This window comes from Neopsephotus bourkii, unplaced genomic scaffold, assembly GCF_033783945.1.
Source record: "Neopsephotus bourkii isolate Nb327-2 ecotype Australia unplaced genomic scaffold, CSIRO-AGI_Nbou_v1 NB_867, whole genome shotgun sequence".
Classification (NCBI taxonomy): Eukaryota; Metazoa; Chordata; class Aves; order Psittaciformes; family Psittacidae; genus Neopsephotus; species Neopsephotus bourkii.
The window spans coordinates 739,971-1,014,052 of record NW_026901363.1 but is presented as its reverse complement, the minus strand read 5'-3'; the positions used below and the strand labels follow the sequence as shown (position 1 = coordinate 1,014,052).

The window sequence follows — 274,082 nt, the reverse complement described above, 5'->3', positions numbered from 1 at the left end:
CTACCCAGAGCATTATTACATATAGGCCTGAGCAAGTACCCTCCTTTTCTTAGCTTCTGATTGTAATCCTGATGACTTTACCATTCCTTCAGGAGATCTAGTCATGCTGGGACATCTAGTCTGTCATGCTTTTCTAGAAAGGTTGGACCAGGTGATCCTTGAGGTCCCTTCCAACCTGGTATTCTGTGATTCTGTGCTTATTAAAACAGTTCACATCTTCAGCCACAAGACTGGATTTGCCTTAATGACAACTCTGGAAACGCAATGACACACATTTTGGCAACCCTGGCCATAGCCACCCCCTCACGCTTTCAGCCTCTTCCCCCATTGTCAGCACACTAATCCTGATTATCTCTCCTTAGCTCCTCTAGGAATTTTTTATATCCTTCAATCTCATTACCATGAGCCATACTTAGGGGCTTGAAGGAGGATGGTGGCAGATGTTAAACTGCACCCTCCAAACAGAACGCAGCATAGAAATCACATCTGCAAAACCACAGTCAAACGTTCCTGGATTTTCACCTAAAAACTCACAGCTGGTTTTCCCCTCCCCTGTCTCACCAAACTTACAGCTTTTGAACTCTGGGTTTTCTGTTTATGTGAGGTTGTGAACAAGTGGTGCATGTTTAAGGTGAGGTTTTATAGAGATGAGGTCATATAAGGCCATTAGCTGGAACCGAGCTACGTTTGTAGCTCCACATAGAGCAAACTGTGTCCCGATGTGGTTTATGCTACTGCATATTGAGCTGTTGTTAGTAGTCTGCTGAAGCAATCACAGAAGGGATGGGAGTGAGGGATGATGCGAATACACAACTTACGCTATGGACAGCAGTTACCTTCCGCAGCTAGCTGTGGCGAGGACGGCTGCTGTTGAAGCCCCTTCTTCAGACAACGTTAGAGAAAATAGCTTCAAAGTTTAAATTGGTAGCTTGACTTCAGTGTGATGCTACTGCTCCTGCAGAGTGTCCAAAAGAGGCGAAGAGAAGGCAAACCCCTGGCAACTAGGACAGCTTGAAAGAGGACATCTCCATCCTCTGCCAAAGAGCTGGTCAGTGCTGTGCTCATTAGACTTCCCATGTGTCGGTGCCACTGCTGCTTCGTGTCTCTGTGCTTCTGCTGGCAGCTGTAATGTAGAAATGACCGTACCAGTTCTGTGTGAAACTTCTTGTACCATTAAATATGTCTTACAAGCAAAACTTTTACATGTTCTCATCAGACATCCCGCTTCTTTACTACTACCACAGTGCATGGCTTGCACAAGTCCATCACCAGATTAATGTGAATATGAGTCCAGAAATCATTTTGGCTTTAGCAATGGCTTGGCTAGTGTTGAACTCACCAAGTTACAGCCAACAACATGTGGACTCCATGGGGAGTGGGGGAAAAAGAAACCAGCAACTCACACATGAAAAACCCATCGCTCAGGCTCCTTTTAAATGATTAATGCAGTGCACAGGGAAAGGCTTTTCAGCTATCAAATCTTCACATGATTATATAAACTTAACTCATCCCAGCTACCGAGGACTTGTGTTTGTTTGTGGGCACTAATAGCTGCTGCAGTGTTATAGTTAGAGCAGAGAATGAGGAGTCCCATGGGGAAATGGAGGAAAGCCCACATTGCTCAAGTCATTTAAACATTCAGGGAGATAAAACACTGCAGAGAAGTTCTGGAGGGAGCAGTGCTTGGGGGACTGAGGGGTTACAGCCACCACAAGTTTCTGCTTCTCTTGGGTCCATACAACTGATTATGGTTATTAACTATTTAGGATGCTACAGTAATAATTAGTGCAATAATCATGTCAGCCATTGGAATAGCCCCTTCCAACCCCTGGAGATCTTACAGGACCTCACACATTCCCATGCAGTCCCTTGCTTCACTGCCTGTGGTCTTAGACTCCCTATTGCACCTTTGAGAAAGCCAAGCCTGGTGGCACCAGCACAGAGAAAGGACCACACCAGCCAGGGTCCCACTGCCCTCCAGGTAAATGAACAAGGGCCTGGGGTGGAGGGTGATGGGAGCTGCTTCCACACTGGATGGTAGCAGAGAGAACATGGTTTGGATGCTGTGGCTCTCCTGGGAAGACCCACTGGGTGCCAGCATAGAGTGGGGAAGAACCCTGAGGGCCTGCTAAATCAAAGCTTCTCTGGGCATGATGGGGAGCTGTGGTGTGATCCTGCTGGCCCTGTTCCTCAGACCCCTCTCGGACACCTGTCAAAGAACTTGCATGTGACCCCAAATTCATCCCCAGAGAATAATCATCCCCCGTTTTTGTGCTGGTGACTCTCACAGCATGCCTCAGGAGTGCTCAGATTTGCACTGATTTCTCACTCTGTCCTCCCTGGCCGTGGGCATTAAGAGCCAAGAAACACCTGAGCTCTAAGGATGTTGTACTGATGCCAGAGGTTTTGCTTCATCTCAGGGCCCTGTAAGCAACTACGTTACTCAGCAACATAGTGGTCACTTCCCATCCACAGCCTTCCACCTCTATCCACCCATCAGCTGAGCCCAGAGGATGGGAATTCCCCCACTCCCTCCCAGCCCCTTTCCTTCCCATCATGTCAAGTGGGACCTCACGTATAAGGACTTAACTCAGCCAAAAATTAACATGCATTACAAAATCCTGACGAAAACCCATCCGACCCACACCATCAAACAAGTAACTCTGAAAAGCAAGAATTATCTCTCCTTCATATCCAGCCTCTCCTTCCTCCCCCAGGCAAGCCCCAACTGCTGCTCACAGCATCCACGGTGCGACCCATGCTGCCGCATCACCCAGCCTCCCGGGGGCTGGCGTAATGGGGAAGTGTCAGAGATTAGAGACAAGAGAGCAGCGACTGCAATATAAAAGCAAACTGAATAATTAAAGAGAGAAGCTGCTCCTCGCAGAGAACAAAATGAAAGAGTTGTGTGATTTGAGCAGAAGTGACCTTTACACTTCATTACAAGGAGGTGGCGTCCTCATAGGGTTATTAATATTTCCAGCTGAATTAGCTTGGGTTAAAAATGGCTCAAAGGAATGAAGAGGGAGAGGGAGTGTGTGCACAGAAATATATCATCCTGTCTTTTCTCCTCCTCTTTGCATTTAACCTTCTTTGTAACTTGTTGACTTGAAAGCAGAAGGACTGAGTGGCCAACAGGAACAAGGCTTCACTAGAAAGGGTGCGAGCTGCAGGATGACCTGGCCGAGAGATCTCCCCTCCTCACTGGCTGTGCTTCAGCAAGAAGCCTGTGTGATGCCTTTGTGGCTCTTTCTCTGTGTTCTCATCTAGGGCACAGAGCACGTCTTCATTCACCAAGCTGCAAACACATCACAGGACTGACGCTCAGGTGGTTTTAAGACAGCAGTGGAGCTCAGTGCTGCTGCTGTTCAGACCATATGGTGTCCTTAGGATCTCTTAGGGCACTGCAGGTCTCACATGTGGTCTCCCGTGTGGTCTCGTGATTATCGTTCATCTCCCCTGAGCTGACTGATTCCCCTTCCCACTGCCCACAAAACATCTTCCCTCTCTCATCAGTGGGGAAATAGGCAACTCTGCTCAGCAAGCTTTACCCCAGAAACTGTGAGGACATTTACACCCTGAAACAAGGGACACATGTTCATCTTCCCTCCCAAATGCAGACAGAGCCAAGGTCTTCACTAAGATTATTTTAGCAAAGGACAGATGACAAACATGCCACAGACAGCAGAGCTGCTTTGATGCTGTAGCTTCATATACACACTGTTTTCCCCCAAAGTGCACACAGAAAGGGACCTTTACTTCAGCGTGTCCCAGCATACACAAGCCCACACAGCCTTACAAAAGCATGACTGTCAATAATGTGTCAAAGCACTGGGTGAACTAAATAAGCAAAGCTGAACTCGGGGATCTGAACCTAAATCTAAGCTGCAGTTTTGCTGCTAAGAGCCTCGAGGTGTACACGGCTGTACTTTTTGCTCAGATCACTCAGTCTCATATGAGTCCCACCAGTGACTTTGCAGATGCAAAAGGGCTTCTACCTTGATAACACATCCAGGTACCTCGTTGTTTCTCCACAAGTCTTACCTAAACACTTTCTTTCAGTGCCTCTCTCTGACCAGCAGTAACAGACACCAGGAAAACCCACCCTAAGAAAGAAAAAGAAGGAAACGTGAAGGCAGGTACACATCCATAAGGAATGAGGCTGCTGCGGTGGAGCCTGCAATCAGTCTCCTGGGCTGCATCATCATGGGCTGCATCATCATGGGCTGCATCATCATGGGCTGCATCCCTGGAGGCACAGCAGATCACCTCCCCCTGCTCCACTTGTGGAGGGGTTCTTGCAAATTTAATGCAAAACCCCAAATTAAAAAGAGAGTTTAAGCTTTTGAAGCAATCATGAAATGGACACAGGGGCAGTTGCTGCTTCTCTAGTGGCTGCTGAATCACAGCCCCTCACTTATTTATAGGCCTCCCCAGGGTGCTTACAGCCGAGCTGATGACAAATGCCAATGAACATCTACTCTCACTCCCACGAGGTGTTGCTATCCTGGCTGTAATGAAGATGCAGAACAATGAAACACATCATCAGCTGTGCCAGACAGTTGTAGTGGAGGCAGAAAGAGAACCTGAGACACTGACCAGCTCCTCCAGCATCGTCTGAGCATTGCTCCTAGCAAATGCACAGGTTCCAGTCTCTCACCCTACAAGATGAAGTTGATGTCTATTACTAAGCCCACAGTTTTTGATGCTGTCTTTGCTCTGACAAAAGGCTATGCTCTTATGACCACAGAAAACAAGACACTGACACACAAAGCCGAGGACTTACCTGAGCCTGAACTGAGCAGGGGAACATCCCAGGGATGGAGGTCAGGATGCTGATGTTCCAGATGGAGGGGCAGGAGATACTGAGACCCAAAGAACAGCCAAAGTTTTCCCCATTTTGCTGGAGACTATGGCACACAGGCCAGGCTGTGAACAGCTCTGAGGGCAAGAAGGAGAAAATTCAGTCTTAATCTGGCCTTGGTGCTGGGAGAACTCATGAATGTGAAGGATGGGGAAGGCTGGGTCGGGGAGGTACAGATACCTTCCAGGGCAGTGAAGGTAACCTATACTACCCTTCTGTCCATAAGAGCATCCTTCACAGGTAATCCCTGTTTGGGCTGTGCTCTAGAAGGAAGAGACCATTTCCCTTACTGTAGTGCCAGGGAGCTCTCTCTGGGTGCATCCTCAAACTCTGGTGCTGTACAGCTGGCAAAGGCAGAAGTCAGACAGCGGGATCACCGTTATCAATGATGATTCACAGGCCATAGAGATCACAGCTTGCCTGGTAGATGTCATTGCGACCTGGCAGTCAAGGGAAAACATCTTATTTATAAACTGGGACGAGTTACAACTGCTGAGGTATAGCCCACATGGGAGCTGCTGCCTGCTCTGCGGAACAGAATGACTTTAAATGATAGATGAGGCTACAGGACCCTTCCACAGGGCTCATTAGGTGGGAAAAGGCTACCTGGTCAGGGTGTGCAGAGCCTTCTCTTACTCACTGGCAGACCAGGGCTGGGCCTCTCTTCCAAAGGCTTCCTGGTGCTGGCTGACACTGTGCTGCTGTGGCTGGGTTCTTATTCAAGTCATCACTTACACATTAAATCTGAAGTGGCTGTTTGGTCTAGACATGTTTTGCACACTGAAAAAGCAATGGGTTTTACAGGAAACACCCATGGACAAATCCAGATGGACCCAGGAAGGCAGTGAGGGGCTCTGCGAGGGAAGATTGGGTCCTGTGGCATTGTCTCCAGGATGGAAATCTTTGAGGTCTGGTTTAGGGTTGTTTGCTTTGTTTCAACTTTCTTTAGCCAGACCCGTGACCCATCTGAAAGGACTCGAGGTAGCAGCAGTCCCCAGCAGCTGGCTGAGATCCACTGGGAAATGCAGCTATGGAGCAGTGAAGAGAAAAATAGAGGGAAGGGTTAGGAAGAGGTGACAGGAGGAGACCCCTTGTTCATCTCAACAAACAAGTCCCACTTTAACTCCGCTAACACAGAAAACAGGAACAGCAGTAGCTCATCATCTGAAGACTGTGACATGAAATTTATCTTTTTCCCTTGCTTTCACAGCAATTTTGCACTATGTTTGATAGCTGATGTGCATATCCAAATTCATGCAGCCCTACCATCCCTCTCTCTCCCTGCCTACTCGCTCTCACCCACGCTCCTTCCGCATGTGACTCAGGATGAAAAGGGATTTAGAAAGATGCAGGGAACGTTTACAAGCCTCCCACCATTTCGCCCTCAGCCTGGATGGCTACATTAGAACCTCCAGTTTGCATTTAGAAGCCAGGCTGGTCAGCATTTGGGATGAATTGCTGGGACAGGCATTCCTTCTGTCTCCAGCACAGACAGCCACAGAGCAAAGCCGCCTTGGTGATTGCTGTTGGCTGAAAGTTGCAAGGCTGGATTTGCTCTAGGACAAAGCAACTTTCCCGACTTCTTGATGCTTTGTCTATAGGCTGCATTGCAATATCCAGGAGTGGTCACTGCAGGAGACCTCCTGAATATGGTCCCCCAATACAGAGGTACCCTGGTCACACTAGGCAATGTAGGTGGGTAAGAGACACACGATCTGCCACATTTAAGAGAGCCATAGCCTGTCCCATTCAGGGTCACCACTAAAATCGTAACTGTGTAGATGTCTGTGGCTGTTCTGGGCTGGCTGAATGAGATCTGAATACTTGAGCCTGTGAACTCCCCACCAAAGCATCCAGTGCATGGGGGCACTGGTGCAGGTTCCACCAGCACAAAACTAGCAGCAAAAATTCCCCCAGCAGCAACTGTCAGGGACTGACAGGGGACAAGCAAACCAGGTCCGGGTGACAAACTAAAGCTATTCTCTCCCTTTAACACGACTGCTGAGCAGCCATTTAGGGGAGAGCGTCACCACTAACATCATCCTGTTTCTATGGAGACCAGATTAACAAGAGTGGCTGGGAGAAACTGCACTCCTAATCTCCCCCAGAGAAAAGAGCTTGCTGATACAAGAGACTTTTAAACATCTTTAATCCAAACTCGAGGTTCTCCTTTCCATACTCTTTAATCCTGCTAGAGGTTACCAGCCCCCTTTTAACCCTAGGGTTACTAGCCCCTCTTAATCCCTTTACAAATGCAGTGCAATAGCATCAAGCAGCGCAGTTACCCACAGCCTCTGCAGTCCTTTGCTAAAATTAAATCTTCCCCCTCTCTCTGCACAAGTTTGGCTGTCTAAAAAATAACACTTAAATACCCCCACCCAGCATGTGCAACTGGGCTGCAAAGTGATGTCTGCATTGATGCACCCAGCCTGCTTTCTGGTGATGGACCTGGACACTGTGGATAAGAGGTGGAGGCACTCCCTCCATCAACAAGAAGATCCAGCCACTGCTTTGTGTATTGTATTGTATTGCATTGTATTGATTTTCTTCCCCTGAGTTTTGCACCCCAGCTAAGAGCAATTGAACACCCGATAGTTTGCCCAGTGGAACAGATATACTGCAGTTGCTGTTTTACCTAAGGACCTGCTGACAATGAGTCCCACAAAACCATGTGTGACCACCGTCACTACAAAGAAGTTCCCTGCTATACCTGTAGTCTCTCCACCACAGAATGGGTGTCCCATTCCACGTGGACAGTAATGCAGTCTGGTGGGAACACAGCAGCAGGCAATCACCTACAGCCACCCTGCCTGGACCTCCATGCTCTGTCTTGTCTGTGGAAGGCTTTGTGGGCCTCAGACCAAGGCAAGGTCTAGGGGACTGGAGTGCAAAGCAGTCTCCAGCTTAAGAAGTGTAAACCTCTAATGAGAGGTCAGTGTTGGAATAGCAAGGGCTCCCTGATTTGGACTGTGGGTCTCAGTATATATGGGCCAGGAAATCCTCCTTGCCAAGCCATAACCCTTCCCAGGGGAACATCCAGACCCCAAATATAATGCTACTTTGGGAGGTAGGGACACAGTTACCATGTTTTCTACTTCTAGCAGCCCTGCCAATTTAAGTACGGCAGAAAGAGGTCTGCTTCCCCTCCACATCTTGTTGGCTTCGTTGGTCCTTTTCCTGATGGACAATTCATAACACCAAATACTTCAAGAGTTCTCCTTACCCTTCCTGCTCCAAAGCACTGCAGATGTGGCTCATATACTGCTCCAGCTGTTCTGAGCCATGTGGAACTGCTCTGGCTGCTGAGCTGAACAAGACACTGAAGGCTCTGCCTCCTTCCTGTTGCCTCTAGAGGTTAAAAGGCATTTCACTACTTGATTTTTCTTGCCTTTACACAAAAACCTCCTGACACAGGCTGTCAATGCCAAAAATGAGGCATTAGGAGGGAGTGTGACCAGGAAAGTTTAATTCAATTTCATTCCTGCTCCCTTTGCCAGAGGAGCTGATGATGTTCTGCACATCTGGAGGTGTAGTTACAGGTTTGCACAGCCTTGTCCCAGAGGGCTGAAGCTTGTAAGTCACCTGTACTACAAGGTGTCATACAAGATCTCACCTAACGCAGCCCCGTGCACCTCCCCTGAGATCCTGCATATGCTGAGGTTTCTCTTTGCAGGCAATACACATCCAAGCCCAAAGCTTCCCAAAAGCACAGCTCTCACAGGCACAACATGCCCCTGGAAAGAGCCAGGCCCCAGCACATCTGTGTCCTACAGCTGTGGCAATGAAGGGTTGTTTTCCTCTCAGGACATGAAAGCACATCTCTGAAGCAGCAGGCTGCTCCTGATGAGCATCTCTGATTTCAGATGAGAGCTCTGCTGTGGGTTAAAGCTGGTGTGTGGGATAAGAGGGAGTAAAATTAAACACGGGATATTCTGAGACAGGGTTTACTGCATCTATTTCCATGGTCCCCCTTTAACTGAAGGGTCCTTGCAGTTTAGTTCATGGCTGTGCATGGTGGCTGGAGTTCAGCAGAAGTAAAGCAAGGAGTAACTGAAAGCAAGGTGCTGCAGAGGCTGTATTTATAGCACCTGCACCTTCAGATTATTATTATTCTTTATGGCTGGCCATATAATGGGCCCTTGGGCTCTGCCTCACATCCGCAGCCACCCTGTGTCACACAACCAAGGCTATGGGCTCTGCCTCACATCCGCAGCCACCCTGTGTCACACAACCAAGGCTATTTCATCTCAACATAGCCCCGAACTCCTCAGTCTCACCCCTGTAGCCAATGTCCCTGAACACAAGATGGCCAGAACAGAAGAATGTTATTATTATTGCCATTTCTGTGCAAACAGGTTGTCCTGTCATCACCAAGGCCATGTCTAGAGGCACAAAAGACCATAATCAAGGACTGCCAGGAAGAACGATCTGCACAATAGTGTCTGCTGGAGCCAGCACCGCCTTGGATCTGCTCCTCAACCTGTCAGCCTGGGGCTGCGGAAGGAGCATGGTATGGAAGGAGCTGTCCTGAGCATACCACACAGGCAGAGGAGATGGAAACTGCCTTCCTACCTACAGCTTCCAGGCACAGCCAGGGTTGCGGATGTGCTCAAGGTGCTCAAGGAGGGCACTTGAGGAGTTTCCTCCCCCAGCTGGATGCTGGGGGACAGCACGCAGGGACCAGCTTCGCTGACTCTGCCTCTGATGTCAGCCCAATGTGTCTTCAGCAGGGTCTGTCATGTTCCACCGCTGTGGCTTGTTTTTGCTGGCGGGCAAGAGCTCAGCAATGGACAGGGGACCGGGAGGAAGGAAACGGGAAGAAGAGGGGGCAGATGAGATAAAGAGGTAGGGTGAGGATAATGAAGGAGGACAGCTGGCCTAGAAACTCACGGCAAGACAAAAACTGGAACTAATGCCAAAGCGAGAGGTTCCTGCTGAGCCCAAGGAGAGTGGCACCAGCTCCTGCTGTGGCTTCATGTACCAGTGGCCAGCACCCTTCATGCCAGCATGGTTTATAGCCAAGGAAAAGCAGGTGGCTGAATGGCTTTTCCTATGACCAGACAGGGGTGGCTGTTCCACCTGCATTGCACTATGCTTGCAGCAGAGTCAACCGACATGGGCCACACCAAGCCTCTGCATGCCCATGGGATGCAAACAGGGCTGCAGTGGGCCAGCAGCGATTTGTCTTGGCCTCTGTACTCCAGTCTTTTCCTTCCACTGTCATTATCTTAGGTCCTCAACCCCACCAAAGGAGCTGGGCAAGAGTCTTAATACGGCACTAAACCCCACAGAGCTCTGGGGAGGCCAGAGATGAGGGACTGCCACACTCTCAGCAGGTCTCCATGAAGCACTGAAGCAATACACGAATCACTGAAGCAACCAAGGCTAAAGGATTATTTATCATCCAGGTCCTCTGATGCACCACCGCACAAGAGGCAGGAACATCATAAACCTCTTTGATAGCAAAGAGACCATGAAGTGCACCCTACTGACCTGAACAGGATCTCACAGGAGGTCTGAGCCTGAGAGAGTTGAACCTGTGTCTCTTAGCTCGGTGTTTCTCCTATGCAAATGAGAACAGCACTGGTGTTTTCACAGATGGCACCAGCAAGTTAAGTCATTTCCCAAGGTCTCAAAACGGAGGGAAAGTTAGAACAGGAGGAAACATGGGACCAGGGAGCAGCCTGTGACCTCCAGGTTGACAGAAGAAGCAGGGAGTGGGATAGAGATTGATAACTAACACAGAAACCGGAGCATCGCTTTTATTGCCTTCCAGCCACCCTGTCCACAGGCTTCTCCCCCCAAAACAGGAAAAGCAGTTCACGCTTAATCTTTCCCCACAGCTATTCACACCATCCCTTCAGTACCTGGAGCCTGACTCCGAGAAGTGAAAACAGCCGCTACAAAGTCAAAGCTAAGTGGCAGCTTCCCATTTAACCACCTCTAATTGCCAGCTGAGCAGACGGTTAATCTCCGAGAGCGTGCTGCGATCCGGGTGTTGCTGAGTCCCTCTAATTGCTTAAGAGCTGCCATCGAGGATGCTGGGAATCAGGCAATTATTCTCCCTATTTCCCCCCCCTCACCCCCCCGTGAATTAGCAAAGAGCTTTTATTTTTGCCCCAAAACAGCCAGCACAGGGTTTCTCAGCAGTCCAGTAGGGATGAAGAGATTAGAACTGGGCTGGCTAATCCTATGTGGGCAGAGAGAACAAGAAGGAGGGATAGCAGTGGGGATCCCACTGTCAGCTGGGCTCACCATGGGGATAGGGGGTCACTGTAAAACCCTTCAGTATCACTGCTCTGGAAGGGAAAGGGAGGGAAGGTTGCAGTCACAGGTGATGCCTCGAACAGAATTCAGCCCAGCAAGCCAGTGCTGGCCCTGAGTACAAATCACATCCAATTTCCAGCTCCTCAATGGCTCTATTGAGTAATAAATCAGCTCTGTGTCCAAGCTGGCTGAAACACTCCTGCTTGCACAGTTGTCTTATTCAGTGCTGAGAAGCTGAAGTCTCCTTGCCAAGGCCATCAGGCTGGGGAGAGTCGACCATTCAAATCCCTTCAGATCCCAGCAGTAAAAAATGAAATGAAAACATGCCAAAAGCGGCAAGACACAAAGAAAGTCCCTGAACTGCAGATCACCTGCACATGCCCTTTTGTTCAGCTGGTTTTCTGCACTCTGGAAGAGATGTATTCAGCGAGTATGATCAGTTCCCAGCAAACAGCCAGGCCTCTGTCTAATTCAATGCTGATCAACACATGCAGGTAACAGGGCTCAGCTCCCAGCTCCTGGTTATCTTTGCAGCTGTTTAAAGTTTAGTTTCCCCCCTAGACACTTCATGGCTATCCCTTAGATGCCACTTTTAGGTCCCAGCATAGCAAACTTCTTTGAACTGACCGTACATGCACCGCTAGCAGATATCCTAACCCAGCTGCAAGCTACAGCAACAGCAGCACCTCCACCTCCATCACTTTACATCTGTAAGCAGGTCTCTATCTCAGAGCCCGTCCCTTCCATTATTGCTCCAGCCCTTGAAGACACCAGGTAGAATCAGTGCTATGCCAGCTCCTGCGCTGTTTTAGGGTTGGAAACCTCTTAGTGCCCTCTCTTGGATAGGATGGGACAGGGAAGCTAACACTGACTCCAGAGTCAAAATGAACCCCATCCTATTTAAGGCAAGCTGGAAAACTCCCTGTGAGCTGAACCAGCAGAGGCTGCAGGATCTCAGCAAGGGCAGAAAACAGAGCAGAAATGGAGAAGAGATACCACAGTGCACCTGCAACTCGATGAATGCCAATGATGGTGTCACAGAGCCAGAGATCACTCAGCTCTGAGCTGGTAGTGAGGTTATTGAGTTCTAACCAGTAAATTCAGGTATGTAAAATATGTAATAAGTACCGAGGGGCTGGCAGTCAATATATACTACACTTTTAGTATAGGATACAAAGATAATCACTTAAACTTACTGTATGTATCTTACACATTACATACATGAAAAGCAATGTCACTTACCAACTCCTTGATGTCCGGTGTCAGGTAAGAGATGTCCCATCCTCGAGGGGTAGCCTTGGGAAGTATTGCTGCTCAAGGGGATATCACCACTGTGCAGCCGGCTGCTGTGGATGGAGAGCTCGACAGACCCTGATGGCTGCAGATATTAATAGCGTAAAGTGATTGATTTTAGTCAGATTTTCTGCTGTGTTAATGCGGTTTTGGCCACTTATCAGCACAGCCTCCAGCCAAACAGTGTTTCTTGAGGGGGGTTGGTGCTGAGTTCTCCCTGATAGCCCCACACAACAGGATTAACTTTGATTAGGCCTACTTGCCTGGACCAAAATTCAGTTAGTTCAAGCAGGAGCACTGCATCTGTCACACCACAGTCCTAAAGCTACTATCAGAGCAAATCAAGTAAGATGCATTCAGTCGCATGCCTGAACTCTAGCAGCATCAAAACATGCCCTATGGACACTGCCAGACCTTCTAGACAGTGACTGGGGGAGGTTCACTGTGCCAGGGCTGGACTCTGCTCTTACCCATCAGCCACCCCCCAAAGCAAAGCAGGGGCTCTGGGGAGCACCGCTGCCCTGGGGATGGATCTGAGAGTGAGCAGGGCTCATGGGCAGGCACAAGCAGATCTCCATCTGCCTTCCATCTGTATGCAGCAGAGACAGCATCAAGTGATGGACCACAAACACAACACCAAGCGATAGCCTTCTTACAGGAGGACTTCGTGCTCACCCAGCAAAGCCTCTGTTTGCTTCAGGAAAGCAACAGTCCTGGGTCTCCCCAGAAGCTCTGTGGAACAGGACAGAAACAAGAGAGCAAAGGTGTGGAGCACTCACATTGCAAAGAGCTGTCTTTACCCACAGAACACCCTTAATCTCCACAACCTCCCCTGGCAGCCCTTTCCTCCCCCTGCATGCCCATGGGATCCACAGCACCCTGGCCTGCTCACTTCCACACCTGATGTAAGAGCTACAGTTAAGCCTGACTCAGCAACTTCACACCTAAAAAGCCCCAGGGCCAACCAGCCAAAATCAGCTTCAGGGGAAGAGGGCAGAACAAGGAAGTGATGGCAGCCTGTCCTATGCAACTCATTTGCCCAAAAGCTGGATTCTTTGTTCCTGCTGAGCTCTGCCTTGAAATAAAGATTACGTCCTCTTGTTTTAGAGCCTCCTTCCCAGGGAGGGGGCAGGATGGGGCTCTGACAGACCAGGGCAGCCTCCGACTTGTGCCACCCTATTGCAGCACCAGTGAGCTGAGGGGCATGCCAAGAGAATGCCAGCATTCCTTTACACTTATGCTGATACAGGAGCTAAGCACTCATACAGGTGAAGGTCCCAGTCCTGTTGGTTACTCTGTGGTCTATGCAGTAGTCTCAAGACAGTTCCCTTCAGCTCCAAAGAATCACATCCTGCACCAAGGGGCTGCTCAGGTTGACGCAGGAGCAGTGTTCTGCCTAAGGTGGAAAGACCACAGCGGTTTCCTATTGTACAAACACACAGCTGAGCCCAGCAGCAGCCAAGACCTCAACCTGTACCCCTCAGCCCCATCCTCCCACTGTCCTGCTGCTACCCCTCTACCCTGCATATCAGCACCATTGCTCCTGGGCAAGGAGGAGAGCTGTGCTGGGGCCACAGCAATGCTCCCGAGAGCCTTCCCTGCTCTTCTGCTACCTGGTCTTGCCACATGGTTCTCTCATGCTCTTCCTCATGGATAATACACTTGGCTGACCCACTGACCCTAGGGAGATCCACTAAGTCTTTGCACAGCTGCTCCTCGTGCAGAAGCCTTTGTATGGGGCATGGTTTAGGCTGGAGACCATATGTTCCAGCACGGGGGACAATTAGCATCGCTGTGATGAACCACTGTTGTGACTGATGGCACGAGCACTCTGGGGGAGTTGGGGGTAGATGGATGATTTTCACAGCAAATAAGTCCTAATGAACGGAAAAGATAACTTCCCATGATGCAGGATTTACCGAGTTACAACAGACATGCCTAGCCTTGCAAGGAAGGAAACGCTTCATTGCAAGCAAGGCCATAGGGCTATACCTGAGGCTGAGAAAGTGCATCTTCCTGCTGGGTTTGGGAATAGGGGAGTGAGCAAACACATCTGGAGAAGGAATAAAAGCACAGGGGGGGGGCCATGGAGCAGAACAGGCTCACAGGGGAGTGGGCTGGGGTCTGCAGGTCTGCCCAGGTGCTGCAGCATTCCCTGTGGCACAGTAGCAAAGCAGCTCAACTGCATCCACCGGAGCACCCAGACCTCTCACAGAGGGGAAACTGAGGCACGGAGGAATACAAAGGCAAGGAAGGCAAGGAGTGATTTCTCCAGGGCTGGACACCCCTGTACTGGGAATAAATAAGCTTCAAAACTCGATATTGGCCTTTGTGCCTCACAGGTCAGCTCCCACAAGGAGTCTCTGTTGTCTAAGATTGGCTTGAGCACATACTACCGCACTCCTCATTGCATCAGAGGGAGCTTTGCCATGGGAACTGCTGCCGCCGAGCCACCTTATATTAGAAGTTACTACAGCTCTGCCAGGAAGCTTGCCCTGTGCTTTCTATTTTTAGCTGCAGGCAGACCTATTCATATCAGTCACTGCTGCAGCTCAGGTCCTTACGCACAGATTTGGTGCAGTAATTCAGGGGCATGAAGTCAGGTTGTCAGGTTTGAACACAGCTCAGCAAGATAAATAATAAACCTACGAGCTGAGTGCTCACAAGGCTGGGGGCGATGCATCGGAGGGCAGGGAGCAGGCTCCCATCACACACATTTATTCCACAGGATCACACCACTACTTACGTGCGGAGTGAGGCACAGGCTCGGATGTGATGTACCAGCTCAGGGCCATCAACTGCAAGGGAAGCAGGAGAAATGGGATGAGAGAGAGGAAAGGTCCTGCGGGAAGCATAAACAGATTCACAAGGCTCCAAACTGGTGGCTGTTTTGCTGCCTGTTAATTATTTCATCTTAAAATACTTTTGGAAGGGAAGTGTTTCATTTGTGCTTAGCACAGGACAAGTAAAAAAGATGTCTCCTTTTACAGCTAGTCACTGGGAACGTCAGAGTAAATCTCAGTTATCTGCAACAACTCAGAGTTACTGGAGCAAACCAATGCACGACAAGGTACGCACGTTTGGTGATGGAGCTCCTAATCAGCCAGACCTTGATGTAATGGTGCCTGGGTGTGGAGCTGGGATCCTGCTTTGGAGGAAGTGAGAGAAGCCCCATGAAGGGGGTGACACCAATGCTGGACCCCAATATTAACAGTGGTGAATTCTCCGTAGCTGCTTTGCAGCTGGTTACAAGATGTTGGTTTCCAGTGTTCCTCTTTCTCTTCCCTAATGTCTTTCCAAGTGACAAACCAGAACATGTAAGTACTCCCATGAGCTCTTAACTGTAACTCTGCACTTGGAGGAACTTAATTGAGAAACCTTTTGTCTGATTTGATTCAAATGTTGTAGAAAATACTATCTGGAGCTCTGCCCTATTTTGAAGCTGATCCAGGCTGTCTTTGTCATTACACTCCATGGCAGCTAAACTCAACATGACAAAGGAAACCTGAGTACATACTCACCCCAGTGAGAGCTTTTCCTCTCTTACAGCACTGAGCTAGGAGGAGGACACCCACAACCAAAATCTGTCATTCCAGCTGACAGGCATTTGTATAGTTGATATCTGTGGCTTTAATCCCACCAGTTCCCACATGAGGGGAACACCACGTAGAACAGATAACTGGGGTTCATCCCTCCTGGCTGCGATGCTGGGTTTCTCCCATCTGTAGTAAGCAAGAAGCCTGAGGCTATTCTGCTACAGGTTGCTGCACTCAGAGAGGCAGCAGGAGGGTCTCCCATGCACAGCTAACCCAGTCCCCAGCCACTGCCCTTGGTCACTCAGCATGGGACCTGCTGATGGCAGCCCCAGCCCTCCTGACCCGAGGTGTTAGCAGAGCAGATGGAACAAATGGACAAATGCTGCTTGTCCCATCCCCACGTTTTCCAGGAGGAGCAGTGACAAGTTAATGGGCATAAAGAACCCAAAACAACAAAGAGTGTGAGCATATTAAGCCCTTTTCCATCGCCCGTTTATGCTTCAGCTGCTACCTTGAGACTGGCATAGAAACCAACGTGCCGTTTGCTTCACGCAGCTCCTGGGACCTCCGTGGCACAGTTTCTGCTTGGGCAACTTAACTTCTGGAGGCCATTAGGCAGGGTAATTTCACCAGTTCCTAAGCAAATGCCTGGAGGGGTCTTTGCAAAGCCAGTTCAGCACAGCTGAAATATGGAGGAGATGTTCATTTGAATCCTAAAGAGAAACGTAATGGCTGCTTTGTAGTAAAGCGTGTTCACATCAGCCCCCTTTTGGCTGATCAAGGCACGATCTCATCATCACTCTCCAAGAAGAAATACTTCTGATCCAGCAAGTGAGCTTTACACCTTTGTGAGAGAGTTTGCATCAACAAACAGCATCAATTTGGGGAAAAATTAGCTCACAGCAACACTGAGGCACAGATTTAAAAACAAGTCCATTTTTTCTATTTTCCCCTCCTTTTTTAATCTTTTCTTAACAGGTACTTGCAGTTTGATGGGCCCAACTCCACTGAGATGCCATCTGGCTGAACACACCAGCTCTGCGAATGGCTGTGACCAGTTTAGTCATTGGAGTGCTGGTGAAAGCAGTGCTCTCCTGAGCAGCATCCACACCTGTGTGTGAGCCCTGTGTCCCAGCCACAGCAGTCAGCATGGGGAGGAGGAGACCTTGGCTGTGGTGGTCAGCCAGGCTGCTGGAAAAAGCCTCTGAAAAGGCAATAAGCAGCAAGGCCCTGGGCCACCCAATCCCATCAGTACAGCACGGAGGGCAAAAACATAGAACAACCATTTTGGGAACAAGCACACAGGATAAGAATCACCAGTGCCACGAGTTCAGCAGCATCACAAGGAGGAGCTGAGCAATCCAAAGGAATCACTGTGGGTTCACTGGCAACATGCAAAACAGAAAGGAGAAATAGTCGGTAGTGGGGTACCTGTACTGATGTCCCTGGAAGGATGGAGGAGCTCCCCACACACAGAGGAGGCAGGAGGGATGCTCTCCACCCCATGCTGGATGGCAAAACAGGCTTTGGAAGTGGCAGTAGCTGCTAGTTTGCTGGATCTTACTGTTACAAGGCGCGTATCTGCAGGTCCTGCTCAGCAATGCTTCACTTGGGGATCAGAGTGCTCCCCACCCTGCCTTAGAAATGGGAAAACAAGCAGAGGAAGACGTTCAGATAAAGGCATCAGGCCAGCCATCTTGCCAGCTGATGCCTTTGAACCACAGCAAACCCAGTACTTAAGCTTGGGTGAAACTCAGAAATTCTGGTCCCCTCCCGAAAGGAGATTCTTTTGCTGTCTGCTTGTCCCAAGCAACCTCAAACATCTGCAACCGAGCAGTAAGTGAAGAACGAGCACTTGGCCCCTAGCTTTCCCCTCCTCTCCTGGGTAGCAGGGGCTGCATTGTGCCACAGCCACCCCATCTTTCAGAACCCCCAGCACAAAGGGGCTGCTGTTACCTGATAGAAAGCTCAGTTCCCAGCTCAAAGGACAGCACAGCACATGATTTCTCTTAGGTAACTCCTACCTTGCTTCCCCCAACACTTCAGGAAATGAACTACTTGATCTGCGTGGGATATTTTCATCTTTAGCGCCGACAATCCTCTGAAAACAGCCTGTTCTTTCTCTTTAACCAGAGCCCCAAAGTAGTTTCTCATCTCAAAAGCTCCCAGTCAATCTACTTTTCAGAAAACATAGCGTGTCTGGGGAGAAACCTGCAAAATATAGAACAAGTTCCCCATTTGCATCCGAATGCTGAAAACCCCATCACTCCTCTATGATACATCACACCAGTGCTACACCCTCCATGAAATATTCATGGCCATTTATTATCATGTTTTTATTATCCTCATAAAACTTCCCAGCGATCATTGTCTCTGTTTGCTCAGCGTCCTGCCTGCATGGGGACTTCTGTCTCCCCTTCAGTGTTTGAATTAATCCACGTCCCACATCACAGTAAGAACAATCCCACTGTCCTCCTGGGTCTCAGCCCATTCCAGGATGCCTGTGGCATCACCAGAGCACTAACTGGGGATGGGAGGGTGACCATGACACACTCCACCTGCATTAGGTTGCTGGAAAGGAATGGAATTCAAACCGAGACTGACCTCTCAAGCCCAGAGTGACAGCACATGGAGCAGAGGAATTAAATGGTGTTGCTGCTCCTGCGTGGACTGGGAGGCCAGTGGGAAACACTGCATGTGACACTGAAAAAGAAGGGAAACACTCTGTGAAGGTGGCTCCTGAAGGATTTATGGCAACTGACAGATTAATGTTGTTGTAATCTGCTACATGCTTTTCACATGTGTACATCTCAGTTTCCTCCTCAGCAGCCTGTAGGGTCTGGTATGGGAAGCACAGCCCTGAATCATCTCTTCAACCACCAAACTGCCCTCATGGCAATGAAACAGAGGCAAGGATTGAACCTGGAGGGAGGATGGGAGAAAGGCAGAGACAGTTTCTGGAACAGATGCAATTTCTGATTCAGAGCAGCGCTTTATAGCAGGACACTTTGTGAGAGCCCCGTTCTGCAAAGCTTTTATTATAGTGAGCAAGAGCTTGCAAGACCTGCCTTTTATGTGTGGAGGGGAGTAAAAAAAGATCTACGAGGACAGGGAGAGCGAGAGCTCTCCTTCCACGGAGACTGCAAAGCTGAATCTCAACGGAGTGACCTTGATACAACCTCTTGCTTCAAACACACAGCAAACAGTTCTGCGCTGAGCAAACTGCTGCAAGAGGATTCAGGCTCCTGGCTTGCCAATGCCCTGGCACTGCTTTTCCCCCGAGCACCGTGTCTTCCAAAGGCAAACTGCACCAGCTTGAGGAACATCAATAAATCTACTTTTCACAGCGTTTCATCTTCTGATAACAGTAATGAACTCAGTCCAAGGCATTACTGGGAATTAATGACTGCCTGCCTCCTGACTCACCAGCGCTTCCCGGGCTATCATAAATTCCCAGGAACTGTTGTGAACCACACATCAAACAGTAAGCTGGAAAGAAAGCAATCGTCCAAAACCCTGGGACAAATAGACAACAACCCAGTCCCACCTGCAAGCCTGGATAAGTGCAATCACTCTGCCTGGATGGCTCACTGGGGGCAGGCAGAGGGAGATGCTTCCTGGAGCTCCCCTAAGGATCCCACCAGTGGTTCTGAGTCACTTTTCCAAAGCCTGGATGAAAGCAGCACACACCACCCTCAGGGAGCTGCTCCTCTGGATAATTAGACTCACGCTGCCTGCCATACCTTTAACCTTATTGCTGGCTAACTCTCCAGTCTCACGATGCTCTTGTCTGAAAGATTAAAGAGCCTCCCAGAAGCTCCCCTAGGATGCAGGTACTTCCAGACCATTATCACATCACCTCTAACCTGCTCTTAATAAACCAAGAGAAAATGCTTCATTACTGAAACCAAGCTTCACAGCTCATACCTGCTTGGCAGTCAGAAACCAGGGTACAGCACACATGCGAGGCCTCTTGGACTTTCTTCCTTTTGGATCACACCGCGCTCTGCTGGGAGATGAAGGGTGAATAAAATCACTACATACTTATGCAAATATCTAGATATCTTGCTTTCCCCATTGCAAATGTAAATCTGTGTGTAACTCGCTCCAGTAATTAGGGCTAATGACTAAAGAGCATTTGGAGATCGTGCAGCTCATGAAGCTCTCCAGCAGAAAGGACAGATTAGATTTGCTGCTCTTTTTGAAAAGTACAGATTTCTGTCATCATCTGTGCACTGAACATGTCTATTGGGTTGTTGTCTCACAAAATTTCACTACATTAACACATGATGTTGTTATCACTTTTTAAGTACAGGCCATGTGCAGATACTCATGAATCAGAGCATTGAGCTGGCAGAATGGATAGTGGAGTATGTGTTAATTCGGAGAAAATATAGCTGCTACGTCAAACCAAACGTCTGAGCAGCTCCACTGCAGCAGTTCCGTAGCTGCATCCATTTACCGTTGGGGCTGGAGTCACACACCCAAGCTACTTAGGCTCCAAGGACAATCACTGCACAATACAGTCCAGTGCAGCAGGGAGACTTGTCTCATGGTGAATTATCTCCAGGCAGAACTAGCACGAGCCTGAAGAATAATTCTGCACTGGAAGTGTGTCCTCCTTCACCTCTGTAGGTACCAGCCCTGTCCTTGGACCCTTCAGGGCAGAGCTGGGCACCCAGGGGGTCCTGGACCAGCATTCATCCCACTTTGGGAGCCAGGTCACGGATGCTGCAGAGGTGCCCCTGGTTAGCCCAGTAGCTGTGTCCCTCCAGGTCTTCAATTAAGGCAGCTTGGGCTTCCCAAGCAGTGGGGTGTGAAAGCAACACCTCATCGAAACATCCCGGTCCCAACAACATTTCTAAATCAGCTTCTCAGGATGCAGGCATAAGAAGCCACATGGAAAAGCCATTGCAGCAAGGGGAAGGTTTCACCAGCTCTTAATTATGAGGTTTGGCACAACTCTCTGTAGCTGATGCTCTGGAAAATAGCAAGGAGGAGCACTCCAGCACTGTGCCACCTCCACCAGCTCCAGCAGCAGCTCCTCACTGCTCCCACACCTTCCCACACATGGGTGCAGACACTGCCACAACCGCATCCCATTTCTGCTTTTCCAAAGACCCACAAACCACCAGCTTCGACTCCTTTCCTCTACCAGACCTCTGATATCCTTCTGGTGGTGACCTGTGTACAAGTAATTGAAGCTCCCTGACATGCCAGCTGCTCCCGGGCTCCTTGTCAAAACCCTTTGAGAAAGATGCCACAGGTCAGCAGACCATAGACTAAAAGCTGCTGAAGTGACCAAGTCCCTAGACAGGGAACCTCATGATTAAGAGCTCTTTAACCTGGCTGAATCCCTGTCTGCAGGATCAAAGGCAGCAGCTGGAAGGCTTGATATCAGAAAGACACAATTAATTGTGAGAGCAACTAGCCTCTGCAAAAATTCACCAAGTACATGATGGATTCTCTGTGCCTGGAAGTGTTTAAATCTCAGTGGAGATCCTTTGGAAAGATAAGCTTCTGTTTGGCCAGTGTAGACGGCCTGATACAGGAATAGCCCAACTTATGCAAGAAGAGATGAACAGAACGGTCTTTTGAGCTGGAAAACCTCTGAAATCTATGAAACTATTAATAGAGAGTGAGACATTTCTGGTGGGTATGACACCTAGATGACAAATCTATGTTAAATTCCACAGGATCCAAAGAAGCTGCTCAGCCTTGTTTTGTAGCAACCTCCAAGGGGTTTCCCAGTGGGGGATTTTAGTTTTCCCCTTTTTTTAGCTTTAAAACAACTTTCCAAACTGGAAAACTTCTCCATCTCCCCTCCTCTTACCTTGCTCTGCTCCTCCATCCTCTTCTCTGTCTCCAAGAGCTGTGGGTGGGTGAACCCCTGGGAGAGGCAGCAGCACAGGTCCATCCCATGAGTGGGATGAACAAAGAGCAGGGAGCAGAAGGAGAGACCCAGCTTTTCCCCCCCAGAGCAATCTCTTAACCCCCATAACCCCCATTGCAGACTTTGGAGGAGCCCCAGAGCACAAGGACCCCCAGCATCACTGGGCTGCACACATTCAGCTGCTCCCAGAATAGACTTATCGGTATTTCTCTGTCAGTATTTCCCCCTTTTAACCCTGCTGTGAAGCTCTCAAATTCAGCAGGGCACAGCAGCTCTCAGTATCTGTTGTTGGGGGCATGCTTCTCATGCTCTCACCGCCTGCTACCTCATCCACCTCAAATAATGCAGGCAGTCATGAGGCTTATTCCATGATTAAGAATTAATAACTGCTTCCAAGACCAATCATTTCAGCTGAGACTGCTGCAAGCTCGTTCTTTCATACATATGTTTTGGAAAAGATGGCAGATAATTGGGAATGCAGCATTACTCCCAGTCATTCATCATCCTCAGTGAACTGCCACCCCCACCACAATATAAAACCCTCACTTAGGCAAGCTGTATCCTCACTCCTTTGCCATGCTGGCTTAGTAGGGAAACTCTTCAGCGAAGCGTAAGTAGTGCTTACTGCAAATCAAGGACTGCTCAGTCTCTCATGCTCTGCCAGTGAGGAGGAGCACAGGAAGGAAGAAGGGAGCAGAGACAGGACAGCCAACCTGAGCTGGCCAAAGGGATATCCCATAGCACAGCACGTCATGCCCAGTATAGAAACTGGGGGGGGGGCTGGCTGTGAGCCACCCATCGCTGCTCAGGGATGAGTTGGGCACTGGTCAGTGGGTTGTGAGCAATTGCATTGTGCATCACTTGACTTTCTTGGGGTGTATTCCTCTCTTTTCCTATTATTGTTGTTGTTATCATTTCTATTATTATTATATTCCACTTTATTTCAGTTACTAAACTGTTCTTATCTCAGCCCATGAGTTTTACCTTATGATTCTCTTCCCCATCCCACACAGGGGTGGAGATGGGGTGAGTGGCTGAGTGGTACTTAGTTGTTGGCTGATCTTAAACCAGGACAGAAATAAAGGCAGAAAAGCTGTCAATGTTTCCTGTGCTTTCTTGTCATTTATACTTGTGGTAAAGACTTCATTCTTCCAGAAATCCCAAGTGGAAGAAATAAAATAACAACCACTTGAAGGATTTAACCCAGAAGTCTCCAATTTAATTCATATTTATAAAATGAAATCTGTATAAACCTGTGGAAAGCCTTGGATAAATACATAAGCAGCAGCCACTGATGGAACTTCTAGAAGAGGGGTAATCTGCAGAAGGATCCAAGACTTGTTTCTCTTCGACATCCCTTTTGATGACATTCTTCCTTCGCACACAGGGGCTTGCCCTTGTGATCATCCTCTGTGCACAATTCAATGTGCACACAGCAGGGATGATGGGAAAGGGGTCCCTGTGACTCAGAGTTGGATTCCAAAAGCATGCTGTCAAGGAAGATTAAGCCTGGCATCTGAGGATCAGCAAGATCTGGAATGCTCTCCAAACAGAGCAGCAGGGTCCAAGTTCCTCTGAGGGGTCTCATCACCTTGGCACCTGCCATTCTCAATTCCTCACCATCCTCATGGTGCTCCCTGCCATCCCCCTGTGTTCCCGACCACCCCAGCATCGCCCCAGTGCCTTTGGAGTAGATGCCCATTGCTAGTCCTGCTTGCAGGCTGTAGCTGTGCGTGTATAGGCGCCTGTGTCAGGTCCCCAGGACACACGTAAAGAGCAAACACCACAGAGCTGATATCTGCCTGCCTGTTGCAGAGCAGCTCCATAGCTAGGTCCAAGCCTGCCCCCACCTCTACTGCAGTCCTTGGAGCTCCAACCCTGGGAATCCAACACCACCAAAGTGATTTAGATGCCTTTTCCCCCCTCCCAGAGCCGTGCTTTGCATAAGCCCCAGGTACAGCAGCACTAAATCAGTTTGCAAAGACAGAGCTGTGCCTGGCAGCACAAGCAGGACCTGAGAGAGATGTGACAGCAGGAGAAACGAGCCAGTTAGTGCCTGAGCCTGGACCCTGTGAGCCTTTGCAGCACCCTGCTGACCACTGCAGCTCTGCTGGCCTGGGGACAGCAGTGCCTCTGAGCACCAGGTGTTGCAGGATTGGAAGATAAAGATCACTAAGGTGTGATATGAAGGTACCCACACATCCAATCCCAGCAGCTCTGGAGCTGGAATCACAGGATCCAGGGTTCACGCTCCTGCAAGATTGCTTTCTGTGATCTCTGCACTGCCAGACACTGTCCTCTACCAGCTATAGCACCCCTGTCCTCTGCCACTCTGCATGTGAAGGTGATCCAGGCCACACTGACAGTCAGTGAATGGGCATCATTTCCCTGCACACACCCCTGTGTGTAGATGCTACTGCTTTAGGAGGGGATGTTCCCTGCACTCAGCTCTTGACGTTACCAACCTGATCTCTATGATGAAGCCACAAGACAGAAGCTGCTGTTACATGGATCCACTCAGCTCAGCTGCTCCAGGTCCATAATAGAGCTTTAGTTGTAGGGTTGTTTTCCTTGAAAGGACAAAGAGCAAAAAGGAATCAGCAGAACAGTAAACTCAAAAGCGTTTTGCACCCCATCAGCTAGGGGAACGCACAGATTCTGTTACCCAAGGCACTGCACTACTTTGCTGTTCTTTGCCCACCCATTGCCAGTGTTGCTTCTCCTGAGCACCCTTCTGGCACAATTCCAACCCAGGCAGCCTTGCAGGCAGCAGCTCCTCAGAGCACATTGATTCACATGACCAGCAGGAATCGTGCTCTGTCCCATCACCCTGCAGCAAAGGCTCTGGGTTTTAGTTAGCCCCTGATGCACAGCCTGAGCCTGGGCACATTCAGGATGATTGTGTAGCCACATAAGTTATGATCAAAGCCCACCTTGCCCCAGTGAGAGAAATGACACTCAGAGACATCCCTGTGTTCCCATGATCAAACGCTCCTGAGACACCCATCATTCAGATGAAGCCCTTGGCTCAGTAAGGAAGAGGTGCTGCTCCCCAGGGCTGGAGCCACAAGGCTCAAGGCTGAGCATGGGTCAGAATGGATCCATGATGGATGCCGAGGGAAGAAGGAGGATCTGCTCAGGAAGAGCAGGAGGGCATCCCAGCAATAAACCTGCTGTAGCAAAGACAATTGAAAAGGGACTGTGCAGCTTGCAAATGGGGGTAGCTTTGGGCATGACCAAGCTGCAGGTTTCATGGGCTCACAGCTTAAGTGGCCATTAAAAACACCCCCTAACACTTCCACGTGTCTTGAGGCATCCCATGGGGCAGCCCAAGCTGAGACAGAGTTAGGAGGGGACCTCCTGCCATTAGAGAACTCTCCAGTGTGCAGATCACCCCCAGGTTTCCTTTGCTCTCTCCTGGTGCCTTCTCTGCACAGAGATACCACCCAGGGAGTCAACCTGTCACTCCCCATCTCCTCTTCCTCCCTAGCACTGTGCAGATGGCAAATGATGGAGCTGCCAGGCAGGAGCTTGCCTTGCCTACAAGCAAAGCCAGCAGTGCCGCCCTCTGGAAACCTTGCCTCCCTTCTGCAGATGTACTTTGTCAGTGCGCTGACACCGAGCAGCGTGGTGGGAGTTTCACTCCTTTATTCCATGGAATCAATCCCTGCCCTAAGAGCAGAGAGGAGAGATGAACACCAAGGCACAGCAGTGCAGGAGTGAGGAAACCACACGCACACACACAACTCCCAGAGAGGCTATCATGCTCAGAGTGCGGGTAAGATACTGAGTCCCTTGTTGACACACTGCCCCCTCTTGCCACTTGCTTTGCTGGCTCTGGCAGACCCTGTGAGATGCTCAGGGTCTGGACGTGCCTTTTCCAGGTTCTAAGAGATATAAACCCCTGGCTCTTCCCTGGAAATGCTGAGGCCTTGAAAAACAAACCCTGGCTGTGCTGCTGGCTTTGCCCACAGAGAAACTGGCTGGTAGCCACAGGCAGCAAAGCTTTTGTTTGTTTCTTTCCTCCTTTCTACTTGTATCTTCTTCTTTTGGTTCTTAGCTGGTACTGAGCACAGCCGAGAGTCTGAAGGAGGTGCAAGGCTGCACATCAACACAGCCTTGTTGACTCAGAGTGACCAAGCATCTGATGGCAATTCTCCCACATCAACAGCTTTCCAGAAGTGGAAACCACACAGAAATACCCTCCCATCACACAAGGCTTCTGATCCCTCATCAACAGCTCAAGCCCTGGAGCCACAGCAACAGGCAGCTGTGCCCACCACTCCCAACCACATCAAGGTTGAGGTCTGGTCAAGCAGAGGGAAAGGCAGATGCTGTTCCATCTGCCTCTGTCCTGGCAAGAGCACAGTGCCCTGTTCAAAGATAGCAAGAGGTTTGGAATCCTTCAGGTCACCCTGGAGATGGCACTTACCCAGCTGAACTGGTCCCTGTCGCATCAATGATGGAGCTCTACAAGGATTGTAGGGTAATTTGGCCTCAACAACCCAAGGCTTAACAAATCTTCCTGTTCAACTTCTCACTCTTAAAACAGGAATGTGGACTGTGTACCCCCAAGCTGAACTATCAAAGCGTCAACAGAAAAGTAACAGAGCTCCCTCATGATGTTCCTGCTCTTAGAAGATCTACTTTCTTCAGAAAAGGCTAGAGAAAGCCTTGGTGGAGACTGCGTCCTGCCATCTATTGCTGTCCCATGTCTGTCTGTCTGTCTGCTCTCCATTAACTGTGAGTAGCTTGCAGGGAAAACATGCCTGAAAACTCATGTGTGCTCACAGCTTGTAGCTGGGAGACACCTGTAAATCAGGGCTTTGCGCAGCAGATCCTCCTAGTCCCTGTTCCCTATGAAGAGCAGGATGGGGTGATGGAGGTCAGGCCTTTAAAGGCAGAGGACAGTAAATCCACATGGCACTCACTCCATTGTCTGAAGATTCATGGCTCTGTTCTCTGAAGGTCAGCTTCATCTGTTCTCGTCAATTAAGAATAATCTATCACTTCTCCCTCTGCACCCTCGCTGGCCGTATGCTCCTCGTCAGCAGGAGCCCATTGGTCATGCACAAGTCAGAACTGCTCAGTGTCCCGGAGACAGGCAGCGAGAAGAGCAGGAGGAGGCAGATCCTTCACCTCGCAATGGGCTCCCAGGGCTCCTGCTCCTCTGACAGGCTGAGGACTGGGAGAAGGGGGAGTCCCCAGCGTGATATAAACACCAAGGAGTGGTTTGCAGTGTGGGAAGAGGAGAGGGACCTTCCAGCCACACCACACAACAACCCCGACACCTCACGGCTTCTGTTGCAGTGCTGCTCCCACAGATCTCACAGGGAACCCTCCATCACCCAAGTCCCTTTGCTCTCTCCATCACTCTTATATGACCACATCTCCTTCACCCTTGAGTGCTGCGTCACTGGCTCACAGACAGGAATACAGCCCCCTGCCGCACCTTCCCTGTCCTGCCTGGAGCCCTGTGTTTTTTGTTACCTTTTCTGCTCACAGCTGCTGGAGGTTTCCTCAAAGGAAGAACTGCTCATCTCCCCCTGCATGGCTGGCTGGAGTATTCCCTGTTTGCAGTCCAAGGCAGCCTTACATCACATGTAATTCCCTCCCTTGATGCTGGAGCACCTTGGGAGAGGCTGGGTCTCAGGGATGGCAGGAGGCAAAGAAGGGCTGTTAGGAAGCGGAGGCAGAGGCAGGAGAGAGGTGAGAGCTCCAGGTGCCTGACAGACCCCGGTGCCACACTGAGCATGCTAAAACCTGGGTTCAGGAACTAACGTTGTGATCTGAGATTGAAACCCTTAACCTAAAGCTATTCAGTCCTGGCTGCTCCCTTGGTGGCATCTCTAAGGATGGCCAAGGAACTCACCTCTGTAATTTGCAGGAGTCAGTGGCCCTTGGGATCCCACATCATTTATGCTACTGAAACCAGCAGCATAGCCAGGCCTACAACCCTGACCTGCTGACCCACAGCTGAGACCAGAGCCTAAGAGTGCCCTTCCAGTGGCTTTGGGTTCTGCAAAGAGTATCACAGAACATCCTCACATTCAACTTAGGAGAGTTTTCCTGACAATAGACCCAGCCCCAGGTGATGTAGGCAATGTTCCATCAGGGGACAGAAGCAGGACAGCACTGGGGCAGTGCTACTGAGGTCTCTGATGGAGAGATGAAGGGATGGGAGGGATGGTGACCTCAGCCATGCCCCTGGAGCTTGTGCTGCTGGCTCAGTGTGCATTCTCAGACCCAGCAGGGACCAGGAATTGAGGCACATTCTTCCTCTGTGGAACAAGAAGGTAGAAGAGGTTCTAGCCCCCCTTGGTCCTGTCTCTTCTTGTCTACTTTGTTAGCTCATTTGGTTTGTTTGCTTTGGTTTTGAGCAGCCCTCAAGGCTGCGTTTTGGAGAGAGCAAAGGAAAGGTACAAAGATGAGTTAATGAGAACGATTACTCCGTGGGAGTTGCTGCCGCTCACCTCCTAACAAGTGTAAGGCACAGCCTTGCAAAAACAAGGCATTCTCTGATGATTATGTTCATGGGGATTAACTTGGGAAACTTTCCTTAAAGCCTGCAGTGATCTTATTGGAAACCCAGTCAGCGAGCAGGCAAGAACAGGGGAAAAACATACCTTGTTTAAAGTTCATCCGCTGGGAGCAGGGGGTGCCTGGGGCTGGACTAGGGCAGACAGAGATGCGCAGCGCTTCCTGCGCTGTCCCTGGGTTACTCACCGGCACACAGGAGATGTGACAGCCCCCCTGCAGCTCAGCGAGGAAGAGCCACTTTGCAGAAGCATTTTCTCCCATTGTTGCTGCAGTCCACAAAGCAAATCCTCTGTCCCAAACCCACACAACCTGGGCCAGGGCTGGGGAAGGACTGGATCATGAGCTCCTGCCATGGATGCTGGCTCTGTCACTGTGGATAGACTCCTACAACTACAGTCAGCTTTGTGAGTGATTAACACCGTGTCTGTGCCTGAGAACTCATCATTGGCCTCTCCACACAGGGATGTGATGCCCAAGCTTGGCACATAACGCCTGCCATTTAATGTCCCCATCAAGCCACAGAGAAACCAAATGGACTGGAAAACTGGCCCAGGATCAGTGCTTTCCTTCCATTCTGGCACCCATGGAATTCAGGACTGCTTTCCGTTTCCAGCCTGGCATCCCAACTAACCCCCTGCTCAGGAAGAGCAGCAGTGCCAGCCGTGGTTGCCTCTCCCTGTACCATTTGTGATGGGATGGGGCCTCCCTGATGTGTCCTGACCAGGGTGGACACCCTTACCCCAGGGGCTCTGCCCCAGAACAAGTGCAATGGTCATCTTCCTTTGGGGCTGGTGCCACAGCCCTGCCACTAGCTCAGACAGATGGTGAGCAAGCCCTGCTGCATCTCCTGTGGCTGCTTGGCCACTCAGATCGCTGTTCAGGCCAACCCAAATTTGGCTGGCAGGTGTCCATACCCATATGCAAACGTTTTTGGCAAGAGAAGCTGTGAGTGGAGTAGATGAGACTCTGCATTCCCCATGGAAGCCAGGGAGAGGGGTCTGCCCCACAACAGCCCCTGGGATCTCCTCACTTGGATGAACCAAATCTGATGCTCAGCAGCTCTTCCCTCTGCTGGCTCCCATCCTCAGTTGCATTTTGGGCATTGGTGGCCCCGTGTTTTCTGCCATGGCTGGCCCTGCTTTTCCAGGGCAGCATCCCAGAGCATTGGCCATGCTGTCTGCATTTCCCCCATCTTTGAAACCATCCTCCTTGATCCATGGCTGTTTCACCTTTTCTTCCCCACTGACCCCCGAGCTCCAGGGTCTTGCTATGGCCCGTAGTTAGCAATCAGGGCTAATCAACTCCTGGCTGCCATGCATAAAGCTCTTGGTGTTTTCTGGCTTTTTCTGCTGTGCTGTCTTTCAATCTGACCCCGTCAGTGCCTCCTTCACCCCCTCTTTTAAACCTGGCAGCTCTTTGGATGGAGGAGCACCCACAAGGCACAACCAATCCCATCCCAAGAGATAACCCTTAAACCTGGTTGAAAACTGATGACCCAGGTGCTCTGTGTGATGCTTTGCTTCATCACAAGTATTGGAGGAGAGGGGTCCCACCACCACGTCCTCTCCTCTGTGTTCCAAGAATGGAGCCCCCCCCATACTCTCCCATCCTGCTTCCAGGTCAAGCATCAGCTGGGAGGCACCAGCCCTGAGGTCAGTGCTGCTGTGTCACAGCAGCTCTTGCAGGGGCTGCAGGGGTTTTCCTGCCACCTTTAAATCCCAGTGTCCAGAAACTGAAATCGGAGTCCTCTTCTACACAAACCTGTCCTTGCGACAGTAAAACTCTCATCACTAGTTCATGCTGCTCCACTTCCTAGGGAAAAGAAAGGAATGGGGTTACCATGCTCTCAGGGAATGAGGAAACAATTATAGCCTTGTCCATATATGCAAAAGAAATCCTTTATCAGGCTGGGTTTAGGGCCAGAGGTCTTCAGAAAGCAATGCTCTAAAAAATGAAATAAAAAGGCTCAAGAAATGTCATCTCTACTTACAGGTAATTAGAGCAGGACATAAGGTCTGGGTTTATGTGGAGGCTTTTTTGCTTTCTTTCTTTTCCAGCTTGTTTTAATCATATGGCTCTTGTAGCAGAGCAATGCGCCTAGCATGATAACTAAATACAGGAGGAGCATTCACTCCATAAAAAGTCTAATCAATACCACTGGGCACAGAGCCAGAAACATGTCAAAACAGAGCTGGGAACTGGAAGAAAGTAACAGATGTCATTCAAAACCTCAAGGCGTGATGAAGGGCCAAATCATGCCCTGCCTGGGTGAGCAGGACGGGAGCTGCGAGACCAGTGCCTGGGAGAGGAGAATTCATTGGTGTCAGGTATTAGATGCAAGGGTGAAGGAGTGATGGGAAAGCAACAACAGGGAAACTTGCCCAGCCAGCACTGTTGCACCTGCAGAGGGTTTGTCCCTTCTGCAGAAGGAACAGGTAACAGGGATAACACATGTAAAACAGCCAATGGAAGTGTGGGCAGCAGGGATGCACAGGGACCGCAGGATGAGGGGAGCAGGGGGAGGTTACCCACTGCAGGAGACAGAGTGGCCACTGTTGTGGGTGACAGCAGGAGCCCACCTGAAAGAGGGTAGCAGAAGATTTATGAGCACAGCGATGATGGAAGGCAGTTACCCGTGACCATCTTAAACCCTGGCAGTGAAAGGATGCGGGGCTGTATCCGGTGCACACGTTGGGAGATTTAATGCCACCGTTCTGCAATGTAATCACAAAATGAGCCTGCCCCAGCTGGCTGGGCTCCGTGGGAAGGGCCTCAAGCTCCTGCCTGTGCTTTAAGAGCTGGTTAGGGCTGAGCCACACCAGTCAGAGAGGGCCAGCTCCCAGCCAGCCATAGAGGGAGGCTATATAACACAGGAGTCACTGCAGAGAGCCTCAGCATCTCTCTCAAAGACCAACAAGGGTCAGGAAGCTGCCAGCCTGCTGCAGCCTGAATACAGGATGCACCAAAGCTCAGCTCAGAGGCTCCAAAGGCTCAACAAACTCGCTTCTGAGGGCATCACACTGGTCTCATCCAGTGGCACAAACCACCAGCCCCAGGCATCCCTGCTCTCACAGCCTCGATTAATGGCACTGCATTTCCAGCCCAGCCACTGCAATGCACCTCATCCCAGCCACAGAATAGAGGATACAGCAACAGGGTAATCTGAGGACCCCTCACCACAAGCCTGGGGTCCACATAATATGGGCCACTGCCACCTCCCATGAATCAGCACTGACAGCAAGGAAGGAAGCCCCAGGCTCCAGCCGAGGACACTGGGGCATAAGGGGACAGGGGAGGAGCAGCCACAGCCACTGCATCCCCAGAGTCCAGCCATGGGAGATGCCTGCCTCCCCCCCACAAGCCACGTCATGCTCTCCCTAAGAGAGAAGGAAAGCAGGTAAGCAATGTTTACAAGCCCATATGGAGGGGCTGGGATGCTGCTCAATCTTCAGCGCAAAAAAAAAGCGCACATTTGATGGTATAAATATTTTGGTTTGCCTCCTCCTCTCCAGCCCACAAGCTCCAGCACAGAAACCACAACAGCAGCCCTTATTCACAGCCTTTCTGGCAACCAGCTCCCTCTGATCCCCACAGTCACCCATGTTTGCTGACACAGAGCCTACACAAGCACACCTCGCTGAGGCAGGACCCTCCAAACCTGCGTGACCCCTGCAAAGGCCCCCGTGCCTCCAGGGCACTGCCGTGAAGGAGAGGGGGTTCTGATAGAATGGAAGGGGCTTTCAGCTCCTGGAAGGTGCAGCTCCTCCCAGGGACCAGAGTTAGACCCAAGGAGGCTGCCTTGCAGCACCACGGGGCTCTCGTGGAGCTGTTTGATGCTCTTTGTTCCTGTTATCCCCCATGGCAGACGAGAGCTGAGTCCATTCCCTTTCCTGCTTAGGGCCTGAAAACTGGTGCTTGCTCTGAAATTAAATCAATGGCTGCAACGCAATGGGGAATTTGCCCTGCCCGCCATGATACCCCACAGCACTCCTAACACGAGCCCTTCCCATCAGCAGCACAGCATCTCCCCGGGATGCATCCTCACTGTGGCGGGTCATACTCTTACCCATAGAACACATTCACCAGCCCGCCCCGAGCCAGAAGCCACCCTAGGTTCCAGTCTCTTCCTCTTTTCCTCCTCCCCATGACATGGGAGAAGCACTTGGCCAACAGAGCCACTTTCTATCACAGCAGGAGCAGCATCCACAGTGATTTGCCAGCAGTGTGGGCAAGAAGGGATGTACCTCCTTTAACAGAGAATCCATGGCCATGTCTTACCATTGCTGGATGCAGAGAGGCATGAGCTTCCACCTCCCAGGGGTGCACAGCCCCAAAACTTTCTCCAAAGCCTCAGGTCAGTGTGATAGGAATTTGGTGGTGTGAAAATGCATTCATTTGATCAAAATGGAGAGAAGAGGAGATCCATCAGGGGTTTCTTCACCAAGTCTTCCTGCAACAAGGAAAAGAGAGAGAGAGAAAATTTGCCTGATGATAATAACATTAAAAGCAGTTTTATCACAAGTGTATACTTTATGGCTTTTAATACTGGAGAAATGAGATTGGGTCCTGCCTCCTTGTGAACGCAGCCAGCCAGGCCCAGCCCTTCACCCTGCTCCTCTGCACAGCTCCCAAGGAGAGACCGGGAGCAGCTCTTCCAGGCCCTGGGCTGTCTCCAGACCTCCGGAGCATTGAACCTGCAGCTCTCACTCATGCAGCGCCTCCCTGTGTGTCTGCTCCAAAGCTGCACATCCAACCCAAAACCTGCGCTTGGGATCTGCTCGTACCTCGGCAAACATTTGTTTTGTGCTCTAATAGCAAGGTGAGCATGCTATTCCCCTGTGTAAACATCCACGCTCCAGACATAAGCACTTCTAAGCTGTGCTGCGCTCCTCTCTTGAAACAGGTGAAATCTGCTGCATCCTCCTGTGTCAACAGAATCAGTGCTTAAGGCTGTCATGGTCTCCTCTGAAAAGTCTCTTGTCTCGGATGGGAACAGTTCAAGGGTGGCCATTTATCCATGTAAATGCATCCCCTGCTTTTAGGTGCATTCCGTTCCTTGTGCCATCTCAGCAGATGGGGCTGCAAAGCAGGAGTAGAAGAAAAGGATGACGAACAGTGTACACACAAATGAAGAAAGAGAGGTTACAACACATAGTGAGTTTACCCTCACAGACTAATGTTGATAACTGTCTTGAAAGAGAAAGGCAAAGGGAACAGGGCAGTCTCATCTCTCTGCTCTTAGTGCTGGTGCTCTGTGGGAGATGGTGACCAAATCAGGAATGCGTGGGGAGTGGGAGAACCCAAAACCAGCCAAAAGTCCTGGACTGGGAAGCATGAGGCTGGAGGGAAGGTACCAGCAGAGCAGGTTTGTGACCCATACCAATTCCTTTCATTCATGACCTCATGCTGAAGTTGTTTGAGGCCAGCACAAAGCCAGGAGGCAGCAGGAGCAGATGGAGGGTACACAGCCCATGGCCCAGCAGAAGACAGCTTGGAGCCCACCAGGAGGGGGAACAAAGACTGCATATCTGTTCAGTTTATGTTTCTGTTGAGATGTTAACTCACAGAGTATTGAAATGAGCCCCCAGGGCTGGAAAGGAGAAAGCTCCTATGCCTCCCATAGCGCATAAACCACGCTATGATTCTGCCATAACCCACTCCATGCCACAGGACAGAGTCATTGTGTCCTCTCTATGGATGGGGAACTGAGGTAGGAAAAGTGAAATTATTTGCCACGGGTAACTCATATTAAAGAAGGTCAAAAAAGAGCAGAGAAGGGCTCCTGAGTGAGCTGATGAACGAAGGGCACATGGTATAAAAGCTGTATAGAAGAACATAGCTTGGTCGGCCTTGGTAAAACAAACTGGCAGTGATGTGATTTTTTTCTCTATAAATACATCTGGAGGGTAAGCAGGGAGGGAAAAGCTATTTAAGCTGAAGGACAACAGTGGCACAAGAAAACATCCCTATTAATGCTTGAAGAAGTAAAAGAGCAGGTTATGGGGAGAAGGAAGGGAGGAATGAATGACCCGAAGGAAAGAGAAGCGGGACAAACCACAGAGATGCTGTCAGGCAGGGGCCAATGGGGAGGATTCCCATGGGATCAATGGCTTTGCAGAGCTCGGGGTCCACATACTTCCCACCTGATAAGATTAAACAGAGAGCCAAGATTAGACACTCTTTGGCACCAGGTAAGAGAAGGGGCAGGGAACACAGGGTCACAGAGGCATCGCAGCAGAGATGCTCAGTGCAGGACCTGAATGGGGTGTGCAGGGAACACTGGGGAACAAGCTGCTGTCAACACAAGCAGGAAAACAAGTGCCTGAGCCCACAGGAGAAGATGATGCCTCTGCCCTCACCCCCCACACTGATGCCCCTGGGCTGTGCATGGGCACAAGGGTCCAGATCCTCCAAGATGTCACCAGCCAGCACAGCATCCCCAGCACATCTCATGTGCTCTGCTGTCTGCTTGGCTCAGAAGCAGAGCCAGACATTACTTCCTCAGCCTCCCCTTCTAGGAGCAAGCTGGGATTTCCATAACCATTAAAAACAAGCCTTTGTTATTAGCTCTGTGAATTATTAATTCTCTCATAATTGATGCACGAGGGTTAACGGCCACAGCACAGCTCCCCAGCTCACCCATCTGCAAACACTGCTCCACTTCTGCTCACCGCCTCAGCATTAAAGATGCATCGGGGCTGATAAATGTCTCTGGTGCACTGATCACCACGAGCCTGTTGAACAAAGCACTCGGAGCACAGATACCTCCCCCGGGAAGGGCTGTGCCATGAAGGAAAGCATCTTCTCACAGCCCAGCCCATCCCCTGCTCCTGCTACTGAGCACAGGCACCTGTGGTGGTATCTGAGCCATCCTCCAGTAACTCAGTCCCCTCAGGCTCTTTGTGTCTGCCCTCTCTCTTCTGCAGAACATGACACACTGACACTTGTCCCCATGCCCATTCTCTTCTGTCTAGCAGACAGGTTGTGGGTCAATGGAGCTGGAGGTTCTGGGTCTTCTGCTGTGGAGGAGATGGTTGAGAAAGAAGCCTGCAGAGCCAGAGAAGATGCCCCCATCACAGCCCGCAGAGGGTGCATCCCAGGATGCATGAAGAGATGGAGTGGGTTTCAGTTGCCTTGAGTGGTTTCAAAGAGGGAGATGGGGAGTATCTCAGCTAATTAATAAAACCAAGAGGAAATTAGCAGCTGCTCTGAAGATGCTCAACTCTTTTGATCCTTTCTCAGACCAGCCCTGAAGAAATAAAGCGATTCCAGAGTATGAGGCTTCCTCAAACTCAATTGACTTTAAAGGCAGAGAGTGATGCTGGGAACACCTGAGGAACAGGATCCCATCAGGTATTACAGGATGCCTTAAGTTCTCCCTAACAAGCTCACTGGTCGTTAGACTGGTGAAAAACAAACCAACCCAGGCAAATCCAGGCTTCAAAATCAAACAAATCAACCTGCCAGGGGTCAACACCTGGGAAGCCTTTATTCCCTGTCCCACCAAAACCCCCTCCCATTAACACCCCTCCAGCAGGCTATATCCACCGGGTCACCCTGTACCTGAGCACCCCAAGGCTGCTTGTCCTGTACCTTTACCTTTTTCCTTTCCCAAAACTGCCTCCCCTTCTAGCAGCAGGCTCCAGGGAAGGGCAGGCTTCAGTTATGGCTGAGTTTGATTTAAACCTGGGATATGGCTGCACTCACAGACTGGATCAGGAGGCAGTAACAGCAGCAGTTATGCACACACACACACACCCCACTCCATGAGATTGCTCCAAGCAGCTTTTCACTGGCTAAGATGGGGACTGAGAAAGGTTTAATTCAAGACATACAATGTCCTGGCTCTAACTCGGAGGTCTAAATCCAGTAGCTGAGATTGGGGCTGGTGGAGCTGCTGCCATCTCACCGCTCAGGGGATTTAAAACAAGGAGAGAAAAAAGGAAGCATTAAACATACATTGTCTGGGCTAATCCTGGCCCAGCCCTGAAGCACACTTAAAATGACCCTGCTCTAAGCTTTGTCTCTCTCATTTGATGTTTCTCTTATTCGAGGATCTTTTTGGCTTCAACATCTATTTCTCTGTCAACAGCCTTCAGTGCATCTCTCTTGCTATCTTTAGTCTCGGTTTATTGATCTCTCATTCCTATCTATCCATCTAATTCTTTTGTGCTGATTTCTGCCTGTCACTCGATTTACTGCAGCACGCCTCTCCTGATTTACAATGTCTAGCTCATGTCAGACTCCTTTTTCACATTTCCCCTTCCCTGGTGAGGAGTGACACCAAGCAGGGAGCCGTGTGGCAGCCTGCAGCGTCCAAGAGAATACCCCCCATCCCTTGGCAGGGCTGGAGCGTCCCCTTGGCTGCACCTAGGAAAGGGATAAATATAAACCTGAGCAGTGATGTCAGACCCTCTGCCCTGTGACTGCACCTTATCAGAGGAGATTAGTCAGAACCTCGATCCTAATGCTGTCTCTGAATCCAAAACACCGGCATACCCTTGGAGATAAGGGCATCTTTGACAGCAGTGTCAGCTCAGTATCAGGGTGTAGCAGGGCAAAGCAGGGAACAGGGAAAGGCAGATGAAAGGAAATAAGAAAGACTGAGAAAAGGGGGAGGATGGAAGCACGTTCTCAGTGTTGCTCTTGGATTATTTTCACCTTTCATGTCTTTGAAAGTGAACTGGGAAAAGAGAGGCCAAGAACAAAGCCCCATCACTTACCCTGGCTTGTTAACTCATGATGGCTAATGTGGGCCGTGCTGTGGCAAGCAGCACAAAGCGAACTACAAGGATCTTCTGGCCAGAGTGGGGGGTAAGGTCCCTCCTTACTCAGCAGACAGCCGCTTTCCAGAGGGCTTCAGCTGATGCTGTGGCCACCCCTCCCCAGAGCTTGGCAGGGCTGAAGACCTCACATAGGGTCTGCTCCATGTTGGGATGCCTTTCTGTGGGACCCAGCACTCTGGAGGCCCCACAACTGGACACCCCAAAGCACAGGTTTAGTGTGCATGTAGTGTATGGAGAGTGACACCCACAAGCACTGGGATGTCCAACAGTCATGAAGTTTGGTGATTCAAGCGGGTCAGTGCATGGCAGCACAACAGTCACCTTGGGTCGGGTGCTGGAATCTTCTGGGCTGTTGCTTGGCTCTGGAGGTAACACGACCTGTGCTGATGAGGAAATGTGTCACCCTGAGGTGTATCAGCAGTGGAGCTTTGCCATCCTCCTGGTCCAAGACCAAGGTTGGGGAAGGGAAAAGGAGTAACAGCCAACTACTCCGTGCAAGCAGGTCCATAAGTCTGAGTTCTCACAGCTATGCCCTTTGTGTCTGGCAGAAAGCAATCAAGCCAAGGACAGCTTACAGGGAACCTTTGCCATTGTTCTGCAGTAGAAAGGTTTCCATAAACTTTGGTGGTTGGGTTTTTTATATCAAGGGACATTTTCCCTCACTTTGCCTTTCACAAAAGGTCATTTTCAAAGGCAGCAGCCCACTGGCACCCATCACTCAGTGGCTCTGACAAGCCAAAGGAACTGTCAGGCCACATTGTGCCTCCTGGCTACATTCAAGGTTTGGCATTCAATGTTTTTTCTTTTCCTAATGGAGTTTTCCCTTCAAGACCAGTGCACTATCAGAACCTGGAGAGCAGCAGCACAGGGCAGACCTTCACACAAACCTTACCATTCAATTCACTGCCGGGGAGATGCTGCAGTAGGAAATCTCAAAGCAGACATTATCCAGGTCACAGGATACAGAACAATCCCAAACTTATATGCATCTGGATAATGGTGATACTGGCAGGAATCAAAGGGTTTGAATAGGAATAAGACTCACTAAATGAGTCCATTGAGGATGCAAGAGGTGGCCCAGGGACCCTTGTTTGAGACAGCCATCAGCTGGGGACTGGAAACCTGGAGAGAGGGAGGAGGCAGAAGGGAAGCAGAAAAGGCTCTTTGTGGAGTAGAATACTTGTTCATGAGTGTGACATAAACAGATGATCACAGAGTCCTCAGCTGAGGTAGGGTGAACTACCAAAGGCCCCAGAATAAGCTGCAGTGGCAGCATTATGAGCCCAAGCCTCGAAGAGTTGGGCACAGAGGATGCAAAGGCCACAGATCTCAGGGGTGGCAATGCAACCAGGGAGTTGAGCAAAATCCTCCTAGGGGAACGGGACCATCAGAGAGACGGTGTCCCAGGTATGTGCAAGGCACCGGATCTACTCAAGTCACATATGCAACATGAACTCGCATCCCAGTGAAGAAAGAGCCAAGCATAGGGCCTGTTTGAACACAAAACCAGCCTCAAGTGGACTCAAGTGAGAGATGAATGATGAATGCCACCCTGGCCAAAACCTGAGGAGGGTAATGGCTCATTGCCCCTACTGCCTGCTCCCAAGGCACCCATGGGGAGCCCAGTGCCATGGGGGAAATACCAGCGTTCACTTGCACAGCAGCTTGTAACTGCAGCACTGCTGATGGTATTTGTTAAGTATTGATTGTAGGATCGATAGCTGTCAGCGTTAGTATCACTTTAACTGGACTAACAATAACAACTCGTCATTGCATTTTTGCTTATACTGTTTAAAGTTTTAATTAGACTAACAATAAATCCTTGGTTTGGCACAAGGAAGTGCATTTGGCTTTTGGTGGATAACATCCCCCAGCTCAGTTAATGCATCTCTGTCCTGCCCTGCCTCCTGGGATGGATGGGATGCAGGGCACCCCATTCACAGAGACCCTTCTCAGCTCTCCCTCCTTGCAAAGCAGCACATGTGGGCAGGGCACAGACTATCTCATCCCTTCCACCTTGCAGAGCTGCCCACCGTGGCCGTTGTGACTTCTGAAAGCCTTCAGCAGCCAGTCCCCACCTTGATTAAAGGCCTTGGCACACGAAGGCACAGTGGAAAAGCAGGGAGCTTTAATCTCAGTCTGTTGCTAATACCGCTGCAGAGGCAAGTTAAGCAGACAGCAGTGACAGCTCACATCAGCCATGCCACGTTCCCAGGGGCAGCCTGGCTCAGAAGCAGCAAAGGGAGGCTTTAAACTTCTGCAAAGGACAAGTCTGCCCATAGGAAAGTACCTCTATACCCATGCAGACAGCAGCGTGTTACTAGTTTGTATAAGCTCCTCAGAGTATTACACCTGTAGCAGCAGGGAGCCGTTCGCTTCCACCCATGGGGATCAGCAGGATCCCTCTTTAGGGCAGAGGACATCCTCCTGTGGCTGCTGGGGTCTGACCACTGCATTAACCTATCTCTGAGCAGGGCTGGAAGGATGCTGCAGGGCTGAAAAAGGGCTGAGTTCAGCACATCTGCCCATAAACAAGAGCTCAGCTCCACACCAACCCCAAGCTCCCACAGGAGCATCCCTTTATGCTCCATCTCCTGCAGCTTCCCATAGGATGCTCCTGGGGACAGATGTGACAGGTACCGTCCTGAAGGCTGGCATGAGCCTGAGAGCTCCCCACACTCTGCAGTGCTAAAACTTGCCATTGTGCGGGGCTGCAAAACCCCTCTGTGTTCCCATGCCAGCTTCCCCTTCTCAGTCCCTTTTCCCACCAGGAAAACCAGGTGAAGGCACAGAGGAGCTTGGCCGAGAGCTGGGTGGCCCCATGCCCCTCATCTCAACAGGGGCACTTTGCTCAGCTCCCCCCCAGCACCCCAAGCAAGACAGGCATTGCTCCTTTGTATTTCCCCCCACCTCTTCTCTCAGCCCCTATCCTGGTGCCTGGCAGCCTCCCAGGGCCAAGAGACATCCTGTGCGTAGAGCCCACCACAACATGCTCACTTTCAATTTGCTTACCCAGGCAATAAAGCAGAAATGAGAAATGGCAGCTAATTAAAAGTATTGATTCATGTGGCATTCAAAACTCTTCTGAACAAGCCAGGGGGAAAGAGGGATGAGGAGCCTGGGAGAAAAGGGAATAGCAGGATTGCGATGCTCCAGATGGGTGATTTCTTACCATGGGGAAGACTTCCGCACTAACAGTTCTCCTACAACGCACTGTCCCCAAGACACCGGGTCTTTTCTTCACCAAAGAAGTCTCCAGGATTCCCATTACACCAGCTCCATGTGAACCCTCGCTGATGCTTGGCATTCCCCATGAATTTGTAAGCCTAGCTGATGGCAAACCCCCTGAAAAGGGGGAGAAGCACGACTGGGATGTGCTTCTACAGCACGCTCTAAGGTCACCACTTGCAGTCCCTTCTGACCTTCACATCTCGAAGCCATATGCAAACACACAGCAGATGTCTTTGTGACTCTGCTTGGGGCCAGAAAATACAGACAACTTCTAATCTCCAGCTCATCTGCTCTGCTACAGGAAGATGGGTATTAGCACCGAAGTCAGAGCCTGTAGCTTGCATGGGAAAGGGAGCAGGGGAGACGGAGCCCATCACCAGGGACTGGGGTTTCTTTCAGTAGAAACATGAAGCTCTTGAGATGAGGCAGGTGGTTGTGATGAGATGGGAGCTGAGGCTGCCCGTTCCTGGCCATTGCGGGTCTGTCTGGAGAGGAAGGTGGCTGTTGAATCCTCACTTCTCAACAAGAGCAGAAACTTTGTGACTCAAGAGACAAGTGAGGAGCATCTAGACAGCACTCTGCCAGTGACAGAGCTATGAATAGGCTCAGAAGCACCCACAGCCACCCATGAGGTGAGAAACTGCTGCTTTCCTGCTCTGCATTACCATGTCACCATCTCCCCACCCCTCTGTCTTGTGTAGCTTCCGGCAGCTGTCCTCCTGGGGCCGGAAAAAGAGCCAGAAACTGGGACTGGGAGCTTGCTCCCCATCCCTCTGATCACACACACCAAGCAGATGCCACCATGGCCTAGATTACACAGGCAGCAGGGTACCCAAGTGCAGCATCACCATCTGAGGGCTCAGAAGCAAGGATGCTCCTGCAGGCAAGGATGTTGGATAGGCATCTCTGGATATGCTCCAAAAGCTTCCCAGAAAAGTGCCAGAGGGCCTCCAAAGCTTCTTACCCTCAGCACTACCCTGGCAGCTTCCTCAGCAAGGTTTGCAACCACACCATGGGCATGGGAAGATCTTTACCCTCTGCCTGGTGTGTTATCAGGGCTTCCTCTGAGCTCCAGGGAAAGCCATGAGGGATTGCAGGCACATGTTTAGGTTCCTTCTTCTCCTCTTCCTCCAGCCTACCTTGCTTTTCTCTCCTCCATCCAAGCTATTGCAGACCATCCCACCAAGCAAAGCACCAAGGCAGCTCCTCCTAGAGCACAGCGGCCACCCCTCTGCCCCCCCCCCCCCCCCATCCCACATCCCACATCACACACAGGGATCACAGCACTGGAGGAGATCAAAGGTTCTGCTACAACTGCAGGTAATCCGGCCAGGCAGGCAGAGGGATTCACTGTCCGTCACAGACTTTATCTGTCTCCAAGAAGGATAAGCCTAAATCCTGTGCTGTATTTCCCCTCCCTCCCCTCTCTAGTCCAGGAGATGAGATGTGACTGACATGTGGCTGAGACCAACAGGCAATGTCCAGGAACAGGTCCAGGAAAAACGTGTTGGTTGGGGCAGGAAAGGTACAAGGGTGATCAAAGCCATAGAGGAAGAGAAGGGAAGGATACCCGCAGCCTACAAGCACCTCTCCTTGCAGATCTCACCCTAAATAAACCGTGTGGAGGGGCCATGTCTCCAACCACACAGGAGGTGGCAAGCTTACAGGCAGCCAGTCCTGTGTCAGTGTCATCGGAGCCCAGCCTGGATACTGGCTTCAAGATTCAACTCAGACCCTACCACTGCAACCCTGCTAAGGAGGAGGACACCAGGGAGAAGCCCATGATGGGGTAAGGAAGCCTTTCCCCTCAGGAGCCCCAAGCCAGTGGGTTCTGGGGAGAAGGGGTTTTGGGAAAGCATGCCAGGTTTTCCCTACATCCCTCCAAGGGAGATGGCTGAGGTGGCTTCACCTCCTGCTCACCCATCACCCTGAGCTGCTGTCATGGCAACACACGTTCTGATGCAGGAAGGAATGGGTGCTTCTGCTTGTTTAACCGAGGAGGAGGTGCACCCTCCTATTTGAACAGGGAAGGAGAAGGGAGCAAGTGAGACAGTCAGCATGGGAGCTCACACAGAGGCTGACCTGGACCTGCATGATGCCACATGCAAGAGGGGTGCAACGGTCAGCCACTATGGCTCCACTCCTATGGCTGAGAAACATGCTCATGGCGATGGGGATACTGCCCCACACCACATGAATAGAGGCGATAGAGGGCTTGACCTCCACAGGATGAAACTGAGACTGAGCATCCACCATGACATACTGGGTGCTCAGCATCAACCTCCCCCTCCAAAGGGCAGAACACACCTCAGTGAGTCAAGACTCAATAAAACACCTCAGGAAGGTCCTCAGATACTCACCAGGGGCTGCAAAGAAAACACACGCTCCCCAGCACCACCAGAAGCCCTTTGACAGTAGTTCCTATGCTGATGGGTGGTGGCTGTCCTCTCCAGCCATTGCCCAGGAGCAGCCCCAGGACATCCAGCATCGCCCATGGACCATGAGAAGCTGCTGAGCATGGAGCCTTTCCTTTGAAACCCTGCTCATACCTGCAGGGGAAGGAGGCAGTGCTTTGATTTCAGAGCTCTTGAATCCAAATGAGCATACGCAAGCCATCCCCACTCCAGGGAAGAGCTGCATGGCAGTCCAGTGACCTTCTACACCACCTCCACATCCCAGCCCCCAGAGAACAGCAGCTCTCTGCATGCAGTGCCTCACTACTGGGAAGGCAGTACCAGCAGCAGGCAGGCGGTCTTGGTTCCCTCCGGCACAGAGGAGGCAGGAGCTGGAGGAGGGAAAACTATTTAAGGAGTGCTGAGAGGGGCCCATGCTGCAGAGCTGCCTCCAAACTTTGCTGATTTTCAAGCTGAGACCATAGGAGAGACACAAGGCAGTCAGGAGCACAGAACCCACTGCTTCACACCACTGAGGTCCTGGCTGGGCAGCCAGACCCCATCTCCGCAGTGCAGACTGCTGCAGTGACACACTATGGAGAAGAGCATCACCAAGCTCAGCAGTGCTAAGAGCAGCTGCACTGCTGCCCCTGCCACGCCACACACCAGACCCACAGCCATCAGGTATCGCAGTGAGTCGTGAGCCAACCATCCCCACAACCCCGCATCCCACACCTTTCCCCAGCACTGCATGCACAACAGACCCTCTCACCAGGGCTGTGGTGCAAGATACAGAAGCTGCAGGCTTCATGCCAGACCCTGGGCTCAAAGCCAGGCCCACTCTGCAACCCAGTGGTCAAAACCCATACGAACCCTGCCTGCAGCCTGCTGACCTAAATCAGCTCTGGTGAAGGGGCAAGGGCAGATGCTCTCCTGTGCTGCAGTCTCAGCCCTGCTACCCTCCGCCTAAGGAGAAGAGGGGCTTGCTCACAGTCACCAAAGGGGCTTCTTCATGGACCTCTTAGGAAAAGCAAGAAGCAGGCAGGAGGGAGGCAGGGGTTATCACTGCTGCGCCCTGGCACGTCTCTCCATTCCCCCCAGCTGTGAACTGGGTACTTATGTTTCCCAAAGGCGGATGAGAGCTTTTCCTGGCTATCACCCAGCAATGATGATTTCATTCCTAGAAGCGATGCTCATAGGGGAGGGAAACCCAATTCCACATAACACATCCATGGCTGGTACACCTGAGAATCCCAGCCTATTTCCTGCAGCTCTGGTTCGATAGCACTGGAATGGAATGAATGGCACCGGAACCCTGCTGAGGCACACACATTTCCCCCCAGTCTGACCTCAATATATTTGATCCATACTTGATGTCTTCCACCCACATCACATAGTTGAGAAAGCCTCTGTGGTATAGGGCATTATTTTCTGCAATGGGAGAGATCTAAAAGAAGGAAACGACCGGTAATAGATAAAACAGTCTGATGTACTGTGGTGCTTGGGCAAGTCCCTGCAAGGTGCTCAGCAGACCCTTAGAGTGGGCACCCTCAGCTTTTCCTGCTAGATGCCAGCCCTGAGGAACAGCCTTAAGCTCCCTGCTCCCCATCTCCAGGAGAGGCTATGGGGGGGGGATAGGTACCTACCGAAACCATCTGTAAAATAGGCAGCCACCAAAGCTGCATCTGATGTGCCCCATGTCCGCCCTGCTGGGAATTGAGTGCAGCTGTGTGCTCCGCTCCAACATCTGCCTGTCCTGGGCACCCAAAGAGCCATGGAGCTGCTGCTAATTTCATTAGCAGGCCTGTCAAGCGGTTCATCAATCTCTGATTTCCTGGCTTGTCGCCGCGAGGAAACAAGCAGGATCTGCTCTGCATTCACAAAGCCAGCCTCTGGGGTAATTTGTCTGAAGGCTTACAATTTCCCGTGTGGATTATTATCCGGGATTAGAAGTGGGGGAGCGAAGGGGGTTGCTTCCTTTTGGGTTTTTCCCCTGGAATAAGCCTGAATATCCCCTAAACCGCCAGTTCCCCAGCCCGGAGGCAGGAGTTTCCCTGTCCCCGGGCCAGGCGGGAGCACAGGCACCCGCTGCCCCAGGCTGGCTGCATGCCGATGCCAGCCCGGCTCCGCAGCAGCAGAGAAGCAAAGCCCCCAGGCTCTCAAACGAGAGGGGCACGGGTTAGGTGCATGGGGCAGGCAAAGGGGAACTGAGAATCATAGAAACAACCAGGTTGGAAATGACGTTTAAGATCATTAGTCCAGCCGTTACCCCAGGACAGCCAAGGCCACCACTAACCCATGGCACTAAGGGTCTCATCTGTATGGTTTGTGGACACTTCCAGGGACGGTGACTCCAGCACTACCCTGGCCAGCCTGTTCCAATGCCTGAGCACTCTCCCTGCAGGGAGCTCCGGCTCCATAGGGAATCACTCCAGGTTCCGCTGCCCGGCGCTTGGCACCGCAGCGGGACGCGAACCTACGGTCCCCAGCGAGGGTCCGGCTGCTGCGGCCGCCGCCAGCCCCTGCGGCTGCGGGCTCGGCGGCTGCAGGCGCGGCCGTTCGGAGGCTCACAGCACCCCCTGCTGGCGGCCGCCCCGCACCAGCAAGGGCACAGCGGCTGAGCCGGCGGCCGCCCGGCTCTGCTCCCCAGGGGATGCTGGAGGGGGGAACTCGCCGTCCGGAGCAGGCCAAGAACGAGAGGCAAGATCGGGGTCGATAAATCACAGAAAAGGGACAGCTGCGAGTCAGGGCTCTTGGTGTTGTGAGAAAAGGCAGAGCAGAAACTGCTTCATCTGCAACCAAAATCATCTCAGTAATTAAAAGAAACAAACAAGTAACCAACCAAAAAAAAAAACAAACACAAAAACAAACCAGAAACCCTACAATTTCATTTAGAGATGACAAAAAACTTTTTCTCTTACCCCAAATTCTAATTTCAGGGTAATTTGACCTTCACCATAACATACATGGGAGGTCAACATTTCCAGGTACCCCTCCATGCAACCTTCATGTCCCACCTTCTACTAAGGCAAATAGGAGGAAGACGATGTGATGGGCATAGACCTCCTTGCAGAAGCTGTAAGGAAATGTTAGCAGTGGCATTAGCCATTCTCCTCTTTTTAGTGATCAAGTCCCAGGTCTCAGATGAAGGCAACAAGAAAAGCGATAGGCCACAGGAGGAGCTAGGACAGTCGCCTGATTTGGGGCCATCTCAGGAGCTGCCATCAAGGCAGAGGTAGCAGCAATGCTAAGGACCTGAGGGAAGCCCCTGGCAAGGCAGCCATAGGATCTGCATTGTGAAATAGCAAACACTGTCTCAGCAGAAGGCCAGACATGATCCAGCTGACCTCTGCACCTCCTCATGGTGTCCCACCAAGTAAAGCTTTCACCTCATCCTCAAGCAGACTGTCTGAGCTATCAGAGAAGTCCTCCAGATCCTGCTGCCTCATCCTGGACTCCAGAACAGTGATGCGCTGCTTGAGTTTCTTCTGGGCATCATTGTACTCTGTCAGGACCCGGCCAAAGCGCGTGTGCAGTGTGTCCAAGCTGAAGGCCAGACTGTCCAGCCTTTCCTCTATGCTCTTCCCTTCCGTGCTTTCCTCTGTAGCTGACTCATCCAGCAGCCCTTCTTTGATCAGTATCTCCCGGCCACGCTCCTCCAAGATCCTTTTGGCATCAGGATACTCTGTGACTGCTTCCATAAGATCTTCCTTTGACAAGCAGAAGAGATCAGAGTATCCCAAGCTACGGATGTTGGCTGTGCGCCTGTTGCCCATTTTGCTGCCCTTAATGTTGAGGATGCTGATCTCACCAAAGCAGCTTCCTGCAGTGAGCAAAGCATACTGTGTCGTTCCATCATCTCCCACCACGGCCAGCTTCCCCTCCTTGATGATATACATCTCTTTCCCAATATCTCCTTTCCGGCAAATGTAATCCCCTGGGCTGAACACCTGAGGGCGAAGCTTCAGCACCAGCTCCACCAGTAGATCTGCCTCACAGTTCTGGAATATCCTCACCTTCTTCAGTGTCTCCAGGTGAACGTTGATGGCAATCTCTGCCCTTAACTTATCAGGGAGATTCTTGAGGACTTCCCTTTCATCTACTGCTTTCTGGTTGGTCCACACATAGTCAAACCACTTGATGACTTTGGTTTCCATGTCTTTGCTCACCTTGTGGAACTGCATGTAGTGTTTGACAGCATCAACTTTTGCCTGGAACTCTGCCCTAGTGGCGTTCATGTTGGATATCATGGATCCCACATTCCCCACAATGGTGGCAAAGATGAGGACGCCGATGAGGAAATCAAAGATCACAAAGAGGTATTCTTCATCAGTCACAGGCGGAGGGGTCTCTCCAATAGTAGTCAAAGTCAAGGTAGACCAGTAGAGACAGTAGACATACCCCAGGGTCAGATTACTATATTCAGGGTCTGTAATGTTGGGATAGACCCAGCTGTCCTTTCCAAGCCCTATGGCCTTGGAGATGGCATAATATATGCATGCGTTCCAGTGGATGATGATCAGGATGTAAAGAACCAAGTTGGTGATGCGGAAGATGTTGGGGTGGCTGGTTCTGGTCTCGGTCCTATTGAAGAACTCAAACATGCGGGAGAAGCGGAGCAGCCTGTTGAAACGCAGCTCAGGGCAGTGCAATCCCACAGTGAAGTATGCCAGGTCTGTGGGCAGGATGGAGAGAACATCCAGCTTGAACTGTAAGGTGCGGATGTAGTTATCCCGTAACTTCTTCGTGTCCTTAACCAGGAGCCCCTGTTCCAAGAAACCTAACGGACAAGCACATGACAGAATTATCTTGGCTAATGTTCAACTCTACTGCAGGGTTTGTAAGTGTGTTTGAGAGACATTTTATGGGATGACTTGCACATGTGCGCACAGGGTCATCCAAATACTACCATTTCCACCTGACCTACTCCTGACCTACTCCATTTACAAGCTTTTGTTACCACTCAAGCCCTTCATCTGGCAAAAGCCACCTAAATATACCACTTAGGGATTTAGTTTGTTGCCACGAAGAAATGGGGACACAAAGGTTTCCATCCTCCAGGTCACGAATTATTGCAGTTCTAGCAGAAATGTACAGCTACCTGCCACGTTCTGAGAACACTAAATTCTACCGTTTTCTCATGTAGGTAATCCATTAGCTGAACTGATGCAAAATCAGAGATACAGACCTTCAACTATGCCCAAATCCTAATAGCAACGCAGGTAATCTTGTACAATTATTCCAAGGTGAAGTTGGAAGCTGGAATGATTAATCTTTCACTCTGAAACTTACTCCGTTTCTCAGATTTTCTCATTAGATTCCTTCTGTGGAGACTGCTTCCTATTAGCGAGTGCCAAGGGAGACAAAACCCTCCTTCTAATGGAGCTGGAGATTAGGTCTCTCCCTGGCAGATCATCTCCATCTAGGGGATTTAAGCAAAGCACTCACAAGCCAGGGGTCTGCTTGTGCTTACCTGTGCGCAGGCGGATCACTATGTCCCCAATGTAGATAGAGTCCGAGACGTAGTCTAACACCAGCCAGAGGGCAACATAGGTCTCTTGCAGGTCATTGAAGCAAGCCCTGGAGGAAGGGCATAAAATAGGGTGGTGAGACCAACAAATGTCCATATCATCTCCAGTTATTACAGATGCATAGGCTGATTCTGAGGCTCCTAACTCTGCAACAGAGCTTGGCCATTTGCCCCTCTTCTCCTAGGAATTAAAACCCCTTTCTCTGAAAACCCTGTCCTCTCTTCATGTAAGTGAAGCAATGACTTGAAACCACCTCCCAGATATACCTTACAGCTTTACCCCAGAATCATGGTCCTTTCCAGCTGGGGCCAGAGGATGGATGCTCTGCCTCTGCACCACAGAAGTCACAGAGATAGCAGGGAATCCCTTTCCTGTACGGTCATACCAGCCCCAGCACCACCAGTGTCATTCGTCTGATACCAGCTGAGCAATGACAACCAGGTGAACAGGAGGAACAAAGGAGAGAGGGAGCCTACAACCTCCCGACTCACCTGGCTACGAGCAAGCACCAGTTATAGAGGACAGGAACTGCAATGACAGCCAGCCAGCAGTAATACCAGTCCCCTGCAGGGTCCACCACAAAGATCTGCCATTTCTTCCTGGAACCAGAGAGAAACCAGAGCTGACAATGTATAAATAAAGGGCTAAATATAGAAAACAGGGTTGGAAGGAACCATCCTTTAACCCTTGCATTGGACTGGCTTAAAACATAGCTGCAGCTTGAGTGCCAGTCTGTAAGATAAAAACCCCAGCAGTGCTGAGCAAAAATGTCCAGCACTGTTTAAGCTTCTTTATCCCTAAACCTGGGCTCAGTAATGTACCAGAAGAGGAAACTGTTGGACAGTAAGGCAGAGCCAGCAGCCTACATACACCCAGCACCAGAGTGGCAAAGCCAGAAACAGATACATGGAAGAGGATGATCAGAAAACTTCTTGTTACCTGACATTACCTCTCCCAGATGAGGTTTGGATCCATGCCAGACAGATCTTAAAAGAAGATCAGCTAGAGCAGGAAGGAAAGTGTTCTGCAGACCAGTGAGAGCACCAAGAGATGCTCAAGCCCCAGAGCAGCAACCCAGGGCAGCTGGCATTGCAATGCTGCCACCACCACGCTGCTTGTAGCTGCCTGCCTGGAGCCTGCTCAGTCCTGGTCCAGCCTTTGAACTGCTCCCAAGTGTTTGATCCTGCTCATCTTGGGGCTCTGAGATTAGCTGTGTGTGCTCCAGTCGCCAGATCTCACTGGAGAAGGTGGGGGGGAAGAGAAACTCTGCAGCTGGGCAGATAAGCTCAGTGGCTGCAGCCTGGTAGCACAAAACTCCTCTTTCCCCTCCCTCCTTTCCCACTTTTGAACATGGAAAACTCCCTCCAGCGATAGGAAAAAACCCAACCCACTTGCCAACAGATTCCCCATGCCCACCCCATTGCTTCTGACAGCTTCAAAAGCAAAACCTCTGCATTGAAGTCTCCTTCCCCAGCGGGACAGCGGCAGCACTCGCAGTGCCCAGAACACGGGGAGCAGCACTCAGCACAAATCCAGCAGCAGTCCTTCACACTCCCTCTGGATACAGCACAGACAAGCGGGCAGTCCAGCTTTCCCATTAGAAGTGCTTCTCTTTTGCTCAGAAAGAGCAACTTTAATGGGTTTTGAGAAATGGATTTCCTGGTCCCTGGGACACAGCACCAGCACACTGGAAGCACTGCTACCCACAGCCACACACTTCTGTTGTGACACCCACAAGCACTAATAACCTCAATAACAATGCTGATAACGGTAATTTCAGCTTTAAATCACCAGTGCTGCCCATGGCAGGTGGAAACCAGAGCTCCGGGTTAGCACAGGAAGAGGGAATCTGCCTCTTCCTGAAGGCTTTGCAACCATGGAGTCTCCCATGGCTGTGAACAGCAGCTCACATTCAGAGGTACCTGTGGTTACTTGCCCTATGGTACTTACCTGGGGAGCTGTGGACCAGAAAACAGCAGAAGTTACCACCATGTCCTCATGAGTCCACTGGCACCAAGAGCCCTTTCAGGTCATGCTTCATCTCCCTCTTATAATTAACAATCTCCCCTTAACCTCACAGGGCAGAGCAATTTCCATGCCCAGTAAAGGCCTGGATACAAGGCTCAGATCTTTTTCTCCTACAGAAAACAATTACTTCTTAGTGTTTTAATTACCACAGATAATGGCAGGGTACAGAGGAGTCCATGAGCTTTGCCCTTTAATCAGCCAGCAGAAGAAAAGCCAGGTTAGAGCTTTGCACCAGGAATGAGAGCTGAGGAGATGAAAGGGCTGGATTTGAAAGAGCCTTTTCACAAAGCTGCCGTCACAGCGTCTGCTCCTGGGGAGGCTGGGGCAGCAAACGCACTCCCTTCATGCCACAGATGATGAGTGAGAATGGCAAACCCCATGTGCTCATGCTTGCTGTGGTTTCCTCCATGGGGATCCCACACCCCTTGCCTCATCCCCAGCTCCCCATATGCACAAAAGCTGAAGGTACATCTCCCCACAGACCCAGGGCTGGCTCTAAACACCAACCCTAGCATTGAACTGCTCTGGAAATGGAGAGCTCTGCTAGCTGTCACAAGCCATGCAATGTGTGCTTCCCACCAGGGCATGGACCAGGGAAGAGAAGGCCACATAGGTAAGGGACAGTCCAGGTCTTTTCCACAGGGACAGGCTACCAGGTCCTACGTGCCAGGCTGGCCGGAGAGGGCAGGGAGGACCCTTCCCACCACTGCATCCTACCGCTCCCTTTCCCATCCCCATCCACCTCCATTGGCCATCACTGCTGGAACCCCCAAGCCCTCTGCATGGCTGTGGCCACTGGAAAGCGACCCTACTTCTTGTTTCCCTCCTCGGTCTCCTCATCCTGTAGGTCACTGGCAATCCTGGCAGCCGCTGCCTGGAACTCGGTGCCCTGGAAGCGCTCGAGGAAGGGGTCTGGGTTTTGCTGCTCCTCGTGCAAGCTCCTGCTGGCCCAGTCCCTCAGCACCAGCACCAGCCGGACTATCCTGGATGGGGGAAAGAGGAAAGAGTCAGAGAAAGGAGAAGGCTTCAGAACCAGCGGGGTGGCTACAGCGGAGACAAAAACACTCACAGGTCCCTCTAAACCCAGCGTTTCCTCTCTCCTCCCGTGCAGCGATGCTCATGTGGTCATTCCCCGAGGGGAGCAGCTCCAGAGGAGCCTTCAGCACCACGGCGAGGGGCAGCTCAAAGCCCACGAGCCTCGCCTCTGAGCGGGGGAGCCCCCGAGGCAGCCCCAAGCCCTGGACAGGACTTGTGCAGGAGCCAGAGCCCCGCTGCGGGGGGCGGCCCGAGCGGGTGAAGCCTGCCCCGGGGAGCAGTGCGGGCAGGCGGGGAGCGGCTCTCGGGCAGGGCGCGGGCAGGGGATGGGGAGCGCTCGCTCTGGGAGCTCTGCTCTGGCTGCCCCGGGGTTGGCAGCGTCGGCACCAGACAGAGCCGGTGAGAGGGGAGGATGCAGTGCAGAGCGCGGGGTGCAGAGAGTGCCTGCACTGCTCTGGTGAGGGGAGGGAGCACCATGGGCAGGGTGCACCCGGTGCTCCCTGGTGCAGGTTCTCCTGCAGGGATGCTGTCGGCAGCTGAAATGTCAGGGGAGCTGAGGGGGAGCCTGTGTAGGGCCCTCAAGCATCCGTCTTAGCTCATGCAGAAAAGGAGGGCATTAACCCAGGGAGCTGGGAGCTAGTAATAAAGAAACAACAACAAAAGGAGGAAGAGGCCAATCTAAAAGCAAGGGGCTTCCTCTAAAACCTGATGTTCCCATCCAGAACTGCTTCATAGTTCTGCAGGGGGCTGACATGGCAGAGGGGTTAGAACTTGATGATCTTAAGGTCCTTTCCAGCTTTAACTATTCTATGATTGTATGGCGTGGGAGCAAGAATATACAAGCAAGAGAGCTCACCCTAGCAAAGTCCCATGGCTCCTCCCTCAGTCCTGCTGCCATTCCCGCAGGGGCATGAGGAAAGCATGGGTGATGGGACAGAGGGAGGCTGCCTGCAACAGAAAGGAGCCCCCAGGCCTGCAGATGTGATGAAGCCATTCCCTCCTGAAGCCCTCCCCATGGCACCATTCACAGATGCTGGTCCCTGCAGGCACTGAATGCCATATAGCAGGAGGGGATGCTGACCCCAGTGTCAAAGCCAGGTACAGAAGGCTCAGGCTCACACACAGGTACCTGGCCAAGGTTCTCCTGCCTTGGAAGGCAGAGGCCGGTGGCTGCTCCCCTCCATTCGAGGGAGTTCCTCTCTGCAGCTCTGAAGTGTCAGCTGGGGTTGAGCAGGACCTGCAGTGGGGAAAGGGGGATCTCAGCCACGCGGTGCCACCATGGCACCCACCCACAGCCAGGTGAATGGGAGGAAGCAGCTTGGGCATCCCAGCCCTGCCCACACCAGGTCTCAGCCACACTCAGAGCTGACCCTCCCCAACCCCACCAGGGACCAGCCTGACCTTGTGGTGAGCCCCGTCCCCTCCACTCGGGCCTGCCTGGGTGGGCAGGGGTGGTGGTTGGCCGGTGAGCTCTGCAGACCGTTATCCTTGGCCATCATCCTCCATGCGAAGAGACCATGGGCACAAACCCTGCCCCAGGGACCTGCATAGAGCAGAAGACAGTCACAGGAGCAGCCGTTGCAGGATACCTCATGTGGTTTGAACACAGCATAGGAAGAAAGGGTCAAACCCTGTGGGGTGTTTTCCACCCCCAGCCCTTGCTGATGCTGTGTTAAGTCTTGCAGAGCATTTCACCCTCCCCAAGAGATCTCACATTGCCCCATCAAAGATGCTGCTGGCTCCTCAGCTATTGCTGGGGCAACAGCGTCCCCAGTGAGTCATGGCATGACAACGAGCCCAAGGCTCTCAGCCCCACTGCCTGCCCAAGGATGAGAAAATAGACTCGTAAGGGATGCAAGCACAAGGCAAGGCCTGGCAGGGAGATGCTGTCATGCATGACTTCGTGTACAAGGGTGTTTGCACCTGAGCAAGTGCTCTCCTTCCCCAGGGCACTGGAACCTGCTGGTACCCTGCCCAGAGAGCCACATCTCTCATCACCGCGTACCTCTGCCCTGTGTTGGACATTGAGGTTTGCTATTTAAAGAGAGTCTTGCTGAGGTTCCTGCTAGCAGGAGCTACCACCTGGCTTCAGAGAGCAGCAGAGAAGACCCCACGTTAACACACAGAGGCTGCTGTGGAGCAATGGGATTTCACCAGGGTTTGTCTCTAATGAGAGGTGGCCATGGGGCTTGCTCAGCCCCAGCACCACACACAGCCCTCACTGCTCTGCTGCGCCCTACTATAGACCACACAGTGCCAAAGCACCTCACAGAAACACGGATTTGCACATACATAAACCCAAAGGCACATAGGCATTGCCCAGCCCTACCCAGACCATGTATTCCCACCCTGCCTGCTCCTCCTTGGGCACACAGCACACCCGTTATACCTCTATTGCAAGGATAAGGCAGGTTCCTGGAGACCACACACTCATGCCCACACAGCACAGGCTCTGCCTGGGGAAGGCAATGCCTTGTACACCTCTGCCAACACGTACAAAGACTCCATCCCCACCACACGCACAGGCAGTCGCACACCCCTAGGCACAGGGAAGCCTCTGCTGAGAGGCCACCACTGTCCACTTACAAGCCTGGTGTCCCCTGAAGCCTTCCACAAATGAGTGTTGAGCTGCAAAGCCAAGGCAGGAAAGCAGAGCTGCTGCACTCCTGCCCTTCTCCCCAGCCAAGCAGAGGAGCAGCACTGCAGGATGCACATGCAGATGATCGTCACTGCAGCACACCCATCCCCTGAGCATCCTCAACATCCTGAGCACCAAGGTGCACTTCAGAGCTGTTAATAGCAGCCAGCCTTTGTGTCTGGGGGATGAAAGGGGAGGAGGGAAATGTGCTGATCAGGGATGCTCCATTTCCCTACCCACGCATCTCTCCCTCTCCCTGTCACTTCCTTGGTGGCTGAAGGGACCCCAGACATCTCTCAGGGCAGAGCCCAGCAGGAGATCGCAGCCATCCTGAGCAGGTCTGGGTCCAGTGGCTCCTGAGTCCCCAGCAAACTTTAGGGGAGCATCACTCCTCACCCAGGGACAGGCAGAGCCAGAAAACCCCAGGTCCTGCACACAAGGGGCTGCACCAGGATTGTGTCCCGGGCTGCCTGCTTCTGCTCCCTAGGGAACAAGTGGACTAGATGTTCTCCAGAGGCCCCTTCTAGCCCTAACAATCCTGTGATTGCATCTCCCTACTTCACAGACTGTGCCACAGCTACTGCTCTGATGGAAGATCTGCAGAAGTAGACACATTTTAACACCCTCCCATCCATTTACCTCTCCTTATGCTCAGGGACCAAATGTGCTGCTCCGGAGTCCCAGCGAAGACAGCCGCAGTGTTTGAAGGTGATCACAAAATGCATCTTTCACCAGTTTCTGCCCTTGTATTTTCTTCAAAAAACCATTCTAATATCACAGCCAGTTAGCGAAGAAGTTGCATCCTCAAGGCAGAAAGGAAGAGGTTAATTTTTACCTGCCTCTTGCCTAATCAGCCCCTGCTGTGTGCATGGAGTCCTGCACCCTGTGTGAGGCTGATCTGAAAGTACCAGCACCAGGAGTCCCTTTGCTATCAAACGTTTACCTTTTATTTTCCTCCAAAGCCTTTAATTCCTCTTGTTCTGATCTCACTGAACACCGGGGCAGCAGGGAGCCTGAAAGGGATGTTCTGCAGCCTTGGTATGGGGAGCACCCAGCAGCAAGGGGCATCACCCTGCTCTTGTCCTCAGCACTGGGGACCACAGACCAGGAGCACTGGCAGTGGCACATGTCCCCGCTTCCACCTCTCCTTTTGCTCCCTGCCTGCTGCTGCCTTCAGAAGCAGCTCCAGGAGCTGCTCCCTCACAACTCCCTCGAGCACCATGGTGCACAAGACACGTTATTTGCCATGCACATCTCTGTGGCAGTGACCCCAGGAGACACCCAGCACTGCCACGTGTGCTGCCCTGGGACAAGGCAGGGCTGGGAGGAGAAGGCAGGGAAGAGAGAAAGGAAATCCATAAAGCCATCACACCCCACCACATCCAGAACACATGGTCTTTATTAAAATGTGCATTTTATGGGTCAGCGCTTCCAGATTTAAACCTTACATAAAAGCCGTATTGTATCCCCTCTAACCTGCCTTTGAGCACACATAGAGTTTGATCATGTCTCCTCCAAACACCTTCAATCCTCACTTTGAAGGTGTCGTGTCCCCAGAAGGGTCAGCCCTTCTCATCCTAAAACACAGCTTAAAGAAAACCCAACACAAGCTTCTTCCAAACCCCTCCTAGAAACCAGGCAAAGGGTTCACCTCCTTTCCTGGCACAAGTCACACAGCAGCAGCCCCTTATACAGACCCACAGTGTAAGGTCCTCTGGTAACCCTGACCACATCCCTGAGCCACAAGCCATAGGAACCACACCACACTATCCTGGCTCTCATTTGTAATATATCTTAGTGCTCAGCTCTCAGCCATGGGTTCAGACCTGCAATTACATGTAGGACAGCTACTTTTAGTGTCCAGATTTACAGGCATGGATGCAGGCAGAAAACACCCAAGCATTCACGTCTGTGAATAAGTTACTGGGACACCTGGGTGAGCTGCAGGTGCAGCTGCGATTACTGATAGGTGGAACAGAGAGGTGCCAAAGCCTGCCCCAGAGCCTGCAGGCACAGCTCCAAAAGCATCTCAAACCCACCTCACATCCAAGTGTTACTGAACTCCACAGAAGGAAAGAAATGGCAAAGCTCTTGAGCTGGGCTTGGGTTTGGCTAAAGAGCATCCAGGCCAAGGATTCCCCTCACCTGTGTTCGTGCCCCATTGCTGAAGTTACATCTTGGCAGCAGACCTGGAGCAATCCTGCCCTCTGGCACTGGCAACCTCACAAATATCTGCTGCTGCCCAAATGGGCAATTTTCCATGGCCTGTCTGGTGCTATCACTGTTGGTACGAGGTCTTATAATCCAGAGAGTCACCACGGGGAGGTTTCCCGTTTAAATCTCCCTGGGAAAGAGCCAAGCTGCAGGATAAGCCCAGACCTCAGCAACGCTCTTACAGTCACTTTGGATTTGAATGTGTGCAAACACGCTGCTGAAGTGCTTCCAGCAGGACAGGAGCCGAGAAGATGGTTGCACAGCAGCAGGGATGGGAACTGCTGACTCCTCCAGCTCCCTGCCTCCTGGAGCAGGGGCTATGGGATGGGAGACCTGGCAGTAAACCTCCACCCAAGAGCAGTGGCACAAGGAAGAGAAGAAAACCCATCAGCAGTTTAAAAACACTCAATCACTCTGCAGGTCCTGGAGTGCAAGCCAAGGAACAGACCCCAGCAGTTGGCTGAGGACTTCCATGGGGTCAGAACTGGGTTATCCAAGCTGGGACCGAATCAGGGGACTGGGCCCACCAGCATTTAGGACTGTTACAGGTCCCCATGTCCACAAACACTCAACGCCTTGGGTTTGCATCTCCTCTGGCAGGCAGCCCAAGGGCCAGAGGTCTTCCATTGCTCTGTACAGGACAGGCACCTCCTGTGTCAGCCACCATACCTGGGCTCTTCACAGCAGCTTCCCACAGGAGCACAGACCCCATCAAACATACAAGGTGGTTGCTAGGCTACAGAGAGCATCTGCACCCACAGCCCAGCCCCGGGACTATGCCTGTTGGGCCATAGTAACCCCACCTCTCCCTGACACCCATCTCCATCTGCTGTGCCACAAGGTCCAGCCTCATCGCTTCCCTCACCCACCTCTGATGCTAGAGCATGGGGAGGGACAGCATCTTCATTGAGTTCAGGGTCTAAAGGACACAGATCCTCAAGGGCCTACAATGAAAAAAGCAGCTCAAGCTCAGAGGAAACACACGGCCACACGGGTTTACTGACTGCAAGTACACGAGCAGGGATCCTCGCTCTGCCCTCAGCCACCCTGCCAGCGCCGGGCAGGAGAGGTCAGGGCACAGGGAATCATCTCCTCATCCAGAGCCACGTGTTGATGAGGCAGGCGGAGATGAGCACGGAGTAGACCAGGATCTCCTTCTGCTGCGAGGCCTTGCACTGCTCCTCCAGCACCCGCACCCTGCTCGAGATCCTCGCCAGCTGCAAGGGAAGCAGTGGGGATGCTGTCAGACCCGTGCAGGACACTGGAGCACCCCAGAGGTGTGGGATGGCAACAGATGGAGGGGTGGGAACTGCCGTCTCCTTCAGGTCCTCCTTTGCTACAGCAGCAGTCTTTGTGCGGGAGAACTAGCAGAGATCCTGCCCATCAGAAGAGTATCTGAGCCCTTTACTACCAGCAGACAGAGGGATCTGGCTGTCTCCTGCAGCCTTACAGCCCCCTCAGGGCTGGAGCTCGATGGGGCAGCACACATATAAGTCCTCCCTGCTTCCCCATTAGCAGCATCAGCTGGGACTAACTGGCAACACCAGCCCATCAGGACTGAGCAATGGACCCCCCGAGCCTCCTCACTCACCTCTGATGGCTTTCCCAAGAAACCTTCCCAGCCCTTCACTCCCAGCTCACCTGCTTTCTCATTGCTGCCATCTCAGTCATTCCAGCCTCCTCCAAGGCACTCTCTGGGGCTGGGCCGGCCTCCTGGGAGCTGGGGAAGAAAAGCAGAGATGCAGAGGGACAAACACTGCTTGAGAGGTGCCTTCCCCCATGCACGGCACTGCTGCAGGGAGCCATGCAGGCAGCATGCCCAGGATGCGCTGTCTGGATGCAGCATCGGGAGACAGGCCACAGCACCTGCATAGCACCTCCTCATCTCTTCTGAGCCCCCATCATGCATAATCATACCCCTCCACCATGCACCCCATAGTGATCACAACACATGACGCACAACAGGGGAAACACATGCTTGGATTTCCTTAGAGGGTCAACACAGAGAAAACATATTTACCAAGCATCCATCCTCACAGTCAGAGGAGTTCATTGAGGGCTGTATAAACCATCTTTAGAGCCAGTCAGGTAAATACGTATCACAGGGCCAATGCTGAAATGGAAGGATGATCTCATATACATCAGCAGGCGAGGATCCCACTGGTGGGAAGTGGCCATCAACTGGGAGCAACTATGTGAGCAAGTGCATCAACCAGCAGATTTTGGTCCTGTGTTTGCCAAGACAAGGATTTGTTCCTCTCCAGTGCCTCCAGGTACTACAAACTCACTTTCCCCACTCCTCTGACAAAAATAAAGCATTGCTTTTTGCCCCTATAGCAAATTTTACCTGCAGCTTGAAACATAAATGAGCAACCAGAGCACACACCACTTCCTTCCACTCCTGGGAACAAAGAGGCCACCACTGGCATTAGCTGCTGCACTGGCAGAGGCAATGCAGACTACACATCTCCAGGGCATCCCCTCGAGACCCAGCCACTAAATGAAGTAGATCCACAGTGAGAAAAATCAGGATTGCCATGTTCAGTCTGCCCTCCCTATCCTCAGGGGCTGGCCCTACATCAGCTCTTCTGCAACCAGAACTCCCCTCTGCACACCAGTGGGCACAAGCACTTGCTGGTACCATACAGGTTACTGCACATCTAACACAGCTCCTCAGGGAAGAGAGGGTATCTATTCCTGTTTGCTACACAATGTTGATCTCACTGAAGACAGGCCAGGCCAGCATGCGGAGATTCAGTGAATCTCTGTCTGAAACTGCATTTGTGAGATAATACTTCCATGTAATGTAACTGCAGGGCAAAATGAAAGTCACGACAGAAAGGAAATCCAATTTCCCCCAGCACAGAGCCATTCACAAAGGACACTTACTGCAGCTTTTGACTGAAAGTCCCATCTGATCCAGGTGAACAACCTTTGGAGTGGGGCTAGTAATCACCTTCTAGTGACTCACCCTCTTCAAGAGGCCACTGTCAGGTAGATGCTCTATTCTGTATCCAAGACCAGGCTTTTCTCTACTAAAACCTCAGGATAAACAAGTCACCTCAGTGTTGCATAGAGGCATAAAGCTGTTATACCAAAGAGATACTGTGTGCCTCTGAAATGATGCAAAGTACCACAAAGAGGTGGCTAGCTTTAAAGGGAGCTGGAGACCTGGGGACTGGCCTGGGACTCACCCCACTGCATTGCAGCAGCTCCACAACCTACCGCTGCCATGGTACTATGGCCTAAACCTCCCCTACTGCTGATGGGAGGAAGGAGAAGGTGTTACATAGCCACTAACCACATCTGTTGGCATGCTCTGACTTCATTCCAAAACAAAAGCCACATCTGAAGACAGTCAGCCTGCTGTGGCTAAATCAGGGACAACACGAAGCATCATCCAGCATCTCTGCCTGCACCTCCACACCAGCTGGTGTGCCACTGATGATGGATGCTCACTCTCCTCCCTTTCTGCCCGGAAGCTTTGCCCAAGGAGAATTAGAAGCAGTTCGATGTTCCTCCCGGTGCTGAGCAGCCTCAGAGCAGTGGGGACACCCTAAGGCTGCAATGACATCTTTGAACATGTTAAAATGTACTGCTCTTGCAGAGGTAAAAGTGTCGTGGACACAGTTGCTCCAGCACACCCAGAGAGACAGAGGTCACCGCATACCTGCTGCAGCGAGCACACAGGCATACTGCCCCTAGCCAGAGCCACCAGCTATGGGATGAGTAACGCAGTGCAGCCAGTTAGTGGAAAAGGGTAATTAAGAGTGACCAAGAAACAGCCAAGGGTGCTGGCAGCCTTCAGGAGAGGATGTCTCAGGGCAGGACCTAAATCGGGCCGTTCTGGATTTCAATCCCCTTCACACACTTCTCTCCATCAAGACATGCAGTAAAATTGGCACCTGCCTGGCAGTGCAGGGAGGCTGAAATCCCAGCAGCATCCCAGGCAGCGTTTGGTCACTCAGGGCACTGGTGTTAAGGTAAGCAGAAGGCACAGGCTGGGCTGGGTTAGCAGTGGCTGGAGGCACCCAGCGCTCCTGGGCCAGGCATGGGGAGCTGGCAGACAGGACAGGCGAGAAGGAGAAGCCATGCAGGACCATCCTGCTCCTGCGCCATGCAGCCTGAGCCTTACAGAGCCTGTGACACAGCTTAGCGAGGCAACGGCGAGTCCTTAGAATGCAGCGAGGTGGCTCAAGAGGAGCCAGTCACCTGGGTGGCATTGGGTCTTGCAGGGAGCGCTGGAGCCGGTGGAGGAGCATCTGGCCCAGGAGGTACATGGTCTGGAAGATGTTCTGCATGGAATAGATCCTGCCCGTCCCCGTGAGGAGGGGGAGCGGGGCACTGCGCGCGGGCAAGGGGCACGGGTCCAGCCTGGGGTGCACACAGAATCACGCCTGTTGTGGACTGGCCTTGTTCAGCACAGGCACAGCCTGGCATTGGCAGTGCTCTTCAGCACCTCCAAGCATCTCTGGGCTACACCATCAGCACCCTGACCCCCATATAACCAATAGGAGAAACCCTCCATGCTCAGAGGCAGGCGCCTGACTGCTCCGAAGCCAACCACAGCTGTGTGATAACCAGACCTTCACCAGTCGCTCTCACGGTGAGTGAGTGCAGAAAGCAGCTCTCCTGCCACGCAGGAGAACCCTGGGCTGTAGGGGGAAAGGTAGCTCTGCTCTGGGATTAACTGGAGGCAATTTCTCCACTAGACAGTCTCTGGAGCCCAAGGCCATGAGCAGAGGATCACTGTCACTGTGCTGCTTCTCACAAGCTACACTCAAAGAGCTGAACAGCAAGTGCCCTCCTAGCCCACTCCACCTGCAAGGTACCACAAGTTCCAACAACCCTTGTGGAAGCCCGTAAGCCCTAGTGTCTCATTTCCCAGTGGTTACCAGCCCATAGCCCCCAGCACTTTGCCATGCTGGTGCTGGAACAGGAGAACAAGTTGCAAGGCACTGAAAGGAAGATGGGCAGAGCCAGAGAGATGAGGACAAGCAAGGGCAGGGAGCTCCTGATGCAATGGCCAGGCAAGGACCGACAGCTCTCCCATGTGCATCTCAGCAGAGAGCTCATCACCCTGGGGACCCACACAGATGCCTTAGCACTGCCTGGTATGAGTCTCTCTGACACCAGAAGCTATGTTGCTCTTACACAAGAAGAGGACTTGCTAGGCATTGCCTTGCCCCGACCTGGATACCCCCCAGCTCAGGGCACTGACACCAGGGAGCACCAAAGCAGCACTGGGGACAGGAGATGCTGATCCCACCCGCCCCAGGCGGCTCCGGGTTCATGCTCACCGCTCACGGTGCTGGCCCGGGCTGTGCATGGCCAGCAGGGCACCGTCACTTGAGGTCTTCTCCCGCCGTGACTTGCTGTTGTGGTGGCCCTGTTGGCATCAAACACATCAAGCACTCAGTGCGGGGAGCATCACACGAGCCCCAGACCTGGTGGTGGGGAGCTGTGCTCAGTGCAGAGAGAGGGTCACCAGTGAGGAGTCTGCTGATCTGGTCTCTACTGGGATCAGAAATCCAGAGCCCAACACATGCAGCAACAGCTCTTGAATCTCAGGGAGGTGAAAGCACTTGAAAAAGCAGCTCCAGCAGCCAAACCAAGCCTCTGCCTGCCCACGTCAAGGGCCTCTCCTTTGTTTCGCACAAGGTCAAGATCTCTTTTAGCTCTTACACCAGAGCCCTGTACGCTGCAATGATGAAACAGCTCCTCTTGTACTTCACCCAGGAGAAACAGCGGTTGAAAAGGGACTTTAAAAGTAGCAGGAGGCCGTTGTAGGGAGCCTACACTCAGCCTATCTCCTGCTCACAAAATGCAGTAGGAGATGTGGCTGAATCAGTGTCCCAGCATGCAGGTATGTGCTGGTGATGGGGCACAAAGCGATCCCACTGCCCCTACACCTTCACTCCTAGGGCCCTGGAGGAAGAGGTCGCACTCTGGAAGATGGATTCTGGCTTGGGCTGATACCAGACCTCTGGAAAAACCCAGCTCTGGGATTGCTGCCCCTTCCCACCACAGCAGCCCCATCCACCCTCAGTGTGGTACCGATCGCTTGCGCTTCTGGGAGCTCGATCTGCTGGTGATGTGCAGGTAAGGGGCATCCCCGCGGCAGGGCTGTGCAGATTCCATGTGCACCATGACAGAGGGAACCTCCTTTTGTGGGGTCAGCAGCATGGGCCTCAAACTGGCATCTGGTGTATCTGGAGAGGAGAAAGGGAAGGATTAAACCAACCGGAATGCCCTCAGGACAGGGGAGAAGAGGAATCCACCCACACAGGAGTACATTAAATAACATGTCCTGCAGATGTGAGCAGCAGGACAGCCTGGAGAGGCAGGGACTGGAAAGCCACCAGCCACACTGCTCCAGGAAAGCGAGGGCTTGGAGCTGTTGGGCCACATGTCCCTGCATCCCAAAGCAGGGAGCCTACCAAAGGCCACAAGGGTAAAGAAATGAGAAAGAGATGTGGAAGGAGATGCTCCACATTGTGCTCCTCCTCTTTTGGAGCTAAGACGCCTCCTGCCTTCTGTTGTTCACCTTTGCCCACTCTGCCCAAGCATCTCTCCACCATCCAGTCCTTCCTTCAAGAAGAAAGCTGACTGCCACGTCCAACCCTGTCCTCTCCTCTTGAAAAGCAAACCACTGCAGGCTTTATAAAGCAATCCTACTCCCTAGGATGTTGTAGTGCCCCACCAACCTTCAACCACCCCAAAAAGCAACCCAGGACATCACCTGCAAGAGAAATCCTATCAGGGATGTGCATCCGAAGGGAAGGGGACACCTCCTCTGTCACCGACTCCTCATCCACAGGGCTGAAGCTGTTTGTTACCCTCAGTCTGCTGGGAACCTGCATCCTTTGGTTGATGGCTTCTGTGAAGGGCACATCACAGCGGATGCGGCTTGGGTCCGGTCCCCAAAACAGCCACATCTTTTCTGATGTCCTCAGCTTGCTTGAGCACCCTGGGGTTTCACACAGAGGAAGAGAGAAATGAGCACAGAAGTGGTGGCAAAAGCTGGGCACCCACACATGTGCTATAAGACAGCTAAAACACAAGCAGAAACAACCCGTAAGACAGACACTGTCAGAGCTGCCCCAAAGAACAGGGTGTCCCCCGCTGGTGGGAGCAAGGATGCAGGGCTGCTGCTGCAGGTGGAATTCCTGTCTGGCAGGGTAAGAAAGGGGAGCAAAGCATGAGTTTAGTGCCTATTGCCTCCATTGATAGCAAGGAAAGGGCAATAGTTCAGCACACCTGAAAGCAGTTCAGTATTAGCCTAAAAAACCAGTGGGGAAAAACCACCCATCCAGAAGCAAAGTGTTTTGGAGGTGTGGGAGCACATTTCTGTGTTCGTACACCTTCGAGGAAAAAACGAGGTCTCCTATAAACAGAACACGTTTTGGTGGCAAGGTTATCCCAAGAAAACCTGAGCACTCGAACTCCACACACACATTAGCTGCAGTGTCCCCCCCCATTGCCCACCCATCTCCTTCAATGACCTGCACCAATCTGAACAAGACGGGCTTGGCCCCAAGCAGAGCTTCCAGATGCTGAACCCTCCTCCCAGGGAGGAAGGAAAGGAGCACACACCAGCATCCCCAGGCCAGCGCCAGCTCCACTCTCTTCCAGTAGGGGACTGGCACCAAGGAGGGACACAGCCCCCACAAGCACCTTCCTGGCTCCCTGCACTCCATACTTCCTCAACAAGCTGCAGCTGAGGAGAAAACCCCTACCAGTGAGGGCTGCTGAAGCAGCCAGACCCCAGTGCTGCCCCAGATGTGCCTCTTGCATGCAGAGACCCCTGCACCCTCATTGCTGCTGCCCTTTGAGCTCACCGTGCCCATAAAGGGCACCCTGTGCTTTCAGGTCAGATTCTCCATCGTAACAGGGCTGCCTCCAGACAGAGAAAGGAGTTTTCCTTTTCTCAATGAAGAGAAATAGGAAGAGGTGAGCAAGCAGGGTCCCTGCCTTCTCAAATCATGATCCAGGGACTACATTTAGCAGCCAGGTCTCCGATGCTGTGTTTCCAGCCCACCAGGCTGCTCGCAGCAGCACCAGCCAGGGCTGCCCACTGTCACCCTCACTGCTGCTTCTCGGGGTGCTTTGGACCCCCTTTCCTGCCTCAGGGTGTCATCCAGGGGAGAGGAGCAGAGGGAAATCCCTCGGTTGTAGCAACAAAGCCCAAAGGAGCACAGCAGACACAGTACCTAAGCCATGATCCTGTTCCTTGTGACTCCAGGTACATGAGGGTGGTGGAACCAGCTCCATGTCTGCAGTAACCAGCCCCTGCCTCACCCTGCTCTCTCCTCCTCTATCATTAAAAACCTTCTCATTGAAGAGACAGAAATTAGCTCCAGCAATTCCCTGCTTCCAGCCACACAGAGCCAAGATCAGATCCTCACCTGACCCGCTCTGACCCAGGGCTGCTGCTGGAAACAGGGGCAGAACAGCCCCTGGCTGCCCCGCAGCTCCTCCACCACCCTGCCGAGGGTGACACCACCCCATGGGTGCCACAGTACACACGCACCCTGCTTCTCCCCAGAACCTCAGGTAAAACGGGGTTCAGGGCAGTAAGCCCTGGATGGTCCCAAGGCAGACTCAGTCCCACAGGAGAAACCTGTATCAGAGACCCAGCCCCACAGCTGTGGAGACCACAGGGTTCCTCCTTCATGTTTTCGGTGCTTTAGAGGAGCAAATGCTCGGTGCTGCTCTCTCAGGCTGCTCTCTGGGAAGGCAGCAGATATTAATAACCATAAAGCTGGAGAGGGCACATCGGTTCATGTTCGAATCACCTATGAAACTGCTGCAGCTCCCAAAGAGCAAAGGGAGGGGAGTGAGAAGCAGGTTCTGAGAGACTAAGCTATTAAGGAAAAAAAGAGATCAGCTGTCAAAACCCATAAGAACAAAATGCTTAAGTGGCTGGATTTCCTCCTTTAACTTTCTTTAGGGCTTTTCCTAGCTATTGCCAAGCAACCTCCCTTCCCTTGCCAATAGAAGACTCCTTCTCAAGCTCTGCTTTGGCACTTGTATTCGCAGCGACAGGGAATTTCCGGCTCACTAAGCCCGTGAGTAGGTTTAAGCCCTGCACGTCAGGAAAACCTGCCCTGGGGAGGGAAAACCCCACAACCGCCCTCTCTCCGTCCCTCCGCAGCTCCGTCCGGGGCAGGAGGGGATCCCAGCCTGGTCCAGCACCCCCCGCACCGCTCAGAATGGGGTGCTGGGGTGCGCAGCTCCCTGCTAAAGGAGCCGACATCGCCCGCGGGTCTGCCCTTTGCCTTGGGGCTGTACCTTGTCACGACAGAGAGCAGTGACAGGTTTCTGTCACCCGTTCGGGTCCGGCTACGCAGAGCCGAGGGGGACAACTCAGCACCCCCGGGGCTTCGGCTTAGGGAAGCGCCATGGGGTGAAGGGTTGGGGGGATCCGAGCACGACACCCAGGCTCTGAGCACCGCGGGATGGGAGCGGGGCCGCAGTGCTCCCCGTCGGTTCCTGAGCCCCGGGGCGGACACACTTACTTGGACTCTTCCCTTGCAGTCCAGAGCAACTTTGGGCCCTGTAAACAGCCGCAGCGGCACCGCCAGCCGGGGCGGAGCCGGAGCCGGGGCCGGGGCCGGTGTCACCGGGGCAGCCAACGACCCGCCCTCCCGCCGCGCTTAAAGCCGCCGCCGGTAATCACCGCTCATCAGCGCGGAGCCCTCCGGGGGCAGCAGGCGCACAGGGATGCTCCTGACACCGGGGTAGAAGCAGACCCAGAGCTCGCTCCCCCTCCCTTGTCCCCAGGCAGCCCAAACGCTTCAAGGGGAGCGCTCAGCACGGCTCCTCCTGGCGCCCCAATGCAGGCACAGCACGGGCCCAGGCCGCCCTACGAGCCGCGGAGGCAGCGGCCATGCGAGCAGGGAGCTGGGGCAGAGCTAATCTCTCCTGCCGCTCGGTGGAGTCTGCAGCGATAAAATGATCCGTTTGGGATGAACGGCAGTTTTAAACACTTCTGAATGGGGACAGAGTCCAAGACCTGACCGTAAAATCTGGTTTTGAAAGGGCTTAAAATAAATCCCACGCTGCCCCAGTCTTGCTATTTAAAGGGGATTATCTAAGAGGTTTAGGAGCACACAGAGGAACAGCAGGACAACTTGTGCACCTAAATCCCCGCAAAGACCTTAGGAAATCCCTCCACACTTCACCTACCGGCTGGTCAGAGCCCACAGGACACCCTCTAGCTCTCAACCACAGCCCAGGGAAGGCAGAGGCTCCTATTGGGGGGCGTGTTCCCAACTCCACAGTACACAGATCTGATCCTCTCCTCGCTAGGGACTGTGCCTGGAGGGGGGGAGAGAATTGGTGCCATTCCCTCCATCACCTCCAAGATGTGAGCCCCAGCACCCCACAAGATGGAAATCGAGCTGTGCGTAGTGAGACATCCCCCTGTGCTGGGGGAAGAAGGAAGGAGGGATGTTCAGAGTGATGGCATTTGTCCTCCCAAGTAACCATTACATGATACAGAGCCCCGCTGTCCTGGGGATGGGTTCCCTGCCTGCCCATGGGAAGTGCTGAATGAATTCGTTTCTGCTGTGCGTAGCTTTTGCTTTACCTGTCAACCCGTGTTTGAAGCCACTTGCCTCATCCTCTCCCCCATCCCACCAGAGGGGAGCGAGTGAGCAGCAGGGGCTGGAGCTGCCGGTTGGTGTTGAAGCTCCCCATTCCCTGCGGAAAAACGGCACCTTCGCCACTCGGACAGTGAGGGTTTTTTAATAAATACCTCTTGGTTTTGCACAGAAATATACCAAGTTTTACAGAATACAAACTGCAGGGATAACAACCGAGCATCAAAGACAGAGGATGCGAAGTGCCCGGCTGTCTACCCCTGGTCTTTTCAAGACTCCGACCCCGACAATCACTGTCAGGTCTTCCCATAACCCCTGTTTGCTGAGGCTGAAAGGCAGAGGAAAGGCCTGGGAGGGGACAGACACGGTGCCAGCAGCTGCAGACCCCACATGTGCTGCCCCAGGAGCTGGGCAAGCCTCAGCGCTGGGCTGAGGGCACCGGCTGCAAGAGCACTGCTGGGACCGAGCGGGGCACAGGCAGGCGATGGATGCACAATAGCCTTGTGGTGCTGGTGGAGCTGGTGCTGGGGTGAACACCTCGTGGGGGCAGTTTCTGGGCTATTCCTGGGCACAACCCCGTTTTTAATGCATCTGACATGACTGGGAAAGGCCAGCTCCATTGCCTGGACCCCAAAAGCAGCTGCACAGGTAAAGGGGACACTGATCCCACAGCAAAGCACCTCGCTCTGCCCTAACACAGCTGTCTGGCCAGGGTTTGGCCCTACTCCTGACCCACTGGTATCACCGGGCTGTGGCATGATCAGCCAGCTCCCACCCCTGCAGCTGCCTCCGTCAGCAGGCCCTCCACACCATGGCCACAGCCACCAAGGCCCAAGAGAATACGGTCTCACATTGCCCTTTACCTGCTCTGGAGAACAAAGAGCCCCAAAGAGAAGGGCCAGGCAGGACAGAGAGGTCTGGGGTAGGGAGAGGGGAGGTCTGTCCTGTCCACAGGCTCCCTGTGCCCGTATCCCACCTCTGGGGCAGACACCAGACAGGCCACACTCCAGGAAATAGGTGCATCCCCATGGGACCAGGTCTGGCTCAAGGTCAGAGATGACCCCACCAGCCAGCTCCACCACAGCCAGACCCCCAGCTGCCTGGTACCCCACTGCAGTAAAGCAGAGCAGCTGCTACTCTGAAGCCACTTATCTCCCATATAGAAACATTACAAACCTTTCCCCATTCCCAAGATCTAGGAGATGAGAACACCCCCTGACTGCTCCTCCCTCATCTCTGGACAGCAAGTATTGCTACAGGCACCACAGGATGGACTGGGCTCCCCAATCCCACCTGGCAGCAAATCCACACAAGGGAGGCACTTTCTCTCCAGGGAGAGTGTGGAGGCTGCTTGTGGGGATGGACAGAAACTCACTTCTGCATCCCCAGCTCTTCATCTGAGCCCCAAGCAGCAAAACAGGGCCCAGCAAGGCCATGGGGTAAGGCTGAGCAGTGTCCCAGGGAGGCTGTTTCAATCACGTAGCAATCAAAACTGTTATGTCTATTTGAGGGAGGGGAGTGAGGAAATCAAACGCACCATGGGGAGACCCCTGCACTGAGCCAGGAACGAGCTGCTGCTCTGCTCTGGCTGCTACAGCACTTACGTGAGTGGGGAGTGAAGCGCAGGAGGTGGCTGGTTCCAGAGCCACCCCCGCAGCCCAGCCTCACCACTTGTGGACAACTACTTATGGTTACGAGGGTAAGGCTATTGGGGTTTCACCAGCTTGTACAGGCGAGATGGAGTGCCAAGTGGCACCCGAAAGGGGGGCCCCAGGCCCAGCCAAGGGAAGGTGGGTGGGTGAGTGTGAGTACGTGAAGAGGCAGGGGAGAGGCAGACCCCGCTATTTGCCCGCAGTAGGGGCACTGGCCACGATCTCTTCATACTTGGGTGGTGGGTCGTTGTAGGAGATGCTGGTCTCTTCCCCACTGCTGCTCTCTGGGTTGCCTGTCACCTCCTCATAGGAAGGTGGAGGGGTGGCACTGGACAGTCTGGAGAGGACAGAGACCGAATGCTCTGGTGGGCAGAGGGTGCTGTCTTGCTGAGGGGTGCCCCCAGCTCTGCCATCTCCAGCTGCCCTGTTGCTGGCCTCTCGCTGATACTGGGTTTCCCCTTGGCTCTGCGACCGCTCCCGGTACACCATGACCCTGGGGAGGCTGCGTCCCGTCCGGCTGGCCAGGTAACGGCTCTGGGCGTAGGAAGGGCGGTGGCGGGTGGCCTTTTGAAGCTGGCATCTCCAGATGATGAAGAGGGCGATGACGATCAGAAGAGCCACTCCCAAGAGGGGCACCACCACGTACATAGCTTCTGAGCGCTCCGTATTGTGCCCTGGGTCCTTGACAGAGTAGACATAGTTGGTATAGTCCTTCCAAAACTCCATCTGTGGCAGGAACAGAGAAGTAACCATCATGTGCTGCAGGTGGGAAAAGCACCCCTTGACTACCACCAGCAATAATCACTGCCTTCCCTAGGCTAACAGAAGAGGCAGGGTTTTGGCCGTCCCCCACCACTCTACCTGCATCTGCAGGGCTGTGGGAACCAACACAAAAGATCGTGGGCACATCCCTCAACAGCATCCAACAGCTCCCCAAGCAGGGAGAAATTTGGCTAAATCCCATCCTGGAGAACTGGGGCAACAGCACAAATTTCCTATACATGTCATGGGAGCGCCAGGCCAACCCACAGCTTTGGGCATGGTGTCCTGGAATACCGAGGTGAGGGCACTGTCTGGAAAGGGAAAGTCATGCTGGAAACGCTGCTTGGGGATGGAAGAGGACAAAGGGAACAGGAGAGGCTGTTCCCCTTTGTGCTTTCTTCCTTTGCCTCCAGCTTGCTACGGTGCAAACCCTCACACATCCACTGGGGAGCAGGGCAGGACAAACGCACCGTCTTCTCCTTGTTCTCGAACACTTCCTTGACCTCCTCATAGCTGCAGACCTCCTCAATGCACTCCCGCTCGATGGTGCCCTGCCGGATCTCCTCCAGGAAGCCGTTGGCTCGGGGAAAGCGCTTCAGGACCGAGTGGGCATTCCTGGCCCCCAAGAACACTGCAACACACAAGGCAAAGAGATGCTGAGCAGGACAACCCCACACTTGACCTCTGCCCAGGCAGGCTTTCCTGCCTGGCTTCCCATAGGATGCTGGTGATACAGGCATCCGAAACACCAACACCCCAGGGCTATAGGGTTGTAGTTAGCACAGCAGAGTGCCCACTGAGGGAGAAACCACCCAGAGGGGTGCACAGCTCTTAGGGTCTGCCTGGAGACATACAGCACCAGGAGCATCCTTCCAGCTGGGATGCGATACTAGAGACACTGGAAGTGGCACCTGCAGACCACACAGGGCAGCTAGGAAAGAGACAGAAAGCTCCAAAAGGACTTGTTTTCAACCTCCTACCCTTGATGGGATTTCACTTTGCTGCAGAGCAAAGGAGATCCCACCAGGTGAGCAGGACCCTGCATGGCTGGGATGCAGAGCCAGGCCTCTGCCAAGGCATGGGGCCAGCAACAAGACAGACTCACAACACAGTGCATTGTGCATCATTCCACAGTCATGCATCACCCCAAAGCCTCCTCTCTTGCTTCAGAGCTCCCCAGAAGGGCAGTCAGTCTGCTGGAAGGTGGTGTCCCTGCTGCCAGCTGCTGTGGAGTCAGGCAAGCTTAGTTAGGTGGCTTTGGGGATTGTTCTGGACCCAGAGAAACCACTGTGTCTTCTCCCAGGCCCAACAAGGGCAAAGATCCCCAACACACAGGGTCATGAGTCAGATACTGAAAGGGGCCTGCGCCTCTCCTCACATGGCAGCACGTTCTCATCACTACTGCATTTTGTGCAGTGGCCTCAAAACCAAACCTTCCTCTGCTCCCAAAGCCTGGGAGGCTCAATGTTGCCCACATCGGCTCTTCCCAAAGAGCATGCAGTCATGAAGCCAGACATCCCATCTATGAGAAACACAGCCCTTTCAAAGCCTCTCTCTATGGAGGGAGACCTCCAATGGGCACAAGGAGCAAGCACCTACCAGGACCTGCAGCAGCACAAGAAAGGCAAACGAGTTGTTGCCCAGAAGGCAGAAACTTCACACAAACCACGATCCTTCAAGGATCCAAACATCCCACGCATGCATTTCATTTGTTTCCATCAGGCAGCCTAACACATTCAGCTGTAGGCTGGCCCCATCTCTTCCCACCAAGCCACATAACCATGCTGCTTCCCTTGAGGAAGATGCATCAGTTCAGCTGGCTGATCCGCAGAAACCCATTTACCTCCTTCACCCTCAGGCTGCCTTCCATTGGATCAACCACATGAACCAACTCACTGCAGCACCATCAACAGATGCAGGGCAAGGAGGCAAGGGGACAGCAGGAGTTTCCCATTAGACCAGCTTGGTTGTAAGACAGACATACTCCTTCAAGAGGGAGCTTGGTGAAGAACAGATCTAACAGTGAAATGCCACCAACTTCATTAGGAGCCTTTTGCCAGAGAGACAGGCAGGACTTCACCTTCCATGTCTCCTAAAACAATACAGCAAGAAACACTCTCACACTGTCTCAAGGCAGGAACAAGACCATGGTGGAATCAACTCCCACCATGCTACAGCATCCCATGCCTGGAAGCACTGTGCTCTTTTTGTGCTGTGTAGGTGCACTTCCCCCCCACCATGATTTATTAATGGCTTGTTCAGTGAGCGAGCCTGCAGAGGGCTGCACCGCTGAGGTGTGAATGAGGAGCAGCATGAATGATGTGAGTCACAGACCTTCCCTCGGAACCAGCTTTATTATGCAAACGTTCTTCTATTTTTGGTTTTACAAGGACAAGTGAGAAAGCGTTTCCAGGAGGCACAGAAGGCACGGGGCAGGAGGGCAGGGACCAGCTCGCCTTGGCTTTTGCAGTGGGAGAGCGGGAGCACGTTGGCAGGCCAGCCTCCTCTTGAGCCCTTCCAGAACGAGATGAGGCTTGACATCCATCCTGTAAACATCCCATCCTCTGCTGGACAAGTGTGGCCTCACCTCCTCTGCCTTTCGCCTTGATCAGGCTGCAGTACCAACTCTCCTCTGCTCGGCACCTGCGTCTGAGCCTCTTCCCAAACTCCTGAGCACACCTTGAGCAGCAAGCTTGGCGCAGATCTCCCTGTCAGGGTTTCCATCCCTGCAGTCACTTGACCCTTCCCCTGCTCTGGTGTGCTGAACTGGCCACTGTGGTGGGAAATAAAAACAAGACACAGAGGCAGGCAGGTATCACAAGCAGTGTCCCAGCTGAAAGCATATTGCGATGGAGCTGTGTGCCTCTTCCCACAGCCAATTTCCCCTCGGGGGACCTAGAAATGGCAGAAGAGCAGAAACTAAGTCACTGCTCCCTCCCCTCTTTTACATAGAAAATGCAAAGAAATCCCATGTGCCAGAGGACCAGAGCAGGAAAACAAATGGCCGTTGGGAAACAAAAGCCTTGCCAACCCTCATCTCCAGCCTGGATCCCCAAGTGACAGGGAGAGCCTATAGCTAAGCAGGTACAGACCCCAAACCGCAGGGCAGAGGGGACTTCCCAAAGCCTCAGCACTGACCCCTTGTGCCTCTCCCACTCTCTCCACACCAGAACCGGTGCTTGGGAAAGCCCAGAGCTTTAAGCAGAGGCAGCAGGAGCAAGGGCTGGCTTCACCGCATCACTGCCGCGTTTCCCGAGGTGCTGCTGGCCCCTGGTGGCAGGCAGGCTTGGCCACACCACAACCCACAGTGGGGACCCCCCCCCTCTGCAGAACGACACCTGGCTGCATCTGCAGGGGAACAGCAGGGCTGCACGCTGCTGGGAAGCACATGAGGAACACGCTGACCACCACGTCTCCCTCACCACAACGGGGACACCTCCAAGTGCTTGTGAGCCAGCACCTGAGCTCTAAGGGGGAGCAAAGGCAGCAGAGGAAGGCAGGAACCCAGCTGGGTGCCCTCCTCATTAGCAGAAGATTCAAACTGCCTTTTAAACCCCACTGCCTGATGATCTCTGCTCCCTTCCCCACCTAGCACAGCACAGATCATGAAGGATGGCATACCTGTCATCCCTCGGGTCCTCCTCCTGCCCAGAGCTGGCTGCTGGCTCCATCTTCATAGCTGGCTCTGGCGACATCCCGAGCACATCCCGAGATCCCAGCCGGATCTCTCCATGTCCCCATTCACAACTGCTGTCCTCCTTGAGCTCCCATCACACCGCTGCACACAGCCTCTGCGCAGGCTGCTCAGAAGAGCGAGGAGGGAGGGTTGAGCCTGGCTCCTTACACACCGCACGTTATCCTCCACCCTGCACCCTCAGCCCAGCTTTAGCCGCTGGCCCCATCCGACTCCTTCTGATGCCAAGACACAACGAGCTCCCGGTGAGGCACTGGGAATGCAGAGCTCCAGTGCCACCAGCCACCCAGGCTACAAGGCAGCGTGGCCCCGGGGATGGATAGCATGTGGGATGCCAGTCACGGGCCATGAGGAGCACTGTTGCTAGAAGATGTCAGCGCAGACCAGCAGCCCTTGCAGAGGGGCCAGTCAGCCCAAAGAGCCCCAGGGAGGCCAGCCTTGCACAGCAAGCATCACACACAGAGACATGCTGCAGCGTGCACGGAGTCCTGGAGAGGTCAGCACCTCCTCTCAGCTCCCACCTTGCACAGCGGAGAGAAGCACAGGTCAGGCCGGACCTGAGGAATCATCCATGGATAACAGCCGATGGCATATGCTCCCCACAGAGAACACCCCCCAGAAAGCACAGGCACCCCTTCCTCGAGAGGTGGTTGCCAATCATCCCCCTTCTCTCCTCCACCACCACCACCTCTGCGGCTTGCCTGGGGAGCACTTACTTGCCATGCTGCCTCACTCGGCTACAGGGGGCTCCTGCCTACCTGCAGGGAAGAAAACAGGAGAGTCACTGACAGCTTAAATGTCACCCCTGAAGCCCAAGACCTCCATTGCCCAGGGTGAGGTTCATGCAGGAAGCAGGGTGCTGCCTGGTGGACCCATGGCAGTGCCCCCTCAGAGAGCCAGGGGCTCATGCTGCCTCCCCACTCATTGCACTGCTGGAGGGGCTCAGGGCACCCTCAGCTCCCCGACAGCCTGGGGCAGGTCTCTGCTGTCCTTGGGCTGCACCAGCCCAGGGCCCTCCCCAAGAAGCCCAGAGGGCTGCAAATAAGAGAAGTAGGAAAATAACTGGCTGAAGGAGAGTCCCTGTATCTCATCAGCACACAAGATGACCTGCATGTCACAAGCAGTCTGGTGCTCTTCCCCTCCACAAGAGATTGATGGATACAGGTAAAGCAGTCATCCTGTTTCCATCAGCTCCACAGCCGTGCCAGTTCTCACCTCTGCAACTCCTACCCACAATCTGCAATAAACAGGGCCATGCTATTTTCTCCACTGCCACAAAACTGACTACACTGCAGGAAAGCAAAGGATATGCATCCCTTAAAGGTTGTGGGACCAAGCTTAAGGGCAAGCGGTAAGAGTGGCAGAGCTCCCTGCACAGCACCAACAGCTCTCCAGCTAGAAAAGCAAAACCACACTGAAGGTAGCCCTACAAGAGTGAAACAAAGTCCTGCAGAAGCAGACTATAATATCCCTCTCTGCAGGAGGAGTTTCACTCACTTGCTTTTCATGCTTTGTCTTCTCCCTGTGCTCAATGCCCCAGTGATCAGATGCAGGGGACAAACTTATCTCCTCCCACCCTGTGTGACACCTTGCTATGTATGGCAAAGCCATAACCCTGACAGGAGACAGAAGGGACAGGATTAACCAGCTCCTACAGTGATTTACTGTGGATGAAGGAGCAGTTCGAAACAGCAGGAACTAAACCACGTGCTGACTTCAGGTTCAGGACTTCAGATATCCCTGATACTGATCAGTTATCCCTGATAACTATCAGTTATCCCAAAAGCACTTGAGTCCGCTGAACTGGAGCGAGGTCAGTGACAGCACAGAGCCATTCCCAGGGCCAGTGGGGCTAGGAATACATTTCTCATTGCACACAGACACACAGCAGGGCTTATGCACAGCACCACAGCAGGCACCACCACTCCTCACTCACAGCCACCTTCTCAGTAAATCTAGCACCAGGAGGCCTTTTCCTCAAGGAACTGTGCACCCAATCCCACTTCTGAGCTGTCCTGGGGCAGCTGGGAAGCCTCTGGATCTGTGCATCCCCCCCACAGCTCTGGGCAGGGACCACCCGACCTGCTTTTGCTGTCGTCAATCTTTACAGAGAGACCCAAACCTCCAGGAAAATAACGCACACAGAACACACAGCATAGGAAACCTGCCCTGTTTCCATACAAAACCTCTGTATCACTCATTGTTACAGGCATTCTCCCCGTCTGGTGAACAGAGGATGCAGAAGTAAGGGTACTCTCAGGATCCTGGGCTCCATAACTCACGCCATACATTGGGCAAGACATTTAATGCATCAGGAACATTTTTATCCTTAACTTTTCCCCCAAGTATCCATGTCAATGCACTCAGTATCAGAGCTCAGAGGTGGTTTATTCCAGTGCCACAACAAGACAGGTCTGCACAAGCCTACAGGCATGAGCGATGCCTGAGCACAGGGCAGACATCCCAGACACTTATTTTTGTTTCCATACGCAAATCCCTCACCACCACCCCCGGCTCCAGCGAGCAGGAAAAGCTGCACCCCCAGCCGAGGCAGGCAGCATCCCTCCTGCCTCCGCACAGCCACGCAAGCCGAGAGCAGCCGAAAGCTGGAGGCTGACCCAGCAGACACCCACCCAGTCCCGCTTCTACCCCCCCGCTTCCCAACACGCGTTCGCCTCCTCTATAAATACCCCATCGATGGAGGTTGCTACGGCAACCGTGAGGAGGCGCGAGGGATGCAGCCATGAGAGTGAGGATGCTGCAGTCGCACATTTGTGTCTCCCCCGGGCTCCCCCCATTCCGTCACTGATCCCAAAGGAGGGAATCGTGCTGGTAAAACACGGAGTGTGCGTGATGCCGGCAGAGCCTGAACGGGCATGGGGGGGGAACACACCGGGACGTGGCACCTCCTCGGCAGGCTGGGGGGCACAGGGACGGGTCAAGGGATCCTCCCTGGGCAGTGCCAGCATGCGGGCAGGCTGCTGGCTCTGCCGGCACCACGGCTGCAAGCCGCCCGGCGGGATCCCAGCCGTACTGGGGGGGGGGTCCGTGCCAAGATGCACAGAGGAGAAGGGGCTGCTCGGGCTCCGCTTGCCAAGGGACCGCGGGGTCTCCACGGGTTGCCAGCAAGCCTCGTCCTCCCGGAACAGCCTTCGGGTCCCACCCGGCCCCTCCATCCCAGCACCAAGTTACATCCACCAGCCTTCAGTGTGCCCCCAGCCCACACGTGAACTTGCCCAACCGAGACGAACCCCACCACCATCACACCCCTGCCCCACCGCGCCCCACCGCCGCAGCTCCCCTGCTCCCCACACGCCCCTTGCCAGATCCACGACCCCGATTCCCACCTCACACCCACCCGGCCCAGGACCCACCCCGCGGCTCCCGCTGCCCTCGCCCCATGCCGCCCCTACCTCATTGCGGCGCCGCCGCAGCCGCCGCTGCCTCCCGCCGACAGGGAGCGGATGGGAAAGCCCCGCCCCTGCCCCGCCTCGTCCCGCCCCGGCATCGCCCCTCGACCAATCAGATTCCCCGCAGCCAGCACGCACCGCAATAGGAGGGCGGAGCGGCGGCGATGGGCGGGGACACACGCTCCGCTCCCAACCCGGGAGCGGCTGGTAGCCAATGAGAAACGGCTACGGCTGCCGGGCCGGGCCGCAGTGGCTGCTGGGAGTTGTAGTCCCGCGCCCGGAGCGGCGCTGCCGGGGTGAAGTCACCGCCGAGGGCCGGTGTCCCCGGGTCCTGTCCCCGTTGCTGCCCACACCTCCGCGGTGCCCTCACGCCGGCCTGGCAGCACTGCCTGCGTGCGGCTGGGGGCCTTCAGGCATGGCCCCTGCCTCTTCCTCCTTCTCTTCTTCATCCTCCTCTTCTTCATCCCCCTCCTCTTCATCCCCCTCTTCTTCATCCTCCTCGCTGCCCGAGTCTTCGTAGAGGCAGAGGGTGGCCTGCACTGGGAAGTTCTGCAGCAGCTTCTCCCCCACGGCATACAGATAGTCAAAGGACTTGGACTTGGGCCACAGCAGCCTATGGGGAGACGCGGGGTGAGGCGGGTGAGACCCCCCCCACACTCCTCGCCCGCTGCCCTCGGTGCCACCGGACACCGGCTGCACGGCGCTTACCTGACCGGGTGGTGGAAAAACGCCAGGGCTTTGTCGGGGCCGCCGTCTTCCGCTGCCTCCCGAGGCCAAGCCTGAGGAGACACGGTTATGGTGGGACCAGCCCTGGGGTTCCTGCTGCGGGGTGCGTGGGGACCCCGTGTGGCAGCGAGGGCAGGACCCTTCTCTCCATAGACCTGTCAGACGGGTCAGCCTGCCCTAGAGCCGGCTTCTCCCCCCTCCTCTGCCATGGCTTTAGGTCCTCATGCCCCCGCAAAGGAAGCTGGCGCCTATTCCCACCACCACCGCCCCCGACGGGCTTTTGGCCAGCGTAATCTCCCTGCCCCGTGCTCATGGCCGGGCGTCCCGCTAACCCCCTGAGGAATGCCTGCCCGGGCTGGGAACAGGCAGCCCTTTGAGCCCCGCGCTGTGGGTGCCTGGCCATGCCCCAGCGAGGCTTGTGGAGCAGAGGAGTGATGCACCAGGGGAGGTGGGCACCGCACCGCCATGCACCAGTGCTGGGGTGAAGGAGTCTGGGGCACGAAGCTGGTTTCTGCCAGACCGCAGTCCTGACAGCAGGAAACTGGGGGGAGCGTAAAACTCACCGTGTCCATCTGCTCCCTCCGCTGACCGGTTCCCTCCTCTGCTCGGGGCAGCCACGGTCTCCAGAGGGGTCTAGGTGCAGAGAGCAGGGTCAGTACGACACCCACCCACCCTGTCCCACTCCCCCCTCACTGCCCCATATACCCCCAGCCCCACATCCTACCCCTGCCCAGCTCAGCCCACGCCTATGCGTGTGGCAGGAGCACCAGGCACACACGGGTGCTTTCGTGCTACCTTGGCCTCAATGCTCCTCACCCTGCTTCAGCCCCAGCATCCCTGAGAGTCCCCAGCACTGCTTCCCGGGCTCTACACCCCCTCTCCCACCCATGGCCACCGGGATCAGAGGGGTTCCCATTGGAAGTGGGGCCTTCCCCACCCCTCCCCAGACCCCCCTCCATGCCGTGGTACTCGGATACCTTCCCCCCGGCCCCGGCCGCGGGGCTGCGTGAGCACTGGCCACAGGCACCCGGAGCCCATGGGGAGGCAAGCAGCAAGCAGCAGCTTCCATGGTGGCAGGAATCTGTGTCCCCTCTGAGGCTGCAGCCCCTTGGTGAGGACACCTTTATAGCCCTGCCCTGGCTGGTGAGTCACAGATCCTTCAGGGCAGGGGAGTGAGGGGCTGGGGGTGCAGGAACAGCATCCCCGGGGTGTGAAATTTGTCCCAGTTGTGTAAACAGAGGGTCGGGGGGAGGCCGGGGGCGGAGGGGCTGTGGAAATCAAAACACAGAAGGGAAAAGTTAGACACCGTTCGTGAGAAAATCCCCAGGGGGGAACAGGGGAGGGCAGAGACAATTAACCAGGATAATTAAGTGCTGTTTGTGGCCATTTGCATAAGGCAGGGTGGAGAAGGGATGTTGGAGGGCTTGGGCAGCGTGATGGCCATGGGATGTGGACAGCACAATAGGCATGATGAGGACCGTGTCATGGATGTGCTCTGGGACAGGCTGCAGTGGCGGCGAGCACAGAGCAATTAGGAGGCAAGTGGTGGGGTGCTCAAGAGAGGACAGGGAGGGAGGGCAGATGGTGAGGATGGACCCCAGGCACAGGCAGGACAATGATCCTGCTCAGGCACCCCTGGCCCCTGCTCAGATCGCCCCAGGGAGCTCCCAGGCTCTGTTTCTACACTGCCAGCACATGCTTCCCCTGCTCCCTCCCGTCTCCTTTGGCTTTTTGAGCTGAGGACCATACTGGGAGGTAGAGGAGCTTCTCAGTACAAGGATGCAAGGATTGCTCCCCCTGCCTCAGCACCACCACATGTCCTGTCCCTGCCGCTGCTCCTGCCCAGCGCTCAAGGGAGGGTTTCAATATGGGACAAGGAAAGAAAACAGCAAATGGTCCCTGCTGTAGCTGTGCTGTCAGCATCCCAACAGCCCTGTCCAAACACTGGCCAGACCCTCAGCTCCCAGCACAATTTGTCACCAGGGGCCCTCCCTGCCCCTCTCCATCTGCAGCAGCCGGTGAGAGGAGGGGGCACGGGCCCAGCGCAGCCTCATTACTGTCCCCATTTGCTCTTCATTTGGGCAAGGGGTCTTACAACAACAAACCCCGCGGAGGACCAGCAGGGCCAGGAGGAGAGAAGCAAAAGCCCAGGCTCACTCTGTGGGCACCGGGAGCTCAACCTGTTGGCATTTCACTGCCCCTTCTGACACAGCCCCAAGCGGACACATGGACCGTGGCATGTGGTCACCCATCAGCCACCGAGGTGACAGTAAGCCACAGCCCTGAGCCACTTGGACAAGCCTGCTCTGCTAATTAACAAACAAGAAAAACAAGGCATTGCAACTCCCTTCCCGATGCCGAAAGGGTTTAATGCTGAGGTGCGGTAAGCCTCTGATCCAGGCGGAGATTTGCAGATGGATTTTGCAAAGCCGTCACTAAACAACTCACAACCCCTGATCCCGAGGGACGGGGCTCTGGGTGCTCACCCTGCCCTGATCAAACACCTCTGGTGCTGGGTGGGTGATCCCCCGCCACCCTAGCTCCTGCTCCGTGTCTCCATCCGCCTCTGTAAGTACCACAGCACCCCTGATGTGGAGCGGGAGGTCTCGGTTAGCACATGGGAAAGGAGGCAGAAAGTTGGGAAACGCTGGTATAAAGCATTTGAGGTGCCGGGGGGGACACAGGGACAGGAGAGGGGCACAGGGGGGTGGTGGCACTCGCATCCGGGAGCGTTCCCAGGGCAGTGTTGGCACACTGGAGTGTTTTGGGCTCAGTCCGGTTTCGCAACAGGCTGTGGGAGGGGGAATTTAGAAAGCAGGCAGAAGGAAAACAAACCACCCCACCGCACTGCCGCTGCCAACCAGCCCCCTCCGCACCCAGCGCTGCGGGCAGGAGAGGAGCCCCGCTGGTGGCAGCGAGCACGAGCTGCTCCCCAGTGTGGTCATCACCCCACCGAGGGCAGGTCACTCTGCTTGGCCGGGGGGAGCATCCCTGAGGCACTGACTGTGCGCTCTGCCCTGATGTAATTCTGTCCTAAAGGGACCTCCGGGCTCTCCTGGGGACACCGGCGTCACCGTCACGTGCATCCCTCCTCATCGTTGTCTTCAGTGGCGTGGACAGGGTGATAACCGTGGTGGAGCTTCCTTAGCTCAGGACATCACAGGGGATGAGGCACCCCCAGGGAGGAAGTGGGCACTTTCTCCCCACCAGCACCCAGCTCTCCATCCCTGCCTGCGGCCCCGGCGCAAGGGAGGGCTTTGGCATCCTTCCCAGGCAGCGTTGCCCAGCCTCTGAAGCCCGGCTGGGAGATAGGGAGATGAAAGGGCGCTTGGCGCTCCTCGGCAGGCTTGGGTCAATCGTTAATCGGGGAGGGATCGCTCTCCACTCCTGCAGGTAACCTCCCACCCACAAAAGCAGAGCCCCCCGGAGCTGCGGCACAGCCAGCGGGGCCATGGGGAGCTGAGCACACACGGAGCGAGGAGCTGCGAGCCTGGGGAGGTCACAGCCAGCCCCCGCCATGGTGTCCATGGGACTTCAGCTGCTGGGCTACGCCGTGGCCTTCCTGGGCTACATCGGCACGCTGGTGGCCACACTGCTGCCCAGCTGGAAGACCAGCTCCTACATCGGCGCCAGCATCGTGACAGCCGTGAGCTTCACCAAGGGGCTGTGGATGGAGTGTGCCACGTACAGCACGGGCATCACCCAGTGCGACATCTACAGCTCGCTGCTCAACCTCCCCGCCGACATCCAGGCGGCACAAGCCCTGATGGTGAGCTCCTGTGCCGTGTCCTCCCTCGCCTGCGTCCTCACCATCGTGGGCATGCGGTGCACTGTCTTCAGCCAGGGCTCGCCGGCCAAGGACCGGGTGGCGGTGGCGGGCGGCGCGGTCTTTGTGCTCGGGGGGCTGCTCTGCTTCATCCCGCTGGTGTGGAACATCCATGTGGTGCTGCGGGATTTCCGCAACCCCGTCATCCCCGACAGCATGAAGTTCGAGCTCGGGGAGGCGCTTTACCTGGGCATCATCTCCTCCCTCCTCTCCCTCGTCGGCGGCTTCATCCTCTGCACCTCCTGCCCTGCACGGGACACCACGGCCACCTATGCAAGCACCTACCGGCCCCGGCTGCTGGCGGGCAAGAGCTGCCGGCCCTCTGCCAGCCACACACAGAAGACCAAGAGCGAGCTCAGCTCCTACAACCTGACTGGATACGTGTAACAACGGCTGCAGCAGGGAACAGGGCTGGCACCTCTCCTGCCTCTCCAAAGCATCTGGGCTGGCACCAAAGGAGCGTGGTAAGAGGAGAGGACACAGCAGCATCCCCAGTGATGATGGGGGATCCGGAGAGCCTTGTGACTGCTCAGAGCTCCCAGCTAGAGGCTTACATTGGTGAAGGACCCTCGATCCAGCTTCTGTTCCCCTCTCCATGCTGCCAGCCCGCAGGCAGCCCCTGGCACAGCAGGACCCCAGCCTGCAGCCCCACTGAGCCTGCTTGGATGGGAATGGATGGGCTTGTATCCCAAGGGACCACGGGGACCAGGTATCACAGTGGGGCCAGGGCGTCTGCACGGCTTTGGAGTCACTGCTGTGGGGGTTGAGTGCTGGTTGCAAGCCGATGTCTCAATAAATGTGTGTTTCCAGCCAGGCTGTGGCTGAGCTTTCCTGCAGCACCGAGCGGCCCTGGCAGCTCCCCCCCAGGCTGGGCACTATATCCTATAGTGTAGAGGGCATCCCTTGCTCTGGTCTGTGCTGTCACCCCCCAGTCCCATGGCTTTGCCACCCAGCAGCCCAGGCAGGTGGGAATGCTCTTGGGGTGGGGGGGTTCCCTCCCCTGTATGGTTTGTACCATGGTTGCCATGTGCCACCATGGTAAGGGTGCCAGCAGGGACCACTGGGCTAATACCAGGCAATGCCCCCCTGCCAGCCCTGCTGCCTCTCAGTGTGCAGGTATCCTTGGGAGTGGGGTGCCCACAGGGGGATTTGCTGCCCTGGGGTACATGTGGTCCCCAGGTGATGGGGAAAGCCCTGGCATCACCACATCTCCATGCCAGGATGCTGTGAGCACCAGCACCCAGGAGATAGCATAGTCCCAAGCACCCAAGGCAGCAGCGCCAGGGCAGAGACTGAGCACCTCAACACAGTGCAGATGGGTCTCACGGGCAGGTCCTGAACCCAGGGCTCCTTGCAAGAGCTGTTCTGAAGAGGAAAAGGGAGACATTGGTAAGGCACAAAGCACAGGCAGACAGGGGCCAGGACTGCTCCACACGACCCTGTACTGCCACACCACAGCATAGGGCACACGGGGACCCCCTTGCCCTGGCTCCCTGCTCCCCAGGAAGCAGGAGGCTTTGGTCTACCTGCTGGCCCCTCGTAAAGTAATTTAGATTAGGTCACCGGGAGCAGGATGTTCCCCGCTCAGACGTCACCACTGTCACCCTTGCACCAGTGAAATCATCTTTGCTGTGGGGTTAACCCACTCCAGATTACGTCGAGCTGTGCTTTCTCCCCTCCTCACCAAGCAAGGGGCTGCCCAGGGACCCATCCCCGCTCACTAGAGGGGCTCAGGGTGGATTTCAAGGCAAAGGCCAGTCACCCCCTTTGCATGACCAAGAGACACAGCATCAGTCACAGACCAGCTGAGTCACTTCTTGCTGCCCTGTGTGCAGAGGATGGAATGCTGCAACGGGGCTGCAGCCCCCCGGGAGATGGCCCAGGTTCACTGGAGTCCTTCAGCCATCAATCTGTTGTTTCCACACAGCTGATGCAGAGAGGAGGCGAGCAAAGAGCTGGTACAAGAGGTCACGGCTCCCAAGAGGAGGAATTCCTGGGCACCAGGTCCCCATCCCTCGCCTCCCACCCTGGGCTGCGGGGCGCACAGCGCTGCCTGTGTCCGAGGGCAGGGGCTCTGCTAATTAAACAAAGGGGTATTTGAGATGCTGGGGTCAGAGTCTGATTGCAGCTGGGTTTGTGAACGCTTTCATTCACGCAGCAGAAGGGAAGATCTATGGGTTTAGAGGAGTCAGCTTTCGCATGGCTTCCCCCCCTTCCCCTCATACCCTTGCAGGTATAGGCAAGGAGAGGCAGAGCGAGTGCTTGGGTACAGAAGCACCCATGGTTTGGGGAGATGAGCACAGGGAAAGAGGCCCCGATGTTCCCAGCAGCCCCTCAAGTTTCCTTCTCACCTGTGCAACACCAGACCCCTGTTCCACGAGTGCAGCACACCAGCTTCAGCCAGAGAGGAGCTGATGAGCATCACACTAGGATGGGGATGAACCCTTCCCCAGCCTCCCATGCCTCCAGCCCTGCCAAGGGGAGCCCTTGCATTAAGCATGGCTAAGTTCAGGCAATTTCCCCCTGAAATTCCCCCCTCCAGCATTCCTGCCCTTTAACTCAAGCACATCTGAAGATGCAGGAGCAGAGGATGGGGAAGGGAAGGACATTGGGTGCACGAGTGCAGTGGTGGTGGTTATCTCTGCCTCCAGCAATAGCCACGTTCCCAGTTATTGATAAGCCGGGTCCTCGAGTGCAGGCTGGATGTGGCCCAGCCCAAGGCCAGAGAGGGCACCAAGCATGAGCAAAGCAATGGAGCCAAGACAGCCAGTGTGCACAGAGCCAGCTCCTCGTCGCCTCGTGTCCCTCACTCAGTAGGAAAAGCTGAGGGTGCTCCAGGTTTTCCTGCAGGGAAGCGGGATGCAAAGGGATGGGCAGCCAGAGGCTGGGTGGGGAATGACGAGCTCCCCTCACCTCATAGGACAGCATGAGAGCCTTGCAGCCCCTCGCTGCAGGGTCAGGCTGCAGTGACTCATCCCTTGTCATAAGGAAACGAGTCCTTCCTCTCCTTGCTCTGGATGGTGCCTCAGATGAAGAAAGGGGGGCAATAAAACACAAACATGTCCTTATCTCCCCCCTGGAGCCCTCCTGGCAAGCAGAGTTCAGCTGCTTCTGGCATCCCTGACCTGCCTCTCATCCCTGCCTAGCACAGTACCCTACCCCTGAAGCAGCAGCAAGTAATCCCTGCAGGGGAGAGCCCATCCCTGCCCACAGCCCCCAGGGAGAGCTCAGATAGGAGAGGCAGGAGGGGGAAGAAAATTCAGGCCAAGTTCCTGATGGGCTGAGGCACTTGGAAGGGCTTCCACATTCCTCCAACCTCCTCCCATCCGCAGCACACTCCCAGCCTCCTCCTGTGCCATCCCGGAGCCTCCCAACCCCTCGGCAAGCCAGGGCTGGTGTGGAAGAGGACAAACCCTTCCTACCCTGATGTTACAGCAGCCTTTCCAGGAGCAGCAGGGGATGGGCTATGGGGAAGGGCTGCTCTCAGGCACTGCAAATCCCAACTCCCAGCCTGAGCTAAGCAACAGTCACGGACTGTGCTGGTGGGAATGGGAGATGCATTCCCCACCCCAGCCATGCCCCTGCTGCTGACCATGCTCTAAGCCCAGGAAACACCCTCATGGTTTCAGGTCAAGGCAATCCCACTCACATTTGACCTCCAAAGGCTTCCTGCCCTCCCACAGCCTTTGGGGATGGCCCATGTGGGGTCACACAGACTGGATACTGCCATGAGACAGTGCCTGGCTCTTCTGGCTTTAGTGGGAGATGTTGCAATGGAGGTGAGGGGTAGTGGGAAACCAGTAGTAGCTGTTGGAAAACTCCTTCAGTTGTAGGAGAAGCCTGTGCACAAACCTGTGGCTTGCTATAGCCTCCTGGAAGAGACCCTCTTAAAGGTGCTTTAAAGGGACTTTTGGTCTTTAAAGAAAGATGAGGGAAACACGGCAAGGATGAGCTCCATGGCCCCTTTCTGTTCATTGCTGGAAAGCACCTTCCTGGCTGGGTTTGATCAACAGTTTGGGGATCTATCAGCAGAGTTACAAAAAGCATTTACCTTGGAAAATGGTGATACCTCTGAAGAGGACACAGAGGTTCCAGGCACTGCATTAACATCACAGCAGGTTTTCTCTGTACTTTGATTCTAATCGATGCTAGAGGAGCTCCAGATTAGCAATCTCAGCCAACTAACACGCGTGCAATCTGTAGCAGTGAGAGCAGGCTTTATCAGTAGAACCTACACTGATTCCGCAAGCAAAACAAGCTTTATCAGCAGGACACGCTTTTATAGTGGTGTGAACATCAACTGTTCCAGGGATCTTCCAGAAACATTGGTGAAACCAGACTCTATCTCTAGCCCTGGAGAACTGGCCTGGAGGACTGAAGACAAACTGTCCCGCACCCTCAGCACCTCCACTGCCAACTGATGGTTAAACTGCACCCACCCAAGCTCTCTGCTGTGTGCCAGGGGCCTGGAAGAAGCAACAAGTCACCCTGCATGCAGAGCAACCAGGGGGGCTTCACCGGCTCTGGGCTCGCCGCTTATCCCCACTCAGATTGCAGGGGAAGGCTGTGTTTGAGGAAGCCTTTCCCACACCGGAGATGCAATCTGTCCTCAGGGCAGGTGCCTTTGCTCACAGAACTCACAACGCCCTCTGTTTCTGGGGTGTCCAGCCTGCTAAAAACGGCTCAGAGCAGGACAAGTCCCACGTCATGAACGGCATGGTTGCCTTGAACTTGCTTTCCTAGAGGAGCTGTGTCTCTGGGTTTCGTGGGTCCCCGGAGCAAAGTCCCACACCATTGGCTATACCTGGCAGGGGCTCTCAGCATTGCTCCAACAGATGCAGTTTTATCACCCGCATTTTTAGCCCTTTCCTTTTGTAGCAGGTGAGAGCAATTCCAGCCTTCAGTGCTTTCCAAGGCATCACAGAGCTAAGGGCAGCCCGCAGCCATTGCTGGCTCCATGATCATGATGATGCCATGCCCTTTGAGCTATTCCAGTATTCTTTCAGGAGCAAGGATGCTGCTCTTTGCCTTTGGATTTTCCCCTGGCTGCATGGAGGCCAGGCACCACATCTTATAGAGCATGGGAAGGAGAGGGGACAATTAACCTCTGATATCACCCATGACTGAATGCTGCCTCATTGGAAGCATGCCTTCTGCTCTTCCCAGCCCATGGGAGACCTGTCCCTGTAGCTGATATCCTGGGGCTTGCTCACAAACAAGGATCTTGCTGTGAGTTATGGCTTCCTTCCCAAAGCATCCCCCCTCCGGATGTGCTAGGGTCACCAGGATCCCACATAAGCTCCATGGGCTGTTTTCTGGCTAGGAAATCTGCATGGAAAGTAGCTCAGTTTTACCACACAGGTCACAGGCAGATGCAGTTAAACTCACCTGCAGTGCTTGCGGTTGAGTAAAAGCCTCAGTGGGGAAAGAATTAATAACCAGGGCAAAACACACTTGTAAAGGCAGCCAGGGCTTGCACAAAGAGACAAGTTTATCCTCAGCACAGCTGCCCTTTCCCATGGGAGATCTTTGCAAAGCAAAGGGAGTCTGCCCACCAAATACAGCACTCCCAGCTCACCGGTGGGATGAAAAGAGCTGCACAAGGGTAGGACAGGCTGGGTTTCTACAGCACATCATGGTGCACAGCACAGCACTGACAGGGAGGACACAAGAGGAGGGGAAAGCTTTACTAACCTGCTTTATCTTTGAGATGCTTTTCTGACCTCCCCACCTGCAGTCAGTATTTATGTTCACCATACAACTTAATCCCCCCCAAACCACTGTGGTATCAACCTTCTGGCATGGGCACTGTTAAGCAAGCTTTGAGAGATGCAGGAGAGAAGTGCCAGTTTTCAAACCCAGGTACTTTGATATCAGCTTATCGAAGGAAAATCAGTACCTGCTCTGTTTGCCAAGTTACATCCCTTTAGGAAATGCTCCACCACAGAACCACTTTGTGTGTTATTTCTTTACACTGAGGAAAACAAATCAGCTCAAGAGATGTCAGGAGATGCACGTACTGCTCCGAGGAGCATATCCATTGCCTTGCTGGTAATGCAAGACACAGAGAGGTGAGAGTATGAACTGCTCACAAGCTTCCACAGGCTCACACATCTCTACCAACTGATGCTTGCATCAAAGCTGCCCTTTGCTCACCACCTCCTCATTCAGCAAAGCCCATTCCTGTTGCTAACGCCTGTTTCCTGTTCATCATGCGGACACGTTCTCCTTTCCTCAGGTGGCAGGAATTAACCAGGAGGAGCTCCGAGTTGCAGGAGTGGTGCCACAGCTCCCGCATGGAGATGGGGTCTGGCCCAAGGGCTCTGCATGTGACGTGGCAAACACTGGGGATGTCTGTGAATAACCTGCTAAAACAAACAGGGTCAAGTAGTATTAGGGATAAAGTTCAGAGCAAGTTACAATGGGGTGGAATAAACAAGATGCAAAGAAGAGCAGCGGCAGCTGAGATTACTAGCTCATCACATATGTGCTGTGAAGAACGCTGGGATCAAGCCTGAAGGAGGTGTGGACATTTCCTGCTTTAGAAGCAGCTTTGGAGAAGAAAATAAAGGTTTGTCTCCTCCCCTACGTAGGGTGGATGCCTCAAAGGATGACTGGCTTTTGGGATAAAATCTCCTACATGATGAGAAGCATGACAGCCTCCCAGGAGCACCTCCAAAGCCGTATTTCATGCAGCCATAAAGATTAATGCAAGCATCCCAAATGTTATGGAAGGAACACTTTGCCTCACTGTGATATTCTGGTGCAGAGACAATCTCCTCAACAGCTCTACTGAGAATGAAATGTGAAGATCAAGGGCATAGTCTGAGGTTTGAGGCCCAGAGGGTGAGAAGTCAACAGCAAAAAGCCAAACATGAATGCAGGCAGGAAATGCTCCCTTCAAACCATGAATGGAGGGAGATAAGGGAGCTGCCTTCAAGCTCAAGTGTTACCACCCGTAGCACTGCCCTGAACACACAGTAAACAACACAATCTGAGAGTGTCAAGAGAGGTCACAGAAACAGCTCCCAGACCTAGAACCATGAGCTGAAAATGGAACAGGATTCATCCAGACAGGAAAGGGGGAGCAGCAGACCCAGGGGCAGCAGAAACACAGGGTTGTATGGACACTGTCTCCCTGGCAACAGTGAAAGCTGTGCTCCCAGCCACGGGGAAAGGACGTGGCAAAGTCCTCCCCGTGCAGGATGGAGCGGGCTCTGTCCCCAGGGCTGCACTGCTCAACTCGGATGTCCAGGCAACGCGCACAACACACGCTTGCTGATGCCACCTGAGCTGCTGGTTCTGTTGTGTGGTCTCGTGGCTGTCCAGGGTAAATGAAGGGCTTGAGTTAAAGGAACCCCCAATGCACCCTCTTTTCCATACCCAGGCAAGAACACACTTCAGGAAGGACAGGGAATGTTGACTCCTTTAAGGCAGTCATTTTATACCTGTAGGAAACAGTGTTTGATTCAGAATGCTTCTGAGCTGGACACAAGTAGAGGCTTGAACAATATTGAGCTGTATGCACTTGCCGTTGGTTTTATCCCATGAACCCGTGCTGCAGGCAGGACAGGGAGCTGCAGCATCTTCTGGTCCAAGTGCAATCATTCCCGTGTGTCATCTCCAGCTGCTTTCCAACCTCCCCCAAGCACCCCGTCATCCTCATGTCCCAGGTTAAAAGGCTGGTCATGCTGCTGGCTACAAAGGAGTCCAAGAAAATAACCCTAAAAAGAAAGCTTAAATGCAAAGCTCCCACACAGGACAGCATCTGTGGAAAGAAGCCAGGTTGGACAGGACCTGGAGCAAGCTGCACCAGTGGAAGGTGTCCCTGCCCGTGGCAGGGGGTGGAAGTGGATGAGCTTTAAGGTCCCTTCCAACCCAAACCCTTCTATGATTCATTGTGTGATTCAAGCTGGGCTCAGAGCCTTGCAGCAGCTCTGATTGCAAGCCCCAGCGTCACGGTGCCGATGACTGTTCCCATAACTACCCAGGAAGATAAATTTAGTGCAAGGAACCTTGTGTTGCTACATTATTTAACAAACAAACAGACGCACGCAAGAGGAAAGCACAAGCAGGGACCCAGTTTAGCTGCTGTGTGGGCTGATCAGACCTATGGAGTCAAGGCTGCTACCCAAGTGAAAGGGGCCCAAATCCTGAACCTCAGCACTATTGCTGGAACCCCAGCCTGCAGCAATAGGGAGCAGAAGAGCCATGCCAGTGCTGCAGGACCAGATGAGGGTGAGGAGAACCCCCTGCCCCACCAGAATGATGACTTAGAGCACAAGTGAAGAAACCAGGGGTTTATTAATCATCATCCCCATAACACTGTGGGCAAGAGGCCAAGAGCCCACAATGCCTCCTGCCCTGTTCCCAAGGCCATAGGGGTGACAGCAAGTGCCAATCAGCCAGCCCTCAACCCTGGCCTCTTCATAGCTTCTCTGTGGGCCTCCTGCAGCACCCTGAAGTGCATCTCTGCATCCTTGAGTCTCCTCATCAGTCCAGCCTTCTCCTTTGTGGACCTCACCAGCTCTGCTTTCAGCTTCTGCTGCACAGCTTAGCAGGTAACATGTGCATCTCTTGCTTCCCATATTGGGAGCTCTGAGCAGCACCAGTCCCTGTTGCCATTTCTCAACCTGTTTTCAGGCAGCTCTTCTCACTCCATCATAATGAGAGGGTCATTGTTTAACCTGGGCCAGCAGCTGAGCCCCACACAGCCACCTGCTCATTCCCCCCAAGTGGGACAGAGGAGAGGAACTGGAAGGGTAGAAGTAAGGAACCTTGTAGCTGAGGCAGTTTAACAGGTAAAGGTAAAGCAAAAGCCACGAGTGCAAGCAAAGCAAACTAAGGAATTCATTCAGTACTTCCCATTGGCAGGAAGGTGCTTAGAGCCCATGTGAGGTCACTGGGCACCACAGCCAGCTCAGGTTGGGTCACTGCTGCGCTTGCACTGCTTCTTGTAAGGCTTGCCCCCCATCGGTTCAGGTGGCTCCTCCTGCAGTAGTTCCAGTACATGCAGTTCAAACGTGTTACAACCATTTAAAGGTATTGCCATCTCCACTCCTGGTCCCTTTGGACCAGACCATAAGGTTTAACATTCAGTGGACCCCTGTTCCAGCTTGGGTTTATCCATAGACCGCAGTCCATTAAGGGTGCACCTGCTCCAAGCAGAGCCTCATCTATGAGCCAGTCTCTTCAGTGGTATTCCTGCTGTGGCACAGATGCTTCAGGGTGTACCTGCTCCAGCACGGACTCACCCTCGGGCCCTTCAGAATTATGCCTGCTGCAGCATGGACATAGCCACAGCCACAGCCACTTCGGGGTGTCTCATCCCCAGGTCACAGTCCCTTTGACTCGAGCTCACACCGCAGTGTGAACCACAGTTCACACTCGAGTTCAGCAGCGATGCCCTGGGCATCTGCCAGCCCAGGCACACGGCCACGGCTGTTATCTGTGTTCCCAGCCACAGCACAGTAAGATGATAGGCACCACAACAAAAACCAGAAGCAAAATGCAGCCACTACAAGCACTAGACTCACATACAGAAAGGCAAGCAAGACCCACGGCGAGCATCGGAGCCCATCAATTAATAGCTGAACAGCAATAGCAGCTATAAATTCAATCTAGCACATTCCAGTCAAATCTGTCCTTATCTCCAGCACTTCATACCCCACATGTGGCACCAAAAAGGACTGTTGTGCTTTAACCCCAGCTGGCAACTAAGCCCCACAGCCACTCATTCACTTCCCCCCAGTGGGATGGGGGAGAGGATCTGAAGGGTGTAAGAAAGCTCATGGGTTGAGATAAAGGCACTTTAATAAGTAAAGCAAGAGCCCAGCTCATTCTTTATGGGGAATGTCATTCCTTTTCAACCCACCCTGACCTGCTCTCTCCAGAACTCCCCAAACCAGCAGGGATGCACAGCCACAGATTCACTACCTTGCACCGGAGCACATCCCACTCTGCTGCAGTCAGGCTTCTGTTCCACAGAAACATCCTCCATTGGTATTCTCACATTCTCCCACTCCATTAGATCCTCCTGCTCCTGTGTGTTAAGGACCTGCAAGTCTCTTCCCCCACCGTCTCCACTGCACGTGGCTTCCTCCACCTTTGATCTGTCAAGTCTTGCCTTCCACCCAAAAGGGAAGAGCCGAATGGGAGCTTCACTGCTTGTACCAACTGCCACAAAGGATCCCTTGCCTATGCCTTTTGTGCTCCTATATGTGAATTTATACACACACACTCAAATCTGTAGCCTGTTTTTCTGCTATTAAGTTTGGCATTTGCTTTTCCAGCTTCCTCTGGACCACACCAATCTTCTAATGTGCTGAGCTACTGGGCAGCAGGGGGGCTGAGACAAGTCAGGCCTGGGGGGTGAAGCTTTCACCATGTCCCTATGCTTTTCCAGTACTTCTTTTATGGTCATCTTGGACTTGTTGGGTTAAAAGGGGGAAAATTAAGGAGAAAAATCGAGGGGGAGCAGGCTGGAGTGCCCCCAGTGCACAACAGAGCTAACCTCAGACCTCAGTTCCTGCTGCAGCTATAACAAACTACCAACCTCTTGACTGTGAGCATCAATCCTCCTCCTGGCCAAGTGCATGCTGCCCCAGCACAGATTGCATCAGCCTCCCCCTGTAGCATAATGCTCCTGATGCACTCTCAATCCCAGACAAGGAGCCACCATTAAGGGGACATGGCAGTAGCAGAACTAGGAAGCCCAAAGGCCCTGGGTCCCGGCTCACCCAGCCTCACTGCCTGTTCCAGGCCACCCCCTGCACAACCGGTGTGCGGGACCAGTGCGGGACACAGCCGGGCAAGTGGCGCCACCGTGTGGGAGCAGCGCACGTTGCGCTCTCATGACCATGTGCAATGCGGGTGTGAGGAGGGGGTGGAAGACACTGGAAAATAAATAAATAAAGCAAACCTCGACTTCCCCCCCCCCCAAAAAGAAAAAAAAAAAGTTAAAGAAAAAGTAAGACTTATCCAGAGAAATTTTCTCTTTTCCCTGCTGGAAGCCAAAAGGGATCTGGATTCTCCGGGGTAAGGATGTTTTCTGTACAGAGCAGTTCATAGCCACACAGAGCTTAACGCTCCCAGAGTCATCTCAGCTGCCATTCAGGCCGATCACTGAAGAACTGTGCCCGTGGAGATGCATTCAGCTCACAGGGGCATGAAGGTGTTAACACTGATACACAGGAACCAGGAGGATTTCAAAACACCAGCTCAGCAGGGATGTCTGCTCCTCCCTCTGCTCCCATTCTCTGGACACAGGAGGATGAAGGAACATTTGAGTCCTCTAGACCCCTCTCAAAAAGGGAGAGATAAGAGGATACCCAGGACAGATCCACTAGCTCTGGCCAGGGCTCCCAACAAACTGCATCTCACTGAGACCTTCCCTATGGCCTCAGCGTAGACCCCAAACATAGGACAGAAGACAAACCATGGTAGCAGCCTGCAACCTACCACTTGCTTTGCTAAGAGTCTGCTTTTGCCCTGAGGTCCACCTCCTGTCTGGACTGTAGTCTCTGGACTAATGTGAGGCTACTTCACAATGAACAGACCTAAGAACACGTGCAGTGCTCAGAACAAAGGCTGTGTCACAGCAAACCACTCTCCAAGCAACAGCCTTGAGCACAGGTCTCTTGCTGGTACGCTCTTTGCCTTCTTCAATGGCCTTTGTTGTGTGCTGGGTTCAGGAAGTTGCATTCAATTACGCCCATCACACCTACGTATCCTCCCCTGCACCAGGGGCCAGAAATGAAGGGAAAGAGCTGCTTTAACCAATTCTGCTCAGAACGACAACAGAATCAGTTGTTCTTTGGGGAGCACTGACACACCAAACCCCTGATGGAGCCAGCTCCGAGATACTCCTGCAAGGGAACACCAGTGCCCGTACCAGTCCAGGTCCCAGCACAGAGGCCAGGACTGAACTCTGCTGACACAGTCCTGCAGAGCACAGCACACTTGGCTCTGGAAGACTTGCACAGGAGAAAGATGAATAAATACACCCCAAGGAAATAGTGTAATAAATACATTTATTTACATGGCTTCCTCCCCTTCTCCTTGCCAAAGGGCTGAGAAGGCAGACATGTAGAACAAGAGGAAAAAGCCAGTACACCCCAATAGCGTAAAGGCAGTGCCCACCTCTCAAAAAGCCTGGTGCCCAGCTCTCTGCCTTCCCCACTTTGAGATGTACAGACCTCCATGTTAACTCCCAACAGTCCTTTGCTGTCCCAGTTACAACCAAGGAGTTCTCATGGCACATGCAGACCCACGAGGTTCACAGTTCTCCATCCCCTACTTGGCAGGGGGGTTCTCTCCAGCAGAGGAGCAGGGGATGGCAGAGTCGGCCTCTGGTGAATGCCCTTTGCTCTTCCCAAATTCAATGACCAGTGGCTTCCCCTGCAGCTTGTACCCGTTCACCAAGTGCATGGCGTCCTGCGCTGACTGAACATCTGCAATGAGAGAGTAAACAGGCACAGGTTACAGAGCACAGACACGAGGTGTTCCTGGCTCACAGACCCTCAGCCTGCACCATGATACCGTGCAGCACTGGGATCCTCCATCCAGAGTGGCATCCCAATGTAAATACGGCACATTAACAGACTGCATCCCTTCTGATGAACCCTCTTCCAATCAAGGAGAAGAAGAATCAAGGAGAAGAAGCCTCCATCTCCCTGGAGAGCAAGTTTAGCACCAGCCCAGTGCCCTGTAGGAAGATGTGGCACCTTCCTGCATCAGGGAGGAACCGAAGGGCACAAGGCAGTGACTCACCAGGGAAGGTGAGGAAAGCCTGACCCCTCATGCGGCCACTCAGGAGGCGGAACTGGATCGGTGGGCTGTCCTCCTTCTGGAACCGAGCAAACAAGGACACTAGGTCCTTCATCGTCACTCGAGGGCCCAGATTCTTCAAGTACAGCACCTGCTCCAGAGACACAAAGGATCAGCCAGCCTGCGCCATGCAAACAGACACCTTCCAACCTGGTCCCAAGTCCATACACCTCAAAGGTATGAATTAGCTCAGTCCCTCTGCCATCCCAGAGTCCCTCTTCACCCACATGCTAACGGTGGGGTTTGGAAGAGAGGTGGGTGTATGGAGAAAGGCAGCTCTGCACTCGAGGCATTGTCATGCCTGCCTGTGCCAAGTGCTGGTAACTCGGTATTTATAAAGCACAGTAAGCTCCAGCTACCAGTTAAGCACCGAGTGAAGTCACAGCTTCTTGATCAGTGACATGCCAGCACCAAGAGGGGCTGGGGGCTGAAGTTCGGCTCTTTGCCAGGCTGGGTGACATCCCACTAGAGCCAGAGGTCCTCTTCCCTCCCTCCCAAAGTGGAGGCTGCTCTCCCTTGGCCAGGAGGATCAACCAAGCACCCTCTAAGCAACAGGAAAAAGGAGGCTTTGGCTGCTGAAGCAGCTTCAGGGCACACCACCAAGGAAGAATAAATCCTGGTTCAGCTCAACACACCTTGCTGGGGTCCCCAGGGTTGTAGGACGAGAAGCGGGGAATACTTCGGAGTTCTTCCTCTGAGAGACGGTTCTTGCAGATCTCCTCTTCTGGGACAAACTCTACAGGGTCTTTGATAACCACAGGACTTGGAGGGGGCTGGTGGGGCTTTGCTGCAGGAAGGCTGGGACTTCTTTCCTGTTCTGCTTGCTCTTCCTGGTCTGGAAGCGATGACTCCTCAGCCGCAGGCTCCTGCAGGGCCGGGCTAGGGCATGAGCATGCATCACTCTTGGTAGGCTGGACTTCTTCAGGGTGCTTCTTGCTTAGCAGCTCTTGGTAAACACTCTCCAGATGAACCATGGGGTCCTTTACATCTGTTATCCTCTTCTGAGTGTCATCTAATCCACAATGGAGAAACATGGAAATGTGACTACCACCAAGAACCTGGAAAACCTGACTCCTTCAACACACTTTCCTCCTGCATGCATGGCCAGGATGAGCCATGCTACCTTTCTATACCACTATGTGGAATATAAACTTCCAGGGACATCAGATTAAGCTCCCGGGTTTAAAGAATGTCCATGGCATGGACTGACCAATGATATCTCCTTTACTCTATTTAATGGAAATGAGGACAGATATGAGAGGGGCACCTCCCAACCTACAAACCTCAACTTTCCTCGGGGACCACAGTGCCAGGGCAAGAAATGCTGTTATCCCAGGGACATGGTACTGGGAATCAGCAATAGGGCTCCAATTCCATTTGGCTACTGGCCTTTAACAGGTCACTCTACTCTTTTCTGCTCCGTGCCTCTGCTGCCCTCCCACCATTGTTAGACTGCAGTTAAATGAGAGAAGGGATGATTTCTAGCCCCAGCCAAAGCATATCCCCAGCTGCTCTTCCATATACTGAGCTGGGCTCTGCACCACACCAAGACCCAGGCTTTCCAAACAGAGATGGACTTTACAAGCCTCTATACTAAACCCTTCAGAGAGCCCACTCTCTGTCTGCTCATGTAAGAGAAGAAAATATCTCCTCCCACACAGTGCCAAAACAGAAGCATGTCTTCAGGGACAGAAGGCCAGACAGAAATGTGTTGGACTCCCACACCCAGGCTCTGCATGGTAGAACAAAGGTAGCAACAGCTTTGAGCCCACAGACCTTCGTGGTAGAGCGCCCGGAGGAAGGAGTGCCGGTCTGTTCCCTGGAAGAGGGCATTTTCAATCTCCATCTCCCGCCGGCTCAGCTGCTTGCTACCAGCAAACCTCTGTGGCAGAGCCAGGATGCGCTGACGCTCTTCCATCTTCTCCTGGATGGCATGGAGTCGGTCCTGCGTGGCCTCCGGGGCTGCTCCCAGCCCAGAGCCCTGGAAGACAGGCAACAGCTTTGCTTACATACAGCACATGCCTCCTTTCCAGAGACCCAGCCATCCTCCAGCCCCAGAGTGAGTGCAGCTAGGAACCATCCCCCAAAGAGCAGGTCACTGCAAGGGTAGGACAGAAGTACAACCACTCAGCAAGCCTCAGCTCACGAGAGGCAGAGCCTTTGTCCCGATTTCTGTGCTGCTTTCCTTTCCCTGGCCTCACTCATGGTGCCTGTGTCCCTCTGCCAGCTATACCTGTTTTCTAAGGCCGCCTGCAGTAACTGCACAACCCCCTTTAGTATTTCTTTTGCCATGCCTATAGCATTCTTGAGCTGAACTTCCCAACAAGCTTTTGGTCTATGACCCTGACATCACTGAGAACACCTTATGTAAGCTTCCATTCGGCACCCAAAGATATGTTTATGCTAAGGACTAAATCCCTGATGAGATTCAGTGTTCACATGAACCAGCCCCAGAAGCCACAGTTACTGCTGCACAGACCTCAGAGCTAATCTGGCTATGAGCAGCATTCCTGTATAAATAAACCTCACTGCACAGGGCCAGGGCACTACTAAGATGCACCAGACTCACACTGCCAAAGCTCACAGACATAACCCACCTGCTGTTCCCACAACCACCTCTATCAGAATTCAGAGAACACGCTTCCATGGGGCTGGAGAGGATTTTCTTTCCTCACATTCAGTTCAAGAATCACTGTGCAGATCTTTCTGCCTCAGGCAAGAACCAGGCTTTCTCCCTGCACAATCCAACAAAGGCTTTCCCATAAGCACCTCTCCTGCCTAACTGCATGGGCCCACATTTGCCCAGCTCCCATTCACTATTTCACGGCTTCCCTGGGGCACAAAAGGCTGTTCATATGAAGAAAACAATTGTGGGGAATCATTTGTAGTACTTTGTTTTCAAAAGAGCTGCAACTTAGCAGCTGACAGTAACAGCAGCACTCAGTGCTGCGCCAAGGGCTCCACACACGGGCAATCTGAAGTCCTCTCTGCCTCAGCTCCCTGGTATCTTTCACTCAAGAGCCTCCACATACAAAGCTGCACATCGCTACCTGGCTTGAGCTTTCCCTCCAAGTATTCTTCTCTCACGAGCTGCAGATGTACCCTAACGCCGCTGGTTCTTTCTGTCAGGGTATTGTTTTCCATGCTCATCTGTATTGCTAAACATCCCAGAACTCATTCCACACTGAACACAACAGCTGCTACTGCTGACATTCATTTTCATTCTTCAATTAACACCACTGCTCTCTAACCCAAGCTTTAACGCAGGCCACACCAGGGCTGGGTTGGCATTTAAACACCAAAGCAAGTAATGGCAAGCTGGAGAGAGGCAAACCTATGATTACCCCAGCCTGTCTCTGCCTGCACACAGCTATTGGTCAGGAAGACAAGGCCAAGGATCAGCCCAAGTCCTTCTGCTTTATTACATTAAAAGCAGGACACTCCAGTGCTGACACTGGACAAGCCCAAAAGTCCCTTGTCTCTGGAATGTGAAAGAAAAGGGTGGAGGGAAGGGGAGAAACTGCTTTGGCCACAAACTGTACCCAAAGAGGAGCACATCACTGCAATCACACGCTTGGTCTAACAGCTCTATGCTGCTGTTTTTATATGGCTGTTTCAAGTCCCTTGAAGCATATGCAAAACCCTGAGGACAGTCTCCCTATGGACAGCTATCCCAAGCTAGCAATGGGATTCAGGGATGTGTCAGAATACAGAAAGGAGGAGGCTGAGGTGCTTTGTTTCCTTCTTTTAATCCTCCAGCCTTTAAATCCTTCTTACACAGGTATAAACAGGTGAAACGATTTGTTTGAGACCATCAAGGCAGAAGCAGGAGTACAGCCAAGTTCTGCTGTGTTCCAAAGGACCAACTCTTCTTTCCACCACATCTCTTAGCACCGACCATTCCAAAGAGGAAAACAGGCCAGAATAAATGTAGGATCATGCTGGCTTACAGGTAACACACATACAGCAGCCATTCTTTGCCAGGGGGCTTACAAAGGACTTATGTTTTCTACCAGGACGCCAGAGGCTATCGGGTTAGAGGGACATGACCACATTCACATCCAAGCAGAGCATGTCTACCTTTGCTGTTGAAGCCCGATTCTTCCAGAGCAGGATCTCTGAGTCGGAGAGCCCCAGCTCCCGGAGAGAGGCAGTTTCTTTGTTGTTTTCCTGCAGGGCCTGGAACTGTGACAGGGTCAGAGCCCCCGCAGCCTCTTCCCCAAAGGGCTTGTAAAAAGCTGCAGGGGCGAAGCATCTCCGCTTCGACTTGCATCTGTAACCCAAACCAACACAACAGCGCTGAGAAACTGGGGGAACAGGAAGGGGCCGGCCTCTCCCCAGCCATGCTTGGGCACCAAGCAGAGATGCTGTGTTTCCATAACCTCCTGACCCTCTCCAAGCCCACAAGATCCCACATGGCAGGAAGGTGCCCGAACATGGACAGGAGGCACCTCTTGACACTGTAACACCAAAATGCCCCACAAATGCAAGCCAGCCTAGACACTCATCCCTGCATCTGCCCCAGCAAACCAGTTCTTTTTCACCTAATGGTTAAAAGAAGTTACCACCAGTGCTTGCTCCAGGAGATAAGGAGTGCTTATCTCCTGCTGGAGTGTCCTGGCAGGAGACCAGCAAATGAGGAAGGGTTCACAGAGCTGTTTTGGCAGGCAACAGCCTGCATCAAACACAGGAGGAGGCCTCAGTGAGGCTGTCCCTAGCATGGCCAGAATCTGCCCACCAGCCCCTCTGCAGCCCCTCCAGTGGTTAGATCAGGACTTACTGCTCGATGGAGACGGTGGTATCGAGCTGGTGGTGAAGGAGGCTCTTCAGCTGCCGCTCTCCTTCTGTCTCCAAGTCTTCCAGGAGGAGCTCATCACTGGACAGGCTGCTGTTGACCCTGGGGTGCACGAGAACTGAGATGGTCAGTAAGGCAACAGGGAAAACACCGCTCAGAACACAGCGCTGCTACAGTCCCTCTGCCTCCTTAATAGTTTTATGGGATTTAAAGCACAACAAGGAACCAAAACTACTTGACCGAAGCTGTATTAATGCTACCTAGAAAAGCCAACAAAACGTGGGACTACTTTGAGAAAGTTATAAATATCCCTGGACGCTTTCCTGTTACATTTTCCCCTCCCTGAACCACATGTAATCTTCTGTTCATTGCTGGGAAGTTGTTCTGTACCAGTCCCCAAACAGACATTGCTAGTTTCAACACAGTTCATGAAGAATCACACAACCAACCAGGCTGGAAAGGGCCTTTAATGTCATCAGGTCCAGCCGTCACCCCGGGGCTGCCAGGCCCATCACCAACCCCTGTCCCAGGAGAGCTCCGGGGGCAAAGCGGCGCAGCCTGAGCCGCGCTCCATGGCACGCTCCCCTCCGCCTCCCTGGGGGGACCCGCTCGCCCGCGGGCACCACACGGGGACGGACCCGCGGCCCAGAGCATCCCCCCCGCGGCAGAGGCTGCCGGGAGCGAGCCCGATCCCAGCCCGGGCCCCGACCCGCAGCCGCCCCGCTCACCGCCGCATCGCCGCGCAGGGGCCGCCGGGAGCCGTAGTGCGGAAGGGGCAGGGCCGAGCGCTGCGCTGGACCCGGCCGCTCCCTCCCGGTTACCGGCAGCCGCTGGAGGGGGGAGTATTCACCATTCAGGCTCCGCTCCCAGCGCAAGAGCCACGGTGAAGGAGCTGGAGCCTCTGCAAGGGCTTCCCGCACGTCCCTCCACGCCAGTCGCAACCACAGCGGATATGAGGCGCCCCCCTCCTTCCGTAGAGATGAAATCTGCACCCATGAACAACGCTAAAGAGCAACTCACAAGTTGTAAAGCACATTAGAGCCAGTGAATTACCCAGCTAAGCAAACCCTTCCATTCCTCCCAGGAGGCAATATGTTAAACCAGGCACAGGAAGGTAAATACAAAGTAAACCCCATTACACAGTTTCAGCATTGTGCAGAACAGAAGAATAAAGTGCAAAGGAGAACTGAGTGAGAGCTGTTCTGCTGAACACCTGATCCTTCACTCCCTTCTATTAGTAAGAATACATTGGAATGTGCATTGTCATCCACAGTGACTGGACCATGTCCTGTACAAAGCTTTACAGCAGACTCATTGACCAGGCTCTTTCCTGAACTAGCTGCACTACAAATCACCACACAAGTACCATCGTTCTACTGGCACATCTAGTCATTTTTAATTGTATAGAAGTGCTGCTTACAGGTACCAGCACAAAAGCAGGTTACTGTCAGAGTACAGAAAACAAGGCCCACTTTCACCAGTGGAAGCACACCCAATATGAACACAAACTCCAGCCAGCAGTAACAGGATCGAGTCTCAGACTGCTGCAGCTCCTTCCGAGGACACCTCTGCGTTAAATCTTCTCTCTAAGGTCCTGAATAAATGATCATCAAGTCCCACTTAACCATACCCAGGTTACACTGCAGCATGGGAGGGCTCAGCCAGGGAGTCACCTACTGCTTAAGTCCTTCAGGGGCAGCATTTGAGTTTCTCACCACTGCAGGCAGTTACAAAGAACAAAGAGCACAGACTTTGTGCACAAACCTCATGCAGTCTCAGACTGGAGTGGGTGAGTTCCAGACAGACACTGTAAACACTGGCTCTGGAACAAACAACACATTTTACTGCAAGAAAAGAAACCCATGTAATGATCTGAGACCTGGGTCCCCCAAAACCTCTTTTCTGTGGAGATTTTAGGTTAATTCATTAAACTTTGAGTGAGTCAATCAAATGTGATCCGAAAACTGCGCTCTTGCTCCTTGCGGCGGCTCTCACAAACCTTTGTCACCTCTTCTACCTTCCTCTGCAACACGGCTGTGGGACAAACAAGAGATTAACCTTAGAATCACCCTAAACCACAACCCTTCACAGGAGGAGAAAGAAAACCATTGCCATTTTGACAGTCACTCAGCCTTGACAGTGCACAGAGGAGGAAAACACAACACAAAGCACACATTCTAATATGTAAAGGGCGAGTGTCAGGATGATGGAGCTAGGGTTTTTTCAGTGATGTCCAGTGATAGGACAAGGGGCAATGGGTGTAAACTGGAGCATAGGAGGTTCCATGTGAACATCAGGAAAAATTGTTTTACTGTGAGAATGACAGAGCACTGGAACAGGTTGTCCAGGGGGGTTGTGGAGTCTCCTACATTGAAGATATTCAAGGCCTGCCTGGACAAGTTCCTGTGTGATGTACTCTAGGTTAGCCTGCTCTTGCAGGGGGTTGGATTAGATGATCTTTTGAGGTCCCTTCCAACCCTTGGATTCTGTGTGATTCTGTGAAGTCAATTCTGATCCACAGGAGCTGCACCAGATTTCCAGATAAAGGCATGTTTGGAATGTGGATGTTAGCATACATGTTCTGGAGGAAAAGGACAAATTCAACCCTGACTTAAGCCAGTCATACTGTTTAATAGGGACAGCAGTGTGCCTGCTTTCACCCAAGCACTACACACACTCTCATGCACCAATTTTCCTATTCCAAATGGAAACTCCACATTTTAGAAACTGAAATATTTACTCTTTGCTTGACAAAATTAAAGTGTGAGCCCTTTTTTCAGCACTGCAGACAAACAGCGCAACCTGGTGCTGCTGAGAGGAGCCCTGCTTTATTCTGCCATGCCCCCGTGTGGCTGCCGGCACCACTGACAAACCGATTCTAAAGGGGAAACCCCACAATACTCTGGAAGTTGAATTATTTAACCTTAATTTGACAGAACAAAGCACCAGGTTTTCAATTCTCTGCTTCGCACTGATGCATTTCAATCTGTCCTTTTTGGGACACCTGCTTTCTACTTACATTCCCAAAAAGCTGCAGGACAACTCTCACCTGAGTTCTGGTCAATCCACTGCAATGAATCCATGTGTGCATTCAGGATCTTACAGATCTGCTGAAGCTGAGCACAAAGAGAAGGTGCAAGTCATTTCTTACACTACATAAAAACTAGGAGCAGTAAAAGACATAAACTCACTATCCCTGCCTTTGGAACACCATGCAACCCAGAGTCTCATATGTACAGCTCTGCTAACTTAGCAGCCACTGCCCCAGGGGAAGTCTGTGCAGCAACTTTCTTCTCTTTACCATAAGGAAAAGAGACTGGTTCGGTGCCTGTGGCTGCAGCTTATTCCAATTCAGACCCAGCAACCACATCCATCACCTTAGGCCTGAGATGGCAAAAGTAAAAAGGAATGGGAAAAACTCAAGTCTGCAAGAGCGAAGGGAAATTTTTAGTGGGGAAAAACATAAGCAAGCTTCTCGGTAAAACCACAGAGAGCATCAAGATCAGTGTAACACAAATCAGAAAGAGCTGTAATTCACATCTGGTTTTCATGAGGATACAAAAGTAATGTAAGAAAAAAGGAGCAATAACCCCAGAGGGCATTCTAATCAAAATGCAGATTAGCAACAAGAAAGATGCAAGTGGTGGAGCAAGCAGACACATCAGGGTTAAGGGCTGCCTCTGAAACAAGCTGTCATCTTGGCAAAAGTAAGACATCAGATAACCAGGCTTCCTACAGAATGAGACACTTTGAAACCTATTACCAGAACCACAGAGTAACTACATGTGTCAGGCTGGTTGTGCGGTGTAATAAAGCCAGTTCTGTTGACCAGAGAACCAACCCAGGGACAAAACAAAACACCCTTCCCAGGCTGAAGATACAAACAGATGAGTATCCAAAAGTGGACAAATGAAGAACATGCAAAAAATACAGCTTGGATTTACCGGGTCACTTGTGTCCGCTGGGCCTCTTGATGTATTCAAGTGCTCAGTGATGTCCTTCAGATCTTGTGCCATGCGCTTCAACTGAGCATCTATGTTTTCAGCCAGTTTATAGCTGCAAAACACACAAGAACAAAGGTCAGAAATGTAAAGAGAACTTCAATGCTCCCCATCACACCAGCTTTGGGCAGTCAGAATTAGCTAAAGCACCTTTCAAGGCTGGCAGGCATGTGGGAACAGCACCCTGAGAAGCATTCTAGCACACAGATGAGGTAACGCCTAACCTCTGTCTCTCTTAATCACGAATTATGCCAAAATTAGTAACCTGTTCCCAGACAGCTGATTAGACCACAACACCCAAAGAGATTTTCATGATGATTCAAGGGCTTCCAGTCACATTTCCCCGTTTCTAATGCCTAAAATCTAAGTTGCCATGCAGAAAAGAGGGTTACGTGACTGACAAAGGCCTCTGACAGATCAGTGCTGTCACGCATCCCATCTCTACTTCCTGCTGACTGATCATCACGTTAGTCTGCTCAGCACATGTCCAACACAGATTTGTGTCTTACGTCCTCTCCCGCTCTTCATCTGCGTGCTGCAAGTAAATGGTCCCACTCTGCTCCTTCACAGACTCCTCCAGAGGGGTCAACAGGTCTTCAAGCTCCTTCTGCTGGGACAGGATGAAGTCCAGTTCCTGATCCAGTCTGAAAAGACAAAATGTTTACCACACTACTTACAGCTCATGTACTTTCTACATCTGCATTCCACAATACAAGAAGATTGTGTTTCTTCTCTGCATAATCTCAAGCATTCACAGTGTCATACCTCTTCTGATCAAGCTTCACTTTCTCTACTTCTCTGTGCAGTGAAGTAATCTGGAAACACAGGACACTGAGTTATACTACAAAAATGCAAAAGTCAACTCATAAAACAAGAGTAGTGGAACTGAGAAAGCCAGCACAATACAAATGTCTACAAGAAACAAGTTACATAAAGATTTACAGACCAAAACCTGAACAACAGAGGTTTGGCTTTGAAACTCCACCCTAAGATAACTGTTGTTAGAGTGTAAACTCATAGAACAGACTTCCAAGCATCACTGTCTATCAACCAGAACAGACATACAATGAGCCTTTCAAAAGCACACAGATATAATTCACATTGACACCTAAAACAGTGAAGGCTTTTAAGGATCTAACCAAGCAAAGCCAAATTGCACTGGATGCCACTTTACCTTCTCTCCATTCTCTATCAGCGTCTGATCCCAGGCATTAACTTGTGTAGCTTGATGAAGAAAGTGTTTCTCCTGGTCTTCCAGTTCCAGACTCCACTTGTTTATCAAACTCTCCAGCTGGGCATAGGTCATCACTGGAGGTGCACTGAGAGCAAGTGAGGGACAGTGCAGAACACAGGATCACAACCCAACACCCAAACATGGCACCACTCACCTCCCCCTGCTCCACCAGGCACCAGCACTGATTCTGCCTCTTGTCCTCATCAGGACACAGTCACTTGTACCAAATTACTCACCTGGTGCTTGTTGTTGTGGTGATGGCAGCTGTAGAAGTCACAGCTCCAGTGGCACCAGTTGTAGTTAATGGCTTAAGATTCAAAGCAAAGCCAGAAGCAGTAGTGGTGCCTGAAAGAAGAGATTAGAGTCAAGCAACAGAAGAGAATACATCTGCTATCAAACAGAGAACAGGTCTAATGTGCACTTCTAAAGCACAGTGCTGTGAGCTCAATCAGGCACCTATAAAAATTAAAGCTCACATCTGGCAAGAAGGGGGTGAAGCACATCTCAACATAGTTTCAGTGGACAGTAAATGCCTGACCACTAGTTCCAGTAAACTGAGGAATTAGCAGCATGCATATAACCTCCCGTATGAAAACAGGCTGAGAAAGTCAAGGCTGTGTGGAGACCTCATAGCAGCCTTCCAGTATCTGAAGGGGGCCTATAGGGATGCTGGGAAGGGACTCTTCATTAGGGACTGTAGTGATAGGACAAGGGGTAATGGGGTCAAACTTAAACAGGGGAAGCTTAGATTGGATACAAGCAAGAAGTTCTTTACTGTGAGGGTGGTGACGCACTGGAATGGGTTGCCCAGGGAAGCTGTGAATGCTCCATCCCTCGCGGTGTTCAAGGACAGGTTGAACAGAGCCTTAGGTGCCATGGTTTAGTGGGAGGTGTCCCTGCCCATGGCAGTGGGGCTGGAACTGGATGATCTTAAGGTCCTTTCCAGCCCTAACTATTCTATGATTCTAACCTGGGCACTATTCAAAGAAATTAAGTATTAACCCACACTGCTCTCTAGCTCCTCAGTTTTTAGTATTAGGCCTAATAGCTACCAGCAAACCCAGTTCTTCTCCTGCATCTTTGCAGAAGAGGTGGTTTCTATGTTTCACAAAGCTAAGAGCATCTACCATATGGCACTGTCAGGCAGTCACACAGCTCTTCTAGACATTGAGCTCAGATTCTTCAGTGACTCCAGAAACAAGATCTAGAAAGACCTTGAGAGCTGAGCAGCATCCATGTTACTACACAGAAAATAAAAACTGTATCCTGAGATGGATGTTCAGTCCTGAATCCCAACACTTTGCAGCAGCAAATTCCACTGCAGGTTTTCACATGAGTTACCACCTAAATGCAGCACTCATTTCTGTGGCTTTTTTGGGGAATTTTTCCTTGAAGAAAAGTTTCATTTGAAGCTTGTAATGTCAAAGAAACAGATTAATGGGGCTGAACTGAAACATAGAACATCTCTCCCCAACACTCGCCCCCCCCCGCCCTGGCTTTTGGCTTATCCCTCTGCCAATCAGTACACCTCTCCCTGATCCTCTTAGAGCAACCCTGCACCTACACAGGCAGGCCAGAGAAGTGGCAGCTAATCCGTTTACTTTACTTGCTCCATACTAGAACATCAAAGACCACAGACTTTCCTTCACCCAAAGTCCCTTTGCTGGGGACAGGCTCTCAGAAGCTGTAAGTAACTGCACTTGGGGAGATGGAAAAGGAGGATACTGTGTTATTTACCGTTAGTGGAGGGCATTATAAATTAGAATTGCTGTGCTGCTACACTACAGTGGCCCTTTGCACTACTGACATCGGGCTTTCTTCTCCTCAGCTAACTTCTGCATCCAGTCCTTACCCGTGGCAGTGCTTGTTGTGGCAGCACTTGTTGTTCCAGGAGCTTTTAACCCAAACCCAAGCGTCCCAAGACTGGCTGTCCCAGTGGAAGGGGCACCAACTGTCAACAGAAGACAATATGAAGAGTTTGTGGAACCCATTAAAAGAAGTGCCCCTTTGAAAAGCTCTACCCTACCTGCTTACCCACCTCCCTCTGGTCTGTATCTGTATTAACCACAATCACTGCTCAGGTGAAGGATCATGGGGACATGACCTTAAAAAAGGCTGAAGCCATAAAACAGCCGAATACTCTGCAATTCTGCCAGGAACCTTCCAGGAATCAACGCAGGTGCAAAGCTATTGTCATTTCTCTTTAACTGTTTTGATTTCTCTAACATTTAAGTGCTACCGAATGCTAACATAAGCAAAGGATACTGGACACTGGCATGCGGGAAGTGCTACCTTGGCATGAGGCTATTTTGCTAAGGCAATACAATTGCAAATACTAGAGGAAACAGGCTGACCGATTTTCAGTTGCCTGGAAACAACCCACCTATGCTCATCTAAGAACAAGGCTTCAGACATTCTCATAAATGGAGAGTGCCCACTAGCTTAAGAGCAATCTTAAATACTAAGATTAAGGTCTGCTTTGGACAGAAGAGTACCAATGCAAGCCTTGTAGGGCTACTGAAAACACAAGTTGTTAGGCTGGTATATATATGGTACCTACATATTGCAGGTGACTAGTTACAAGTAATCTCTGTGGCTTTAAGAGAAAACTGGTGAACTGCTAAATGTCAGAGGCACAGTAAGACAGCATTATGTATGGAGCAGAGGTATTAACTCTAGTCAACACTGACCTTCGCTGTACAGAGTCTCCATAATCAAAGGGAACTGAAGTGTTAACATCTTATTGCAGGTTGAGAAAGCAAGCTGTTGGTTCTGTCTTCAAACCTGGGCTACTGCCTTAAAGTTATCAGAAAACAAACACTATTTCCTCCCATATAAATAATACTGCAAGACAAAACTTGCCAGTTATTACCAGAGGAGCTTGCACAAATACAGCTGTGTGAACACTCCGTTTTAGCACAGTTCGTCTCCACTGTCAGCCCATGACTCTTAAAGAAGCGTGGATACAAAGAGGGAAGGCAACAAACAGCAAAAAGAGATGCCCTTTGAATCCTGCCATATTACCCCAGCATCTGCAGCTCCACTACTGATAGGGACCACCAAATGTGCTGCTGATTGATTCCCCCATCTGACAGGATCTATATATCAGTACTTACGTGAGAGGCCTGTGGTGGTGGATGATGCTGGGGCCGCAGAACTCGCTACCGATGCAAACAAAGTTGGCCCCGTTGAGCCAAGAACAGAGGTTGTGCTGGTAGAGGTGGTTGTAGCAGATGTGGACGTTACTGCAAACAGAAAAAGCATCCACCTTGTACAACCAAACCACCTCATGCTCTCACCCTTTTCAGAAGACTCATGTTCAGAATGGGACACAAAATGGCCCATCTACACCACGTTTTTTATGGGTGAAAGAATTTTAAGCTACTTTTTGAGGTGGAAAAACCTCAACGCTGTTTTCTCAGTGTACGCATCACACCTGTGGCTACCCTCCGTTACACCCCAACAACAAGTATGGAACAGAACTTATCACATAGGACGCAATAAAAAATAGAGAGGATACAAAGCCCAATGACTGTATGAACTGCCACAGTTTAGTGACACCACTGCAAATTCACAGCAACAAACACTTGCAGCTCATTTTCAGAGTACAGCTTAGATAACTGTTCCCACAAGGAACAGCAGATTCACAAAGCCTTGAAGAATTATTCCCCAAAATCACTTCCTACCTCCAAGTTTGGCTCCAAACGACAGAGTGGGTCCCGAGCTGGTACTTGTGGTCAGTGTTGCCGTCGGGGCACTAGTGGCTGCAGTGGAAGTTAATGACCCGAAGTTCAGGCCTGGAACAAGTGGCATAGCAAAAGGAGAAGACAGACCTTTTACAACAGAGACACTGTAGCTTCCACTGACCACAGCAACGGTCACATTAGAAGCAACAAAGGTACAAAAGCCACTCGCTTTGTTGCACACTGGCAGAAGCAGAAGCTGCAGAACCTCCCCGGCTGCCCTCCCTGCTGACAGGATTCCTGACTACAGCGGCCATCCCAAGGCCAGCACTCACCTGTGCTCTGCCCCCCAAGGCTGAAGGGGGCTGCAGACTGGGTTGCAGCTCCCAACGTGGCAGCAGAGGTGGCAGCAGCTGCAGGTGCTGCTCCAAAGCTCAGCCCCGTGGGCGCTGTCTGTGGCGCTGCAGCACCGATGCTCAAGTTGGCTGCTGCGGCCTGAGTCGTGGTGCCGCTGGAAAAGGTAAACCCTGCAGTGGTCCCAGACTGAGCCGTGGTGCTCGTGCCAGCGGATCCAAACGCAAAGCCAGAAGGAGCTGCTGCTTGACTCGAGGGCGTGCTGGTCAGTGCCGAGCTACCGAACGCAAAGCCCCCTGTGATTCCTGTGGCTGGAGTTGCAGCACTGCCTCCAAAGCTTAATTTGGGTGCATTTGACCTAAGGAAGAATGGAAAGAGACCAGCTGGAGATGTACATCCACTCAATACTGAGTCAGGTTTCTTACAGGCCACTTCCTGACAGCAGAAACCAACATTCAGAACACACACAACTGACCAGGCTTGCGTTTCGGTTTTGACAAAGGCTATATGGCAGCTCCTGCCATCTGCAACCCTCTGTTAAGCCTCTTTATACTACACCCCCTTGACTACCTCCACCCATACGGGCACCAGGACACATTTATAGCAGTGCAAGCGAAGTTGCTTATTCTCTGGGCTCTTCAGCGCCCTTTCCGCATCCCCTACATAACACTTGTTTTAATTAAATTCCACTGCTAGTCCCTGTGTGAGCTCCCTTCCCACTGCTCCCATCTGCCAGGCTTTGACAACAGCAGCTCCAAAGAATCGCTTCAAAGCTGCAGCCTTTCCTAAGGAAAAAAAAAACCCAAACCCAGTCCTACTTGGCTGAAGAAACATTCTGGGCACACCAGATTTGGATGAGAAAGGACAAGACGTTTTATGCTTAATCTTAAAACCCATTAGAAAAAGCCAGCATTGACAAGCGCGGGCCTCGCTGAACTCGTTTCCAAACATACAACAGTGCAACGGGAACTGCACGGCACAACAGCAACAGGCTCCCCCTTTAAGAATCACGTTCAGACCACTGCAGAGCTCCAAGGGGTCCCCGCCCCTGTCCCGCCGCCCCGCTCCTCTCACCCCAGCTGGAACACGCTCGCTGCCGGAGCCGCGCTGCTCGTGGCCGCCGTCCCGAAGCTGAAGCCGGCGGGCTGCGCGGCGGTGGCCGCAGGCCTGCTGAAGGAGAACAGCCCGGAGGACTGGCTGCTGGCGGCCGGCTGCGCCGCGCTCCCGAAGCTGAAGCCCCCCGAGCCCGCGGGCGTGGATGACGAGAAGGAGAAGCCGCTCGCGGCCGTGCTGGCGGCCGTGCTGGGCGTGCCCAGAGTGAAGCCGCCGCCCGTCCCGAAGCTGAACTGGCTCATGGCGGCGGCGGGACCACGGACCGGGCCCGTGCAGCGGCACCGCGCCTGCAGCACCGGCAGCCGCGCGTTCCGATGACGCACGGCACCGCCGCGCTGCGCCCGCCCCTCTCTCCCGCCCCCCAACCATCGCCCGGGGCTTCCCGCCGACGGCAGCGATTGGCTCGTCCCGCCGCCGCTCGAGGTTGGCGTGCTCCGATTGGCTGACCTGGCTAGAAGGGGAGGGTCGGGTCAGCGGCGCCCCGTTGCTACGGAGACGGGGGACGCGGCCGGTTGTAGCCCCCGAGCGGCGGCACCGGGGCCTTCGGGTGCTGCGGCCGCTGGAGCCCGGCCCGGGACCGCCGCTACTGTGCCTGCGTAGGTGAGCAGTGGTTACCGATACGGACAGCGTTTCCTCAGCCCCTTCGCTGCATTTCCTTATCAAGCTGCTTTGGGATGCTCGGGAAATGATGAACACAGTGAGTTTTTCATAAGAAATGCTGTGATTTACATATTGCTCCATAGCCCAGCATTAGCGACTGAGAACCAAATTTCTCCCTGCCCCACAGTGATAGAAAAAAAAGAAAAAAGAAAAAAGAGGAGAACCTCACAAAGGTTTGGACTGAAAGAGGTATAAGGTACTTTTAGGATAACAAGCCCCTGAGGGAGAGAGTACAGAAGATACCCCACAGAAAGGAGAGACTGTGACCACAAAATGGAAGAGAAACCTTTCAGCCCAAGGGAAATAATATCATCTGCTTTATCACACATCACCAAAATGCAGTGACAAGCCAATGCCTATTAGGAAGTTTTACAGCAGACCCATACACCTTTCCTGCATCCTTGCAACCTGCACTACAAATCACCACACAAGTACCATCGTTCTACTGGCACATCTAGTCTTTTTTATTTGTACAGAAATGCTGCTTACAGGTACCAGCACAAAAGCAGGTTAAGGTCAGAGTACAGAAAACAAGGCCCACTTTCACCAGTGGAAGCACACCCAATATGAACACAAACTCCAGCCAGCAGTAACAGGATCCAGTCTCAGACTGCTGCAGCTCCTTCTGAGGACATCTCTTCGTTAAACCTTCTCTCTAAGGTCCTGAATAAATGATCATCAAGTCCCACTTAACCATACCCAGGTTATACTGCAGCACGGGAGGGCTCAGCCAGGGAGTCACCTACTGCTTAAGTCCTTCAGGGGCAGCATTTGAGTTTCTCACCACTCTGCAGGCAGTTACAAAGAACAAAGAGCACAGACTTTGTGCACAAACCTCATGCAGTCTCAGACTGGAGTGGGTGAGTTCCAGACAGACACTGCAAACACTGGCTCTGGAACAAACAACACATTTTACTGCAAGAAAAGAAACCCATGTAATGATCTGAGACCTGGGTCCCCAAAAACCTCTTTTCTGTGGAGATTTTAGGTTGATCCATTAAACTGAAGCATTCAATCAAACGTGATCCGAAAACTGCGCTCTTGCTCCTTGCGGCGGCTCTCACAAATCTTTGTCACCTCTTCTACCTTCCTCTGCAACATGGCTGTGGGACAAACAAGAGATTAACCTTAGAATCACCCTAAACCACAACCCTGCAGAGTTTAGCTTGCAGAAGGAGAAAGAAAACCACTGTCCTTTGTTTTTGACACTCAGCCTTGATAGTGCACAAAGGAGGAGGAAATTCCAACACAAAACACTGGTAATCCTCCAAGGCAAAGAATAGCTTCTGGGAAGTATTCTGAGGCATTCAGGCCAGGTTGGACAGAGCCTTGGGTGTCCTGGTTTAGTGTGAGGTGTCCCTGCCCATGGCAGGGGGATTGGAACTGGATGATCTTAAGGTCCTTTCCAACCCTAACTATTCTGATTCTTTGATTCAGGGACTTGCAGGCAGAACCAGAAGAGAGCTGGGACATCCTGACGCTGTTTGGCATGCCAGTGTGTGTTGCTGTTTGAGGGCACTGCAGAGAGCAGAGAATACCCTCCCTGCACAGAAACTGCAAAAGCTGGTCTGCAGCTTGAGCAAAAGCTATTGCTCTGTAAAAGTTTTCTCTTCTCACCTCCTGCTAAAATTTGCTCCGAGTTACACATATTACAGATGAACTACACCATCTGTTCAAAGCACACACATATTTTCTTGCAGGATATCACACAGCCATAACAAGCCTTTAACTTACCAACAGAGATTCTGTAAGTTCTGGGAATACAGAAAAGACGGTGCAATCGCACAGGAGAGCTGCAGAGCACTTGCAGCCACAACACAGATGAGCTGCTATTTGTACATCCCCAACTTAGGAATACATAAGGCACTGAATGATCACCAACTTTAAACACAGCAGCTATCACAACATACAAAAATATCTTGGAACAAGCTATAGCAATTTCCAGTTTCATTCCATGAAATCTTACCATAATCCACAGGGCTGGCTACAGCATTATGCCAGCCTGGGGCTTAGAGACTCCAGGTTACATGTTATTTCATATAACACATCAAACCCAGAATCTTCCATAACATATTAACCAACACATTCCAGTTTGTTCCTTTTCAAATATTGACCATGCAAGAAATGATTATGGCAGAAGATGGCAGGGTGCTTCCCTGCCTCATAGATCTCTCGCTCAACTTGGAATTCAGTTGTAACTACAGAAGAGAAGACTTGCTGTTTCTCTCAGGAAGAGCTAGAAGGTCAGAACAAGGCTTTGTCCAAACACTCCTTTCCATTGTGGAAGCAACACCACCCTTCATCTATGTTCAGCAAGCGGTGGCATTTTCAATGACTGCCACAGTTGCACATCATTGTTTAACAGGTCAGCTCAGTTAATAGCCACTGTGTAGAGGTATGCCTACTACTCACTGGAGTGCATACAGCACCAGGAATGCTGCTCCTTGTGTAGGACCCCACAGGAACAGATAGACACATTAACCTTTTTGAGGAACTGCAGTTTCTTCAGCTTATTGCTTTTGTCTTGCCAGAAGGTGAACTGAGTGTGAACTGCTTCTGTAGAGGTACATGGCCCAACAATGACTCATTATTAACTGACAAGACTCTTTGGTACTGAATGACAGAGGGGAAAATGGGTCTCCTTGCTGCAAAAATTGAAAGGAAGTAGACTGCCATTTTCACACATCCAGTAAAGTCAATTTGGATCCACAGGAGCTGCACCAGATTTCCAGATAAAGGCAAGATTGGAATGTGGAAGTTAGCATACATGTTCTGGAGGAAAAGGACAAATTCACCCCTGACTTAAGCCAGTCATACTGTTTAATAGGGACAGCAGTGTGCCTGCTTTCAGCCAAGCAGTACACCAAGTGTGAGCACTTTCACAGCACTGCAGGCAGACAGTGCAATTCGGTGCCACTGAGAGGAGCTCTGCTTTATTCTGCCATGCCCCCCTGTGGCTGCTGGCACCAGTGACAAATCAGAACCGTGTAGAATTCTTGAACCCCTCACCAGGAGGCACTGCCTGTTTGCTTTTAGTAGGGCACCATCCTACACTAGCTAAAGGTGAACTCAAGACAAGAAACGACACCAAGTACTCAATCAGGTCTTCACTAACGAGTGCATCTTCTGCTCTGTGCTACACCTCAACTTACTGCTCCTGTGAAACTTCCACACTGGAGCCCCAGAGTGACACAGCCTGCAGATACATGCACACTGCTCAGTCTCACCTGGATTTGGCTTTCCCATTGGGGTGGGTGCATGCGAACATTAACCACACGCAACCCCCTCACACATTTTCATATTTTAAATGGAAACCCCACAACAGTTTAGAGGTTGAAATATTTAACATTAGTTTGACAGAACAAAGCACAAGGTTTTCAAGTCTCTGCTTTGCACTGATACGTTTCAATCTGTCCTTTTCATAGAATCGTAGAATGGTTTGGGTTGGAAAGGACCTTAAGATCATCCAGTTTCAACCCCCCTGCCATGGGCAGGGACACCTCACACTAAATCAGGGCACCCAAGGCTCTGTCCAACCTGGCCCTCAACACTGCCAGAGATGGAGCATTCACAACCTCCCTGGGCAATCAATTCCAGTGCCTCACCACCCTTACAGTAAAGAACTTCTTCCTTATATCTAACCTGAACTTCCCCTGTTTCAGTTTAAACCTATTTTTGGGAACACACTGGCAGTTACCAGGAATTCTCAGCAGAAGCCTCAATTGCACATCAGAATTCAAGCACAAAAAGGACAGTATCACTGAAAGTGAGGGGAAGAAGGTATCTCAGGGACCTTCAGGAATTCGTTTGTGTTCAAGAAACATTTGCACACATGCTCCATGTTTTCTATATGCATTCCCAAAAAGCTGCAAGACAACTCTCACCTGAGTTCTGGTCAATCCACTGCAATGAATCCATGTGTGCATTCAGGATCTTACAGATCTGCTGAAGCTGAGCACAAAGAGAAGGTGCAAGTCATTTCTTACACTACATAAAAACTAGGAGCAGTAAAAGACAAAAACTCACTGTCCCTGCCTTTGGAACACCATGCAACCCAGAGTCTCATATGTACAGCTCTGCTAACTTAGCAGCCACTGCCCCAGGGGAAGTCTGTGCAGCAACTTTCTTCTCTTTACCATAAGGAAAAGAGACTGGTTTGGTGCCTGTGGCTGCAGCTTATTCCAATTCAGACCCAGCAACCACATCCATCACCACATTAGACTTGAGGTGGCAAAGTAAAAATGGGAAAAACTCGGTCTGCAACAGTGAAGGGAAATTTTACTACAAGAAAGAAGCAAGTAGTGGAGCAGGAAGCCACATCAAGGTTAAGAACTGCCTCTGAAACAAGCTGTCATCTTGGCAAAAGTAAGGCATCAAACAAATAACCAGGGCTCCTACAGAACGTGGTACTTTGAAACCTAGTCATAGAACTGCAGAGTAACTATGTGTGCCAGGCTGGTTGTGCTGTTATAATGCCAGTTTTATGACAAGAGAACCAATCCAAGGAAAACAAAACACCGCTCCCAGGTTGAAACTGGAAGCAGACAAGCACCCAAAAGTGGACAAAGAGTTAGAATGGTTTAAATATCCTCTGTCTTTCACTAACATGCACAGAATAAAGCTCGGATTTACCGGGTCACTCGTATCTGCTGGGCCTCCTGATGTATTCAAGTGCTCAATGATGTCCTTCAGATCTTGTGCCATGCGCTTCAACTGAGCATCTATGTTTTCAGCCAGTTTATAACTGCAAAACACACAAGAAGAAAGGTCAGAATATTTAAAGCAAACCAGAAGATCCACACCCAGTCACACCTTTCAATCAATGCTGGCAGACATGTGGGAACAGCACGTTGAGAGGCACCCTGGCACACACTGGAGTTAACTCCTGAACTCCTTCTCACTGGATATATAGATGGAGACAGACAAGCAATATTCTGGAGGGCTTTCCGGATGGTCTTGTCAGAAATGAAGGAAGTAATTAGACTGGATTCCTAAATACTTATCTCTCTTGAGCCAACATTTCTTATAATTACCCTGCTATGATTAAACACTTAAGGCTAACAAGGATGTCTGAGCCCCAATTAGCGCATTCTGCTCTCATCCCCTCAATTATTAATAATCATTAATTTTCAGAGATTATGCCAAAATTAGTAACCTGTTCCCAGACAGCTGATTAGACCACAACACCCAAAGAGATTTTCATGATGATTCAAGGGCTTCCAGTCACATTTCCCTGTTTCTAACGCCTAAAATCTAAGTTGCCATGCAGAAAACAGGGTTACGTGACTGACAAAGGCCTCTGATAGATCAGTGCTGTCACGCATCCCATCTCTACTGCCTGCTGACTGATCATCACATTAGTCTGCTCAGCACACGTCCAACACAGATTTGTGTCTTACGTCCTCTCCCGCTCTTCATCTGCGTGCTGCAAGTAAATGGTCCCACTCTGCTCCTTCACAGACTCCTCCAGAGGGGTCAACAGGTCTTCAAGCTCCTTCTGCTGGGACAGGATGAAGTCCAGTTCCTGATCCAATCTGAGAAGACAAAATGCTTACCACACTACTTACAGCTCATGTACGTTCTACATCTGCATTCCACAATACAAGATTGTGTTTCTTCCCTGCATAATCTCAAGCATTCACGGTGTCATACCTCTTCTGATCAAGCTTCACTTTCTCTACTTCTCTGTGCAATGAAGAAATCTGAAACACAACAACCAATTATACTATGAAAATTCAAAATCAACTCAAGAATTAAAAAGAGACTGAATGGAACTGAGAAAGCCAGCACAATACAAATGTCTACAAGAAACAGTTACATAAAGATTTACAGACCAAAACCTGAACAACAGAGGTTTGGCTTTGAAACTCCACCCTAAGATAACTGTTATCAGAGTGTAAACTCACAGATTTCCAAGCATCACTGTCTATCAACCAGAACAGACATACCATGAGCACGTAGATTAATTCACATTGACACCTAAAACACTAAGGGCTTTTAAGGATCTAACCAAGCCAAGCCAAATTGTACTAGATGTCACTTTACCTTCTCTCCATTCTCTATCAGCATCTGATCCCAGGCATTAACTTGTGTAGCTTGATGGAGAAAGTGTTTCTCCTGGTCTTCCAGTTCCAGACTCCACTTGTTTATCGAACTCTCCAGCTGGGCATAGGTCATCACTGGAGGTGCACTGAGAGCAAGTGTGGGACAGTGCAGAACACAGGATCACAACCCAACACCCAAACATGGCACCACTCACCTCCCCCTGCTCCACCAGGCACCAGCACTGATTCTGCCTCTTGTCCTCATCAGGACACAGTCACTTGTACCAAATTACTCACCTGGTGCTTGTTGTTGTGGTGATGGCAGCTGTAGAAGTCACAGCTCCAGTGGCACCAGTTGTAGTTAACGGCTTAAGATTCAAAGTGAAGCCAGAAGCAGTAGTGGTGCCTGAAAGAAGAGATTCGAGTCAAGCAACAGAAGAGAATACATCTGCTATCAGAGAACAGGTCTAATGTGCACTTCTACTAAAGCGCAGGGCTGTGAGCTCAATCAGGCCCGTCTGAAGGGATCAGAAACAAATACAAAATTAGGAAGAGCTAATCTGTTTACTTTTCTAGAACATCAGTGTCTGTGTGTCCTTCATACAACAACACAGCACTGAAGTCCTTCTCCTCAGCTAACTTCCGCATCCAGTCCTTACCAGTGGCAGTGCTTGTTGTGGCAGCACTTGTTGTTCCAGGAGCTTTTAACCCAAACCCAAGCGTCCCAAGACTGGCTGTCCCAGTGGAAGGGGCACCAACTGTAAACAGAAGACAACATGAAGAGTTTGTGGAACCCATTAAACGCAGTGCCCCTTTTAAAAGCTCTACCCTGCCTGCTTACCCACCTCCCTCTGGTCTGTATCTTTATTAACCATAATCAGTGCTCAGGTGAAGGATCACTGGGACATCAAATGACAAAAAGCACTCTGCTCTGCAGTTTTTCCAGGAACCTTCCAGGAATGCCCATTAGATTAAAGGACTCTTAAATACTAAGATTAAAGTCTTGTTTTGGACATAGAGAAGCAATGCAAGAGTTGCAGAGCTGCTGAAAATACAAGCTATTAGACAACAAATAGCAAGAAGAGCTGCTCCTTGATTTCTCCTCTATTACCCCAGCATCTGCAGATCAACTACTGACAGGGACCACCAAATGTGCTGCTGATTGATTATCATAGAAGAGAATCATAGAATAGTAAGGGTTGGAAAGGACCTTAAGATCATCCAGTTCCAATCCCCCTGCCATGGGCAGGGACACCTCACACTAAACCAGGGTACCCAAGGCTCTGCCCAACCTGGCCTTGAACACTGCCAGGGAGGAAGCATTCACAACCTCCCTGGGGAACCCATTCCAGTACCTCCCCACCCTTAAAGAACCTCTTCCTTATATCCAATCTAAGCTTCCTTTGTTTAAGTTTTAACCCATCACCCCTTGTCCTATCACTACAGTCCCTAATGAAGAGTCCCTCCCCAGCATCCCTATGGCCCTGCTTCAGATACTGGAAGGCTGCTATGAGGTCTCCATGCAGCCTTCTGTCTGCCAGGCTGAACAGCCCCAACTTTCTCAGCCTGCCTCCATACAGGAGCTGCTCCAGCCCCTGATCATCCTCGTGGCCTCCTCTGGACTTGTTCCAACAGTTCCATGTCCTTTTTATGTTGATAACACCAGAACTGCACACAATGCTCCAGGTGAGGTCTCACAAGAGCAGAGTAGAGGGGCAGGATCACCTCCTTCCACCTGCTGGTCACGCTCCTTTTGATGCAGGCCAGGATACGGTTGCTTTCTGGGCTGCAAGCGCACACTGAAGCTGGCTCATGTTCATTTTCTGATCGACCAACACCTCCAAGTCCTTCTCCGCAGGGCTGCTCTGAATCTCTTCTCTGCCCAGCCTGTAGCTGTGCCTGGGATTGCTCTGACCCAGGTGCAGGATCTTGTACTTGGCACGGTTAAACTTCTTAAGGCTAGCATCAGCCCACCTCACAAGCGTGTCAAGGTCCCTCTGGATGGCATTCCTTGCCTCCAGCGTATCAACCGAACCACACAGCTTGGTGTCATAAGGAAACATGCTGAGGTCGCACTCACTGTCCATGTCACCAACAAAGATGGACAAGACTGGTCCCAACACTGATCCCTGAGGGACACCACTTGTTACTGGTCTCCAGCTGGACACTGAGCCATTGACCGCAACTCTTTGCGTGCACCCATCCAGCCAGTTCTTTATCCACCGAGTGGTTCACCTATCAAACTGATGTCTCTCCAATTTAGAGACAAGGATGTCGATTCCCCCATCTGACAGGATCTGCATATCGGTACTTACGTGAGAGGCCTGTGGTGGTGGATGATGCTGGGGCTGCAGAACTCGCTACTGATGCAAATAAAGTTGGTCCCGTTGAGCCAAGAACAGAGGTTGTGCTGGTAGAGGCAGTTGTAGCAGACGTGGATGTTACTACAAACAGAAAAAGCATCCACCTCATGCCACTGCAAATTCACAGCAACAAACACTTGCAGCTCATTTTCAGGTACAGCTTAGAAAACTGTTCCCACAAGGAACAGCAGATTCACGAAGCCTTGAGGAATTATTCCCCAAAATCACTTCCTACCTCCAAGTTTGGCTCCAAACGACAGAGTGGGTCCCGAGCTGGTACTCGTGGTCAGTGTTGCCGTCGGCGCACTAGTGGCTGCAGTGGAAGTTAATGACCCGAAGTTCAGGCCTGGAACAAGTGGCATAGCAAAAGGAGAAGACAGACCTTTTACAACAGAGACTCCGTAGCTTCCACTGACCACAGCAACAGTCACGTTAGAAGCAACAGAGGTACAAAAGCCACTCGCTTTGTTGCACACCGGCAGAAGCAGAGGCTGCAGAACCTCCCCGGCTGCCCTCCCTGCTGACAGGATTCCTGACTACAGCGGCCATCCCAAGGCCAGCACTCACCTGTGCTCTGCCCCCCAAGGCTGAAGGGGGCTGCAGACTGGGTTGCAGCTCCCAACGTGGCAGCAGAGGTGGCAGCAGCTGCAGGTGCTGCTCCAAAGCTCAGCCCCGTGGGCGCTGCCTGCGGCGCTGCAGCACCGATGCTCAAGTTGGCTGCTGCGGCCTGAGTCGTGGTGCCGCTGGAAAAGGTAAACCCTGCAGTGGTCCCAGACTGAGCCGTGGTGCTCGTGCCAGCGGATCCAAACGCAAAGCCAGAAGGAGCTGCTGCTTGACTCGAGGGCGTGCTGGTCAGTGCCGAGCTACCGAATGCAAAGCCCCCTGTGATTCCTGTGGCTGGAGTTGCAGCACTGCCTCCAAAGCTTAATTTGGGTGCATTTGACCTAGGGAAGAATGGAAAGAGACCAGCTGGAGATGTACATCCACTCAATACTGAGTCAGGTTTCTTACAGGCCACTTCCTGACAGCAGAAACCAACATTCAGAACACACACAACTGACCAGGCTTGCGTTTCGGTTTTGACAAAGGCTATATGGCAGCTCCTGCCATCTGCAACCCTCTGTTAAGCCTCTTTATACTACACCCCCTTGACTACCTCCACCCATACGGGCACCAGGACACGTTTACAGCAGTGCAAGCGAAGTTGCTTATTCTCCGGGCTCTTCAGCGCCCTTTCCGCATCCCCTACATAACACTTGTTTTAATTGAATTCCACTGCTAGTCCCTGTGTGAGCTCCCTTCCCACTGCTCCCATCTGCCAGGCTTTGACAACAGCAGCTCCAAAGAATCGCTTCAAAGCTGCAGCCTTTCCTAAGGAAAAAAACCCAAACCCAGTCCTACTTGGCTGAAGAAACATTCTGGGCACACCAGATTTGGATGAGGAAGGACAAGACGTTTTATGCTTAATCTTAAGACCCATTAGAAAAAGCCAGCATTGACAAGCACGGGCCTCGCTGAACTCGTTTCCAAACATGCAACAGTGCAACGGGAACTGCACGGCACAACACCAACAGGCCCCCCCTTTAAGAATCACGTTCAAACCAGTGCAGAGCACCAAGGGGTCCCCGCCCCTGTCCCGCCGCCCCGCGCCTCTCACCCCAGCTGGAACACGCTCGCTGCCGGAGCCGCGCTGCTCGTGGCCGCCGTCCCGAAGCTGAAGCCGGCGGGCTGCGCGGCGGTGGCCGCAGGCCTGCTGAAGGAGAACAGCCCGGAGGACTGGCTGCTGGCGGCCGGCTGCGCCGCGCTCCCGAAGCTGAAGCCCCCCGAGCCCGCGGGCGTGGATGACGAGAAGGAGAAGCCGCTCGCGGCCGTGCTGGCGGCCGTGCTGGGCGTGCCCAGAGTGAAGCCGCCGCCCGTCCCGAAGCTGAACTGGCTCATGGCGGCGGCGGGACCACGGACCGGGCCCGTGCAACGGCACCGCGCCTGCAGCACCGGCAGCCGCGCGTTCCGATGACGCACGGCACCGCCGCGCTGCGCCCGCCCCTCTCTCCCCCTCCCCAATCATCGCCCGGGGGCTTCCCGCCGACAGCAGCGATTGGCTCGTCCCGCCGCCGCTCGAGGGTGGCGTGCTCCGATTGGCTGCCCTGGCTAGAAGGGGAGGGACGGGTCAGCGGGGTCCCGTTGCTACGGAGACGGGGGACGCGGCCGGTTGTAGCCCCCGAGCGGCGGCACCGGGGCCTTCGGGTGCTGCGGCCGCTGGAGCCCGGCCCGGGACCGCCGCGGCTGGGGGCGGGGGCTGTGCCTGAACCGTGGAGCCGGGAGCCGGGAGCCGGGAGCCGGGAGCCGGGAGCCGGGAGCCGGGAGCCGGGAGCCGGGAGCCGGTGCTCAGCCTGAGCTTGGGGCCGTGTTGGGGGCGCAGCTCCCCAGGCCGGGGCAGGGGGTCCTGCTGCCCTCGTCCTGTATCAGCTGCGTGCCCGTGTTGACATCTGTCACAGCCTGAAATCGCTGCAGGGCTTGTGCTGTGGTTGTAGTTGGTGCCAATATAGCAAGAGAGTCTGTGACCTGAGCACAGATTGGACAGGCTGGGTGTATCATCTGTGTTCTGATATCACACAGGTAAGGTTTTGGCTAAACTTTATTCTTCCAGAGCACACAAGAGGAGCATTCCACCCTTTGGACAGTACGGAGCACAGCCTGCTTTCTCTTTCGTCTTTGTTTTTCCAGCATAGGTGAGCAGTGGCTACTGACATGGACAGTGTTTCCTCAGCCTCTTCTCTGCAGTCCCTTGCTAAACTGCTTTGCGATGCTCCTAAGGATGATGATGATGATGATGAAGATGTGGTGAGTCTTTCAGAAGAAATGCTGTTGTTTATATATTCTCCATAGCCCAACACTAGTGACTGAGGAGAAGCAAATCTCTCCTTTCCCCAGAGTGAGTAAAAAGAGAATGAGAACCTTAGAAGGTTTTAGACTGAAACAGCCAGAAGGTACTTTTATGGTAACAACCTCTTGGGGGAGAGAGTACAGAAGCTGCCCAAGGAAAACAAGGAGAGATTGAAACTACAAAATGAGAGGGAGATTTAAGTTTCCAGCCTTCAGGCCTTTCCCTCAGGAAATGAGAACATGAAGTTGGAAGAGCTTCAGTTACTTTATATGTCACCCTGCTTTTCTCTGAAGTCTGTCAGAGATGAAGGCAATGCAGTAAAAGCTTCATACAAAGGGAAAAGGTTGATGCTCAACTCCTGCGTAAAGGCTGAAATACCCAGAGGTGACTGTGAGTGTTCTGATCCTGTGTCAGGTGCTGGAGGACTGTAGATATCATTGATCACTGAAGTATGATAGATATATTAATTATTGTTAAAGAGGGAAGGGTTGCTAATTCTTCCAAAGTGAATGATCTGAATGAGAGAAAATCTTTCCATTCTTCTATACCTGTCCATCTCAGGACTAGATGAAAACTGCAGCTTAGGGAAAATCTACATTGCTCCTGCAACACGCAACTGCTTCGGTTGCAGCAGGAGTGGCAATGGTGGTAGTATTTGGGATAAAAGGGGTGCATGTCCCTTCAAACTTCCATTTGGTAAGTGATAGATGTGGGCCTTCACACGCTAAGTGCCCTTCAGCTGTTTAATGCCTGCTTTTTAAAGCTAGCATTGTTGGCTGTGCATCTTTGCAGTAAACATCTTGATTTTAAAAGGATTTGTTTACATCTTATTAATGAAATGAATGACACTTCAGAGAGAGAAATGGCAATTACCACAGGGATGTCAATTAAATGTGAGTCAATCTGGGTAAATTGAAAGCTTTATTTTGATTTAATTTAATGTTCTGTGCATATGAGGCACTCTTATCAAACCAAGGAACCTTCATATATAGAGAATGCCTCACATTGGCCTATTAGCACTAAATTGATTTATAATTAGAGGAAAATGTTGTTGCTCCTCATGATCTCTACTGTCAAAAGTAATCCAAATGCTGTGATGGGTCTTTCATGTAGCACCCTTGGCTTCCTGCAATGTTTTCATGGCAGGCAAAGCATGGAAATTTTGCCAATGTGCCATAGAGTCATAGAATGGTTTGGGTTGGAAAGGACCTTAAGATCATCCAGTTCCAACCCCCCTGCTATGGGCAGGGACACCTCGCACTAAACCAGGGCACCCAAGGCTTCATCCAACCTGGCCTTGAACACTGCCAGGGATGGAGCATTCACAACCTCCCTGGGCAACCCATTCCAGTGCCTCATCACCCTCACAGTAAAGAACTTCTTCCTCATATCCAATCTAAACTTCCCCTGTTTAAGTTTGACCCCATCACCCCTTGTCCTATCACTACACTCCCTAATGAAGAGTCCCTCCCCAGCATCCCTATAGGCCCCCTTCAGATACTGGAAGGCTGCTATGAGGTCTCCACGCAGCCTTCTCTTCTCCAGGCTGAACAGCCCCAGCTTTCTCAAAGTAATACTCAGAAAGCACCTCTGTCTGTGGTGCTGTGCCCTGGGAGTCCTGCTTAAACACAGTGTGTCGAGGTCACGCTCTTCTGGGTGAGAGTGAAGAAGAGAGAACATTCAGTGGTTCAGTCACAAAATTGTGCCATAATGTTTTTTTTGGGTTCCAGCAGGCATTTGTTTGACCTCAGGTAACATTTTATACTTAGTGACATTATTGTGCTTACTGAGCTGGGCTGTATGAGAATTGATTCAAGTTCCATTTGCCTTTTGTTTTGCAGCTGCACTCTTCTGTTAATGCCATGACTCCTGGTACTATTGGACCAGTAAAGAAAGAGAGCACTGGTAAGGAGGAGTGTTTGTATGTTGTAGCATTCAGCCCCATACTAGCAGACTGTAACAGCTGAAGTAAGTTGCCATCACTGGTGAGCTTGCTTCACAGTGAGCGCTCACTGAACTTTGAGATGGAGATAGCATTACACGTTTACAATTACACCTTCTTGTCCTGAAAGCTTAACAGCAAATTATACCAAGAGAACCAGAAAAGGTAACTCCAGAGCACAGCAGCCTCAAGTGGCAATGATAAACAGGGTACAGAACACAGCCTGGTCACGAGCTGTAATGTAAAGTTCTTCTGGAACTAATCACGTTATTGGGCAGCTTAGTTATGAGTCATAAGAAAGGTCAACAAGGACCAGAATGAGTGCAGCAGGAAAGGAATTGTGTCAAATCTAACAGAGTATTTTTGCTTGTGACTCCACTCTAAAACCCTTCAAATTACAGGTTTATCATCTTACTAGAAAATGTTTTTCCATGTAAGACAGGCATAAACCATAGTATTCTGCCTGTGAACTTTCATGTGTCTTCAGTACCTTATGAGGGCTGTGCCCAGTACTTAATGGGAAGAAGTGGATTTCTATGTGAGGAGGAGGTCCTTTTGTAAACGTCTCTGCTCACTTAAAAAATCCCATATTTGGGGGCTTGGGGAAGATTATTTCGTATTTCTCCACTTTACCCATTTTGAAGTGCAAGATGTTTTATGCCTGAAAGGAAGATTTCTTTGATAGAGAGGTTGGGTAAAGGAGGTTTAAGGGAAAGGAAAACATTCTCCCTCTGCATATTCTCATTCATAAGATACTGAGGTGAAGAAGACTGTAAACATTTACTAGAATACTTCTAATACAAAGACTTTTCTAAAGCCTAAAGGAATCAAAGTTTTCAGCAAACCTAGAGGAACAAAACCAATCCAAAATTCAATGTGGGTTTTTTCTCTCATCACTGACAGGTACTTTTCAGGTGAAATCTGAAAACAGCAAAACTATTTGGAATACAGAGGAGGTCCCAGAAGGATCTGAATATGATGATACCTGGGACCCTAGAGAACAGCCAGAGTAAGTGAACCGAGACTGCCTACCTGGGCTTTACATAGCATTGATGGAAACAGGAGTTAAACAGCTTTGACTGCATTTAAGTCAGACAGCCATCTGAAAAGCTTTGTGTCATGGAAGGAGAAAGGGAGGATATCAATGTTGCATCTAAAGCCACTTGTGAGGAGTGATTTCTAACCTCTCCTTTGGAAACTTTCTGATCTCATAAATAGAAACATAGAGTTGGTTTTTCCCATTATAACATTACTTGCAGTGTCACATACTTGTATGAAGTCAGATTAGGAGAAGTAGGCCACTGAAACTATTTACTGGCTTTAAAGCATGCCATTTGTGTGAAGTATCTGTCTTTCCCTGCAGCGACTGAGACGCATTCATTTTTCATACTCACAAATTCATAAAGTACTCCAACTTATGTTTGCATTTCAAAGGATTAAGCTCTTCAGAGACAAATAGACACTGAAAGAGGGTAGACTTAGATTGGCTATAAGGAAGAAGTTCCTGCCTGCGAGAGTGCTAAGACAGGCACACAAGGGTGCCCAGAGAAGATGTGGCTGCCCCATCCCTGGCAGTGTTCAAGGCCAGGTTGGACACAGGGGCTTGGAGCAAGCTGCTCTAGTGGAAGGTGTCCCTGCCCGTGGAAGGGGATAGGAACTGGAGGAGCGTTAAGGTCCCTTCAACCCAAACCAAGCTGTGAGTCTATGAAAAGTACTACAGGAAGGAAAGCTATATGCAAGCAGTTTTGAACTTGTAGATCTTGTCATTCAATCCTAGTCTGTCAAGGGACAGCCTAAAGCCCAGGTCTTTTCCCTTGCTCATAGAGAGACAATAACAAAAATGTTCTTGAAAGGGATACAATCCAGAATGTTAGTTGTATTTTGCAGAGGTCAGAAAGTCTTCAGGGTCAATCAAACCACAAAGAAGTCTTCACATTTCTAATCATTGTGTTCTCATGCCATATCCTGGAGTGATAAATGCGGGAGCAGATGAACTGAAGCTTCTGAAGCTGCACATTGTATGCTAATTTCTAGTCCAGAATCCTCATGTTTCTCTGCATGTAAGTCATGCCATGAGGTGTTCAATTTCCTAATCTAAACACAGGACCAGGATCATTCTGAACTTAGACTTAACATATCTGAAAATGATTTGGCGTTCACCTATAGCCTTACATAAAGTTGGTCTTGATACTGTCACCTTCGATGTACAGAACATGCTTCTTTGTATTGTGGGCACAACAGAAGCTTTTCTCGTGCCATTTTTTGACCCTTACCCTTCCTGCTGGGTAAAAGACATTGCTGCTTCAGTCTCAAGGAATTACGTCCTGTGTTGCAGCAATGAAGAGAGTATAAGTTTTTGTAAAAGTTCATCAAATTGAATCAAGGAATATGACCCAAAAGGAAAACAGGTGGCTAAAGAGATGCACCCAGAGCTATTAGACAGATTCCTCGTTGACTTAGGAATTACTACATATGCGTATGAACACTGAAGATCTAAAAGAGACTTTTCATACACTCTTAGAGAAGTGACTCACTCCACTTCTTTTGCTCAATTTAGTAGGAGTAATGTATGTTCTAAATACAAATTTACTTTGTATTTCCTCATTCATTAATTATAAAAGCAAGTGAGTATGTGATTCTAGACTTTGTAGATGTGGAGAGGAAGAAAACAAATGTTGGCTGAATGCAAAACAATTACAATCTGACAAAAGACTGTTATGCTCAGGCTGCAAGAGCATGTTGAATGACAGAACAGAACACATGTAATTAACAGCATCCTTTTCAAATCCATTTCCCAAGGGCTGTTTGACTCGTCGGTAAATATCACGTTCACTTAGGATGAATTTCCTGATCCTGCAAAAGCTGGTTAGTGAAGTAGAAACAACCTTGGAAGGTGGAATGAATTATCCTCCCCAGCCTTCCAGCTAACTCATTTGTAGCTGTGAACAGAAATCCAGTGCAGATGGGTTGAAGCCTTGAAGGGAGACTGAAAAGGAGGAGAGATGATGCAATGAGGTTATTTATATCCCTCTGAGAATTAGTCTCCTTTAGTCTCCTGCCCCTTCTCCAATAGCTTTAGGCAACGGCTTCTCTTTCCCAGGTATGAGATTTTATTCAAACAATGTGTGGGAACAGAGGATGTCTTCTTTGGGATGAGCAGGAAAGACCACTCCACAGCCTGCTGTGAAGATATAGTGGTGAGCATGAACCTGTATCTCCCAACCCTTTGTGGTCTTTCTCTACCCTTTTCAATCTTTACACCTTGAGGGATAGAATGCAAACACTAAGCTGTATTGCTTCCCTTGGCCTCCTGTAGGATTTTTGTGTAGTTCTTCAAGCATTTGTATATGATATTTACACTTGCTAAGCTGAGGACTTAATGTATATCTCCTCAAGGACCTAGTGTACTCAAAAGAATCTGTGCAAATGCAATGCCACATACAGACATGAGGGAAATAAAAAGTAGCTCTAAGATGAAGTTTCATTTTGGGTACAATCTTGGGAAGGAGACAGTTTGCATCTGCCTACATTTATTACAAGGTTTGTGAGTTAGCAGAGTGCTACAATACTGATACTCTTTAAAATTACAGGTATCAGATCCTGTCCCATTATTACATGATCAAAGATGTTCCCTGCTTCCTGAACTTCAGGAATTTTTCTAGCAGAAGCAAACTGTCTAATACACAAAGCCAGGGGGGTTGCTGGATGTAGAATACCTGTCAAGTACACTGGCAGCTCAGGAGTTTGAAGAAAATAAGGTATCAATACACATCATGAAGCTGTTGAAAGCAATGTTTACCACTGTCATATTTTCTCTGTTAGAAATCAACTACTCAATGTTGTTCTGACACTAGCATCAAAATATTCAGGAAGATGAGATCTTTTATGGCTTGTAGGGCTATAGATCCAATCATAGCTTTTCCTCTACCCATCATTTCAGATTAAAATCAAACTGCCAGAGACAAAGAATTCGGACATCACACTGGATATTCAGGACAAGGTTCTTGACCTCCGAACTCCCAAAAAGTAAGTGAAACACCATTGTGTACAGTTAATATCTTGTTTGAAAGGAGGTTTAACCAAGCCTTCAACTAAATGCTGTATGGAAAGCAAAGCTAAAGGTGAAGGTTGGTTTATTAATTGCATATGGGAAATAGATACAGACACAAAACAACCATAGTCGTTGTATAGTGGGCTAGCTTTGAATCTGTGATACTGTTCTGGCAAAACCAGCTTTAAGACAGATCTTGGCTACTTAAACAGCAAGGCTCCAAGGTTCCAGAGTGTTTGGCAAAAACCTCCCCACGGTCTTGAAGGACTTCATTGGAGTTTGCTTTCCAAATGTGAATTTGGACAAATATATAACTGAAGATGGTCAAAATGTGCAGATATATTTTCAGAAGTTGAAAGCCGAATTGTGGACATATCCAGACATGACGCAGAGATGGAAATTGTACAAGGTTTTCCTGGAGAGATCTCCTTTGAGTTCTTATTTTTTGATAGGGGCTACTTCACACCTACAAAGATAATGAACTGACTGGTATACTCTGACTTCTCTCAGTGTGCCAATGCCCTACCCAAGACAGCCACATAATTCCCATATGTGTTTTGATTTATGTCCTCCTTCACAATACAGTGCTTTCATAAGCAAGCTTAATCCCCTCTAGGCTGCATTGAATGGAATGTGGTAAGATCCATATGTGTATAGCTTCCTGCAAATAAATTCTAGGTGAAGGCATAAATTCAAGGATTTAGGCCCGAATAACTTCTGCCCCTAGTGGACTAACTATAGAAAAGCCACTTTTCTCACAGACAAAACCAGGCTAAGTTGATTACTCCCTGCTTGGATTTAACCCAAAGTTGCAACGGGAATAGAAGAATGTTTGGAAATGCTAGCTCTGAAACTGGAAAGTCAGGAAGAATAACTGTTCAGGACTTGCAGACCTACAGATATTAAAGAGGTAGTTTAATGAAATACTGCAGATGTAGGAAAACCTCAGCATCCTTTTCCTTCTGCAATTCCATCTTTTTGGTGACTCAGATCTGCCATTATCTTCTTAGTATCCAGCTGTCTGTAGTCACAAGCCTAGCAAATAAAAAGTTTGCCGTAAATCTAGTGGTTGCTTGGGTACAGGCTGAGCCAGTGCTGCTTTCACAAATGTAAGTGCAAGTTTTTCAGGATGAAAGAAACAAACAAGATTTCAAGTTCTACATCCTGAAAAATCCTGTACTCTCACAGATGTGTAGGAGGGCTCAAAGGAACTGTTTCCAACTCTAATCCTGAGGCTGATTCTAAGCCAAGCTGATTTTAAGGACCTCTTAGGACTACAGCGACTGGCTGTCTCCAGTAGGTGTGGTGCAAAGGTGTTTTGACTGCACCTTCTTTAGCCATGGGTTCTACGAGATGCCTGAAAAAAATCAGCATGACTTGAACCCCAATTTAAAGTAATCCCCCATGCTGACTTTTGGGGCTTTATAGAATTTGGCTGGGAAGATCTCTTGACTCTAAGGTGTCCTTGATGCTCTTTGCACTGTCAGTAGAGTGGATGCCCAAGACTGGCCTGTCATTCATATTGTTAATGTGTAAGCTTGAGATAAGAGGGCAAAGAGTCCAGATTCTGCATTAGCAAGTAAGTTTGAGCTGTCATCCATGAGAGGAGTTGAATGGGTCTGGACTGAGACACCCTCATAAGGATACAAACCAGAAGGCCGGTCAGCCATTCTAGGAAAAGCTGTATGTCTGGCTTTTTTTCTTTTTATTCCACTGTGGAATACCTCCTGAATCCAAGATCCAGCCTTTCTTAATGTATTGTGTCCCTGAGCCACCAGTAGGGGATCACTGAATTAATCTTTAATGTAGGTTAACATCCCAGGAACTTCATAACTGTAAGTGCATTCTCATACCCCAACTGTGCTTTGCAGTGTAGGCATTTCCTTTGTGCATCTGGGCTGACCAGAATCTCTAATCAGGCTGCACCAGTTATTTCTTTTTGCTAAAGAAGACAAACTCCTGAAGACATGTTTTAGGCATTATTCAGGTTTTTGCCATCAGGAGAGCATTACCAAGGCAGCTTCTCCTCCCTCTTCTTTTGAAATGCAGCACTGTGCAGAAGTAAAACAGTGGAGAGAGCCCCCAGTCCATCACTGGAAATTTTTGTCATAGCCACAGCCTAAAGAAAGGAATAGTGTGGAAGCCTTTCAGGCCTGTATAGCTGAGCACCAGGTATTGCAGGAACCCCATAACCTGCCATAAGAACATTCCTTGGTACACTGATGACATATTGCAAGAGTAACTTGCAGTGCCATCTCAACTGCTCATCTGTTCTGAGACATTGACTTTCACTGTGTCCTCTTTCACAGGAAGCTGCTGCTGCACCTCCCCTACTGTGTAGACAGCAAGAAGGGGAAAGCTCGTTTTCTCTCTGAAGAGGAGACCTTGGAAGTCACCTTGAGATTATTGAGGGAGTTTGATTTCATAAATCTTGGTTGATGGACAGAGAAATGGAGAAAGTTTGCAGAAAGTAATCTCTTAGTTTGGAGTCTTTGTGAAATCTAACTGAAATAGTAGATTGTTTCCCTTGAATGGTGCAGGGGGAATATCCCTGAAGAAACTGAATGAGGCAGGAGTAACATAGCACCCACAGACTGTATAAGCTGAGGCTGTCCAGCTCTAGTGCTGCTCTAGTTAATGTCCTGCTTCCTTTAGTCTCATAAAGGCTCTGTGAATCAGAAATGGGAGATTACAATTCTGTAAACCAGAGAGGGGTTTTTTTTGTGGTTATGGCTGACGAGCAGCACAATGAGGCTCCAGCCAATGACACTGGTACTTCAAGACCTGCAAATGATAATATTCTTGCTTAGTCTGCAATGTTGGGATGGGGGCCAGTTCAGAATCTCCTCTTAGCTACTTGATGAGAAGGTGTTTAGGGGTCCATATCCACATCTGGAACTCCTTTACACTGGCAGAACAAGGTAACAAGATGTAATTGGATTGTTGAACTGCTCAGTTCTTTTGGTTTTCATTTTGGTTTTATTGTTTTGGGTTTTTTGGGAGGCTGGTTTTTTGTTTTGTTTTGATTTTTGTGTTTTTGTTTTTTTAACAAATGTTGGCAATGGGTGGTTCAGTGTCACTGTTCACCTGTTGTCCCTCCAGTTACTTTTCTGATGTCTCTTGGTTAATAAAGACTGTGTTCTAAGGAGCAATTCCATGTTTTTTGTCGCTGTCTTCTCTATATTATGTCATGAGAGACTTCCTAAAGGTGAGATAAGAGAAACTTTGCATAACAAAACATCACTTACAGGGCTAAAATATGGCAAAAGCATTTCTTTGGCCTTCAAATGCGATCTAGAGCTACAGAGCTGGGTAACCACATGTTTCTCTTACTAGCTGCTGGGCAAACATCTTCACTTAATGTTCCTGATCATGCAGGAAACAAAGGTATTTTCTCAATGATCAAAGTGGAGGGGACAAGCAGGGCCTTGCACTTTGATGGACTCTAGGTGCACTGAACCAAAAGCTTGTAAGCACTTTAAGAACAAAAAGGTTTGGGTCCTGCATTCTTTTGGTGTAGTAGAAGAAAATAATGACCAGCCAGGTTGCAGTCAGTATTCATGCAGTTAAATTTGTGTCAGGTTGTAATGAGAAGATGGAATCTCCAAGAGGGATTGAAGACAGTGCCATAGAGATTCCAGGTATATTTTCTTCTGTTATGCCAGGAATTTTCAGAATTCACAGTATGTTTGGAATATACTGCATCATTATCCTTAAAAATTGAACCCATTCTTTGGGTCAGAATAATACTACCCAATCTCTGCTTTAATGTTAATGCCCTGGAAAGCAAATAGCTAGGTTATGATTCATCCATCACAAGCTATTGAATATGCTGATAACACTAAGTGGCTACTCCAACTTCTATTTGCTTAAGTTTCCACAGATTACATTTGAATGTCTTATTCTTACTGTACAAAGCTGTGGTGGAGGGGAACAATGCAGATGTATGAAAAGGCTGAGATCATTCCTCCTGACTCAGTTTGTACTGCCTGTGGCTGCCAAACAGGCTGTTTCTTGGAAAAAGGGTTGTCTTTGTGGTCCCCAGACAATATGCTGCTTCAATTTTGCATTTCTTATACAAATTGCAAGAAAAGTGGAAGATTGATCTTGAAAGTAACATTTGCCCAAATTCATTCAGTCAGCCAGTGGGAAAGCACGCTATAACTCTGCTCTTCTGAGCCTCCTTCCAGTCCTCCCTCCACAAGGTAATTATGCATTTGTAGTTGGCATAGCAATTTACTAAGCCTTAATCATCAAGTCCTATTTAATTTAATGTCAGGGTTTGATACTGCAAATAACAATGACTTTGGTTCATTGTGCTTCTCTCCTGTATTTGTTTCCTATGGAAATTAGCATATGCCGCACTGGTATCCAGGTCCTATTTTCCCCATATATTTTTTTCTAAGCTGGGGGCATTTTATCTGCATGGAAGAGACAATAAGCTGAGGTCGGTATGTTTTGTAAGATAGTTTGCTGCTGAATAGAATAGGGAAATACAAACGAAAACATCCCTATTAGGTAGTACTAGTGTTATTTCCTGTACCTTCTAGCCAGTCTCTCTGTACGCTCCCGGCTACAGTAGGTCATCCACACTCCATGAGGGGGAGCTGGCAGGTTGGTGATAGAGCAGGATGGGGGAGTTACTGCAGGCACAGGGAGATAGGCTGGCAGGGGGAAGCTGCAATCACAGTGTTAGGGTATATGAACAGAGAAGACAAACTCATAAGAAGGCAGGCTTTGTGTTTTCCACTGCTCAAAAGGACAAGCTCTACTGCTGTTTTCGATAGAGGTCGAACACTTGCCTGGTGGTGGGCAGTTTGCTGTTGTGATGGAGTGTGTTGACTGAATGCACGATCACCACCCTGGAGATCCTCTCACATTCTTTCTTCCTATTAAGTAGATAGATAGAGGATGCCAAAAGGTTGGGGTTTGGGTTTTGGTTTTATTGTTATAGATCATCCCAAGAGGAACTGGTCAAAAGGACATGAAGGCTGCAAAGCTTACCAGAAACCTGGGGGCTACTGCCAGCTACGAGAGAGTTAACATCCTTCTGCAAGGGCTTGAAGGCAGTTTTGGTTTGCTGAACTAGCACTGACAGAAATCCTTTTGAAGGGGTTACAAAACCCCCTTTGCCTCTGAACATCAAAGCTGTTGCCTAATACCACTCCAACACCTGCAGGCATCTTAATTAATCAAAATTATGAGCCCAGTTAAACAACCCAGCCATTAAGCCCCAGCCATTAAACATCATCAAGCTTTATTGGGTTCCCTAAGAAACATCTTGATTGAATGTATTGCAGTTAAGTAGAGGGTACTGTAGCTGTGGAAATGAGATAGAGGCTGTTTACTGTAGTATCCCAATAAACTGCAGGTTGTCATCTCGCCTGTGTGTGTGTTCTGTCCTCCAGTTGTGGTGGCAGAGCCACCATTCCCATTTTGACTTGTTCCTGCCTTCTGTCAGAGCTATTGTGGTGTGCTGAAGTACATGGCCCAGCTGGCTCTGTGTGTTTCACCTCTCTTCATACTCCTCTTTGTCCACATAGCAGCCTTCTGAGGCAAAGCTGCTTTACTCATTCTACAGCTTGAGAAGGAGAAAACCCTGAAGATTCCTCCTTATAAACCCCTGAAACAGGGCAAGAGCTTAAACTGAGATTTTTCCCTTAAACCTGCAGTCTAGCTTCTAGACTGCTCTCATTGCCATCTTCCTCCGGGTCTGTTGTTGGTATCACCGTATACCCCTTGTATTTGGTGAGAGAGAGGAAGATGACTTCATTTTTCTGCTGTTCAGTTTAAAGTTTGTGTCCAAAATGTCTATGTACTTCTTCCATGCTGTGAAACACTGCTTTATCAGTATATGCTTCCCTCCAGACAAGGTTTATCTAAAATAACTAGCTGTATCTATGTGTACAGAAAGATCTCTTCCCCTACAGAGTAAGTAAGGAAACCAGACTGATACTGCTTCTGTCTTGTCTAACCTTGGGTCCTAGCTCTCAAGTGCATGAGACTGGCTCCTGTGGGCAGAAAGGGAGCTCTGTAGCACCCTTTGCAGGCTGTGGTGCACACTGCCATTCAGAGGTGTGTGAACACACAGAGGAAACTCAGTGAAGTAACCTCTGTCCCCAAGGCCTCCCAGATTCTCTCATTCAGATGGCAGGTTTTCCTCTTTGTAGCAGTATCTACAGTTGGCAGCTACTGGATACAGCAAAACTGACCGATGGGCAAGGGCACACGTCAGCACCAAGCCATGCAGGCAGTGCATCAGGTGTATCCAGCAGGCTCATTGCACGCTCACACCCCCATTGCATGTGCACTTCTCACGCTGGAGCAGGTATCTTTGAACCTGCTGCTGTTGGCAGACCTTTATCCTCTTTGCAGCACCCACAGCTTGGATTCAGTTCTCTGGAGCTCCCTTCAAATTGCTGCTGCCACAGTCAGTCTCTGTTGCCTGCCTGTGTTCTTGGCTCCAGGGAAAGCCTGGAATCTGCTGGAAGTTGGGTTGTTTCTTCCCTATAATCTTCACAAAGAGGAGATAATTTCTGTGTCTCTCTTTGTCTTCTCCTTCAGGTAGATTCTGCTTTCAGAAAGTGATGCTGAGCAGCCAGTCATTGTTTTTCCTTTCCCTCCTGATTGTTCTGTGCTTATTTCAGGGCAATCTGATCTTTCCTAAGTGCTTCATCTCACTCCCTTTGCTCTTTCTCACATTAGGACGTTTCCCACCAACCTCCTCGCAGGTTGCAGCTGACATCTGACCCTGCTGGATGAGCCAAGTGTTGGTGAAGTGCATGATTCATCTCCCTTCACTCAGCTTAGTGTGCTGGGAGAAGCACTTTGCTCTTCCTTGCTATGTGTGTGTGTGCATGGGAAGGGGATGCAAGCAGGAGCACCACAGGCAGAACCGGGGTTGTGATAAGGCAGTTATATTGAGGACCATGACACAAAAGCCGCAGATGCTGCAGGTCAAGGCAGAGACATGTGTGAAGAGTTGACAGAATCGAGGAGGGGGCTCTTGGCACAGGCACAACCTGCCTGAGCCTATGTTTAAACATAGCCAGCCCCACAGCTCCCAGTGCAACGAGGGCTGTTAGGAAGGAATGAGCCAGTTCAGGAAAAGGCAGAATCATCCCGAATTCCAGCCTTTCCCAAGGCCTGAAAAGTCTCTTTCTCCCAGCTTTTGAGATGCAATCTAGGGCAACAGTGACACAATCACAGGAGTGCCCTCGGGTTTTGGGGTATTTATCTCAACCCATTGAAATCTTAGACCGCATTGGGCTTTCTCATCTCAAAGACCCTTTGCACCTCTTCTCTCTATCTTCACACACTCATTTCTGAAGGAGAGATGATAGGAAGTGGCCAGCACAGTAACTGTCCACCTACAGCCCTTACAGACCATCTCTCTTTAACTGTGAGCCTGTTGTGGGGATCCCATTGGCCTGGCAGCTCACTGCTGATGCTGCTCAGCACTCATTTTAATCCATACCGTTTAACTTGGTGGTATCACAACCCAACAAACACTGCCAAGGCAGCTAGGCTGTATTCACCTAAATGATTCTCTGATTCTATTTGGCAACCTATCTCCTGCAGCTGCTCAACGGAGAAGAAAAGAGCTATAGACCTCTTCTGGAAAATTCTTTTCCTATTGGAAAGCTGCATAAAAAAAAGGATAGAAATGGAGAGGGACACAGCTGAATTTGTTAACTTGTAATGAGATGATGTAGGCAAGCCAGATAGTGGCAGAACAGGAACTGTAGCAGATGTAAGCATCAACGCTTGAGCTTAATGATGCTGTGGGCTTTGGGTGGGTTCCACCCCTCACACATGCCCAAGTAATGAGCATCAACCACCACCATGGTTTTTATAGCTGGGGACCTACGTGATGGCACCTCCTGGCCAATAACTTTCTTCCTGGAGGACTCTGATTCCTGTAGCCGTATCCTTGAAGGCGGAACCATTGCAAGTGGGTGAGTACATAGAGGGGAATTAAAGACTGCCTTCACCTGGGATATCAGTGCTACCTCCCTCACCTGGGCTGATCCCAGATGCCCCTGAGCCAGGGGGCTCCACCCAGGAGGAGTTAAAAAGATGCAGAGCAGCACTGGGAGCAGTTGAGCAAGTAGGGGAGGTAGCATGGGAGTGTGTTATGCTCATGGCATTCCTGCCTATACAGCAAAACTGATTGACAGGGGCAGAGGGGACAAAGCTGCCTGAGTGCTGTACAAGAGACAATCAGGTAGCCGGAAGATGCATGATTTGTCTTGGCTTTGGGACTGTCTGTGCTGTGCCTGGGAGGTTCACGAGGCAATTGGCCAGCGGCTGGATGTGGGAAGCTGTGACAAGGTGAGAAATGTTTCTGGCTTTGTTCTGGGTCACAGGCACTGTATGAAGCTGCAGTGTCAGTGTGGCTTAGCTGGATGCATCGCTCCTGGTCAGCAGCAGCTGTCAGAGCTGTAACAAGCTCAGGGGGAACCAGAGGTGCTGTGAGGAGCTACAGGAGGTGACAGGAGAGCCCTGAAAACACCACCCTGGCCCCAAGTACAACTAGCATTGTGAGCTGCTTTGGTAACTTGCTGCCAGTCCTGGATGATGGTGTATCTGTGGGGATGCTTGGAGACCAGTGCTGATGTGTGTAGTGGAGAACGGGGCAAGGCTCTGAGGCTTGGTACAGAGAGCACCAGCAGAGCTGAAGGGTGCAGGTAGAGCTATATAGGTGTAGGGAGTCATGTAGGGCTGGAGCTGTGATGTAAGGCAGCAACTGACAGGCTAAATGGTGCATAGGGTGGAGTGAGACAGTAGGGGTGAGATGTGCATTGGGCAAAAACGCAGCTGGGAGGAGAAAGAAGCTATAGAAGTCTCCTTAAACCCACTGTGCTGAAGGGAAGGGTCAGGGCAGATGGTTGATCACACTGGGCTCAAGACAGATGAGATACCTCTGTTAGGATGTCACCAGTGCTGGAAATCCTGTGCCAAAAAGAAGCTGTGGGAAGGAGATTGTGCTTGGAATAGCTATGAGGTGTCTAAGAAGAGCTGAGGACTAAGGTCACATAGATCTATAGAACTGGGAGCCCTGTCTCACTCTAGGGGCCAGCCCAAGGGGGCACATGGCAATTACTTCTATCGGCAGTGGATGAAAGGGGGCTTGGTGTCGGAGCAGTGGGAAGTGTGGCTGCAGCTCATGAAACCGCTCAAACACCTACAGCCGCCTGGCTCTGTGCTGTCCTTGCTGCACCTGGTGTTGGGTAAGCAGAGCTGGTGTGTGAAGTGATGGGGTGACAGGCTGCTGTGCCCTGGCCTTGAGCAGTGGGTGTCTCATCTCATTTGTGGCCCACATGTAAATGGCTTCTTACCTCTATCCTTTTCCATATTTAAAGATGAACAAAAAGAAACAAAAATACCCCAAACAAATGAACAAAACCCAAACCAGCCAAGCCTTTGCTCTAGGAACAGTAGGTGAATAGGTAAATGGGATGATTGCAGTTCCTATTCTGCAGCAAACTGCTATTTTCAGGCCAGGGTTCAGTCACCTCTCAGATGAAGAGAAGGCTTTCATCATCTAGAAGGATGCCACAAGGTTGTCCTGAGCTGGTGCTCAGATAAGAGCGATGATGGTGATCAATGGTTTGCTGTAATATGGGTCCTGAATGAAAAGAATAGCTGATGTAATGCAAAACCCCATTTCTGTTGCTCTCTTTACCCATGATTTCCTCTTCTTATGCCCTTTGAGTTTATTTAAATTGAACCTCTGCTTCTATTTGGAAGTAATATTTTTGTTTCCTTGAATAAAACATCTTTCCCAATGCTGTTGCCCCTCCCCAAGTCACAATCAAACAGCATTTCAGCCTAGTTCCTTAAATCAGGAGAACTGTTTATGTCCTTGGAGAGTGGAATAATAACATCTGAAGAAAGCCAGGAGACACAGCAGGAATTCATTTGTAAGTTAATGAAGGCTGTGCAGTGCAGCATGAGGATGGTCAGGACTGCTCCTGGGCAGCATTTACCAAACTGGATTTCTTTCTGTTGGCATCGTCGTCCCTGGAAGAGTCATGGACCAGCTTAAATACTGCTTGCATGCAAGTTTATTATAGCATTTCTTGGTACAAAGCTGTATGCTGTGTAACACAAGAGGGTACATGATAAACCAGGAGGAAGTGTGTGAGGGGGATCAAAAGAGAGGATCTACTTGTTATGGTTTACCTAAAGGAAACAAAAAGACCATCTAGGTAGTGGGTTTGGGGGTTTATTTGTTATAATTTACTACCTGGACACAGATTAATGCTTTGGTACTTGTTGGAGGGGGTAAGACTGAAGTGGAGATGGGAGGACCTGTGTGCTGGGTTTCAGGCATTAGCCTGCTATGTGTAGTCCAGAACCACTTGGAGGAAGGTGTCAGTGACCAGCACAGGGCTGAAACTGGGGCACCTATGGGGTGAGCTAAGCCAGAAGGGGTGGTGGAGTGCAGGAAGCAGTCTGTGGAGCAGTTCTTCCTGCTTCGTGCTTGATTTGGAGGAGTCCCTGGTGGGTTCTAACCTTGTTACTCAACATGGGGATGCAGGTCCCTCAGGTGGAGGGTAGCAGTTTAGAGCCCTGACCCTGTGTTCACTCCTCAGTGGTTGCTACAGCCCCATCAGTGCTCTTTAACTTTGCTATGTCTGTATGTTTCTGTTGGAGATGCTAACTTGCAAGGCTCTGCTGGCTGGTACATTGTACCTGCAGGCATAGAACTGATGAGGGCCATGTTTTCCCTCAGAGGGATGCTGCCAAGAGATCAGTGAAGACTGTTTCTTCAATAAGCCTTACCTGCCATGGACACTAGAGCTGGTGGGACCTGAGGCCTCTGTAACAGAGCAAGTTAACTCATAGACTGCTGTGTGCTGTGCCGTTTTGATCTTGGAGAACAAATCTTGTCCATTGAACTGGAGGGGAATGAAGGGCTTGCTGTTAAGCTTTAGCATGATACACTGGAACGTGCAGTGGGGAGGCAGCTGTCCTCTGCATGTGAGCCTCTGCGTGCAGCCTGTGGGATCAGCTCACTTGGTGCCGGGGGGTGAGGAAAACTCACTCCAGGTTTGGGATGAGAATTCCTTCCGGAAGATTCCCCTGCAGAGGAGAGGAGAGGAGGGGGACGAGGGTGGGCTGCATCCAGCTGTCTTCAGAAAGCGAGATCCCCCATCTGGAGGTGGAGAGCGTTCGGTTGCTGCCGGGTGACAGCTTCTCCTCCAGGCAGAGCTGTGATGCCCGGTGACATGAAGCTGGGATACAGCATCCCGCCACCAGAGAGAGCCTCGCTGCTCGGTCTCTCCCAGGCCGGTGTGTCAGACACGCAGGCATTGCCCGCTGCTGTGCAGTGGAGGTTTTACTGTTGGTAGCTGCAGAACAGCCGAGTCCTGTCTTTGGAGCAGGGAGGAAGAGCCTGAGTTCTTCTTTCCTTGCCAAAAGAAATCCTTGCTGTTTCCCACAACTCCAAATCCTTTTATCATTCCGAAGGAAAATTGGGTGGTTTGGGGTTTCTTTGAGGAAAGCAATGGAATTTGGGAGACTGGACTCCGTGGGAACTGCTATTCCACCAGCTAGTGTACAACAGGGTACTTGGAGAGCTGGCACATGTATGTGCATTGGCACCTGCTGGTGTTGAGCTATGTTTCATGTGCACATACACAGGTAACAGCACTCTTCTCACTCTTCTATCTGAAATAAGAATCCAGTATCTATCTACCACTTTCTGAGCAAGCATATTGACTGCTGGCAGAAACGGGGGCTAATGGCAGCTGCATTCACACCTACGTAAGCCAGAATGCAGCTCTGAAACCCCAGATCATATACTTCTCCCATCAAACATGCAATATTCTGGAGCAGCCTAACTCCTCTTTGCATTTAGTGAGTTTAGGAATTGGGCATCACAGTGTACAGCTCCTGATGGGGACCTCCCCAAGGCAATGAGACCTTGATACCCCCAAGTCTAGGGCAGGGTTCATTAAACCTGCAGCTATTCTTCCAGTGGTGATTGGAAGCATCAGATTGGGTGTCCTGGCTCAATGTAAAAGTGCTACTGCAGGGATCTCGCTGCTTTTGTTGTTAATGCAGTTGCTGCTGTCAAAGGCAGCATGCAGGGCGCTGCTAGGGTTGTTCTTATGATGATGCTACAGTGTGTGTGTGTGTCTGGGTTTATTGGAGTTGCACTCGGGATTTTCTGGAGCACATTAACGCTAGCTGTTCTTACTCAAACACCTGGTAAAACCAAAGCACATGGAAAACCAAGCAGAACTGAAGAAACACTGGTAATGCTTCCCTGAGAAAGCCGGGAATGAGTTTGTCTGCAAGATGTTAATCAGAAGAGGAGCTGCTACAGTAAGCAAGGGTAACTGTCCCCTAGGTTTGGGATTGCTCTTGTGGTGGGGAAAAAGGGGTCCTACAGTAAATAGGCGTGAATGCTACAGCTTTGCCTCAGAGCTTAGGTGGACAGAGCAGGCCAGTGGTGGTATATTAGATGGCTTGGGCTATGAGTCAGATCCACACTTGTCACCATCATGTGGCTTTCCAGTCATAAGGATGAGTTAGTCCCCTTTACCACATGTATTGGGTGCCTTGAAAGAAAAGGAGCCACAACTCAGTTCTGTGGCTTACTCTAGCACAGGTCTGCAGCAAGGCATTCAGTGTCTGAAAGAACAGACCTGCTTCTGCTTCCTCTTTCTGCACACACAAGAGGGCACTGAGATGCAAGCAGCCCATGGCCAGCTGCCCTCCTGAGCCACAGGCTGGAAAGAGCCCCTGGGGTTGTTAGCAGGGTTCTCCCACCCAGATAGGCTCCTGAGCTCCTTCCTGGAGATGGATGCCTGGGAAAAGACCTTCAAAATGTGCCTCAATGGTTAAACCAAGTGACACTTGCATGGGTGGACAACTTGCCTCAAATCAGAGCCATGAGCTGAGCTGACAAAGCCTGGTGTCTGTGGATTTGTCTTGTAGTGGGCATAGGAGAACCTAATACGGACACTGGTAGTGAGAGCAGAATGTGCCTCCCATCCACGTGGATTCAGGTGCCTGACAGGGCCTGGATGGGCACGCTGATTTCCCTGACATGGGAGCATCAATGGGTTTACTTTCCATCCAGATTCTTGTTGATGTGCAAGGCATAAAAAATCAACGTGGTTCCAGCTAACACTGACGGAGCACAGAGGTCTCCTAGTAATTACCCACCAAGCTGAGAAGCTGCTGAGAGTGGGAGGGAGAGGAGCTGCAAACAGTGTGATAGTATCAGCTGCCTCTTCCCTAAAAAAACCCTCTCAAACAAATACAGATTGCTTGGAGAGCTCTGGGACTGGGGAAACAGAACTGAGATTACTTGGGAGAGGAGGAGAGCGCCAGATCTGTGGTACCATAACAGAGCTGTGAAAAACCCAGAGCAGAGTACCTAGAGGTGATGTCCATGGTGCTTGCAGTGACCTCACAGACTCGAAGTTAACCCCTCTTAACCATGTTGTGAACCTTTCTGTTCCCAGCATGTCAGGCTACGTGATAAAGCTGGAAAGGCCATATCTCAGAACTCATCCATATACAGGTGAGGAAGCTGTAGGCTGCAAGTCTTGCTTGGTTAGAGGTTAACCCTTGAAAACCCAAGTGCCTGTCTTCCCAAGGCTGATCCTCAGCTTGAGTCTCAGGTCAAAGAGATGCACTTGGCACCTGAAGCTCCTGTGCTTGTTTCTAATGGGTTTGTTTGGATCAGATACTGGGGTGGCCACTCTGGATGCCCTTCCCCAGACCTGTGCTGCAGTGCAAGTGGGAGTTGCATGGGCTGTGACTGAATGGCAATCTCCACTGACCAGAGCATCCTTGCTGGTGTCAGCCATGCTGACTCAGGATGCAGCTATAGCTAGCACAAGTGAGGCATCCAGAAACTGAATGGTTTCTTTTTCTGTCTCTGATTTATCTTGCTGAGATCTGGTCTCCTGACTTCTGGTCTGGCACTTGCTGCAGGCTCCTTCAGGTTGCTAAGGGAGGTAGAAATTCATCCCAAAGCCTTAGCTCCTTATTTGCTGCTGATGTGTGAACTCTGAAGTGGCGTTCGATTAAGATAACGGACTAGCTGGGCAGGAACTGTGGCTGCCCTCTTATTGATGCGATGCCAAGCCGGCTGTGAGCTTTCAGTAGAAAGTAATTAATGGCAAAGCCAACTCCTGCAATCCTGCAGAGCCTCTTCTGTTTCTTAGGCTTTTAAAGGCAACAGGATCACAGTAGCTTGACTTTTTTCTTTAGCCAGAAAAGGAAAAGCACTTAATCCAGTGACCTCACGTTTATCTTCTGCCCTTCATTAGCACCGTATGTCTCCCTCTGCCTGTTGAATGGCTACTGTGCCTATCCTCATTGCTGGGACAATACAAATATTGTTCAATTACAGCAATTCTCGAAATGCAATTGCTCAATTGCAGTGTTAATTGAATTATTTGAGTTTAATTATTCCATTAGGAATTCTGTCGGCGCAGCCCAAGTTGCTTGCTTTCTCCCTGGGCTAGCGGCACAATGCAGCATCTGGCTGCACGAGGAAGGACTGGCTCTGCTCAGGCTCAGACAGTCCTCATTAGGCTGCTCAGAAATAATGCTTTCAAGTTCCAGGAACAAGTGTTAAGGATGCAGGGACCTTCTTCAGTCAATGGGTCTCCAGGCACACAGGTACCTGTGAGCAGGGACCAGGGACTATAAATGCAGAGATAACTCTGCAGGAGGTTCAGTGTCAAAAGCACACGTGAGGGGTTTGGGGTGACAGATCTGCTCTAAGAGAATCTTGGCAGAAACCAGAAGGAGCAGGGGTACAACATGAGCCTGTAGTGAAGGCTATGTGTAGTCAGACAGTTGCTAAGGGCTGCTCACAGGCTGTGTAGGGGCTGAGACAGGACTGCAGGGCAAAGCTCACCAGCTCTTGCAGTGAACTCACCTGAGCAAACAGAACAGCTGTCTGTTCACAGGAGAAGTACAATGGAGGGAGTTAGGGTTAGGAAGACATAGACCTGTATGCCTTCAACCCCCTTTGACATTCCTAAGCTGTACACATGCAATACTGGAAGCTGCTTTCCAGGCTCCCTGAAGCAAGAGCTCCTGACTCTGTACAGGGAAGCCTGGATGTCTTATCCCAATATCCTGACACTATCATTGCTTTTTCCTTGCTCTCGACATCATGAGGAGCCCTTGACTGATGTGGCACACTAAGATTGAGAAGAGTACTTAAATCTTCCCCTCCCTTCAACCATATGAGCTCCTTTGGTGGAGGTAAGACCTGCAGCACCAGTTTAGAGCTGTGACAGGCAGACTGGAAATAGCCCTGCCTATCCCAGCAGGAGCTCTTCACCCACATCATTTTCTCCTGTTAGCAGAGCTCAAACCATAATGCATCTGTTCTGCAGCAGCCCAGGGCTCTGGCACAGACAGCCCTAGGCTTTGTATTTAACACCTCTGCTGCACTCTGTAAATGCCTTCCCTTAATATCTACATGATGTTAAAGCCCCTGTCCTATAGGTCTGAGAGCAATAGCTCCTGAGCTCCAGTTGGAGTTTGAAGGTGGCAGGACCACCAGTGGTTGTCACGTCTCAGTCCTGCTTTGCAAGCATCCCTCTGTAGTGGGTGGAGGCTGAGCATCCTGCAGATGCAGGATAACGGCAGAGAACCATAAAGATAGCGACTAAAAAGCCCCAGAGGCAGAGTGATCCCAGTGACTGCTCCCCATGTCTTTGGTGCCACATCTCCCTCACGGAGCTGCAGAGCACTCAGAAGCTTGCTGCTCAAGATGCTTCAGCCCTTTTCCTGACACAGGTTATTTGAATTTTCCAGTCTGTTTTCTGTGTTAATTTCCATATTATCCAGTATTAACACTTATGGGTGCTCTCAGTTATCTTCCTCTATGTGCCCATGTGTACACACATGAATGCCTTTCTGCACCTCCAGCCTGCAGCCTCATCTCTGAGGGATGTTACCATGTCAGCATTATCTTCACAGTCCTGCCCTTTTCCTATTTAACAAGGAATTGGATATCCATGCCTGCAGTGCCTCAGCATCCTTCCCCTCTGTACCTGCTCTGTTTTCCTGCCTATTCTCCAGGATGTCTCTGCCATTCTGGCAGAGCCTCCCTGTTTAATTTCTGCCAGGTCTGTGAAGCTCGGTCTTGCCAAGCTGCTCTGATGCCAGTGGATGTACCAAGGTACCGACTGGGGCTTCTCACAAGCACCCACAGCAGCTTTCTGCTGAGGCTTGCTGGTTATTCCTGGGTCAGAATGGAATGGACTTGTAGAGAAAGCGATAAGCTGGCAAATCTTTCATTCATCACCCTCGGGCTCTGGGTGAACTCTGAAAGCCCCAGCTCTCATTTGGAACAGGAAGGAGCTCTGAGTATCACTGGGTACCCAGCGTTGGCAAGGGGCAGTGCAGCAGCGCAGATTGCATGGAGCTGTGGCAGGCATTAGACACAGGCTCTTGGGGACCAAGCAGGAGCCACCCCCAGTTCCCTGCCAGTGCTGGTGCCTGTGCTGGGGCAGGTTTGCTATAAATCCATACCCGTTTACGTCACCGGCAGCCGGAGCCAAACCCAGAGGGTATTGGAACGTGGCCTTCGGATGTGTAATTGTGTTCCTTTGACTCTAACGCCTCATTTAATACTTCACAGTCTTGGCAATGCGTTACTGTGCCGGAGACACCCACAAAGGGAGGGTGAACATCCTGCAGGTGCAGGGCTGGGGGTCCAGTGACTCACATTTACATCGTGAGGCTGGGGCTCCGGAGCTTGTGCTTGGCGAGGTGAGCAGAGCTCTTCCTTAGCTCCTGGCTGGAAACCTGGGGTTTGCCATAGCCTCCACACTGGCTTTTAGTGCTGATCCAGATGATGCTTTTTGCATGGTAAAGAGTAGGGATGGTGCTGCTTTGGGAAACCTTGCCTGGGGGTTGTTTTTAAATGGAAAACCTGGACTAAGGTGAAACCATCACGAAATGTATTTAGCCCTTGATAAACCTGAGTCAGAAGCTGTTCCCCAGTGCTTCTGTTCTGAACTGCTTCCAGATCCTCTGAAGACACCAGTTTAAATGACTGCCCTTCAGTTTGGAAATATTGGCTCTTCTTTTGTATCAAATAACACCTAATGTCACTGTGGCTGAATGTGACTAGGATAAAACTGCCTGCCTTATTTTTCCCAGTGTGTTGGCTTTGTGCATTTGGCAGCGTTTGGAGTTGAATCAATCTTTCTTTCTCCTCCTGTACAGGCGCTTCAGTTGTGCTGATGTCAGGGTACAGCTTTCATAGGGGGAGGGAAAAGGAGGCACACCATGTGAGAACATGGGGAAGGGGGCTGCAAAGCCCCAAAGACTGGGAGGGGAAGCTTGAGGTTAGTGCATGGAATCACAGAATGGTTTGGGCTGGAAGGGGACTTAAAGCTCACCCAGTTCCAACCCCTGCAGCAAGCAGGGACACCTTCCACTAGAGCAGCTTGCTCCAAGCCCCATCCATCCTAGCCTTGTGTTTGTTACTCCAGACTCCTTTGAGGTTTTCTTTGTTCTCTTCCTTCTCCCATTCTTTTCCTTTCCCCAGTGCCGTTCTGTGCCTCAGTTGTGAAGCAGGAACAACACTGCTACCTTCTGAACAGGGCCAGCAGGGGTCTAGAGACCTCAGCTTTGTGAGTACTGAAATCCTGCCATGCAGTGGGGTGTGCACCCACTGCAACCCATGAGGTGCTTCTCGCCTTACATGAAGAAGCTGTCCCTATCTCAAAGCTGACTGGCCTTCAGGTGAAGGGCACCAGATGTCCTGAAGAGGAGCTGTGAAGGAAATGGCTCCTCACTCAAGTACTTGGGACCTGTGTGGGCTCCTCACCTGTGGATGGAGCGGAAAATCATCTTTGCACACTTTGCTTGTGCCCTGGGACCCCCACTGCTGCCAACGCAGCTCTGGCACATGAATCAGGTGCAGAGCATCCCCTGTGCTGCGAGTGTCTACCTGTCTGTGACAGCTGCCCTTTCCTTACCCCTTCAGGTGCTGTCTCTTCTCTCCATTGCTGGGGATGATTCCTTTCATTCTCTCCAAGAGGCCTCCTGCTGCCTCTTAAATGTTTTCATTTAAATACTGCACCCACTCCAGAAGCTGATAAGGCTGAGTGAGCACCGTGAACATGGTGTCTTCAAGAAGCTCTTTCTGCTTTGGCCATGAGGCTAGGGTTTGATCTCCAAGTGGGGATGCCAGGACTAAGGCAAGCAGGAGGCAGCTGAACAATGCTCATCCCATCCAAGCGGCCGTGGCTTTGGGATGGCCATCTAGAGGAACATGTGTTTGAAGGACACGTTGCCTGAAGACACAACAGGGTACCATCACCCCGGCTGCTCCTTTGACCTGCATCTAGCAGACAGGCTGCTTTCCCCCTTGACAAGCCCAGCCATGCTGCATCATGTTGGAGGTGGCTGGGGACTGAAGCCATTTTGCATCATTTCACACACAGGAGGAGTGTTTTGGGCTGCAGCAGAAGAGTGTGTGTCCAGAAGATGCTCTGCAGCTGACTGACTGCCCAGCATGGCCGGCTGGGGCTGCAGAGGACCGCATGCCGTGCCATCTGCCTGATGCAGAATGAGATGGCAGCGAGAGGGCAGAGAGCCCTCATCTAATTATTGCTGCTATATTTATACTTCAGAGAGGGGAAGTGAGCAGGAGACCCACACTGGTGCCGGGAGCTCGGTGCCCTTAGGTGGGTGTATGGATAGACAGGGTATTCCAATTAAGACTGTTCCTTTGCATGTAATTACTATCCTTTTCCTTGCCTGCCTCGGAGGCTGGACTGCCTGCGGTGCTCCCTGTGGCAGGAGATGGCTGTGGGAGAGCAGGGGTATGCATCCCTGGGCAGGGAGCAGCATATATATCATACAGGAGGGTTGGACTGAAGCAAAGAGCAGCCTATCCTACGGTGGGGTTTATAACACCCTATTGGTCCCTGCCATGCATGGAGTGAAATGAAATTCACCATCCTCTTGCCTGGGTTTTCAAATTGCCATTAAGGGATCAGAGTGTGCTCCAGCCCTGTGTGCCTGGGTGCTGGCAGCAGGCAGGGGAATAGAATAATTGATTGCTTTCCCCCTGCAATCCAGACTGGTTTTGATGTCAGGCCATTCATTGTGGTAGCTGGAATACTAACACAATTCATTTGAGCTGCAGCCCTGCAAATGGGTGGCTTTACTGATGGCTAATCCAGCATGATGGATGAGATGGGGGGATGCTGCTGCTGAGTAAGGGGAAGGCAGTGAGAGGGAAGCAGCAACAGGCTGGGACCCAGCAGGCTCTGTCCCAGCTATGCCCAGCCAGCACAGGAGCTTGAGGGGCAGGTATCTGTGTCCTGGCCCCTTTGCCCAGCTTGGTTGCACCAGAGGTAACATCAGAATTAAGGCACCTGATCATTGCCAGGTTAATGAAGGGATTGCAGGTTTTCTCTCCACCCTGCTTGCAGCCCTTCTTAGAGATTAGGTTTGTTTAACTAAAAGTACCCTGGGGCTGCCAGCATCCTCAGGTGAGTGAAAGGCAAAGCTGAATGGGAGAGAGAGGGAAGCAAGAAACAGTAAGATTAGTGATCTCAGGGGAGGGCAGTCATGCTAATAAGCAGCAGGCAGGGGCTGGAGTGTTCCCCAGCATGGATCCCAGCACAAGTTTCCCATGGATCCAGCAACTGGTCACCCCTTCCCCAGGCAGAAGCACATCACTGTGTTTTGGGAGTGTTGACACTGATTTACACTGGATTAAGTGGGAAGAGAAGTGGTGACTGTGGTCCTCAGCCCTGCTCCAAGGAAGGGGATGTGCACTGGGTAAGGATAGATTGCATCCCGAGCTCAAACCAGGTTGTGCTGAGAAGTCAGTTCATGGTAAGGCTGGAGGCTCAGGGAAGAGGATGCCCGGTTCAGTCTGTGGAGGGGACCATGCTGGGCTCTCATCACAGCACCTTTCCACATGAAAAGCAGCTTCCACACCTGCCTGCAGGTGAACAAATTGACTTTAAATGGTTTCAGATCAAGAAGGATCCTTTCTCAGTTATCGATCACCTGCTGATTGCTCCAGCACTTGGAATTCAGCCTGTAAATAAGATTCCAGGGTAGGTCTGAAAAGGAAGCAGGCAGATGGTAAGATTCTGCTCATTTACAGTAAGCTCTAAGAACTTTTCCTCTTCATCCCCCCCCCAGCTTTATTATGAAGCCAAATAAAACACCCTGGGGACAAGAAGGAAGAGAGAGGAGCAATTCAAAGGGAACATCAAAAGCACCTCTATCCATTTTAGTGTGTCAAGTAACAAGCACAGAGAGCTGCTCCCAGCTGAGCACGGTGCCTGCTCTGATGTCTTCTGTGGGTTGGGTCAGCTCTGCTCGGCCCAGGGCTTCACCTCCTCCCCGCTGCAAAGACAGACCCAAGCCCATGTGTTTCTATAAGATCTCAGCCAAGTTTATGTTTTGATGGTGAGCTCTTGATGCGCTGGATGGGGAGGGCAGTGCAATAGGGCTGCTCCCGCTGCCTTCAGCCTGTCTCTGCAAAAGAGGAAAAAACCCAAATGCTTTGCAGCTAAAAATAATTTATTCCTCTTCGTTCTCCGTGCTGCTGCAGTGCTGTGCTCTGGGCTCCGAGCAGTGCCAAGTGGCCTGGATCTACCAAGACAAGCTGAAGGAGACTGTGATTTAACGGCAGGGCATTTAAGAGCTGTGCACACCTTTGCCAGCCCTGGAAGCAGCGGTCTTGTGATAGCAAGTGGAGCCATGGGAGTTACTGAGGACATTTAAACCTGGGAGAAATGTATTCTCTTCCATTGGACACCAGTGGCAGGTTTCTCCCAGCTCCATCGTCTGAGAGCAGGGAAAGCGTTTCCCTCCTGCAAGCAGCAGCCAGGACATTGCCATGGAGAGCTGTGCAGGCACTGTGTGAACATCAAGGATCCCATGGACCCTTTCTGTGGCTGCTGCTGCTTTAAGGAAGGGAACAATCTCTTTGGTTTGAGTTAATTTAGGATCTAGCTCCAGGAGTGGAATTCCCCCTGTGCAAAAGTGTTGCTCCAGCTTTCCCATATGGGGTCTCAAGGAGGTATTGGAACACTTGGCCTAAACCTTGCTTTTCCCCATGAACCTTTGCAGTGATCCACTCTTAGCAGGAGTTGTGCCAAGTTGTTATCCTTCAGTCATGTGTCAGGGAAGGCTGTAACCCACATCCCTCCCTGAAAGGATTTGGACCCCCAGTGCTTACAGCAGCTTGTCCCCTTGCTGCTGGCAGTGGGGCATCTGTGCTGTGCTCCCGCTGGGGTTGCACACCATGTGCAGTGCTGGCAGAGGTCTTTCAACAATCAGGCCTTTACATATAGCAGAATTGACTTGAAAATCCAGATTCATTCATTTTTGAATACCAGTTCTTGGATTCTTATCCTGCTCTTCTAGGTGTGCATCCCCAAGCATCCCTGGGTATTCATGAGATCTTGAAATTTAATGCTTAAAGAATACATTAAAATTTGCCTCTTCACTCAGTCCTGTGATTTTGGAGGCTGAGGTCTGAAGGAAAAACCAAACATTGTGAGATACTGAGGAGTAGCAGCGTTTTGTGCTGCTGGGATTGGGGCATCAGGAAACCTTTGGGGCAGTGATGATCTGTGCCATTTTAGGGCATTTATAATGTTGATTGAAACAGCTTGATGCCAAGTGGGTTTGCTGCAGGAGGAGCTGGAGCTGCAGCACAGGGTCATTGCTGTGTGCCTCCCATCTTGGATCCATGCTGGGATGCAGGGTTGACACCTTGCTTCCCACCCTGGAAGGGCAAAGCCAAACCCAGCAGCCTCTGTGCTCCAGCCACCCACACTCTGATCTTGACTTATTCATTAGAGACTGCACAAGGTGTGGGATCCCCTTGTCTTTTGGGACCTGTTATCAGTGACATTAATGTGTATGTATGCCCCTGCTTAGGGCCTGCAGTAGTGTCCTAAGTGGTTCCCACAAACCATGTGCTTCCCAGTGCATGAGCTGATGGTCCTTGTGCTTTTAGGGCCCTTCAGCAGCTACCAACTTTCTTTCCCGTGTTAAGAGGAGGTGAAAGCTCTATTTCCTTTAGGGCAAGGACTTCTGCTACTGATGCACAGACCTGGTGCATCCCTGGATTACTGCTTAGGAGAAAGATCAAGTGTCTGAAGTCTGTGCATGTGTGGAATGCATTTCTAGAGGGGATTGTGCTTCCAGGGGAGTATTCAAAGGCATCCACAGAGTCTCTCGCATTGCAGCCCCTGAGCCATGGAATCATTGGTGTGAAGCTTCCAGATATTTGCAAGCCCAGATGAAAGTTCGTTCCCTCTTTGTACGTTTTCAAGCCCATGGACTCATTGAGCTGTTTCCAGCAGACCACCCCAAAATCCCACCTAGCACCCAAGGAATACCCATCACACTTCACAGCCCTGCTGCTGTTGCACTGGAGAGGCTGGGGGGGAAGATGCGTTTCCCCAGTGAGAGAAGTGCTCTCCTATCTTCCAAAAGGCATGAACAGCCCACAAGGATTCACACCTGTGCTGGGAAAAACAATGCCATCTCCTACCCAAAGAGGTGAGAAGATGGGAAAAAGTTATAAACAGCTCAAGAAATGAGTGTTGAGAATAGAAATACGTGTGTAACCGTGGCTTCGTCTCTGCAGTGCATGCCTGAAATGCAGATGCTGACTGCTGGCCCTTCTGTGTGCTGGAGCCAGAGCCTGGGAACTGGCCCAGGCAAATGCTTGGCTCCTGGGGCTGGGAATGATGCTGGGAATGGTGATGTCCTCATCCCAGAGTAGGAGTCCCTGTGCCCAAAGTGGGGAGTGCTTGAGCGAGGGCAGAGGTGTGAAGCGCAGATCACTGTCCTTCCTGGGTGATGTTATCCTACCATCCCTCTGGGAATGCAGCTCCAGGGACAGGTAAAGGTCACTTCTGACCCCAGGTACATCTTTCCTTTTGGCTCGCTATCCATCAGGTGCCTTTTGAGTCACATTGACGGAGAGCATCTGGCATTAGGGGCCCGTTGCATGTACCAGACCCACGTCCCACTGCACCAGCACTTCCAGCCCTGCAGGGTCCCCATTGTGGAGGGATTTATAACGTAGGCAGGGAACAGGGGTACGAATGCGTGCCAAGACTGAAAATGCCAATATCCAAATGCCTTCAATTCCTTCCTCCCTATAAATCACTGCACGACTCTAATTATCGCGCCTGCCCTGGGTACACACCGGCTTAATACGGAAAATGAGTGTGGAGGATTTATTGCTGCTGATCCTTGATCTTTCATTTTTGATATTAAAACATGTTTAATTCATTGGGACATAGATTAAAATAAGGAATGTCACAGGCAGCCTCTGGTTTTGCTTGGAGAGGATTTGGTTGCCAGCTGAATCGATGGTGAATTTTGATTTCATCACCGCACTTTCTCTGGCTGTGGGTTTATGGTTGTTTAGACACCAACAGTAGGACTTATTTTCCCCGGACAGGCAGGTTACAACAGAGCTTGTAACCCTATTGGATGCAACAGGAGTGAGAGGTGTCTGAGGTTTTAAGCTTTCCTAAATAAGCAGCTATCTCTGTCAGTATGAATGAGCTCTTGCTTTTGGGAAACATCACTCCTTATGGTACAAGATCCTTTGGCTGTCAGTGCTGTTTGCATTAAGCCTTCACCTAGCATGAAAGCATTTCTCACAGCCTGGGAGCGTGCTGCAGAGCCAAAACCTCTTTGGCCAGTTTTGCTTTCGAAAACAGCCCTGGTCATTCACACAGGGGCTCTGCAGCTGCTCTGCTGTGAGCAGGCTGCTCAGGAGCCAGGCAACAGCCCTGCTGCCTGCAGCTATGTTGGAGGCACGCAGGAGCATCAGTAGGCACTGTGAGGATGAAGATGCATTTGAAGTGAGGGAGCACACACATACCTGATCATATGTGGCCAGGGCATGTCTGTATTGTGGGGCATGTGAGGAGGGAGGACTCCCAGAGGAAGCCCTCCTTCTTAACAGGCTGAAGGGAGAAAGCCTTAACAGGCCAGCAGCAGCACAGCTCAATCTCTTGCCCCTCGCTTCCTCCCATCTCAGCCCTGAGCCCTTGCTTGCAGATGCACTGGTGGGATGGAGAACATGGGATGTGCCCCAGAGGTGTTCAATGGAAAGCATGCCGAGCCCCAGACCTGTCCCAAGGGAAACCTGCCACCTGGGCACGTCACTGTCCTGTGGTCAGGACCGGGATGGGGATGTGGCAGTGCTTTGCATTGCCATGGCAACCCACAGAGGATGGTCATGCACATCCCCATCTCAAGGGTGAGCCTTGGCAAATCAATAACCCGACAGGGTTGGGGACAAGTCATCTCTTGTGGGGCTGGGGAGAGGGGTGTCTCTGCCCCCTGAGCATCCATTTGCTCAGGAGCAATTTTGCCCCGTACCAAGACAGTGAGCAGGGGCTGCTGTTTCTGTGGCCACAGCAGCCCAGCCCCAGCGGTGACATCAGTGTTTTCCATACCCATGTTTCTTTCCCAACTCCATTAGGAAGTTTCTCTCCCATTGTGGCTCTCGGTGGAGCCTTGGCTAGCACACGGTAATTGAGAGCCTGCGTCATAGCGAATGATGGGAGCTGGCTGATTAGGAAAATGCTCTTGCATTTCTAATGCTGCAGAGGTTTGGGCCAAGAAGCTCCTCAGAGGAAACCAGGAGCCTTGAGATGCTCTTGCAAAATGCAACATTCATGCCCTGGCTCCGGGGGGATGCTTTTGCATCCTCATGCTCTGGTTTGACACTTGTGTGCCAGTCGTTCAGTGCCTCCACACTCATGTCTCATCATCATGGCCCCACATGGGAGCAGAGCATGGCTGGGGTTACTCCTGCTTTTCCTGAAACCACAGATCCATTCACACCTCCTGGAAAAGGAGGCTTTGATGAGCCCCATCCCAGGAGAAAGCCCTGGGCCAGGGTACAGGCAGTGCTGCCTGCTGGGTTTCCCACTCTCCTGGCATCCCCCTTGGTGGAGATCCCTTGCCCAGCCCCAGGGAGCTCCTCTGCCCCAACAGGTCCCTGGGGCACATCCCAGGGCTTCCCAGCTGCCTGCCATGGACACAGTGCTGTGGCTTATGTGCCCTTGCTCAGGGCCAGACCTTGGCCACCGCTGCCCTCCTCTTCCCCAGCCAGCACTTAGAGCCCATGTTTATTTGGGGTTGATTTGTGCTGTGGCAGAAAAGCCATTAAGGCCCTCTTGTTAGTACAGAAGGGAAGAGGTCTGCTGTGTGCCTATGGCCACTTTAGAAAGGCAGGATGAGGGCAGTAAATAAGGTTTCACTCTATTACAGTGATTGGGAAGTCTCGAACGAGAGCAGCAGCCTGGCAGGGCTGCAGAGAAGGTGTCCTCCAAGGGGCAATTGCAGAGCAGCAATCTGCCAGCGCGGCGCTTTGGTCTCCATTTATCTTTCTGCTCAGCCACAGATGGTTTCAAGCTCCTTGTGCTGCCTGGGCTGTCTGTGGTGGCCACAGGTGCCTGTAGGACAGGGCAAGGTGGGGAGGGCTCCTCCAGCAGCAGACGTTCAGCACTGGCTGGGTTAAGGGCAGCAAATCTGCTTCCTGGGGATCATGAAGTGATGTAAAACATGGGAAGGGTCTGTGCTGCCATGGGTGGTGTGGAGCCAGAGCACTGTCTGTCTCCAATGGGATGTAGAGGGTGGTGGAGGTCTCCACTCCTGCTATCTCTCTTCTTGACCTCAGTACATCCATGTGGTAGCTTCATCCCTGATGCAAGGATGCTCCTTTCCCTCTCAGTGCTGGGAAACTTAATTGATATCATTAATGAAGCATGGCTATCTCTGTGTGGTATGGGTCAGATGCTGTCTCCTGCCCCACAGAGGGGACGTGCTCTCAGCACCAGGTGGTTATAGCCCTCAGTTTCCCCTGCTGCTGAGTCACAGCTGGGCTCGGATGCAAAACAAGCTGTAAAGTTGCTGTTTAGGGTTTATAGGTCCCCTGCTCTATTACAGCATGTCTGAGCAGCTCCAGGCTGGCAGCAAGGGCTGATCTCAGCAGGGTGCTGCCACAGCCCCAGGGACACAGGCTCTCTCCCACAGGAGAGAAAGGAGCAGTGAAAAGGAGCAATATGCACCCAAGCCCTTGCGGTGCTTAATTCATCACTCTGAAGGGCAACACCAAGCACCTAAAATTAGACTCCCACCTCCTAATTTAGGTACTTCAATAAATAGACTGATTTGCCTCTTCCTCCCTGGCACCCAGAGGCTTCCAGGGAGGTGCTCTGTTCTTGGGCACGTTGGAGCAACCCAGCAGCACTGGGTGTAAGAATCCCAAATCCTTGCATATTTACTTTGGGCAGAAGTCAGGGCCTGGAAAAGGAGGAGCTGCAGCAGTTCCCCCATCTCTGGAGGGGAGAGCCCTCCTGGAGCAGCAGGAGCCTGAATGGCTGGGGTATCCAGCAGCCCTTCATTAACATTACAAATGCTTGGTACCCAGCCTCAGCATCCCCAGGGTGGGCTGGGAGGATGCACCTCCTAGTTATGTTCCAGGGCATTTCTGATACCCCAACACACTTCCCCTGTAACACTTTCCTGCCGCCTCCCCAGCTTCCAAGAGGGACCAAAGCAGTTTGATTGCTCTCCATCCCATAACAGGTAATAGATGCAGTAGGAAAGCGTTGGACATAGCCAGCAGCGTGGAGACCTAGATGGGGCTATAGCCCTGTATAAAGGGAGCGACAGGGGCAAAGGGATGCTGCTACCCTGTGCGGGTGTTCTCTGCAGTGGGACCCGTTGCTCCCTCCCTGTCCCTGGAGAGAGAGGCGACTGCCCAGGCGCTCCGCATGTGAGGCTGCGGCTGGAGTGATGCGAGCACGTTCCATAGTGCTCGTGTCCCATTAAGAAAAAGAGCAGAGTTCCTGGGAGCTAAAAATAACACCAGGCAGCACGGCTTGGCCAGGAGAAGCCAAGTGCGGGAAGCGGGGGTGTGGAGCAGGAGGTGTAATTTCACTGCCGGCTCCTCCAGCAGCAGTGTGCACGGAGCAGGGCAATGAATCAAGTCTGCCACCGCGGAGGTACATCACTGCTGAATGAGCAGCGTGTGCGCCGCGGTGGTCAGCTCCCTGTCTGACCCCAGGAGCACAGCAGCGTCCAGGGGGACACGGGGATGCTTTGGGTGAGATGGAGTGGGAGCTGCAGGGCCCTGGAATGTGGTAGTGACAGGACTGCTTTGGAGTATGGCAACTAAAGGAGTGAGTTAGTGATTAGGGGCTGTAAGTACCGCAGCTCCGCCAGAGCCAGCTCTGCCTGCTCTCCTGAGCTGTCAGATGCTCTCTAGCAAATGCCTCCATCTTCTGCCCGTGGCCAAATCAAAGCTATTTATTCTCTCCTCAAGATCCAACTGCTCCTGTTTTACCACTAGTTGAACAGCAGGGAGAGAAAGCAGGAGGACTGAGGAGGGGAGAAGTCCATGTAGCTCCTTGTAGCAGGATCAGTTGCACCAGCAGATCCAATCTCCATGTGACACAGAGGGGACAGAGGCCACTGACCCTCCCTTGCAAAAGACCTGCAGCCGTGCTGGGGGGATGATTTCATGCCCTGACAGTGGCATACGGAGCAAAGGAGTTTGCTCTTCAAGGCGATTTGACACCTTGCCCTCCAGGTCCTGCATCCCAGCATGGGTGACTGGTAACCCCAGCAGGCTCCTACCACAGCCTGGAATCAAAACAACAGAAGCAAGCCATGGTAACAGATCCAATCTGCAAAGGCATTTAGCTTCCCAGTGCTGAGCTGACTGGCAGCCCCAGCAGCTCTGTGCAGATGGACCAGTCTGGTCAGGTGAGGAGCTGGAGAGCTGCAGTCTCCCTGGATGCCTCTGGTGCTTCTGTGCTCTTTAATTGCTGTTCCAGGAAGGAGCAAATGGCCGGTATCCATCCCCTCTCCTGCATCCAGCCTGGTCCTGTGGGAGCTTCCCGATGGGTCAGCACTCATGGCAGCACCATGGAGGTACCGTTCCCTGGGTGCTGTGTCCCTGCAGGGCTGGGCTTGGAGCTTGCTCTGCACCTGGCCCCCTGGCCTGCCCTGAGCTTTGGGGTGAAACCACATACCAGGTTACATGTGAGATCCCAAAGGTGATACCTGACAGGGTTCTGGAGACTCAGCAATGAGTGGAAGGCAGAAACCCCTTCTCCTGTCCTCCATGGTGGGGAAAAGTCTGCTGTGTGAGACTGATGACTCCTTAATAAGACCTGATGGGAGACTTTGATGTCGCCTTCCAAATAAGCTTCACTTCAGGCTGATATCTTCAAGGGAGGCTGATTTCATGTCTGAGAGTCAAATCCACAAGGGAATTCCTTGCTACCTGCCAAACTCCTGTCTTTCTACCCTTCATTTGGCCCAGATGTGAGCGACTGCAGCATCCCTGGTACAGAGCATGCCATTCCTGGGAGGAGCATGAGATGCGAATCCAGGGCTTCCCAGCCTGTCTGGACCAGAAAGGCTCCCTAGCACTCCTGTAGCAATAGCACTGAGCTGACCATGTAACTCTTTACAGACAAAATCACCCATTTTCTGCTGAAAACATGGGGCGTTGCCTCCAGTGAGTGTCTGTGGGCACGCAAACTTGTACTCATCGAACTAAATTACTGTGTGAAGAACAGCTCTTTTTTTCCCCCAGTTTGAAGGGTTGTTTTGCTGTAATTGGAATGCATTTCTAATTACATGTTTAATTGAGGCGTTTGGGGATTGAAGAGAAAGAGGCTGGGCTGAGGGATGTCTTGTGGAAGATGGGCTTTGGGCACAGAAGAGGCAAATCTGGGAGAGGCAGGAAAGTGATGGCTTGGAGGCTGTGGTCTCTATGCCATGGCCACTGTTGGGCTTTAATCCCCAGGCCTGGCCTGGGCACCTCACTGCTGTGAGTGGGGAAGATGCTGCTACCAAACAACCCTGTGGTGCTTCAGGAGTTGCTGTGACACCCTGAGGACCACAGTCCCCAGCCTGTGCAGGGTGCCTGTGCCTACCCTGCGGGTCCCTTCATCCCAGCTCTGTGCGTGCCCCACGTTCCCTGGCTGTGAAAGCTGTGGAGGTATCCCGAAAGCTTCACATCAGTGACCCTGGGCAGAGAGAAGGAGAAGGTAGAAACCTCCTCACAACTGCGGTTCTGAAAGTGCCAGGTCTGTGTTGGTACCCTTCACAGCATCCCATGCAGAGGAGCAGTTCTATAGTGTCCTGAAACAACTGCAGGTGCTGGTGTGTCTTGCCTGCTGGTGAAACCCTTTGGAAAAGACAATGGTCTCCCCTTGCTTCCAGCTTTGCTGCCTTGTGCTGCTGCTCCACTCTCAGCTGACAAGCCTGTTGCTTATATAAACTACCAGCTCTCAAGCACTGATGGAGCTGTTTGCTTCCCACCCCACTGGGCTCTGCAAGCTCATTTTAGTTTTTTCTTGGCTTAATGGGATGTTTACTCCACAACAGCCTTCCCTCAGCACCCAGCAGGAGGGACTGAACCATCACCCCAACACACTCTGACTGTTCCCACTGAACTGGGAGCAAGATGCTGCAGCTCTGGCTGCTGGGCTGGGGTTCAATGCTGGTCCCCAAATCCCACCGAGAGGACTGAGCTCATTTCTGCCTGGAAAGGAGCTCCTCACTTGGTTTAGAGTCTGAGGAGCTTTGTGCAGGGAGGGCTGAGGCTGGGACATGCACCAGAGTCCTGCCATGTCGTGACAGTGCAGCTCTAACCAGGCGACAAGGATCTGGCTTGACAACTGTCAGGCTTGTTTCACGACAACTGCCAAACAGCCATCAGGTAGTCATGATTTCTCCCACTCGCTCCAGCTTGGAGTGAGGGATAGAGTAGGAGGGGGCTGCTCTGATTTTCTTACAGAAGAGAGAGAACCCAGGTATCCACAGATCCCTTTTCTATCTGTCCCCACTTGCTGCGGTCCCCACCTTCTGTCCTCATCTGATCTCCCCTGTAAGATGCTCCTTGGGCAATGAGGGATGTACCAGGGCAGGTGTTCTCACAACAGCAATTGGTACCACCACCATCACTGGTCTGATCAGCGGCTGTGATCACTGGCTCCATGATACCTGTGCCACATGCGGAGTCATCTTCCTTTAGCCAGGTCTGCATCACTAGGCTAGCTGTGCCTGCTGGTATTGGAGAACAAGAGCCCCTTCTTGCTTTTCATGAGCTCTGTGCTGTATGTTTGTCATCTTGGGCTCACCTCCATTCTGCTGCTCTTTCTGACCATCAAAAAGCCCCAGCAGAATCTCGTCTGAGGTTCCTCCAGTGTTGCACTCAGTGGTGAAACCCCTCATCTTGTCATCAAAGACAGTGGGAGTCCCTGGGGGAGAGCAATACAGCAGCTAGTCAATGAGAGGCTAATCCAGCACAGAGCAGAACCATGGAAGAGCAACAAGTGCTGCAGTGGAAACCCAGCAGTCTTTGTCTCATCCTGCAACAGGGAGCTGGGGACATGCAGTGCAGGATGCTGTACTGGCACAGCATCCATGGGAAGTGTGGGCTAAGAAACGGATAACATGTGGCGGTCACATTGTGAGATTAGAAGATGCCAGAGGAGGGTCTCTGAATTAACTGTACCTGGAAATGAGCCTCAAAACATTTGAGGAGGGCAGAGAATACCTCCAAGGCAGCTATTAGCACCCAAGGAAGAGAAACCACTTTGTGTTTCACTCCTGGGCAGTGCGCAGGACAGGGAGCAAGTTGCACGTGTCAGAGTTTCCTGCAGCTTCCTAACCCTGACCTAACACCAATGCAAAACAGGCTTCTGGAAAGAAAACTGGGCAAAAATAAGGAAACTTGGCCAAAGAAGCTGCTGAAAGAGGAGAATTCTCAGAGATCCCAGCTTCCAACAGAGAGGAAGAAAAAGCGACAGGTTTATATAAGCAGGTGGCTGCAAACAAACAAATCCTAAATATGCTGCGGTGAACAGCTTCTGTTTTGTGAGAGATGTCTCCATGCACAGGCAGGGAGAGAGACGTTGTTTTTTATGGCATGAATCCTGAGCTTTGTTGCATCTTCTCAGTCTTCATCCTGGAAATGTTTTGTACAAGTTCCATTCATAGCTGTAAAGGGCAAAAATGCCAACGGGTTCAAAATAACCCTGTAAAGGAGGCAATTAGGTGTCAGCAGCCAGCTTTCAGAAAGTGCACGTTGTGTTCAAACAAGGCAAATAGGAGAGGACATTTATTTGGGTGAAGTAAATGTAAGCCTCTAGGATGAGACAAGTTTTAAGGGAGGACATGCTGACAGCATGAAAACGTGTAATAGAGACTATAAACGTGTAATAAAGACTATGCCAGCATCATGAGAAGGCAGGCGGGTATGCTGTGCTGGCTTGTTGGGTTCCCATGACTGCAAAAAGCTTTAAGATAAGGGCCTTGCATAGACCCAAAATGACTTTCTTTACATTAATGCCTGCCATGGAGGGTGTTAGCAAATCGCACGTACTGTGCCCTTTCCTATGGCAGACGAATCTGAAGAACCCTCTCCAATTGAAACGTCAGAAAAGCTTTTTGGAAGATACTGATGAAATGGAGAGCAAAGGATTGCCAGGGTCAGGCAGGATCTCCCTAAGGGCTCTGGAGGAAGAGCAGCATGGAGATACTGAGCTACCAAGGGGGGCCGGGCACCCTGCTGCTGAAATGAGCACTGGTGCCACACAAATGGGAGGCAGAGAGTGTGGCTGCAGTTGCTGTAAAAGCTTATAGCCAGGAAGCCATAGACAAGTCCAAGTTCTGTACTGAGCAAACGAGTTGCTTGGAGCTCTGATAAAGAATAGAACGGGTGGATTTGGAAAGAGGTATAATGGAAGTCAGTCACATTTTCAAAGGAGGAATTTGTGGCTTGCTAATCTATTCTTTCTTGAGGCTGTTAGCCAGCTAATAGTGTACTTGATTTCCCCAAATCCATGGTAACCTCCCTCCCAGCCCTCATTTCCCAATCTTTTCATGAGAAATGCACACAAACCTCCTTTTGTGCATTGATAACGTAGTTTCCTTAAAAGCTTTTGTTGATCTTTTTTTCCCCAGATAGGGAGTAGTGAGGTTACCATGGAGTTACCTATGGATGGGTGAGCAGACAGCCCCATGCGTTTGGCGAAGGGGATAAAGAGTAAGGTGCTAATGTTTGCACATCATATATGATGTCTAAATGTAACTAAAAACAAACCAACCCTAATGGATCACTGCAGAAGGGTCTCATGATGTTGAGTGAGCAGATGACAACGGGGCCAGGGGTATTCACGAAGTGCCACAGGCAGAGGGGCTCGCAGGAGGAGCAGGGCAGGCGGAGTGGGGCTGGTGCTCGGGCACGGAGCCTCCGCCGCTGTGGATGCCTGCAGGAGCAGGCCGGCTGCGCACCCAGCAGCGGTGGGGAAGGCACCCAGGCTGCTTGGAAGGCGAAAGGGCGCAGAGGGGAGGTCTGCGGTGCTCTCCTGCAGGCCTGCCTGGAGTGCCTCCAGCGGTGCGGGGCTTGGGGGGGACGCCCAGCAGAAGGCAGCGGAGAGATGCTTGCGCTGGGGATGGAGCTGGCGGCGGGCAGGAGCGCACCCCGCGGCAGAGGGGTTCCTCCGGTGACCGCTGATGGAGTCCCAGTCCCCCGGCACGCACCGAAGGTGACCGTCCCGGCGCGGCCGGAGGGGAAAGGGGGACGACCCCCGCCGGTCCCCCGGGGCGGGGCAGGCGGACCCCGGCATCACCCCATAGCCCCCCGAAGAGGGGTTGCGGGGTCCGCCCGCTTCCGCCCGCCCCGCGCCCCGCCCCGCGCCGCCGCCACCGCCCGCCCTCGCCCCGCAGAGCCGCGCAGAGCCGCCCGCCGCCGCCGGCCGGCCGGGGCTTGGTGGGGGGGGACCGGGAGCACCGGGCCGGCATGGCGGCGGCGGCAGCAGCGGCGGCGGGCCCCGGCTGAGCGCTGAGGGCGGCGGCGGCAGCGGCGGGCCATGGGCACGGCGGCGGCGGGGGGCTGCGGGTGCCCTGCCCTGCCCGCCCGCCGCGCCGCCCGCCTGAGGCTCCGCGGGGTACCGGGGGAGCGGCGGCGGAGCGCAGGTGAGCCGGGTGCCGGGGGGTGCTGGGGGGTGCTGCGGGGCGCGGCTGCGGGCAGAGCCGTCGGTCGGTCTTGCGCTACGTCGGGGGTGCTGCCAGTTGGCGGGAGTTCGCTGGCTCCCCCGCGGGGATGCGCTGGCTGGAGCAAGGGGATGGTGAGGAGGCAGGAGGCCGGCGCCTCCTCCCCAGCGCTTGCTGACGTCCAGATGCCCCGCGGCTCCCCACCGTGGTGTGAGGGGAGGAATGCCCAGCTTCCCCGCGCTCTGGGGGCACAGAAGCCACTGGCTGGTGGCTGGAGGTGCTGGGGCTGGGATTTGCCTCTTCCTCCTGGGAGAGCCCCGGCTGCAGGGGCAGCTGGAGATGTGCTTGTGGCCTTCTGCGGATACCAGAGGGGTGATGGGGTATCCCCTTTCCCATCCATCTCACTGCCCCATCACCCTGTCGTAGCCTGGACACTGTATCTGTGGGAGGCGCGCACTGTGATGCACCCGAGGAGGAATCTGTTCCGAGGGGTTCCCATGGTCTGGACCAGAGCAGGGCTGCTGAGCTCTGCTCTCACCTGAGATGGCTTTCCCCATCCTGGGGAAGGTTAAGGGCTATGTAGAGAGGGCAGGGAGCTCTGCCACTGCCCCCCAGGTCACCTTGGCATGCTCCTTGGTGGTGACATTCTCTGTGTGAGTCTGGTATTGTGGCTGTTGCCATCACGGATCGTGGCTGACTGAGCTGAAAGAACAAACACGCTTGGCTCCCAGCTTGGGGCTTGTTTGGTTTTTTTCCTCATTTTCTTGCTGAAGAGTAATTGGATGGGATGAGGTTTGCTCCTTGTCAGCAACAGGACTGATAGACAGATGTGGCTTGCTTTGGGGGAAAAGCTATTTGAAACCATTCACATCTTTGTCTTCTCTCCTGACAATCAGTGTGCTGCCTTCTACCTTCCTGTCCCTCCATTTCTCCATGTCTACAAGGGAAGGATGAAGGAGAGTAAAGCTGGTTTGCATCAGGGCGGGCTGGGTTGTGTGTGAGAGCCCCACCTGGTACAAGAGTGCCTTGAGGGCAAGAGCTGTTCTGTGTGAGGCCCAAGGGAGGCTGAGCCTGTGGCCCATCTCTGGATCGAGATGCTTAGGGTAGGACAGGGGTGGCATTGCCTCTGTTCTGGACAGAGACCTGGGCAAGGTGCTTCCCTGTGTCCAGCATCTCTCTATACATATCCATGCCCCTATAGGAGCTGCTGGTACCCACGTCATCCTGCAGCGAGGGGTTCGTACCTCACCTGAGCAACAAAACCCCACCTTTTGTCAATGCAGGGCTGCAGTGGGGAGCGGGCTTTGGGGGCTGTGAGCATCAAGGAGGGCCTGGTGCTTGATGAGGGCATCAGCCAAGAGCAGCTGAGCTATTTGGGTCGTGTGATGCTCCTGCAGGAGCCCATGGTGGGGACAGCAGCCCTTGGAGCTCTCCATCCTGGGTCCATCTCTGGTTGCGTGGCTGCTCTCCTGGTTTGGCATCTCAGTGTGCCAACTGCCCGCTTCATTGGCATGGCAACAGCCACTGCTGTGCTGCAGCACTGCCTCGAAGCCCCAGCTTGCAGAAGGACCTGTTGGTCTCAAGCTTCTTGAGGCAGGAGCACGGACTGATGTTTGTTGTAAACAGTGGTGTGCTTGCAGCGAGCTCTGGAACTCATTTCTGACTTGCAGTAAGCTAGTTTGAGCTTTGAACTGAAGCCTAAAAGCATAAAGCCCAGTCTAGCACAGAAGTCCCTTAGTGAGCGGAAAGCAGCCAGGAGATAAGGCATCCTTTGCACCATCCGCCTTCATGTTTTGCTTCACCATCTAAACTCATGGGAGCTGCCCCAAGCTCCAGGGGTGAGCGGGAAGCAGGGCTCTGGGTCTGCAGAGCTGGGACTGTGCCTCCAATCACAGCCCCATGATACCTGGAAGGTGCTTTCACGGTTTGCTTGGTGCCTGCACCCTGGCACCGAAGGACAAAGCCTCAAGTCCTCAGCTCTGCCTTAGCACGGGTCCTTCCCCCCCACCCCTGCTGGAATCAGCAGCAAGCCTCTCTCCTGACTCATACCATGAGTTCAGTGTCATTTGCCAGGGCAGCTCCAGCCCACGGCTTTTGTAGTGACAGGTATTTATATAACGATCAAGTCGGTTGCTACCTTGAGGATCCTCCAGCCTGGTTGGAACAAGGCCGAGATCATCTGGGGATCTTCCACTGAGTGAGCCCCCCACCATCGCTGGATCACTCCCATCTCACCTGCCACAGAGAGAAAGCAGCCCAAATCTCCCAGGGCTGAGGTGCTTTTAGGTGCCACCGTCCCCTCTCTGGGCTCAGTGGTGGCATTGGTAGGTGATGGCTCAGAGCCTGCAATGGGAGGAAGGAGATGAGCTCATGTAATAGGGCCTTTTGCTCCCTGGCAGAGCAGGGCTTGCTTGGAAATGCTGCTTCCCACCCAGCACCTATCCGCAGCACCAGTGCTGTTGTGTTGCTCTGGCTTTGAAATTAGTGGACAGAGACATGGATCCACAACAGCTTGGGAATGTGAAAGGGAATGTGGCATCATCCATCTTCAAGTGGTGCAGCTTGGGGGAGTGGTGGCCTTGGGCAGCACAGGCTGGAAGATCCCCTGGGCTGTTGAAGGACACATCTTTTTCCAACTGATCCAGCCTACCTAAAACAGTCTTTCTTCTTCTGTGGCTCCTGCTGGGAGCCTGTTGAGATCCTTGCTGCTGGCTTGCTGGAAATCTCTGATCCGGCTGAATGAGGGCAGTGCGGTGACAGACTGTTGACGTGGCAGCACTGTCCTTTGGGTTCAGCAATGCTTTTCCTTCCGTTCTCCCTCAAATGCCTGTAAGGGATGGCTCTCCTCCATAGGGAGGAGAGAGATGGCTCCTGCACAGGCTTCCCCTCGAGGCTGGGTGAGCTCTGCCCATTCCCTGCTCTGACCTGTTCTGGTGGGACTGGTCCTTTCCTGATGGTGCAGGTGGGTTGGGGGAGACCCTGCGTGCACCACAGCACAGACCTCTGCAGCTGGGACAAAGACAGGGTGGCCAGGAGCTGCCTTGGAGGGCATGGCAGGCAACAAGCCCCTTCGACCCACTGGCCACACCAAGGCTGGGTGTTTTGGGGTGGTAGAGAGCCTGAAATCCAGCAGAGCCCCAGCTGACCTCAGGGAACACAGTGTCCAGTTTTGATTTGTGCATGGCACAGCAAATGCTCACATGCATTCACATATGGGCCTTTTCTTCCCCAGGGGTGCACGGATCCTCAGCAGTGTGTCTCTGCCTAGCCATCCCTTGTGGTCCCTGGTTGGTTTAAAGAGACCCAAGGCTCTGGTCTCAGACCACAGAGGTGTCTGGTGGTGGAGTTACATTCCCCTTGGAATACAGGTCCCTGCACAGCCCTTTCCTGTTGTAACCTGGAGAGAGATGGCCCAGTCCATCCCCAGCCCAATCCATCCCTGGCTGCACAGCCTGAGCACACAGGACTGATGGTCAGTGATGCTGGGAACACTTCTGAGCTCTTTTAAATTAACCAGGAGCTGGCCTTAGCAGCTGGTCAATAGCGAGATTTATCTCTTAAATAGCATTATTGATTGCCCAGGAAGCCTGGGTTTCTATTGATAGATATATGTACACATGCAGACAAGCCACGTGCCAGGTCCCAGTGGTGAAAGGCACGGTGTAACTTGCAGAGATGGCTTGTTGTAGGTGGGGACGTGTGTGTGAGGGAAGTGCAGCTCCCCATTGGAGAGCAAGGAGAGGCACTCCAGCATCTTTGGGCATGAACCCTTTCACATCTATCCAGCATTATTGTGCTGCCTTGACCACTCTTGAGCTTCCACCCCTTTCTTCCTGATAGGTGATGCTGCAATGCAAACACCTCTGCCAGCTTGCATTGCTTCTGTTTGCAGTATGCTTCTTTAGGAGAAGATACACAGATGTCTGCCTACAAGTTGCGGGGTCCTCCCAAAGGCCACTGACCCTACAGGGATGCTTCACGTGGGAGGCTTGGGATACATGTGCAAGATGATGTCTGCTGTAGTGTTTCCCTGGGAGCCTGGCTGGAGAGGAGGATGCATGGATGAGATGGGCTGGACCTGTCCCGCCAGGCAGGGCTCTCCTTTGTACGGCTCCCGGAGCCGGGGTGCCGGCTGCGAGCCGACCGACGCATGCGGGAAGTGCGGTGGGACCTGGCTCAGCTCCGAGCAGGTGGAGCTGTGGGAATGGGGCCGGGGAGGCGGCTCGCTGCCGGGGGAAGGCAAAGGGTGCTGCTGCTCTCGAGTACCCCCCTCCAGGTAACGGGGACCGGGTGGAGGAGGGCTGCGGGGCTTCACGGCTTTGTCTCCTTAGGGCTCAGCGTGGCTCTTGTCCCTCGGAGGTGCTTGAAGCAGCGTAGCTGTGGCACTGTGCTCAAGGTCCCTGTTGCCTAGCTGCCTGCGTTAGGAGCATGGGGTGGGGTGGAGGCAGTCCCTAGTGCAGGGGGGGAGCACTGTAGGAGAGGGGCCTGGCACTGGAGCTGAGTGTGAGCCAAGCTGTTGTCCTTTTAGTCCTGGGCAGCACCCCTAGACTCCCCCTGAAGCAGCACTGTGTGCCGGGAGCCCTGCTGCTCTGTCCTCCAGGGCCGTGGAGCACAGCCAAGGTGCAGTGATGCTCGTGAGAGGAATTGCAAAAGCTCTGGCCAGGTTTGCTGTAGCAAAGTTGAGGCTGTGTCCATTCTGTGCTGGCGTTGCAGAGCCCTGCTCCCTGCCCTGCCCCAGCAGCTCATCTCACCGTGTGTGCTCGCTCAGCTCCCTCCGCGCAGCATGACCCCGTGTCCCGTACCTTGCATCCAGCCTTGCTTGGGACCGCGCTGCCTGATGCTCTGCTCCCTCCTGGGATTAGCTACGGCTGAGGAAGGCATCAGCTGCATTGGCACAGGCAGCTAAAACAGCACAGACGATCCCTAGGGTCGTATTGCGAAGCCCAATGGGTAGGGGCTTGGAATTGCTCTGTGTGTGTGTGTCGTTGTTTAGCTAATCAACAGGCACGGGAAGTTCTTCAGTGCTGTCTTGCCTACGTGTACGTGCATATGTATGTGTGTGTGTGTATGTGTATATACATATATTCGTAGCACTGTAGCATCTTGCTACTGTTTGGACCCTGTAAGCGCTTTTCTAGACAATGCCTGCACAGAGCGAGCATTGGTCTCCTGATCTTAGCAAGCCAATCTATGCAGGGATCTCGGGGAAGAACAGTTGGGGTTTTATGAAGCTGGCATAATTTACAGCTAAAATAGCGCACCAGAAATCTGTCCAATACAATCTCCTTTGTAATCTCGTTTTCTGTTAAGCCTCCGGGGTGGTGATGGGGGGAGTAAAGAAAGCAAACTGCAAAGGGAGTTTATTACCCATGCCAGGGAGATTTGTGAGGTATCTCTGTACTGAATAACCTCAGTTTGCAGAGGTTAACGCTGGCTGTGGGCTCCCCAGCTTCAAGGGGTGTTACTTGCCCATGCAGGCTGCACTGGCTGCAAACCCTTTTGCAGATGTCTGTATGATGTGCTCGGGACCATCCTCACTGTGGAGCCGTCCCAATGCCTGTTCCTGTGGCCAGGCAGAAGGAGCGGTGGTGATGCATTAGTGACCATTGTGTTTGTGTTGGCCTGGCCTGCTCACCGGGAAAAGGAATGGAATTATCTCACTCCTGCTGCCTTTGTGGGTTGCGTTTCTCTTTAGTTTTCAAACCACATATTGTCCCAGATCCCCTGCCAATAGCAGGGAGCGAACTGATAATGCAGCTGCTATTAATAAAGCAGCATTATTACATATTCATATCAATCAGACTTGTAATTCCACAATATTTAAAGGGAAAACAAAAAGGCAGTGCTTCACCAGGGCAATGGAGGAAGGTGTCAGGTGGGATGGTGTTGGAGATGCATTTCACCAGCGTTGGCAGTTCCTCTCATGCTCCACTCATGTTTCTTCTCTTGGGGATTCCCATGCTGAGCGGGCCCTGAGGTCCTCACCCATCTCCCCCTCAGCCTTCCTCCTCCCTGTCAGCACCGAGCTAAGAGGTGGGATCCCAAAGGTGTTTGTGGGGTCCCCAAAGCACTCTCGGTGCGGGGAAACAGGGGTGGTGTGAGACGGGGGAGCGCTGAATTCAGGCATCTGGGTTGGCAGGAGTGGCTCGATGCTCTTCTCCATCTTCTATAGAAATCTTCACATATTATGTAAATCAAAAAGCAAAGTATGGGGAATCTGGGTGTAAATCTGGGATGTATGTATGTTTGTAGAGCCATTAGAGAGGGAAGTATACCACAGAATCCTGGCCAATGGATAAATATACTTAAGCTGCCATTCCTGCAATAAAACATACTTTCTGTCATTGCTACAGTATGAAAAAAAAAAAGCCCTGTCTCCAAAACTGTGGCAGCGTTTTATGGTAAGCCATAAATTGGAAGAGATACCTAATTATTCATGGAGTATTACAGAGGTGTCGGTAAATGACTTCACCATTAAGGCTGTACCGAGACATAAAGCAGAACCCTCACTCGCACGTCTTAATGATTGAATTCAGTGCCCAGATTCAACCAAATGAGCCCTGTGAGGCTGAGCCCGTGTTCCATGAGCGCTGGGCTGGAAACCCCTTAGGCTGGGAACGGTTTGAAATGCAGCCGGGAGACCTCCGAGTCCTCCCACAAGCCCCGTGGTCCCTGAGCCTTTCCCATCCCCGGCGTGTGTCAGAGCTGCTCCCATCTCACCTCTGCTTCCTCCGGCTCCCAGCACATGCCAGGGAAGGGAGCAGGGCTGCTCCGCTGGGTTCCAGCGCTGGCAGCCTGGGGAGCGGGCTGGCGCTGAGCCCTCCCGACAGCGGCTTTCGGTGGCTGCAGCAAACAGTTTCCAAGCAACTCGGAGGCTGCTGGTCTAAAAGGACTCTTGGTAGAGGCATGTAATATTAAATGGAGTTATTAAAAGGAGTGATGCTAAACGGGATGCGGAGAGGGCAGTCGATGTGGTGTACCTGGCATCCTTGTGCCATCACTCACATCGTAAGTGCTCTAGCAAATCTGGAGGCCTGTCTTGGCTGAAATGCCCATAGAGCCCTGGCAGGACCACAGGGTGCTGTGGGCAGGCTGCTTGCAGGGCACTGCTGTCCTCACAGCTCATCAGCTGGGTGCTGGACAGATGCAGAGGATGCCAAAGATGTGGTCCCTACCCCAAGGAACTGCGTCTCAGGCCTCCTTCCAGGTCTGGGACCTGTTTCCAGCAGATCCATTCCCTGGCATTGCCTGGCTGTGGCAGAGCTTCCAGCGAGTGCTCTGCTCATCTGGGAAGAGGTGGGAGAAGGCTACTTGGTGGATCAGGTGGATCCATCTCGCTGTGCAGGTATCCAGCCTCCGTCCATGCCCTGCCATGCGTTTCCTCCCTGGAGGCTTAACTGCTTCTTTCACATCTTATTTCCTTGCTCTGCCCCTCGTAATTTCCACTGTTTCAGCGCTCCTTGGCATCCTGCAGCCACTTCCATTGCTGTCTGTGGCCACCTTTGAGCACCCATCTTCCTCTCTTCATCTCTGCTGCTGCTTGCTCCCCTTGACTTTGGGCTGCAACAAGGGGTTTTGCCTGCGTGAAGCCCATGGTCGGTACTGAGAACCACCACTCAGCACTGCATTCCAGCAGGAAGGCACCATCTGCATTCACTTGAATCGATCTGTCCCTTCACAGGGAGCAGTTTGGAGGTTGCTCCATCTATTCCTATATGGGAACAAGCTGGAACTGCTCCTCCTGCTGCTGCCCAAAGTCCCAGAGGTGGCATGGTGCTGGTGGGAGGCGGCCAGGTCAGCAGGAGCATGCTGCCATCAGCATGTACCAGCCCACCTTGGCTGTCACATCCCTCCAGGGCTGGCTGCTCCCCAGCCCCATGCAAGCCTCTCCCATCCCGCAGGCAGGCAGAGACCCCAGTGCTGCGCTCTGGGCCTGGGCAGGGAATGATGTGGCCTCTCTTTGTCCCCTGAGTGTCTCCAAGTGGGCTGGCAGCAAATATCCCCATCAAACATCTCCAGAGGGCCATGATGGTGCTTGGGAAAGTTCAGATTCAATCCAGGGGGATCTTTACTGCCTGGATGCCTGAGCTGTGAGTAGTGAAAACCCAGGCTGCAGCTTGCTGGCCTGGGGAGATGGGTGTGTACAGGAAGCCCCTGTAGCATTGCTGTGTGTTCCTAGGAGGCACAGCAGGATCTCTGCCTCCATCCCCAAGGGAAGGAATGCTGGGACACTTCCCTGGCATCAGTGAGAGAGGTCAGCAGCAGCATCAGGTCCTTCAGGTCTTCTTGAGTAGTCTTGGCCAGGCTTGTTCCATCTGAAGTGGGTAGAAACTGAGCTTAGTGTGCCCCTAGCAGAGCACAGGATGCCTGATTTGGGGAGAGAGCAGTCAGGAGCTGTATCAGTAGCCAATGGGACTATTTATGTCACAGGGGATGGGTCAAGTGCCCGCTGCTTTGCTGTGATTATGGGTAGCAGGAGGCATCTGGCTTTTCATCACCTTGTCCATGAAGTTAACTCTCTGCCTCTCCTGGGGCAGTGTGAGCTCAGGACGGGAGGGAGATAATGAAGAAGTGGGGTTTTTCTGCTGATCCGAAGCAAATCCAGCACATGTGATCAAACATTGGCACTGCAGGGGTGCCAAGAGGCCAAACTTGGAGAGCTGCTCAAGGGCCAGGCACGGTTGGGAAGGGGCTGGGCAGTGAGGCAGGCGCCTGTGGAACAGATGGGGGTGAGATCCATCTCTCCCTGGGCATGGGAAGAAGCTCCTGGATTCTGGATTGCTGGGCCACTGAACTCCAGTGATGAAGAGGCAGCTGCTGTCATGGTCCCAGTGCCAAAGCCTTGTCCTCAAGCAGGCGTTTTGCCCTCAAAATGGACAAAGCCAAACTGACTTCAGCTCTCCTCAGTGCAGTTTGGGTTGGGCTCTGTCCTGCTGTCCCACCCCCAAAGCACCAGGCAGAGAAGCCACATACCTCCTGAGCAAGTGATGCCACCGGTCTAACATGTGGCATCCCCTACATGTGTGATAGCAGCACCGGCTGTTTGCAAACAGGCTGTGCTGGAGAACTGCACAAAGAGGGGCTGTGACAAGAGGAGGGAGGGCAGGGTCTTCCCACAGGACCTGGAGCAGGAAGGGTTGCCTTGTGTCAGGGTTCCATGTGCCAGGACAGCCGGGCCATGGGGAGCATCCTCTGTGGTCCAGTTGGGAGGTGGGGACACGGCTGCCCAGGAGCACCGGAGGAGATGCTTCACCATCTCTGGACAGACAGTGCTGGCAGCAGGAGGGGATGCTGGGCTGCCGGACTTGAACGTCAGCGCCTGCGTTGCTGCCATTAATCTTCCTGGCATTGGTGTGTGGGGACAATGCAGAGACCATTCCTGCTGACTTATGGCTTCTCTGCTCCACAGGGATAGGAAATAGCATCGCGTGGCTGGCTCTGCCAACATTTACTGCATCATGAGTTGTCCTTCCTCCCCATGCAACGTCAGTGGGACTTGGCCAGTGGCTACTGCCAGGGAGGGAAGTGAAGGGAATGGGAAGCAGTGGGATGCCCCAAGCGGCATCTTAAAGTCTTCCCTGTCTCTGCACAATGAGTCTTGGTGGCCAAGTGCCTTCTCCTTCTGTGTCTCCATTTCCTCATTCTTCCAAGGGGAATGATAGTAACGGCTCTGAAGTGCTTTGGGAGGCAAGTGAAACACCAAGCACTGTGTCTATCCCTGATGTCGCCGTCACTGGGCTGTGGTGGCCTCCTAAAGCCTCTCTGCTCATGGAAGCCCCATTCTGCCTCTTGGTGCTCTGAAGAGACAAGATGCAGCTCTTGGCTACACAGATTTTCCTTCTCCGCGGCTCTTTTCTTTCCTACTCAGCATTCAGGGATCATCCTTCTGGTAACCAAGGTATTTGCATAATTGGTATCTTGTGGTAATTGCTCCCTTTCAGAAGAGGTGTGTATCATCCCATCCATCCCAGCCTTTCTTTGGGAGCTCGTGCTGCCTTTGAGGCCAGGTGGTTCCCAGAGCAGGAGTGGCTGTGCTGCTTCCCTGGGGCTCAGGGGTACATCCCCAGGGGCTCAGGACAGCCTTTTGTCCACAGGCTCCTGCACTGTCAGTGGTGTCCTGCTGCGAGTCCCTTTGCCTCAGTTTCCCCTTAGCCACCCAGAGCTGGCTGGGGGGACAGGATTACCTCACACTGTGCAGTGGGACACTGTGTGCAGGAGCTGCCTTCCCGGGCTGCTCCCTGTCTCCCTGATGCCATGGCATGGAAAAGCAGCTGATGGGAAACGCTTCACAGCACTTGAGCAGCTACCGGAGCAGCGGAGCGGGATGGGAGGCGCGGGGCTGTCACCCTGCCACGGGAGATGCTGCTCCATGGGGACGCTTTCTGCCCCGTGCCACCAGCAGCCGGGGGGCAAGTGGTGGCCAACGCGTGTGTGCCTGCGGCCGCCCTCGCCCGCCTGGCACCGTGACTCACTCCCCGGGGAGCAGCTCCCACACGGCAGCGTTTCCAAGACACCGAGGAGATGCCTCGGAACGGCAGCGGCTGCACGGGGAGTCCCGGTCCTTGTCCCGAAAGCCAGGGAAGGGCGGGCAGCCTGCATTGGGATGGACAGCAGCAAAGCCTGGTCTTACCCAGCGCTGGAAAAGCCATGAGGATGGGAGTGCTTGCTGGCTGGGATGTGGCGCTGAGCAAGAGGAATGCTCAGCTCTAGGGCTCAGTCATCAGCCCCGGGGATGGAGGGGCAGGCAGCCAGCTCTCCGCAGGCTTGCAAGCAGGCTCCTGGGTTTGCTTTGTGGGGAAACAGAGCCTGTTCCGGTCTTGAGTTTCTGTGTTACTCAGGTTCATGTGTGCTGGGACGTGGGTCTGGGACGGGCAGCAGTGCCTGCGGAGCAGAGGTTAAACCATCCCGGTGCTCGCTGGCTGCAAGAGGGAAACAGCACATCCTCTTTCACAGGCGGTGCCGGTGCTGCCTGACCTGACTGCTAAGTAGGGCTGAGGTTTCTCTGAGCGCTGAGCTGCACTGTGCCCCCATCCTTCCCTGGTGTGTCTGTCCCTTCTCCCCTGTGCTGGCATTGCTCCTAGCACGGGCACGCTCAGCTCCTCCTTATTGCCTGCTCTACCCTTCAGATCTTGCTCCTGTGCTGCCATCAGCCAGATAGCAGAGGCTGCTGCCGCCCTGGCACCCATCATCTCCCCGGCTGTGTTAGGTATTGGTGTATCTTACAGAACCTCACGTCATTTATCTTCCCAAAGGCTGGCAGGCAATTCTGTAGTCGCTGTCCCTCCTAATGTGCTGGCCTCTCCTCTCTCTCTGCTAGGTTGATATCCTCTGCAGGTTTAAGCCCCCAGGAATGTATGTTGTCTTTCCAGTCCCCAGGGAACAACGCTGCTAAATCCAAACCCCAGTGTTGGTCTCTCTGGGTAGATTCTAATTCCCCTTCCCATTAGCAGGATGCTGGATTAACAACCTTCTCATGCTCCTTGTCCCCATGGAAGTGCTCCAGCTGCAGGGGTTGGCTGCATTGGGTGCAAGGGCTTGGTTGTGGTGGGGTCCATTCCCTCTCCTCCTGGCAGCTCTGACTGGGCCCCAGCACCCAGGGCTCAAGCTGGTGGTGATCAGGATATCAAGAGGTGATGCCTCCCACCTGAGTTAGGGCTTTAAAGCACTTTGCACCCAAAGCCTCACCTCAGAGCCTCCACAGACCCCATGGACCCCAGTGGTGGTTTCTCTCTGCAGCCACCCGGGCAGGCAGCTCGTTACCATCTCACAAGCAGGGTAGGTGATGGGATGCAGGGCAAGGGGAGGCTGCATTGAAAGCATCACCCAGGCTGTGGGTTCTTGCTGGCAGAGGATCCTTTCTGCAGGTTGGACAGAAGAGGCTTTGAAGTGGTTCAGTGCTCAGTTGGGTTTTGTGCTTTGCTTTTTTTTCCCCCCTCTCTCTTCAATGGGAATTGTATTCTGTGCATGGAGTACTCGGTAATTCTCCTCCTGGCTGCTGCTGCCACGTCACCTCCAAGCAGCTCTTGTGAGACTCCTTTTTTCATTGCTGTACAGAGAACTCGAGCATTGGGTCTGCTCCTGCTGTAACCTCACTGATAGAGGAACATCTCTCAGAAGGCATTAGACACCTCGTCCTGCCTGGTAGGGACACAGGGGAGAGACCTTGAAAGCAGCATCCCCACCGTGTTAGCTGCAGTCGTCAGCCTGGGGATCTGTGTGATCGCAGCCAGCACAGCACAACGTGTGCCTCACTGATGCTTACAGTGATGAAACACTGATTGTTGTTTGTTTGCTTGTTGTTTCCTCAGTCAAAATCCACCAGTCCCAGAGGGGACCCAGGCCTGAGATGGGCAGTGGGAATGGAGTGTTCCCTGGGCTCTCCCAGAGCTGGGGGCTCCTCCAGGGAGGGAAAAAACCTTGTGCTGTGGGAGGGAAGCTGGATGCTCCCATCCCTTGGCTCTGTGAGAGGAGGATGCTGGGGTTTGCTTTGTCTCAGCTCTTCAGAGGCAATTCCTTCGCTTGCTACCTGTCCATGCAGGATGAGATCCAAGTCACACTCTCTGCTAATGCTGATAGTGATAACTCGCCTGTGTTTACCTGCCTCTGGCAATATTCTTGCAAATGAGGTGCCAGCAGGGATGCTGGCATGTGTAAGCCACTGCGTGTGGGTTTTACAGGACCAATAAAGCAAAGCCAGGGCATGTGGTCAGGAGGAATCATGCTGGCATCCAGCCGGAGAGCCGGTGGCAATGGGGAATGTCTGTTGTCCAGCCAGTTTGAGACGACAGTGTCTCATCACTTGCTCCTTGCACGGTCACCTGGCACTTGTTTAACAGAAGGTCCCAGTGGAAATGGCTTGAGCTTCAGGTGTGCTGTGCACAGCTCCTGCAGAGATGGGAGTATCTCATCTGTCCTGCAGATCTGTGGTACCACCGGTCCTGCATGATCCATCCCCAGTGTGGGAATGGGCTGGCAGGGAGCCATGCTTCTGGAAGATCTGCTCCTCCTTCCTCTGCCGTGGGCTCCAGCATTTGCAGATGCTCTGGGTCAGAGGCTTTTGTCTCTCCCCCATTTTTAATTGCAATGAGGATGTTTGGTTTTGTGGTTGAGCTTGGGCAGGGGAGGTCCGTGAGCTCTCCTTCCCCCCTGGTACCCATGCAGGTCCCTGCCAGCAGCCAGCCATGAGCAGAAACTCCTCCATGGCTTCGGGGATCTGGCTGAGTGCCCAGAGGGTGCCCGAGCATCCCGATGTGCTCAGCACAGAGAGAGGTCTGTGTCAGCCACCTTCCCCTGGAGCCAGGCAGGATGCCTGCTCTTCTCCAACCTCATTGCAACCCCTTCCCATGCTTGCAGAGGGTCCATTATCATACCTACCTGACAGGCAGGGTTTGTATGAATTCAGCACTTATTTGGTGGGCCTGGAGCCCCACAGCTTTCCCAGATGGATGTCCATGCTAAACACAGGACAGAGCTTGTAGTTCCCATCTCCCTGTGACAGCTGCTGGCAGCCAGGATGTACTAAGGACCAACTGGCTCTGCTGAGAGCGTTTGATTGTTGCTGCTGTCATTTTGATCCTTTTGTGTAGGCTAGCAGAAGGGGTTTAATCTGGTCAGCGAAGTAGGAAATGGGAGAAGCTGTGCCCAGCGTTCACTGAGGAGACAGCGGGGCTGGTGGCTCCTTGTCCACGTGTCGGGGAGGTGATTTTGATGCTCTTGGCAAAGCTGGGAGCGTTGGGTAGAAGCGGTCCTGGCCCAGCCTCATGGGACTGCAGATGTCCTTTGTGTTACACACAGCCCAGCTGGTGCCCAGGCAGCCAGGGATGCTTACCCACGGCCTCACAGCTGCCCGGAGCTGGTCACTGCCTCAAAGCATCGCTGTGAGCAGGCAAAGGAAGGGGTGGAAAGCTCCCAGAGCTTCAGCTCTGCCTCCCCGTTCTTGCGACTCAGGACAAAGTCAACTGATGTGTCCCTGCCAGTGGCTATGAATTGTCATTCACCACAAGTGCCAAGGTGACAGCTGTGGAGGCCACAGGCAGTGGTTTCGCTTGCAGATGAGGAGCAGCTCTGTAGATCCTGGCTCTGTGATGCTCTCCAGATGCCAACCCAGCCGGTGTGAACAGGCATGGTGGGTTAGCAACCACTGCCGGGCTGTGCTGCCTCTCGTCCGGGGCTTGGTCACTGCCCACGGCGGGTTTGACCTGCCACAAAACGGGTTCGTTTCAGTCCCTCTTGGGGAAAACAAAGTAATGGTGCTGTTTGCTTCACACTGCAGCAGCCTGGGTGCACAGACAGGTGCAGATGGCATGTGGCAAAGGGAAGGGATGAGGATGCAGAGCAGGGATGCATGCCATGGGACTCAGTCAGTCCCAATGGGTCTGGCGTAGCGAGGTGTCTTGCCCTGTCCCAAGCATTCTGTGTCACCACCAGCTTCCCTGCTGGGGTTGTTCCTGGAGGGCTGTTGCAGTGTGGTTGTGACAGTGGGAGCATCACACAGGACCTCCATCACTTCTGCTGTACCCACAGCTCCAGCCCCAGCTCCTGCTGCTCCAGGTGCAGACAGTTGGTTGTTCCAGCCTGATCCCATCAGTCCATCCTGGTCTACAAAGCCCATGGACAGCAGACTGTGGGCATCCTGCTGCAGGAGAAGAGATGCCAGAGGCCAGGTGACAGAAGAGGTGAGGTGAGGAGGCAGCACTCCCATGCACTGGGTGCTGTGGCACAGCAGGGATGCAGGTTGCAGGGCGCTGTGCAGGAGTGTGTTGCAGCTAATGCTGTGTGACAGTTTGACAGGTCCTCCTGGCACAGCCAGAGCTGACGTGCCATCTTCAGAGCTGTCACTCTCTGGCTTCCACACTACGGTGTTTATTGTAAACTGTAAGTAACTTTCCCCCGGTGTTTGGGGAGTGAGCAGGGCTGCGGCTTTATTTGCATGCTCTTAGGAAGATGCTCAGCGTGGGTTAATGGTCTCTAGGCTGTATCCTCCAGAGAGATGGAGCTGGCTGGAGCGGGTTCCAACATCCCTGTGGTCCGAGGAAGTGATGCTGATCACCTCCCTTAGAAGTGCTCACAGTGCCCTGGCTGGGGATTGGGTGAGGACGGCATCGGCTCCCTGGGGCTGGGGTAGCCGCGGAGCCCTGCGGGGTGAGGAGTTTCACATGTAAAACACAGGAGCAGAAGGACACGTTGCTGCCTTGAGCTTGAGCAGCGTGCTGTATGACCACTGTCCACCTGGCAGGAGCTCTGGGGCACAAGACGCCATCACACACCAGGCTGGGGGGATGCTTGCGGTCCCGTGCCTTCCATTTCTCTGCTCCGTTTGGGTGTTCTTGGTGCTCTCTGAAAGCAGTGAGGCTTCCAGAGAGGGAACGCACACAGCGAAGCCGAATTACCGGTGTGTCTGGAGAGGCAGGGAGCTGGAACAAGACAGGCTCTGACAGCTGCTTTCAGGTCTGGGAGAGACTGAGCAACGTGTCAGCCACGCACAGCTCCTCGTCTTGCACAGCGTCTACCCCCGTTCTGCCCGGCTGCTTTTCAGCATGCACAGCCTGTCCGTGCCTCAGGAGCCGCCTGGCTCTACCTGTCCTGCCTGTGAAACGCGTTCAGGATGGGTGCTTGGGGGGGCAGCCATGGACTGCTCCATCATGGGGCTGGGGCTGTGCAATGGGAGTGCGCTGGTCCCTACAGTGGGGCTGGAAAGCAGCATGTGTTTCAGGCTGAGTCATGCTGAGGATTTGTCTTGTTCCTTGTTAAGAGTCCAGATATATTTGCGTGGCAGAAACCAGCTTATCATCTACCCCTCTCCTTGTCCATCCATCCATCCATCCCTCTACACATCCATCCATCCCTCCTTCCCAGCTCCTTCATGTAGAAGCAGAGGAGCATCTGTAGGGAAAAAATGTATCTGCCTGGAAGATTTGAGTTGCTTTGCAGGGCTGTAAGGTCAGGAAAGCAGAAGCTGTTGCTTGCTATGCAGAGCACGGAGCTGGTGTGCTGGGCGAGCAGGTACTTACTCAGCTACAGCTGCAAGGGCCGGTTTTGTGCTGCTGGTGGGGCTTGCATCGATGGGAGGGGGAAAGTGATGCTGCAGGGGGCAGAATGGGATGGCAGGCGGGCAGGGGAGATTGAGACACGCTGTCCCCCATGCTGGACATGAATCGCAGCTCTGCAGGAGAACAGGACAGCCGCGCCGCTCTGTCTCCCCCGTGCCGAGTTGTCTCTGCTCAGCTGCTCTGCGCCTAGGTCGTTTAAGCTTTGATTCGGCTCTGAAATTGCTTTGCCTGAAGCTCTGTCTCCGTTGTTTTCAGCCTGCGGGAGCATCGCTGGCCGTGTCGGAAAGATGAATTGGAGGAAAGGAGAGGGAGAAAGAGAGAAAAGAGGAGAGCAGAGCGGGCTGGGGTGTCCCGGCGGCTGCCTGCTTCCAGCACACGCTGCCTTCCCAGGGGCAGCTCCTTGCCTTGCCGCCCTGACCCCTTCTCTGCAGGGATGAGACACTCTCCCGGGCATCCCCCTTCTGCCAAAGGGGTTTTCCCCTTGGGAATCTCACATCTGCCCTGTGTGAGCCTGGTTTGGCAGCACCAGGAGCACAGCCTCTGAGACCTGATCTGTATCTGCCCTGCTGGGGCTGAGACACCGAGTCCAGCTAAAACCCTCTGCAGATCAGCGGGGAGCACTGTAGCAGGGCTCTGGAGGTGAACAGGAAAGAGGTAGGAGACAAACCCAAGCAGGACAGAACAGTGAGAGAGCTCCTGGGCCCTTGGGGGACTCAGACCAGACCTGTGTGTGTCCACAGGGGTTTCACTCGCTGTGGGTTTGTGCATGTCTCGGGGCACATCACACCAAAATGCCTGGTCCGGGGCCCATGGAGCTGGGGAAGGTCTGTGCAGCACAGACCCAGTCTGCATGGGTTGGCTTGGGCTCCAGCCCAGGCTCCCTAAGGATTTCAGGGACCCCTGTCCCAGTGGTTCAAAGACAGGTTCAGGCTTCTGCATCCCTGGAAGTATCAGGTGTGAGGGATGAGGTCTGGGGGGTGTCTGTCTGTTTGGGGTTATCAATCAGTGCTGGAAGGCATGGAACCATCCATGGAGCCAGCAGGAGGGATGCAGCATTGATCAGCCTCAGGCAGGCTGCTGTCCTAATGCCTTCTCTGCTGCTAATGCCATCAGCTATCAGGGGAACACCTGCCCTGAGGGCCCATTAACTGCCAGGCAGAGAAGGAGCATGCTCCCAAGGGGATTGTAGGGTTAAATCCCAGGAAGGAGCTGGGACCCCTGGTTTGGCACTGGGAAAGGTGCTCTCAGTGCGTTATGGTTGGTTGAAGAGGCGGTTGCTGCTGGGGACGCTGAGGCAAATAAATAGCCTATTAAATAAAATGTCAGCCAGGAACGGATGAGAACTGGCATTGCTTTTTCAGCTTCCACCTCTGAAAACGAATCTCCTTGTGCATGTCTGATCTGCATATCCAAAACAGGCCCCAGTGGAGGGGTTCTCCTTCTGAACCTGCTGACACCAAGGGCTAAACTGTGCAAACTCGGTTATCCAAAGGCTCGTCTAAATGACTGGAACAATCCAATGGCATAATCCGTAGCCAGAGGAGATGGCTTTTCAGAGCCTAAGCCCCTTTGTTTCTGGAAAGGCATCAACTTGTGCATGAGTAATGAAGCTGAGAAATTGCCTGTGAGTGCCAAGCTGGGTCCCGTGGTGGGGCAGGTGAAGCCGTTCCCTTCCCCAGTTGCCTTTCACACCTGAAATGGGGAAGATTGATCTGCATGAAAATTTCAGGAGGCAAATGCTGAGCAGATCCCATTAAATAAAGCTGGTTTCAAATAGAAACTGATTTGCATGGGCTGATCAAGCTAATTACTACAGCAGGAACTCGGCAAATCGTCAGATTCTGATGCAGCAGGAGTGCTGAGGTCTGCTGCTATGAAGCTCCGTGTATAGATGCTTGCCAGCATTATTGTGCCTTCAGCGGCAGCCACACCAGCATCTCCATCAAGAGTCTTGCATGGGATGTGCTCAGCGTGCTGGCTCCACTTGAGGTGGTTGGTGCCCACCTGCAAGCAGCAGCATGAGTTGTGGCTCCCCTTCACCTGACAGGGGAAGGCAAACCTATGAGATTGATAATTTATAAGTGGTTTGGTTTGGTTTAGAAACCCATCGGTGTTTCTCTGCATTACCAGTGCTCTCCAGATGCCATGGGTGCGTGCAGGTCATGGGCGTGATGAGATCCTGGTGATTTTGGTGATCCGGGGCCCAAAGGCTGCCCTGGCACCTTCTTTCCTTCTTCAGCCACAGCTGAGTGAGTGCCACCTCGGTCGTGTGTCTGGAAGCCCTGGCAGAGCATGGGGCTGTGTGTGCCATGGGGAGGCAGCTGCTGTGTGGCCAGCAAGGATTTGTGCTGTAGGCAGGCTCTTGGATGGCATTTGGTCTGGTGGAAGAGGAGGTGCCGTGGGCTTCCCAGCACCTGTGCCTGTGTCCCACAGGGGACCATGTGCGTGTGCATCCCACAGGGATCCCAGGTGCCTGCATCCCACGGGCGACCATACATGCTTGCATCCCACAGGGGACCATGTGTACCTGCATCCCACGGGAGACCATGAATACTTGCATCCCACAGGGGACCATGTGTACCTGCATCCCACGGCAGACCATGTGTGCCTGCATCCCTCAGGAGACCATACATGCTTGCATCCCACAGGGGACCACGTGTGCCTGCATCCCATGGGGAAGCGCACTTGTGTGCATCCCTCAGGGACCCTGGGGCACACGTGTCATGTTGTGCCACCACTGCGTCCCCATGCCCATGCTGCTTCCCTAGGTGAGCTCCTCCAGGTGATGTGGGTGCTGGTGAGAGGTGCGTGCCTCCTGTCAGCAAACAGAGATGCATCTCCCAAGGCTGCACTGTTTGTGTACACACGTGGAGGAAGCAGAGCACACATAGGCAGGTTTGTCTCTAAATATAGGGCTGGCTACCTGGAAGCATGCTGCAGCTTGCAGGGTCCCCTCCTTGCCCTGCACCCGCAGGAGCAGCACTGGCACAGGCAGCAGAGCCCAGAGAAGGTTATAAAGAGATTATAGAGAAGCTAGAGATGCCGGCAGCCCCAGGCTGAAAGAGTCGTGTGGAGAGGCTCCCCTGCTCCTTTGCTTTTTTTCTGGGTTTTAATGGGTTTGCCTTTATCTGACTCAAGAGCTTTACTGAGCCTCAGAGCCCGGAAAGGGATCCAGAAAAGGGCAGTGGTGGAGGGGGACCCAATGGTGCTGTTCATCACCTCCTGTAAGCTGGTTCCTGTGTAGCTCTGGTGACAGTGTTGGGGCTTAGTGGGACAGTCCCTGCCATGGAGCCTTCTGAGCTAGGGATGTTGCTGTCCCCTCTGCCATCCTGCCTCCTCTGCTGGCATCCCTTGCTCCAGATCCCTGCACTGCTCTGCTGTGCGCTGTGCTGGGTGGAGAGAGCAGTGCCCAAAACCTCCAGCAAGGCATCAGCTGAGCCAAGTGCTCTCTGTAAATCCAGAGCAAGAGCCCTGTGATTCACGAGAGCCAGAAGTGCTTGACTGTATTCTGAAGCCTCTTTCTGTGGCGCTGGGGGCAAGGGGCTGACAGCCTCCTGGCAGGGCATGCAGGCTGTGCCCTCTCACTAATGGGATATAAAGGATCTGTAAATCTCCTCTTTGTTTAACTCCCCTCTGGACTCTGTATGCTGCAATAGATTTCTCCCAGTGCCAGGCATGGAGGGAGCTGTGCTCCTGCTGCCCCTGAGGAGCACAAGGCTTTGGGGACACACTGTGTGTATTTGGTGTCTCCCGCAGGAAAGGCTCCATGTGGGTTCAAGCTGCCCATAGCAGCATGAGAGGGGCAGGAGCTCCTGGGGCTGGCATCCACTGCCTGCTGTAAGCCCCTTCCTCCCCATGGGGCCGACTCTTTGTCTCCAATACCACCAGAAAGCAATGTGAACACAGTGCAAAGGTGTCCAGGGTTGAAATCAGGGAACGCAGAGGCTGAGTGGTTCCATCAGCAGCAGTAACTGAGTGGCAGAGAGCAGCGGTGGGGAATTGGTGTCAGTCCGAGCCCCCATCACGCAGCTGAAGCATCACACAAATAAGGGAGAAAAACACTGCAAATTTTATTCCATCTCTCCTTATCTCTGATTAATCCTCTTATGTGCTGATCTCATTTTAGCCTGGTGTTGACTGTCTGGTTACTGTATTCCTATAGTCCTCGCAGAGATAAAGATCCCTCTGGGTCTGTAACGCCTTCCCCAGGGCAAGGAGGCTCCTGCCTGCTGACACCAGTGGAGCACCGCAGAGGAGAGGACCAAGGTAACATGCCCATAGTCACGGTGGTGAATGGAAGCAGAGGAGGAGCTGGAAAACAGTTTCTCCCAGGCCCTAGATTAGTGCCCAGCTGCTTGGGCATCCACAAAGAGAAGGAAAAATATCCTAAAACCGTTCTCTTTTTGCAGCCCGTGCTCAGGACCTGAGCTCAATGCGCTAGAGAAGAGATGGGGTTTCCTCTTACCCATCCTCACTCATTGCAGGCAGGTTGGTTAGAGCACTATGAAGGAAGCTCTGCCTGTCTCAGGTCCCTCTCCTCCAGCCCAAGGGCAGCAGCTCCCCTGCCTGCTGCTGAGCGAGGCAGGAACATGAGCCTTAGGGCCTGACCCTGTTGCTAAAGGATTTTGCTTTGATCTTCTTCCTCAGCAAAGTGGGGGGAAAAAGGCCCTTAAACAGACAAAAATCCTAGTGAAAACTGGGAGAGAAAACGGTGGGAGTCCCCAGGTAAAACCAATTCACACTTACACAAGAACAGTGGCTGCAATAGTCTGAAAACCCACATAAATGAAGCAACCCACTGTCTTTGGGGGGCATTCAGAGAGGTTGCTCAGCACCCCAACCTGTCGCAGTCTATGGAGCTTCTCTTCATCTCACGCTCAGCATCCTTCGCTCCCACAGGTACCCAATGCCCCGTGGTGCTGCTGCCAAACGCCTGCCCTGGAGCCCTGGTACCTCCTGGTGCGTGCAAGTGGGGTCCCATCTCTGCCACATTCACATGAGCCCCGGGGAGCCCATGCCAGTGGCCTGACACACACAGGTGGGTCCGTGTCCCTTTGCTGTGCTGGGACACAGCATGCCCTTTCCTGTGTGTACTGAGGGAGAGGGCTCATCTTGATCAGACACTTCCTGACAAATTATAGCATGTGAATTTTGGGGAATCTCTGGCTTTAATAGCTGGAAATTGCTTTTCAAACCCAAGTGGAGCTCCAGGGATTAACTTGCTCTTGGGTGGCAAAGTCCTGCCTTTTCCACGTGCTAAACCTCCTCCAGTTCTCATAGTGCCAGCTCCTTGCCCCATGTCAGGCTGGTTTTAGGGTCCCCGTCACAGTCCCTCTTCCTCTTATCCTTTCTAGGCTGGAGAGCCCAAGTCTTAGATGGGGAGACAACGTTTGTGTTTGCCTGTGGAAGGTGCAATTCAGGCTGGGCTTCAGATTCCCAGTGGTACTTCTGGCTGTGTCTCACAGGGCTTGTTTCAGGACACTTTCCCCCTGGGTTAGGTTGGGTGCAGGGTCTTTGTTAGCTGTGCTCATGCTGTATTTTCCATTAACAAGCAGCATTCCTTTGGGAATGGCCTTTCTCACCCTCAAGATGGAGCACTGAGTTGGGCTGGTCCCACTCGTTGCCAGGGAGGGCTGAGCCCCTCTCCATCCCTCTCAGCCACCCCTGTGGTATCACAGGTCCTGGCATTCCCACCTGGCCTCCATCCCTCTTATCCCTAGCAGGGGTGCCAGGACTAAGGGCAACTAAGATGATTAAGGGAGTGGAGCATCTTCCTTATGAGGAAAGACTGAGGGAGCTGGGTCTCTATAGTTTGGAGAAGAGGAGATTGAGGGGTGACCTTATTAGTGTACATAAATATATAAAGGGGGAGTGTCACGAGGATGGAGCCAGGCTCTTCTCAGTGGCAAACAATGATAGGACAAGGGGCAATGGGTACAAACTGGAACACAAGAGGTTCCACTTAAACTTGAGAAGAAACTTCTTCTCAGTGAGGTGACAGAACACTGGAACAGGCTGCCCAGGGAGGTTGTGGAGTCTCCTTCTCTGGAGACATTCAAAACCCGCCTGGACACGTTCCTGTGTAACCTTATCTAGGTGTTCCTGCTCCGGCAGGGGGATTGGACTAGATGATCTTTTGAGGTCCCTTCCAATCTCTAGCATACTGTGATACTGTGATACTTTGACTGTTTGAACGGCTGCAGGCTGAGCAGCAGAGCTGTGGCTGCTGCCTAGAGCCTGGCTATGGCTTCGTTATTTACAGCTGCCTTTGGCTGCTGGCTTCCTTCCCCAGCAGTTCAGCTCCAGCCATGCTGGGGAACGCTGCTCGCCGTCCACTTGCTCCTGCACTGAGAGCACAGGGTATTTTTGCCCTCACAGTTGCTATCTGGCACCCAGCCTCTGCCCCAGCAGCATACCTGGTGTACCTGCCAGCTCAGGACAGACCCAACGCCAGCCACTAAGGAAACCTTTTGAAGAGCTCTGCTGAGTTTTAAATTGCTTCCTAATGCTGACAGCAGATCCGAGCTGGAGCACGGGTTAAAGCCCTGGGCCATATGGCAGAGCTGCACACTGCAGGTCTCCAGGCTGGGTCTGTGGAGGTCTGCGTCATTCTGCTGCTGTTAACGTTGGTCTCAGCCAGGCTGGCACCCCTTGGTCCAGCACTCTTCAGCCAGCATTAACTGCTGCTAAAGCCTTTCCTGAGCCATCAACCACTGCACATAAGCATGGCCAAGCAGTCTCATGGGGGTCTGGAAGTGCAGCATCAGTTTGCCCCTGATGCAGGTTTCTGACGTGTTAACATGGTCCAAATGGCAGCTTCCAAGGTGACCAGAGACCTGCTGGGTGCAGAAGTGTGGGGCTGATGGAGCAGAGCTGCACATCGCAGTGGATCCCAGCTCTGCTCATGCCCCTGCCGTTGGTCCCCACATAACCTGGCAGCCCCGCAGGCTCTGTCTGAGATGGAAACCAGCGTCTGAGGCTGGAGCTGCCATATGCTCCCCATAAAAACACTTCTTGGCCCGTTCCCCGGCATTTCCTGCCACTGCCGCACGTGCTCAGGATCCCACACGCCTCACAAGCCGCTCACCAACTGCAGCCCGGCAGATGGAGGAGCTGGGCATGGTGCTGCAGTGGAATCCACAAGCTCTGTTTGTTCTCAGGGTGTTCATGGCAGCAGAGGAAGAGGGAGGAGAGCTGGCAGCCAGCCCTGCAGCCCATCTGTGCAAACTGCCCCTCCGCAGGGGGCTCGAGACCTTTCCGTACCCATTCCCCATCTTTGGAGCCGCTTTCAGCTCTTCTTCACCTGCAGAATGTGGTTCCATTTGGTTCCATCCTGTTTAAAGGCAGTTGGGAATGGTGCACGTGTTCTGGGGTACATAGAGACCATTGCTTCTCCCAGTCAGGTGGCACTGGTTTGTTCTGGTGGCTTTTTGCATTAGCAGGGATGGACATTCGGCACTACAAGCAAAGGGAGGAAACCAGTGCTCAGAGGGAGTTCGGATTCATTGCAGTAGGATGCTAAAGACATACATGTTAGCTTTTGGAGTAACTCTTGCTCTGCCTTTATCTCTCTGGATGGGAATGAGGGGTCTGGATTCAGCCTGCTCTGTAGCATGGAGATCTGAAAGTGCTGAGGAAGCTGAAGGCACATCCCCATTGTGGTGCGGAGTGACCAGATGGAGCTGGGTAGCAGTGACTAGATGGAGCCGGGTAGCAGTGACCAGATGGAGCTGGGTAGCAGTGACTAGGTCGGTGTCTAAGCTCTGAGCTCAGAAGCATCCAAGCCTCAGGAGAGGGGGTGTCCTCATGCAGTGTCCATTGAGACACCGTGAAAAGCCAGATGGGGAGCGGACACCTCCAACAGGGGCACATCCATGGGTTCCTGCTGCTTGGGCCACAGGGAGCTTCTCCTGGCGAGTCCTTTTTCCCTTGTGCCATTCTTGTTGCAAGAGATGCTCACCCCAGTGCACTCCTCTGCTGAGGAATTAGAAGCAGAAACACACAAAACAGGCTTCAGGGAAGCAATGGCTCCTGGGGGGCAGCCAAGGTGTAGTCACCAGTGTTAGGGATGCTGGTTTTCTCCCACCTCTTGCTCTGGTCATGTCCCAGGCTCAGCACGGGCCAGCTGCTGTGGGAAGGCTGTTGAGAGCCACAGCCCAGAGAAGGCATGTTGTACCTGCTGCTGAGCACGTTACTGCTGCTCCAGGAGTGGGTAAATCCTGCTTACAAGGACTTGGGTCCTCTGTTATTCAATTTCCAGGTAATGCATCTGCAGCGTGGAAGTCTTATCAGGAGACGAGCAGCTTAAGAGCCTGGTAAAGAGTTTTACTGATGGTATCCAGCTCTCTATTCCCCTCTTCCCTCTGGCAGGCTGACTGTGGCTAAGATGAGGTGTGCTTTCTTTTCCTGTTGTCCATTTAAGCCGCAAAGCTTTCCCTGCTAACCTTTCCTGATGGTAACCCAGCTGAGCAAGGGGAGGAGCGGTGGTGAGACCCACACCCAAACTGCACACAGCAGGACAGATGTGAGGACACGACAGCTTTAACCGGACAGCTGTATGCTGGGACTTGTCATCCACTTGGCTGTGACTTGCTCGGCAAACACCTGCCCTGGTTTCCCCACAACAATCGCACTGAGCTCAGTCACATCCTTGAAGCATCCCAGTGCTTTGAGCCCTGTGGTTCATCCCCCCGGGGGGGGGTTTGATTGGATGGGGGGCAGGAGTTATTGTGGGCAGTTTGGGGAAGGGGGAGTCTTCCCCATGAGAAGCCAGCAGCTCTCATGGTGGCTGTGCTGTCTCTTGGCAGCCAGCTCCATCTCTGCAAGCAGCAGGCGTTCCCCTGGCCACGCCAGGCGTGTGGAGACACAGCGCTGCATTCCGTCCCCTTTTCAGCTGCAGACAATGGCTTGGGATAATGCGGGTTTGAGAAAATGGGGTGAATCGTGTGATGTTTTTGTTGTTGCTGCTGTTCTTTTGAACGCTCATGGGAGCAGCAGAGCAGCTAATGGTGCGGTGCGGAGCCAGCCGCAGGGGAGACGGTCCTGCCTGTGCTTCCCTGCAGCTGCACACTCCCGGTGATGGATCCAGCCCTGCATCCCGCTCCTGCAGGTGCTGTACCACAACTGGGACCCCTGGTGGGAACAGGACCCCTCCCCACACCAGGAGATCCTTCTGCTCCTCAGCATCCCTTCCGCAGGTCTCAGTTTTGCTTCTCCAGCCATGTGCTGCCACATGAGGGAGGGGAAAGCCGCAGGTACCCATCTGGCTGGGCACCCGGGATGGGTCAGCTTGGGCAGGGCAGTGGTGGCACCCCATCACCACAGAGTGCTGTATCCCTGACACCAGGGAAAGGCACCCAGAGCTTGAGGTCTCCTGGCTCTCATGGGAGACATGGAAGCAGGGACAGGGACAGACCCTACTCCCTTAAAGGATGTTGGGACAGCTCACCTGAGGATCAGGGGCAGCACTGGACTGTCCTTCCTGGCAGTGATGTGTGCCCCAAAGCTGCACATTTGCTGGTGTGGAGAAGTAAGAATCCCAGGCTGGTTTGTGTTGGAAGGGGCCTTAAAGCTCATCCAGTTCCAAGCCCTGCCACGGGCAGGGACACCTTCCACTAGAGCAGCTTGCTCCAAGCCCCTGTGTCCAACCTGTCCTTGAACACTGCCAGGGATGGGGCAGCCACAGCTTCTGCTGTTGTGAAAGAAGCTCCTGTTCTCTTTCATCCCCGTGTGCAGTCCCTCTTCCCACTGCAGTGGATGCTAATGTGCGGCGCTGGGAGCAGGCAGGGGGTGTGGGAAATGCAGACAGATTGCATTAGATGGATGATGCGTCAAATCCTAACCTGATAAGAGACGGGACAATTGATGTGTTGCCAAAAGGACAAGAAAGATCTTTTTTTAAGCAGGCTAAATAGTCTGGACAGGGAGAAGCGATGAGCAGCACAGAAACAATGGCGTGTTCCTCACTTTGTTTTTCTGGTTGTGGCCATGCACGCTGCCATCTGTCTGTGCTGTGCTGCCATCCCAGCGGTGCTGGGATTGCTCCCTGATAGCAGGCTCGCAGCCCTGCCAAGTGGCCTGGAGCCATGGCTGGCATTGCTCTGGGATGCCAAGGGCAGGTTTGGCATGACCTCACCCTGGGTCTTCCCATCTTCTGGCTGTCAGTGCTGCAAGGAGTCCTGGGGCTGGCAGCACAGAGTGGGTCGTAGTGCCAACAGCCATGGCTGAACCTGCCTTAATCCTGGTTTTAGACTGGCTGAACTTGTGTCCAGTTATCTCAGATATTGTGGAGCTGTGTTGCATGGCAGGAAAAAGCCAGTCCTTGAGTCTGCTTGTAAACCTCTGCAGAACAGGCAGGGAGATGACACTCCAGCCATGCCAGGGCTGTGTCTCCTCTGCATCCTGGGGCATCCCCCAGGTAATGGCTAGAGTCACACCCCCAGGAGTTTATACCACACAGATCTGCCATCTAAGGAAGTGAGGTGCTGGAACAGGGACAGGATGGTGAGATGCTGGGAGAGGATGCCATAGTTTACCCTGGGGTGGTATCTCCATGAGCATAGAATCAACTAGGTGTGAAAAGATCTTTAAGATCAAGTCCCACCTTTACCCCAGCACTGCCAAGGCCACCACTGACCCATGGCACTGAGGGCCTCATCTACACTGTATGTGAGCACTTTCAAGGACAGTGATTCCAGCACTGCCCTGGCAGCCTGTTCCAATGCCTGAGCATCCTTTGGAGAAGACATCGTTCCTAACATCCAGCCTAAACCTTCCTTGGTGCAGCTTGAGGCCAACACCTCTTGTCCTGTATCCCCCTTCCCAAGCTGCTGGTGCAGTGCCCCTCTGCAAGGTTGGAGGGGGCTGTCTGTGCATGTCCCAGCGAGCACCGGAGATGCAGGAGCTGGGTGAGCTGGGGGTGCAGGGTGCGGTACAGCCTGCCCTCTGCCCTGCAGCGCTGACATGTGATGCCGGAGGAGCGCGGCGGCGATGATATGGAATGTGGGCAGCTGCCTTCGGACACGCTCCGACAGGTGACGGTCCAGCGCCACCCCTGCTACGGATTCGGCTTCGTGGCCGGCAGCGAGAGGCCGGTGGTGGTGCGCTCGGTGGCAGCAGGTAGGGTGTGCGATAGGCGGCACCTTCCCTTGGTGGGACCCCTCCATGGGTTCCTGTCCCCCTCGCTGGGCCACAGGCTTTGGGGGTGCGTGGGACCCTCCTGCTTCAACCCAGCCCCGCAGCCTGGGATGCCTGGGCTGGCCCTGACCCTCTCTCCTGGCAGGTGGCCCCTCTGAGGATAAACTCCTTCCAGGAGACCAGATCTTGGCCATCAATGATGAGGACGTGAGCGAAGCCCCCAGAGAGAGATTCATTGAGCTTGTCAGGTGAGGATGATGTTCCCCGTCAGGGGAGGGGGCTCGTGCTGGGCTGGTTAATGCACACCCCCAGGATGCTGTCACTGGTGGTCACTGCTGGGATAGGGAAGCCTCAGTCTGAGCAGAGCAAGTGCCCTGGGGCAAGTGCTGTACCTTTTCCCAGATGACCAAGGGATGGACAGCACTGGGAGAGCACCCACAGCCATGTAACCAAGCACCCAAAGGACACCACAAAGATCTCAGCCACCACCGGGTGGGATGTTCTCCCTCGATAGCCAAATGCATGTGTTGAGGTCCACCACCATGAGGTCCTATCCACCTTCACCTCTCCTTTCTGTCGCAGGAAGGCCAAGGACTTCATCATCCTCACGGTCCTGCACACCCACCAGGTGAGACTGGAGGGGCCATGACCAGCCCCAAGGGAGCCAGGACAGGGGATTAAAGCCATTTGGGAGAGCGAGGTGGGATCTCTGGAGGCCCTGGGGCAGCTCAGTTGAGGTGTTGGGCTGGTGTCCGACCTCACCAAGGCTCTTCCAAGCTGTTGGATCTGAGCGCTGCGGTATCCCTGCAGGGTCAGTGTGGCCATGCAGCCATCTCCCTGCCCTTGTCACTGCAAGGAAGTAGGAAGGAAGGAGGAAAACTGTCCCCAGACCCATGCAGTTTGCTGAGGGCGCTCACATCTGAAGTGACCCACCATGCCAGGGGTGATAGAGCGGGATGTGCCATTCCTGGCTGGCTCAGCCACGAGCAGTGCAGCAGGCGGTGGTGCTGGTGCCCTGGGGCTCAGCACCAGTGGCACTGGAGCAGATTGAACTGTCACGAAGCAGCAGTGGTTGGCAGGGCATCATTTCTGCTCTACTGAGCCCTTTGATGTTGGTGAAGAAGATAAGTGGGAGAGCTCTGCTCCTCTCTGGGAGGGAGATGCCAGCACCTAGCGCTGCTCCATCAGTGCTGGGCTCCATAAGAGCTTTGTTTTCCTCCTGGCCCTGCTCAGCTGACACCAGTGCTCATCTCTCCCATCCAAACCCATGCCTCTGAGTAAGCCCTGGCTCCTGTGTGCTGGAGGTCAGCCTGCACAGAGGGTGCCAGGCACTGGGTTGCAGCCCCTCCATCACACCGAGGGTGCTGGCATGACCTCAGGGGCTGCTGCTCATCATCCTGGCGCTGCCTGCAGCACTCTACAACCACAGTGGAGGGGATTTGCTTCCCAACCCCATCTCATGGTTTGCTGCCCGCTCCCCATCCTCGTGCTGGCTTTCTCTGGGCCCCGTGTCTGGCTTCCCCCGCACCACTGAGGGCAGGCAGGTGATTTACCCAGTGCTCTCTTTCCAGTCTCCCAAATCTGCTTTCATCAGCGCAGCCAAGAAGGCGAAGCTCAGATCCAACCCAGCCAAGGTCCGGTTTTCAGAGCAGGTGACAGTCGGCGACACAGACCCAGTAAGTCCTGCCCTGCCTTCCTCTGGGATTCACCCCCTTGAGACAGCCTGGGGGGCACAGGGCTCCTCTGCCCTCATCTGGGCTCCATAGTGGGAGCAGCCCAGGGATGCCCTTGGGCACACTTATGGTGTTGGGGTGTCCCTGGGAACCTGATCCCATCCAAATCCCCCTGGGCACCCAATGGTGACATCCAATGCCTGCCATAAGGAAAGTCTGTGGCTTCCACCCCGGTGCCAAAGGCTTTCCAGGAGCACCCATGAATGGGGCAGGGTGACCAGGGTGTTGTGTGGCAGTGGGAGCTGTTATGCTGCAGTAGCATTGCAGCCCAGCGCCACTATCTCTTAATTGCAGGAAGGTTTTATTAAGCAGCATACAGAAAAAGAGAACAAACCCAGAAAATGCAACCCTGTAAAGTGCTTGTAGCAAGTTCTATTTTTAAGCAAATCAATTACATGATTATCTGATCGAAATGCTTCTTGCTAAATAAATCAGCCTTCACCCACCTTCCTGCACAGGGCATGGGCAGGGTGAAGTGGGCTCGCCTTGGGTTACAGGTCAGGAAAAGGGTTTGGTTCTGAACCATCCCGGCCATTCCCTCCCTTCTGGGACACGAGGTGGGGAGCAGGACAGGATCTGGGATGTGCCAGACAGAACGGGATGCTCTGTTCCCGCTGCAGCTGCAGGGAGCTGGGGATGTGAATGTGTCAATCTCTGAACTGCTGCTTCCCGATGGATCAGCAGACACTGGGTTTTCAAAGGAAATGTGCCTCTTAGCACATCAGCCCAGGGAAACAGAGGATGCTGAAACCGCTCCATCACTGACGCTCATTCTCTCTCCCCTCCCTCCCTCTGTCTCTCCGTGCCCCCAATCCTTCTCTCCTCCCCTCCTGCCGGCCCCATGTGCCAGGACATGTTGAAGAAAGAAGCTCTCCTCCTCATTCCCAATGTGCTGAAGGTCTTCCTGGAGAATGGGCAGATCAAATCCTTCACGTTCGATGGCCGAACCACCGTGAAGGTGGGCCCCTCCGCCCCCCGCATGGCTCCGTGATGCTCCTCTCCTCCCGCCTCCCTGCCTCATCCATTTTCCCTTGTCTCCTGCTTCCTTGCACAAGCACCGCAGCGGTGCTTGCCTGGCTGTGAACTGCCACTGCATGATAGATGGCCCCTGCACCTCCCCAGGCTCACGCTCTGCAGCTGGCAGGGATGGGGTTTTGCTGTCTTTCTCCCGCTTCTAACTTTCCCCCTTGCTGTGAACCTGCCCTGCAGGCAGGATGGATGCTCCTGTGAGCATCCCCACCAGGGGCCGGCTCCCTGCAGCCTCCAAACACCGCAGTGTTACTGGAGATCTGGCTTCTGGTCACCTCCTGCTGTGACATCCCTACATCTGGCAGTGGCTGGGTACCACCCTGCAGCCCCTCTCTGCACTCCATCATGCACTGGCCCTCGGTGCCAGGGAGGAAGGAGCTGTCAGTGGGGTGCCAGCTCCCACCCTGTGCCTTGCACCCAAGCCTGTCCATGGCGTTTGCAGGACGTGATGGTGACATTGCAGGACCGCCTGTCCCTGAGGCACATCGAGCACTTTGCCCTCGTCCTGGAGTATTCCAGCCCGGAGCAGAGCCACCGGTTCCTGCTGCTCCAGGACAAGCAGCCACTGGCCCACGTAAGTGCAGGAAGGTCACTGGGATGGTGGTGGGCACACAGAGGCTCTTGTGCCACCAAGGTGGGGCTTGGCTGGGGTTGTGCTGTGAGGTGGTGGAGCTTATCCTTGCCTCTGGCGTGGTCCTGCCTTCTCAGGGTGCAGAGGGTGGCCAAAGAGGGAGATGACCAGGGGTGAACCCATCCCACCCTGACAGCACAGTGGAGATGCTCTATGCTATAGCTGTGCAGCTGCAGACAGCATTCAGGAACATCTCTGGCCTGCCCAGGAGAGCCAGGAAGCTGGTGCTGCACGGGACCAGGGATAAAATGGGGATCATGCTGGAAGTGTTGGTGGCATAATGCTTGGTAGCATAAACCACTGCAGCCCCTAGCAAAGCTGTCACACCAAGGAAAGCTGGGCTGCTCCCAGGATAACAGGATGTGAACGTACACGGCTCCTGGGCTCACTGCTCCCCTTTGCCGCAGGTTGTACAGAGGACACACTACCATGGCATGAGATGCCTTTTCCGTGTGAGCTTCTTCCCCAAGGACCCAATGGAGCTGCTACGTCGGGATCCTGCAGCATTCGAGTACCTGTACATCCAGGTAGGGGACTCACCCCTAGAACCAGGATCTGATGGTGCTCATGGCCTGTGAATCTGCCCTGTGGAGCATCCCTCAGGTGATGGGTGCTCCGGCCCCATGCCCGAGGCCTCCTCTCCTCCCTCCTGCAGAGCCGCAACGATGTGATCAGAGAGCGCTTCGGCACAGACCCCAAACCAGAGATGCTGCTGGGGCTGGCTGCCCTCCACATCTACATCACTGTCTCAGCCACCCGCCCCAGCCAGAAGGTCTCCCTCAAGAACGTGGAGTGAGTCCTGCTCCCTGTCCCCATGCTGCTGCACAGCCTCCTCTGTGCTCCAGCTCAGCCCCTGTTAACTGGGGTGCTCCCAGCAACGTTTTGGGGTGCCGAGTGATGCCCTGGGAGCCCCTCTGGAGCTGACCAGTGGCTCCCAGGCTTGTCAGCAGTGACTTCATTCCCTGGTCCCACCATGGGGCTGTGTAAGACCCTCCCACAGTGACATCCATCTTCACACAGCAGCCTCACCGGGGCTGGTGAGGATATTTGCTGTGAGCCCAGGATCATTTCCATGGGAACCCAGGCTGATTTTCTGCCTGGCATCCAAGGCAAGGGGAAAGCACGCTGCCTGCATAACCACAGCCCGTCACCAAGCCATGCAGCCGTGGCTCAGCTCTCCTGCGCTTCCCAGTGGTCTTTAATCCCTATGGAGTCTGTCTGAGCAGGCTGGCCTTGCCCAGTGTACACAGGGAGGAAGGGGGGGGGGGTGGCTCCCAAAAGAGGTTTAGGGATTCACCCTGCATCCCTTACCATGATGGTGAGTGGGAACACGCCTGCGTTCCCCGGGCCGGTGCTGGTGGCTTTGGCACCAACTGAGGGTCCCATCCCCTTGGGGACCCAGGCTGGGGACTGCCACTGCTCCGCTGTGACACCGAGCAAGTCCTGGTGCAGCTGCGGGTCCCTCTGATGGCGAAAGGATGCTCTCGGGCAGCATCCCTGCTCTGGGGGTCTCTGAGCCGGTGACTTCCCTCCCGCAGGAAGGAGTGGGGCCTGGAGCCCTTCCTGCCCCCCTCGCTGCTGCAGCTCATCAAGGAGAAGAGCCTCCGGAAATCCCTCTCGCAGCAGCTCAAAGCCCATCAGAGCCAGCCTGGCGGCACCAAGGTGAGTCCAGCCCGCAGGGCTTGGCAGTGGTACCGTGCCCTGTGCCCCAGGGCATCCTATTGTCCCCAGCTGCCCGGGGGCTCCTGTCATTGCTGCTTAAGTCCCGTTGGATGGGGGATAAATCGCAGGGTGACAGCCAGGCACCACTCTCTCCCCTGAATCCACTTCTGAATCTGGATTTGGGGGGCCGCAGTGAGGATTGGTGCAATGGGATCAGCCAGGAGCCAAAGCAGCACACCTCTGTTAAGCCCGTGTTTATTGTTATCTCTGCTTCTGGGCTTGGAAAGCTCTAGAGGAGGCTGTTGAGCCGCTGCCTCCATCCCTGAAGCCATGAAAGCTACCTTGATGAGAGCTATATAACCCAAATACATCTCTAGGGGGATTATACATCCCCTGGGGGGGGGGTTACATCCAGCATCTGGGCTCCTCTGTGGCTCTACCTCTGCTCTAAGTTACCTCCCAGCTCCTGCCCAGGGGAGATGCCTTGGTCCCTCCACCACATCCAAGCTCCCCGGCTGGCAGCACAGCCCATGCCAACGTGCTGCACACTCTTAGGGGCTCCTGAGTTTGTGCCTCTTTCATCTCTCCCCCCTCGTGTTGATGGTGACCACCTGGGTGATGTCTTTTGTCAGGTCTCCACGGCCCAGGCGAAGCTGCAGTACCTGCGGATCCTGAACGAGCTGCCCACCTTTGCTGGGGTCCTCTTCAACACAGTGGGACTGGTACGGTAATGCAGAATGGGCTGGGAGGTGCTTGGCACTGGTCCTGGAGGGAAGAAACAGGGCAAGGGAGAGTCCCACTGAAATTGCTTCCTTTGGTCTCTTGCTCTGCCCTGCTGGGGTCCAAGCCCATCCAGCAAAGCCTTCAGAGCCCCTGCAGACAGGAGGTCACATCTTCAGCGCTGCAGAGTCACCCTTCCCAGGCAGACCAGAGCAAGAAAGATCCCTGTTTTCAGTCAAAGGCTTCAGTCTTCCTGCTTTTCTAAATGCATTCACTCCCTCCTCTGCCTCCTTCTCTCAGAGGCAATGTCAGATCAGGCAAATTTGTAACAAGCTCCTACTTCTGTGTAGTGACACCGGCAGCCGTGAATATTTCATGCGGACACTCAGTTCCGTGCTTTACATTTAAATAGGCTTGGCATCCTGCACACCCTCCCCAGCTCCTCAGAGAGGCTCAGGGATGGGGGACTCACAGCACCAGCTTCACCTCCTGCTCTGTAACAGCCACCTGGGAGCCAGCTGAGCTGGTTTGGCTCCATGGGCAGGGCCAGGCACAGCCCCAGGGTGCGTTGGTTCACCCCTGTCCGTCTGTCTCTCCATGTGTTTGTGCTGCCAGGACGAGAAGCAGCCAGCCACCACGCTGCTGGTGGGACCCCGGCATGGCATCAGCCACGTCATCGACCTGAAGACGAACCTCACCACGGTGCTGTCGGAGTTCAGCAAGGTCAGCAAGATCCAGCTCTTCAGGGAGAACCAGGGGGTGGCCCGCGTGGAGACGAGCATCCTGGATGCCAAGGTAGGCACGGGTACCATGGGGGAGAGGGGCTGGTGTGGAGGCTGCGGCTGGGGGCTTGGTGCTCGCTTCTGAGGGGGTTCAGGACACCAGTGCATGCTGGAGCATCTGCTTGGAGACTCTAGGGACTCCAAAGCCCTTTCCACATTGTGGTCACAGGGCTTGTGGTCTGTGGCATCTCCCCTGCCTGGCTCCATGTGCTGCAGAGGCAGGGGCTGACACCAGGGGTGTGCAGTGCATGGTGGCCTTCTGGTTGTGACCCAGATACTTACCCAGTGGTTTGAGCAGGGTCCTTGGTGTTACACAGCCCAGGCAAGTAGCAGGGCCCTTTGGAGGCAGGTCAGCATCTCACCTCTGCTCAGGGATGGAGAAGAGCAGTCCATGGCTATGCCTGGATGCAGGTAGTCAAGGGGAACTGGTGGGGGTTTGTGCATCAGCAGCACTTGTGGAGCTTGTCAAGCCACACAGGACCATGGAATGAACTGGAAATGATGGGACAGGGGTGTCAGGCTCAGAATGTGAGAAATGATCACTGGGTGGCCCTGGCTCCATTAAGCCAGCTGCCTCTGTTATGCTCCCCTTCAGCCCATAGAGAAGTTCTTCCATTCCCTGATGTATGTGCCCTCCTGGTCCTGTGTGTTAATCATCCTCCCATCCCCTGCTACCTGTTGTGTGGTGCAGTGCTGGTTCTGGTAATCGATCCTCATGCTCAGGCCCCATCACCCTGCCTCACTCTTCTGTCTCTCCTGGCTCCCAGGCCCCTCAGAAGGACTGTCAGCAGTACAGGAAGAGCTTTACTGCCTTCTTGTCCCGCAGAAGGAGATCCACCGTTGGCCTTTGCTCAGGTTGTCAATGTCTTGGGCAGACTCGAAGGCAGGAAGCTGTGTGCCTGCTCCAGGGCATCCTCAGCATCACTGCCTCCCTGTGCCCAGCTCTTCCCTGAAGCAGACAGGGTGCATCTGCACAAGCCCTGCAAGCCTTTGCCTGTAGGTCAGGTTTGCTGCCCCTGCATTCATCACTTTTCCCACCACGAGACTGATGAAGCTGAGTTGCTTTATGGCTGCTTTTATGTTTCCTCATCTCCTGCAAGGTCTCTAAGCCTCAGTCCTCTCTGCAGCCCTTTCCTTGTGCCATCTATCTCAGCCGTAGCCTCGCAGATGTAATCGTACTGGGTTCATTTAGGACTCTCCTGGTGGGTTTTTAGCACTTCCTCCCACCAGTTCCTCCAAGGCTGTTTTCTTGCTGCTGTGCCTGCTCCAGCAGTTCTGCAGGAACACCCCAGTAACCTCTGCCAGAGCCGCGCTCATCCTCACCCCCTGCCTCCACTGTCCCCTCATCGGCAAAACCCAGGCTGCATGTCAGTGGGTACTGGGTCAACTCTAACACCTGTAATAGTCCCTCTTCTGCACCCACTGAGGTCACTCATTGCCCAGCTGAAGTCCTGCTGTCCTGCTGTGCCTGGCCCTTCAAAACCTTACAACCTCCCCACTGCAGCTTAGGTAGGTCTCTCTGGCTGCCTGGGTTGTGCAGGAGCCTCCTGCTTGATGCTTACAGAGCAGGTATAACCAAGGGGTATCAGCTGAACCATCAGTAACCCTTTTGGCTCCTCCGGGTACCCACATCCCTTGGATGTGTGTGTATAAGTTGTGATATTAATAGTAGGCTGCTCACGACCCTGTGTTTGACTGCTCATGGCTCACTGTGAGCACTGGAGCTCAGTGTTCCTGCTGTACTGTAGCTCCACGGCTGTCTCACTGCCTCTAAGTACTGCATGGGGAGTACAGCCTTGCTCCACGCAGCGCTGCTCAGCCCTGGGAGCACCCTGAGCTCATGGCAGGGTGCACGGGCCCCTCCGGTGCCACCGTCCCCTTGGTGGCATGGGAGAGGGCAGTGGCTGTCGCTGGTGCAGTGTGGTGTGTGGCTGACACTGACCACAGCAGCGGCAGACACGCTGCAGGCTGAGGTGATGCTGACATCCATCTGCTGTAAATCAGGTGGCGATTCCCACAGGGCTTCCCCACGGATCCGCAGCCATGCTCCGAGGCTGTGATTAATTCTAACACCACCAGCCCTTTCCCTGCTGGAGGAGCACACTTTGCCCTGTGTCCCCTCTATCCCAGTTACTGGGGGAAAGGCAGCTCATGAGCAACTTCCCATAATCATGCACATGTGCATTTTATCTCCCAAGTGGCTGCCTACAGCCACTGAGAGCCACTCTGCTTGCCTGGAGCAGAGCAGCATCCCATCTGGGAATCTCAGCAGGCTCAACAGCCCCCAGCTAGTGTAGAGGCGGCTCTTACCTATCTTCCTTTAACCATTGTCCAAAGGGCTGGGTTTTAAAGCCAGAATGACTGTTCCAAAATGAGGCATTTATTGCAGGGCACCGATGGATGGGGCAGGCTAAGAAAAATCAGGCAAAATATCCATTACCTCACAGCACAAACGTGCCTCCTGCAGTTATTCATGCTCCTGATGGAAGCCCTGGGTTTCAATTCAATCTGGTCCCTCTGTGGCCACTGCACTGTGATGCCTGGTGCTGCGTTGCTGGATGCTGGTGTTGGGGCAGCTCTGGTCCGTTCCATAGGTAATGGGATGCAGGGGTGCCAGCCTGGGTCGGTGGCGTGGCATCAGCCTGTCACAGCTGGGTTACTGTGGAAATGGCAGATGGTCAATGACAGACAAAGGATTTGTGCGGAAAAGCCGTTTTGCATTGCTAAGCACTGGGGTCATTGATGCTGCGTAGCTGATCCTAAGGGTTAACAAAAGGGGTCAGGTCATGGAGCAGCCATAAGCTGGGATCACACCAGCCAGTGCTGCCCAAACATCCTTATCTGCTGCTGGTCTGCGGCCGCAGCCCAGATGTACCTGCTGGGAAGGAGCTGGGGCACACTTCCAGGTAACAAGCAGGCTTGAGGAGACCATAAATCATCTGCATTTAGTTCAGGAGGAGAAGAAACAGTGTTTGTCTTATAAATTGTTCACTGGGTGCTCAATTGGTTTGTGTTGGAGCTTTTCCATCCTGGGCTTTGGTTTCTATTTAAAACAGCCCAATTTGGATATAAACACGGGGCTGGTGCCTCTGCTTTGCTTTCCTTAGCTCTTTGCCACTGCAAGGGTGGAAAGGAGGGGGACAAATGCCAGCAGGACCCCTCGTAAAGGAGCTGTGCAACCTGAGGGCAGAGGAACCAAAACCTTCAGATCTCTGCTGCTTGGTCCAAGGAGGATTTTTGTTCCCTGCAATGTCCCAGGGAGCTGCTGGGATGAGAGGAGCAAGTTGCACCTCAACAGCCACAGATGGAATGGGGCAGCCGTGCTTGGGATGGTGCTTCCCCAGCGGCTGCCGTGGTGCGGGTGTTCTGCAGCATCGTGTGGTCATTCCCACATAGCAAAGTCTGCTCTCTGCTGGGGCTGTTGCTTCTCTGCTCTGCTTCCTGCACTCTGGACTTGCTGGTGGTTGAGCATTGATTCAGAGCTCATAAATTCACTCAGGGCAGGGTGGTGGCACACGGTGTCTCCTGTGATCTTTATGCGTAAATGCAGCTTGTCTGGGTGGTCTATGGGCCCCACAGGCTTTCATCTCCCAGGGACTTCCTCCTCTGAGGGCTGAGACCAGCATTTGAGAGCAGCCAATGCTCCCGTGCCATCTCAGAATCGGGCTTCCAGGTGTGCATCCCCCTTCCTCCCCAGTACAAGACTGGGAAGTCCTCTTCTACCTCCCAGCATCCTGGGAAAGGCAGTGTCAGCATCTCCTGCCCAGCATCATTGCTGATGGGGTGCAGAGGGGGTGAAGGGGCTGCTGCTCACTGTGCCTCCCCAAGCTCCCCAGTGCAGGAGGCATGGGGAGAGCTGCTCAGCTCCATGGGCACATCAGAGCCAGCTCGTGATGTCCATCTGGGTGGCTCCAGCAGCTCAGACCCCTGGCTGTGCAGCAAAGGTTTTATTCTTACTGAAGTGCCTTTTCAAACGGAGCACTTTGATTCACACAGCCACACACCAGCGGGCTTTTCATCATTAACATCTTGACACTGGCAGGCAAGCTGCCGAAGCCTTCCGAATGGGAATGAGCAGGGAACGCAGCCGGATCGCCCGCGCCTGGACAAGTGCCTGCAGTTGCACAGAGGCACTGTCCCACGCTGCGCCTGGTCCCCGCGCTGGGCTTGCCAAGTGCAATTCAATCCCAGGCATGGGGGTAATTGACCCCCTGTCTCCCAGCAGGGGCTGCAGCCAGCGGCACGTCAGCCTGGATCAGAGGAAAACAAAGGGAAAATTAACTCAGAAAGGTCCCTGGCTGCTGCTGTGCCTGGAAGCTGTCTGTTGATGCTGGTGTTCCAGGGGCATCCAGCCTGCCGTGGAAACAACAGGCTGCTGTGCATGGGGTGCAGCCTTCTCCTCTCCCTGTGGCAGGAGCTGAGCCCTGCCCATCGGCCACCCATGCCAAAGTGTAGTCTGACAGTGGTGGGGAGCCCCATCAGGGCACAAGGGCAGGTGAGGCCAGTGTTACTCATGCAAGCGACAGCTAAAGCCCATCAGATTTCTCCCCTCACTGAGAGTGTGAAGCTTTGGAGTGATGATGGGCCTAAAGGCTCCGGTTCCCTAAGCTGCATTAATCTTTATTTGCAGTAAGTCATTCTGAAACACTGTCATGTCATGGCCCAGAGGATTAAGGCTTCCTTTGGCTCAGTACGTGGGCTGGGAGGGGCGGATGCGGTTCCCTCTCACAGAGCCTTTCTATTGGGATGTAAAGCAAAGCACGTACCAGTGTGTGTGCCAGCCCGGCGCTGCCCGTGGCACCCAGCATAGGAGCTGGTCAGACAACATGTGGAGAGGGTAAGTTTCCAAGCCTGCAAAGCCAATGTTTATTTGTTCATTTAAAACAGGCATCCAGCTCTGAGGGTGTGAGCACAGGCTGGTGGTGCTGCAGCCCTGGAGGTCCTGAGAATTGCTCCAACAACTGAGGAGCATGGAGGATGCCAAAAGTGCCAGCAGGCTCTGGTCACTGGAAATCCCACAAGGAAGAGCACAAACCCTTTGAATAACCAGGGGGGGCGATGAAAGTCTGGCCAGGGTGCAGCAAGATGGAAAGGTGTAGGGTGGACACAGCAGCACCATGGCAGTAGATGGGAAGAGGCACCTACAACCCTGCAGTCTCTCCATCCTCTGTGACGGGACCATGCAGGGAACAAGGAGGGTATCACCCCACGGAGGCAGCAGCTGCTCAGCCCCTAAGGAGATGCTGCTGCAGAAACCCAAAGGGCTGCTGCTAACCAAGGCAGGAGGTTTATTGATCAGCAAATGGGAAATAATGGTCCTAATCACAAACAGCCTGGTATTGATAGAGCTGAGTTAATAGTGCTTAAGGGATGGAACGAAAGGTCAACATACAAGTGAAGAATCGACTGCTGTCTTGTTAGACCTGGATGCATATATTATTAAATATAAACTTGGCAGTGCACCACAAGTAAACCAGGGAACATAAATTATGTAGATTCGTCTCCCACTCTTCTACTGCACTGCACTAAAGGAAGCAGGGTATGGCCCAAAGTACATGATAAAGTGGGGAGATTAAAAGGAAACGCATATAAGCTTAAGGGTTATAGCATGCATAGATTGGGTCATAAATTAATTTAAATATGAGGACTGTTAAGATCCTCTAGCCTAACCCTGGCCATAAAACTTCCTCCAGACATTCTTCTCTGAAACCTGCACCTTTGAGTAAGAGAATATCCTCCAGAAGGACATTGAGTTTTGATTTAAAGGCAGGGCATAATAGAAAAAAGCACTATATCCTTAATAAGCTAATGGAAAACTCATCTCTCATACCCAGTATAAATGTATGTGATTTACTTTCCAGAGAGACTGGTTGCCAAGCAGGAAACTTTAAGTGAAAAGTTTTCAGTCCTGTTCTCATTAGGACTAGAAACCCCAGCAGAGCAGTATGACTGCAAGACCAAAGCATCAGTAGTTTCAGGCTGGTGTTACAGGTTTAGATGTAGGAAGAGCATTTTAAAACACGCTTCTTGTTGGCATACTATAGGTCAGAGATGAACCTTTACATGTGCATCTTGCTGGGAATCTGATGTTTGGAAGAGGCATTGAAAGTAGGATTATCCCCGTACATTTGCTTCTGTGTAAAACCAGCTTTCATCCTCAAGGTGCTGCTGCCCTGACCAAAATCAGACAGGCATTCCTGCTCTGGCACCCCAGGAAAGCAGAGCTCTAGGGGCTGCTTAGGTATGAGCCCCACTGCTGTCACAGTGAGAACATGCCGGTCAGGAGGAGGAAGAGGATGGTCCGGTTGGCATGAGACACACACCATCAGTGAGTGCATGATGGGGTTATCCTCATTAATAGCTTGTCCCAGTTGGCTATTAACACCATCTCCTGATTAACAGCTGGGAAGAGGTACTCTGGCCACTTCCCAGAAACTCGATGCTGACAGGGCAGGGAGCAGCTTATGGAAGAAGGACACTGGTCTTGCTCCTGCTGCATCCATCCCTGCCTTCCCGCTGCCTGCAGAAGTCTCTCTGCTCTATCGCATCACTGAGTTTAGAAAACCAATGAAGATTCACGCTTTCAGGTTGGTGCCTTTTTGTCAGCTCTGGCTGAGGTTGGGCTGTGAGATAAAGACATGGCAGGGGGAGGCTGGGATGTTGTGTGAGCCCCAGCCCATTGGGGACCAAGCCAATACTGACCCCAGGCAACAGCCCTCACTGCTCCTTGCAGAGTGCTGCCACCCCAAGACATGGGTATCACAAGGAAACCCAAACCGCAGGCTCCAGTCCTGTGTTGTTGTCACTTAGAGCAAAGCTGCCCTGAATTCACCATAAACCCTTAGCAACATCAGCTGGAAATACTTCATGCAACTGTTGAGAGTCGATGTTTGCTCAGCTCGCCTGTCTCCATGAGATCAAATCTGCCTCGCCTGCAAGAAACAGGGTGACCAAGACTGCTGATGTCTAAAAATAACACCTCCCTTAGCTGCCACCCCTCACACCTCCTCCCTGTGGCCTGATTTCCCGAGGAAATGGGGCTGCTGCGCTTGTGTTGCCTCTTGACCCCATAAATCACTCCCAGATCTGTTGGCCACTTTGAGGGCGATGTGGCAGCAGGGTGGGAGTCTCGGAGGCAGGTGAGATGCTGCAAGCTTGGCAGGGCTACCTGGGTGGGTGGAAGAGAGGTTCAGCCTTGTAACCCCATGGGGGAAGGGGTTACAGCCAGACCTCTGTTAGAGAGCATCAGGGAAGCCACTGAAGCCTGCAGGGATGGATGCACAGCCCAACCGCAGCGGCTTTGCTTGCATTCAGTGCCATTTTCAACAGCCAGTATCCACCAGCAGGACACGGAGCCCCCGCAGCGTGGGCTCCCGGGCCATGGGAAGCTCACTGGAATGCTGGCAGCCACACAGGTGGATGACTTCAGGCTGCATCTGAAGTGATTTAATCCCTAATAACAATATTTGAGCGCCTGACAATTAGAGAGGGACTGTCACGCCGCCTCCTTGCCAGGATGTGAGTAATCATTTCTAAGACCCCTCGCTAAGATGCAGTGTTAATCAGTTTAAGGTTCCTCTTTTTCAGAGCAGAGCACTACAACTGACCCCTGCTGGAAGCCAGTCTGGAGGCTGGGATTGCTCAGAGACCTGGCAGGGAGCTTGTGGCATCTTGGTGCGTTGCGTGTGTTCTATCTGTAGGCAGGAAACACCAGTTTGGATGGCTGTGTCTCAGTCATGTCTCCCATCAGGAGGACTGATCCTGGGGCTGCTTCTTGCCAGTAAGAACCCACAGTCCCATCTCTGGGTGGGTGGGAGCATCCTGAAGCAGAGGTGGACATAGGGCTGGGTCTCACAGGTGCTGGTGTCCAGGTAGGAAACAAGGGCTGAATAGTGGGCACTGACAGAGCAGTCATGAAGGTCCATGGCTCGGTGCCATTCCGCCTCAGCATCCCTAAGAGCTGAGTATGTGGCGTGTGACTCGCGTGTGATGGAATTTACCCCTGCTGGTTTTCCTTTTGAAAGGGAATTCTAAACCACCTTGGCCTCTCCTTAATCTCATTGCCCATTGCCTCCCTGTCCTCAGTGTTCGCTTCCTTTCTTGTTGCTAGCATTCAAGCCTTCACTGCTGCACAACAGATAGGGGAAAATGTACAAACGTCTCTATTCAAAAGACAGGTTAAAAAAACCACTCAAGAGTGGTCAGCCCTGTGTAGAAGGCACTTGTTCTAAGGATGCTTCACACAGCAGAACTGGAACACATGCTTCCATTTCACCACTTATGTCAAGACTGGAGCTGGCCTGAGAGGCGTTACCCCCCCCTTCACCACTGCATGCCCGCCTCCTCTGAGCTATGTGGAGAATCTCTTCTTTCTATCCTGATACTTTCCCTTCGATCTGTGTCATCTCATCATCTCTCTGCATCATTTTCCATGGTGCAGAAGGAGCCTCGTTGGGCAGGCAGGGGCAGGGCCTCTCAGTGAACCATGCTTGCTTCTTGGGTTATTTCCTTTCCAAGTTGGGTTATTTCTTCTCCTTTCTCCTCCTGCACAGCAGCCAAGGTGGGAACTTCTTTACCTTGGCCCTAGGAGGAAACAGCCCCCAGCATGGCTCATGTTTATTGTGTGATGTGCCAGGTCTTCCTTTGCCAGAGTTGACTTAGTGGCCTAAGAAAGCAAGTGTGAAGCAGAACACAGAACTGGCCAATGGGTACCAGAAACCAGCTGTGGTTATAAAACAAGAACACCAAAAAAGCTTTAATGCTTCTCACACTGTGTAGGCTTAAATGGTTCTTAAAACAGGCTTGGTTTGCCCTGGATGTGGTAAACAAGTTCTGAGTCCTGGAGGGCTGACAGTGAGCAAGAGATGGAGCACAGCAGCACAGGCAGCCTGAGCAACAGCAGTAGCGAAACATCCCCGCTTGCCTCAGATAAGCCCTGTACCTGTGTTCAAAGCTCCTTTAAAGTCAGGGTGCTTTGTGCAAGGGGCAGACAAGGTCTAGAGCTGCAATAACTTTACTCAAGGCACTGCCAAGTGTTTTTCCATCGTGTGGATCCACCTTGAGCAGTGCTGGGGACTCAGACTGAGCATGGACCACTTGACTGAGCTGTGCTGGACCTCACCAGGAGGGTAAGAGCAGATCCCACCCCACAGCTTCCCCAGGCCTGCTAACCCTCTCCTTGGGACAAGCCAGGAGTTGGGAGCTGCAATGCCTGCGGCTAGATTGTGCAGTGAGGTTATATGTGGCACACAGATCGTGTCTGGTTTTCTCTTTAAAGCAAAGACCTTTTTTAGCGTGCGAATAAATACTCTCCTAAAAGAGAAGACACCATCTGCTCCTAAGCACAGATTTCATTTTCTGAAGGGTTAGGTTTAAATAAGATCCACATGCTCAGAGTGGTGGCTGGGGGAGCCTCTCATGGGGTTTTGCCCCTTCTGCATCTTGCTGGAAGCAGATGTCTTCGTTTACGGGAGGGTGATGTGGCGCCTGCAATGAAACAGGGCTTCTGGCAGCTGGAGACTGCACAGACGCCCTGAGCTCCCTAGGGCCTGATGGTTAACCTGGTGCTTGCTTATAACATTGACATGCAGACAAATGAGCAGGAGCCAGTTGCATGGGGGCCCTGGAGGCACAGCCTGTGCCCTGTGAGGCTCCGACTGTCATTATCCTTAGGGGAGTCAGTGAGCAGGAATGAGAGCTGCAGTGAGCCACTTTCTTGTGCACAGTGATTTGTTGGGTGAGCTGGGGCAAGGACATGCATCCCTCCAGTGGGGGTACTCAAAGTGCCAGCCAGCTTACCAGTTGCACCAATGCAGGGCTGCAGCGCAGCCCCTTGGGAGCACTGGTCCTGTGTCAGCATGTCCCTCATGCCTTCACCTCTCTTGCCTTCCAGCCACTCGTGCTGCTGATGGAATGGCCTGAAGCCACCAACTTTGCCTGCCTGATCGCAGGCTACTGCCGTCTCCTGGTGGACTCCAAGAAGCTGATATTCTCCAGGGCCCCCAGCCAGCCCCCCCCTCCTCAGATTATCAAGGCAGGTACGTTTCAGCCTCTGCTTTCTGTGCGAGCCCCTTCCCCTGCCTCCCCTTCCTCCTCCTCCCTCCGCCCAGGGCTCCGCAGCATCAGAAAGGAGAAAGGTTTCTCTGGCATCTCCCCTCTGCCTCCATTCCCTGCAGAACACTTTTAACCAGAAAACAAGGAGCAGGGAGACAGGTCCTCATTTTGGGTAAGCTCTGACTTGTGGTGTCAGCTTGGTCCCTAAACACTCACTGTAAGTGTTGCTCTGGCAGCTCCTACAGCAGATCCAGGAGATGCCATTTGTAAAGACCTGTAATTGCTGCCAGCTAAGTGCTGGGTCCTCGCAGAACAGCCTGTGTGTTGCTGCAGGGATGCAGCTCCTTGGCCAGCATCCTAGCTCTGGAGACCAATATGAGTGTATGCACTTAGCCAGGGACTGCTCTCCTGCTGCCTTTGGACACTGATGCCTTCATTAGTCAGGTCTGGGCTGCTCAGGCAGCTCTGCTGATGTCCTAAATCAGGAAGGGATCTTTGGTGTCGCAGCTTTTCAGGTGCCCAGCCTGATGCAGGGAGCATCAGGGCACTGCAGGAGACCAGAACAGCTACAGACAGGCTCTGTCCCATCAAACACCACTGTGCTCTTCCTTGAGGGTGGACTGCAGGTGTGAGTCACCCTCAAAATGATCAGTGACCCTCCAGAGCGATGTCAAACAAGAGCCAACCATCAGCTATGTGCTGGTGCTCCACGCAGGTGTTCACACTGAATGTGTTTTGTATAGGGAAATATCAAATACGCAGGATCAATGGCTGGAGATGGGCAAAGCACCAACCCAGCCAGCTCTATCCTCAAACCTGCTGAGTGACACTGCAGCTCCGGAGAGCTGTGACAAGCCTTCAGTTTAGGTGGCACAGTGTTAAAACTGCCTCCTCGAGGTGCGAGGTGGGAGGAGTGCCAAGAGCTAGCAGGGACCTGGGGAAAGGACTCGGTGCTTCTGAGGTCTGCACCCAGCCACGGACTTAGCCCATGTGGGAGGACACGCGCACAAGAGGCATCGAGAAAGCATCTGCGGCAACACCAGGGAAAGACGTGGCTGGTGCTGTTGGTGTAAGTATATGTGCATGGTTTCCTTTTGGCTCTTCACCTATGCCTCTTCTTGACGGCGGTCACCGCGCTCTCCGCCACGGGTCCTACAGGAACACATTTAGTCACATCTTGCTATGAGGGGAGGATGTTTCCAACTGAAGTGGCTGCCATCAGGGTAGTCCTTTTGTGGGTTGTGCCACCCTGAGGCAGACTACAGGGACATGTGGCTGTTGGGAGTTAGAGGAATGCAGGAGGAAATGGAGAGCATCCCAGAGCATCCCCAAGGGCTCAGAGGGAGTCTGGCAGGGCCCACAGTTATTGGTCACGCAGGGGATGTCTCAGCATATGCAGGTGGTATTTTCCACACTCTAGCAACAATGGTAACAGCCAGGATTTTTCCTCAGGGAGACTGTGCTTCATGAGTACAGTCCAAACCTGTGCCAAAAGGGGAAGTAGATCTCAACCTTTTCTTGACAGGCTCAAGAAACCAGTATCACTCTTCAGAGGGCTGGAGTGCGTGTGAGGGGAAGTCATGGTGTGGGTTGGACAGAGAAGGAGCAATGGATCCATCACACCAAAGAGCCAGCCCCTCTCTGGATGGCCTGGTCTGCCTGCAGGGGTGCAATGAAAACCCCTCTAACCACTGGAGGGGAACAGTTTCTCTGCAGACCCAGTACCCTCAGCCCAGCCCCTCAGGCATCCTTCAGGAGTGAATTCAGTGTGTGATGGGAAAGCCAACTCTGCTCACAGCTCATGTCTCACTACTGCTGCAGGCTGAGGTGTCAGGAGAGAGGCAGATCACAGGCAGCAGGGCCATTAGCACATCTCTGCGGGAATGATAAGGAAGCCCCACTGGGATGAATCAAGTTAGTCCAGGCGTTGACTTTCCAGGCTGCAGGCAGGCTGTGCCAGTATCTTAGATGTAAAAGCAAGCCCTGGCCCGTGCTTTGTGCCTAGAATAGGAGCACATCCATTTTCCCTGAGGCCCATTGAAAGCTCCTGCTGAACTGCAGATGTTTCTAGAAATGCATGCTCTGTTCGGATGCTCTCAGTTACATCCCATTCTCCACATTTCCCTGTGGAGCTGGATGCTAGATCCTTGCCTTCCATGGGAAGGGTTGTGCTGTGCTGGAGCTATGCAGGCAATTCGCTTCTGCCCCTTCTTCTCCCCACTCTAAGCAGCAGCCATCATCAGCCAAGCAGCTCCATGCCCTTGGCTGCTCTCTCATTTCTTCATCAGGACCTTCTCTCCCAGCAGCTGGATTATGGGTTTTAGGGTTTTGGCCCCATCCAGCACAGGGCCTGGCTCAGCACGGGCACCCAGCGAGGCTGCTTTGGGAAAGCCTTTGCTTCGGTCCATGCGCTGAGCATGCATCCCCAGCTGCTGCAGCCTTGTGTTCACACACAGAGCTGTCCTTCCTGAGGACCAGAGTGCCCATAAATGAGAATAGATGTTGTTTTGTCTGCAATTTTAGCATCACAGGTGATGAACAGTATAACACGAACGTATCTGGGGAGACACTCTCCAATTTGTTCAGCTAATGAATTTAATTGGGATTTATTTGATTTAATCTATACTTGGTAAGATGGAGCCCGCATGCCCCTGGCAGCCATTCCCAGCACAGCTGCGCAATCCAACCTGTAATGCAGACAGATGCTCCCCCTGAGGCTGGACCACTGGCCACAAGTTCAGACAGTATTTCAGCCTTACACAAGGGAGGTTGTTGTAGGGCAATGCTTACAGCAGGAGCGGAGGGCATGATGCTGGGGGATGAAAAGCTGGACATGAGCTGGGAATGTGTGCTTGCAGGCCAGAAACCTAACCATGTCCTGGGCTGCATAAAAAGAAGTGTGCAGGTTGAGGGAGGGGATTCTCCCTTTCTACTCTGCTCTGGTGAAACTCCCCCTTTGAGTACTGCATCCAGCTCGGGAGTCCTCAGTACAGGAAGGACATGGACCCGTTGGAGTGAGTCCAGAAGAGGGCCATGAAAACGATGAGAGGGATGGAACACATCTCCTAGGAGGACAGGCTGAGAGGTGGGGGCTTTAGCCTAGCAAAGAGAAGGCTCTGGGGAGACCTTGTGGTCTTTCAATACTTAAAGAAGGCTTATACGAAAGATGGGGACAGAGTTTTTAGGAGAGCCTATAGCATGGGACAAGAGGTCATGGTTTTAAACCAGAAAAGGGTAGATTCAGATTGATACAAGGAAGAAATGTTTTATGATGAGGGTGGTAAAACACTGGCACAGGTTGCCTAGAGAGGTTGTAGATGCCCCATCACTGGAAACATTTACAGTCAGGTTAGATGGGGCTCTGAGGAACCTGGTCTAGTAGAAGGTGTCCCTGCTCATTGCAGGGGGGTTGGAGCAGATGGCCTTTAAAGGGCCCTTCCAACCTGCACGTGCAGGAGATTTCTTTCTTTGCATCTCCCAGCTGCTCACCAAGCTGAGGGCTGGAGGGCAGAGCGCACACGGACGCTTCTCCAGGGCGAGCAGGAGCTTCCCCATGCTGTTTCCCCTTCTCCTGGGCGCTGCTGCTAACGTGCCCGTTGTGGTTTTGGTTTAGATTACATCAACGCACACAACTTCCACCGGCCTGCCGCCCCGGGGCACACGGGAAAGAAAGAGAGCGGGTTGGTGGCTGGCTCTGTCCCCGGCACCGGAGCAGCCGGGGCTCCACCAGCCAGGGCTTCCGACTCGGAGCTCATCAGCTTCTGCTACCTGCACATGCGAGAGCAGAGGAAGGAGAGAGAGAGCGGGACGGACATCAATGAAAACCTGATATTTTTTGAGGAAACCCGCCCCAGGACCAAATCCGACCCCACTTCCAAAAGCTCTGGCCAAGGCTACAATGGGACAGCCAAGGAGTACGACCCGGATGGCCTTGATGCAGACAGGCACACAGGCAGGGCCAGGGCACACACCATAGACACCCACCTGCGCAGCGACGCCCCGCACTTCTACTGCGAGTCCTGCCAAGCCAAACTCAAGAGCCGGCTGGCCTCATGCAAGGGGGGCAAGCCCGGCAGCACCCGGGATAACATGGTGGACTTGATGTCTCTTCCCCCTCCTGGGAATGACGAGGAAGAAGATGAGACCACATCCCTGCTCCCCGCCATCGCTGCACCTCCTCCCGGCTTCCGAGACAACAGCTCCGATGAGGATGATCCCAAGCGCCGCGCTGCTGCCCAGAGCCAGGAGCAGGGCCGGCACCTCTGTGGCATCCTCTATGATGAGATCCCTGTCACACTGATAGACAACGTGCAACCACGGACGGTCCGAGACCATGCCCAAGAGCTGGATGATGCCCTGGTGTCCACCCTGCAAGCACTGGAAGCCTTGGCTGCTTCAGAGGATTGTCCGCATCCCCCTCCACAGCAGACAGCAGGTATTCCGATGGCTATGACTTCTTTTCTTCCTTGTAGCCTTTCTTTCCTTTGGTATATCCTTCCCTTTAATCTCCTTCTCTCATCCTGTATGTGATTGTGGAGCAGGTTCTAGTAAATCCAAGTTGTGGCAACAGGCTGTAGCAGGGGCAGCTGAACTGCTGCTCATCCCACTAAGCAGCTGAAGTGGGACTCGTCTCCTTGATGGTGCCTGAAGGAGTGTCTTGGTTACCCACCATCTGCCATGGTCCGTGTGCCACAATGCTGGAATGAGTCCCTAACAAGCCAGTACTGTGAGCGTGAGTTCCTCCTGGATGTAACCCCACTCAGTTGGTACCTTTAGCCCTGGGTCTTTGCAGTGTGAGCCCTTCCCAGGGCAAACCTGCTGTCAGGGGGGTGTCTCTGGGACCAGCCTGCTGGCAGCACACTCCTTTGTCCCTCTCCCCACCTTGGTTTCCCTATTCACCATGGCAGAGTATGGGACTTGTCTGGCCCAATTTCCCTTCTTGGGCCAGACGAGTCTCTGTAGCTCTGCTATCACTAGCACTGGAAAGCTTCCCAGGACCTTTTCCTTGGCCAAGTTCTGTTGCTGTGTTGAGTTAGCAAGCCAGCTGGTGCTGACAAGTGATCTCTCTTAAAAGCATTAACTCTTAGTTGCAGGAAGTCGCTAAAACATCTCCAGTGGGATGCTGTGTCCTGCGTTCCTGGAGCCCTCCTGCTTCATGAGGTTCCCCTCTCCTCTGTACACCAGTGTGGTGTGAGTGTTGTCGTGGGGTTTTCTTTGTCCCTCCTCAGGTCTTATTGTGCTGGCTGCCATCACTCCCGAGTCATCCCTGGATTCTGGCCATGAAACCAACTCTTCAGAGCTAACAGATATCTCAGAGATGGTCTCTGCCATGAAGCAGCATCAGAACGCAGCCTACTTCCTCGCTCAACACATCAACAAAGAGAACCTCCTGGCCAGAAAGGACTTGCCCTTCCGAATCCAGAGCTGTGCTGCCCAGGCTGTCCTCACCTCCCCGTGTGCCCTGAGCCGCCAGGAGCCAAGCCCTTTGTTGAAGCCAGCTTTCTCTAACCAAAGCCCCAGCCTCACCAACTGCAAGAGCAAGCAGGAGCAGCAGCATCCTGAGAGGAGCTACCCATCGGCTGCCAAGCCAGTGCTGACCCCCCAGCTCAGTGAGCAGAGCAGGGGGGCTCCAGTGTCAGGCTCTGAATGCAAAGGTGCAGGCCACACTAAAGCTGCCTTTGAGGTACCTCTGCATGCCACAGCGGTCCCGAGCATGGAGCAGGCACAGGATCTACAAGAGAAGGTGCCCAAAGAGGTCCAGCCAAGCTCCAAGCTCCTCCTGGATCAGAAAAGCGCTGTAACTCCAGCCATCATTGCGGCTGCGCTGCAACAAGTGGCAAACGCAAAAGGCTCAGCTCCACAAGTGACAGCAGCCTCAAAAGAGGACAGGAACACGAATGGTACCAGCAGCTGTGCACCAGCCAGCAGCAAGCCTTTGAAACCCAAAGGAGGTCCACAAACCGCAGACACATCATGCAACTGCCAGCAGCAGCAGCAGCTCCCTCCACAGCAGCACTGTGAAGACTCTCCAAGTCCTAAAGAAGCTCACGGCAGTAAGGGTGAAGCTTTCCACAGCAGCTCAGGTGAGGAAATGATGCCCAGTAAGACTTTCGCCTCTAAAAGCTACCAGCAAAAAGCAGGTAGGGATGCTCCAGGAAGAGCCACAGGCGGAGAGCCAGGTCCAAAGGTGGGTGGGGAAGCCCCGAGCCTTGTCTTTCAGAAACATGCAGCTCCTTCAAGCCAAGGGCAGAAAATGCAACAGGAAAGCTCAGCCAAAGGCTTCAAAGCTGAGAGTGGCAACATGCACTCTCCATCACCTGGCAGCGCTTTCAGAAGCACCAGTGAGGAACCCAAAGGGCCGGTCCAGCTGGTGCATAGATCCGAGAGCCTGCAGATCAGCACCGTGCCTTCCAAGAAAGCAGAGAAAGCCCTGGAGGTGACCCACCAAGAGGCTGATGTCCCAGCGAAACCCAAAGCTCCGAAAGCTTCCTTCAGGCTGAGGAACTTGTTCTCAGCAACTTTTCCAACGCGGCTGAAGAAGGAGACGGATGAGCGGCAAGCACAGCTGCAGAAGGTGAAACAGTACGAGCTGGAATTCCTCGAGGAGCTGCTCAAGCCAAAGAGCAAAGGTGATCTCCCACCGCAGGAGTACCTTCACCCTCCTGCCCCCGGGCGCTGCAGCTGCCAGCTAAGGAGCAGCCCCGTGCAGAAGGTCCCAGGGATGTCGAGGGAGCAAAGGCGTAGCTGCGACTGCAAGCGGATCTGCAGGGGGGTGAGGCCACCTCCCAACCACATGGTGATGCCAGAACTGGAGAGGAGAGGGAGGGATAAAGCCAGCAGTGAGCAGAAGCAGGAGGAAGCCATTCGGTTGACAAGCATGAGCAGCCCTTCCAAAGGCAAGCGGATACGATCCACGAGTTTAGAGTCCAGAGAGTACCGGTCAGACCCAGAGAACAGCATGTCCTGTTTGACCACGTGCGCTTCCCGGGGGGAGTGCATGGGAGCTCCACACTACAGGAAGCTTTTGCGTCGCTACAGCGTCAGTGAAATAGATAAGACTGATAGGACATCCCTGTCCTCTGACATCTACCAGAACATCTATACAGCCAAACAGAAGGGCCCACAGAAAGAGCCTGAGCCCAGCATCCTTTGTCCCCTTCTGAAAAGCAAACTCCAGGAAGCCACTGGAATGCCTGAACCCTCCTATGTCCAGATAGCACAGGAGAAGAAGAACCAGAAGGGTTCAGCAGTGTTCTCTGTCCAGGAGGAGATGTACCCGAGTCCTGCTGAGCTGCGGGATGAAGACATGGAGGATGAGAAGTGCTGCTCCATCCGGTACTGCTTCTACTACAGGAAATGTGATGTTGCAGATGACGGGAGTGAGAAGGATGAGCTGTCCTATTCCATCCCCATGCAGATACTCCCAGGAATGAAACTGGATAATCAAATGGTCCCAGTCATGAGCAGAACTCTTCAGGTCCTGGATGCAACAGCCTGCAGCAGTCCCAGTGACAGCCAGACCCAGGAAATAGATTTAAGGACCTCCAGTTTCGAGGGGAGCCTGACAAAGATCAACGCCCTCCGAGGCCATGCCTACAGCTTTCCCAACGGGTTCCTGCAAGTGCAGCTGGACACCAATGAGCTCCTGACTATCCTGAGGCAGTGCGTGGTGAGCCCTGACGTCCGGGACTGCAAACCCTACATCTCCCAACTGGCTGAGTACAAGCAAGAGCTCGCCCTCAAGTTCAAGGAGTTCCGTGCATCCTGCCGCCGCGTGGCAGCCGTCGACAAGAGCCCTACCCACATGCTCTCCGCCATCACAAGCAGCTTCCAGGTGCTCAGCAGCCTCATCGAGACGTTTGTGAGGCTGGTGTACGTGGTGCGCTCGGAGTCGCAGCGCCAAGAGCTGCTGGCAAAGGTGGAGGAGGTGGTGAGGAACTACACCTTCCTGCTGAAGGCTGCGGAGGAGTCCACGGCCAGAACGCTGAGCCACCAGCAGGCAGTGGAGCAGCTCAGCCGCCAGTCAGCCACGGTTGCCACCGTCATGAGCACGCTCACGCGCTCCCTGAAGACGCTGATCAATAAGTAAACCAGCTACGACAGCCAGCAAGCCGGTGCGTGCTGTGCGCCCGTGGGTCTCAAGCCACGTAGGTCTGGGGAGGATGCGTGTCTACAGGCTCACATCTACTAGGGTTTGTGGTGGCCACGATGCTCTTTCGTCTCTGCAGAAGGGGTGGTTGCATTGGTGGTGGTTTCGAGGTGGTTTTGCATGCCCTGCTGCGAGCTGTGCAACCAGCTCATCGGGGCTGTCAAGCAGCTGTACCATGCTGGTTTGTCGGGGGTGGTGCCTGGGGGGCACGGACACCCTGTCTCCACACTCATGTGGTTCTGGGTCTCACCTGTGCAAAGACCTTTGTCACGGTGGGCCAGTGAGTGAGCAGGAACTGAGCTGACATCTCCTGGCTTCACTTGGGCAGTGTAGAGCCAAACCAGTGTCTTGCCACGTAAACAGCTCTTCTGCCTCCAGGCTCTTCCTGGCCCACAAGCGCAACATCATTAGCAGCAGAAGGGATCACTGGGGTGCAAGTCCCTACTGCTGTGCTAGGGCTTGGGAAGCAGTCCTAGCATGGATAGGATGCCATAATCCTGGGGCAGAGCTGGGTCACCCTACCAGGCTCTGCTCACACAGCTTAGGCAAAAGGCAAGGGCTTAATGAGTGTGAGCAGGGAGGACCCAGGGAACCACGGGGCTGTCAGTCTGGCCTCCGTGTCCAGGCAGGGTGTAGAGCAGATCATTGAGTGCCATCCCATGGCACATGCAGGACACCCAAGTTCTCAGGCCCAGTCACCATGGGTTTATGAAAGGCAGGTCCTGCTTGACCAGTCTGATAGTCTGTGGCACAGTGAGCTGCTTTAGTGTGTGATGGAATGGCTGCGGATGTTGTCTGCCTTTGATACAGCTTCCCACTGCATCTTCCTAGAGAAAGTGGCTGTCCATGGCTTGGATGGGTGTACCCTTAGAACACTATCTGGATGGCTGGGCCCAAAGGGTTGTGGTGAATGGAGTTAAATCCCATCGGTGGCTGGTCACAAGTGCTGTTCCCCAGGGCTCAGTATTGCAGCCAGTTCTGGTTAATGTCTTTATAGACAACCTGGACAAGGAGATCAAGTGCACCCCCAGTAAGCTTGCAGGTGACATCAGCTGGGTAGAAGTGTGGATCTGCTTGAGGGTAGGAAGGCTTTGCAGAGGGATGTGGGTGTGCTGGATTGATGGGCTGGGGCCAGTTGTGTGCGATTCAGTGCCAGCTCCTGCATTTGAGCCACATCAACCTCACACAAGGCTACAGGCTTGGGGCAGAGTGGCTGGAAAGCTGTCAGGTGGAAAAGGACCTGGAGATGGTGCTTGACAGCCACAGCATGAGCCAGCTTGTGCCCAGGTGGCCAAGAAGCCACCAGCATCCTGGCCTGTATCATCACCAGTGTGGCAGCAGGGCCAGGGAACTGATTGTGCCCCTGTGCTGGGCACAGGGTGAGGCTGCACCTCGAATCCTGTGTTCAGTTCTGGGCCCCCCCCTCACTACAAGAGAGACATTGAGGTGCTGGAGCAGGGCCAGAGGAGGGCACCGGAGCTGGTGCAGGGCCTGGAGCACAAGTGTGATGGGGAATGGCTGAGGGACCTGGGGGGGTCAGTCTGGAGAAGAGAAGGCTCGGGGGGGACATTATCGCTCCCTACAACTGCCTGAAAGGAGGTTGTTGCAAGGCGGGTGTCCAGTCTCAAAAGTGACAGGATGGGAGGAAACAGCCTCAAGTTGAGCCAGGGGAGGTTTAAACTGGATATTAGCAAAACTTTTTTCACCAAAGGGTTATGAAGCACTGGAACAGGCTGCCCAGGGCAGTGATGGAGTCACCATCCCTGGAGGCATTTAAAAGCCATGTGTATGTGGCACCTGGGGACATGGCTGAATGGGGGACTTGGCAGTGTTTGGTTTATGGTTGGAATCAATGATCTTAAGGGTCTTTTCCAACCTAAATGATTCTGTGTTCCCCTTCCTCTGCTGGATGGCTGTGTCCACACTAGAGAGCCCGCAAGGAACCCAGGCTGATCTTTGACCATTGCAAGCCAGAAGCTGGGCTAACAGCTGAGAGGAGACCTCTTTCACACCATTCTCCAGAGGTCAGGTCCGTGCTCCAAGGATCAGCCCAATCCCTCTGATACTTCTTTTCACCATCCCCAATTAGAGAGGAACCCAGATCAGCTTTCTCTGTGAGCCACGGCTTGCCCCTCAGTCAGGCAGTGCTACTGCCACTGGCCAAGGGAGCTACCCTGTTTGCCAGGGTGCTGGGGTCCTTTTCCTGTCCCCACTGGGCTGACTGCCGTAAGAAGCATTATTGAGTTCTGTGTGATGGTTATTTATTTGGAGTTGGCGTCTTTTGGATTATTCTTTTTCCACTTCCAGGTGAATGGTAAAATAATTCCTGCTTCTCTTTGCACCCCAAGGTTCTCCTCTTCTTCCCAGTCTAGACCTAATCAATCAGACTGCCTTAACTGGTGCTTCACTGCAGTCAGCCACCCTCCAAAATGCAAGGTGACACATTGCATCGCCCTTACCCTGCACTTCACACATGCACAGGGAGAGCGGGTTCTCCTAGGGTCCTGGCACCAATCCCCATCGCACCCACCTCTGGCTGGAAAGGGAGACAGTGGCATCAGCCTCCCAGGAGGAGAGAGGCGGGTTGTGAACACCAGCCAGCTTGCCCCAGCGCTTGGGGATGACTGGGGATCTCTGCAGGATCAGTCGCTTCCCATCCCTATGATTTCTTTATGAATATGCACATCCAAAATCTCTCGTTCTTCCATAGGAGCTATGGAAATGCACAATGTGCTTCTAACGCGCGCATCCTCTACCGAGTGCAATAACCTCCCCTGGCCCATGGCTGTCCCGGACTTTGGCCATTGCTGTCAGCAAGGCAGAGAGGATCCTGCTGTGGGGACAGCCTCCTGCTTTCAACAACCATGTAGCAAATACACAGTGGAAGAGCCAGGTTGGAATTTCAGTGTGTGGTGGGCAAAGCCTGTTATAATGCTGAAGGCCGACAGGGAGCTGTCCCCAGGAATTATCTATTCTGAAGCTCTGAGTTTCTTCAAGCTCCCTGTTATGCCTATATCATTCCTCCAGACATCTCTCAGTCTAATACAGAGGAAATTTTTTTTATTGTCTGTATATAGTATATATAAATTTAAAAAAATATATATAAATTATATATATACACAAATTTATGTCTTGTTTTACAAACAAGAAAGATTAAATATATTAATCTTAATATCCAAACTAGCATTTGTGTCTTTTTTTAAGAACTTTGTGGCAATGTGGCTATTCCCAGCTGTACAAAGCACTGTTCATAAGCAAAACCCCCTATTTTTGTCACTATAGAGCTGCATGTATCTCTGTACTGGAGGCTTAAGGACCCCACAGTGTCACTGGACTCCACACCAGTTAAGTACCAGGCTATGAAGGAAGCCAAGAAGCAGCAAGAAATGCAGGTTTGAAATGAACTGTTTGACTTGGCATGGCCACTTACATGTTGTAAATGGGCATTTTGGCTTCATTCCCCTCCAGGAGGGAACGCCTGCAGCAGCACTCACCCCTTCACCACTGTGCTGGGCAAAGCGTGGTCCTCCTGGTGCCCCTAAAGCCGGGGAGAGGCAGGACATGCTTTAACCCCCCTCTGTTAGCAAAGTCCTGCCTGATCCCTTCCAGATGAACCAACCTGAGCACTCACTGACAGCTCCAGTGTGTGTCTTCAGACCAGTCACAGCCTCTGCCTGGGATTTGCTCCTGTGCCTGGGAAGAGGTGACAGCCTGGGACCTGCCATCAGTGGCCTCGTGATTCCGCAGCCCTGTGGGACGGCTCTGGTGTGTCTGCAGGGGAAAGCCCAGCTAAAGCATAATGCCAGACCCAGGGACGAACCTGAGCCAGGCAGTTTCCCAGCTACAGATGATGGTTCTGATATCCCAATCCTACAGGGGACAGGCTTTGCCTGGCACAATGTACTGCTCTTTGTTTATCAGGGAGGAAAGCATTGATGTGTGCCCTTTATGTGTCCCAAAGCTTCCAGGAACTATAGAAGCCAAGTCTGGTAAAGATCCACCATGAAAAAGCTTAGGAAGTGGGTCATTCTCTGTACGGGGGTTGAATGTGTGGTCTAAAGCACAGGCAGCAGCAGTCGAGACTCACACACATTCCCTGTGCCTCCAGGTTTGTTATTTTAATCTCATCACACCATTTCCCATGCTGAACTAACGATGACACCGCATGGGACAAAACCCACCCATTTATAAAGCTGGCTGTGGATTAAAAAAGGAAATGGAAAAGCCAAGAGGTTTCCTAACAACCCCCAGAGCCCGAAAACATCGACAGCAGGCAGTTGAATCACAAATTCAGAGTCGATGCCTAGTACCATCTAGTGGGCAATCTGCACCCTGTCACAAAGGAATTACTCCTTCACATCACACCGTTATTACTTGCATAATGGTAGCAATAGGTGCTCCAGGATTAGTCCAATGTCCCTGTGTGAAGGGAGGAGCTGTAGTGGTATGGACCCGAGGAGGATGATGAAGCCTTGCCTTCATTATTGCTGTACTCATCTTTTAGGTGCTGTCCCTGCAGCCTCACTCTGTAAATAGTGTTAATGATCCAGGTAAAACATTCTTGTTAATGTTTCTGAATCACAAATCTGCCCTTTCAGAGCCTCTCGGTACCTGCCCCTCTCATGCTGCCTTCGCCCTGGGGTTTTTGCCATAGCGTTAACGCTGGCGCAGATTTCCTCCAGGGCCTTCCCAGCTCCCATGAGCATCGCTCAGCCACAACGTGCATTTGTGACCATCTGATGTCATTGCACTCGCACAGTCTGCTCCCTCCCTTCATCTTCTCTGAAGGAGGCTTCACCAGGGCTCTATCAGTGCATAGAAAATGAAAACCAAATGGGCCATCTCTGGTCCCTCTAATCCAGAAAGACCTGGCTTTCAGGGGTTAAAGTGCCAAAAGCAAGAGCTGGAACATGAGCAGACCTCAAGCAGTAATCCCAAGATGGTTTGGATAAAATTACTTGTGTCTCTGTGGACTTTGCTGGTCATTGTCAGCTGGACACAACAACTGGACACCATGGTTTAAAGCACTTTGAACTCTAATCCCCATGGTGTAGCAGCCGCATTCTCCTGTCAGGGTTTCCATCCTCTCCAAGGTCCTGGCAACACTACAGAGGAATCACAGCAGCCTCAGATACAACAGCAGGGTGAGCTGAATAGCTGGGACCCACTGCTGCTTTCATCAGGCCCACGGGAACTGACAAACAGTAATGAGTAATGTCTAAGTTTTATCTGCATTTGAAGCAGTGTCTGGATTCTTGTGTAAAACATCCTAACAGATTCCTCACATAGGCAGACACGGTGGAGCTGGCTGGGACAAATGGACAAACTTGGTTGCCTTCTACAACAGGGTGACAGCACTGGTAGGTAAAGGAAGAGCACAACTGATGTCATCTGCCTGGACCTGTGCAAAGCCTTTGATACTCTCCTGCACAACATCCTTGACCTGCACAACATCCTTGTCTCTGAACTGGAGAGACATGGATTTGACCGATGGACCACTCGGTGGATAAGGAATTGGCTGGATGTTTGCACTCAGAGAGCTGGGCTTACTCAGCCTGGAGAAGAGAGGGCTCCAGGAAGCTCATAGTGCAGCTTCCAGTGCCTAAAGGGACTGACAAGAAATCAGGAGAAGGATTTTTAACAAGGGCCTGTAGGGACAGGACAAGCGGAATGGCTTTAAGATGACAAAGGGTAGATTTAGTTATTAGAAAAAACATCTTCCCTATGAGGGTGTTGAGGCGCTGGCACAGGGTGCCCAGAGAAGCTGTGGTTGCCCCATCCCTGGCAGTGCTCAAGGCCAGGTTGGACACAGGGGCTTGGAGCAACCTGCTCTAGTGGAAGGTGTCCCTGCCCGTGGCAGGGGGTTGGAACTGGGTGAGCTTTAAGGCCCCTTTCAACCCAAACCTGTCTGTGATTCTATGATCTCAGCTGATTTACATCACACAACCTTATTTAGTAGATATGAAACGAGCCTGTACACCTGATAGAAAACTTTTGTGAGGGTTTTTGTATCAGGCTGTGTAATTCCATGTCAGGGCATGAGCAGATGAGGAACCTGCTGATGCCTCATCCCACTGCAGCCACTGCACAACCCTCCAGCCCAACTGAGATGATGCCCCTTGCTGTCACCTGCCCCCCAGACACAGAGTCAGCAGGGAGGGTGGTTTGTGCAGCTGGATTACAAAGTCACCGAAGAGCAAAAACACTGTGAGAAAGTGGCAGAAATCCCAGCACTGCCTCTCTGAGGTTTGCTGCACAGCCCAAGGGCTGGGGAGAGAGATGAAAGGGCTGGGGACACGCACATGGTCCAGGACACTTTATGATGCTTCATCAAATACCACCAGTGTGTTTTTTTTCCCCTGGCTTTTCTTTCAGCCACCAGTGCAAAGGGCACAGCCTTGTGTTGCTCTTATCAAGTGCCATTCATTAAATGAACAGAACTGGCTGCGAGGCAGTGCAGTCACAAGGCAAGAGGGACTAAAAACAAACCCCCAGCCACAGGCCTTCTGCATAAAAATTTATCCTTGATTAAGTGGCTGGTGGTAATTGAGTGGCAATTGTATGCAGGAATGTGCCAAGAGTGGGACAAGGGCTACTTGTCCTGATTGGCATCACCATGAAATTTGATAGAGTTCATGCGCTGCTTAAAACTTCCTGGAAAATATATTCCTAGGCCATGAAACACAAAGGTATTTCTCACTAAGTGCATCTCCATGGAACCAGGTCAATAAAAAGGGGCTTTGCCATTTATGTGCTTGCAGGTTCTCCTTACCTGCGCGGTAATTTACTTCACAGTTTCCAAACCATGAGGTAGCACAGAGAGCTCACACTATACACTTGTCCTTTCTACTACCCAAGCCAAGTGCTTGTCCACATTGTAAACCACAGGAAAATTAAAGTCTTTATATTGGAAGTAGATAATTGCATTTATTATACTTGACTTTCAGAATTAAGCAAGCCAACTGGAATTAGCTGCTTTAATTCCAAGTAAGGGTCTCCATACAAGAGCTGAGATACTCCAATGTACTTCCACACCCCAGCTTCACTCGGGCTGTGATTATTTTCCTGAGCATCCTTTCACAGCCAACCTGACTCACAGGCCAATGCTTTTGAACCACGCAGTCTCTCCCTTCATCCCGTTTAGGCCAAGAACCAGATAAACATCTCTCTCTACAAGACTGGTTCTCCTTGTCCCTTCTTCAGTAAATGGCAATGCAAGCTGCTAATAGACAAGCTTTGGCCAAGGACCTCATTGGGCTTTGTTCAACCAAGACTTTGGTGCATTAAGAGCTTCTCCTCAATCAAATCTTTTGAGATTACCCTGTTCCAAAAGCTTTACAAGCGGTAGTGACAAATCATAAAGGTAGTGGACTGAAGCCCTCATAACCTAAGTGCTGTCTAACCTAAGGACATTGTGGTAGCTGAACCAGCTGAAGGGTTGCACTGACTTAGATGTCACTTGTGGCCACTTAATGCTGCTGTGAGCAGTGCAAAGCAGCGAGATGATGCACAGCTGGAGAGACTATGAGCAGTCCCAACACTGAGACCCCATTTGCCTTGGAGGAACAGAAGGTGTCATCCACCAGCAGCTCCACACAATCTTCCCTCCTAGGGGGAAGCTTCTGCCACCTTACTGGGGTTCCTGACAGCACGCTGGCGTCGGGCTCAGAATGGCAAAGAAACCCTCTTTGATTTTACACATGAAAGATTGCCAGTCCCAGGTTTACAGGATTAAGGATCCAATTTCATCCAATGTCAGATTGTTCACGCCTGCAGATCTCATCTCTGTGATCCCAGGAGGAAACCGATAGACGTGCTGCTTCAAAAGCCCTGTGTAGGGCAAGCTCAGACAGAGTTTGTCAATGAGAGGCATCATTCATGTGTTTTAATGTACCTTCTACTCCCTTCAGCCTCAGGTTCCCTGTGCCTGGTTCACAAGTAAACGGGAAGGGGTCAGGGATGTTGGAACACAGAAGACTGTCATTCTCCATTTAAGATCAAGGGGGAAATGGAATTTAAACCAAGAATAAAGCAATAAAGCTAAAGGTTCAAAACCACGAACAGGTATTTTGGAGACTGGAATGGAGTTATCCATCTTCCAAATTGTGCCAACTGCAATAGAGTAACAACCCTTCTGTAGTCTGTTCTGTGGGGAGGTCTTCAAGGTGTTTTTAGAGTAAATTTTCAGCTTTATCACTCAAAAATATGTACAGAACAGCCACTGCAATGATCCCAAACTGTCATTTGGAAAAGCTGTTATGAAATGCGAAAGGCTCATCTCAGAATGCCAACAAAATTACTGGATTTCTTGCTGGACCAAAAAAAAACAACACCCTAAAATTACCATATACTGATATTGCAATTCTCATCGATGCTAAGCGTGGGAATTCATATATATATTAATCCAGATTAATTCCAAGTGACATGCTATGAAGGGTTATGGAAAACCTCCTCAAAGTATGATTTTGTCATCATTACTTTACTGGCCTTTGGTGATAGAGACAGCAGTATTCAGGGCCAGGATAGCTGCCAGATGGAATAAAAAGTGCCCTGTCTCTGTGAATAATGGATTCTGATTGAATTCAAGGAGTGAAAGCCATAATGTACCGATATGAAATTCAGTGCAGAAGTTTTTTTACCTATGTGGCAGTCAAGTAAAACAAGCAGAAAGGACACAACTGCATGTAAACTTTGAAGGAGCTCTTTGTGGCCTATTTTGTGTGGTTTAAAGCCTTTAAACACTAAGTTTATTTCTGCAAAAGCTAAATTAATCCGCATAATGTAATAACATGCGGGCTGCATGTTCGCAGGAGACTGCTTACAGGATTAGGTACAAACCCCCAATTCCAAATGTAAAAAAACCCTCAGAAATGGAATTAAATGGCCTGTTACAATCGTGAAAACCCCACCTCTGCAGCTGCAATCCAGGGTATCCACAATTTGATTTTAACTTTTTTAAATCTCAAAGTGTTGCCAAAGGTTCTTTCCAATAGAAAAATGAATAGCAGCAAGTATGCCTGCAGATGCTGAGGACAAGGGCAAAACATGTTTATTATGAGACCAGTCAGACTGGATACATCCATGAGAAGCCAATGCTTCCTCTCACACAAAGCCTGCTGCCATCGTTTCACTTTCGAACCGGTATCACTTCACCAAAGGGAATGAGACCAAGCACAGCATCCTTGAAACAAAAAGCAAAGAAAAACGAGTATTAGTGGGGTTTGTAGCCTAGAAGCACGCACAACAAAAAAGCAAAAGGTTTCTCTTCGGCTGAAGGACCACCATCCAACTTGGTAATGATGACACATTATCCCACCCAGCATCTGAAGCCAGTAGCTGGGGACAGCCCTGCTCAGTGCGACCGCTGCGGGCACGGCTGATCTGGCAGCAGAGCTCCCGTTTCCCCTGCTGTGTTTGACTCAGTCCCTGGGCTGTTTGTGCACGGAAAGCTGCAATTTCCCTTTCTGATAACCTATTCTCTGTAATCATCACCGAGGGACATGAAGCGGGGGGTGCCCATGGCTCTGCGGGCCATCACCCCACACCTCGGGGCTTGGCTTAGGAGGCGGCTGCAGCCCAGCGTGACCCGGCGGAGCTCAGGCACCCCGAGCCGCCGCCCGCAGTGCAGCACAGCGGGGGACTGCCGTGTGGCAGCGGGGTGACCCCAGCGCCGCTGCGGTGGTGCCCGCGCAGCCTGGCCGGGGGTGGCCGGGTGCCGCCGCAGCGTGACTCGGCGGTACGGGGTGACACGGTGCAGCATGCCGCTAGGGCACCGCGTTACGCCGCGGTGCTGCGGCCCGGCGGGGTGACGCTTGCTCAGCGCAGAGCAGGCCGCGGCGGCAGCGGGAGGAGGCAGCGGACGCACGCACACCGGCATGCTGAGGTAACCCCCGCATCCGGCACCGCCGCGGGGCTCGGAGGCCGCGGGGCTCGGAGGCCAGCACGGGGCGCGGGCAGCCTGCGGCGGGAGCGGGGCCATTTTCCCTCCCCTTCGCTGCTGCCCCCCTAGGGCCTCCCTTGAAGGACGGCAGCCATCTTGCCTGCTGGTCGGGGGGAGACTGCCAATCATTCCATTAACGAACCCTCTACTCCGCAGACGCTCCTGCCTCGCTGACCAATCGCAGGCCAGGCGGACAGGCGGCGACCAATCGTAGACCTCCTCCTGCGCTACGCCCCACCCCGTAGAGGGACTCCCCTCCCGCGTCTCCCCACTAGGGGCCCGTTGTTCCGGCGGGGCGCTGAGCCACGCCCACCGCTCTTTCGCGCCATTGCGGGGACGGGAAGGGACCCGCCCCCGGTCGCATCGCAGCCAATAGAAAGCGAGAAGGGGCGTGTCCGCGGGGGTCAGGAGTCTATAAAGGGCCTGCGCGGTGAGCGGGAAGGGGCAAAATGGCGGAATAGGGGCGAGGCGGCGTGGCCAGCGCTCACCGTGCCGCGTCCCGCGCAGGAGGCGGGCGGGTCCCCGTGCGGCGGTCGGCTGCGGTGCGAGGCGGAGCGGGGACGAGGAGAAGGAGAAGAGCGTCGGTGCCGCAGCCGCCATCATGCCCAACATCAAGATCTTCAGCGGGAGCTCGCACCAGGACCTGTCGCAGAAGATCGCGGACCGCCTCGGCCTGGAGCTGGGCAAGGTGGTCACTAAGAAGTTCAGCAACCAGGAGACATGGTGAGGCGGGGCCGCACTACGGCTCCCGGCGGGCCGCGGGGCGCTGCCGCGGTGCGTCTCGCACAATCGCCGCGCAGGGGCTGCTGGGGCTTGTAGTGCGGGTTGGCGGGCCGCGACCTGCCCTTCCCCTGCGAGCAGCCGTTGGGCCGCGCCGGGCCGGGTCTCCCGTGGACGGCCTTCAGCAGAGCGGTCTCCGCGCAGCTCCGCTTGACGAGCTCCGCGCCCGCAGCCGTGTTGTGTGGAGCAGCGCATGGGGCAGCACGTCGACCGTGCCGTGTACCGAGTGCTGGCTGGGAGGCAGCGACAGCACCCGGCCCGGTGAAGCGTGGCCCACCGGGGAGCCCCGGGGGAAGGGGGGGGGGTGTGTTTCGGATGGGGGAGGCCGCGGGTGCGGTGCTCCCTGGAGAGCTCCCGGGGGCGCCGGGCCATGTGCTGGCGGCTGCGCGGCCCCGGCGATGCCTCTAGCGGCCTGCTCGGAAAGCGCCTGTGCCGCGGAGCGCGGGGCTCCCACCGCGGGTCTGGTGTTCCGCCTGCACCTTGCGGGCTGCGGGGCTCCGACACGCGGAGCACGGGGGCGGTGTCACCCGGTCTCTGTGGCAGAGGTCGGAGCGGCGGGATTCACCAGGCGGACTTCCCCCCCCACACACACAACCCCAGTAGCTAGGAGCTGATGGGAATGCGCCTTCCCGGCTTTCATCTGCACTGACGAGCCTCTTCCATGCATAGCCTAGACTGTGATGGCTTGAGGCTTGACAGGTTTGTGCTGAAGCCCCAGCTGGTGCCTTTAAACTGCTCTGAAGAGCATCAGAGTCTTTAAAGGTACTGCTAAAATTATTCAGGGAAGATAAGAGGCTGACACCACCTTACAGCCCATGATGCGACTGCAGTCACGCACTCCTGTGTTCCCCCCGAGCTCTGAAACCTAATTTGCCTTGTTTTCTGTCTCTATGCTTTATAAGTTGCTGCTATTGTACTTGGAGAAGCTGAAAGAAAGGAGAGGCTAAGAATTTATTCAGAGCTCTTAAAGCTTGGTTTAGAGAAGTACACTAGGCAGGTATACACCACACAGTGTAATACAGAGAACCTTGAATGATTGCTCCAACCCTCGTATTTCTTCTCGAAACAAAAACTCTTGCCAGGAGAATCCAAGGTGTACGCATGAGGTAGAATATTATGCTTCTGTTGCATGAGTATTGATTGTAACTGAGAACTTCAGAGAGTTGTAGAGGAGAGTTTGAGTCTGGTTCTCAGCCATTGCACTGTTCTCATTGCTCTCTATTAACTGCCCTTCTGCATCCAGCTGGCCAGCCAGCAAGTTCTGATGTCAGCAGGAAATGTGACTTTTAAGACCTCAGAGAAATCTTATTTACCTTCATAAACTGATAGCGGATGCTTCCCAGAAAATGGAAGATTATTTCAGCAAATAGCTCATGGATTCATTTGTGTTATAAATGGCCTGAATCAGCTTAACTGACTGTTAGTGAGTGCAGTTGGAGATGCTTGTGTGCCAGCTACTGCTACCTCGTACGCTTGCCTCATGCTTCATGAGAGGTTGGTATATGGTGTAAGCCAGTGTGCAGTGAAGGTGACTGCAGTTTGCTGACGGAGGTTGAGCAGTAAGACTGTAAATAGGTAGCAGTCATCAAACCCATGTTGAATAAATGAGGAGGAAGTTCAGAGAGTTAAATATTAACATTAAAATCTAGCTTAAGGTGCTGTGTAAATGAAGCCATTGGGAGTGGAGTGGGTGGTAATCTGCTTCTGAAGAGTTTGATGTGGCAGCAGCCTGCAGAGTGGGTGAGCATCTCCAGTGCCAGATAGAAACAAACTGCGAGATACTTGTCCTTAGACTGACTTCTGGTTACTTCCAAATCTGTGGCAGTCATCTCTAAACTGAAATGTTGAAACTAGTTAGTAGTTAATCTGTTCCTCAACAAAAGGCCTTATGCAGCTTTGCCCTGTATGAAGCCTCAAAGCTAAGGCTCTTGCTTTCTTTCCAGCTTTGCTTCTGGTGCAGGTGTCTTGATACATGCGCTGGAGCTGGCAGTTTGCTGCTGGCAAACAGGACCTTTGGCTTGTATTCAGTCCCTTCATCAGCAGGGATTAGTGTGCATTGCATCCAGGAGGAAATTAACCCCAAAAGCTTTTCCAAAGGGGAATGCTGGAGAGCATGTCTGTTCAAGCCAGTGAATAGCAGTTATGACTCTAAATATAGTGACCAGCTGCAGCATAGCTTCTGGTAGAAGTTTGGCTCTGCTTTCTCTGCTGGTTGGCCACCATCCTTGCTTCCTTTGTACGCTGCTGCTTTCAGCTGAGGTGGTTGTACTTGTGATTCAGGGGGACCAAGGCCTGCTCTGGGGTGTTTACGTGCTCAGCTTGTATTGATCCAGAGTGCAGGCTGAGTGCTTTTAGCTTGACTGAACCATTAGGGAGATGTAAAACAGTTACTGAGCAAATAAGCAGCAGTGTTCCTGTTCAACACCCTTGATTATATGGCACTGTTACCCACAGACCCTGGGGAATGCAGTGCCTTGGTTGCTCTGCAGGCATATGTAATGGGCTGTGTTTTAATTTGCATCTGGGTACAACTCTCCTTTCCTCATTTGTTCCCAGTGTGGAAATAGGCGAGAGTGTACGTGGGGAGGACGTCTACATTGTGCAGAGTGGCTGTGGTGAAATCAATGACAATCTGATGGAGCTCCTTATCATGATAAATGCCTGTAAGATTGCCTCTGCCAGCAGAGTCACAGCTGTCATACCCTGCTTCCCTTATGCTCGGCAGGACAAAAAGGACAAGGTAAGGGATCTGCTAAACTTCCTGCTCAGAAGGTGAATAAAAAGCCCTGACTGCTGTATTGGAATTAGATCTAGCTGAATATGTAAAGGAGGCAATAAAACTTATTTTAATTTCTTTAAACCTCAGGGCATCGGACTGCAAATTCATCTTTTCATAAAGAGCTAGTTCTTCTTGAGAATGCACCAGGCTGTAATCACCAGTTGATGAAAAGATGCAATGTAAATGAGTACTCCTTTTAGTAACTGCTTGTGAATCATTGCCTAGAAGTGGAAGACTGACATCTTGGTGAAGGAGTTGAACTTGTCTTAAATGCTGTTTTTTCCTGTACTAGAGTCGAGCTCCAATCTCTGCCAAGCTGGTTGCAAACATGCTGTCTGTGGCAGGTGCAGATCATATAATCACCATGGACCTGCATGCATCTCAGATTCAGGTAGGAGTTAAAAATCAGGAAGTATTTACCTGCTCCAGTCTGAGCATCTTTACTGCCTTGCAGGCTTTCCAGCAACCTGGGTTTGTTTAGACACAGCAGTGATCAGGACTTGGGAATGTGGGACTGGAAGAGTAGAGTCAATCAGAAGAGAAGAGGGAGATGGGTAAGGGGTTCACCTGTAAATGAAATTACAGCTGTTCTTGAGCAGACTGAGCATATTGAGCCCTGTGTAAATGAATGTTGAGCTAGTATATGATCCATGCAATTTCTGTTGCCACACGGTGACACTGTGTGCTCTTAACTGGTCCTTTGAGGGATTTGAGATGCAAAATATCTTTATCAAGAGTGATTTTAAATATTCAGTAGAGCTTTCTGATATTTATTGAATTATCAGGGAGAAGTGAGCAGTTAGCTCTGCCTCCAGGAGCACTGTCACAGCTGCTTATGAGGGTCCAGTTCACCAGGACAGTGATCTGATAGCTTGCTGTTGACAACATGGGCAATCCCACTTGTATCCATTCATTGCCACCCTTCCACATAAGTGGGTTTTGGTTCTTCTCCAAGCTGTTGGTGAATTGAAAATTATTCATGGATTTTGCTGGCTTGGTGAACAGAACAGTCTCACAGAGCAATTGAAGTTTCGCCCAGAGCTGTGTAAGAGAAGTGGCAAGAGCTATACCAGGGAGAGGAGAGACAGCAAGCTGTTCCGTTACCAATCTTGTTTCTTTTCACCTTGAGCAAGTGCTCTGAGACCAAGAAACCAACTCAATGTAACAGAAAGGTGGAGAAGATATCTCTTGTATTGCTGCAAATAGTTTGAATCAAGAAGGGTGAGATATCTGCTGGTGGTGAGGTAGGTAGGCGGGCTGGATGGAGATTCTACAGATGCAGCCATTTGCTGCAGTGCAGTTTCTTCCAGAGTAATTTGCCCAGAAATACTTTGTCTCAAATAGAAATAAATAAAAATCTTTGGGGCACAGATGAGAAGACTGTCAGAAAGATCATGGAATGAAAGAACAGATCCCAAGATGTGGGGATGCCTCTTCCCTAAGAGGCTTGGAGTTATGATGTGTGCCATAGGGTTGAGCTTTCACCAGCAGCAGTGGTGAGATTCACTTGAATAATTGGGTTTGTGTACATACACTTCCAGCATTTGTCTGGTTTCAGCCTGGTTTTTGTAGCTGCTGGGTTGCTGAGCACAGAAGGAATGATGGCAGGAAGTATCTATTCCCCTATACCTTGACACATTCCTCTAGAGTAGCTGCCCCCACTCTCCTGCCTTTTATTCCCTGTCCAGGGTTAACTTCTAGCTTTTAGTGACCTTTGAGGTTTACCTGGAGGCATCTGCTGGGGCAGTGTAAAGTTGTGGGAACAGCATTAGATTATAAACAAATGTTGCTCAAGCCTTTTCATAGGTTTCCTGTCGATGCCAGCAGTTTAGGTAATGGGCTTTAAAGACTGACTCTGTAAACAGGCAGATAGCTGCTCTGAAAATGAGTGTTTGCTGGTTTCTGCATCCCCTTAGGATAGAACTAGGTCCATGTTGTGAAGGTGTCAGATGTAGTGTTACTGATGCTGCTAAACTATTTCTGGCTCTGAAGGCTCCTTATGTTACTGGTCTCTGGATCCCAAAACATACTGCCCTAGCATTAAGGGAAGTAGAAAGGAAAGCTGAAAGCTGTGGAAATGAGGTGGCTGCATGCCTGATCATACAGAATGCTTCTTCCAGCTGTTGTTGGAATGTGACCTTCAGTTACATCTATTCCTGTTGTCTTCCTTGCAGGGCTTTTTTGATATCCCTGTTGATAACTTATATGCTGAGCCTGCTGTACTGAAGTGGATCAAAGAGAATATTGCAGAGTGGAAGAACTGCACCATTGTTTCACCAGATGCCGGTGGAGCCAAGAGGTAAGCTGTCAGCCAGCCACCTTGAGGTGCTGCTTCTGGATGTTCTTGAATTCCTGAGAGTGTTTGTCACCTTATTCTTACAACACACGTTCTCTCTGCTGGCCTGCCTTCTGTAAGGCAGTATGTGGCAGCTAGTGAGGAATGGTCAGATAGTCTCCTTAAGGAATGTTTAGAATATTTCCTGAGCTACATGGAGAATTAAACACCTTCTAGAATCACAGCTGCACAGGTAGGAATTGGGTCATTACTACATCCCTTGGACTAAACCAGTTTGTTTGTAGAAGGTTGATTATGCAGGTTGAAGAAGGGAGTTACTTAATTCATAGCCCTATGCCAGGACAAGACTGCTGCTGGTCAATGATACATTTTTATCCAGGCTGCTTGCTTTGCAGTGTTAAGCTGAGCTTATCAACGCACTTACTGTATTACTCTTGATTTTAATATCTAGCTGGGACTTAAGCTTGCTACTGGCCGGCTGGAAGCAAGGAAGATAGATGGTTCCTTTCCAAAAAGCAGCAGCATCTGTTACGGCACATTTCTACTTTGGTAGTCTGACAATCTCCCCTCTTCCAGCATATAAATGTGCCAGTTTCTGAGCAGTTCAGAATGTTCTTGGGTGCTTATTAAGAGAAACAGGCTGGGCAGAGAAGAGATTCAGAGCAGCCCCGTGGAGAAGGACTTGGGGGTGCTGGTCGATGAGAAAATGAACATGAGCTGGATGCAGTAGCCGCTGGCAGCCCAGAAAGCAACCGTATCCTGGGCTGCATCAAAAGGAGCATGACCAGCAGGCCCAAAGAGGTGATCCTGCCCCTCTACTCTGCTCTTGTGAGACCTCACTTGGAGCATTGTGTGCAGTTCTGGTGTCCTCAACATAAAAAGGACATGGATCTGTTGGAACAAGTCCAGAGGAGGCCACGAGGATGATCAGGGGCTGGAGCACCTCCTGTATGGAGATAGGCTGAGAAAGTTGGGGCTGTTCAGCCTGGAGAAGAGAAGGCTGCGTGGAGACCTCATAGCAGCCTTCCAGTATCTGAAGGGGGCCTATAGGGATGCTGGGGATGGACTCTTCATTAGGGACTGTAGTGGTAGGACAAGGGGTAATGGGTTAAAACTTAAACAGGGGAAGTTTAGATTGGATATAAGGAGGAAATTCTTTCCTGTTAGGGTGGTGAGGCACTGGAATGGGTTGCCCAGGGAGGTTGTGAATGCTCCATCCCTGGCAGTGTTCAAGGCCAGGTTGGATGAGGCCTTGGGTGATATGGTTTAGAGCAAGGTGTCCCTGTCCATGGCAGGGGAATTGGAACTTGATGATCTTACGGTCCTTTCCAACCTAACTATTCCATGATTCTGTGAAACTAAGCTGTTCCTTCATACTTCTGTACTGAGGGCTACATGTGAAGAGCAAAGGGATGGAGATGTATCTTTAATCCAGACACCAAATCTGGATCTGAAGACTTAATTAAGTCAAGACTTAACACCAGAATGTTGGTGCATGCTGACCTGATTCAGATACTTGTAAGTGTTCTCAGCTATCTGTTACAAACAGCCAACAGATAAATGCACTGTAGGTTGCTGTATGTCTTCTGTAGCTTTGTTGTGGCCCGTGTGTTGGACAGGACCGTTTGTAGGTTCAGCCACTTCTGTAGCTTGTTGCATAATGCAGTATATGGAATGCCAAGTCATCTGACTCCTCAAAAACCTCTTCAAAGGCCACTTAAACTGAAATGTGGGGATCTTGGCTGATGCGACACTTTATGGAGATACTCCAGAACGAAATAATTCAGAAAACAATTCAGTTTAACAAGCTTCTGTATCACTTCCAGGGTGATGAGTCTCATCTGCCAAGGCTCAGTCTGCTTATCCCAAGTGTAGAATTTCTTAGGGGCATGTGTATTTTGTTCCTTCACACTCGTAATGCTTTTACTGTTCATGAGTATCAGTACATGAAGTTTAGGTCCCTCCAGTAAGGTTGTGCCATGGGCACTCTAACCAAAGTAAATGTGAGGTGGTGGGCTTGGGTTTCTTGGATGTTTATCTTTTCACTGTGTTTATGCCAGCACTTGCATGCATGATAACTGAATGATTATATGAGTGTGAGTAGATCCCTGTTGAGGCACAACTGAAGCGTTTCCAGGGTAGCGTTACACAGATGACAACTTCCCAAGCATTCTCATCACTTCAGGTTTGCCAGATCTGCTGACTACGCTTTGAGCTGCAAGTGCAAATTAATGTACAGTGGTCAGGATGAAGACTTTTATCTTAATCTGCTTGCTGTCATTGGGAAAGATCAGATGAGAAATTGCAGTTTAACTGCTTGAAGGGAAACTTCAGGTGGCAGAGCATCTTCTACTAATTGCTTGGAGCAGGAGCAGATGTGGTGACAGCTTCTCTTACTGCAGTGGCAGGTTGTGCTTAATAGCTTTAAGAGGTTCAGTTGAAGCTGGTGTGGAGTTAAGTGTTGTTTGGAAACTGTTTTCTCTTCAGAGTGACCTCCATTGCAGATCGATTGAATGTAGACTTCGCCCTCATTCACAAGGAGCGCAAGAAGGCAAACGAAGTGGATCGCATGGTCCTGGTGGGTGATGTGAAAGACAGAGTGGCCATTCTGGTAGATGATATGGCAGACACATGTGGTACCATCTGTCATGCTGCAGACAAGTGAGTAGGGCTGATTGATTCTTTCCTAAGTCAGGAACCTACAGTTAGTGAAAGCTATGGCGTGGGTTAAGCAGGTTATTTGAATGTCAAGTATCAGTTTCTTGATTATTGCCTGTCATACAACATAAGTAAAAAGCCTGATTAAAGTTCTCACTTTAATAAGTGAAATAATGGAAATAGGTAGAGGACCATAGTGTCTTTTTTATCTGAAAAATGCTTGTGTTGAAATGCTTCCACTAGACCCTCACTGGCTGTGCAGGTAGAACTAAATGATGCCTGGTGCACCAGGTTAAGGTCATACGTGAGTTTCTATCTGAAGTAAGTTCAAGCCTTCTGCACTAGAAACACCAGCAAATACATCACTCGGTATTAAAAACCTGCTCCCTGTGGTGGCAAAACCCATGGAAAGTGGTTTATAACCTAGTCCAAATGTCCCAAAAGGGCTTAGAACACTTTTTTTCCCAGTGTATATTTCCTGTGGTGGGTTTTATGGTGCTGTTGTGAACTGTTTCCCCAACACAGTAGTGGGCTGGAGGGGGGAGTCAAAGGCGGCCTGTCCCTTAAGCATATGCTGTTGTCTCCTTTGATGCTTACCAAGTGCCTTGCATTAATATCAATTTAATACTTGCTAAGAATTCCTCATCCTCCTCATTCCCACCTTACAGGCTTGTGTCAGCAGGAGCCACCAAAGTTTATGCTATCCTAACTCACGGGATCTTTTCTGGGCCGGCAATCTCTCGGATCAACAACGCCTGTTTTGAGGCAGTTGTGGTCACAAACACGATACCCCAGGAGGACAAGATGAAGCAGTGCCCTAAAATCCAGGTGAGCAGCTACTTCTGTCACTCCTTGGGGGGGGCCCAGCAGCACTTGTCTGTCCTCCTGCTGGGGAAACCGCTTCATACTGTCCAGTGCTCACAGCCATTTCATTGGTACTGGAATCAGTGGCAGTGTGGACTAGTTCCTATTGCTGTGACTTAACAGACCTGTTACACTGAGAAAACACAGCTTCTAATCCAGCTCATCTTAAACAGTTCATTTAAGTAAATTTACCTGTGCTTGTTTTATCACTGAGCTAAGAGGGCTGTGCTGCGAGCAAGCAGTTGTGTCTGTGCACCTCAGAGGAGTGGTGTGCTGCTGATTTGTAATGCTGAAGCAGAAATAGTTAGGAACTTCTGAAGTTTGTTTCCTCTCTACTCTGCTCTCATGAGACCTCACCTGGAGCATTGTGTGCAGTTCTGGTGTCCTCAACATAAAAAGGACATGGAACTGTTGGAACAAGTCCAGAGGAGGCCACGAGGATGATCAGGGGCTGGAGCACCTCCTGTATGAAGACAGGCTGAGAAAGTTGGGGCTGTTCAGCCTGGAGAAGAGAAGCTGCATGGAGACCTCATAGCAGCCTTCCAGTATCTGAAGGGGCCTATAGGGATGCTGGGGAGGGACTCTTCATTAGGGACTGTAGTGACAGGACAAGGGATAATGGGTTAAAACTTAAACAGGGGAAGTTTAGATTGGATATAAGGAGGAAATTCTTTCCTGTGATGGTGGTGAGGCACTGGAATGGGTTGCCCAGGGAGGTTGTGAATGCTCCATCCCTGGCAGTGTTCAAGGCCAGATTGGACAGAGCCTTGGGTGCCCTGGTTTAGTGTGAGGTGTCCCTGCCCATGGCAGGGGGATTGGAACTGGACGATCTTAAGGTCCTTTCCAACCCTAACTATTCTGTGATTCTAAATTGGGAATGCCAGCTTCAGCTGTGTAGCTATCACCTAATGCCCAGCCCTTGGAGCAGAGTGTCTCTTCCCTTTGTGAAGCAAAGTAGGCCTGGTCTGGGGAAGGGGATTGCCTCAGGTCTGGTCTTAATTAGCAGTGCCAGTGAGCTGGAAAGGAAATGCACTTCTGTCCCGCAGACACGTCTTGCTGGTTTGACCAAGAGCAGCTGACACAGCTCCACAGTACAATGGTCACATACTCACCAAAGATAACAGAAACACTTGGCTGCCTGTATGAAAGTGCTCACTCAGTGTCTTGGGGTTTCCATTTAGCAAGAAGTACTGTGACATTTTGTTTCCCAAGCTGAGGCTGCCTTTCCTGGAAGGAAAGAGAAATGCCTGTACAACTTGAGCTAGGTGGAACTCGAGGGTTTCCTGTGTTAATGGACAGCTGGAAGCTGCAGTTTTACCTGAGTATTGGGGCATAATAGGTCCATCGGGAGCTTCAGGTACTGCTGTAGAATATCCGCAGCAAAGGACATCCTAAGCACTAGCTTCACAGCACAGATATATAGGACACAGGCATTTGGAGAAGTTCTGGGAAGTGAATGGCACTGCTGAGGCTCAGCTAGTACTGTTGTGAGTGCAGCAGGTGCCTCAATACCAGGATTCTGTTGGAAAGGAAACTCAGCTGTTTGAAGCTGCAGTGAATTTTAGGCTCCTTTAGGGAATTAAGCTATAAACTGATAACAAACTGCTGTTGGGTTGCATATTTGTCAGCACTAACTTCTGGATGATATTCCTGCAACTGAGCACATCTGAAGTGTCTGATGCTTCAGTTCTTGCCAAGCTCCACACAACAGTTCATGTAGGCAAAGTGTTAAACTGGTTATCAGTATGTAAACAGCTATAGCCAGAGATGGCAGTGGGTAGTTGCTCAGGCTCTCACTTAGCACCTCACTGCTTTACACTGACTTCTGATGTTCAGTGGTGAGAAATACAGAACAAAGGGATTTAAGTCTTATGCTCTGTCTGCTCTGTAGTTCCTCAGTTTCTTTCTTCATTTCCTTAGGATGCAGAATACCTGGAAATGTTAAATATGGATTTCACTTCCTTTCCTTAATGCACCATGAACATGGTCCTTCTTACGGCAACCACACATCAAAATGCTTTAGCTGCTGGGTGCAGAGCTGGAGTTTTGATCTGTCCCTCCTGCTAACTGGGTTACCCACCAGGTGGAGCTAGCACAGAGACTGGGACCCGAGCTGCAGCACAGCTTCATCTGCCTTAGACTGCTGGCAGTGATGGTAAAGCCTCTTGCCTCAAGGGAGGCGAGCTGGTCATGATTGAGACTCCCCCAGCTTCTCTGCAAAGTACATAAGATAGTTCCTAGGGTAAACAGATTGATCTTAGGGAGTCTCGGCAAAGAAAGGTGACAGTGGACTGTTATCCTGACACAGATTAAGAGGGAAACGACTGTTGCTATATGTAGAATACCTTCATAATGATATGTAATTAAATCCCAGTCCTGTGTACAAATCCTTTGTCAGCATCTGGCACGTTACAGGTTTGGGTGATGAGTTTTCTCTTTTAAGCTCTTCCCAACTTCGCAGCCTCTCTTCCAGGCTCCATGTCTTTCCTCAGTGATGCTGACACATCTTTCTTCCCCTGCAGGTGATTGACATCTCGATGATCCTTGCAGAGGCCATCAGGAGGACTCATAATGGGGAATCTGTCTCCTACCTGTTCAGCCATGTCCCTTTATAACAAGAGGTGTCAGCTGCTGCTTGTATGGCTTGTTTTTTAAAACCAAAAGTTGTTCAGCTTGTTGTAAAGTTCAGTAGAAGACTCTGCTTGTTCCAGTGCAGCTCTCCACAGCACCTCCTGCTTAAGTCAGCCTTACTGGCTCTGATCCCAACACTGGGAGGCTGGAGGGGGGAAGCTCATCTCTAACACTCCCAACTCCACCAGCAGCCCTGTGCATGGGGGCTCAGCAGTAATACTGACTCATCTCTGCAGGTCTGTGGAGAGCAGGACTGACCCATGGCTTACTGCCACAATTGTTTTGGGGGAGGGTTAGATGATCTGGCATGCAAACCCTAAATTGCTTGGGAAGTAGAGCTCCCTAGGACGTGTTGATGTGGATCTACAGCAAGAGCCCGAGAGACTGCTGGCTGTCTTACCCCTCTATACCTGATAGAAGCCCTTCAAGAGCGATGGGGAAGGTTTGTATCTTGGCCAAGCTTGACCCTAGGTAAAACCCTGGGGGACACCTGGGGGGTGGTTCTGCTACAGCTTTCTCCCATGGAAGGAGGTCAGTGTTGCTTTCAACCTTGAGTTAATCTTATTAATGAAATTAGATGTCCTTTTAGCATGCTGCGCAGCAAAGTGAAGGTGAGAGCATAGTCTGTGCAGTACTGCCTTGCTGTAATTCACCCTGGACAAGCATTCTTCTCCCTCTTACGCAGAGGACTGATGGTGGTTGTGTGCTTTAGTTTCTGGTGTAGGTTGAAACCAGTTGCTCAGTTTCAGAGCCGCTGGCCTTGCTAGTGATGGGAGGAGTGCTGCCATGTACTGCAGCTGCACCTTGACCTGCTGTGCAAATCCTGGATCCTGTTTTTTACCAGTACACTCGTAAACTGAGCCTCTTTATCCCATAGTAGCTTGGTTGTTGCATCTAGCAAGTGCCTGCTCAGACACTGGGTGGCCTAAAACGCAACAGTTTTGTGTCCAGATGTCTTAGCTTCTCGTTGCCTGTGATCCTGTTGTCCTGTAGGTTACTGACACATTCTGGTTGCTTGCCCTGGTCACTGTCTGCCTTGCCTTGAAAGTTGCTCCTTGCAAAAGGTCTTAAACCAAGGAACATAGGAGACTGTGGGACTACAAAACCTGAAGAAGGCCTTGGAGTGGGTCTGATGCTGCTAATGGGTGCTTACAGCGATGGGTTGGAGAGGCTGGTGGTACACAGTACTGGGAAAACCATGGATCCAGCACCAACTTGACAGGCAGCAAAGTGCCTGAAAGAAAAATACCAAAACTAGAGCTGGCTGAGGTTCCCAGGTATAGGCATCCCCTGAAACTTGAATCCTGAGTAACTGTACCAGACAATCATATGGTAAACTGTTGAGTCTCTCCTGGGGTTATAGACTGAGCTCTTACATGTGCTGGTTTTTATAAGCACTCCTGTTTGTTTTGGAGGAAGGGAAAATAAGGAACTCGAAATGACTTGCCAGGGTAACACGCATGGCTGGGGTGTCAGTGGAACTAACTGGAAGACTTGGTTAAGATCTAGGGAAGTACTTCCTTAGTTGTGCCTTTTACTGAAGACTTCTCTCCCTTCCTACAACTCCTGTTCTGTGGCAACCTTACTACTTCTATTCCAGTGTGGGGGCTTTTCTTGATGTATAAGATTCGGTGTCTGTCCAGAAAGTGTGTCTCTTGCTTCCTTGCTTCGCATCCTGCACTGAGCTCTACCGAGAGTCTGATTCCTGCCTCCTGTGTTTGGAGCCCCTGCTGCCACGCTGCCAGTGCCCTGCGAGCCCAGAGCCGGGGCACTGAGCAGGATTTCCAGCAGCGTTTGTGTTTAAACCTGATGAAGGAATTAAACTTTTATTTAAAAACCATGGCCTCAGCCTGGAAATGCTTCTAAAACCCTGACAGAGGGGATGGGTCACCTGCAAGTACATGGTGTTGGTAGAGCATCATGTGGAAGGGACCTTGGAAGCTCACCTGGTTTAAACCTCTTGACGGTGAGCTCCAGCTTGGCTGTGCGCACATCACATGCAAGGAAAAGCTTGGGACCAAGGGGCTTTTCTCTGTGTCTGATTTCCTTGACTTAATTCTTGGAGCTGGTGGTGGAGCTTTTCTCACACTGTTCAGTGATGTACCTGAGCAAATCCATTCACGTAACAGGTAGGGGGAAACCTGCATAGCATAGCAAATATGAATGTTCATGTGCCTGGGTAGCTGAAGCTAATGCAGGGTGGGGATGCCTGGAAGCTGGGTTTGCCTTGCAGGCAGAGCACTTTGCTGTTGGGAGCAGGATGAGACGTGTCCCACATTGCTTGCAGCAGCAGTTGGCTCCTTTTCTCCCTGTGCATTACAGCGTGCAGGTGATTTCTGAGCTCGAGGGTTGGTGTTTGTGATGTGGAGATGGCAGCAGCTTGCCTCGCTGGTGATGGGCAGTGGAGGCTGCCTTTCTGGGGTCCCCACTCCTGCGCTGATAGAAGGCAGTGGTCTTGAGGGAGGATGGGGTTATAGATGGGCAGGAAGATGTCAACTGGGAGCTGTGGGGCTGGCTCATGGCCCAGTGGTGGCTGAAGGGGCTCAGGGCCTGGCTGTCCCTGTAAGGAGGAGATGGAAATAAAGTGATCAGAGAGAGAAAACCACCTGGTGAAGAGAATGAAGTGTTCTGGACGTGGCTGTGTCAGAGCCCTGACAGCTGTGTTGTGAGGGAGGTTTAAACCTCGTCTAAAATGGCTGCAGCCCCTCTCTTCCGTTTCAGGTCAGGTTTGCTTTCCCCTTCTCTGTTCTCGGTTCTTTCATTATCAGTTACTGAAAGCAGAAGCATCAAACCACATGGGGAAGAAGCAGGTTGTGCAGTTATGGGAGGCTTTGCAGATTTGTCACGGGGGGAAAAGAGCTCTTGGTGGGATATAAACCCCTCTGTTGTTCTCTATGCAGGAGGGCTTGTAAAGGCTCCCCAGAGCTTGCTGCTGGGGGTGCAGAGGGCTCTAAGGCTGCCCTGGCTGTGGTCTGCAGGAGCGTGGCCGGCTCAGGGAAGGGGGAGCTCCCGTTGGAGCATGGCCACCGCAGGGGCTTTGTGCCTGGGCAGACAAAGACCTCGTTCGCAGCGTGCTGCAGTGTGGAGGGGATGGAGCCATCACCCAGGGCTGCACCTCGGCTGGGTGGGTGCAGCCAGGGGAGGATGAGGATGGGGATGGGGATGAGGACCAGGTTCTTGCACACTCACTGCCTGCTGGGGACAAAAGCCACAGGAGGCTGTGCTGCATCCGCCAAGGAGAAGCATGCGGGGAGCAGGCAGGGAAGAGGGGGAAGGCAGCACGGCTGGAGGGTGAACGCACGGTGATGCACTCCTCTGATGATTTGCATGAAGGCAAAAAGGATTTCCTGCTTTCGTTTGGAAACTGGGGGGGGGTGTTTCCTTTTGGCTGTGCAGGAAAAAATGAGCTGTTTCTCAGTGCAGGCTGGGCTTTGTGGTATGGGGGGGGGCTTGAAGGATGCTCATGGGGGCAGCCATGCCTGGGCTGGCTGCTCCTGGTGGAGAGGGACCAGAGGTTGTTTGCCATTCAGACTGCTCTCAGAGTAGCAACCACAGCTTAATACTGACCTTAGATCTTGGCCTTTGCCTTCGCTGTGTGCATCAACACTGGCATTTCCTCAGTTCAGAGCCTGTTTGCTGGCTGGAGCTGGAAGGTGCCTGTATCCTCAGGCCAAGGGGCACCTCAGGCCAAGATGTGCTGGCGCTGGAGCCCCGCTCCCAAGGTGCAGCTCGAACACAAAGCGAGTGTTTCCTCAGGCTTGCTGGGGATTTTCTCTGCAAAATCTCCCATAAGCCTGGAGAGAGCCCCAGAGCCTGGGCAGGCGAGGGAGCCGCTGCAGTGCAGTCGGTACCCGTAGTGCTCGCAGCAGGTTCCTGCTCACGGTGACACCCGGATCCCTGCACAAGGGTTGGTGCTGGTTTTCCCTTCAGCACCTGAGGATCCTACTGCAAGGCCTCCCAGTTCTTCCCCCTGTGAGGGTGCTGAGGCGCTGGCACAGGGTGCCCAGAGAAGCTGTGGCTGCCCCATCCCTGGCAGTGTTCAAGGCCAGGTTGGACACAGGGGCTTGGAGCAAGCTGCTCTAGTGGAAGGGGTCCCTGCCCATGACAGGGGTTGGAACTGGAGGAGCTTTAAGGTCCCTTCCAACCCAAACCATGCTGTGATCCTGGCCTTCCAACCATCCCATCCTGGTGGCCAGTGTGGATGTGCCTCCTGGACCACCAGCCCCCTTCCTGCTCCCCAGCCCAGGCAGGAGCACATGGGCTGCCTGCACTTACACCCACGGTATTTTTCCCACATGCACCCCAGCCCATCTGATCTGTGCTGGTGGGTCCATGCTTTCTGCACCATCTTGCCTTGCTACAGCCAAGTGAGGCCTCTGTGAGCATGGTCTGCTCCTTGCCCACTGCTGCTTTACAGACCGGATCTCCACAGGCAGCACCGTGGCTGGAGCCGGTGCAGCCACAGGCTGAGCAGCTCCCCAGCTGTGAAAACACAGGGCTATTTTTATCCCCAGAGCTTGCTTTCCTAGGCTAGGTCTGCTTCAGCCCAGGGCTGTGGGGGACTGGTGCATCCCTTTGGAGCCCCATGGCTGTGGGGCGCCTGCTTCTGGGGAGGGTTTGGAGTTGGGACAGTGCCCTGGGGTCCAATGGGGACCACCCTGCTGCCCCTCACAGCTGGCACCCAGATGTGGGGAGGCAGCAAGGGTGGGTGTGATGCTGAAGGCAGCTGGGGCACATGCAGAGCAGTGTCTTTGCAGGCACAATGTCTATGCAGGAGCTGTGTCCATATGGATCAGTGTCCATGTGGGAGTGGTGTCTGTAAGGGAGCTGTGTCCATATGGGAGCAGTGTCTATACGGGATCTGCATCCATATGGATCAGTGTCCATGCGGGAGTGGTGTCTATATACGAGCTGTGTCCATATGGATCGGTGTCCATGCAGGAGCGGTGTCTATGTAAGAGCTGTGTCCATATGGATCAGTGTCCATGCAGGAGCGGTGTCTATATAAGAGCTGTGTCCATATGGATCAGTGTCCATGCAGGAGCGGTGTCTATATAAGAGCTGTGTCCATATGGATCAGTGTCCATGCAGGAGCGGTGTCTATATAAGAGCTGTGTCCATACGGATCGGTGTCCATGCAGGAGCGGTGTCTATGTAAGAGCTGTGTCCATATGGATCAGTGTCCATGCAGGAGCGGTGTCTATATAAGAGCTGTGTCCATATGGATCGATGCCCATACAGCATCGGTGTCCATGCGGAGCCCAGTCCATGTCTTCCCACCGCGGGTGACACCCCCGGCCGCACCCCCGCCCTGTCCCCCCTCCGCCGCGGTGCACGTCGGGAGCTGTAGTTCTCCCGGGGGCTCCGCGGGGCAGCAGCAGCCATGTGCGGACTACGCTTCCCATCAGGCCGCGCGGGCGGCGGGCAGCCAATGGGCGGGCAGACTGGGCGGTGGCCGGGCTATATAAGGCACCGCCCCACGCCGAGCCCGCCAGCCTCACCTGGAAGCGCAGCGGGACGGGACGCGGCAGCTCCGCACCAGGTTCGGACCCGGGTGCGGGTCCTGCGGGGTGCGGGTACCGGTGGGGGGGGTGCTCCGTGCGGGGCTAGCGCGGTTCGGGGCTCCCTGCGCAGGGGCTGCGGGCGGTGCCGCAGGGAGCGCGGTTGGCGCTGCGGGCGGGTGTCCCCCGGCGGGTGCGGGCATCGGGAGCCGCTCCGCTGCCCGCCCGGTCGGTGCGGGGCTGCCGGGGGCCGGGGGAGCGGTGCGCCCCGCCCTGCGCTATTGTCCGCGGCGGGGGCCGGGCCGCCTTTGTCTGCCGCTCCCCCTGCCCGCGGCTCAGCGGGGGGTGCGGTGCTCGCAGGCAAAATGTGCGACAAGCCAGACCTGTCCGAGGTGGAGAAGTTCGACAAGAAGAAGCTGAAGAAAACCAACACGGAGGAGAAGAACACGCTGCCCTCCAAGGAGAGTGAGTGCGAGCAGGGCGCGGCTGCGGCGGGCACCCGTTGGCCGGTGCGGTCCGTGCCCTGGGGTGCTGGTCTCGCCGGTGCAGGGAGGTGGGTTGGGGCAGTTGGGCTGTACCCGGAGGAAGCCGGTGGCAGGAGGTGAGGCTCAGGGCACGGTCAGATGGCAGATGCAGAGGGCTGTGCCATCGAGGTGTTGCCCCAGGGCAGGGCTTCCCTGAGGAGAGCTGAATGTGGGTGCCCAGCTTGGTGTCACCCGTGTGTGTGTGTCTGACTTGGAGTGTGCATCTAAACAGTAGAACTGGGCCCCAGGGCCTGAGGGATTGCTCTGCAGCCTTCTCCAGTGGGTGCTTCCATGAGAAACCACCATGGACTAATGGACCTGTCTTCTCTTGCAGCTATTGAGCAGGAGAAGGAATGTGTGAAGTCTTCCTAGAGCGAGATGGCCGGGCAGGAAGAGCAACCACTTGATTTTCTTTTTTTTTTGTTCATTTTGAATTAAATCATGTGTTTTTTTGAATTTCTATCATGTACATATATAGGAGCAGCAGCATCACCCAACCCACTGCCCCTTCTTGCTGGCAGCTATGGCAGGTTGGGGGAACAAAGCGTGGCCCTCTTAGTCCATCAATAGCCTGACCTGAGTCCACCTCTGCTGCTCAGCCAGTTCCAGCTGACAGCGCTGGTCTTGCTCTGATGTGGTGGGGAGATGAGCAAGGGCTGGGGAGGCTCCTGTGGATGGAGCCCTTCTGCCTGGGGAGTGGGTGATGCTTTGTGGCCCATGGCCTGGGTCTGTCTCGCATACTCTTCACTGACAGTGTTCTGTAGCCTCACTCACGGTGTTTTTTTGTCTTCCTTGGGGGAAAAATGAGAAGTTTATTATAAAATAAAAAATGTAATGACCTACCCATGGTTTCTGGCTCCTTCCCTGGCAGCCGCTCGGGCTGCAGCCTGGCTTGCCCCGAGGGGTGGGACGGTCTCTTCCTGGTGCTGTGGCAGGGCTGGTGGTTTGGTGTTGCTCACAGGGCTCTATGGGATGGTTCCCTCGGGGGTGAGTCCACAGTGGTGTCTGTGTAGGGCTCCTGGTGACCAGAGCTGGGGGCTCAGCTGGCTCAGGCTGCTGTTCTGTTGGCAGTCCCACCACTGCAGCAGTTCCTTGGTGCATCTTCCAGCAGGTGCTAACCTGGGGCATTCCGACCTGATTGGAGTCCCCTGCAGGAAATGTCACTTGTGGGGTTGAGCTGGCTCCTTGCCTGCATGGCTGGAGGTGCCTGTGCTGGCCTGGGACCTGGTGCTGCAGCCTGGCAGCCTCTGTCCTCCTTGAGCCAACCACCACCCTTGGAGGAGGTTTCTGTACCCTTGTAATGATGGATCCATGCAGCAGACCCCTTAGGTCTGATCCCAGCCCTGTCTTGCAGGAGTAGAGGTCCCTGTGTCCTGCAGTTTGCCTCCAGCACAGGAGGTAAGGGGGAACTGAGGTCTGATGGTGCCTCCAGATCTATGCTAAGGCACCCTGGGTGCTGCCAGCATCTCCTCACCTCCCCTTTGGCCTGCAGGGTCACTGAGCAGGCTGCTTATGGAGGTGGTGGAAGCAGACTTGCCAACCAACAGCCCTGGCCTGTGTCCCTGGTGAGCCTGGTCAGCTGGAGACAAGCACGGGGCTGTTGTGCCTGCCTGGACGTGGTGCGGATCTGCCTCCACCCATGCTGCCTGCCCAGGGCTGCGAATAACACTGCTCCTGTGCCTGCAAGTGCCTTCACCCCTTCAAAACCAGACCCAGAGGAGCTGCAGGTGTTTGTGTGCTGTCGGGGCAGGGTTTTCCATGGGGTGAGGGCAGCGGAGAGCGATGCTGGGGCTGCTGTTACAGTGGGGTGAGCACTGGGGAGCTCAGCGCATGCCAGGGTGGCCGTGTCCCCTTGGCACGGTGATGTTCCCAGGACAGCACCTTACCCTGGATGTGGGACAAGGATTCTGGTGGCAGCAGCCCCTCATCCCCCTGGCAGGGCTTGACGCTGCTTGGGGTGGTTCCTCTCACTGGGGAGGGTGCAGGGGACCTCTGGGCCCTGCTGTGAAAGCAGAAGTTAGGAGAGGTCTCATCCGCAAGAGCTGGCTCGGGAGCACAGGCAGGGCTCACACACCACTAAAGGTTAAACACCTCCTCGCTGCTTCAGCAGTTCCCTTCGCAGATGTGAGCCAGGTCAAACCCAGAGGTGAAGCCAGCCTGAGCCCTCCCCCTGCCCCTGAAAGCCAGAGCATGAGCTGAACCAAGTGAAGCTTTTGGGATGGAAACACGAAGTACCAGTGCTGAGCTCTCCTCAGTGAGGCTTTTGGGTTGCTTTTTCACTGTGGCCACTCAAAATGAGAGCAGTGCAGGCACTTCTCCCACCCGCATCCCTGCCAGCATGGTGCACAGGGCACACACATTGCCCAAACCCTGTATACTCGGGTCTGGGGATAAAGAGAAAGCTGCTTTGCAGCCCAGTGCCCCAAATGTCCCTGCTGCCAGCAGAGGATTAGCCAGTAAGGGGAAAGCCATTAAAGAAAAGTCCTTTAGATCAACACTTTCCCTCCCTCCCTGCCCTGGACCTTCCCTTTATCACCCTGGCACACATGGGCACAGGGCTGCCAGTGGTGTGGGAGGGCAGGATGCCTGCCAGGCTGATATCCCCTAGGAATGTGGTGGCTCCAGCAGCTACCCATGCCTGGAGGATGCCATCCTGAAGCTGGGCCTTCCTGGCAGGGCTCGATGCCACCTTCCCTCGCTGGGCACCAGGTAAGTTACACATGTCAGCTCCTCCTCGCAGTATCCATGCCTCTCCCTAGCCCCAGCCAGGCCCCATTCCACTGCTCCCAGGGTGATTTCCTCCCATCCCTGGGTTGGGTGGTGAGCTGTGGCCGGGCGCAGAGGAGGGAGGAGGAGGCTGAGTCACACACAGCAGGAATTTGGGCAAATACCTGGTGATCAGCAGCATGGGGTGAATTCAGATCAGGGCTTGCCATCTGTCCCCACCGCGGCTCCATCCCCGCTGACTCAGCTGGGAGACCATTCGGCCCAATATCATATACACTGGTGTGGAGGGCCATCACTGCAGGAGGTGACTGAGTCCTCCCGTGCACGGCCCTGCACCATGCACCCAAACAAACACCCCGTTGGGAGGCTTATCACCAGAGCAAACAGGAGCAGGCAAAGCCAGGCAGTGTGGCCAGGCTATGCTGCAGCTCCCACAGCCACCACTCCCTGTATCCCCAGGGAAAACATGTCACCTCCTCTGCACCATTCGGGTCAGCCTTTCCCCCAGGTCTCCCCATGGACACACAGCCAAGGGCAGAGCGCAAACCCCACAAAGGCAACGATGGAGAGGGGAGGTGAGGGGGCAGCAAGCATGAGCTGAAGGGAAAACTCAGATAGGAGTTGTTGGGGAGGATACGTGTGCCTGTGAGGGCATAGGGATAGGTTTAAGTTTGGCTGTGAAAGAGGAGAGCAGAGGAGATGTGGGGAAATGAAAGTGTTGTGTGAGCTGGCCCCCGTGGTCCTTTGGGAATGGAGCTGATGGGAAGCCACCAACGTGGTACTGTAGATCAGCCCATCCCCTGGGGATGCTCAGTGACATGGGGGGGATTAAAACACAAGCTGTTCCCATCCTGCGATGGCCAGAGACCCCCTCATGGCCCTGGGGCAGGAAAGCCTCCATCCCTGCCCCATCTGTGCAAAGGCACCAGCAGAGCCAGCCAGGCACCTCCAGGCACTGGGAATCACTGGTGCCAACTCACAGAGCCGCACTCAGCACACCCCAACACCTGCCCCAGCAGCAGAGCAGTTACTGCAGCTCAAAGGAGTGCCCCGGAGGTCAGGTTTACCAGCACCAGTTACTCACCCCCTGCCAGCAAGGGCTTAGCCTGAGCACTGGTGCGCCAGGAGCAGTGCCTGCCCTCTCCTCCGGAGCTGCAGCGAGCAGCAGGCTCCCGCCAGCACCCAGCTCTCGATAAACCGGCGAGCTCCGCACCGAGCCCCCCCCTGCGCTCCCGGCACTCGCTGGGTGCGGGTGGGAGCAGCCTGGTCGCATGCCTCGGCCAAGTGGCGTGTGCGTGGCTGGCGCCTGCGGTGCGGAGCCCCTCGCAGGCTCACACCCCCCTCTCCCCCGGCTGCATTCTGCAGATTCCCGCAGGCTGTGGGGCCACGCCGGGAGCCGCAGGAGCGCTTGATCCCGCCGGGAACGCGGCTCCGGTGTCGCACGGCGGTGCCCGCACTTGTGGCCAAGCCGGGGCAGCTGATGGCGGAGAGGAGTGTTTTATTTTGGGCAGCAGCTGGCTCACACAGGACACATTGTTTATCGTCTTTCTTCCTCCGGTGCTTTATTACAAAGGATTATGGCATGAAAAGCGATTTTGTTCCCCTGCTCCCAATGCGTAGCCCCACTCGGTGATTTACTCCTCCCCGCAGGCAGCAGCTGGGGTATGGCACCCGGGGAGATGGAGGGGAGACAGTGCGGGGGCACAAACAGCGATGGCAGCAGGGATGAATCCAAATCCCAGAGCAGGATATGAGCATGGGAATACATCCCTTTGCCACATCCCCAAAATCCACCTGCAGAGGCACCCCCGAAGCAGGAGCAGGTCCAGCTTCCCTTGCCAAGAGGTAGCAGGGATATGCCATGTGCCGCTCTGCCCCCCTCCTGTGTCACTGCTGCCACCAAGCCTGCTCTGCCACCGTGCCCCTGTGCTGGAGCAGGCCTGCAAGGCTGCGAGCTGGCGCCTCTCAGCCGCCCCTGCGGCTTTCCAGGACCAGCACAGGGCGATGGGCAGCAGATAAACGTGTTGCAACAGACACCTCGTGCTGTCGCCCGCAGCCCCAGCCTGCCTGCGCACCTGCATCAGGGTGAGAGGATGGCTGGTGCTTCTTCCTATGGTGGTACCTGCCCAGCCACCCTGCCACTCAACACACCCCTGACAGCCAGCCAAGGGGCTTTGGGATGAGGTAGGGATGGGTGAGGGCAAAGGCTGTGACAGTGGCATGCAGCTCAGCACCTAACACCCCTGGGGCTGCAGGGGAGCTGGAACAAGCCCCCACTTGCACTGTTGTGTCTGGGAGAGGCAGCTTGGCAGCCTGGGCACGTTCCTCTCCTCCCTGCCTCAGCCTGTGAGCTCATAAAAACCACACAGGGCACTTCTGCGGGGCAGCTTGAGGGAGATGCATGGGAGAAGCCTTCCCCAGCTTTGCTCCAGCTATGTTGGTCCTAGGGGGAAGGAAATGGGTGCCAGGGTGCCTGGCAGCCACTGCTGAGAGCTGCAGGCTTGGGGGAAATAGGGGTGCCAAGGCTGTTCAGGGGGTACACATGCTAGAGGGTATTGCAGAGCAGGTGCTGTGGGCTGGAGCTGCTGTACAGGCCTTGGAGAAGCAGCTGCAGGGCCAGGAATGGGGCTGGAACAAAGGAAGAGGCCCCAGCCCCAGCTGCAGTGTGGGATGTGTGATGAGTTCATCTGGGCATGAGCTGGCCGCAGGAACGAGCTGTATCAGGGCTCCTTATGGCACCGGCTTCCCCGTGTTTGCTGTAACACCCAGAGCTGGGAGTGAGAGCCAGGCAGTGGGCATGGGTAGGGTGGAGCACAGGGGAGTAAAACCCCCGGTGCTCCAGGAGCCCAGCACCCTGCAGAGTCAGTGCCCCACTGCCCTGGCACCCCTCCAACATCCCCATCTCCAGCCCAGTGCTCCTCCAGCAACCAGTGTGGGTGCCCAGGGCTCGCAGGCAGGGTCCTGCTGTGCCTCAGCGCTGCACGGGTGCTGGCTCCCTGCAGGCTTCCCCCGAGCACCAGGTCATGCCCACATAATCCTGTTCCTCTTTCGCCTATGATCCCAGGACTTGGCTTCACCCCCCAGGCACCATGGGAAGCACCAGCCCTCCCAGCAGCTCCCAGTGCCTCCTTCATGCTCCTCCCTGCAAGGGGCTCAGCAGGGAGCCCTGCCTCTGCAATGCATCTCCTGTGTCACCAGGACAGCTGACCCAGGGGGATGTTCCTACTACACCATGTCTGCTCAGCAATAAAAGTGGCGGGGGAGGACATTTGTTATTAGGATGTTTGTCTTCTGAAGTCCTGCTTCCTGGGAAGTGGCTGGACATCACCTGCTGGTGGGAAGTAGGGAATAAATCTTTTATTTTCCTTTGCTTTCGCATACAGCCTTTGCTTTTGCTGTATTAAACTGCCTTTATCTTGACCCACGAGCTCTTCTCCATCTTATTTTCTCCCTTCCCTGTCCTGCTGAAGAGGGAGAGTGACAGAGCGGCTTGGTGGGCACATGGTGTCCAGCCAAGGTCAACCCACTACAGTCCCTTTTGGCACCCAAAGCAGGGCACCAGGCAGCAGCAGTTTTGTGTTAAGCTAAGTAGCAAGCTCCTGTCCAAGTCACGGAGCCTGTTGGCTGCACTGCTTATCTCTTGCTGAGCTGTTAGTACAAACACTGGCTGTGCGCTTTGCCCTGGCACTGGTGGCCTTGCTGTGCCGAGGGAGCTATCTTGTGGAGAGGATGAGGGAACACATCTCCCTCTTCCTACCCAGCACTGATGTGGGTGGGTTTATGATGCAGTTCCCAAGGTCCTTCCCCACCCTTATGTAAGCTGTTTACTATTGCTAATTATCACTTAATGGCACATTACAGGGTTTGTGGAATCTGGTGCTGTCCTGGCGCAAGAGAAGACAACATTTGGGTGAGGCGAAACTGAAATGTGCCCTGAGGCAGCCAGTCCCTGGGTGCAGAGTGTGTGGAAGGGTTTGGGTAGGTGCCATGGGCAGGTATCACCTCTCATAGCCTGGGACTTTACACCTGAACAGGCAAGTAACCCTGGCACACTGACACACCACCTGACAGAAGGGTGCCTTGCCTACCCCAGTGCAAACCAGCATCTTCTAGCACTGTGCTAGAAAACAAACACCACCAAACAGTAATTGTCCCAGTGGTGAAAAACAAACAGTGCACAGGGAGGTCAATGGGTCCATAACATCAATGAGCAATGGAGGAGGAGGAAGAGGAGGGGTTTGATCAAGAAGCTGGTGGAAACTCAGACCTGACCTCATCAGAACTTTGAGACATGCAGGAAGGTTACATCTGTCAGCCAGGTGAGTGGATTGCTGCCTGCCTGCTTCTATTGCAGAGCCAAGGAGTGATCAGAAACACCCACGGAGGCTTAAATAGTCCCATATGGCCAGTGCGAAAGTCTGGGTGGAGGTTAACAGTAGACTGTCATGGCCTGAATGAAATCACACCACCACTGAGTGCTGCTGTACCAGAGCTCCAGGATGAACTGGAGTCAGAGGCAGACAAGTGGTACACTACAGCTGACATTGCCAGTGTGGGTTTTTCAACACTGAAACACAGGCCACAGTTTGCTCTCACATGGGAGGGTATCCAGTACACCTGGAACTGAGTGTCCCAGGGGTGGAAGCACAGCTCTACCATTTGTCATGGCCTGACCCAAACTGCACTGGAAAAGCGTGATGCCCCATAGCACCTACAATACATTGATAATATCAGCATGTGGGGCGACAAGGCAGAAGTGCTTGAGAAAGAAAAAGAGCAGGTCAAGTTCTTCTGAAAGGTGGTTTCACCATAAAAAGAAGTAAGGTCAAGGGACGTGCAGGAGATTCATTTCTTGGGAATAAAATGGCAGGATGGATGTCATCATGTCCCTATGGATGTGATCAGCAAGACAGCAACTGTGCCTCCATCAGCTAACAAGAAGGAAGCAGTAGCTTTCCTAGGCCTTGTGGGATTTTGGAGAACGCGTACTGAAGGTTATAGTCAGCCTGAGAGTCCTCTCTACCAAGTAACCTGAAAGAGGAACTATTTAGACTGCGTCCTTGAGCAACAACAAGCCTTTGAGCATATCAAACAGGAAACGGTTTGTGCTTTGAGGCCTGTCCAGACAGGACCAGCTGTGCAAAATGGACTTCACACCAGCGTGGTGTCATCTGGAGCCTCTGGCAGAAAACACCAGGAGAAACCCAAGGTCAATCATAGAATCATAGAATAGTTAGGGTTGGAAAGGACCTTAAGATCATCAAGTTCCAACCCCCTGCCATGGGCAGGGACACCTCACACTAAACCATGTCACCCAAGGCTCTGTCCAACCTGGCCTTGAGCACCACCAGGGATGGAGCATTCACAACCTCATTAGGGGTTTGGAGCCATTGAGGGATATTGAGGATCAGAAGCCCACTACACCCCAGCTGAAAAAGAGATACTAGCAGCACATGACAGGGTTCAAGCCACTTTGGAAGTTATTGGTAGAGAAGCACACCTTCTCTTGCCAACACAATTGCTCATGGTACACTGGATGTTCAAAGGAAACATCTCTTCTCCACATCATACAATCAGTGCTACATGGAGTACGCTGATCGTACAATAAGCTCCACTGAGGAAACCCAGCCACCCAGGAATCCTGTGTCCTGGGTTCAGCAGTACCAGTCATTTTTCTCCTTCTCAGTAGCTGGTTCAGTGCTGTGGTTTTGACTTTCAGCCAGGGAACAGCGCTGATAACACCGATGGTTTTAGTTACTGCTCAGTGATGTGTACTCTGACCAAGGACTTGCTGAGCCTCAGGCTCTGCCAGGGAGGAGGGGAAGAGGGGAGGAAGCAGAGACAGGACACCTGACCCAAACTGACCAAAGGGGTATTCCATACCACAGCACGTCATGCCCAGTATATAAACTGGGGAGAGTTACCCGGAAGGGTTAGATTGCTGCTCGGGTCGGGCTGCGTATCGGTTGGTGGGTGTGAGCGGTTGTATTCTCTCCCCTCATTATTTCCTTTATCATTATTCTTACTGGTGGCAGCAGCAGTGGTTTGTGTTACACCTTAGTTACTGGACTGCTCTTATCTCAACCCATGGGAGTTACATTCTTTTGATTCTCCTCCCCATCCCTCTGGAGCAAGGGGAGGAAGTGGGGCAGTGAGCGAGCGGCTGTGTGGTTCTGGGTTGCCGGCTGGGCTCAAACCAGGATATCCTGGAAGAGACCATGAGATTTTGGAGCACTGCCTGAGGATGAGGCTCGTGCCCAGGAGGCACCACTGTATAATGAATTAGCAGAAGATGAAGGTGTTGTGCTTTGTTTGCTGATGGGTCCTGTAGCGTTGTAGAAAACCATCAGAAGTGGAAAACTGCTGTGTGGAGTTTCACAAGACAAGTCATTGAAGCCACTGAAGGAGAAGGTGGGTCAAGTCTGTAAACCATGCCACTGCCCAAACACCATCTTAGGTCTAAACACATCTTAGGCCTGGAAAGGCAAATCCTTGGCAACATGAAATTCTGTGGCCCCAGAAAGAACTGAATCAGACAGTGGGTGTCATTTCCAAAATAACCTCGTAGATTCCTGGGCTAAGAAACACAGCATTGAGTGGGTCTAGCACATCACCCACAAGCCTCTGGAAAGACTGAGAGATATAATAGAGTGTCAAAGCCTATGCTGATGTTGGGCAATGGGGCATGGAAGCACTGGGGTATAAACTTAGCTAAAGCCACGTGGCTGGTTAACACCAGAGGATCTGCCAACCATCCTGGTCTTGCCCAAACAAAACCCCTCCATACAGTGGGAGGAGATAAGGTCCCCACAGTGCACATATGGAAGTGCCTGGGGAAGGCAGTGTGGATTGCTCCTCCCTTGGGAAAAGGCAAATCCATTTGCGGGATTGTTTTCGCTTGAGGATCTGGGTGTACGTGCTGGGTGATGCAGAAGGATGGGGAGACCTGGTGTGTGCCTCAGGGAGATTTAAAGTTGGGGGGGGGGGTAATCTGTGATGTGAGGTGTATGTTGTAACAGGAAATACCTGAACCAACAAAGAGTGAGTTCCTCAAGGAACTCAACAAGTACAACGCTGACCCAATCAAGCCATTGCTGATGCCCAGCACTTAAATCTACTGCTTCTCCTGTCCTGAGCACCCATCTTGCCAGTTGGTGCCCGAGTCAGAGCTGGTTCTTACAAACATTTGGAGGAGTGGGGGAAGGCCACTGAATGGGAGAATAGTATCTATCAGTTGAAGGACAGAGGATAATAAAGAGAATGTATAAATCTGTATGTTGGGTATGAAGATGGTTGAAGTATGTAGTGTAAGTTCTAAGTGTTGGTAAGAAGGGATTTCAGTAATAAGAAATACAATGGGAAAGTTAGATGAGATTTATATATATGTATCAAATTATGTGAAACCTGAGCATGACAAAAATGGCATAGAATAAGCGATGGAGATGGCACTGGGTCTGGCTGAGATGGAGTTTAATTCCCCCCTAGCAGCCCTCATAGTGCTGTGCTTGGTGTTGGTAGCTAGAAAGGTGCTGATAACACACCAGAGGTTTGGCTACTGCTGAGCAGTGCTCCCACATGTCAGTAGGGTGAGTGACAGAGCCGCTCAGTGGGCACCCACTACAGATGCCCAGCCTGGCTGCACAGCCACCTGCAGCCAAACCTGCCCAGGTGACTCCCCAACACTTCCCTCCTGATACCTGCAGCTCAGCCAAGGGAACACAGGGCCCCCTTGAACACCATCAGGCTCAGCTGGGGCCATAGCCCTCTGTTATCCTTGGCTGCCCTCCCTAAGCTCTGCAGGCAGCATCTCCTGAGGCTTTGGTGTTCACCAGCCCTGCCTGGGGGGCACCAGGGGTTCAGGAGATGGCACGGTGCTGCTGCAGAGCATTGTGCCCATCTTGCCTTAACAGGCTCTGTCCTGGTGGCTCTATCTTGCTCAGGGGGTGCCTTGCCCCTCCTGTCCTTGGTATCCTTACACACTGAATTAGATCTCTAATAAATAAGTAATGATGAATAATGGGATTAAAAGGCTGTCCGGCTACAGGAGCTGGCAGGGAAGTGTGCCATGCCCAGAGGCTCGCTCCAGCATGGCAGGGCTGGCACAGGGACCTGGACTTGTTTGGAGGGAGCCCCAGTCAGTGCTGTGAGCTGGGTCTGCTGCCTACACAGGCAGAGCCCTATGCTTGTGCATTGATGCTGCTGTGTCCATTGGTGCCCAAAGGAGCACCCCATGCACCCCAGCTTCCCCTGCTCACAGGCTGCCTCCCTCCTCAGCCCGCAATGCTTCTCTTGCTCCCCATCTCCTCCAACAGATCACCACGGCTGGCATTACTATAATCCCTGCTTTCATTTAAATCCTCCTTCCATGTCCTGCTTTTCCAGGGGGAACGATGGAGTCAGCCCACCCGCTCGGCCCTGGGGCTGGTGCCAGGTTCAGAGAGCCAGAACACCCTGGGCTTCTTGAGGGGTCCCCACTCTTGCTCCCATGGGAAGGTCCCCGGGACATCACACAGCCCCAGCAAGAGCCATCCCCATTCCTCACGCAGGGGTGTGAAGAGCTGAGGATGCCTGCAGGGGAAGCCGGCTTCCGCTCCCCCAAGCCCCCTGCACTGGGGGTCTGGTCTCCCCTTCCCTTTCCCCTGCCGCAGGCTGCTGTGACGAACCCACACCTCACCACTATTCTCCTTTTCAACCATGTAAAACACCCGTGTTTTCTGCTCTCCCGCAGAAACCTCCTTCTTTAACACATCCTCCCTCCTGTGCGCGGGTGGTGGCAATGGCGGGCAGGGGTCGCACTGCTTCAGGCAGCTATCGGCCATTTACCTCCCTCAGCGCTAACGGGGGCTACGGGGGAAGACATTTAGGGTATTTATTAACTTGTTTCTATACGCTCCGCCCGGGCGAGGAGCGATCGGCAGGGCCACAGACACCGAGGGGACCGGCACGCAGCTACCACAGCACCGACGGGAGCGCGGTGAGGGTAGGGGAGGTGTGGCCCGGCCCCGCCCCGCCGCAGGACGCGTGCGCTGCGCAGGCGCGGTGCGAGCCGGCACCGGCGCCCGGCGGGTCGCGGAGGGAGGTAGGTGCGGGCGGGCCCGGCACACATGCACCCTCATGGGGCGGGCGGGCTTGGTTCTATCCCCCCCGGTGCCCTCTCCGGGCTTATGGGGGTTCCCTTTCCTTGCGCTCCCCCCAGCCGGTTCGGGCTGGGCCCGCCGAAGGGTCTCTCCTCCTGCCCAGCTGGGAGGCAGTGGTGGGGCGCGGGGCTCAGCGGGCAGGTCCCATGCACACGCACCCCGCTGCGGTTGTCTGCAGGCGTCCAGCGGTAGGGGGCTCGGTCCCGCTGCGAGTCGAGGTTAGTCTGCAATAGCTTGTAAAGGGCTCTCGGTGAATGCAGGCTGCGGACAGCGTTGCTAACGCGGTGTCATGGGTATCATGCCTGTCGGTACTCTGCTGGCCTGCCAGGCTCTGGAGTAGCCCGGTGTAACCCATTAGTCGTTGTAAACCATCTGCTGGTCGCTTGCTAACGAAGCATCTCTAGGCAGTAACTCGTCAGGGCTGATGGCACCTGTAAGGAAGGGCTTTGGTGACATGAGGCAGGACCAGCTTAACCCCTCTCCAGCAAGGGCTTGGGAAGGGAAGAGCGGGTGTTTTGAACAGCTCACCTGCTCGGAGCAGTTTCACAAAGCCATCAGCCCCAGCTGAGTTCCTGCTTGTCTCTTATGGTGTTAGAACTATGGGGTTGCACGTGTGCCTCTCAGGTGTCCCGTGGCCCATTAAGTTAGTTCAGCAGTGCTTGCTTTGGGGCGTTTGCGTGCAGGGGAAGTGAAACTGGAGCACTTTCTGCAGAAGCAAACTGGAAGCAGAAGTTCCCGGTTTTAGCTTTGTGGTAAGCGCTGGTTGAATGAACTGAGAAGAGCAGAAACAAAGGTGAGCAGCCCCGGCTGTGCTTGATGCAGAAGGTGGGGTTTGGCCTGGTGGGCATAGGTGGGCTGGTTGACCTGAATGGTGTCAGTGTGCCTGTCACAGTCGGTTGGAGGTTGGTCTGGTGGCATCACTGAGCAGCACTGTGTGTCACACCCTTCGCAGCAATGCTGGTAGCAGGTGCAAGCAAGCCAGATCCTGTCTGTTTTCACACCAGCCTCTTCCCGGTGCCTCAATCTTCTGATTATCAGATTCAGGTATGTGTTCAATCCTCAGCTCAGATCCCAGGGTATGTGGGTAAGCAGGTCAAAGCTATTAACATCCCTGGACTGAGGGGAAACACGGGTTACACAGCCTGTGCACTCCTGCCAGAGCTCCTTCCATTTATCCTTTTCTCATTTTGGATATAGCATCCATAATGCATTGACTCTGCCCTGGTAAAAAATGGGCTGTGTTCCAGTTTACTTAGGGCAACAGAAACTCTGTGCTCAGGGCCTTGTGCTTGCCTGTTTTACTCCAGCTGTCAGTACTGCACTACCAGCTTCTTAGAGCTCTGCTGTTGTTCTTCCAGCCTGGGTCAACGTTACAGATTGAAAGGCAGTGCACCAAGCACAGCTCTGGCAACCTTGCTGGCTGGTATTTGTGTTTTAGTGACTGTTAATGCTGGAGAAAGGTGTTCCCTGGACAGCCCCAGAGACAGAAGTGCTGTATTTCTAGAGCAGGTACAGTACAGACAGCAGCCAAACAAGCATCAGGCCTTTACCTTCACTTGCAGAATGTCCCTGGGATGGGAAGGACAGGTTGGCAATTGGCCTTTCTCTTGCAACTGCTTATTAGGGGATCTGTGGTGTCAGTGTGAACTGGCATCTGTGCCCTGACAAACCGGCCTGCAGAAAAGCATTGTCAGGAAGAGCAGCACAGGAGCTGGGTCTCTGTGCCTCGGAAACCCCTTGTGAGCTGTAGGGATCATGTGCAGAAAACGAGAACCGCTCCACTTGTGAGTCAGCGTTCTTGGGGTGATTAAGACCTGGGTTGCCTGATGACTTGTATTGATGTTAGGCCTGGGCCTATTTTACATCCTTCCAGTAGAGCAAGTCAGATAGGAGAAATTACTCAGCTAGTGACTGTACAACGGCAAGAAAGGCCTGGTGACGGTGATTCCTGGTGGATTTGCTGTTTCTGGGAGAACACAGCCAGAAGAAATGCTTAATAGTGATGGTATGTTGGGAAAAACTAGACAAGCTTTCAGACACAGAGTTTTCACCAAAAGTGGTATAATTGTTACTAAACTCCCAACAGTTGCTCTTACCTTGCACTTACTGCAGTGACCTGCTACTTCCATTTTGGACCTGATGGAGGACTCGTGTCCCTGAAAGCTTGTCCAGTTCCCAGCTCTAATCTTTCTAACAAGGGAGATTGCCTCCTGTATACAAAACTCATTCAGAAATGGGGATGGAAATGCCATATTTTGCTCCTCTGTGTGTAAATTTCTGCGGAATCTGTGACTCAAACAGCCATTTTGTACTATTCCTGAAACCTGCAGATTGCCTTGGTCCTGCGCCCCTCCGTCCCGCTGCAATGAGTGGCAAGTCCTTGCTCTTAAAGGTCATTCTCCTTGGGGATGGTGGAGTTGGAAAGAGTTCCCTCATGAACCGGTACGTCACCAACAAGTTTGACTCGCAAGCCTTCCACACCATTGGGGTGGAGTTCCTAAACCGGGACCTGGAGGTGGATGGACGTTTTGTGACCCTCCAGATTTGGGACACCGCGGGACAGGAGAGGTTCAAGAGCCTGCGAACCCCCTTTTACAGGGGAGCAGACTGCTGCCTGCTGACCTTCAGTGTGGATGACCGGCAGAGCTTTGAGAACCTCAGTAACTGGCAGAAGGAGTTTATCTATTATGCTGACGTGAAGGACCCTGAACACTTTCCATTCGTAGTCCTGGGCAACAAGATAGACAAAGTTGAGAGACAAGTGAGCACAGAGGAGGCCCAGGCCTGGTGCATGGAGAACGGTAACTATCCGTACCTGGAGACTAGTGCCAAGGATGACACCAATGTGGCAGTGGCCTTTGAGGAGGCTGTGCGACAAGTGCTGGCGGTGGAGGAGCAGCTGGAGCACTGCATGCTGGGCCACACCATTGACCTGCACTCCAGCTCCAAATCGGGGTCTTCCTGTTGTTAGGAGAGGCTGCTGCTTTGGGAACATCGCTTGAGCCAGCGGCTGGATTGGAACAAGCACGGGCACCTCTGGGGCACTCTGAGGAGCATGGCCACAAGGACAATAGGTGGTTTGCTCCCTCGGGAGTTGCAGCCTCACCATCCGAGTTCTGGCTGGAGTTTTTGGGCACAGAGCATGTATCTGCAGGAGGGAGCTGTTAAAGAGCATGTGAATGGTAGTCCTGCTTCCATCTCTGCCTGTTGTAGCAGGTTTAAAGGACTGGGTTAAAGTCCTTTAAATTCACTAAAGACAACAGTGATCTGATCTGTACCAAGGACTGCCTGCAGAACGCTGCTGAGAGCGCCCTAGACAGTCTGTGAGTATTTTAGTCCTGAATTCAAACAAATACTAGACCCACTAAACACATGACCTTACTGCCAAAGGAATGTCTGCTCAGCATACTGAATGAAACCTGCTGTAGAGACTGTAGCCCATGTAACTGTGAGAATGCCAAATACCAGAGTGGCTGAGATGAGTGTATCTGTTGTCTGGGATAAGTGCGTTTTGTCCCAAGACTGACTTGTCCTGGGAGTTGTTACAGCTCTGATGTGAAACAACACATGAAGAAGGGATGGACCTGTGTTTGAATGTGGCAGCATCGCTTCTTCGTAGCTGCCTATTCCTGATCTGTTTTTTCCACACCTCTAACTCTGTCTTGTGTGAGTGTTCTCTTGTGGAGAGACTGCTTCTTGTTTAATATATGTTTCCTTGTCTCTTGTGGAGGCCTAACACTGGATATTGCTTTTTGTACCTTGAAGCCCTGGATGAAAAATACTGATGTGGACATCGCTGGGTCATGTCAGAGGGTTTAGAGTTACTCAAGAGTTCAGGAGATCTGGAGCGTGAAACTTCAGCTGTTTTCTGTCACAAGTGATCACTGTGCCCAGATGTTATGCTCTAGCACAGTGGATGGAGGTGGGATATCTCTGGGGTGTGCAGGTAGCTGAGGGAGTCATGCATGCTCAGCTGCTAAACCCGCTCTGTGTCCAGGGCTGGGACCACTGTACTTTGTTAGCTGGTGGGTCAGCATCTTCAGTTGCTTTAGCACGGATGCTCCCATCTGGGTGCTGCAACTTAGAACTGTTCACTTTGTTACCTGTTGTCAGGTGCAGTGCTACTGAGCACAGTTAACGCATAGCCTTGTCCTGGCCCTTACTCCTTACACAGGGAATCTGTATGTTTTATCTGTAATTCATATAACAGACCTTATTTGTAGAGGATGTCCACTTGGTTAACTGGCCTTTGTTAATGGCCACAGCATCAGTTCCACCTCTGTTCAAGGTGTCTGGAAAGTGGTATGGGGGGGGCAAGGAACCTTCTAGAAAAGGACATCAGGCTTCACTGATCCTGATTCCTGCCCCCTGCTAGGTGTTAGTCCCAAGCTATCTGTGTAGCAAAGAGATGAATGCTTGCTGACTGCTGTCTTTACCATTAAAACCTCATGTCTTGCAACTTCCCGTGCAAGCGTTTGTCCAAAACTATGACTTTGCCCACAAGCTCATAGGAGCCTGCCACAGGGAGAGCTTCCCTGAGTCCGTATCCTCTAGCTGCTGAGTGCAGTTCCCACTGTGATGAGCTACTGAATGGTAAATTCTGTAGCTCTAGTTGAGCAGCATCACTGATGCTGTGCTTTAGAGATGGGCACTGCCCTCGTGCTGCCTGGTGGCAGCTAATCCCCTTCACTGAGCATGCAGGCACCCTCCTCAGGGGGAACTCGGGGAGATCCTGCCTTTCTCTGCAGGGTAGCCATCTGTGGAAGGGACTGAATCTTTAATGCAAAGTGCTTTGGAGGGATCTGATTTCTTTATAGGCTGAACACTCATATTCACAGGGATAGATAGGGAGTGCTTGCAGTCTCTGGGAAACAGGTCCCTGGTGGTATAAGAGAAGGCTCTGCCTCTGTAGGTGCAACAGATTTTTACAGGATATTAAGGTTACTGTTCCTATGTACTTACCAATGTGTGACCTCCTCAGGCCTCTAGATTCTTCTTCAGTTTAACACTGCCTAACATCTTCTTCAAGATCTCCCACTCTGTAACTTGTGGTTCTGATTTACATCTCAACAGACACGTTCCCCCAGAGCTGGTTGTGCAGGGTCCAGGGTTGGGACAGGCTCAGGCCCTGCCAGAGGGGCCACTGAGGGAGCTCCCTGCAGGTTAAACTGCCAGTTCCCATGGGATCTGTGTGAGGCCTCCTGTGGAAGAGAGCAGAGATTGAACCTGAGTCAAGGCAATCCCAAGCACAGCTACAGGCTGGGCAGAGAAGCGATTCAAAGCAGCCCTGAGGAAAAGGACTTGGGGGTGCTGGTCGATGAGAAAATGAACATGAGCTGGCTTCAGTGTGCACTTGCAGCCCAGAAAGCAACCGTATCCTGGACTGCATCAAAAGGAGCGTGAGCAGCAGGTCCAAGGAGGTGATCCTGCCCCTCTGCTCTGCTCTTGTGAGACCTCACCTGGAGCATTGTGTGCAGTTCTGGTGTCCTCAACATAAAAAGGACATGGAACTGTTGGGACAAGTCCAGAGGAGGCCATGAGGATGAGCAGGGGCTGGAGCACCTCCTGTATGGAGACAGGCTGGGAACACTGGGGCTGTTCAGCCTGGAGAAGAGAAGGCTGCGTGGAGACCTCATAGCAGCCTTCCAGTATCTGAAGGGGGCCTATAGGGATGCTGGGGAGGGACTCTTCATTAGGGACTGTAGTGACAGGACAAGGGGTAACGGGCTCAAATTGAAACAGGGGAAGTTTGGATTGGATATAAGAAAGAAGTTCTTTCCTGTTAGGGTAGTGAGGCACTGGAATGGGTTGCCCAAAGAAGTGGTAAATGCTCCATCCCTGGCAGTGTTCAAGGCCAGGTGACACAGAGCCTTGGGCAACATGGTTGTGAGACGTCCCTGCCTATGGCAGGGGGTTGGAACTGGATGATCTTAAGGTCCTTTCCAACCCAATCCATTCTATGATTTGGTGATTCTGTGATGGAACAAGCTGCAGTGCAGGAGGCAAGGGTGCAGCATGCTGTACCTTGGGTGCATGTTGATGTTGATAGCTGAAGCTCAAGATCCTCGTCGTACACAGGCTGTGCAGGCTGTATGTACAGAGGGTGTTACACAGCGTCTTCTATTCCTAACACACATTGGATCATTGACTTTAAAAACCAAACCAACCACAAGTATTTTATTAGGCTTATGTGTTTTTACAATTCATTTAAAAAAGTATATTTAAACAGTTTGATTTATGTCAATGATGCTCACAAAGAAGCCAGGATTTTGTTGCAGAATTCCATGCCAACAGCCGTCCCCTCCCTGTGTGCACCCCTGCTGCTGCGGTTGTTGCTGTTGCTACAGAACTGGAATTGTAAAACCAAGATTCTACCTTTATTTAAGCAAATAAAACCTGGATGTATTCAAGTGAAGTCAGGAAGTGTCTGTCTTCATTTATCAGAGTTCGTGTTGGCCTCTGTTCTCTTGAGGTATGTGGAACTAGGCTGGTTACAGCACCTGGCAGAGAAGTCACAAAGGGATCAGAGGGGGTGGTTATTCCTGAGTGTTCCTACCTGAAGGAATAGAGCTTTACCAGTATAACCAACCCACTGACCAGTTTTGTCTTTCTAAGAGCGTATCAGAAACACTTTCATAACAGAAACACTCCATATTGCTTCCTCCTGCCACTACACTTCCATTTTCAGCCTGGGCTCTCAGGAGCAAGCTGGGTACTTCCCTTTGATTCCTTCCTGCAATCTTGGAACCAGTCCCTCGGGCTGCAGGGGGCTGTAACCAGGCATGGTTTCCTCGGGATGCTGAGATGGAAAAGAGCAGCATATGGGACTGTTCTCGTCCGCTATCCTGCCAGGATGGGTAATTATTTTGGGAAGCCTTCTCTATGTTTGTGGAGTCTGTGCCTGCTGTTTCTCTTGGCAGAACCTTCTAGTTTCTTACTCGCCAATGCCTGCTTGCTTAGCCATGCTTCCAGGGGCAGTGTGGGGCTTCGAGTCCTTGGAAATCCTGCTTTGTAAATGTAGGCTGGAGCATCTGGGAGCCTCCAGCATCTTCCTTCAGCTGCTTCAATACACAGTAACCATGACCTGGTGGGAGAAGTTTCCAGCCACATGGGGTTGAGGGAAGCTGTGTCACATCAGTGAGGTCTGTCTAACACCATCAGAACCACCAGCTCCCCTGATGTGATGTGTTAGAGCGAGGCAGAGGCAGGAGCAATAGTGATGCTGTTCCCTCATCCCCTACTTTGCCACTGCAAGCAATAGCGGAGTGCTGAGAGGGTTTTGTGATGAGCTGGAAGAGGATGGATCCCTGGAAGGCAAAGGAATGTCTCCAAAGGAAAGCAGTGAGCTGTTTCTGCATGGAACAAATGCTGTAGCATATTCCTGTGTGCTTGCAAGGGAAGAGAAGAGGTGGGGAGTCTCCTGGTCCCATCCATCTCTTTCTCCCACAGCTTTCTTGATTTTGCTGCTCTGGGCCGTCTGTAAGGCTATGCAGGTGCCTGGGAACTGAAATCTTCCCTGGAACCACAAGCTGAGGAGCCCCAAATGGCTGTAGATGCACATACTTGCTCTCTGGGTATCCGAGGCTCCTCACACACCATCCGAGTGCAGCTTCTCCTGAGCTCCGGAGGCTGGCTCCTCACAGCAGTACAGCTGTAAGGAAGTTTATGGGAACATGATCTCTGGGGAGTGCATGTTCTTACATGTGTTTGAGGATGAGCGCGAACATAGCCTAAAAATACCCTTTCAGGAGGCTCTGAACCCTGCTCCAGGCTTCGGTTCTGAACAGGGAGCTCCTTGCAGCTCTGGTGCCTGGGTCACTGGTGGGCTCTGCTCTGGAGTGGGAGCATTCCCAGGTCTGCGAGGTGGGAGGTGATGGCAGCTGTGACAGCAATTGCCCAGAGGCCTCAGGTGAGTCAGAGTCCCCTGGATGGAGACAGGGAGCTGGGACAATCCCTGATGTCAGTGACACTGTGGGTGACTGCTGGGGTGGTTGCTAAAGCAAGTGGAGACGGACAGAGATACCCCTTGCCCCTGGTGCTTGCCTGGCTGGTGGTGCTGCGCCTTCCTGGTGGCTTCAAGGGGTCCTTTAGGTGCTGATGCATGTGGCCATGTCTTCATGAGCAGCTGAGTACATCATCTCCCTGTGCTATTGTCAGCCTTAGTTCTTTCCATGGGGACTTCTCACCTGCAATTCCTTCTATGTCCCTGGGTACGTCTTCAGCAAAGCCAAGCTTTGCAGAAATGGAGAGGAACCAGCTGGCAGTGAGACCTTCCCCCAGGGTGATGTGCAGCAGCACCGTGCCATGGCCCCGCAGGCAGCTCCAGCCCTTGCCAGGGCATCCCTTGCACTGAATCCAGGACAGGGCTGAGGGAGCTGCAGGCGAGGAGCAGCATGAGTGTGCCTCTGCTGTACCCTCTTTAGGGCGAGGCAGAGGATGCTCCCTGTGTGCCTTCCGAGGGGGGTTCGATGTCGCTGGGGGCTGCACACGGGTTTGGATGGCAGCATTTGGATGTTTAGGGTACGTTTTTCACTGCTGTTCCCTCGCTGGGCTGTGCAGGGCTGAGCGCGGGGGAAGTGAAGGCACTCGAGGGAGACTGCAGCCGGCAGCCACGGGGAGGAGACGGAGGATCAGGGATGCGGGAGGAGCATGGATGGAGCTGGCGGGGCCTCGCTGAGGACCCGTGTCCATCCCTACCAGAACACTCCTCGCCTTTCCCCGTTTATCGCAGGTTTCTGCCTTCACTGCCCCAAGGGCTCACTTGCTATCAGCGGTACGGGGCCAGAGCGGCAGGGCAGGGGTGAAGGGATGGGGGCAAGGCGGCCCGTGGGACCTGCTCCAGGTTTCCTCTCTCTGGTCCAGCCTTTGTGGGAGTGACCTGCAGCCACATTTCAGCCTCTAGACAGGGGACAGCGTTTGACTGCACTGGCTGCTCTCCTCGGAGCTCTGGTGATGTGGTTTACAGGGATGAGGTTTGGCACAAGGCAGGGTTTATGCCCTGTCCTTTCTCACCCAGTTCCTAGAGGGCACTGGGCACCCAGGGCAGGAGCTGTGAGGGCAGGTCCCATGTCCCCTTGTGGGGTGGCAGCAGGACATGGCCAAGAGCACACCAGCAAGAGCCTACATGTGTCCTTTGCCCCTGGGACCTGCCCAGTGTCCTGGTGCCTTCACACACTGCCTCTTGCTGCTGTGCCCAGCCCTCACCCCGGCCGGGGGGCACCAGTCTCTGCCAGGGGAAAGAGATGGTGTTTTGTTCCCCGGCTCGCTCCTGCCCAGGGGCAGATTGTGCACACACAGGGCCCTTTCAGCATGGGGAGAGGAGAGTGATGGCATCTGGGAACGCAGGGAATAAAGGGCCCCATTGATGCTGCCTGCAGCCCCATGGGTTTCTGTGAGCTGAGGCAAGGCTGGGGAACAGCCACAGTTGTGCACTGAGCCAGGGCAGCAGCAATGCATGAGATACACCTCCCCTGGCCAGGCTGCATGGAGGGACAGAGTGGGATTTGGGCTATAGCCCTGTTTAGGAAGAGTGTTAAAGGTCCAGGCCATGGGTAGGTAACAGCCTTCTGGTGCTCAGCCTCTCTGCTGCTCCATGGGTACCTACCCATGCCTGAAATCTGCCCCTTGGGAGCAGTGCCGGGGCTGGGAGCATCCATCCGTGGTCCCGCTCCCCCAGATGCTCCTGAGCACAGTTCCTGGGGGGAACTGCCACGAGAAGCAACATTTGAATGGATCATTTTTGACCAACTGCTGTGGAAACGTGCATCTAAGGGTAGCGTTGAGTCAGGGCAGAAAGACACCAGGCCATGACCTCCCCATGCACCAGCACTGTGCAAACTGTTTGTGACCCTGCAGCAAATGGCATGCAACCACCCACAGAGCGTGTGGACAGAACATGTAGGGCCCTGCAATGAAGTCCGCCCTCGTGCCTGAACAAGGCTGTCCTCTTTCACACAAGGCTCTGTGCAAGCGAGAGAATAGCCCATTCTGCATGGCTCTGGGGGTACTTGTACCACGTGCGTTGCCTGATGGGAGCCCCTGAGCTTTGCCTGAGCCATGCTAATGGGTTTTGTTGGGTTATGCTGTAGGTGCTGTATTAGGAGATGCTGTCACCGTGTGGGCTGGGTATCACATCACCAAGCACAAGCAAGTGGCTCCTACAAGGCTTCAGCTTTCCTCTGTGTGGCAAGAGGTTTTAAGGGCCCTCCAGCTGGGAATGAACATTGAAGGCAGGGTTATGAACGCAATGGCTGGGATGGGAAGGAGGGGTGGGCAGAGTCCTGTGGGCACTGAGCGCTGCTCCTTTGGGATCTTCTCCTCTGCAGCCTCTCCTTCCCTCCTTTTTCCTTTGGTGAAAGGTGGGAAAGGCAGCAGAACAAACAGACACAGACGCAGGTCTCGTTCTGAATGATCTTAATTTTAATTGATTTTCTTTAACTTTTATAAAATACACCTTGTAAGATAAGTCTCTACAAACTTGCTCCTTTTTATTGCTTGTTAACACGTTGAAATTCTAGATCAGAAAGGAAGGAAACACTTTCAGTCGATTAACTCTTTTTGCGTGCGTGTGTGTGTGTGTGTGCGCACACGTGTGCGTGTGTGTGTGTTTGGGGTCTGGAGACAAGGGTGGGAGGGAGGATCTGGTTATTTCTGTTAAATGGGTACCAAAAGAACCCCAGCAAACCCCCAAGGGAGATGGCATTGATGTGGGCTGGTTTCAGCCCACCCTGCCGTCCCTCCTGGCATCTCCCCCCTCCCCAACTACTGTGCGTTGATAGCCTGGCCAACCTATTTCAGCATTCCCAGTGGCAAGGATCCTTCAGAATGCTCTGCTCAGCAGATCTGCTCCTTTATCCTTGCCGCTGCTGAAACCAGCTCCTAACAGAAATACACTATGACTACAGACCGAGATAAAACCCAAACCCATGCGAGACGGAGCTACGCTGCCACTGGAAGTAGTTTCTCCAATAAATTAACACAAAGATTAGCGTTAAGGAGAGGCGGGGAAGAGCAAACCAAAAGGCCGGTTGATGGGGAGGACTGCAAGCAGCGCTTTGGTGGGACCGGCTGGACCCATGCTACCTGCTCAGAGGGCTTTCCTCCAGCTGCCATGGGGGAGAGGTTGTGTCCACCAAATCCCTCACCCTGCTGCCCCGCTCCATGGGGAAGCACTGAACTGGCCCCAAAGGGTTGCAGAGGTGTGTTTCCACCCCATGACCCCCACACAGCCGCCTCTCCTTCCCTCCTCAACTCCTGCATGGGTTTCAGCGAGATGCTGCCAGTCCCTCCCGCCCTGGCCGGCACAAGGCAGTCGTCCTGACTTGCAGGAAACACAGGGGAAGAAGGGGACAGAACAAGGGAAAAGTTAGGTTTGAGACGGGTGAGGGACAAACCAAGCTCTCCGGCGCAGCGGAGGTTAGAAAGCAGACGTCACCCCAAAGAGCACCATTGTGAAGGGACGGGAGCGAGCGGCAAGGCGCAGTCCAGAGGGTTCTCCCCTGCCTGCGGAGGGGCGGCTCTGGCTTTACACTGCCAGGGCACGGCACGGAGATGTCCCCTCGGTCAAACCTATCTGCTGCCTGGAGGGTAAAGCCGAGAGTCTCCCTTGTCTACAGAGACACCAAACTCCTTTAGGCTTTAATAGGAGCAGCTGCGTTAGGGCTTTATTAGCATTGGGGTCAGCACTCTCTTCTCCGCAGTGGGAAGATCCTTGCCCTGAACTCCCTTTGCCTTGGCTGCAGCAGGTAATGTGGGGGAAGTTCATCTTTCTTTGCTAAGGGAAAAATAAAAATCCTTCTCTTACTCTCCATCCACGGGTGGTGACAGCAGACAGCTCCAGGAGAGTCTCTAGCAATGGTACCAGGACTGGGCCAACTTCCTTTTCTCTCTAGGTAGCCTCTTGCTACTCATGGAGCAACCTACACAGATTTCCTCCTCCCAAGAGCATGAAGGCCTTTGCTCATCCCTAGGCAACATTGGGACACTGGAGTGAGTCCCTCCTCTTCTCTGGCTGGGCCCCTAGAGCGAACCGGTTACAGATGAGCAGAGAGAGAAAAGTGCATGAAGAGACGTCCATTGGTGGGAAGCTCTCCTTCCTGGTCACGCTCGGCAGGATGGATGCGAGGGAGGAAGAGGAGGGGAGTCAGCGGCGGAGGCAGAGTTAACGAAGGAGACCTGGTGTCGGGTGGCTGCAGTGTTAAAGCCTCGGGGTTAGAGAAAAGAAGGGCGTTTGTCTGGCTGGGCTCCACCGCACGGGCTAGAACTTGGTGCCTCGGCCCATCAGCTTGAGGACGGCGAAGTTGTAGGTGGCGGCAATCATGAAGGTGAGCTGTGGGTGGGAAGAGAGTGAGCGAAGGGGCACGAGGTGAGATGAAGCTCCCATGGGCAAAGAGGGTGGGCTCTGTGCTGGGGTACACCCGAGGTGGCATCCCCCAGCCCCACACCCCAATGGGGCAATTTTGGAGCCCCACGGCCCCGCTGCACCAGCAGGACATTGCAGTGTCTCATCGCTGGTGTAAAGCAAGAGGAGAGCCAGGGAAAGGCAGGGCACAGGCAGCAGGACCTTTCCCTGGTGCACTCCTAAAGCTTCTCTATATCCTCTCCAGCAGCCACCTCTACCTTCTTATGGCCTGAATTCACCGTCCGCACTTATGTGCCAGAGAATGACACGAGCACAGGCTCTGTCACATCCATGCCCGCCACCTCCGTTGTCCTCTGCCCCCACTTCCTCGGCAGGCGGAGGAGAACGGCCGGGCAGGGGGAGCACTGACTCACCAGTGAGACCAGCGTGGCGGCTGCCCCCACAAAGGCTGCGATGAAGAGGTGGAAAGTCATCTGGAACTGCAAGGGAAGAGCGGGGTGAGCTCCTGGGGCCATGCACACCGGCTGGGGAGCACGGTGCAGAGACCGCCCGGTGAGGGGAGCACACGTGGGGTGGTGGGAGGTGCTCACCTCGCTGGTCTTGCAGATGGAGAGCAGGTTGGAGCCACACACCTTACCAGGGAAAGCATTCCAGGGCAGGACGCCTGTTGGGACACAGGGAGCTGGATGAGCATCCCACAGTCACACACACACCGGTGTTCTGGGGCTTTATAGCAGTTCCCTCTGCTTGATCCCAGCCTTATCTGCCTGGGCCCTCTCCTCCATTCCCTATCCTCCGCCTTGACCCTCCTGGGCAGTGATGCCGGCACTCACCATACATCCTGGCATCCGCACACAGGGTGCCAATGCTGGCTGAGGTCTTGCTGGGGTTGGCGATGGACTGGCAGGTAGTCCAAGTGTTAAAGTAGATGTAGACGGGCACCGCGGAGCAGGCGAAGACCAGGAGCCAGATGATGGTCAGGACGTAGGTAATGCCCACAAACTGCAAGGGGCAGCAGAAGCCGGGGCAGAGCCGTGGTTACCGAGCAGATAGGGACACGGACAGGGGAGCGCGAGGGTCCCCAGGCAGGACAGAGCGTAGGGCAGGCAGGGGACTGAGATGCTGCCTGCAGCTGGCTCTGCACTGCCACCAAACCCGGCATGTCCCCAAGCAGCCAGCACGGAGCAGCGGCACAGCCGTGCTCCCTGCGGCTCTCAGGGCCAGCCCCAGCCCCAGGTTGGGTACACGTGTGCGGGGTGACCGGCGGCTGCCGCATCCCGTGGAGTCGGGGATAACCACGGCCAGGCAGGGTTTGGCCTCTGCGGGAGGGCAGCTGCCAAACCCCCCTGGGGGTGTAAATGGGGCTCTCCTGCCCTCCCTCCGCGGTGCCACCCCAGTGGGCCCCAAGGGAACCGCAGCCATCCCCCTCTGCTCCCCCAGCCACGGGCTCCCGTTGTCATGGTCCCCAGGCACAGCGAGAGGACAGCGCCAGGGGCAGTAGATGCTGCCACCGTGAGGATGCTCATGGCTCTCCTCAGCATTGCTTAAACACGAAGCAGTTAAACGTGGCCGTTCGGGCTGCTTTTGGTCCCCAGGGGCCACAGCAAGCCTGGGGGAGGGTGTCCAAGGCTGCGCTTCCCTTTGGGATACCCCCAAAAACCGGACGTGTCCTGCCCTTTGCCCACGCTGCGCGTGGTGAACCCGCTGCGGGCGCGCGAAGGGGTGCCAAACCCCGGTTAAGATCACCTTGTCAGGATGTCCTAGCCACTTTCCCAAACACTGACACACCCGCTGCAACGAGTGAGCTCGCTGGGGGCCTCGCGCTCCCCTCCCTTTCGGGCCCCCAGTTACCGTTGCGCTGAGGCCCTTGCCGCAGATGGTGGTCCTGTAGTCCCCGAAGATTTGCCGGACGGCGCCGGTGGTGTAGAAGCCTTCGGCCAGCAGCAGGGCTCCGTAGAGGAAGAAGAAGGAGGCAGTGCCATAGATGACGTACTGAAAAGCGTGGATGCTGCCAGGGAGAGAGGAGTGGGCAGGGAGCTCAGCCCTGGATGCAGCATGGCCAACACGACTTACCCTGCCCATGCCAGCCCCGGGTACCAAACTGAAGGGGGAAACCGCAAGAGTCGGGGCAAAGCTGTGCTGAGCAGCACTGTGGGCCACTGCCAGCTCTCCTGTGCCCTCCATACCTACCCATGCAGGGGTCCAGCTCTAGCCAGGGCCAGATAAAAGCATGTAACACAAACAAGTCACCTCTGGACTTGTTTCATGCAGCCGCAGCACCGGTGCAAGGCAAACGCAACCTGGGGTCTCCATGGTGAGAGCATCATTCGTCCTGGCCCAGAGCAGGGCAGAGATGCGAGGGGCTCTGATGTGCGTGCGATGCACTGCAGCAGGGTACTTACACTTCGATGAGATACTCGTAGTCCTGGTAGTTTTTGGAGAAGTAGGTCTCAATGAGCTGCTCGGTGCCTGTGAGGGCTTCATGCCCACAGCCACAAAACAGCGCTACCCCAAAGAAGCACAAGCCAGTGGCAACCAGTGAAGCAAAGGGTGCCCCGATGAGACATCTGGCACAGCACTCGAGCAAACCTAGGGAGAAGAGCAATGAGGTGGGATGGGATGGGATGGGCGGGATGGGGAGTGCTCGGAGCCTGCAGCTCAGGAGCAGGCAATGTCAGGAGGAGGGAAGCAGCTTGAAGGGAAACCTAGAAGGGATTGGTTGTAGTGCTGGAGAACCCAAGAGCAGCTTCACCAAGAGCTCTCCAAGCAGATGTGGGGGATTGCACCCAAGCAGGGACAGGGGTGCAGCAGCTCCTGGGTGTGAGATGGGCAGGGAGCTGAGGTGAGCCTGTCTGACCCCAGCAAAATGAATTGGAAATACAAGGAGATGTAGCACGGTGCCAACGGGACCCAGCAAACAAGCTGCTAATGGGCTCCTTGCTGCTGGCACAGCTCGGCTGTGGGCAATGTCAACACCAGAATTTTGCTTTTGGCATTGAAGATGGAGGGGAATGCAGCATCTAAGGAGAGAAAAGCCTAATGGGGACCCAGCAATGTGTCCTGGCATGGGACAGGGTGGCAGGAGCTGGTATGCACCCCAAGCACCCTGGGCTTCTGAGGGGCACATGTTCCCTCTTGCAGCACCCTGAGGGCAGCTTGGGCTGCAGCAGCCCCATTGTGCAAGCACATGTGCTTATGGAGAGGAGCCATGCTAGTTATAGCACTTGTGTAATGGATTTAGTCCTCCAGGACAGATACTTGGTGAGAGGGCTCAGGTACCAGTATGCTGGTGGAGAAAAAGGGTAGGGGCCAGTGTGCCCCTTGGGTTGCCTAAGTGCTGGAGTGTTTTCAGCAGTGGGGCCATGGGAACCTGCTCCTTCTGCATGTCAGGGCTCTAATGTGCAGCATCATTAGCTCAGGGTCCTGATGCTCTGGGTTTGGAGGTGCTCAACCAGCAGCTCTCCTACCTGGTTTGGGGATGAGCAGCCAGGTGTGTTTACACCAGCATCTGGCTCTGGAGCACCAGTTTGGCTCTAAGCTGCAATCAGGTTCAGCCCTGCCTGTGCAACAGCTCCACACAGGGATTCAGCTCCCCTTCCCCAGGATGCAGGCTCAGGCACTCCACTGTCCTGGGCACAGCGGCTGCCCGGGAACATCCCATCTGTACATAGCGTTTCTGCCCTGAATGCCAAAACAGGCACTCATGGGAAGTGTTCCCAAACCCACGCCCCCTCCACGCATCCCACAGCGCTTATCTCCTCCGTCGAAGGACAAGGAGCAAGCCATGGGGTCCTGGCCAGCAGCGCCCTCCCCTCCCCATGGGGAGCAAGGTCATTGGTGGCACTGGGGACAAAGGGGGATTGTCCTGGCACTGCCACCCCGGCGTGCAGAGAGCAAACAGGGAACAAAGGCAGCGCTATGGGGAGCGCTGGAACCCCTCCCGCTTGTTTGCCTTGGACAGGGCAAGTCCAGGGGGGTCCCGCTCCTCCTGACCAGTGCTGCTCCCCGAAACCTCCCTGGGACCCACAGGAATAGCCCTGCACACCCAGCAGGGTGCTGGCTCACACATGCCTGGGTTCATGCTGGTTTATGGCCACTGGGGAAGTGGCATGGAAGGTGCCCTGGGTCTGGGCATGGTGAGTGGCTCCAGCCCGGGGGGTTATGTGCATCCCGGGGTGCCACAGCTCTGGTCACTCCAGGTTTGGGAAGCTGAGCTGGGGAAGCCTGAGGAGGGAAAGGGAGGAGAGAAAGAGCCCTTGTGCTGCACAATCCCGGGCCTTGTACCCAGGCTCAGCTGTGGCTGGAGCCAAACAATAATGCACCGCAGACAGGAGGAGGAGGCAGGGCAGCCCATGGCACCCCTGGGAACGGAGCACCCCGATGGGGTATTATCTCTGGTGTATCCATAGGGAAGCAGAGGCACAAGGAGTGCCTCATCTCCCATCTCTCCATCCCTTGTGACGAGGGCTCGGGTGGGAAGGCGGTGGGGATGGCATCTGTGCGCACAGACAGCACATGGGCACACGGGGATGGAAAACCGCTCCGGGAATGAAAGTCCCCCCCATGCCAGAGCATCCTCCGCAGCAGCTCCCACGGCCAGCGCGGCCGCACGACCGCCCCCAGGACCTGATTGCTACAGAAGGGAAGTTCCAGGGGTGCCTGCAGTGGGACCCCAGAGCCACCACCAGCCACCCTCAGCCCATACTCACCCATGGCGCTGGTCTTGGTCAGCTCCCCCGACCGCCCGCTCGGCTGCCTTGCTGCGGTGCCTTGGAGCCCTCCTCCTGCCTGGTGGTCCCTCGCCCTGTATTTCCCCTTCTGGGTGCCTGTCCCGCTCTCCAGCAAAGAAAAGGGCTCTGTGAGTGACAGCCACCCCCCTTAAAGGGACAGGACCCGCCCCTGCCCCGGCCGCCCCGCCACCCCTTGGCTGCCAGCGCCGGGGTGCCCCGGCCGCAGCCACCCCTCGGCCCGCGCAGGGCTTTGGGGGTGTCCATGGGGTGTCCCCTCATTGGTGGCTATGGGGACCCCTCAAAGCTGTGCTTGACCCCCGGCTGCTCGCTGTGGCAGTGTGGGAGCAGTGATGTCCCCTCCCCAGCACCTGCCAGCGGGGAATAGGGACCTGCTTTGAGCATTAGGGGCTCCAGTCTGGGAGTTTTCCCCCTTGTGATGGGAATCCTGCAGCCGCTTTTCCTGGACACTTGGTCCCATGGGGGAATGGCACTTGGGTGGGTACAGCCATGGGGTCCCCAAGTGATGGGTATGGCTCCAGCATATGGAGCAGCAGATGGAGCCAGGTCCCTTGCGTCTTCCCGTGGGTACCCCACCTCCCTTGCATGGCCCATGGGTGCCATAGCTCCCACGGGTACCCCAGCTCCCTTGGATGCCCCATGGGTACCACAGCTCCCCTGGGTGCTGTGGCCAGGGAAGCCTGCAGAGGGCAACCAGCTCCTTCCCAGCAGGCCCAGGCTGGACAAAGCCCTGCTGTGTCCCTCAATGCCCCGCTTCGTGCCAGGCAGCGAGGTGGCAGGGCCTGTCTGTCCCTGGGGCTGGGGACACTGGTGGCTCCCTGTGGGGCTGTAGCAGAGCAGGAGTGGGGTGGGCCACGCTGTGGGGCGCCTGCCCCTTCCTTGCCCACCCAAACAGCCACCCCTTGGCTTGCCTGCAGAGGAACTGGGGGGAAACACCACTTGGGCAGCTGTGCAGATGCTGCCAGAGGTTTATGTGGGCCCAATTGCACCCCATGTAGGAGGGACACAGCTCCTGGTGCCACAGCATTGCTCCCTGCCTTGTTTCCCCATGACAAGGCAGTGTGGCAGAGGGGGTCCCAGCCAGCTGTGGGATGGGAAGTCCTGAGGAGCGACAGCAGAGCAGGGAGAGCCACTGCCACCGCTATGGGTAGCACCCTTGGGCACATCCCTCAGCCCTCCAGGTAATACCCAAGTAGTCTGGCAGTGATGTCACCCAGCCATGGTCACCTTGAAATGGCCTTGGGAGGGTGGCAGCCTTAGAACATCCCTTTGAAAATAACCCATAACCCCTATGGCCATTGGGAACCAGCAGGGCCCAGCCTGCATCCCAGTTACTGGGAGGAAAAAATACAACATAAAAACTACCAACCCACAGATATAACATATAATATATAATGTAATGTGTAAAAATATGGCACACTGGGAAAAAAAGGAATTATAACTCCTTTTTCTTTACATGGAAATTCAATTTCTGGCACCCTGGGGATAGAGGTGGCAGCTTTAGCCCACTGGGGCGAAGGTGGCAACTGAGAGGGGCCGTGAGTTCTGCACAAAGCAGCTTAGAATTCCTGGTGATCTGGTGCTATTTGCCAGCACACATTTCCCTCCTGGGAGGGAAGGAGGATGCCAGCAGCATCACCTGCCGGCAGTAGGGACCAATCCCACTCCCCGGGGATCCGTGCGGCCGCAGGGATGCTCTCCCTTTGCAGTTCAGTTGGAGAGGCTGTGAGAATGTGAAAATGCTGTTTCTCCAGTAGGGAAGAGGAGCCGCATCCCTGTTTGCCAGCCAGGAGCAGGCTATGCCAGGCTGGTAAAAATAAACATGCTTATAAATCAGTCTGATCACCTTCCCATTTGTTCTGCCCCTTGGCCAGTTACATCCAACACCCACAGGGCAATTAAGGACTTGGCTACCTGTATTCACCAATAGGGCTGCCCCCGGTGAGGGCTAGGCATGGAGAAGGCTTTTCTTTCTTAGCCACCTGCAATCGGCACTGAGACATTGGAATGTGCTGCATCAAAATGAAGTATCTGGAGGAAAACACACGGACACATCTCCAAACACACCTCCTGCATGGTAAGGCCCTTATGGGATGTCTGTGGGGTTTTCTCTTCCGTCCTTCATGCTTTGCTGCTGTGGCTCAGGCTTTCCCACAGGGAAGGCAAGTTTGGGGCTGGGGGGACAAGCAGGTAACAGCAACGGCAAAGGGAGAGCCACACGGGCACTACTCCCCTGCCTTAGGGCAGAGAAGCAAGATGGGAGAGCAAGCAGGAGCATATGGGGCAGAGGACCAAAGCATCCTCCTTGTCCCCATCCCCGGATGCAGCCACCTCATCCGTAATCACCGCAGCCAGCCTGTCATACCCGCTCCCATCATGCTGATGGCATGGGACAGCCGCCTGCTTGTCCTGGCCCCCCGGCACACACTGGGCAGGCGGGCAGCCCTCTCTGCAGCTACCCAGGGACCAGTCACAGCAGGGAGAAGACTCCCTGCTCACTCCCAGCTGCATCAGCCCTGCAGGCTCAAGGAGGATTCCTCCCCCCCGCCCATCAACAGATTCCTTTGCTTATATCCCAATGGACTCATTTTCTGCACTGCCCTGGGCACAGGGCCGGGTTTTCAAAGGTACATGGTGGCCAAAATCTTATTCAGCAGTGGGTGCTGACTTTGCAAAGCACAGAAGGCACCCCCCCCGTCCTGCAACCCCAAAATGCAAGCACAGCCTGGTACACCCAAGAGGAGCCAGTGACAGCACATGCAGCGCCCTTATCCATTATAAATGGGGCAGCGGGAGAAATCCCTGTGTATCCTGTCACAGCTGAGAACCTTGCTGCTATTTTTAGGCAGCCGCTTCCCTGGCCATGCTGAATTTCTTGTTATCTGCTGCTGATTTTAACTGTCCTTCTCCACAGCCTCGCTGCCTCTGCTCACCCATCACAGGGGCAAAACCATCCCCGATGGGGAGCCAGGATGTGTCCTGTGTTCCGGGTGAGCCAGGCAGCATTCCAGGCATGTTTCTGCCATGTCCTGATTTCCCAGGCATCCCCATCCAAAGGAAGAGGACATGGTGACCGCAGGAAGGTCGCAGTGGCCCCGGCAGCATCTGTCCAGCTGCCTCCTTGCAGGGCTGCCAAGGACGGGTACCGCTGCCCAGGCCTGGCTGCACTCACTGTCCTGTTTGCATTCCAGGGTTGGGGCAAGGCTGGGAAATGTGGTAATTCAATTAGAACAAAAAGGAAGCAGGCAGAGGCTGGCAGAGGATGGAGGGGGGGGAGACGGGATGCATGTGGAAGGACAGACAGACACACCAGGGTCACAGGGTGGCAGAGGAGGGCAGGGATGTTCATGAGAGGAGCAGGATAAAACCCTCACCAGGCTCAGCTGAGGGCTGGGCAGTGGGTACCCGTCTCGGCAGCAAGAGGACCCCATGCCCTGAGTCCCTCAGGGATGCTCCAAGGCTCGCAGGGACCCCAGGGCAAGCAGGGCTGCAGACAGAGCCCTGCCAGGTAACCCAAGGCAGAGCCCTCCTGGCTGGTACCAGTCCCCAGCTCCTGCCTTCATCTGGGACCACTGCAGCAGCTGAGATTACTCCCCATCTCATCACCCTTTAGAGAAGATGAGCCCTTTTGCTGTGCCTGGCTGATGCTCTCCCACGATGAAGCAGTATTTCTAAGAGGACCAAGTTTTATAATTCAGAAGGTTCTCCCCATCCAGCCCCTGCACTGGGCTCACTGGTGTAGGGGAAGCTGTGGGCCTGTGCAGCAGAGAAGGGTGTCTGGCCCCCCAAAAGCAGTGCATGCATGAAGGCTGCTGCCCCCCAGCTCTCACTCAGTGCAGTGAGTCCCCCACACCAATGACAGCCTTGGGGAGATGCTGATTTCCCAGCAGATTTGCCTTTCACGTCCACTGCCTTTCTCCTTGGTTTCCTTCCTGGAGGGGGGTGACCAGATGCCCCACACTGATGTTCTCCGGGCTCTTCATTCCTCTCTCGCTCTGCCACTCGTGGGGTCATATTCTTGAACTGTTCCCATTTACCTTTCAGAAGATCCTGGCAGGGAAAGACAAATGTTGTTCCGCCTCCTTGGCGCTGGTGGTGTCCGAGAAGCGCAAGTACAGCTCAGGATCGCTCTGCCTCTGTCCCTGTGAAAGGAACAGGCTCTAAAAGGAGGGTGCAGCAGCACCAGGGCCAGGCTCAGCTCTGGGGCATCCCCAGTGATTTCTTGCAGCTATTTGAAAGGCTCAGGTCGTGTTCCTCCAAACAGCCACATTGATGCTAATTCATCCCCATGCTTTCCCTGAGCCCACAGGAGGGAGAGTGATGCTGAGGCAGCTCCGGGGTTAGCCAGGGCAGTCCCTGCATAGCAGGGATTGTGCCCGTGGTGTTTTGTCGTGGATTTTTACTCACAGAGGGAGCTTTTCCCTGTATTTCCCTCCAGAACACAGGAAGATGCTCCTGCTCCTGCCCATCCCCATGCCAGTCCCAGCTTGCTCATATGTGCCAGCGGTGATGCTCCTCCCAGGGACCACACATCCCTCCTGTGTCCCCCCAGCAGAAACAACCCACAGACACCACGCAGGCTCCTCTCCCACGGTGGCTCTGGGCGCAGGGGACTCATTTGCTGCTCCAGTTGTGGCATTCACGGAGGTGATGCTGCTGTGCCAGCAGCTGCACAGGGACAGGCAGCCTCATACCCTGGGGATGGCGAGGTGATGACGTGGGGACAGATGAGATGCCTTTGCCAGGATGCCACTTGCAGCAGGGACCCCACAACAGCCACCCTAGAGCTTACAACAGTGTGAGAGGCAGAGGACAGAGCTAGGGAGCAAAGCTGGGCTCACACAAGGCTCCTCAGAGCACCATCCTCTGAGCCACATCACCACCACCACGAGGGTGGCACCCAGCATGCTGTCACCCCTGCCACAGCATCACCAGCACTGTAACACCCATGAGCTCAATGGGGATCACGGCAGCCCTACACCCAGACTCCCACAGCCAAGATTCCTGCTGGAAGCAGCCTGAGCTGCTGCTGTTTGTATCAGTGCAGCAGTGGGAGGATCTGCCATCTAATTAAACAAATCCTTCATCCCCACCACAGTGGCTGTGCCAGGGGGAAGCAGTGAAGGGGGCATCCATCAGAGGGGCTGGATCCTTATCCCATCTCCCCCCTGCTCGCTGCCTGATGCTGCAGATGCGTAACGCTTCCAAACTTGTCCCTCCTGGGGGTCTCTAGAGGGAACAAAAATAACCCCATCCAATTAGGCTGAGG

The 274,082-nt window shown here is 52.8% G+C and overlaps 14 protein-coding genes across 20 annotated transcripts; 6 read left to right on the top strand and 8 right to left on the bottom strand.

The window, feature by feature from the left end:
* Nucleotides 1–45,676: 45,676 nt before the first annotated feature.
* Nucleotides 45,677–53,632, bottom strand: CNGA2 (cyclic nucleotide gated channel subunit alpha 2). Of its 2 annotated transcripts, XM_061356753.1 has the most exons (6): nt 52,799–53,632; nt 52,527–52,634; nt 51,175–51,345; nt 48,826–48,933; nt 48,277–48,383; nt 45,677–47,583 (listed from the first exon to the last, which is right to left on the bottom strand). In XM_061356753.1, exons 1-6 carry the CDS (start codon nt 52,894–52,896, stop codon nt 46,163–46,165), a joined length of 2,013 nt encoding a protein of 670 aa, XP_061212737.1. In that variant the 5' UTR covers nt 52,897–53,632; the 3' UTR covers nt 45,677–46,162. The 2 variants fall into 2 exon arrangements, with proteins under 2 accessions (XP_061212737.1, XP_061212738.1); XM_061356754.1 differs by lacking the exons at nt 52,527–52,634; nt 52,799–53,632 and adding an exon at nt 50,509–50,606 and having other exon boundaries at nt 51,175–51,252.
* Nucleotides 53,633–57,233: 3,601 nt separating this feature from the next.
* FATE1 (fetal and adult testis expressed 1) lies at nt 57,234–63,949 on the bottom strand. The gene is made up of 7 exons (XM_061356790.1): nt 63,927–63,949; nt 62,992–63,302; nt 62,307–62,461; nt 61,550–61,638; nt 60,462–60,623; nt 57,891–57,969; nt 57,234–57,466 (listed from the first exon to the last, which is right to left on the bottom strand). Exons 1-7 carry the CDS (start codon nt 63,947–63,949, stop codon nt 57,335–57,337), a joined length of 951 nt encoding a protein of 316 aa, XP_061212774.1. The 3' UTR covers nt 57,234–57,334.
* Nucleotides 63,950–67,018: 3,069 nt separating this feature from the next.
* PRRG3 (proline rich and Gla domain 3) lies at nt 67,019–109,183 on the bottom strand. Its single transcript, XM_061356764.1, has 4 exons — nt 109,174–109,183; nt 73,681–73,724; nt 69,741–69,901; nt 67,019–69,234 (listed from the first exon to the last, which is right to left on the bottom strand). Exons 2-4 carry the CDS (start codon nt 73,685–73,687, stop codon nt 68,698–68,700), a joined length of 705 nt encoding a protein of 234 aa, XP_061212748.1. The 5' UTR covers nt 73,688–73,724; nt 109,174–109,183; the 3' UTR covers nt 67,019–68,697.
* RIPPLY1 (ripply transcriptional repressor 1) lies at nt 76,741–78,169 on the bottom strand. The gene is made up of 4 exons (XM_061356789.1): nt 78,078–78,169; nt 77,664–77,733; nt 77,083–77,255; nt 76,741–76,987 (listed from the first exon to the last, which is right to left on the bottom strand). The coding sequence occupies exons 1-4, from the start codon at nt 78,167–78,169 to the stop codon at nt 76,741–76,743; spliced, it is 582 nt and encodes a 193-aa protein (XP_061212773.1).
* On the top strand, nt 80,157–81,427 carry CLDN2 (claudin 2). The gene has a single exon (XM_061356747.1). It carries the CDS (start codon nt 80,618–80,620, stop codon nt 81,311–81,313), a length of 696 nt encoding a protein of 231 aa, XP_061212731.1. The 5' UTR covers nt 80,157–80,617; the 3' UTR covers nt 81,314–81,427.
* Nucleotides 92,942–159,615, bottom strand: RBM41 (RNA binding motif protein 41). Its single transcript, XM_061356762.1, has 8 exons — nt 159,610–159,615; nt 99,278–99,293; nt 98,535–98,651; nt 97,835–98,027; nt 95,531–95,735; nt 94,390–94,766; nt 93,698–93,845; nt 92,942–93,378 (listed from the first exon to the last, which is right to left on the bottom strand). The coding sequence occupies exons 2-8, from the start codon at nt 99,283–99,285 to the stop codon at nt 93,221–93,223; spliced, it is 1,206 nt and encodes a 401-aa protein (XP_061212746.1). The 5' UTR covers nt 99,286–99,293; nt 159,610–159,615; the 3' UTR covers nt 92,942–93,220.
* LOC133214074 (nuclear pore glycoprotein p62-like) lies at nt 99,973–109,202 on the bottom strand. Its single transcript, XM_061356755.1, has 12 exons — nt 108,896–109,202; nt 107,803–108,179; nt 107,471–107,581; nt 106,901–107,029; nt 105,637–105,735; nt 104,021–104,129; nt 103,725–103,869; nt 103,316–103,365; nt 103,060–103,194; nt 102,494–102,605; nt 101,599–101,665; nt 99,973–100,583 (listed from the first exon to the last, which is right to left on the bottom strand). Exons 1-12 carry the CDS (start codon nt 109,174–109,176, stop codon nt 100,492–100,494), a joined length of 1,707 nt encoding a protein of 568 aa, XP_061212739.1. The 5' UTR covers nt 109,177–109,202; the 3' UTR covers nt 99,973–100,491.
* Nucleotides 110,087–119,965, bottom strand: LOC133214075 (nuclear pore glycoprotein p62-like). The gene is made up of 12 exons (XM_061356756.1): nt 119,659–119,965; nt 118,569–118,945; nt 118,237–118,347; nt 117,954–118,082; nt 116,298–116,396; nt 115,936–116,044; nt 115,640–115,784; nt 115,247–115,296; nt 114,994–115,128; nt 114,227–114,338; nt 113,479–113,545; nt 110,087–110,697 (listed from the first exon to the last, which is right to left on the bottom strand). Exons 1-12 carry the CDS (start codon nt 119,937–119,939, stop codon nt 110,606–110,608), a joined length of 1,707 nt encoding a protein of 568 aa, XP_061212740.1. The 5' UTR covers nt 119,940–119,965; the 3' UTR covers nt 110,087–110,605.
* Nucleotides 120,735–129,847, top strand: DNAAF6 (dynein axonemal assembly factor 6). The gene is made up of 6 exons (XM_061356746.1): nt 120,735–120,842; nt 122,727–122,790; nt 123,731–123,836; nt 125,928–126,024; nt 126,768–126,853; nt 129,188–129,847. The coding sequence occupies exons 1-6, from the start codon at nt 120,750–120,752 to the stop codon at nt 129,315–129,317; spliced, it is 576 nt and encodes a 191-aa protein (XP_061212730.1). The 5' UTR covers nt 120,735–120,749; the 3' UTR covers nt 129,318–129,847.
* Nucleotides 159,616–159,842: 227 nt separating the features above from the next.
* Nucleotides 159,843–212,625, top strand: FRMPD3 (FERM and PDZ domain containing 3). Of its 4 annotated transcripts, XM_061356744.1 has the most exons (17): nt 159,843–159,905; nt 180,135–180,238; nt 180,872–181,010; nt 186,928–187,090; nt 187,254–187,356; nt 187,691–187,736; nt 188,680–188,784; nt 189,692–189,799; nt 190,313–190,444; nt 190,909–191,028; nt 191,157–191,293; nt 192,040–192,163; nt 192,796–192,885; nt 193,499–193,678; nt 203,558–203,702; nt 207,332–208,153; nt 208,947–212,625. In XM_061356744.1, the coding sequence occupies exons 4-17, from the start codon at nt 186,940–186,942 to the stop codon at nt 211,805–211,807; spliced, it is 5,124 nt and encodes a 1,707-aa protein (XP_061212728.1). In that variant the 5' UTR covers nt 159,843–159,905; nt 180,135–180,238; nt 180,872–181,010; nt 186,928–186,939; the 3' UTR covers nt 211,808–212,625. The 4 variants fall into 4 exon arrangements, with proteins under 4 accessions (XP_061212728.1, XP_061212726.1, XP_061212727.1 ...); XM_061356742.1 differs by lacking the exon at nt 159,843–159,905 and having other exon boundaries at nt 179,643–180,238; XM_061356743.1 differs by lacking the exon at nt 159,843–159,905 and having other exon boundaries at nt 179,643–180,238; nt 180,872–181,014.
* Nucleotides 212,626–222,241: 9,616 nt separating this feature from the next.
* PRPS1 (phosphoribosyl pyrophosphate synthetase 1) lies at nt 222,242–234,410 on the top strand. 2 transcript variants are annotated; one of them, XM_061356740.1, is made up of 7 exons: nt 222,242–222,530; nt 225,144–225,327; nt 225,659–225,757; nt 227,541–227,665; nt 230,150–230,323; nt 230,989–231,148; nt 233,707–234,410. In XM_061356740.1, the coding sequence occupies exons 1-7, from the start codon at nt 222,409–222,411 to the stop codon at nt 233,797–233,799; spliced, it is 957 nt and encodes a 318-aa protein (XP_061212724.1). In that variant the 5' UTR covers nt 222,242–222,408; the 3' UTR covers nt 233,800–234,410. The 2 variants fall into 2 exon arrangements, with proteins under 2 accessions (XP_061212724.1, XP_061212725.1); XM_061356741.1 differs by having other exon boundaries at nt 222,247–222,495.
* A 4,846-nt stretch (nt 234,411–239,256) lies between these two features.
* Nucleotides 239,257–240,682, top strand: LOC133214064 (thymosin beta-15A homolog). The gene is made up of 3 exons (XM_061356739.1): nt 239,257–239,357; nt 239,677–239,781; nt 240,175–240,682. The coding sequence occupies exons 2-3, from the start codon at nt 239,682–239,684 to the stop codon at nt 240,210–240,212; spliced, it is 138 nt and encodes a 45-aa protein (XP_061212723.1). The 5' UTR covers nt 239,257–239,357; nt 239,677–239,681; the 3' UTR covers nt 240,213–240,682.
* A 10,864-nt stretch (nt 240,683–251,546) lies between these two features.
* Nucleotides 251,547–256,163, top strand: RAB9B (RAB9B, member RAS oncogene family). The gene is made up of 2 exons (XM_061356738.1): nt 251,547–251,646; nt 254,035–256,163. Exon 2 carries the CDS (start codon nt 254,070–254,072, stop codon nt 254,673–254,675), a length of 606 nt encoding a protein of 201 aa, XP_061212722.1. The 5' UTR covers nt 251,547–251,646; nt 254,035–254,069; the 3' UTR covers nt 254,676–256,163.
* Nucleotides 256,164–262,102: 5,939 nt separating this feature from the next.
* On the bottom strand, nt 262,103–268,933 carry PLP1 (proteolipid protein 1). Of its 2 annotated transcripts, none has more exons than XM_061356736.1 (7): nt 268,775–268,933; nt 266,468–266,654; nt 265,812–266,073; nt 264,899–265,067; nt 264,656–264,729; nt 264,479–264,544; nt 262,103–264,032 (listed from the first exon to the last, which is right to left on the bottom strand). In XM_061356736.1, exons 1-7 carry the CDS (start codon nt 268,776–268,778, stop codon nt 263,961–263,963), a joined length of 834 nt encoding a protein of 277 aa, XP_061212720.1. In that variant the 5' UTR covers nt 268,779–268,933; the 3' UTR covers nt 262,103–263,960. The 2 variants fall into 2 exon arrangements, with proteins under 2 accessions (XP_061212720.1, XP_061212721.1); XM_061356737.1 differs by having other exon boundaries at nt 265,917–266,073.
* Nucleotides 268,934–274,082: the final 5,149 nt, after the last annotated feature.

What these genes read in the sequence shown, in the direction of transcription:
- CNGA2 (XM_061356753.1), bottom strand. Translation starts at nt 52,896, where the DNA reads ATGATGGCCAAGGATAACGGTCTGCAGAGCTCACCGGCCAACCACCAC. An exon ending in GGCAGGAGAACCTTGGCCAG is followed by an intron (nt 51,346 to 52,526) that starts GTACCTGTGTGT and finishes TCCCCCATCCAG; the next exon opens with GATAGTCCGGCTGGTGCTGG. An exon ending in ACCGAGGAGGGAAACAAGAA is followed by an intron (nt 48,934 to 51,174) that starts GTAGGGTCGCTT and finishes CTCTGGTTCCAG; the next exon opens with GAAGAAATGGCAGATCTTTG.
- FATE1 (XM_061356790.1), bottom strand. Translation starts at nt 63,949, where the DNA reads ATGGAGTGCAGGGAGCCAGGAAG. An exon ending in GAGTGCAGGGAGCCAGGAAG is followed by an intron (nt 63,303 to 63,926) that starts GTGCTTGTGGGG and finishes CTTGTGTTTTAG; the next exon opens with CTGTCTTATAGCACATGTGT. An exon ending in TGATAGGATTTCTCTTGCAG is followed by an intron (nt 62,462 to 62,991) that starts GTGATGTCCTGG and finishes TCTCCTCTCCAG; the next exon opens with ATACACCAGATGCCAGTTTG.
- PRRG3 (XM_061356764.1), bottom strand. An exon ending in TCGAGAACAAGGAGAAGACG is followed by an intron (nt 69,235 to 69,740) that starts GTGCGTTTGTCC and finishes TTCCTGCCACAG; the next exon opens with ATGGAGTTTTGGAAGGACTA.
- RIPPLY1 (XM_061356789.1), bottom strand. Translation starts at nt 78,169, where the DNA reads ATGGAAGCTGCTGCTTGCTGCTTGCCTCCCCATGGGCTCCGGGTGCCT. An exon ending in CGGCCGGGGCCGGGGGGAAG is followed by an intron (nt 77,734 to 78,077) that starts GTATCCGAGTAC and finishes CTCTGCACCTAG; the next exon opens with ACCCCTCTGGAGACCGTGGC. An exon ending in TTTTTCCACCACCCGGTCAG is followed by an intron (nt 76,988 to 77,082) that starts GTAAGCGCCGTG and finishes GTCTCCCCATAG; the next exon opens with GCTGCTGTGGCCCAAGTCCA.
- CLDN2 (XM_061356747.1), top strand. Translation starts at nt 80,618, where the DNA reads ATGGTGTCCATGGGACTTCAGCTGCTGGGCTACGCCGTGGCCTTCCTG.
- RBM41 (XM_061356762.1), bottom strand. An exon ending in ACCACCGTCTCCATCGAGCA is followed by an intron (nt 98,028 to 98,534) that starts GTAAGTCCTGAT and finishes TTTGGGTTACAG; the next exon opens with ATGCAAGTCGAAGCGGAGAT. An exon ending in GGCTTTCCTCACCTTCCCTG is followed by an intron (nt 93,379 to 93,697) that starts GTGAGTCACTGC and finishes CTCTCATTGCAG; the next exon opens with ATGTTCAGTCAGCGCAGGAC.
- LOC133214074 (XM_061356755.1), bottom strand. Translation starts at nt 109,176, where the DNA reads ATGAGCCAGTTCAGCTTCGGGACGGGCGGCGGCTTCACTCTGGGCACG. An exon ending in CACCACCACAGGCCTCTCAC is followed by an intron (nt 105,736 to 106,900) that starts GTAAGTACTGAT and finishes TTCTGTTGACAG; the next exon opens with TTGGTGCCCCTTCCACTGGG. An exon ending in GTGGATTGACCAGAACTCAG is followed by an intron (nt 100,584 to 101,598) that starts GTGAGAGTTGTC and finishes TTTGTCCCACAG; the next exon opens with CCGTGTTGCAGAGGAAGGTA.
- LOC133214075 (XM_061356756.1), bottom strand. Translation starts at nt 119,939, where the DNA reads ATGAGCCAGTTCAGCTTCGGGACGGGCGGCGGCTTCACTCTGGGCACG. An exon ending in GTTTGGAGCCAAACTTGGAG is followed by an intron (nt 118,083 to 118,236) that starts GTAGGAAGTGAT and finishes TTCTGTTTGTAG; the next exon opens with TAACATCCACGTCTGCTACA. An exon ending in ACCACAACAACAAGCACCAG is followed by an intron (nt 115,785 to 115,935) that starts GTGAGTAATTTG and finishes ACTTGCTCTCAG; the next exon opens with TGCACCTCCAGTGATGACCT.
- DNAAF6 (XM_061356746.1), top strand. Translation starts at nt 120,750, where the DNA reads ATGGACAGTGTTTCCTCAGCCTCTTCTCTGCAGTCCCTTGCTAAACTG. An exon ending in ATGATGATGATGAAGATGTG is followed by an intron (nt 120,843 to 122,726) that starts GTGAGTCTTTCA and finishes TTTGTTTTGCAG; the next exon opens with CTGCACTCTTCTGTTAATGC. An exon ending in GACCTCCGAACTCCCAAAAA is followed by an intron (nt 126,854 to 129,187) that starts GTAAGTGAAACA and finishes CCTCTTTCACAG; the next exon opens with GAAGCTGCTGCTGCACCTCC.
- FRMPD3 (XM_061356744.1), top strand. Translation starts at nt 186,940, where the DNA reads ATGCCGGAGGAGCGCGGCGGCGATGATATGGAATGTGGGCAGCTGCCT. An exon ending in GGTGCGCTCGGTGGCAGCAG is followed by an intron (nt 187,091 to 187,253) that starts GTAGGGTGTGCG and finishes CTCTCCTGGCAG; the next exon opens with GTGGCCCCTCTGAGGATAAA. An exon ending in ACAAGCAGCCACTGGCCCAC is followed by an intron (nt 190,445 to 190,908) that starts GTAAGTGCAGGA and finishes CCTTTGCCGCAG; the next exon opens with GTTGTACAGAGGACACACTA.
- PRPS1 (XM_061356740.1), top strand. Translation starts at nt 222,409, where the DNA reads ATGCCCAACATCAAGATCTTCAGCGGGAGCTCGCACCAGGACCTGTCG. An exon ending in TTCAGCAACCAGGAGACATG is followed by an intron (nt 222,531 to 225,143) that starts GTGAGGCGGGGC and finishes ATTTGTTCCCAG; the next exon opens with TGTGGAAATAGGCGAGAGTG. An exon ending in ATCTGTCATGCTGCAGACAA is followed by an intron (nt 230,324 to 230,988) that starts GTGAGTAGGGCT and finishes CCCACCTTACAG; the next exon opens with GCTTGTGTCAGCAGGAGCCA.
- LOC133214064 (XM_061356739.1), top strand. Translation starts at nt 239,682, where the DNA reads ATGTGCGACAAGCCAGACCTGTCCGAGGTGGAGAAGTTCGACAAGAAG. An exon ending in CACGCTGCCCTCCAAGGAGA is followed by an intron (nt 239,782 to 240,174) that starts GTGAGTGCGAGC and finishes CTTCTCTTGCAG; the next exon opens with CTATTGAGCAGGAGAAGGAA.
- RAB9B (XM_061356738.1), top strand. Translation starts at nt 254,070, where the DNA reads ATGAGTGGCAAGTCCTTGCTCTTAAAGGTCATTCTCCTTGGGGATGGT.
- PLP1 (XM_061356736.1), bottom strand. An exon ending in GGCTAGGACATCCTGACAAG is followed by an intron (nt 265,068 to 265,811) that starts GTGATCTTAACC and finishes TGCCCCTTGCAG; the next exon opens with TTTGTGGGCATTACCTACGT. An exon ending in TGCGGATGCCAGGATGTATG is followed by an intron (nt 264,730 to 264,898) that starts GTGAGTGCCGGC and finishes GTGTCCCAACAG; the next exon opens with GCGTCCTGCCCTGGAATGCT.